Source organism: Podarcis tiliguerta (genome assembly GCF_965153285.1).
Source record: "Podarcis tiliguerta genome assembly, chromosome: 6".
Classification (NCBI taxonomy): Eukaryota; Metazoa; Chordata; class Lepidosauria; order Squamata; family Lacertidae; genus Podarcis; species Podarcis tiliguerta.
The window spans coordinates 36,286,875-36,571,081 of record NC_139539.1 but is presented as its reverse complement, the minus strand read 5'-3'; the positions used below and the strand labels follow the sequence as shown (position 1 = coordinate 36,571,081).

At 42.7% G+C, this 284,207-nt stretch overlaps 5 protein-coding genes and 1 long non-coding RNA gene across 15 annotated transcripts in view; 4 read left to right on the top strand and 2 right to left on the bottom strand.

Annotated features, from left to right (window-relative positions):
* The first annotated feature begins 1,791 nt into the window (after positions 1-1,791).
* ADORA3 (adenosine A3 receptor) lies at positions 1,792-3,351 on the top strand. The gene is made up of 2 exons (XM_083444560.1): positions 1,792-2,209; positions 2,425-3,351. Exons 1-2 carry the CDS (start codon positions 1,881-1,883, stop codon positions 3,047-3,049), a joined length of 954 nt encoding a protein of 317 aa, XP_083300686.1. The 5' UTR covers positions 1,792-1,880; the 3' UTR covers positions 3,050-3,351.
* A 41,991-nt stretch (positions 3,352-45,342) lies between these two features.
* Positions 45,343-61,531, top strand: LOC310679417. Its single transcript, XR_014512234.1, has 4 exons — positions 45,343-47,752; positions 48,905-48,983; positions 59,219-59,371; positions 60,448-61,531. It is a non-coding gene; the product is annotated as an uncharacterized lncRNA (long non-coding RNA).
* A 2,542-nt stretch (positions 61,532-64,073) lies between these two features.
* RAP1A (RAP1A, member of RAS oncogene family) lies at positions 64,074-152,176 on the top strand. Of its 4 annotated transcripts, none has more exons than XM_083444623.1 (9): positions 64,074-64,309; positions 116,173-116,243; positions 128,664-128,747; positions 136,850-136,918; positions 138,879-138,935; positions 139,979-140,119; positions 144,073-144,216; positions 149,300-149,415; positions 151,441-152,176. In XM_083444623.1, exons 3-8 carry the CDS (start codon positions 128,691-128,693, stop codon positions 149,384-149,386), a joined length of 555 nt encoding a protein of 184 aa, XP_083300749.1. In that variant the 5' UTR covers positions 64,074-64,309; positions 116,173-116,243; positions 128,664-128,690; the 3' UTR covers positions 149,387-149,415; positions 151,441-152,176. The 4 variants fall into 4 exon arrangements, with proteins under 4 accessions (XP_083300749.1, XP_083300751.1, XP_083300752.1 ...); XM_083444625.1 differs by having other exon boundaries at positions 64,137-64,318; XM_083444626.1 differs by having other exon boundaries at positions 64,137-64,515.
* A 54,297-nt stretch (positions 152,177-206,473) lies between these two features.
* INKA2 (inka box actin regulator 2) lies at positions 206,474-241,611 on the bottom strand. The gene is made up of 2 exons (XM_083446147.1): positions 240,681-241,611; positions 206,474-208,434 (listed from the first exon to the last, which is right to left on the bottom strand). The coding sequence occupies exons 1-2, from the start codon at positions 240,747-240,749 to the stop codon at positions 207,388-207,390; spliced, it is 1,116 nt and encodes a 371-aa protein (XP_083302273.1). The 5' UTR covers positions 240,750-241,611; the 3' UTR covers positions 206,474-207,387.
* Positions 241,612-264,711: 23,100 nt separating this feature from the next.
* DDX20 (DEAD-box helicase 20) lies at positions 264,712-272,876 on the top strand. Of its 2 annotated transcripts, none has more exons than XM_083444678.1 (11): positions 264,712-264,983; positions 266,541-266,635; positions 267,137-267,305; positions 267,538-267,652; positions 267,757-267,899; positions 268,296-268,434; positions 268,927-268,985; positions 269,272-269,354; positions 270,236-270,341; positions 270,429-270,530; positions 271,618-272,876. In XM_083444678.1, the coding sequence occupies exons 1-11, from the start codon at positions 264,794-264,796 to the stop codon at positions 272,712-272,714; spliced, it is 2,298 nt and encodes a 765-aa protein (XP_083300804.1). In that variant the 5' UTR covers positions 264,712-264,793; the 3' UTR covers positions 272,715-272,876. The 2 variants fall into 2 exon arrangements, with proteins under 2 accessions (XP_083300804.1, XP_083300803.1); XM_083444677.1 differs by having other exon boundaries at positions 268,927-268,989; positions 269,276-269,354.
* A 5,517-nt stretch (positions 272,877-278,393) lies between these two features.
* The window catches only part of KCND3 (potassium voltage-gated channel subfamily D member 3), a 266,574-nt gene continuing 260,760 nt past the window's right edge, over positions 278,394-284,207 (bottom strand). For all 6 annotated transcript variants that reach the window (XM_083444375.1, XM_083444372.1, XM_083444377.1 and 3 more), the window contains one exon: positions 278,394-284,207. This exon is cut by the window's right edge and continues 1,818 nt beyond it. The gene's annotated coding sequence lies outside the window, so the exon portion shown is untranslated.

Here is a 284,207-nt window from a genome sequence, read left to right as displayed (position 1 = left end):
TACATGGTTTGGATGAAAGGGGTTGTGCAAACACCACCAAGCAGCTGATTGACGCTGCCTGCAAAGCCCCTTGCCCAGTGCTTCCCAAGTGCTGCCTATTGGCTTAGAGCTGGTGTTTGAGAAGCATGTACATAGGACTTCCCTAATGCCAGCAATCAGCTGATAGTCAACACTAACAAAGTTCTGCGAAAATGGCCGCTGGTGCCATTATAATGTCAGGTGGTTGACAGGTGGATCAAACTTGGCCTATGTGGTTGAGTGGAAAAATGGATCTTACTTGCTAGCCAGCTCTCCGTGCATATCTGACCTAGATTCCACATGTGGAAATGGAGAACAGAATAGCAGAAGTTTAGTGCTTGCTGGCAGAGATATGGTTTAGGATTTCCTGTTGCTATACTGATATTGCATTGGTACCTTGGTTTAAGAATAGCTTAGTTTATGGACAACTGGATTAAGAACGCTGCAAACCCGGAAGTAGGTGCTTTGGTTTGTGAACTTTGCCTTGGAATAAGAACATGCTCCGCTTCCTGTTGAGTGTGTTCCATTTGTAAATTGAGTCCCCCGCTGCTATGGGAAAGCACACCTTGGTTTAAGAATGTTTCGGTTTAAGAATGGACTTCCAGAACGGATTAAATTTGTAAACCAAGGTACCACTGGTAGAACCTCTACTTAGAACCGCCTCAGGTTACAAACGCTTCGAGTTACAAACTCTGCTAACCTGGAAGAGTTACCTCGAGCTGAGAACTTTGCCCCAGGATGAGAAGGGAAATCATGTGCCGGCAGCGCAGCAGCAAGATGCCCCATTAGCAAAAGCACGCCTCCAGTTAAGAACAGTTTCAGGTTAAGAATGGACCTCCGGATTGACTTAAGTTCGTAACTAGAGGTACCACTGTAACTGGGTGGCAGGCATGTCAAGTTGGAGACAGAAGTATGGGGTCTTCTTTGGAATCTATTGTCCATTGTTGCCGCTTTTATTTTAATTTATTAAATTTATATACCACCCTTCATCAACAGACCACAAGAATGTTTATAACATAGATAACATAATAAAAAGGCAATAACCCATCGCTCCTCACTTTAAAAGGCTATAGACTGATTGGCAGGTGAAGGCCTGGTGCCTCAATGTAAAGGGCACATTAATGTCCTGGCACTTAAATGTTTTAACTTCCTCTTAAATATTTCTTTCACATAAAAACCAAGTTTGTAACTTCCTGTCAGGTTGGATGTTACTACATTGTTTCCTAAAGTTACCTCACCCCTTTATTGCTACATTTCATGGAAGTTGTTAAAATAAGATGTTTTTGAAAACTTCTTAGTAACCAACGTAACAGAGGGTGCCTAGGAACCTGTCATGAAAAGCGATCAAAATGCCATCCTTATCAAGCATGAGATGCTATCAGAAGCTTCAGGAAACCTATTGATAAAGTTAAATGATTTCTTTATCTTACAGATTTTCATTTCCTGTATTATCTTTATTTAAAGTACAGACCTTCAGACACACACACACATACACGGCTTGTGCCAGTATTCAGTTTCTTATCAATACTTCAAATATGGTTTTTTTTTGTTTTGTTTCATAGCAACTTGCCAAAGCAGGTTGGAATGTGTGAAGCATTAACAGGAACTATTTTTCTCTGTGGGTTCCCGCATGAGAGCTACTCTTTGAGAGACAGAGAACAGAGAACAGCTTGCTTACTTAACTTCTGCAATTCTACATGGTATCGGGAAGAGTTTTTTAAAAAAAGCCTTAGAAGCCTTAGATTCCAGCTCTCTTTTTTTAAAAGCCTTAGAAGCCTTAGATTCCAGCTCTTCTACATTGGGCTCTTGCTCTGTGAAGGCATCATATCTCAAAGCTGAAGAGGACCGAGAGAAGCTTGTCCATGAATACTTTGCACATTGTCTACATCATCGTTGAGGTGCTGATAGCAGTGACTGCCACCTTAGGAAATGCTCTAGTGATCTGCGTGGTGAGACGGATCCCAGCCTACCAGAACACCACTTTTTACTTTATCGTGTCCTTGGCACTGGCTGATATTGCCGTTGGGGTCCTTGTTGCCCCTCTGGCCGTTGTGCTGAGGCTGGAGGTTGTTCTCCACTTCTACGCTTGCCTTTTCATCTGCTGCATCTTGATGATCTTTTGTCACGCTTCCATCATGTCCCTGCTGGCCATTGCAACAGACCGATATCTGAGAGTGAAACTGGCCATACGGTGAGTACCACGAAGTCATGGCTGTGGATTTTCATTGGAAAAGTTACAATATACCCCATGCACCAAAATAATGTCATAGCACCTGTAATGCTCCTTGTGCTTTCTCCCAGCCTGCAGAAAATGAGAAAGACTGTGACAAATCATAGTATAGGGGTGGTGCTGCAAGCACAATCCCATCTGTAAAATATTTTAAACTAACCTGCTTTTTCAAATAGATACAAAGCAATGGTCACAAGGAGAAGAATCTGGGCGGCTCTGAGTTTCTGCTGGATTACTTCTCTGTTGGTGGGGCTTCTGCCCATGTTTGGATGGAACCTAAGGAAGCCTGAAAACCCCATCTACTTGAAGTGTTCTTACCCAAAGGTGATGAGCATGGATTACGTGGTGTACTTCAGCTTCTTCTCCTGGATCCTTGTCCCACTGCTGGTCATGTGTGCTCTCTACTCCGAGATCTTCAACATCCTCCAAACAAAGCTGAAACAAAATGCAACAGCCATGAAAGGAACACGGATTCTTTATGGGAGGGAGTTCAAGATGATCAAATCTTTGGCTCTGGTTCTCTTCTTGTTCATTGTGTGCTGGCTGCCTCTGCTCATTATCAACTCCGTCTCACATTTCTGCCAAACATGTCGTGTCCCCCTGCCGGTGTTAGATGTGGCCATCCTGCTCTCCCATGCCAATTCTTCCCTAAATCCCATTGTGTATGCCTTGAGGATCAAAAGGTTCCGAAAAATGTACATCCTGATTTTGAAAACCCATGTCTTCTGCCTGAAACAAGAACCAGACACATCTAAAATGGAGAACACGTCCTCAGATCAGGTGATAGAAGAAAGTATCTGAAAAAACACTGAAACAGTATTTCCTCACCAAAAGTCCTTGTTTTCTTCCTTCCACAGTGTGAGTATTTAATATGACTGAATAAGAGACTCCAAGATAGTTGGAACACTGTAAATTCCATGCCCTCCCACGTTTGTTAGATAACATTTGATTTCATTACTTTAATACTATGAAAAATGTAGGTCTGTTTGTTGCAGAATAAAGAAACCAATGAAAACAGGCCACTTTCATAGGTCTGGTGGCTAGTGTGGTCTATTAATTAATTTTTGAAACGTTAACTTCAAAGTTGGTATTGAAAATTACCAACACAGGTTGGGGCCTGGTTGTCATAGGGACTGCATTCTCTTTCCTATGTTCTCCATTCAACATCTGAGGTCCTTTTCCATCTCATTCTCCAACTGAAGCATGACAGGTGACCAGAAGCAGCAGAGCCTTTCCAGTTGTGGCACCAACCTTATGGAATGTCCTTCTCAGGGCAGCCCACGTAGCTCTCATCATTAAGCTTTTTTGTTTTTGTTTTTTTTTTTGCTTAATTTGCTGGTCCAGCAGACTGCTTTGGGAAGCTGACTGGTGGCTTTTCCCTGTTCTTCATGCCACTGTGATGGAGCAATGCCTTTTTTAAAATGGATTTTTGTTTCCAGCTTAGATACTTTAAAATATTAAGTGGTTTAGAAATGCAAAGAAAGATTGGCAAGGAGAAGCCACATCTTCTTGTCTATCCAAATGGGCTTTCATGTTCTCTGTTAGCAATTTTAGGAACCTGACCTCTCGGTTTCTCTCGTGCTCTGCCGTTCTCCTTCAGTTCCATTGGCATGTAACAAAGCTTATTGCGAACTAACCAGTTTCCCAGAACAAACCCTGGCTTAATTCACCATCCTTTTCATTACTGGTTGAATTTTGCTTGTACTGATGATGCTTAGTCTCTTTAGGGACGTAGTTTCAAATGCATGTCACTTCCTGATGTGCACATTGCCCTGTGGTGACTCATTTGTTTCATCAGAATAGGCGTCTCTAATAACCCTAATAACCCTTGTGACGTTTGCCCTCCTAGGCGGGTCATAAGGAAAGGGTTAAATGAGTGTGAAGTGACTGGCCAGTGGGAACCCAAGGGGAGGAGTTAGAGTTGGAGTTGTTGGGAAGTCAGTTGGGAGTTGGAGAAGGAAGAGGGAGGATAAGTCTGTGGGTTGGTCTAGTTTTGATGTGAGAGATTGAGAGAAACTGTTAGGAGGAGTCAGATAGACAGTTGGGATAATCAGTTAGAAGTTATTAGGAAGGTATAGGTCAGTAAAGAAACTAAGATTAAGAAACTGACAAGAAAAATTATCTGAAACCAAAACCTTGTTAATGCTTATAAAATAAACTTGCTTATTTGATTTAATGTTAACAACTGTCTGGACTCCGTGTGTACCCGAGTGAAACGGGTTGGTGGCAGCAGGGAAGCAATCACAGTGGTGGCACAGGGATCAACAGACAGTCAAACGTCCGGGGACCCCGTGTGATCGTCACAACCCTAAAGCTTCACTTACGACAGAGGCCTCATTCCCTTGTGAACAAGTTTCCAGGGTCCACATTCTAGCGGTGGGTGGGGCCAGTGGGAAAAGTGGGTGGAGCAATGGATATGACTCTTACCTATGTACAGTAGGTTACATTTCAGTCATGCAAAAACCTAGAGGGTTTTTACACACCCACACCCGCCTGCTTTATGACAGTTCAAGGACTCATTCCAGCCAGGCAAAAGCAGTCTAGGAGTTTATGGAGCACAGTCAGTGAGGGGGGTGGCCTGGGGAGAAGGATTGTGTGGCTCAGATAGAGAGACAGCCCAGGGTGAGTGCTGAAGACCAGATGGACAGACCTGAGATTCCTGACTCCCGACCATAGCAAAGCAGTGATAATAACAAGAATTACAGATTCATTTGAAAGCAAAGGTCTGTTAATATAGGAAAGAAAGAAGCATTTACAGCAAACCTTCCTCCAAGCCAATTGTACAGTTTTATGAGGTGCAGAATGATGACTCTACAGGATTCACCTGTAAGGCTACAATACCTTGGAGAAATCCTCACTGGCCTCAGTGGGACTTATTTCTGAGCTGCCGTGCATAGACAGGACGACAGTGTAATTAACTCACTAAGGCTGCAGTACTAATCTGGAGCTTTGCAGAGCCTCAGAGCCACCAATGTATCTGCATCCTGGCTGCTCACAGTGATCAAAGCAGTTGATGGGGTGAGAGGAGGACAGTCAGGTCTGATCAGACTTCATCAGGATGGTATAGCTTGATGCCTTAAGTGGCACAAACCACAAGAATATACTTTGTAAGGAGTTTTCATGGGGTGCAACAACAATATTATGAAAATGTTGAATCTTGCAAGAAAGGTGGCTTTTATATATGTATAAAAGGACATCAGATGGGAGGAATAACAGAAAGCGAGAGTGTCATTTTGCAACCTCTGAAAATTGACTGATGAACACCTAAAACATTTACAAAGGGTCAGACTGAAGTGGAAGGCAAAGTGAAGTCCACAGATACTCAGAGGTTTCATGAGTTCATGGCTAGTCTATATTCCTAAGGAAAACGAAAATGACTTCTTGCAACATTTTAACTAAAGGTGATTGCCCCTTTGCACATGAATCTGCTGACATGTTAAGATCTGCATCAGGGATCTTGAAGATGGTGGTGTCAAATACAAAGAAGTTCAGTGAGCATATTTATCAACATTAGGCTTTTCACCACAGCTAAGAGAGCTAAACTTTGTTACTATCTCTATATTCAATGTTATTTTCCCTTTAGAGTTTAGAAATGTGATTGTGTTAGAATACTGCTTTATGTTTGCCCAGCACTCTCTCTCTTTCTCTCCCTCTCCCTCCTCCCCAGCTCTCTTGATTGATAGATGATAGATATAGATAGATGATAGATAGATAGATAGATGATAGACAGATGATAGATAGATTGATAGATAGATAGATGATAGACAGATGATAGATAGATTGATAGATAGATAGATGATAGACAGATGATAGATAGATAGATGATAGACAGATGATAGATGATAGATAGACAGACAGATAGATGATAGATAGCATTCTATTGTTAAAACTAGCTTTATAATACATATCCTTTTTTCCTTTACTCTTTGTGAGGGTGCACATTTCTAGGCTGGGAGGGTTCAGATGCACATGTATGCACACACAGAGGACAGTGTTCAGTTTGACCCAACTAAGAATCCTCTTTGAGGGAGCATGTTTTTGGCGGGGAGCATAAGGGCCACACATGGTCTCCAAATGCATGTGTTCTCTCCACGTCTCCTTGTATGGGACCTAGCGTGATTTGTTTTTTCACTTCTTTTTGCTATGTTTCCAAGTGCTTTGTTGCACTTTCCTTTCTTCTTTGTAAGCCACGTGGGGCATTTAAAATAACAATGGAATAAAATTCCTCTCACAGGGCTACAGTCCCCAACACCCTTAACAAATGACAGAGAATCCTAGGATTCTCTGGGGGAGGCAATTTGCTTTACAAAGGTATGGTGCGTATACGGCGTTCCATGACAGTTATCCCTCTGAAAATGTCAGCACATTACGGTCAAAGAAGAACCTCCCTGGTGCATCTGCACCAGTGAAAGCAGATGCCTTCATCTGCCCCGGCTGCAACAAACATGTCTCCCCTGTACAGCCACAGCTGGTGTTGTAACTCTCCAACAGTTTGCCTTCACCCCCCCGATGGCAAACTCCAGAGACAAACGGATACCAACAACAGCCAAAAGGTGCTTGGAAATAAATGACCGCAAGATGGCAGCACTTTCCTGTGAGAAGCCCTGATCCTCCATGACTCCTCTGTTAAAAGTGTCTGTGCTGAACTCCACCAGTGGTGGTTGTTGGATGGTCAGCTTCCATGAGCAGTGGTGAGCGTGCTGTCAGACTAACATCTTCCCACACCCACTTCCTGGTGGAAAGAAAACCCACATCCTCATTTAATCTGCTGTTTGTGCATACAGTGGTACCTTGGGTTAAGAACTTAATTCGTTCTGGAGGTCCGTTCTTAACCTGAAACCGTTCTTAACTTGAGGCACCACTTTAGCTAATGGAGCCTCCTGCTGCTGCCATGCCACTGCTGCGTGATTTCTGTTTTCATCCTGAAGCAAAGTTCTTAACCCGAGGTACTATTTCTGGGTTAGCGGAGTCTGCAACCTGAAGCGTCTGTAACCTGAAGCGTCTGTAACCTGAGGTACCACTGTATTCTGGAATGTACACATTGGTTTGCTTCCTTTCTTATGTGTCATTAGTCCATAGGTCATCATCCCACAATATATGAAACCAGGAAAAGTACCATAGTGGATCCAAGATGTTCTTACCTCTATGTACATTTGACCTCCGTGTACATTCAGACCCCTGCTACCGCTTGGATTTCATGGAGTTTTGGCTCCAATCTTTGTACATACGAACACACACACACACCCCACACCAATCTAGCATCTTTCTTTGCCATACTGCTCAACAATAGCATTTCCAAGCACCTGCTGAAGTCAGCTCTAGTCCTCAAAAAGCTTATGTCACAATAAACGTCTTCGCATTGAAGGTACCACAAATCTCTTGTGTTGCTTTGACACCATCAAATTAACCTGGCAAGTCCTTTGGAGTGGATTCAAAGTTCTGGTTAGTCAGGTTCCACTGCAACCCAGTGTACCATCCACGAGTGAGTTGTTTTCAAATCCACACCAGAGCTCAACCAATAGCAGTTTCTCATCTGTTCCATTGAATTAATGGCCCTAGATTTTGAAGGGCATTCTGGTTATGGTTGCGGGAAGCAAGACATAAATTCAACAGACCTAGACCTATTTTGTGGCCTTAACAGCTGATTTCACTACTCTGCAAAGCATACATGTGCAACAGCAAAGCTCAGAGGACATATTTCTGTGCTCTAGTCCAAAAGTCATTAACCTATTTAGACCTACTTGGGGGCCCACTTCTTCATTTTGGAATGTATATTTGGATAGTGGGTTCACAAGTCCCACACCTTCCGGCTAGTATCAAAAGCATCTGGCCAGAATGTGGCCATGTTAGGCATATCAGTCCAAGTGAAAAAGACCCACTGACCGGCAAGCACATCACAAACTGCCTGTCTTTTGTACAGATGTCTCCCAGCATAAGTTTCCTGGCTGAAGCCGAACAACCCAGACATTAGGTTTGTGTTATTCTAAAATGGTGCAGCAAAGAGGATCTTTTCCCCAAACCCCCTGCAGACATACTCTTCATCTGGTTTGGGGTTTTTTTGTTTTTGTTTTGTTTTGTTTTTTGGCTTCTGGGAACTCCCCAAGACTGACAGCAAACCCGCTACCCAAGGCTGCTGAGGCAGACCTTCCCATTCTGCAAGCTGCACACTTCCCATTTCAATTGGCACCCATCCCTTCCGTTTCTAAACCGCCTTTAGAAAAATGGTGTGCTCTCAAAATGGATATTTATTTATTTATTTATTTATTTATTTATTTATTAAAACCCTCCTTGAGGTGAAGTGAGCACAGATTTAACTGCTTTTGCAGTTTCCCTTCTGCAACATAAGCTTTGCTCTCCTTGTTAATTTAATCAATTGAGCCCTTAAAAATCAGCCAGACAGCTAGGAATGGACTAGCTTTCAGTTAACAACCCTTTAAGGACCAATGTATCTCTAGGTATGGCTAGGAGAGGCTCCCTTTCTGAAATCGTACTGAGCTGCTGCCACTCAGCATAGACAGTACTGAGCGACATGGGACAAAGGTCTGAGTGAGTAGAAGGGAGCTTCATGTGTTTGATATGTAACAGCAAACTTCGTGAGAGCTGAAGTAACAGTTGTCCAGGAACGGCTTTGCCAAAGAAATAGGTTTCAAGGAAGAACTTAAGGCAAGAAAGGGAGGTAGCTAATTGGATGGAGAAGGAGAGGCTGTTCTAATTACCGTATTTATCGCTCTATAAGACGCACCAGACCACAAGACGCACCTAGTTTTTGGAGGAGGAAAACAAGAAAAAAAATATTCTGAATCTCAGAAGCCCGAACAGCAAGAGGGATCGCTGCGCAGTGAAAGCAGCCGTTCTGGCTTCTGGGATAGCTGTGCAGCCTGCATTCGCTCCATAAGACGCACACACATTTCCCCTTACTTTTTAGGAGGGAAAAAGTGAGTCTTATAGAGCAAAGAATACGGTATTTGGTGCAAAGCGGCACAATGCATAACTATGGGAGGGGAGAAATAAATAGAGACTTTTTACAGTCACATATCCAACATACAACATAAAAATAAGATTCCAGAGAATCTCCTGGACTTCCCTCCATCCCTTTGTGGGTCCTATTGTTAATCATTTCCTCCTGCATCTTTTACGATGATCCAATCTTTTACCTCTCCATTGTATCCAAAATTCACCATTAAACTACAAGTGTTATTCCAATCATACCAAGGATTTTAACTGTTTACAATGGTTTTTAAGATAAATTATAAATTTTCCCTGTTCCTTATTGAATTTTGGTCTTCCTGATTTCTGATTCTTCAGGTCATTTAGCCATTTCTGCATAGTCCATCAACTTGATCTGCCATTCTTCTCTGCGAGGGGCTTCTTTCCATCACTGGATGGAAAAAATAGAGACTTTTATTTTTAGCTTAGATGAGCTTACATCACTACAGGGGGATAACTAGCCAATGGCTTTAACTCACCATCAGTTCTGGGCTGATTACTTAGTTCAGCTAATGTTTATCAACTCCCTAAGGCTCTCCAATTCCAGAAACAAAGATTACAGCCCATACAAGGAAGGGTGTGTGTGTGACTTCAAAAATACAAAAAAGGTCACCAGCAGGGTGTTCTTTGTTCTTAAATAATTTAAAGAATTTTAAAGACAAAATCAAAACAACTGTCACTTTACAATTTTGTAAATGTTGCAGATTAAGTTTCTAATAATCCAGAGGTCCCTGTGTTGATTTGTATTTCTCTGCAAGATGATGAACCCAGAACATTGTAAACTATGTCAGCACGGGGTTTCTTGCTCTGAATATATATCTAAAGCTTGTTTCTGAGATTGCCTTGTGAGGCCAGGAGCAAAAATGGGCACAACAGTGAATGTAAAATTTAGTCTTGTTTCTTCACACACGCCTCTCTGTTGCCTATCTAGGCAAGCAAGGGCCTTTATGACTGTTCAAGGACCAAATCCAGCCAGGCAACTGTACTAATGAAGGTTGCAAGAGCCGGGCCAGTGCAGTTCTCTGCGGTCTGCAGAGAAGAGGTGTGGCTGAAAAGGTTGTGTCACCTGAGAAGAGTTCCAGGGGGGTGGCGGACAGAGATGCTTGGAGGGCTGAATTAGGCCCTCAAGCCTTTGCCTCTCCACTCTTGCTCAATATCATGCATGTTCATGCTGGATTTATGCAAAGTACACTGTAGGCTTGTTTTGACAGAATGCAACTTACTTCTTGCTTATCAATGTGATACAAACTCCAGTGCAGGATCTGAAGCATTTTACGTAACTACATCATGCAAAGTACCAGAAGATAAGATGAAGGGAGCCATCTATCTCCTGGACATCTGAGGATGTCAGTATATGCCTCCATCTTCTAGTTCTTCTTACTCTCTAATATGGGATTTCTAAACCTTAATATACTTCCCAGTGGAATATCCTAATAGATGTTGAGTCTCCTCATCACATTCAGAATTAGGAGGAGAAAACTGCAAGCATTTATAAGCTCCAAAAGTTGGTTGGACACATTTGCAGTAATTTCATGGTCTCTGAACAAGGGAGCCCTGGAATTCTGTAGTTATAACTTCTGGGATGGTTCAGGAATTCAGTCTTTGATCTACAAAATGGCCTGATCCACACTTCTCAGACTAATATGCAGATAGACACTTAGTTACCTGGTGGATTTACTCTTCGCCAATTATGATGTGTTTCACTTTAAATGTAGTAAAAATAATACCGGTACATTTCTACAGTATTTTGAAAGGAAGCACCCACTTAAATAATACCTAGAGATTTTTAATTTTTTTAATCCTAAATTAATGTTGGCAAAAAATGCAAAAGTGACATGGACCAGGTTCATCTATCCCTAAATTATTGCAGAAACAAACAGTTTATACCTATCAGGAGTTGTACAGTCAGTATTGTGGGCCAAATCCTGTGGAACTCCCTCCTGACCAAGATTAAACAAGCCTCCTCCCTGATGAATTTCAAGTGCTTTCCTGTTTAAGCAGGCATTTTAAGACAGTTAAAATATATTCCTGAGAATTAAGATCTTCAGGGGCGCTGTCAATTGTGCTCCACCTCTGAGAGCTCTACATTATGTGGAAGCACAGCAGAGTGCCTTTTCCTCCATGGTGCTCCAGTTATGCTTCAGCCTAGATAAAACCTTGCTTTTTATTCAGACATTTGGGCCATGTGGAGGGTATACATTCAGTATTTGACTGCTTATGCTGAATATTACTACAGTGGAACCTCAGTTGTCAAATGTACCATATTTTTCTGTGTATAAGACGAGGGTTTTTTAATATTATTATAAATCATTGTTAAAAATTGGGGGTCATCTTATACACGGCTAGTGCAGAGGGTGGTTGTGCGATTGGTGGCAGCCGCGAGCAGGAGATTGTAATCGGCGATTGGGCAGGTGATTGGTGGCTGTGGCAAAGGGCTGCTGGCGATTGGCTGCTGCTGCAGCAAGTGGGTGGGCGATTGGTGGCTGCTGGCAGCGAGTAGGCAGATGATTGGTGGCTTTGTTGAGGTATGTGATTGGCAGCGGCAGTCTGGCGTGTGAGCAATTGTCGGCAAACCCCCCCCCCCCCATAAGAGCTCAACAACTCTGGCAATCTTTCCCCATTTCCTAAATTTGGAGTTCCAAAAATTAGGTGTCAGGTTATACACGGGGGTGTGTTATACATGGGAAAATATAGCAATCCATAATTACATTCAGCAACTAAGGTGCAATTGTCGGTTGGCAATGGAGAAACGTTTCTTGGAAGCTGTTTGACCTCTGAGGCGCTTTCAGAAATGGAAGCATTCATTTCTGGGTTGTCAGCATTCGAAAGCTGAAACATTCACCTTCCAAAGCGTTCAACAGCCGAGGTTCCACTTTATTGTGGATTATTATAGGCTTGTTCACACATTACACTGAACACAGGCACAAGTTATCTGTATACATGGGTAAGTGTTTGTGTGAAACAATTTACACTTCTTGATTGGTGCAGCTAAACAATTGTATGCACAGGTAGACTGTACACTCATTGAACGTTCCATAGGAATAGCTGAACGAGTGTACAGATCAGCTGTTTGTGTAGAGACAGATTGTACACTCACTGAATGTAATGAGTGAACACTCAACCTGTTTTAAGGTTTCAGGTGTCACTTAACTGTTTTACTGTTGAGATTAACCAATATAGGGTAGGGTAGAAATATTTTAATAAATGGATAAATGAAAAAAAGAAAAGCTGAATCAGACAGAGACCGTAAGTCACCCGCCAGCCATTTATTCATCTGAATTAAATTAGTGGCTTTAATGTTGGCATGTGCGGCTGGAGGTCTGCAGCTAAACTGATGTGTAATTCTTTGTAATTTAGCTCTGCCTTCTATAAATGAAACAGTAACAGCAGCAAATTAATTAAGCCAACAGTAATCTCTGTAGAGCACAGTAATGAGAGAAGCTGGGAAATTTTTGCTGATGCCTCTGGATAAGAGAGGAAAACTTGATAGACTCTTTGCTTTTCCCACTACTGTGTCAGTTGGCACCTACAGGAAGGGAGATAAGATGCGCTGGCTGAGAGAATGCAATTTGTACCCAAAGCTCTGCTCAGCGACACACAGCTTTGTTTTTAGCAGAGACCCAGTGCTGCAGCTGGTGTCAGAGCGATCATAGCCTCATTGATTTCAATTACTGAGCTGCTCTCTTTTGACTTCCACTGGCTGGCAGCAGATTTACACCAGCCAAGCATCTGCCCCCTTTTTCTCTAAAGTGCCTGGCATGTGACGGTGTCTTAAAGAGGCACACAATGCATATGAATGGAGCATGAGGTGACATGAAGGCAGGTCTAAGAATATGGAATACTGGAAATAATGAAAGGGTCATAGCTTAGACCAGGTGTCAGCAACCTTTTCCAGCCGTGGGCCGGTCCACCGTCCCCCAGACCATGTGGTGGGCCGGACTATATTTTGAAAAAAATATATGAACGAATTCCTATACCCCACAAATAACCCAGAGATGCATTTTAAATAAAAGCACACATTCTACTCATGTAAAAACACCAGGCAGACCCCACAAATAACCCAGAGATGCATTTTAAATAAAAGGACACATTCTACTCATGTAAAAACAGACTGATTCCCGGACTGTCTGCGGGCCGGATTGAGAAGGCGATTGGGCCGCATCCGGCCCACGGGCCTTAGGTTGCCTACCCTTGTCTTAGAGCCTCAGAGCATCTGTTCTGCATGTCCCAGCTTTGATTCATCTCTAGGCAGGGCTGGGGCAAAACTGTCTCTGAAATCCTGGAAAGCCACAGTCCATCAGTGTAGACAAGATTGAGCTCGATGGACCAGGGGTCTGATTCGGTTTGAGGCATCTTCATATATGCCTAGCAGTGGGTTGCATCCAGATATAGTCCTGCTTAGAGTTGACCCCCACCCTGTGAAATCAATAGGACTTCAGTTGTCTCATTTATCTCAATGAGCCTATTTTCAGCAGGTCTATGACTGGATTCCTGCAACCCAACATTTATATTCATGAGCCATTTGACATGTTCTGTGTTAATATTGGGCATGAAAGACAAACCCATTTTTCAAAATTCAAGCTGTCATTATGATATGAGGGTGCATTGGATCTGTTAGGCTAGCTACAGTCTCTGCAAAGGATGCTTGTTATGTTACCACTTTCAGTATTTCTTTTTAAAATATATCCCACTGTGCCTTTGACTATGTATCCCCCCCCCACCCCCATACAGGAGAGTTTTCATTCAGTTGCTGGTCAAATGGTGAAATTGGCTCAATGCAGCTGCCATGCTAGGGATGGAGGAGACCTTGGTTCAGCTCCCATTTTTGAGCAAACTGACCTAATTCTCACCCCCTGATCTAATAGATTGAAATGTTATTATCTCTTGGATTTCACATTTCTTCATATCTTACAGTGTAGTTCCTGGCTGAAAAAAGGTACCATAATGTATTTTAAAATGGAATATTTTAGGTTAAAATATGCTTAGAAATGTGTAAATTAGGGGGGGGGGATGTATTGAAATACCATAATTTGTGATAAGGTATGGGTTATATCCAATGCTAGTCCTATTCAGAGGAGGCCCATTGAAAGTACAGTGGTACCTCTGGTTATGTGCTTAATTTGTTCCGGAAGTCTGCTCTTAACCTGAAACTGTTCATAACCTAAAGCACCACATTAGTTAATGGGGCCTCCCGCTGCTGCCTCACTGCTGCGGCGCGATTTCTGTTCTTATCCTGAAGCAAAATTCTTAACCTGAAGCACTATTTCTGGGTTAGTGGAGTCTGTAACCTGAAGCATATGTAACCTGAAGCGTATGTAACCCGAGGTATCACTGTAATACATATGACCTCCTCAGTGTCATTAATTTCAACGGGTCTTAAGTTGGATGCAACGCTGTGGGAGGATTTCAACATTGTGCTCCATCATCGCAAGCATTTTGGCTTGTCAGGTGGAATGATCCCTTTTCTCCTCACCCCACATGCTGCTCTGGGGGTTCTCAGGGAGTGGAAGGGCACACAGAGGGGTGAGAGTGGGAAAAGCCCTATTGTGCAAGTGGAAATTTTTGGGTGGGCTTCCTCTGATGGGATTTGTTAGCTAAGTCCCACCCCGTGTATAATAAATATCATTTTTTGTATATATATATTTAAAAACCAAACCACAGATTAATGTGGAAATGGCACAGAACTGACATATGAATGAACACATGCAAAACTGATATGGGCCAGAAATGGCCTGAGCCGTCCATCCCACAACCCCAGGCAGCTCAGTGATGAGTTCTAGTGAGCAATGATGAAAGTTGGTTTGATCATGATGCAAGATGTTGGCATCATTCTTCATCTGATTCTGAATAATACCTGAAAAACTGGACAATAAAGTGGCCCCAAAGTCTGAGCATCAGGAAAAGGGCATGTCTCCGAGTTAAAACCAGTTCCTGGGTTAGAGAGTTGTAAGAAACCTTTTGGTGTGGGCTGTGTGTGTGTGTGTGTGTGTGTGTGTGTGTGTGTAATAAAGGATTCTTCCTGGCAAGCCTCCAGTTGGAGCCACATGTCAAGATAAGGTTCTTTGACACGGTGAAACTTTAGAGCATACCCTTCCCCTTTTAGCAAATACAAGAGTTTGCAGACTTGGCAAATATTGTCCCTCCCCGGAAAGATTTGACATTGTAAACAATGGCAGAGCCTCCTGCATCGCTCTCTCTCGGGGGATTTTGCTGGCGGCGTGGCTTGGGAGAGAGATTAATAGCACGACAACTTGACAGGTTTCAAAAACACAGATCCAACCTCTTGCGTGTGGATGTACAGCAGGCCTGCGGGGTGGGCAGAAAGGGAATGGGGGTGAGCAGAAGTTTTACAAGTGTTTTTGGGCAGAGAGCCTCCGGGAGATGGACTGCCAGGTCTCCACTGCAAAGTTTGCTAAGCTCCTTGTAAGTACAGAGGACTTGCATGATATTTGTTGCTTCCATGTAGGGCGATGGTATTCTTTCGAGGGGAGAAGAACAATCACACTCCTAATGGCTGGCTGTTAGAATTCTTTCAGAGAGACTATGTGCAGATAGCTCCCTTCTCTCTTAGACAGATGAGAAACTCAGTCCTTGTGCGCTATCAGTGGCAGCTGGGAGTCAGTACTATTTAGTTGTGCTATAAACTAAAGTGGTGCAAAAGAAGAAAGGCATTCGAAACACCATTCTAGGGTCAGAAAGCCTTCATTTTATGGGAAGGTGATTGCAAAGTCACTTGTATGCAAACAACAACATAAAAATCACAGGTTATAAGTGTTTGTCTTAACTTCCATTCCGTGCAAGACATATATACATTCCACAGTCTCCTATTATATCATTAATATTATTCCTAGGGATGGGTGATCTCTCCCCCACACTCTACCCTGGTCTCAGATTTACTTGGAAGCAAGCCAGATTATTCCCTCTGTCCCATTGCAAAATAGCTTGTCTTCTTTCCAATTTAAGCTCTTGGGTGGTAAACTACAGTTCCCAAGATTATTTGCCGGAGGTGCTTTAAATGAGCTTCAAAAGTACGGTGTGCATGCAGCCTTCATCTGAATCCAAGACAAGCTATTTCCATAATTGGGCCGGGGGGCGGGGGATTCCTCAGTTTATCTTTGAGCCAATCTGAGACAAGGGCAGGGAAAAGCCTATCCATTCCTGGAAATCATTACGACTCCTTGAGTTACCCACTTCCTTGTTTGTCCACTTTCATCTGCACTAGGAAGGCTCTCATCCAGACAAGGAAAGGTGATGCCAAGCCGTGTTTTCTCACCCAGCCACTTGTACTTGCTTCCAAGAACTTCCAAATGGCTTTGTACGCCATTGACCTACATCTCTGCAGGTAGCTAACACCCTTTCTGACTCCTCAGGCTACATTTTTTCCTTTTCCATTAGTGCAGGCTGATGTTTCGCATTGCGACACATCGCACAAAGATGAATTGGCCCTTGTCTCATTGCATTAGGTCACACCAACGAAATCAAGTGGAAAGCACAATGCCTCCTTAAGTTTCTCTTGAATGCCTTTGCTCTGTGCCAGATGGAGAGCAGGTGTCGCTGGCGCCTGGAATGACTGAAATTCCACTGCAAAAACACACATATAGGCAAACACAAACACAAATCCTTGTTAGAAGAATGTACTGTTGTTTTATGTTTACATATATCTTCACACACATACCCTCCGCAAAGGGTCTTTTTCTCTGTTGCATTAATCTCGCTATTTCTTATGACAAGACACCTTTTCATGTTTTGTAAAGTTTTTATTTATACTTTTCAAGTTTATACATTTCATTAGTTTTACAATCAATTTAAGATTTCAAAGCTTGACCTCCTTCCCCCTCTTTCTGCAGTTCCTTAATTTTTTTTTTAATATCTTCTGCATATCCACATTCATTTTATTATCTACTTTAAATATATACTCTTATGAAACTGCAGGTTATTACAATAATCCTGCTCGTGTTTTTATCTGTTTGCAATTTATCTGAAAAGATTCAATAAACCATTTCCATTCTTTTATAAAAAGTTTGTTCTTTTGATTTCTTATTCTTCCAATAAGTTTTGCCATTTCTGCATACAGTATTCCGTACGTTTTTGTATCCATTCTTCCTTTGCTGGAACTTCTGCTTCTTTCCATCATGTTTTGTAGCATTACCCAATTTAAAATAAAATGTGAAAAGCTAAGATGTGCTACAAACAGTTTAGAAACATATGAGTTCCTTGAGCTCAGTAATGCCTGCAGCTCTCCAGGATTTCAGATACAGTTCTCCTCCAGCCATCCCTGGAGATGCTAGGAACTGAATCTACAAAAATCCATTAAAAAGCCTACAGCTTCCAGGACAACTGAGGCTGAATGTCACAAGAAGCCAGCAGGCTCCCTATGCAGCCCTGTAATGCGGCTGATTCTGGCTCAACTCCTCAGGATTATCCATTCATTGTTCTCCTCCTGACCACCGGTGGAGTGAGCTGTTGTCTGCAGAGTAGGAACCCTGACCATTTCCAACCCTTCCATGGCTTCCGCTTTTCTAAAACCATCCTTCTAATTTGTTGTTTCTTTGCTGTTTGGATGCTCGTGGTATTTTCAGCCTTCAGAATATATCCTTTAATGTGAACATTGGGCTTGTCAACGTGGGTCCTACACACCTGATGTTCAAAAAGCCAAATCTGCTTGAAAGCTGGGGACATCCTGTCTAAAGGAAAAGTACACTTCCATTTGTCAGAGATTTTTCTCTCTCTCTTGCAGATATGTGAACTGAACTATCTGCCACTAATGAGCTATATTCTGTTTTCTGGAGGATGTGATACCTAGACAGTGAGAATGTTGTCATTTGACTGTCATCTTTAATCAGCTGTGATTCTGTTTTAACTAGGGTTGCAAGCTTTAATCAATAGATTAATTATTTGAAGCTTTTGTTAGCAGAGCTGTGAGTTAAGGGCACACTTGTTTTGCGTCTTCGAAGATATCCTGTGTGCTACAGTAGGGAATTAAAGGAAATATTAAATATGATCTTTCCTCATAACAAATGTTTGATTTTGCTGTTTAAATGAAAATCTTGGGGTTTTAGCAATGCAGAATTTTAGCTGTGTTTTAGCTGTGTCATTTGTTGAAAAATATGACCCAGAGGCCCTTTTTGCTGCCGAAAGCCAACTTAGCTGACACAATATTAACATGCGGCTCCATTATCCAATAGCATGGATGCCATTGTTTTATCCAGATTTTCCAGTACTTTCCCCACCTTGAAATCACACGAGGAAGAGAATGTTTTGTAATGGCCGTTTTACCACAGAGAAGTAAAACCAATCTCTCTCTGAGATATTGGGATGTATTCAGGGATGTATTCAGTGTCCATCATATTGAGAGTAGACTTGCTGAATTCAATAGGCATGACTGAGGTCCATTGATTTCAACAGGTCTACTCTGTAAAAAAATTGTTAGATACCACCTTATGTTTTTGACAAGGAGCAGGAAGAGGCAGGAGATGCGAGGAGCAGCACAAGCTCCTGGAGCTTTGGATCCCTAAGTCCCCCTAACAATAACCCTAAGTTAAACTATGGAATTTGCTACCTCAGCATGTGGTGATAGGCACCAACTTGAACAGCTTTAAAAGGGGATTAGACAAATTCAAGGAGGAGGCTATCAACAGTGAGTAGCCATGACACCCGCATGTTACTTCCAGGATTAGAGGCTGCATTCATCCGAATACCAACTGATAAGGAATAACTGAGGGAGAGATACATTGTCCTCATGTCCTGCTTGTGAACTTCCCATCTGACTGGCCACTGTGAGTGTCACCCTCTAGTCTTGACGTGGTACCAGGCAAGAAGTCCTCAAAGTACAAACCAGACATCCCACAGGTTGAAGAGGAACAAGCAAGGCCTCCTGAACCCAATACTGATAATCCCTTTTAGGGGCCCTCCGGGTTGATACCCCTAGAACTGTCAGAGGAGGAGGAGGAGCTGCCCCCCATATCCTTGAGCACACTGAAGGCAAAAGCCTCAGGTCCACGCTGAAGACTTATGGCAAAGCATGCATCTACTCATGACTAGAGGGATATACTTGTGAGTAAGCAATCTTTGATACCCATTCACCACCAGCAGCTGTGGTTAGGAAGAAAGTAAGGAGGCCAGAGTATATAAGCCCTCCTTCTTTAGCCCTTCCAGTGTAGGTTATCTGGCTCCAGATTTCCATGTGGTGCCTTTTGCGATGTTGACCATGGACCGTTGCCTGGCTTTGTCCCTGGGTCATGTTTGGGCCTAGACTGATTATCCATGCTTGACTTCGGTTTGTTTGTACTGTGCTGTGCTGTATCTGCAACCTTGTCTTCACTGGTGAGTACTTTGGTGATGGCTTATATCTCCTGTGACATGGACCTTAGCCCCTGAAGCATGACATTGAGCTGACCTAGATGGGCCTTGGGTCTGATCCAGTAGGGCTCTTCTTGCATTCAGCCTCCTTTTTGGACTCTGAAGTCTCAATGCTAAATTCTGCTATGCGGCAGGGATGACAGACAGTGTTGGCTGGGGCTGATGGGAGCTGGAATCCAACAATGTCTGTGGAGGCTACAGGTTTCCTTCTCCAAGAGCAATCAAGAGACCCAGAAGGAGATTCCAGTTCTTTTTTTGCCTTTTGCCTACTGCTTTCACTTTGGTATATAAAATCCAATGAGCTTTGCTCCCCCCTCTGAATTGCATATCCACCCAAATCCATCTGGCCTGATGATAAAATAAACATTGTTTTGAAGAAGCAAACAGAAGTTAAGAAATAGTTTTTCTTTCTCCCCAGGCTCCTTTAAGAAAGCGCTTTGTTCCAGGGGGCTGATTCTCCTGCTTCCTCCTTAGACAGAGCCACAAAACGCATCGGAGTGATAATCGCTCTGTGAGCTTGTCTCCTACATAATGTTACAGGAAATTACTTCTCAATTTCTTTCCATTTACCTGCTATTATGCACCTGACAGGTGGCAGCAAACAAATGCTCCTTGGGGGCCCTGACAGGTGTCAATGAGAAGGGAAGACTCATTAAGCACACAGCTCCACAGATGAAGAAGTTTGGAGCCGAAGAAAAATGTCTAGGAAGCTGAAGATGTGTTCCTGTTTTGAATTAGCTCATTTAAGAGCTCCCCTCAAACTCCCTGGCCAAAGGGCTAGGCTCCCTCAATGTTGAGCAGGTGGAGGAGGCTCCCAGCGGTCAGATGTTGTGCCAAAGGTCCAGTGGCCCCTGGGGAACAACCATGCCCTCCTTCCAGGGCAGCCTGAACAGATGTGATCAAGCATTCCTTCGCAAGTGCTTCCTGGTAACATGAGTGTCCCAGGCAGCCCAGAATGTGCCTGGAAATGACAGGAGCAGGAAGCCATAACCTGCTATGGGACCCAGTTCATAGCTGTCGGCTGTGATGGGTAATTCCAGAGACAGGAAAGGGTTCCAGGGCAAGATGACCAGGCGTGCCATAGGTGCTCCCTGATTCAGCTTCACTGCTGGTGGAAGTTAAAAAAATCAGTGGGCTCTGGGAGCACCACTGTTGGAGTTGGGAAGAGGATCGGAGCAATACAGTTCAGACAAAACAGTATTTGCGGGGGAATATTTATTTTCAGAGGTTGCATTTTGTAGCATGCTTGCCCACTTCCCTTCTTTACTTCTGTGGGGTGCTCTATCTTGGCACCACTGTTTCTCAGAGTAGAGTTTGGTGTTTGAATCCTGAGGGATGTGTTAAGGGCCCCTTCCAGGCTGGTGTCTTTTGTGAGTGTATTCTGCAACATGGTACTGACACAATAACAGTGCTGTAGTGGTTGATTCATACTGCACCATCCACACACCATTCTGCTTTATTACCTGTTCTGCAATGTTTTTCCCTCCCTGCTTTATTGCTGCCTGGAGGGGCATTCTTGCACCGTAATGCAACAAAAGCAGGACAAAAACTGACAAAACCCCTGGGACGTTTGTGATATGGGAAGATCCAGGGCTTACAGGGAAGCTGCAGATTGGTAATGAAGAAGTATGACAGCAACAAAATATTTGCAGGCACAAGCAGTACTGAAAGTAGAATAGCATATATTGAATACCGTAATTAGCACTAAGAATAGTGAATGCAACTATAAGGGATGTCTTTCAACCGAGAAATGTGCTCAAGTTTCGAAGAGTGTCATGAAGTCAGGCTGTTTTGTGCAAACAAAGTGTAGTAGTAGTAGTAGTAGTAGTAGTAGTAGTAGTAGTAGTAAATAATTAATAATAATAATAATAATAATAATAATAAATTAATTAATTGTATGGCACCCATCTGATTGGGTTGCCTCAGCCAATCTGGGCATCTCCCAACAGAATATTCAAAACACGATAAAACATCAAACATTAAAAACTTCCCTAAACTTCCTTTCTCTACTGCTTCCCTTGCCACAGCCCCCCCCCTTGTGAGCTCTAAGCCCATACGTCATGTGACCAGAGAGATAAAACCCTATGCTACACTACCCTTGTCATCTGAGTTATGCTCTCTGTGTAGGCTTTATGTCCTGGCCGGAGTGTGCTGTGATTAGATACCGAGTTACACCATCTTCTGCTGTGCTGAGACAATAGTGGGGCTTCCAAGATTTTCTTAGCATGAGTCAAAGCTGTAGCAGTGAAGGATTGTGGGTAGTGAATTGCAGCATTGTAGCTGATTCAAATCGGGATGCTGTGGGAAGAAGCAGTGGAAACAACCAGTCACCATGATCATGAAGTGATCATGCGCTTCCTGTACTATAGGAGCCAAAGTAATCCCTCACCCCATGTTCTTTTCCTGCATAGGAAGTTCAGACAAGGGTGAAAGATTTGAAAATAGCCTCCTTCCTGCAACATTCTGCCAGTTTGCTCCACACATGGTAGAGCAAAACAAGACATTATCACTCAGGGGCCTTTTAATGATAAATAGGGTTTGAAAAGGGTGCTGGGAATTGTTTAAGGGAGCTGAGAATTCTAGCTCTGTGGTGAGTAAACTATAGTTCCCATGATTCTTCAGGAGGAAGCTATGTGCTTTAAATGAATGTAACAGTGTAAAAATATGTGGATTAACCAGTAATGGGTAATCGATCCGCTGCCACCAGCACAGGCAGGCACTAGAATCATAGAGTCGGAGCATCACAGAAGCATAGAGTGGAGAGGCCCTTGGAGGCCAACTGGCCTAATGCAGACAATCCAGAGCTAGAGCATCTCCAACATGCTCTGGATTTGTTCAGCTCCTACCTGACAACTTCCAGGGAGGAAGAGACACCTCCCACCTGGTAGCTGCTTCCATTGCCAACCATTAAGATGTTTTTCCTAATGTTCAATCGAAACTTAAGCCCATTAAGTCCTGTACAGCAGCAGAGAACAATATTTTGCCCTCTTCTAGGTGACAGCCCTTTGGTTATTTAAAGAAGCTCATCATGTTGTCTCTGTCTTCCTTCCTCCAAGCTAGCCACTTCCAGTTCTTTCTACTTTTCCTCATAGGACTGGGTCTTCCTGGTGAAGCTCCATGTCCAGAACCAACCTAGAGCTCCAGTCCAGTTGTAGTCTAGCTACACCTATAAAAGTTGCCTGTGGAGCACTCTCCAGTTCCAGGGCCCGACCTGGTCTGTCCCAGCCATTTTTTTCTGGCCCCCCAAGACCTCATCTATTTGGCAGTGAAAGGGAGGGGAAATTAAGTCAACAATACACTTTGGTAGGTGAGTCCAGTGCCCAGCAGGGGTTGCAGTTGGTCCCACCACTGACATGAGATCCATCATTTGATGAGCGAAGAGAAGACAATGATCTCCTCAGCGGAGATCATTGAAGAGCATGGCTGCATGCCTCTGTGTGGGTACATGGTGCAGCAAAGTGCAGCCACCCACCACTGGAATGCAGTCTCCCAGAAAGCTGGCCAAGGGTGAATGGAGCCTTTGGGCCAAAAAATAAGATTAACCAGCCCTTCTTTACACGATCCATCTCTTACATTTGCAGCACAGGCAACTGCAAGGTCTCTAGATGAGACTTCGCTCCCCAACAAAAGAGAAAAATATTGTGAGGGTCAGCCCTTAGGAATCCTCAGAGACAAGCTGTCCATTTCCTTTCAGGAAAGGTTTCAGGATGATGGTTCCTCTCTCACTAGAATATTTCAGCATAATAAGTTTGAAGAGAGCTTTGGAAAGGAAGCATATCTTATTTTAGATGCAACTTGTGTGTTTTGGAGTCTATCTTTTTCCACAACAGAAGTTGAAGGTTTTGAGAGTGCCTTTGATCTGTAAATAGTTCAGTGGCAACTGTTTTTCTTCTGAATAATCAGAAATACAAAATAGCCAAACCCCCCTTCTGGTTTTTAAAAAAGTGTAACAACAGCATACACCCATGGGAGAATGTTACTGTTTTGACCTTATTTAATACATGAAAGCTAAGCACATTCAATGCCTGTTTACTTGAAAGTAAGTCCCACCATGTTCAGCGGTGCTTGCTTCCTCCTCCTTTTTGGAACCTAATTCTTCCTTCTAGTGGCCCCAATGGCCTAGATTTTTCATAGGCATCACATACATTAACTTTTTGATGCTTAAAATAGCCCTGGCATTGTCATAATCAGCCCCATTTTGCAGATGTGGGGCTCGGACTGAAAGAACAACAGCTTGCTTTCGGTCACATAGGCTTAATCCAATGCACATTTACTTGAGAGTACGGATGGAAGGGTCAGTCAATTTCAGTTCTCTCAAGTTCTCCTTTTTCCAGTTTTGAATTCAGTTTTCCACATTTTGCAGCAATTTGTGTTTTTTTTTTTTCATTAATCTTCCTGAAATTTGCACGTTAGGACAAATTTCTCCTAATAAACATGTTTTTATATGCAGCTTTGATTAATGTATTCATTTTTCCTAATACAATGCATTCTGTATGCAATTTTCATAAAAATCTTCATTTTTATGCATTCACGTCTGTTTTTGTAAACAGTTCGAGAACTGTGTCACAAGATTCAGGCAAATTTCGAAGGATAGCTGTGTTTCAGACTGCATATTGTGTAAGAAAGTGGGAATGTGATATTCTGAATCAAATGAAATTGTGAAGCAAATTTCTCTTCCTACTTGAGAATTAAATTCTTCTGAACACAGTTGTTTACAAAGTATGGAATTGGCTGCTGTGAGGTTTGAACCAAGGATTTTTCAGTGCATATTCTTGGCACTACGCTATACTTGATCAGTTCCAGTGATGGTTCCTCCATCAGTCTCTTTTAAGCCATTTCACAGGCAAGTGCAAATTATAATGGGACTGACATGGACTGCTTGATCCACACAAGAGGAGTTCTGTTGTGGGCCTGCAAAAACATGGTACTGATTTGTTTTCCACACTTCTCCATTAGCACCCAGGTTCAAAATCAGCAATGGAGGGGCCCGAGCTAGGATAGGCACTTCAGTCTTCTCAGGATGGTGCGTAATAGGAACTTGTTAACTTAGGAAGCTATTATAGCAGGGAAACAAAGATACCCCTAGGTAATTCAGCTAATGGACCAAGATGACCAAAACTGTGCAACCTGCAAAAATTACGGCACATCAGGACAATACGTGTACAATTCATTCCTCTTTTGGTAGTCATGGCAAGGAACAAAAGAGCCAGGACACTGTAATCCTACCATTGCCCACTGGGATCATGCTCAGCTTCTCTTCTTCCATCCCAGGTTCTAATGGTTCACTAGGGATTGACCATGCCCTTCCTAGTCTATCTGCACAGATCTGAGGACTAGAATTATTATTTTTTAATAAAAAGGAAAAAAGAACGGGGACACCTTGAAGATGATGAATGGTGTGCTCTAGTTCTGTGTTTATGCAGATCCTATAGAACAGTCATGTGGAGGACACTAAACCTGCCTCATCCTGCTCAAAGTGTTTAGTGTGATTGCATATAGTTTTATGGCTTCTCAGAAAGCCTGAGTGTGGGTGTGATCTGTAATCCCAGCGAGATCAAGCTGTTTCGCCTTCCTCATCTCAGTTTTCCCATCTCTTGTAAGTCCTGGTCTTAAAAAGTTATCCAGTCCCCAAGCCTGCCCAGTTTGCCCTGGCTGCCCCCGCTGGGATTGCCAACATTTCCTGGTGATTTGGCTTACAGCTAGATTTATAGCATCACTGTTTCCAAGACGAATGTGCTGTCATTCTTTGTGTTGCTGCTGTGATCTCAGAAACATCAGGGGAGTCTGCAACAGGAGTTTCTTTGAGCCCCAGCTGGGTGAGTGCTCTGAGCTTCGTTGCAATCTGCTTTGCTCAGTGAGAGGCTGGCTCCGGACAGAACATTCATTCTAAAGCAAGGGAGAAATTAATAGAGTTTATTGTTTGCCAAGTTATAATGTCATGATTTTGAGTAATGTAGGCAAACCATTGAGTGGCTATTTCATGCAGCCTGATGGCTCTTTGGAGGCTAGTTAAAAAAAAGAAAAGAATGCAGCATGATGGAAGATCTTGCAGGAGATGATGATGGAACGGCTGGGAAGATTTTGCTCAAGATGAAATATTGAGAATGGGGATCAGAGCACAGTAAGATAAGGCACCCATTCCTTTACTTTTGTCTGTAGGATGGTGCTTAAAGACCCTAGATTGGATAAAATGGGGGGGGGGGTAGGAATACAACTTTGAGTGTTTACCAGAGGAACTGAAGGTGCAATAGGTTAATGCATCTGGCTGTTAACCAGGGGCGGCTGTGGGCAGAATACCTGTATTTTAGGGGTTGGCCTAAATGACCCTTGGAATCTCTTCCAACCATAGCTGTCAACGTTTTTCCTTTTTTAAGGGAAATTCCCTTATTCCGAATAGGATTCCTTGCAAGAAAAGGGAAAAGTTGACAGCGATACTTCCAACTATGATTCTATGGTTCGTTCAAAGGTATCAACAAAGCAGAACCTTGTTTGGGTGGTCCCTTAACTTATCTGAGTCTTATAAATGTATGTGTGTGTGTGTGTGAGAGAGAGAGAGAGAGAGAGAGTGAGTGTTCAACTGTCACTTAAGTGCAGCTGTAGTTCAGGTGATCTTAGTGCTGGATTGTAAGGTGTTGGCCATCTCCCAGCTGGTGTTTTACTGCATATGCATTCTGCAACATGTTATGTACACTGTGGTGGTGTATTATTGGTGGAGTTATTTTGCTTCAGTTTGTTTTGTGATGCTTCACCAGTGCTACCACATTTCTGCTGCCTGGAGAGGCTGTTGGGCAGTGAAAGTGGAAGATAAAGAAACCAGATCATTTGTGATCCAGAAAACCCTATGGGATTGCAGCAGGAAGTTGTAGGATATGAACTGGTTGGAAAGGAAGCAGTGTGACTGCCGCAATTTTTGGAGGTATAAACAGTATTGAAAGCAGAATTGCGTGTGACTGCCGCAATGGCATTGTGAGCACAAATCATCATTAAAGCACAATAAAAAGGACATCTGGAGGGGCCCCCAGGGAGAGATCTTCAGAAAAAATAGCAAACATAGCAAGAAGCTTCATGCAAGAACATTGCAGCCCACTCGGGCAAAGAAAGACAGAATGAATGAAAAGTGGGAAAGCAGTATGCAGGATAAACAGACTGAATGTAGGCCATCTCTTACACCAGATAGATCTTTGATGCAGCCTGATCGTGTGAACATGGTTCTTTTCTGTGTTACATTGCCACATTCACTCCAGAGTAGCAGCTAAGCGGCCTGGTAATTTTTGTGTTTTGTACTCTGCTTAAAATGCAACCTATGTGGAAGAAAATGTCTTAAATGTCATTTGCTGCAATGCATCTCTGTGCCTTTCTCTCTGCAGCTGTTTGCTAAACGCTGGCAAATATTTGGCTTTCTTATCTCGTGGAAGTCCAATTCATGGAGGAAATCCAGTTCCTCTGCCAGACTGGCATCAGGATGACCACATACGATATATGGCAATCATTACGGAAGCAAGTTAGATACGAGAGGCAGCACCGTAAGGGAATAATTCCCAGCACTTCAGGTTTCCAGGTGACCTAAAGCAAACTTTGTTTTAAATGGCTCCTAGAATAGCAGCATCACTTTATCAAATGGGTAATTTGTAGGCAGTGGAAACTGGTCTTCAACAGTGCCATCTGGTAATCGTAAGCAGCCATTTTAGGCACAACCCTCCAGGATATTCTCTCTCTTAAGCTCACATCAAAGCTCTTGCACAGCTCCTGTTCATTTCAATGGAGCCTAAAGCAACACAATACCTTGCTATTTCTCACTATAAAATAAATGCACAGAGAAATTTTTTTTGGGGGGGGGCTGGATAAGCAAAATCACCTGTTAGATGAATTTGTTTGCTTTTTTCTGTACACTTTTAATATTTGCATTTTTTTATTACCCTCAGGTGGAGAAAGGAAACCAAGCTTTCCCTTCTCCAGGGTAAGCCCAGACCTATAATGTCAACACTTGTTCCCACAGGAGGCAGTGATTGCTTTAAAAGAGGGCTGGAGAAATTCATGAAGGCTATCAATGGCTACTACCCATGAAGGCTGTGCTCCCCTCCATAGTTGGAAGCAATAATGCTGCTGAACACCAGTTCTGAAAACCACAGGAGGGGAGAATGCTCTTGTGCTTGGGTTCTTCTTGGGAGTTTCCCACAGGCCTTTGTGATAACAGGATACTGGACTAGATGGGTCATTGGCCTGATCCAGCGGACTCCTATGTAAAAGATGTGATATGCATTTGGAATCAAGGAGAGGCGTCTAATATAGCAGCAGAGAAGTGGCGTTTGTTCATTCTTTCCTGGAATTGTGTGCTTATGTTGACTTGTTAAGAACAGAAAGAAATGCAAACAAGAAATTTAATGTTGAGGACCATATCCCATTCCTAGAGGAAATGTTCTGCTCCTATAATCTGACTGTGGGCTTTTTGGCTCCCATTTCACCTTTCAGAATTGTCCTCCATCATCTTGTCCTTATGCCTAATTTTCCATTGCCTTTCTTCAAATATTGGTTTAGCCATAGTAAATTATTTTCTTTGTTGTGATGGCAGATATTCCCTGTTTAATTTACTGCTCACATGCTTTACAAAGAGAAAATGAACCACAGATTACCACAAGAGGGACCGCTTAAGCCCTTTGTTTTGCAGAGCTGGCCATGAGCATGCCTTGAATGCAAAATGTCTCCTGTTAGACATTTGTCAAGTGGAATAAATATAAATTCTTAAAGTGAACCAATCCCCCAAGACAATATCTAAGGGCTTATCCACACCTCCTTTTCACCCCTCTCTTTCCAGGCCCAGGTCCATGCTTTAAAGCTCTATGTCCAAGCGCTCCCCCCCCCCCTTTTTTTGTCCTCAAGCTTTCCCTGCGAAATCTCACTCTTTAAAGCTGAACAAATGACAATTCAGATTATTCACGGATTTAAAAAGTGGGTTTTTGCAGGGAAAGGTCTAGAGGGGGAAAAAGAGCACTTGGACAAAGAGCTTTAAAGTACAGACTGTGCCTGGAAAGCATGGAGGAAAGGTAAGTGTGGATAAGCCCAAATAGTTGAGCAAAGTGTAAATTATCTATAATTTTAAAACAACAAAGGCTTCAATATTATTCACACATGTGAGAGCAAGTCACACTGAATTTGGTATGACGTACTCCTAAGCAAGCATGCATGGGATTGGATGGTCCCTTTTTGAACCAAAGTACTGTAGTTTACTCTCCTTCAGTAGTAAAGTATATATATATATACTGCAGTCAGAGGCAGTGTCCATGCAGGAATCACTAAAATATCTGGGAAAATCTGGCTGTATAGCAACCCATGCTGGCAGTGTCATTTTGGGTGTTTTTCCTTTTAAAAAGGCTCAAAAACCTTTCAGTCCAGATTTTCACTGTTTGAAAACCAGTTTGAAAACCCTAGCCACTACTGATCAGTTACCTGCCCCTGTATAGGTAGGGCATATAATCAGGGCACCAACAGAGAACAACTGCCCACTGGGATTGTAATAAGGCTTTTTGTTGTTGCTGTTGTTTCACCCTGTATTTATTACATGCAGCACTGCTTCTTTTCTGCTGCAGTTTGTCTTCTGCAAAAATAATACATTAGCCCCAGTGGGCAGCAGGATGAATAAATTATGGAACTTACACAATTTACTTTAAGGTGTAAAGTACATAAATATGTAAATTGTGTTTTAAGTTATGTTGTCATTACAGTATTAATGCAGAGGGGAACACAATGTGCACGGCTAAGAAACATAATCAATTACAGTGGTACCTCGGGTTACATATTCTTCAGGTTACATACGCTTCAGGTTACAGACTCCGCTAACCCAGAAATAGTGCTTCAGGTTAAGAACTTTGCTTCAGGATGAGAACAGAAATCATGTTCCAGCGGTGCAGCGGCAACTGGAGGCCCCATTAGCTAAAGTGGTGCTTCAGGTTAAGAACAGTTTCAGGTTAAGTACGGAACTCCGGAATGAATTAAGTACTTAACCTAACACAGATCATATTCACTGGATTGACTTCAGTTCTGAACATGGAACAAATAAGCAAACATCAGTGATTTCTGTTTTTGTTGGAATTCTCTGACATCCCTCCTGCCACACCCTCCCCCCGAGTCCTGTGACCCTGCTTGCTAGTGGTACTTCAGAGCTGCAACAGGAGAAGCTGCCTTGGCTTCCTCTACAGGTCTTGGCCTCTCCCTCTGGTTAGCATAACAGATTGGGTTCAGAAGGACAGATTAAGCAAATGGGCAGGAGCCACAGGGGAGTAGAAGTTTAGGCTATTCAAGGAGGGTGGCTCCCTGCAAGAATCTTTTCCAAGTGTGCCCCCAAGACATGGAGCCACCTCTGTTTAGAATACATTAGTAACTGTAGGAAAATGATAGGTTGACATATGAACAGGACTTGCTGTTCATGTGCACAATGTCTATTAAATCATTGTACCAAAGAGACTTCTGTGGTACTCTGATTTGAATAAATGATGTGGTTTTCTTGAAAAAAGCCGTAACATTTTTTCATTGTTATTGCAGATTCCTGTGAAATTTATCAATTATCGGAAGGCAAAGTTGCCTTCCAACACTAATAAATATGTTGTGGTGAATCATGTAATATCTGCTTTTGGGATAATGTGATTTGAAAAATGCATTTTTTTAAAAAAAATGGTGACAGCTGCTATTATTTAGCAAGAAAGAGTCAGGATTTTATCACAAGTTGTGCCAGTTTCAAAATTACAAGATTAATGGTTTCCTAATGTGGTTTCCTAATGTGGTTCTTATACAACTTTTTTATACAACTTTTTTCCGCAGTATCTTGCAAAAATGCAATTCCCAAGAGCATTTGCTTAAGACACTGGATAGTGGCACCTTGTACTTCAGTATTTCTGATCTGTATCTTAAGCTGAACATCATAAAGTGGGTGAAAAGTGTTGGTGAAAAGAAAAGGTAGTTGACAGAAACTTGATCTGTGTCTTTTGAATTCCACAGACTCCAGTTTGCCAATCATCTTCCCGAAGGTGTGTTGAACATGTTTGGGGAGTTTGTATGACTCAGGTCATGCAATTCACAAGTTCAGTTCCACACATCTTCAGGGCTGAGGTTAATGGGATGTGGGAGGTCCAATGTCCTTTGTTTTGTTGATAAAGCAGTTTGGATTGGGGCTACGGCACTAGTGGTGGTAGGGAGGTTTAACTCTTTCTCCTCATCCCATTTTCCCTTGGAAAATTGCCCCCCCCCCAAAAAAAAATCTGTATTAGCTACAGAGGGGCAAAACTGAGCTGCAATTAGGGAGGGGGAGCAATAAATTCAATTCTAATTGAACGGCAAACCTACCTACTTTGTACTTTTTGAAACAATACACTGAAACACAGCAATCATTCAAAATCCACACTTCTCTGAACTTTGCAATGCAGTTCTCCAGCTAGATAATGTGTAAAAGAATACACATATATACTGGGATAATGTAGAAGTTCATACCTTAGTGAAAATAACATGCCAGGGTGCTTTATATTAGGCAAAAAATGTATAAATTAGGCAATATGTATTTGTATAAATATCCGCACTGAGAGAAATTTGCTGATAGATTTGCATGCGGACTTTCTGTAAAAATTCACAAACTGATGGATAAATATGAATAACTGAACTAAGACTGGAACAATGAGAAACTGAGAGAAACTGAAATCAACAGATTTTCCCTTTCTCTAGCTGAAATATGGGTACTTGCCTTTGTCCCCTTGGTGGCTAATATCATTGCCCTGCCATTGGTTGGGGCTGGAAAACAGGTACAGGGTAGGGAGGCCATATGTCTGCCTTTACAGAGGCTAGTCTTATATTTGAAGGGATGTTGGAAGAAAAGTTCTCTGTTAGAAGGGGTCCTCTACTGGAAGGGCCACCTGATTCAAGTCTAACTTAAAGGCAAATAATCATATGAGGGGAGAGCAGGGGCCCTGGAGCTGCCCATCAACACTTGCCACCTGAATAGCAGGCTAAGCATGCACCTGGGTCACTGCCGTTCCTGCAGTGGTTAGATGTATTCCTATTTATAATATAGTAATTATTTGTGTCTATACAAATACACCAGCGTGTGCAAGTTTCCTCCTCCTCCTCCTCCTCTTCTGGCTCCTCTGCTGTGCCTAGCATAGGGGCAAAAGCACCATGTTCAAAATCAGATTTCCCCCACTTGCTTTTAATAATAAATCATATACTTGTTTATCCTGTATTTTATTCTGTTAACCATCCTGAGATCTTACGATGAAGGGCAGTTAATAATAATAATTTAATTAAAGAATAAGACACTGAGAGATCTGATCTGTGATAACATGTCTAGTTGTTGTTAATTTTATTTGTACCTTGCCCAGCTGAATGGGTTGCCCCAGCCATTGATGCTAGTAGGTCCTGAAACAAAATGCGCCTTGTTGCAATTGTTGTTAGAACTGGTTTTTGCATGCTCATCTCAGCTATGGATATTTTTTGCATGGTCTAATGGCCGATCCATACATGATGGTATACCTCTTGTAATCACTTGATGACAGCCAGGTGAGCATGCAAATGATTAGAAAAAATGAAATTCTATATTTAAGGGTATGCTAGCTCTGTCAAACCTGTGACGTCTCTTCTATGCATGCAAGTTCTCACTTGTGTACTATAGTCATAGGGTAATGAATGAGCATTCAGAAATCTACCCTTGGGCAACTCACTATCACTAAGGCAGGGAAAGGAACTTGTGACTGCAACACAAGATCTCTGACCACTGACTTTGTTGGGGCTGCCTCGTGGGAGGTCATGCAACTCCCAGAGGACCACAGGTTTCCCACCTTTGCCCTCTAGGGAAGCCAGAGGCCAAAAAGAAAGGGGAAGGACAGGTTAGCCGGGGAAATTTCAGAAGATTCTTACCCCTGCTTGGCAAGTAGCACCTCCTTCTATCCAACAGTGAAGAATACAGAACGTATATACTCTAAAGAAAGCCCCATTGAATTCAGTATGCTTTGGGGTAAATGTGCTTAGGATTGCAGCCATTATTGCAATGACAGGTTGTTGTTTAGTGTGTATAGTGCGCTTTCTTTTTTAATGCAAAAACCCTTGCAGATCAAGTGAGGCAATTAAAATTTTACATTTTTTAATGTTATAATTCCACATTGGGGCAGTGCAGGAATGCAGGAATGCTTTAAAAGGGGGTTAGACAGGAGGGCTATCAATGGCTACTAGCCATGATGGTTATGTTCTGCCTCCACAGTCGGAGGCAGCAGTGCTTTTGAATAGAAGTGGCAGGCAACCAGGGGAAAGGTGTGTGTGTGTGTGTGTGTGTGCTCTTCTGCTCAAATCCTGCTTGGGGGTTTCCCACAGGCACCCTGTTGTCCACTGTGGACTAGATGGGCCATTGGCCTGATCCCCCATGTATCAATTATGTAAGCAGAAGTGACGTTGATGTAAGACCTCCAGCCACTCTTGCTTACTTATGGAGAGGCTGTGTCACAGATAGTTAAAGCCTTGGCAATATATTCAATGAGCCAGTAGTTTGACAGTGCCCTCGCTCATTTTTCTCCTCCTTATATTGGACTGATATAAGCATGTAACACTCTAGAGGTTTCGTTGGACTTGATCGATGCTATTTCACTAAAAGATCAATAAAATGCTCTTTTAAAAAAGACGCATAAAACATCAGCCATCTCTGCTTTCTTGATTTGGCTGTCATTTGGTGAGTGGAATTAAACTGGTGTGATGTTAATAACCATCACATGCTTACAATTTAATCGGAGGTCGTTCGTTTTTTTTTAAAGAAAGTACTGCATGCTCTTGTTGTCCTTCAATCAGTGAGTTGTTAGACTGATAAGATCTGCAATAAAAATCCAGGAGCTTGAGCCCCGTGTCATTGCCAGCCAAAGGAGAGACAGGAGAGCCCAGGGAACAGGCACACACACAAATCACCTCCATCCTTTCCCCCACTGTGTCTCTTCCTAACCAAGTGGCCTAGAAAGGTCACCACTACATTCCCACCCACTCATGTTCATCGCTATTCAGAAACTGAGGTCTCTGGATTGGAGAGCTCTCAGATCAAATCCTGTCTGCTTGTTGGGCTGATCTTTGAAAGTAGCTGCTTCATTGCTATGCAGAAGTAGGAAACAATGACTCTCTTCCAAGGGAGTGGCTGGCTGTGCTGTTGCCCAAGGCACTGGAGCCTCCTTGCTGGCAATCGTTCTCCTCCCACGACCCAAGAATAACATCCTTGCACCATGCAGCTCTCTTTATTCCAGCTGTGTTAATGTGCGGCTCCACCTTCTCTGTAGGCTCATCATCACCTCCCTCCCCCACAGGAAAGGAAATGGCTCCCAGTCTATTTCCTGCCTAGTACATTTCCTGAACGCACAAGCCAGGAACTCAGTTCATGAGTAAGGCTGGAGGAGCAGACTGAAACCATGCCGGAGTGAGTAGAGATGGGCTAACGAGGAACCTCCAGACAGTGTTTCTTCAGCTTCTGACTCAGGGAGGAAACTGGGATTGACTGTCGGGTTGAGAAAGCAATTTGAAGTCAGACCTCACACATGGAAATGCTCCATGAGTCAAGAGCAATCGTGGCTTTACATGGTTTATAAGCAGGCAGTCCACAGAATTTACATGACGATGGTGACTGGTTGGGGTCTGGTGCTAATCTGATGAATGGAGGCGTGCGTGAAATAGAAAGAAGTTGGGAATTATTACTCACACTTGTGCTCTTAGGTTCCAAAAAAGGAGGGGGCTGGATTCAAGCATGTCTGGAAATCACCTTTGGAACTCAGATAACCCCAAGGGTTTGCAAGCTGCCCCTGCCTCCCAGGTGGATTATTGCTGCTTTGAACAGTCATGTTATATGTAAAAACTGCTTAAAAAAAATCATGAAGATCTTGAAGCCCCACAGGGCTGGGCAATTTGCAATTTCAGATAGCCTTTTTATTTTTGCCATTACATCACCTATTTTAGGTCTGAGCACAGGTTCACGTTCCAATGCTGGAATTAGCCTTCATGCAAAACAATGTAACGGGCATAAAAATAATGAAATTTGAAAAACCACATTTGCCTTCTTTTTATTTGCATCCCGGTTCCACTTTCTCTGTTTCTAATGAATCTTCACCATCATGAGAGATTTCATTTTTAAAAGTTCTGCAAAGACTCTCAAGACAGAAAAGCCTACAGGCAGCCTTATACAGCACATGACACTGTATGTGGTTTGGAGGTCTAGTGGTTAGGAGGAGGAGAGCCTAGAATGAGGATCCTAGCTTGTGGGATGCACCAGGCCTGGGAAATTTAGCTTGACAGAAGATAGTTATTTTTGGCTCATTACATAAGGTGTCTGTGGACACATGCCACAGTGGATTAATGCGCTGAGAAGTCAGAATGAGAGGATTAGTACAACAATACATACCACAATAGCTCAGTGCAAGGGGATTGAGGCACATTTCTTAGTGGTGAGAGGGGACCTGCCAGTGGTTTTCAGGAGCCATGCAGATGGGTTCCTCAGGCTGAGAATGATGCGTGCCAGATAGCAGGAAGGACTGCCTGGTCAGGAGATGAATCAGCACAGATCACAAACAAACTGAACATCTCACTAACAAGATTACAAAGTTTTAGAAACGTTGTTCCGGTGATGAAATATGACAGCACATCAAGCTGCAACAGATCACAAGTTGCGCTTGAACATGTTGGTGGTTTGGATGGAGCTAACTTACTCCAACCCTTCATCTCAAACTATCAGTTGCTGGTACAGCCTCACATTGCACGTGACTGGCAATTTGGGTGAACAGCAGCAGGTATAACTCAGAATTTAGCTGTGCCACTTGTGCACTGAGAGCGCTTGTTCATGTGGCAAGGAAGGACTGATATTATTATTTAAATCGAAAGGGAACATTTTCACAAGCCTGAATGTTTTATGCAAATGGTCTGATTTTATAAAAAATGTTGTTCCTAGTGTTTTTTTCTCGTTTTCCTTCCTAGAGTGTTGCTCCCTTCTACTGCAAGTCTGCAGCAACCTGGTATCATTGCATAAATGCAGATCATTGCATAAATGCAGACAGAACAGCTCTCTCTCTCGTAGTAACACAGGAGGCAGCCTTATACCAGGCGTTATCTACTCTGACTGGCAGCAGTTCTCCAGTGTCCCAGGAAGAGACAGTTTTCCTATCGTATGCCACCATGTCTTTTTCAGTTGAAGATGCCAGTCAGGGATGGAACTTATGCTGCTGCAATAGAGAGCAGGCCAACCATTTTTGAAATTTGTGCTTACTGGGTACAAAATTAGGACTCCATGGAAGGAGGATGAGAGAACAATGTAATGCATTAGCAATACAGTGATGTGGGATTGAGTCTTCCATAACTGAGAGGTATAAAAAGGTAAAGGGACCCCTGACCATTAGGTCCACTCGTGGCCAACTCTGGGGTTGCGGCGCTCATCTCGCTTTATTGGCCGAGGGAGCCAGCGTACAGCTTCCGGGTCATGTGGCCAGCATGACTAAGCCGCTTCTGGTGAACCAGAGCAGCGCATGGAAACGCTGTATACCTTTCTGCTGGAGCGGTACCTATTTATCTATTTGCACTTTGACATGCTTTCAAACTGCTAGGTGAGCAGGAGCAACGGGAGCTCACCCCATCGCGGGGATTTCAACTGCTGACCTTCTGATCAAGACGTCCTAGGCTCTGTGGTTTAACCCACAGCGCCACCCGCATCCCTACTGAGAGGTTTACCAGGCAGAAAAGAGTCAGGAAGGCAGGTCACATTTCCCAGCCTCAAATGTCAGGTAGGCAGGAGGAGGAATCATTCAAATACTCAACCACTGCATTGATGCAGTCTTCCCAACCAGTTGTTCCGTGTCAGTTTCCACATGGAGAGTCACATGGTAGGAAACTTACCTTTCTCTGCAAACCACATTCCACATCAAAACTCATTCACCACATAGAGACTCTGAGACTAGGGCCCGGTTATTGCCGGACAAAGGAAACGGCTCAGCACCACCGTAGGAATTAATAATTTAAAAATTGCTCTGCCAAGGGGGTGGGGAAGAGGGTTGTCTCGGTGTCATTGAAAGAATCCAGAGGCAGAGAGGGTGAAATGTGCCGTGTGCTGCAGCTTGTCTCAGTTCAGATACACGGAGTAAATCAAAAGTCTTCTAGATCTCAGCACTGGGAAGTTTATGAGGCATTCTGTCAGCTGAACTCCATGTTTTATAGCCTGCAACCTAGACCAATGTTTATGATGAATACTTTGTTACTCCTGTGAAATGGAAAAAATGCACTCTGCTTTCCTTTTTCAACAACTGCAGCTCTGGTGGATGAAAACCCGAGCATTTCCCAAAGCAGGAATTGAGTATATCTGCTGCACGAGGTTTTGGCATACTGTCCTCTTCTCCTGCAAAGCCAGAGGGGAAATAAAGTATGCGTTCACAGTTGTAGAGACAGGATAAATCACTGGTAACTGAATTATGAAGGGGCCACTAGCACACAAGAAAAACAGGTAAGCCTGCATTAGTTGTTTTCTAGAGAATTGAGAGAAGTTGCCATTCCATCTTGGATGTGAGGGCTAGCTAGTCTTAGGTAGTATGATATTCCTGATCAAGACTTCACTTTCCTAGGAAAGTCATTAAACTCTTATTTTCTTATTGCCTTATATCCAGCCAGACTAGGGATAGACAAATCTGTTGATATGGAGTTTTCTCATTTTCCCAGTCTTAAATTGAGTTTACCACATTCCCAGTTTGCGATTTTTAAAAAATGCTCCTCATGAAAATTCACAAGCATTTCACATTTCTCCCAGTGGCTCATAATATAAGTTTTTTGTTTGAAGAACTGTGTCACACAATTCAGAGGAGTGTGCATTTTGAAGGATAGCTGTGTTTTGGTTTGTGTGTTGCTTCAGAAAGTGCCCATTTAGGCAGGCTCGCATTAAAATGTGAACTGAACCAACATTCTCCCCATCCCTTTTGGTCCATCTAGCTCCTCACGGTCTCTGCTGGCTGGCAGTAGCTCTCCAGGGTCTCTGATGGAAGCCTTCCCCATCACTTACTACCTGAGGTCCTTTTAGTTGGAGGTGCCAGAGTCTGAACCTGGAACCCTCTGGAGGCAAGGCATGTGCTGTATCACCAAGCCTGCTGCCTTCTTGCTCCTCTTTTGTGCCCCACTTGTGTCCTGGATCACCTCCTTTTAAGACAGACAAGCTTTCCGATGAATGGCAGTCCCACATAGTTGGTGCTTCATTCCTTACCCTTCACTATCAGAATTCTGGTTCCCTCCCCCCTCTCCTTAATGCTGAATTATGATGTTGTGCTCATTCAGTGAAACTGTTGATTTCTGCAGCTTTTTTGCTTTCCAAGCCGCAGCTAAAGCTGATTAGTTTAGAATCTTGGAAGCCAGTTGCCAAAGGACCCTGTCTCACCCACCACCTCTCCTTGTGAACATGCTTTTTGACACACTTTCTCTTCTGTACTAGAAGCTCATCCTAGAACAGTGAGACCCCTTGTTTACGGTTCGTTGCCCCTCATTTAGTATTTCTCCAAGCGTTGCAGTGGGAGGGGGAATCATTTTTTGCATTTGTTGGCGCTGTGGTCTAAATCACTGAGCCTCTTGGGCTTGCCGATCAGAAGGTCGGCGGTTCGAATCCCCGCAACAGGGTGAGCTCTTGTTGCTTGGTCCAAGCTCCTGCCAACCTAGCAGTTCGAAAGCATGCCAGTACAAGTCGATAAATAGGTACTGCTCCAGGGGGAAGGTAAACGGTGTTTCCGTGCGCTGCTCTGGTTTCACCAGAAGCGGCTTAGTCATGCTGGCCACATGACCCAGAAGCTGTACGTTGGCTCCCTCGGCCTGCAAAGTGAGATGAGCGCCGCAACCCAAGTCGTCTGCAACTGGACTTAACTGTCAGGTGTCCTTTACCTTTACCTTTTTTAGGTCTATATACAGCCAATGCAGGTTTAGTTACAAAGCAAAGATCATGACTTTATTGAAGTCAATATGAATATGTATAACTGGCATGATATTGGGCATGTGCAAAAGTCAGGAAGCCAAAGTGGCCATGATGTTTGTGTGTGGGGTTTGGTCACAGGCAGAAAAAGTCAAGCAGGAGCCATAGGCTCTGTGTGGCTATGCTATTGAGGCTCAAGTTTAGAAGGGATTTGTGTGTCAGTTTTATCTAGGTTTGAAAAATATTGCTCTTTCTCTTTTTTGAGACATCACAATTCTGAAGTATTCATTGTTTTGAGGTTTTCAACCTTGCAGTTTTAATTTCCTTGGGTTGGTCTGTTTGTCTGTCATCTAGCACAGCCTGCCGAAATAGACTAGCAGCACAATCCTATGCATGTTTACTTCGAAGTAAGTCCCATGCTGTTCAGAAGGCCTTCTTCCCAGAAAAGTGTGCAAAGGATTGCAGTCTATTAGAGTCTATCCAGTGCAGCATCCTGTTCCCAACAGTGACCCTGCGAGGCCTGTGTTTGGCTTGATCTCTTCTGATCTGTGGCTGTTTGCAAGTCTGCAATTTAAACGCCTTGAAACAGAAAACTGGGGGAAGCTAGCTACATAGAGGAAGGCCATCTGTTACACTTCTCGTATCATACTCTGCTGTTTTTATCATAACTTCCTTCTATTGCTAAACACCAGGCTATTTTAAAACCCACCCAGTCTCATTTAAACAAACAGATACCTCCACGCAAAGCCTGAGCAATGTGGTAAAAGCTATGATGGGCCTCAGCCACAGTGAAGCCAGAAGTTGTGGACTCTATAGCTGGCAGAATTGCAGTAAACACAGGGCTACCATTTGGGATTTAAATAGACTACAACTTCAAGAAAGTTGAGGCTGTGTCAACAGGTTTTGGTGAAGGCATTGGGAGTGTATCCTGGTTGATTATATTGGCAGGTTTAACCAAATCAGGGTGACCCTGCCCGAGATCACCTGGGTGGATCTATGGCTTGCTCACCTCCATCTGGGCATTTGGACAGAAGCATCTCCGCAATCTCCGCGTCTCAGGGACGCGGGTGGCGCTGTGGGTTAAAGCCTCAGTGCCTAGGGGTTGCTGATCGAAAGGTCGGCGGTTCGAATCCCCGCAGCAGGGTGCGCTCCCGCTGTTCGGTCCCAGCGCCTGCCAACCTAGCAGTTCGAAAGCACCCCTGGGTACAAGTAGATAAATGGGGACCGCTTACTAGCGGGAAGGTAAATGGCGTTTCCGTGTGCGGCTCTGGCTCGCCAGAGCAGCGATGTCACGCTGGCCACGTGACCCGGAAGTGTCTTCGGACAGCGCTGGCCCTTGGCCGCTTTGAGTGAGATGGGCGCACAACCCTAGAGTCTGTCAAGACTGGCCCGTACAGGCAGGGGTACCTTTACCTTTACCTATCTCCGCAATCCTTTAAGGGGGTACACTGTTTCCCTGGACCAGCTACTGGTGGTGGAGGTTCCGACCCGCTGTCCAACCAGACTAAGGATAAACCCCAGTGCCTTATCCACCATCAAGTTGTAATGATTGCTGTGAGGTAGGCAAAACCCCCATACAGGCCCAGTTTCTCTGAAGGCAAATTCTTCCCTGGCTCCAAATACAGTGACTGAATACTTTCATAGCAAGGTCTAAGACAGGCAGACCCACACATAGAGCTACAGGTGGCGAGTGGGGAGCCTGAGTTCCAACTGCGATAGGAACCCCAGCATGGCTTTTTTTTTTTTATGTCCAAGGAGCAGACTAGACAGAAGTCATCCATCTTCTCTGCGTCCCCAGGTCACACCTCCAGGCTTTGACCATGATTAGTCAAAATCACAGGCACACCCTAGAATCCTGAGCGGCTGGTAGAAGAGGAAATGATGCCATCCTTTGGCTGCCCAGATACCAGACGGGCGCCTGCAGCTGTGGTCTGCGGCAGGCTGCAACTGCTGCTTCCTGCAGCCTTAAGCGGCCAATATGCCAAGTAGATTGTTTTCCCTTTTAAAACGTGCACTTGTTTTTGCATAGGCAAGGTATCCACATACGAAGCATGGAAATGAAGGGCAGCCTTTTGGAGAGGTAGTTGTGTCCCTGGCGCATGCTGTGTATGTGGGGTGTGCATGCGCCCAGCAGAGGAATGTCTCAAAGACACTCAGATCATATGGCCCTCCTAAGTCTCCTGAAGTCTCCCTTCTATACAACTGTGCTGTGACCTGCTGTGGCTGTCCATTTGTCCCCATCCCATTTCCCAAGAAATACCTTGGGGGAAGAGGACAGGAGAAAGGGCAAGAAGTAATATGTCCACTGGCTGCTGAACATAAATATTCCTCCACGTCATAAGGGCTTAAAAGTATCAAATCATCCAGAAGCTAAAATGCATCAGTTGAAATCATTAAAATCATTGCATCACCTGCCTCCGTCCTTCATTGTTGGGATACTTTTGTTTATTGGGTCTTTCGCCTTAATTAGACCCCTGAGCCTTATGGAGAAAAATGATTATCTCCCAATTTGTCATTCTGTTGGACCAAACAAGACATCAGTTAAACAGCTAAGCACTGAAGCTCTTGTGTTATGCACTTGTGATTCACTCTGTTGGGGATGGTGACAGATGGTACTACTGTATCTTTTTGTTGTTGTTGTTGTTCACACCCTCACCATGAACCGATATGAGAAAAATATTTTTTGTTGTGATCTGATTTGGGTTTCACAGAAGATACCCCCCCCCATTTATTTATTTTTTGCATTTTGTAGACCAGGAGAAATAAAGGTTCGGCTTGGCTTCTGTTTAGGTTTTACTTCTAGCACTTTGTGCCCTCCTGTGAATACAGTTAGGTTTTTCCTTGCAGTTCTGTTTCTTGGTCTCTTGGAATGCCAGAGTTCGAGTGACTTTACAGAGAAAGATTTACGAGGAGCAGGATCCCGCTGGGATAAGCCTTAGCAACAAGAAGATAGAAGAACAGCTTACGTGGCTTTAAACAGATGAAGCCAGGGAAGCAGCCAGGTCAGTGGGGTGCAGGTCTTGAATCATCATGGGCCATCATCAGTGGCTTGCTTTATTCTAATCAGCATAAGCTCTGAATGTAAGGTAATGTAATAAAGACAACGCAAGCTGTGAGATTTGGCATGCTTTTTTGTTTGTGATATTTCCCCTTTCTGCACTCTAGCAAATAGCAGCAGAATGGCACCAATTAGTTACGTGGTGGTTGGTCTGAAAGGTAGAGGAGGGTGGAGCTGGAGCTGTAATGAATTGTGTTGGCCAAAAGCCATTATAATTTCTACCCTTTGAACAGCTTCTGTTTATTGCCCCAGTGTCAGATAGATTCCTTTCTCACAAGGGGTGGAGAGAAGGAAGCTTTAATTGTTGGTTTCCTTGGATTGCATCCAAAGGAGCGTTGAGTAATGTATCCCATCAGTGCAAGGATTTCCACTTAGTCTTGTGGGTGTTCTAACTTATACTGACTCCCACTGGTCCACTGAGTTCAAGTGCGTGCCCTGGGCAGTCCACACAGCTGACTTCACAATTTGTAAGAATTTTTGTTCCAGGGGGAAAAAAATACTATGCAAACATAGTGGCTGAGGAGAAGGAAGTGGAAGAGCCCTTACTATGTGCTTGCTGTCTGCAAGCCACTTGGAGAGTACATAGTGTTGTAAATATTCCTTGTGTGACTTAATTTTGTTATAAAGCTGAGAAGTAAACTCACCCAAGCAGGAGATCCTACTGTTTCTAACTGCACCTGCAATAGTGAAAGAGAGTAGACACCGCAGCTGCTTGCTGGGTGGCCATCAAGGTCATGGGCTGAATAATTTGGTTGGAAAGCACCACATCAATTGAGTGAGAGAGTTCTCTCCTCATGCATAGTCACTCCACCATCCTTTCTGACAAGCCCATTTAGCCAGGTAGTTGGCTGCTGCTCTTGTCCCAAGATGACCCCTGCTCCTTTCTTAACTTATCCAAGTTCTCTTGTTTCTTCAATGTTTAAAAGGAAGAAGTAATGCTCAGGCCCTTTTTCCTCTTGAAAGCTGGGCAGGATTTCAATCTGTGGCCTGGGACTATTGGGAAAGAAGGAATTGGCAACAGCAACCAGAACGGAATCTTACTTTTGACTATATGTGCAGTGCACAACCTTGATATTACCAACACACTCTTTCAACAAAATAAATTAAAAATATCATGGAGGCACTCTTAGTCGAACCACTGGCACCTCTTAGATTATGTAATTTTGCGAGCTGAATATTGCTGCAAAGCGCTCCTTACCCAGAGATATGACAAGTGCCAATGCTGGACAGATCACTGATTAATACATTCCATGATGGCTATCAAGATTATAACTCAACACAGGCTTCAAGGAAGGAAACCAAGGTGCAAAATGAACCCTCAAGCTCTTCAAGATCCTATTGAGCGGGATTGCTTCCAAATGACTCTTAAGGACCATCTGCTTTTGGAGTTCCCTGATAACATTGAGGAACACTAGACCAAGCTAAAAACATCCATTATTGTAGCCTGTGAACTATTGGATACCAGACCAAGAATCACCAGGACTAGTTTGATGAGAATGATAGTGAGATTGAATGCATTATTGACAAGAAAAGGAAGGCCTTTCAGACCTGGCAAAGAGATAGAAACTGCGCCACTAGGGGGGAAAACCTATGCCAACACTAAGGCTGAGGTTTAAAGAAGAACCAGAGAAGTAAAGAACACCTGGTGGATAAAAAAGCTCAAGAGATCCAGCACTTAGCCAACACTCATGATGCACAGAGTTTCTTTAAAGCCACAAAGACCATCTATGGGCCAATAAATCATGGCATATGATCCCTATGCTCAACAGATGGTACCACACTTCTAAAAGATAAAGAAGCTATTGCATTGCACTGGAAATAACATTACCAGCATTTCCTTAACTGCAACTCCCCCATAGCTGCTGAGGTCCTTTCATAAATACCACAAAGACAAATTAGAGACGAGCTTGCAGTATCTCCAAATCTGGGAGAGTTGTGTACAACTAGTAACCAAATGAAAAACAACAAAGTCAGTGGACCTGATGGGATACCTGCCGAAGTCTTCAAAGTGGGCAGAACTGAACTTACACAACAACTTCACAAGCTCATCGAAAAATTTTGGGAGAGAAAAAAGATCCCTGCTGACTATAGGAATGCCAAAATTATCAACCTTTTTTAAAGAAGGAGATGGAACGGATTACGGAAACTATCAAGGCATCTCTTTATTAGCTGCAGCTAGCAAAATTCTTGCAAGGATCTTAGCAAACTGTCTCCTAACTATATCCGAGGCTACCCTTCCTGAATCCCAAAACAGTTTTTGACCTTCTAGGGAAACAGTGGACATGATTTTCACTGCTCAACAGCTTCAAGAAAAATGCAGAGCTCAAAACCAACCTCTGTATATGGCATTTATTGACCTGACTAAGGCGTTCGACACTGTAAATTGCAATGCCCTGTGGACTGTCCTTCTGAAAATTGGCTGCCCAGATGAATTTGTGAGCATCGTTTGGCTCCTCCGTGATATGACAGCAACAATCGCAGATAACAATGGCTCTAAAGTAAACCATTCACAGTGGGATCAGGTGTTAAACAGGGTTATGTTATCACCCCAACTCTATTTATTATCTTCATTGCCATGATCCTACACATTGTTGAAGGGAAACTCCCCACTGACGTAGAAATCAGATGGAAAGCTCTTTAATTTGAGTAGGCGGAAAGCAAAGAGTAAGGTTACCATAACTTCCATCACAGAGCTTCAGTATGCTGATGACAACGTAGTGTGCGCGCACTCAGAGGATTACCTGTAAGCTATCCTAAATATATTTGCAGAAGCTTACAAAAAGCTTGGCCTATCGCTCAACATCACAAAAACCAAAAGTGCTGCACCAACACGCACAAAACAACCCCTCTGCAGCACCACAAATCCAACTCAATGGTGTTGGAAAATGTTGATCACTTCTCCTACCTGGGCAGTTCTCTTTCCACAAGGGCTGACACTGATGCTGAAATCCAGCATTGCCTGAGCTCTACGAGTGCAGCTTTATCTTGATTGAAGCGTAGAGTGTTTGAGGACCGGTACATTCACAGGGAAACCAAAATGCTTGTTTACAAAGCTATTGTACTACCAACCTTACTGTATGCTTGTGAAACATGGAACACTTATAAACACCATCTACAACACCTTGGTGTCTCCAAAAAAAATGTACATATCACTTGGAAATATAGGCAAACTAATGCCAGTGTACTGGAAGAAGCAAAAATCATCAGTATCAAAGCAATGATTTGTCAACATCAACTTTGTTGGACTGTTCATGTTGTTTGGATGCCTGATTATCCAAGCACTTCCAAAGCAACTACTCCATTCCAAATTTAAAAATGGAAAGCATAAAGCTGGTGGTCAACAAAAAGTTTAAAGACTCTCTCAAGGCAAATCTAAAAAAATGTAAATACCGACAACTGGGAAACACTGACCTGTGAGCGCTCCAATTGGAGAACAGCCTTTACCAAAGGTGTCATGGACTTTGAAGACGCTCAAACTTAGGACAAAAGGGAGAAACTTGCTAAGAGGAAAGCACGTTTTGCAAACCCTCACCATGATCAACTCCCGCCTTGAAACCTATGTCCCTACTGTGAAAGGGCGTGTGGATCCAGAATTGGCCTCCACAGTCACCTATGGACACACTGTTAAGGCCATGTTCATGGAAGACAATCTTACTCAGCTACAAGTGATTGCTGAAGAAGATTATTCTGAGAAATCAACGGATCCCCGTATCTATTTAGTCACACTTCTCCAAATTGTGCCACCATTGCTTAGAAACCCAAATTCACAGGAAGTAAATGGTCCGGACCTCACTCCTGTTGGTATTGAGGCTGCTTTCAGAACTTGACTGAGGGATCGTCATGTCACTGGCATTGTCCAATCAAGTGTCCATCACTTGTGATGAGACATACTCACCCAATATGTCTACGTAATTATTGCCATTTTAATTTGCTGTGTAAACAACCAGAAAACGACCCTTGGGAGAAGCAGATCTTGGCTGTAATTTCAAGGAGACAACACACTCATGTTGCTTTTTACTTTTGCAGTTTCATTGAAAAGCATTTGTGAGAAGTAGGGCAATTAGTCAGAACAGGGACCATTGCAGACTTGTGATCAACACATGCTACCTAATAGAGAGGTTGCCTTGGTGGAGGGGCAGTGAAACTTGTATTTGCCAAAACAATCCTGTGAGAAGCGTGGGCAAGACAAATTGGTGCTGTTATTTCTACTGCTGCGAAGCATGAAACTTAAGTTCATGGCTTAAGTTGTGGTAGTACTTCAAATAAAAGGATCTGTTAGTGTACTGGGGTTTTCCTTCATCCTACAGCCATACTCCTCTTACACCCTGGTTTTAGCAGCCCCTAGCAGTTATATATAAAAAGGAAATATCTGTGCTGTTTAGACAGGGAGAAAGAATTCATCAATTCACGTTGAGGAATTGGCTCAACACTAGTTTCTATTTCAAGGGAAGAAAAAAGAAAACAACTGCTGGGCCAGAGATCTCAAATTAGTGCTGATCTAATGAAAGTTAGGAGCTGGGGTAACATGTAACAGGAAGTGGGTAAAGGGAAGAAACTTATGTGTGAGGCTGCAGGTGGCTTCTAATCACTGAATCAGCAAGCACAGTTTGCTCATGCAACCAAAAGGAAACAACATTTGCTTGGTTAGACTCAGTTCTGAACAGATCCTGTGTTAAGTTTTGCACATGTAAAATAATTTATCCTAAGATATTTTGATGGGACTCAAACTCCCACCATCAGAAATACTTGGTTTCTTGCTTCGGGGCCGAGAGAGGATGGAAAATGTCCATTCCACATTGGCATTCCTCCACCCCCACCCCCCAGTGGAAAAATATGTCTGGAGGAGCGCACGTGAAAGACATTGGCCTCTAACCAAAAAAGGAGTTAATATGCTTAAGCCTGCTTAGCTGTGGGCTGGATTTTGGTCATTATCTACCCATGTAAATTCCTTGGGTATTTTGCAGGCAATATTTCTGAGCTCGAGGAGGAGGAATCTCATCTTCTGTCCACTGATTCTTCTCCATCCTCAGTGGTGGAACAAGAAATGTGGATTTGTGGGATTAAATAGGAAGGAATCTGTAGGAAATGTTTAGTGCTAAATAAGTCAGCGTGTGTTTTTTTATAAAGGGCATTTGCACTACATTTTTGCAAGTGTACCTATAAAGTGTATGAGCTGTTCACACCACTGTCATTACATAGCGAGAGAATGCATTTGCCTTTTTAAATTTTCGGTATGTTTTTGGAGTATTGACCCAATAGTATATTAATGAACAAAACATTTAAAAATAATGTTGACAGTTTAGGGGGTTTGGTACTGCTGTGGCTGGCACTCTAACATGCTGTTGATTTTTTACCCTTGATATGAGGATGGGCATTGCAGGAGTGTAATGCAGAATTTAACACCACATTAAGTGCTGTGTGGAACCACAGTGATAGACCTGCTTTTAGCTGATTGCAAAGCTGCTGTTAATAGTAAAAAAACTCCAAAAGGTCCTTATAATGTGATGGGGAGCCAGTGTAAGCATCATTTGCTGCATCTTGTGAGAATGTCCGAGTTTGTTATATGTAAGAGAGAGGGCACCGGGAAGAAAGTTGCAATCAATTAAAGGAAATTAGAGAAAGGTCTAAAGAGTGCAGCAAAAGAGCTCTTTGATTAAATTCAACATGATAAGGACATAGGAACATAAGAACAGCCTTCTGTATCAGGCCAATGGCCCATCTAGTTCAGGATTCTGTTCACACAGTGGCCAAACAGAGGCCAGCAGAAAACAATTGTGCTCTTCCAACTTCTCCATCTGCACAAGCATTCCAGCTTGCCAGAAGGAACAACCTCCCCTCTCCTCCCCCAGGTGCTGGAGGGATCTCCTGACTCCTCCCCAAGCCAATTTCAGAGGGCATACTGGAGGAGGAAAGCAGGGAAGCTCTGTCCCTTAAGTGAATCCTCACTCTTATTTTTAAATATTCGGAATGAAATAGATTTTAGGGCTCCTGGAGCCCCAGCATCATTCTAACCTAGTGTTGATTGTAATTTTGTCTTCTGCTTTAGTTCATATTCAACATTTCTATTTAGGAATGGTGACACGGTGGGGTGAAAGCACCCCAATAATGCAACTGTGCCTTTTATTGCCAAAAATGCAGGTGATGGTGATGCATACGATGTGACCTCTTCCACATGCTAGAGGTTTGTTTTTTCTTTTCTTTTCTTTTCTTTCTTTTCTTTTCTTTTTTTTGCTCAGCATGATGTCACCAGAGGGCCAGGAACACAATGCCACCCAATTATGGCTTCTCATTCACTCTGCATTTATATTGCTCAGGTAACTATGAATGCATAATACGCCAGCCAGTGAAGATTCGCTCCCTCTAGGGTAGCTCCCCTGCAAAGTGCAAAACTCCTTGCACTGTCCATAAATAAACACTCTGGAAGGAATTCTCTCTCTGAATAAATGAGTGCAGGAGGGGTGACCAGTTAAGGCTGCCAGGAAAAACGACTGCAAATATAGAAATGAAATAAGAACCAGGGTCATGATTAAACAGCAGAGAAGTGACACAAGAGTTAAGAGTCCTCCTTTGTTTATCTCAGTCCTGGTCCGGGGTCACCCTTCAGCCAGTAACACATTCTGGCAGTCAAAAATTAAAATAAAATAAATCCCCAACAACTTCAGAGCACTGTGGGCAGTGAAGCTTTTGCCCGGAGCAGGCAGATAATAAAACCAGTCCATTAAGCTCCTATTAGCCTAAAAGATGAGAACCCCCATCTGTGCTAATGAGCAGGCTCTTGCCAGGCCCAAGCAGCAGGAGGCCTCCTCTAGGCAGCTCTTGCCAACCAGCTTTGCTGGCTGGTGGGAAATTAGTTTAGAGGATGCAGTCACTGACTTAAAAAAAAAAGGGGGGGGGCTCAATGCATCAGCTGCCCATACAAAGACTCCAAGAAAGGATGCCAAGCAGAGACCTGAGGACCAACTTTTCACATTCGTCAAGAAGCTAAATTGCACTTGCCAAGGAAGAAGTGGGGAAGAAATGGAACAGGAAACTCAGGCTGCAGTTTGTCAAGGTGTAAACCCCATAAATACCACTGTGTTCATACCTCCTTTGGAAGGAATGGAAGGATAGAATTTTAATAACCAAAGATGCATACAGTATAAGGTTGTGATCACAATATGATTCTCTTGAATCGCTGCTCATGTTTTTAGGGGGTTAACCAGGCTGGGATAGCTCGGATAGCAAGCTTGTTGGTTTTTGAATGTCTGATGTAGATTTTTTCAATTTCGTTGTTCTGTGTGGGACAATGACAATAAAGATTATCGTATCGTATTGTTTTTGTTTCCTGCTCTAGGGAGACAGAGCCATTGGACAGAGACAGCAATGGATAAATTAACTGAACCTATTGGATACTTGAGTCATTCCTTCCTTTGGTGAGCATCCATTCACACAATGTCTCCACCCATTATTGTTTACTACATGTGGCTCCAAGATTTGTAACAAAGGACTGCTGGATGGATGGATAGCCCTCTGCCAGGTACACTTTAGGCATTGCAGGGGGCTCGACTAGATAACCCTTGTGGTATCTTCTGACGCTACAATTCTATGATTGTATGGCTGCTTCGGTTTTTCTTTTCAGTGAAACTACTTCTGCAAATGCTATATACATGTATATACACACAGTTGTGAACATGTGTAAATTGCTGTACTCTCCCAAGTCATGCTTACAGTGGTACCTCGGGTTAAGAACTTAATTTGTTCTGGAGGTCTGTTCTTAACCTGAAACTGTTTTTAACCTGAAGTACCACTTTAACTAATGGGGCCTCCCGCTGCCGCCATGCTGCCACCGCGCAATTTCTGTTCTCATTCTGAAGCAAAGTTCTTAACCCAAGGTACTATTTCTGGGTTAGCAGAGTCTGTAACCTGAAGCGTCTTTAACCTGAAGCATCTGTAACCCAAGGTACCACTGTATTATTATTTCAAGCAAGTGTACACTGCATATTCCTGCAGCAATTTACATTCTTGTGAGATCACCCTACAGGGTCATTTGAAAGGTTCTGATGGTTTTGTGACCATCATGTTTTCAAGCAATTAAGCGTTTTTAGCCTCCTGAAGCAGTGGAAATGCCTAGTCTGAATCCATCTATTGTTTCCCTGTTTTTACTGTAACTTTAGCTACCCACTGTTTGAAAGAATATATAGAGATTACTTTTCAACATACATTCCACACACAATATGCAATAAAATTCTCCTCACCACTTGGCAGGATGATAAAAGCAACTGGCTCACCCACATTCACTGTGGTTATATTCAAGCTGTGGTAAGTTACAACGTGGTCACCTGGAATTCAATATTATTCCAGATTCTGCTACTACAATACATGATGGAAGTAATATGCAAGCAGTGCATTCTGAGCACAGAATGGGTCTCTTGATGCAAAAAAACTTAATTCAGTTGGGAGCTGGGTATAGAAAGTAATACTCTTCCCTAAAGTTGTGTGTGTGTGTGTGTGTGTGTGTGTGTGTGTATACACCCATGATATAGAACTTACTTTTTGTTCTAATTTCTAAGAATGAGCATAATTCTCTCATCTTGATGTGCAGTCCATGTGTGCTTTCTCTCAGCTTTCATGCGGACATGATCTACCTCATAGGATAGATACGACATGAAGCAAAATGCAGTTTTACTTTGCTAAAAAACATAGTTGCTAGATTTGGTTGAGTAGAATGGCTATGGGATCTGAACTTTAAGTCAGAAAGTCTCTGGTCTGAATCTTGCTTCTACCTTGATTCACAAGGTGACCTTAAGCAAGCTACACATTCTGTGACTCAGTCTTGTCATCTGCAGTGCGGGGAATAATACTACTGATTAAACTTTTATAGCAGGGGTCGGAAACCTTAGGCCCAGGGACCAAATGTGGCCATCTGGGATTCTCTGTCTAGCCCTCAGGTCTCTTCCCAGGCCACACCTCTCAGTGTTCCTGCTCCATGCCCTCCTTGAGTGCTTTTGCCTAGTGGGAAGTGTCCTTAAACTGAGAAAATGCCTTTTGTTTGCTGGGATAGAGAGGTGGGGTTTTTTTTTGTTTTGTTTTTGCACAGCTGGAATGTAGCCTCTTCTGCAAAGGGAAAAGTCTCACCTGTTGCTCCACCTACTTTTGCCTCTGGCCCCATCCAGCACTTGCATGTGGTCCCTAGAATTGACCATAAGTCAATGCAGCTGAAAAACATGCCCGACCCTGCTTTACAGCAGTGTTGAAAGGCTTACAGCTAGATAATACATGTGAAGCATACTGAAACCTGAAAACACCACTCAACCAATGAGAAGATTTACAAGCTGATTCCAGCCAGGCTATTCCATTCTCTTCTACACTCCACAATTTACCATCCCCTTCTCTATCCAATCATAAACCAGCATTCCACAATCACTATGTTCAGTCCTCTTCAAGTTTTTTCTTTTTTTTGGGGGGGGGAGGGGTTCTTCCCTAATTCTCCCCAAAGTTTTTGTACTCCTACAATGTTGGGGTCCCCCCAAATCCTGATGATAGCTCCTTCTTCTGCAGGAATGGTGCTGTTTTGGTTATATATGAGTTCACTGAATAAATATGATTCTTATGGGTTACATTATTCACAAACCTTTGGCCAGGAAATTATCCTAGATCCAGACACTCAGGACCTTCTGCCTTTCCAAGTGTGGGGAATAACAATTTGCTTCTTTGAGTTGCTTAGACTGACAGCACAGTAGAGAACACCAGGCAGACTCCGCAGCTTGAGGGACATAAAGATGTTCAGAGTGAAGGAGCCCATCTGACCCCATCACTGTCATTGCCGTGGTGCATTTCAGCTGTCTACAAGTTTCATGAAGAAATACCTGTGCATGTAGGGAAAAAAAGTATACAGTCTTAACTCTGGATGTAGAGTGAGATGAGAGTTTTTTCCCCTGTTTTTATTATTTGGTGCATTGCATCAAATTGCTGCATAGCTCTGTGACGAGTCTTCAAGAAATGAGTGATTCTTGCATGCACATACCTTGCACAACAAGCTCCTCTAATGCAATCAAAGTGTTACAGCTATTGCTATGCCTTATTAATGCTAATTGAGTCTAGTGAAAGAACAGAGTAAGTATTTGGCAGAATGATCTTTATGTTTATATTTCAGAGGTTCCTGTGGCTACTTTATTACAGCAAGCCTTTTACCAGTGTTTCTTCCCTGGCTTTATTTTTGAAAACTATGAGATTTTTCAGGCAGGAGAAAGGAAGAAATCCTGCTCACCTGCAATTTAAAAAGTAGGCCACCTTTTGAACATGATTCAAATAATATCAGTGCCTTCTGTGCTTCATGATACCCATGGCCTATATGTAAGAGTCATGAATGCATTTTCATTTAAATGAGCGCTGATCTGTTGTTCCGAGCTTGGCTTTCCTCTTGTTCAAGGTTGTGATCCCATCATGAAGGCATCTGTGCTCATTATGAGCATGCAACTTGTTTCTGAATTTCATTAAGTTGACAAATGGGTATTAGCAAGGCATTTGCGTCAGCTTGAGCTGTGATAATTTATCCAATTGGGCAGTTGCAGTTTTGAATCTGAAAACGATCTCATGAGGATTATGAGTCATTTTCATCTCCCTATAGTAGGGAACCCCAGACGATGTACAGCAGCTCTGTTAGTTTAGGAAATCTAGAGTGTGTTGAATTTTGTTGTTCTTTTAAATGGAACGTAGGGATAGAACACTTCATGATTCTGAATGCATTCATCCTCTTAACACTGTGGAGGGGAGAGAGATTGTAGCATTGGCCTCATTTTAGACAAGCTGAGAGTTGTTTTAAACTGGGACTCTGGAGCGTGGGCCTAACTAAGACAGCCAGGTCTGTTGGCCCAACTTGTCAAACTTTAAGTAGAAGCCTAAGTATACTTGCCAATCGGAAGGTCAGCGGTTTGAATCCACTCAACAGTGGTGAGCTCCCATTGCTCTTTCCCAGCTTCTGCCAACCTAGCAGTTCGAAAACACACAAGTGCAAGCAGATAAATAGGTACCACTGCAGCGGGAAGGTAAACAGCATTTCTGTGCGCTCTGGCACTTATCATGGTGTCCTGTTGTGCCAGAAGCAGTTTAGTCATCCTGGCCACATGAGCCAGAAAGCTGTCTGTGGATGAATGGCAGCTCCCTTGGCCTGAAAGCTGAGCACCACACCCCTTGGTCACCTTTGACTGGACTTAACCGCCCAGGGGTCCTTTACCTTCCCCCCCCCCAGCACCTCATCTTTGATTAATATAAATACATGCATTCCTAAGGGAGGGGGTATTCAACACCCTGGATTACAACTACGGACAATTAACTATCTGACACACATTCACTACTTGCCTGCTCGAGGATTATGCTAGGCAAGGAATTGAATGCTGCACCTGAGATGTTCCATTTCACTGGTAAAACTTTCTTCTCCCCTACCCCACTTTTCAACATGCCCTTGACTTTATTATTCATCTGTTGTTGTTTTTATAAAAACGAGCAAACTCATTTCACAATTTGCAATTTCATATCACTGACATTCAAATTAAAGGGAATCTTCTCTCTAACAGCAAAAGTATATCTTACATTTGATCTGCTTACAGGTAGTCACAAACTTTGATTCAGCAATAAATTGGGCTGGCTTTTGCACCTTGCTGCAAAAACCTGGCGCTCAAGCAGAACAGAAGAGAATGGGGGTCACTGTGCTGGACCCCTATTTAGAAATGGACAATGTGATCTCCGCGACTGTTAGGTATCGAAGAGATAAGAGTGCCATGAGTCATTGGTCACAATAAAAGAGCAGAGTGCTGAGTGGGGAAAGATGCAGATGAATAGATAGTAGGGAAAAGCTTTATTTTAGTTTTAAATGCAGGCTCGCACTCATGTCTGCCCTGGGAGGGAGCATAAACTCTGTGCTACACTAGTATTAAGCCCTTTAGAGGGATTTGGAAGGCACACTGGCCTTGCAGATGACCCTTTCTAAAGTGGGTGAAATTATCTGTGATGCTTCAGTGGTAGAGTATCAAGTATACTTTTTAGAAACTGAAGCTTAAGCACCACTGCTATATTTATTCGGAAGTGAGGCTGCTTATTCGACACACACCACCAGTAGGGTTTATTTATATTTATTTTATTGCATTTACACTCTGCCTTTCTATAAATAATGACCAACAATAAAACCCAGAATAAAAATTGCTGAGGAAATGTGGGTGTCTGACCTCAGCTGCAAGTTGTTCTTTTATTGTTTGGTAAGTTGCTTTGGTTGTTATTGACAGAAATGTGGAGTATAAATACAGTAAACAAAGCAGAAGCCCGTGAGACCTACAGAACTTTGGGTGGGGTTGATCAGGATCAGCTACATGTCTGTTTAGCTCAGACTTCTGAGTGAGTAGTTCATACATCTGAGTGAGCAGCTTAGACCCCTCTTGTGCAAGCGGCTGGCAGACTCACAGGTCTGTGGAGGTGGTTGGATATATCTCGTTCCTTTACCTGCAGGGCTGATCCAGCATAAGCATATCTGATGACAAGAGGAGGAGGAATGTGTGTTACTAGGTCCATAAACCACCCTGCTATTTACACCAGTGGCTCTCTGGTGGCAGTGAGCATAAACAAATATAGTGGTGCACTCTGCTACTCTTAGCCTGTGCTGCTGAATGGTGGCCATCTTGAAAGTGTCCTATCCTCAGTGTTTCAGAGGGTATGATGACTCTTCTAAGAACTTGAGCAGGCAGAAGAAGAAAGGCCTACAAGTGTCTCAACAGATGGTGTTGCTGAAAGGCATTACTTGGCATTAGTGCTGTCTTCCAACAGAAGATAATCTTCAGTCAATTCATTGTATAGCTTCTAACCATTTAATACATCATCTGCATATATTTGCATATGAATGAAAAACAGAGTCTTGACAAAAAGTAGTGTTTTCTTGGTTTTTAGATGATGCACACTTTTTGCTACACCTGCCACCATCTTAGGGGGATTGTCCCATGTTGGAAGAGAAGGGAAGAGGCTTCTTCTGAAATAGCACCTGCCACATTCACTTTTTTCAGGTACTTCTTTATAAAAACCATTTATCTCTTTTTTAAAAGCGCTGCTGCTGTCTAATTAAGCAGGTGCTCCTTTTTAATAATCCAGTAGGGTTTTCAACTGTTAAATCCAACCGGTTGAGTGGCTAAATGTTGCAGCCCCGCTGGCCCCTAGCACAATGTGAGCTTCTAAGATGTGGCACTAGTTATGCTGGCTGGGACTGACAGGAGTTGGGAATCTAATAGCTTCCAGAATCCTACAGGTCTGTTCCCCATCCCACATATTGAAGCTTCAGAGATCCAGGATGATCAGCAGACCCATGCAAAAAAACCATTGGGAAAGCAGCTTTGAGAGCCTAGTGTGGAAAGATAGGGCTTACATTTATATAATAAGCAATAAGAATTAATAAATGACCTTAGCCTTGTACAAAACAAGAAAGTCTTTGGGGCTCCTTAACATGGAATAGGAGATTCAAAGTGTCTTTTAAATTTTAATCTGCCCAGCCAATCATAGCCCTTTGGACTATCTCAGAAACAAAAGGGAATATCTCAAAATGAGCTAATATACAATCCATAAAACAGGGAGTTGAAAGGCAATGAGTTGTAGCTTCTATTTCAATTGCACTGTGCCAGGGAGAGCACCATTTTTGTTGTTATTGTAATTACAATTACTTAATTGAGCACCATTTGCAAGTGATGTGCTGAGCTAGTTTTTGCTGAGCTCTGAAATCAAAGGAGCTATTTTAATCTACACCAGCCTAGGATCTGGTCCATATCTCTGACAGGCAGGCAGTGATGATATGTGACCTAGTCATTAATGCTACACAAACCAATATGATCTTCTAGAGAGGAAATTAGTCAAGAAATAGCTACACACATTACAGTACTGGACCAGAGAGCTGCTGTAAAAAGTCCCAAGGAGCTCCCTTACCACGGAGTCTACCTTCATTCTGTGTCCATTTATTCCTATCCTTCCCAAAGCAAGACAATCGTCTGCATGAGGTTCCTGATACTTTGGTTAAGAGCTGAGAGAGAGAGAGAGAGAGAGAGAGAGAGAGAGAGAGACCTTGACTCTAGCAGCCTGAACTGGGTCCTCCTGCATCTCAGTTGCAGGTAAAGCAATTCCCATCAGCCCCGAGCTAGCACGGCCAATGATGAGGGATGATGAAAATGGTAACCCAGCCAGCTACATCTGGAGGGCTAAAGGTTTCCGACTCCCAATGAAAGGTAACCAGTGTCTGCTTCAGGCCACAGTCCTAAGCATGCAAAACAAGTCCTCTTGAAATTAATGGCAGTTAATTTTAGTAAACATGGTTGGAATGTCACTGTATCCTAATTTCCCCATTGAAATCAGTTATGTTCACTAATATACTACAGTGTCATGAAGGACAGTGACTGGCAAAGTATTGCTCTTTTTCTATGTTCTGGCAAACTCTCATTGATTTCAATTCATCAGCATTTAGGATGTGCAAGGCACAAACCATGTGTGATTCAGTTTTGTCCTCTTGCAAGGTCTGATGCAGGAAAGCATAAATTCACCTCCTGGAGTATCCCAAGAGTCCTTTGTCTAGTCTAGTCTAACCTTGACTATCTCTAGAAATGGAGGCAGCTGAATAGTCCTTGTTATGTCCCCTTGGTAACTGATTATGTAGCTGTGCCTGCAGATAAATGTCCTCTCTCGCTTTTGGCTTTAAAGTAAAACTCATGTGAGGCATAAAACATTTCAGCTATTTACACTAGTTTGAGGCATTTTTAATGTCTCTCCTCCCCCTTAATGTGATTTTTCCCCCCTAGAGGGAAATTAAAGGACTTTGGCTGAAAGGTGCTTTTTTTTAAAAAAAAGTTGTAAGGAATAATGGGCAGTTATCATGCACCATATTTTAATAAGGCGAAAACCCACCAGGTACTTGTGTGCAATCCTTCCTTACCATAGACTGAGCTGCTGTGATGTCACAGAATGTCCATAGACATCTCTAGCGCGGCCAAAGGCCCAGTAACCAGTGTAAACAGTGCATATTCTTTGACCCCAGAGGCAGAAAAGAGTTTCATGAAGTTTTGGAAGCTGGGTATGAAGAGAAACCAGGAATTGGGAGACCAATGATGGCAGGATTAGCAGGCAGGGTGACTGAATGAAGTGGAATGAGCTGAGGAGAATTAGGAATGCTCAGGGGTGAGAGGCAAGGACCTCAATGGAAGCAGACAAGAAATTGAGGAAAGGAAACAAGAGAACCAAGGGAAACTCACATACCTTCCACATAGGCATGAGTTGTTCTCGGTGAAGAAGAGTAGACACGGAAATGTTCTGAGGAATCATGGGAAATGTAGGTGAGGAAAACAAAGTTGTAAGGTCCCAGTCTGCATCTGTTTTGGAATTTTAAAAAACTTAACTGTTTTTATATGCATAATTGTTTTAAAGTGTTCGTATTGTTTTCATATGTGGAGTTGTTTTACAGATGAAACTGTTTTTAAGTGCTTTTAGATTTTCCTTTTTATGGCTGTAACTGTTTTGGATTTGATATCTTGCCTTTCACTCCCTTTAAGGAGTCTCAAAGCGGCTCACATTCTCCTTTCCCTTCCTCCCCCACAACAAGCACTCTGTGAGGTGAGTGGGGGCTGAGAGACTTCAAAGAAGTGTGACTGGCCCAAGGTCACCCAGCAGCTGCATGTGGAGGAGCAGAAACGCGAACCCAGTTCCCCAGATTACGAGACTACCGTTCTTAACCACTCCACCACACTGGCTCTCACCAGTGTGGTTTTCTTTATTTTATAAATGGATTTTTTATATTTTTATTTTTAGTAATCAGCACTAGGCTCTTATGTCAAAGGGTGGGTAAATAATCTAAATAAATAAAAAGGATAACTTCATGCATCAAAGTGGTCATCATTCCATTAACATTTAAATGCATTTGATGTTTCAGCCCCGTAAACACGTTTGTGTGTGTGTAAATCTTGTTCTCAGAGAAAGATTCTTTCTGATTGCCATATGAAGCTTTCAGATGTAAAAAGGCAGAAGAGAAATTCTTTGGTTAATAGCTCCCAACGACTGATATGCAACAACCATGGGGTGGTTGTGGTAATAAAGCTGGTGTGTGTGTGTTTGTGAACACATATATGCTAACCTGGACTACTTGGGAAAATGGTAATGGAATAAATAAGTCATAAATTATGGACAGACTTGGGTCAGTGTTACAGTTCTAGTAATCCCATCGTTCTTAATGGATTCTTGGAAAATGCTGATTCGTCGCAGGACCTAAGTAAGGGCATAATCTTTGGAGTCTCTCACTGTGCCATTTGAGAATTAAAAGCATTTATTCACTATGCACACAGAAATGGTTTTATCTGGCAATAAAAACTTTTTATGGGCTTCTTAGTAAATTTGTACTGATTTCAAGCAGTAATATCTTCTATGGCGTTTGAGGAAAACCAATCACTGCACAAACCATCACATATAGGCAGATTTGGTGCCTGGCCTTCAAGTGGGGTGGTCTTCCTCGCAATGTCATATGTCAACAACTCAAAAATTGGTGAAATAGAGTGGCCTGCTTATATGAATACAACTTGCTCTTTGAACTTGCTCTGCACCCTTGTCAACGCATGATGAGCAATGGGTGACCAGTATGATTACTAAAATTCCTGCTGCAGACCATAGCTGGAAAGTATTCATGCCTCAATTGGTGCTGCTGATTTGACTAGAAGGGACATTCCATTAGGTGACATTCAGTGATCTTTTTGAGTATGCAACAAGCTATCTACTGCATTGCTCCATAAAATCTACAACTAGGGATGAAATTTTCTGATAATTTTGACATTGAACTCATTTGCATGTTTGTTTTTCCTTATTCTTGATCTCAATGAGAAGTGGTTTTTTTAAGGTCTCCATTTAAAATATATTACAAATTCTAGCATATTATATGCACTATTACACATATAGTATTATATGCTTATACACCCCAGCACAAAAACAGATAAACAAAAGTGCATATAACTGTGTAAAATACTTATAAATAAAGTTGTAGAAACATAGTACCACATGGGGCTTGTTTCTTTTGATGTGAGATATATATATATAGTTGGACTTAAAAACAAAACAACCAATAATGTATGAGCAACTTGCTGGAATAACGCAGGTAAAGCTTGATTGGGTCAGAACTGGCAGATTCCATGTATAAATTAATTTTAAATGGATTCCTCTTTCATCACCATTGAAAATGGGAAAATCTATATCTCCTGGAGACACACAATGAAGTGAAGAGTCATTTTGCTGAACTACTTCAACTCTGTCTCTACTTATATTATTTATTCCTCTTTCCAGGAAGCAAAATGTGGCATGTGTGAAAGAAGGGGAGGGGTGGGTGTCAGTACGCTTGAGCAGCTGCTGGGATATGTGTCCCTGGGACACCTGCCATTTAAATTACCCATAATGCTCCTGATATAATGCCATTCCAGGCCAATGTTGAATATTAAAATGGTAGCCCCACTGGAGCTATGTGAGAAGCATTGTGGGTAATTTGATTTTTTTTTAATTGACCTTTCAATTGTTGTAACCTGTCCTGGGAGCTGAAGGTGAAGGGCGGGTAATATATTGAATAAATAACAAGAGCAATAGTAATTGTGGGTTGCTCACAGCTGCCTTGCACTGATTATAGGGCTACTTGTTGCTTGCTGCCATCACCAGCTGATAAACTGCCTGAGGGGGCACTAATGTTGGAGAGAGCCTACCAGGAGGAACTTTGCATGATAGACCTTCAAATCCAAAGCCAACTCTGAAGGAGGGAAAACGGAAGGGAAAACCATCAAGGGTCAGAGCATATTTAATTCTCTTGATATTCACGCAGATTACTCTTACTCTATATTCTGTGAAACATTGAGCAAGATGCATCGTTTCTCATCTGTTTCCTCAGCTATTTTCTTTTAATTCAAGGGTTTCCAACAACTGCAGTGTCTTTTTCCATGATCAAGGAAGTTTTACAGTCCTGCAGCAGCATTTGAATAACTTTATGGCCATTTGTCATCTACCACAGGACATGTCTTTATGTTTTATGGGTTTTGCAATAAAAGCTTTTCATGACAACACAATGAATACTTACGGCAACGAGAGACGTTAAAGAGCATGTTCTAAAGTGAAGATGCAGTCCACCAAAAGGGATTTCATGGCCAACTGTAGATGTTCAAGGGCCAAAAAGACTGTGAAGAAACTAAAGCTGCATTTTATATGGGAGAAGACTGTTTAATCCGGAAATAATTCAAAATAAGCCAGCCTTGAACTAGAAACAAAGCAAGCAGCATCCATATAATTTGGTTTCCTTGTACATTGCACTCTCCATTGTGCTGTTAACAGTTAACCACACATTTTTCTATTCTGATAAGGAGAAAAAAGTTATCTACTTAATTGCTTGCTCTCTGCTTTGGCATGGTTTGTTCCTCTGTTATCCAAGCCATTGCAAATGATCCTTACTCCCAAAAAACTTTAATCCACAGTGCTGTTTACATTTGTATAATGTGGTCCTAAACAAAATTCTTGGTGTGAGGTCTGGAAGTGGCAAGGGCTAAGAGAAGCATATGTTGCTCTTTCTAAAGATCCATATTCACACAAGACAATTGGAGGAATTCTAAGGAAGTGTTTTAATACATGGTTTGGATGAATATCCTCTTTGGAATCCTACCTACTGCCGGCATAAATTCCACCAAGGGCTTAACAACAGGACTTACAAAGGTATTATAGGTTGCTGGCATCTAGGTGACCCATGTCTTATTGCTGATTTCATGTAAAGCGCTACATTTTGCTATGCCTGGTGTGAATTCTTTAGAGAAGATGTACATCTACTATGCATCATCCTAATACCTTTCATGTCCTTCTCTTTGTTTCAGTGTATAGATGGACACAATATTGGTGTCATCACTGAAGCAGGATTCATTTGCCAGCCCAGTCAGCTTCTATATGTGGAATGCAGTGGGATGAGAAGTATGCAAACCACAGCCAGCAAAACATCAACCCTGATTTCACCTCAAAGACACAGGACTCACTTTTTAATTTTATTTTAGAGTGATTTTTAGCCAGAAGAGTTTTGGAAGTTGTGTGCAAATGTGTGAAAAACAAATACAACAGCCTTCCTTTAGTTTATTGAGGGCTAAAACATTGTTAGCACTAAGGCTACCATTCTAAGCACACATGGAGTAACTTTCATTGAATGTCATAAAGAACTGAACAATAAGTGACCTGTGTCACATGCTTAAATGAGTATGCTTAACCTGGCTTTTGTTTTGGAGAGGAAGTGGCTATGGGCCCCCAGTCTAGAACATGCTTCTCTTCTGGTTCAGCACTCTATAGAACCAGTTTTCTGTTGAAATTCATCCCTATCTGGCTGCAATTACACATGTATGAAAACTGTTCTGCATAAGTAGCAGAGTTTTCTTTTTAAACATCTAATTTGATGACGATTAATCAGTTGTTTTATTTGTATGCGGCCTTTCCAAAGTTAAATCCATGCTATCAGCTGACAACATAAAAAATTGCATAACCACGAACATAAAGAATGTAGTTATAAAAAATAAACAAAACATAAAAATGTGCACAACCAAACTGAACGTTTCCCACATAAATCATAAGATACAAAATATACAAAAAATTACATCAACAACAGCCCCCCCCCAAGCAAAACCTCCTAAACAAGGATCCCAGCCCAAGATTCTGTTCAGCAGCCTCAGATTTTGTAGCTGGAGTCAGTCAGGGCCCCACCCTCCCAAGCCAGGTAGAAAAAGGTCTGCAAAGCATGAAGCAGGTCTTCCAGGACTCTCAGCCAAGATGGACTCCGGCTGTGTAATGATTAGATTATTTTATGTGAAACTTTATACTAAACGTATACTTCACACGACTTTTTAATGTGTGCATACTAAAAGTACTTCTTGTGTCAATTAAAATTATTTATTTATTAAAAAATAAATAAGTGTACATTGACAAATACTGTCTGCATCAAAAAAGTTGTCTGTATAATGCATGTGTCAGACATTTCCAATGAGAAACACAAGTCTCATGGCTAATAATCACAGGTTATATTTCTCCATGCAGACTGGCCTGATCACATTTATCTGTCCGTTGCAATTATTATGTAAGCCTGCAGTTCAAATTCAGGATGCAGTTTGGAAGGCTGCCTGTTATGTATTGTGGAACTGACTTTGACAGTTTTGGTAGCTGGAACCCTTAGCAATAGGAACACACTTAATAATATTACAAGTCGTGGAAGAAATGATGTTTAACTGACAAAAAATAATAATCAAACAGCCCTCAGTTTAAAACAAAGCTCAACATTTCACTGAAGCTTGCCTGTTCTAGAGGACCAAAGTAGACATAAATCTTTTTTAAACAAATTGCTGGCACACATGGGTGGGGTGAGCCAGACCGTGGGGGGGAAGGGGGGGGTCAATGATCACAATCAGAATAATCTCACACCTCCCAGCATAGAGTCTATTTGCAATTAGAGAAGAGATCCCATTGGCATCAATAGGATACTTTCTTCTAAGGCTGGGGAAAGGGTTAATGTTCCCACCCTACTCTGCCAGCCCCAATCTGGCTCTCCTCCCCCCTGCAGGCTATTTGTTAAAGAAAAACAAAACCTGCAAGGACAAACCATGTGACAAACATCACACCAAGGCTTGTGGACACACTGTACCTTTAAAGCACATTCTTTCCCTCAAAGAATTCTGGGCATTGTAGTTTGCTAAGGGGTGCTGGAAAATTTAACTCTGCAAGGGGTAAACTACAGTGCCCAGAATTCTTTGAGGGAAAGAATGCGCTTCAGATGTGCTTTAAAAGGTATAGCATGTACAGTCTTAGGATGACTCACAAATTTACAGTGGAGAAGAGGCCAGGAATCACTGACTCCGGCTTGGGGAAAGGTAGGCTCATTCAGTTTCACACAAGTGTTTCAGCTCTGGTTCCCAGTCAGCTGTGATGCTCACAAGCAGTTGATCTATGCTGAGTCCTGCACATAGATGCCTATTTTGGCTTTGCATCGGGGTGAACCCAAGCCTTGGTACTGTGCGTTGTGACTTCTGCTCCCCTGTAACATAGACAGCGAATGTTTGGCTTGTTACAGATTGGGCAAACCCTAAATGATTGTGTAAATAGTACAGAATACGGTACTTTCTCTCACTCTCTTAAAATCTCTTGCCAATTTCTTCTTCTTAATCTTTTTCCTCTCTCTATTTTTCCTGCTTTTCTTTTTCTCTTCCCCCCTATGTTTTTATTGTATTTTGATTTTTTTATAGTTTTGGACAAAAAAGACATTTTATCGGTAAGCTTTGCATTTCTCTTTATAAATCCTAATAAAATGTAGTCAGAAATAAATAAATAGTACAGAAGCATCATCTACATGGTGACCACATCACCCCTTTCTTGAATGCCGTCTTCTTTTTTAACTCTTTAAGCACACAGGAATATTTCCCCACCCCCCTAACCTAGCCTTCTTCCTGCTAATTTTACTTGCTGGTATGAAGCATTTAAAACTATCAGCCCCCTCCCCTCTTTCATAAGGGCATGTGCATGTATTAAAAGTAAAGGTAAAGGTACCCCTGACCATTAGGTCCAGTCGTGACCGACTCTGGGGTTGTGGCGCTCATCTCGCTCTATGGGCCGAGGGAGCCGGTGTTTGTCCGCAGACAGCTTCCGGGTCATGTGGCCAGCATGACTAAGCTGCTTCTGGCGAACCAGAGCAGTGCACGGAAACGCCGTTTACCTTCCCGCCGGAGCGGTACCTATTTATCTACTTGCACTTTGACATGCTTTCAAACTGCTAGGTTGGCAGGAGCAGGGACCGAGCAACGGGAGCTCACCCCATCGCAGGAATTTGAACCGCCGACCTTCTGATCAGCAAGTTCTAGGCTCTGTGGTTTAACCCTATATAAATACATCTAGATAAATGGATGTATTATATCTATATAAATGAGGCCCTAAGCTACTGAAGATAATGGGGCCCTTTATATGTCCAGCTGTCCTTTGTCAACAACAAATTGTGGCTTTTTTGTGTTGAATATATGCTATATGGTAATTTAAGGACCTAATAGGTATCTAAAGCCATTTGCACGGAACAAAATATGTATTTTAGCAAAGTAATTGTTGAACTGAAATACAATTAAAAATAAGTATATTAATAGTGAAATAATTATCAAGCTCCAACTTTAAAATGATTGGGGGCCCATTACTTACATCATAGGAGCCTACACAACACAAAACACTGTTGCTGTATGTAGGTTTTATTTGTTTTTTATCTTATATTTTGGAAAGGTACATCCAGGTTTCCCCCCGCCCCCCTTTAAATTTGCTATAGCTTGTTTAGCTTATACTGTACGTAAATCCGGTACTGAATCTCCTCTAGTCTTGGAGACTTTATCACTCGCGCCCCTCGCCTCCCCTCCAAAACGAAAGTGGCGCAACGTTCGCGCGGGCGCTTCGACCCCTCCTGCCCGGCCGAGCGCGCTGCTCCGCCCCTCCGCCGCTTTCGCTCCTCCTCCGCCGGCGCGGCGGCTCCTCCCCGAGCCCGAGGAGGGAAGCGAAGGGAGGGAAGGGGGGCGGAGCGGATGAGCTGCCGCCGCCGCCGCCGCCGCACACTGGAGCTGCCGCGCCTCAAGCCCAGCAAGGCAGGCAGGCAGCGAGCGCAGAGCCGGAGGAAGGAAGGAAAGAAGGACGGAAGCGAGCGGGCGGGCGGCCGGCTTGGCTTGCCCCGGCAGGCAGCGGCGACGGGGTGAGTAAGGTGCGCAGGAAGGGGTAGCCGGGGCGCCGCTGCTGCGGCAGCAGAGGCGGCGGCTCGCTCGGTCTCCCGGTCCCTCCCTCCCGGCCCAGTGCGGGGCCGGCTCGCCTCCCTCCCTCCCGCCGCCAGGCCGAGGGGCCCTGCTGCTTCCCCTTGGCTCAGGGCCCGGCAGGGAGGGGTCAGGGTGTGCTCCCTTCGGGGTAAGGAAAGCAGCCGAAGCGTCTCCCCGCTTCGCCCCCCCCCCCCAGGAAGGTTGGAGGGGACGGGGAAGCGGGTGGCGAGGTCTTGCACCCGGCCAGGAAAAGGAGAGGAGCCTTGACAGCCAGGCTGGAGCCCGGCCAGAGAAGTGCCTGGCCGGAGTGCAGGCAGGGGACGTGTGTGTGCTTGGCGGGGCGAGGCGGGGTGGGGGGGGGGAGATTACAGAGTGGGGGGTTCCTGACCCACCCAGGGTACCAAAGGGTGACAGGAGTCGGGACCCCAGATTATATGTTGGTGGGAGGGGGGGTGGTTTTGTGCGATTTTGACAGTACAGAGACACGTTTCTTCTTTGACACCCCCTCCCCTGCGCAGTTTTTTAAGACTTGCCTCTGGAGGAATCCCCCCCCCTTTGTATGATTGGGTTGCTCTGCCCGTCGGTTAATGAAGGATAGCTGCTATTTAGGCGGGGGATAGTGTCCCAACTGCATCCTGGAAGCAGGAGAAACCCAGGCTGCTCCATCGAGAAAGGGGTGTGTTGTGCTAGGAGCTCCTATTATGGTTGATGTGGATGCAAATATGTGATGGGGGGGGGGTTGCTTCCTCTACCAGGGCTAGTTGAATGGTGGGGTTTTTCTTTGTAGGGCGTACATAAACTGGAATCCTTCCTTCCTTCTAAGGCATCTCTGTTGGGAGTGGCTGCCAGGCAGGCAAATGTTCCTTACGCCTTCTGGTTACTATTTTGATGTCTTTGGCTGGACATGGTGGTCACTCCTTCTGTTCACAGAACCTCTTGTGGTGTATAACAACATTTTCTGGGGGAGGGGAGAGGCGATATAAGGGAGTTTAACCAATAGGATCTGAACTCTGGGACCTGCTCTTCACTTCCACCCCCAGTATAATAAGCGGAACATGCTTATTAACCTGTGTCTCCAAAACTAACATCTTGGTGACCCTCCCACAAGGTTGCTTTGGTGCACTCTGCATTGGGGAAAGGCAAATCATTGGCAGGCAACGCCTAGAATGGCACATTGTTAACTTGTGGCCACTGTTGCTCCCCCTCCCCACCACACTCCACTTGGACTTAAGTTTCTTGCTTGTGCCAGGAATAGGGAAGTAACATACAGGATTTCCCCATAGTTTCCCATGCAACAGGATATCAGGAAAAGAAACGGTGCCAGAGACACTGTACTTCTCTGTTTTGGGTTGTTGTGGTTAGTGGGAAGATCCCTGGCAGCTTGGCTTCTCTGTACTGCTTGCAGGGTTCATCCTGTTGCTGCCACTCTGCTGCCGAGCTCCTGAGGAGGTAGGTCTTGTCTTCTGCTGTGTAATTGTGTTTTTGCTGAGGGTCCCAGTTTGGGTCAAAATACATCCCTTGACTTTATGACAATGCTTTTGGCTGCTTCCAGATTAATGTTATTTTTTAAAAAAGTGTCACTCCTCTTTTTTGCTAGCAGTAGCCATTCTCTCTCTCTCTCTCTCTCTCTCTCTCTCCCCCCCCCCCCTCTGTCCCAGCGATTTTTGATTTTTAAAATGAAACTTGGTTTCAAGTTTGTGCTGGGAACACTGCAAGTTGCAAAGCATAGCCTCGGAAATTAAAAAGTGGCCAAGCACTGGCAGGAAAGTTTTTTTGATGGACGGGTAATTCAAAATGGCGCAGGGAGGGACTTGCGATGCCTTGTGTTGTTGCCACTGGCACCATCCAAAAGGTATCATCAGAGCATGCCTGGCCTCCTTCCGCATAGTGAGAGTAGTAAGTGGGGTCATTAGAAAACATTTGGAGCAGGAATTTCTGTTTTCCAGGAACTTGGGCTGCTGGTTTCTTTCCACAATGCTTCCTAAGGTGACTTTGTCTGCCCAGTTTAGTCATGGCACCACAGTCTTAGTATTGTAGATGCAGTGCCTGGAACGCCATCTCACCTTAGCATCCTGGTGTGGAGTAGAACCATTGTGAGGACAGCGTGTATTTTGTTGTTTTCAAAAGCTGACTAAATTAAGTGTGTGTTTTCTCTCTTTTTCTCCCTCCATAGCACTGACATTTGAAGGGTGAAAGATTAGTGGGGAACTTGTGGCAACTTTGCAGGCTGCTCTGACCCATGTATTAAAGTTTTGAGTTGCCGGTGGCTTCTGTAGTTGGCAGTGCTACTGAATTATCAAACTTGGCAGTGTTGCAACAGACTGGTCTTGTGCTGTTTTCTCCCCCTAGGGTGACATCAGTGAGCAAGGTTTCTTTTGGGGGGGCGGATGAGCCTCTCCTGTCATTAATGCAGTTGTCTGTCTGTAGTACTTCCTATTTTGAAAGAGTATATTGTGTTTCCTTTTGGGATATATTGTTACTATTTGCAAAATGTCACGGGTGGGGTGTGAGGAAGTGAGAGTGGTCATGTTGTCTCCTTTTGGTGCCAGTCTTCTATTTCAATGTAGTGTGGAGTGAGCAATTTTGTTCTATATACATCACTTCCTTCCTGAATGGTAGGCTCATGCCATCCAAGCCTGCGTGCATTTAAAGAGTCCTTGGTGGTGGTTGATATCTGACTTGTGTGAATTTTAAAAGGACTTTAAGTTATTATAGATAATTTTGGCATGTAGATTATTGGCGTATTGTGTTTCAATTTCTGAATATCTGACCATCCTACATACATTTTGCAATGTCTGTGTTATATTATGTGTGACTGCAGAACTTTCAAAACAGTTGACTTACTACATTAGTAATCCCTGAGGTATTATTCATGTACCATTAGATGTTAGCTTGCTTGCTCGAAAGAGTGTGGAAAATTTCCAGATGCAGTTGAGATGTCTATAATCAGAGCTGTGGTATCAATGAGAAACTGGCATGAAATAAGTGGAGTCTTCTGTATGTGTTTTCAAAAAACCTATATAAGCAGTAGCTCATCTTGATAGAATTACTGTGGCATTGTTTAAAACTGAAATGAAAACACTCCTGTACCTCAAATCTGAGATATTTTTAACACTGATGTTGCCAACTTGATGGGGAAATTGAAGCTGACATGAAATTTACTATCATATTCCATTTGCCATTTGGTATAACTATAGCAGCAATTAGCTATATCTGTATGTCGGGATTTGTAACTGAATACACAGTGTCTCTGGTTTAATTATTTTTAAAAGGGTTTAATACAACTGATATGACATTGATTTTGGCCCCATCATTCCTCCTGTGGCCCCCCTCTAAAGGACACTTCACAGAATGGGGGGGGGGGGGGGAACTGGCCTGACTAATACTTCTTATAGATATAGATTGTAACTCCTCTATGCAAGCATAGAAGGATTTTAAATATAATTCTCAGAAATGTGTTTGATCTCAACTGTTACAATCTATTTTTTAAGGACATGAAACATCTAAGTTATATGCCTCTGGGAGCCTCTCCAGTGCAGATGCCATTGAAATGAATGATGGTAGTATGAAAACACAGATTTCTTGTGTAGTTATACTTAATTTAATGGGATTTGTGCAAGAAAGGTGCTGAGTGGATTGTTTTTAATCTTTGTTAAATAAGTTTTTAATCTTTGCAGGAGTGGATTTTGGAGACTATCATATTATGATTTTTCTGACATTGTTATGATCCTGTTATAGTGATTTTGACAAGGCCATTCTTTGCATCCTATTACAGTGGAAAAGTTGAGTGTTCCCCCTTGCTATATATATTCACAACAGCAAATGAATAAAATGCAACTGTTTTTATTTGGCAATTGCAAAGAAGTGCATTCAACTGCAGTATAAATCGACAGGAGAAAAAAAGTATAGCTTTTAAGGTGGAGCTGAGCTAAAAACAGGAAGTCCTGTGTTCTTCTGTTTCTATAAATATATTTTCATGCACAGTATTTTCATCAAAACAACACTTCAGAGAAACTGCTATTGTTTCAAAAGGCCACAAGACTTAAATATTCAGGATAGATTATGAGTTCTTCTCTTTTAATATCTATATTGTATTTTATGAATGTTTGGCTCTCCTCACCTCTCCCCCGGTCTCTTTAACCTTGATTGATACCATCAAGGAAACAATATTAGGTCCTTGAAGGGCAATTAAATGCAGGGCTCAAATTAGGGGCAAAATAATTGTATGTTTTGGCTAGAGTTTCAGTAGGTTTGATTGGACCTTTAACTTGTCAAATCTATGCATGCCTAACATGGAACTAAGCCCTGTTGACATTAGGACTAAGGGCAGCTCTGCGCATTACGTGTGTTAATACAACTTCCTGGGTCTGCTGCTAGAAACACCATGCAGTGCTAGTGATTCTTGGAACTCCCTCTTATTCCCAAGTAAATATGCGCAAGATTACAGTAACATCATTCTCCTATGCATACTGACTCAGAAGTAAGTTCCACATGGTTCAGTTGAACTTATTCCATTGTAAGCGTCCTTTACAACCTCAGTTTCAGCAGTAACTGTTGGAGCTGAGTTTTAGTGCAGAGCATTTACAGTTTTGTGTGCTAATACTTTTCTTTGAAGCAGTTGCATAAAGACTATCAGAACAGTTCGCACTTGAAGCCACACACAGAGCAAGTGTGTGCTCTGATGTGCCAAATGCTATAGATTTCATGCCCCCTCCCACACTCAGGAGGGCATTGTTGGCATAAAGTAGAATTGAGCTTGGCAGCTATAGTGCACGAACAACAACAACAACCAAATCTTTGTTTAACTGAGCCTTTATAAATGTGTGCTGGTACAGAATTGCTTATTTCTAAACGACTTGATTGGTTTTGCACTGTAGAAGCTGTGGTTGAGTTGCAATTGGGCCTCAACTTGTGGCTTTCTTTACCAGCCTTATAAATGTTTACTTGCAGCAGAATAACCACAGTGAAGTGTGAGCTTCATGTGTATGAGAGTGATGATGTAAGGAAACACTGTGAAGACTTGCAGCAAAATGGTGGAGCACCTACCTTGTATAACATAACATTTCGTTTCATGTAAAACTTAAAAAGATCATGGTACACTAGTCCCTTTCATTTCAGCGGGAGAGATGCTTAAGCATGTAGCAGATTTCCAGATCAGAATGTAAAAAATGAGGAATATTTTAGAATTCTGGTGTAAATTATTTAGGCTGTCATAGAGCTGTGATGCTCTGAAATAGGGGGCTTGCTTATGAAACTGCAGTGTTTTGTCATGGCATACACTCTCTTAAAGTAAAGAACCATTAGCAACCCTTCTCAGAAGACCATGGATATATAATATCACAGTATTCTTTGATTTTTTGCTCTTGTGAATTTGCTACTCAGCAGTACTCTGGGTGGCTCCATGTGATTGCTGTGTGTACCCTGGTGTTTGACACAGTTATTTAAAAGTGAATATATATATATATATATATATAGTATGTATCTTTATACATGTATGCACGTGTTCCAGGGGAAGCTGATATCTGATTGGCCTTAGGGCTCCCCAACATGTGTCTGCTGCCATTTACATACACAGGGCTTGTACACTGCTTCAGGAAACAGCAGTGTAGCCTAACGCCAGTGAATCTGCAGCAATCATATCTGCCCTTCCTAAGGATTAGAACTGGTTATCTTTTTAGAGTGTGATTGTGATAGCCAACTTGATTCAGGCATGGAAGAAGAGAGAGAAGTTGCTCTTTAATCTTCTTTCAATACCAGGTTATCTCTTGTGACTATTGACTTTGCTCTGAATTCAGAGGTCTTAGGATTCCTCTGAAAGGCCAAATACCTAAATCCTCATAGAATAAGTAACCATTGGGAATTTGGCGAAATGTATAATGGTTTTCAATCTGTTCATTCACATACCCACGTAACAGTTGAGGGTTCGTAGGGTACCGGTTAAGGTTTTGATGCCCAGCATTTGTTGGGAGTGAATAAAGTAAAATGTTTCCTTTCCATTAAATAAGTGATAGGAAGGAAATAAAGCACAGTTCTGGTGAGCCTTGTAGTTTCCAGTAGTTGACTACTTCTAAAATTACCAGATGTACATATGCAGCCAAAGCTCCTGGATTTTAGAAATCCCCATGGATTGCAAAATAAACCAGGACTGAATCTGCCCAGCTTCCTTGTTTGGAAATGGAACATAATACGAAATTGCATACAGGAATACTCCTTTTTTTCTGGCTATACCTTAGCAACTGAGCACTATTTGTGTTTACTGCTGAAGTATCAGAACTGTGGCAATGCAGTCTTAATCCCAGCATTAATAAATGAGGTGAGTTCCTTTCCTGTGTGTTCCTTTCCTTCTTTCAGCAGGGGGAAAAAAGTCTTCTTGCATAACATTCTCATGAGAAAAACACAGTTTAATCAGCTTTTTACAGTAATTGGGTAGGATTGCAAATACAATCTATCTTATGTTCCATTTAGTGAAAAAGTGTGCAATGGAGCATAAAGTTCTAAAGTGCACATTGGTTACACAATCAGTTATGTTATGAATAAATTAGGGCCAAAATGTCCATGACTTCTGACTAGAATGGCTGATAGACAAACATGATATATATCATTTTAAGAATGCTTGACTTCCTCAAAGTAGCCCTTCTTTCTCCCCTCTCCCTCTGTGAGGACAGAAAACTTAGCAGCAAGTGATTATTCTTGGTTCCGTCTTAGGGTGTGTTCCCTTTACTGTCTTATTGTGCAGTGAAGTGGGGTTGTGTGTGTGTGTGTGTGTGTGTGTGTGTTTACAGGTCTCTTCCCTCCTCACACAGTGTTCACATTAGCATGGCTTCAGTTTGTTTCTCGGATTCCTTTACCACCATGCAGAGGTGTTCACACACACCTTGAGTGGAAACTAGTTAGGAGCAACTTAAGGATGCCAGTTTGTGTGAAGCTGGTTTGAGAAACAGCACACCAAACTAGTGTCTTATAACAAAGTGCAGGATACATATGCAGTAGAGATCACTTGGTGCGGACACAGATTAAAAATCCAGCACTGGAATCACAGTGCGCATGCAGTAAATGGGAGTGTTTGCACTCTGGATTTTGAGAATGGAACTACTGGGGCTTGCATCACATGCCTCCTCGTAAGCCCTGGCTTAGCATAGCTTTGGAGGCCAACCATGGGGTGGGATGAGGAGAGTGAAATCAATCAGGATCGAGACATAGCCAAGAAGCCAAATGAAGAATAGGCAAAGATTAAGGGAAATAAAAGGCTATAGGCAAAGAGGAAGAAGCAAGATAGCATGCTCAGTGATTGCACCAGAGAAACAAATGTATGTGACTCTCTCCGTTTCAGTCAATACATCCTTCCATGTTTGACACAACTTTGATCTCTTTCTCAAACCCTTAACTTAAAACCTGCCTGATGTTTTGTTTTTTGTTTTAGGTAGAACCTAAAGTGTGGGCGAGGTTGCGATCCGTTTTGTGGCCTAGTCAGGATGTCATCAAAGGACGTTGTGCCTCTGCTGGCATGTGTCTCTGTTTTCTTCATGTGCCTGGCACAGTGGCAGCACATTAAATAAACTCCGAAATCCAGCTGAGAGGGAAAGATTATTGCGTTCGTCAGACACAGGAAACTACCAAGTATCTTTATTTAGGGCTGAAGGAAACCTTATTATTCAGCTGTTAGATCTGCTGGCATAGTATATGCATTTGAGTTGAAGACTGTCAAGTTTGCACATTCGTACTGTGTTCACTTTCCATCCCAAAACATTCAGCGCAAATGCAAGTTGCTCTGAAGATGGCCTGTTGTTTGGCTTCAGCTTTAATGTTACATATTTTGGTAATTTAAAGGGGGGGGGAGACTCATGAAATGCTCTGTAAGCATGTACATTCCTATAGGTGACCACCTTTGCATTACATCAGGACCAGTTGTCATGCCCTATGATAGCCTCCTTTGTCAGTTGGAACCTTGGAGCAGTTTCCCCCAACTTGGTGACCTCAAGATGTTGTCGAATTACAGCTCCCATCATCCTTGCTTGTTGATCAGGCTGGCTGGGGCATATGGGAGCCCTGACATCATCTGGAGGGCACCAAGGTAGGGAAGACTTCCGTGGACAGTCTTCACATCATTAATGCTGGATAAAGGGCTCACCTGGAAACTTGTATTTTTTAGTTTTCTGTTCTTGTCTAGAGAACCCATATACACAAATCTTCTGCGTAAGCAACAAGACAAGAGTTTGTTCCCATTTATATTAAGTTCAATTAGCTGCAGAGAATGGAATTCATCTAAGCCTGATTTCTGTATTACTTATTGGAACCCTACGAATACAAATATTTTAAAATAGTTACTGGGAGCTATTCCCCTGATTACCAGCCGCATCTGTCACCCATAACTCACCCAAACTCCCAGACATTGCCAAACACTTCACATCCCCCCTAACTCAGACCAGGGGTGGGGGACCTCTGTGGCCATGACAGATGAGTGGGGCAAAGCATGCCCTGCCCTGATCCTTTCAGTCTTTTGTAGTCCTATGTCCCCTACTCTGTTTTGCCCCCAATGTCCCTCTTCCTCTATAAGTGTCCTTGCAAACTGCAACATGATTAATGTTTCAAAAATAAAGTATTATATAGGAAAACACTATTCTGTCCTCTCTCTCTCCGCCTCCCCCACTGCCCAGATGTCCTTTAAATTTTTTTAGTTATGGGCTTGGTTCTGGATGCTTATGCATTCTATGAAACATTGTGCACTCTTGTGAACATTGCAACCAGCTGCAAAATGTGCTGTTCTATGACTGCCATGTTGAAGCTGTCATTTTTACTAGTTCAGAAAGTATTATTTGTTCTTACAATATAAGGCTCCAAGGATAAAACCTGGTTATGGTATAAATCATGTTGTCTCGATTCCACTTCATAGAGAATTCTCTGCTATGAGATTAAAGGGTTTTAATCTAAGCTCTCAGACCCCAGTTGAATATGTTCTGAATTGATTTGATCTTGCTTTTCCTAATAAATGTCTAAGCAGCCCACAACAGAGAATCCTCAACAGTCAAATGAAATGTGTTGTTTTCAAGGAGCATAGCTAGTAACTTATTTTCTCCAAGCATTGACTTGAGCATAGATGGGAAACAACATTTCAAATCTAAGCATGGCTTGTTATAATCCCTTCTACCTGTGAAGCTTCATTTTGAACATTTCTCTTTTCATTTGTGTGATCCACTGTGCAGGGGCAGGATACAGATGCAATAATAATAATAATACAGTAAAAAAAAAAAAATTAAAGGAGGGGAAAACCATAGAATCACAGAATTGGTAGGGACCCAACGGACTATCTAGTCCATTGGTCGGAAGGTTTACATTGCCGGGGCCAGTTCACTCCAGCGGAGAGCCCTCTGTGATTTCCAGCGCTGGGGAAGTGAGTCGCCGCGCTGAGCCGGTTTAGCACAGCATGCGGGGATTCGCCGAGCAGGCAGCTCGGTTTGGGGGTGGCTCATGGGCTGGTTAAACAAACCCTGTGGGCCGCTTGTGGCCCATGGGTCTTAGGTTGCTGACCCCTGATCTAGTCCAGCCCCCCGGGCTGCAGGAATACTGATTAAAAATACAATCTGAATGGTTGAAGCCAATTTTGCAAATGTTTGGAAACTCTAGGTGTGCAAAATATCTCCCCCAAATAATTGCCTCTATTTCGAAGTTCAGAGATGAGAGTGGAACACTCCCCCCCACGGCATTGGGTTGGCGGATTGGGTGGCCACATAACTCTGAATTGACTATGTTTGATAGGGAATGAAAAATCATACCGGTGCGGGAATGGGATTGTACACTGAACAGGAGCACTTTGTGATGCCACAGAGCATTGTGAACCTTCCCTGGCTAAATGAAATGTTTGCATATCATGTAGAATCGTACCCACTGTACTTTTGCTTCTTGAGAACTTTATTTAAGAAATGAAAGTAACTTGTTATCCTTTTTATCCTTTTGATGACATAGCGAAATGTAATAAGGGAACAGGCAGTGTCTGTTGAATGCTCAGTGGGAACCTTATTAGATGGGGCTTGTGGTGCTAGTTATATACAGCAGGAATCTCATGCTTCCCTTTTCTGCCTGGGTTGAATGCTTCTCTGACTACTTGCAGTGGCAGAGCAGGATATAAATTAATCAATAAATGCTAAGCAGTTAAAATAAAGCTGACAAGCATGTATGTATTCTATGCTGCTTTCACCTCATTCAGTGTATGTGGTGTGTTGTTTTTTTCTAAGTCGGGCTTTAAGCATCCACTCCCCAAGATATCAGCAGCTGGTAAGAATAACTGGTAGGACTTACTTCCCTGTAAATGACAAGAGAGTTGGCTCCTTAGGCCACTGATGTGCTACCACAAATGACTAACAAGCCAACTCGTAAAATGTTTTGCGAGCCAGTAACTCTTGTAAGCATATATTTGCAAGACTTTTCAGTCTTAACAATTTGAAATGGATTGGGCCTGGTTTTCTTGCAGCTTCACTTGGCTCCTGATAGGTGCAGCTTCGTTGGTTGATGGTTTCAGAATCCATAATCTGTGTGCAATACGAGCTTGTTGTCCTAGCAGATTGTGCATTGTGCATGAGTTATAAGTTAGCAGATCACTTCAGCTGTATATTCATAACTGGCAGAATTGCACTCTTGTTTATAGAAAATTCTGGTTTGGTTATAAGAATGCCCATTAAAAAAAGATACCAGTGGTTTGAGATTTTTGCAGGTGAGAAGTCAGAATACTATGGGTTGTATCCAGTGTGCGTGAGACTCCTAGTAGACCTACTGAATAATGCCACTGGGGCTGCTCTGAATAAAATGTTGGTGAATTCAACCCTTTCATATTTAATAATAATCATTTTTCTTTCTGCCCCTCCACCATTGCCTTTTAACAAGTGGTTCTTTAGTAGTAATTCTGCTTTCAAGTCTTGTGGCTTCAGTGAAGTTACTCCCACTTACATGTTAGTTTCAATTCTAATCTGAAATCCGGTGATTTGGCTCCCGTTTCTTGTGTGCAATTTCTTGGTGTGAAAATTTGCATTATGTATTAACCTGATAACTAAAGAAAGTGGCCTTACGTTGGGTACAGTGCAGTTCAGGGTGCTTTAGCAGCATTTGTTTTGTTTGCTGCTTTATTAGCCAGGTACATTTAGTTTGTCACCTCCTATGTGTTAAATTAAACCTTCACTAAAATTATTTTAGTTAGCTAAATGTGGAAACTATTCAGCATAATAAAGCAGCCCTTCAGTGGCACCTTATTAACTGCCATGTAATTTTAATGCACTTTTCTCACAAGTGCCGTTCAAAGCAGCGTTTTGTAAATTGCTTTGAGGATCTTCGTTTTAAAGTGGCACCCAGGAGCACAGGTATACCACTACAATGCCTTGACGCTAGCTTATTTCTTCTCTGCGCTTAACGCTGCTTGCTGCTGCTTGAAGCAATAATAATTTATTTTGTTGATGCGGCTTCGATAATGTGTCACCGTTAAAGAACAGAGGTGTTGGAGACTGGCTTTTGCCTCGCTCAATTCTCGATTGACTTGAAGACTTGAGATAAGTTGAGGTCTAAATTCAATTACCCTGATAGTTTTGTGAAGATACTTAAACTGTGTTCATAGATATGGTTCCTGAATGTGCACCGTTCCTTTGGCATTGGTCTTTGCCTAACAAGCAGGATTTAAATTCACCTTCTTCAGACGTATTTGCTCTGTTCCAAGCATTTTATGTTATCGTAATCTAGTTATGTTGGATACCGGTAATTTGTTGGTTTTCAAGTACCTTTCTTGAGACATGTGGACAGGGTGAAATATTTACCTAAGTGTCTTGTTCAGGCTATGAGAATTATGATCTCACTCTGTCAATATTGCAGGCATCTTCCCGTTTAACTAAAGTGGTCTTGTTACCAGAGTGCCATACTAACAAAATGTCATGTTGGGTTTTTTGTGGGGGAAGGGTAGAATTTTGTGTAGAATGACTGAAGCAGGTATGTTTAGCTTATTTTTCTATGTGGGAATTGGAGGACTGATTCCTCAATGCAAACATTACAGGGGAATATAACTAATAGATCTGTGTTGAAGGTCTGTCCCTCTGTCATTGACAGAAAATGGGTTCTCTGAAGTGTTCACATGTTAAATTATGAGGTCTTCCTCTAGCACTAATGAAGCCTCTGAGATTCCCCTTTACTCCCACCATGGTCTTGAGGACTGGTGACCCCTTTCTCCTTTGGAAAGTACATAGTACAGAAAGATAAAGTTAAGAAAGGCACACTCTTTCCCACTTCCTTTGTCATCTTTCTAAGACTCAGATTAATTCTACCGTGCCTGACTTTTACTTGGAACTCTTGGAAAAGTGAAATATGCATGTACTTCCTCTATTTCTTGCATATGAGGGCAGTGCTCTAGGGGGTAGGAAGAGAGGGTGGTGCCCATAGGCCCTTGAATAACATATATGGTAATTTACTAATTTGTTGTTCAAGCCTTTTGTGTTTTTTCAACGGATTATGCTGTTATATCTACTCAGACTTTGAAACAAGTTCAACTAATCCGTACTAATTCATTAGTATGATATTTGTGTAGATTCTAGATTCAGGTAGGTAGCTGTGTTGGTATGACGCAGTTGAGAAAGAAAATAATTGTCCAGTAGCACCTTAGAGACCAACTAAGTTTGTTCTGGGTATAAGTTTTAGTGTGCATGCACACTTTTTCATTTGCATAGATAGTCAACTACAAAGACAGTAAGATATAAAATGGTACGATAAGGGCAAGAATCATTTTTACTTTGATATGATACTTTCTAAATGTTTTGTTAACTTTCTGTCAGACAGGTCTTTGGAAAAAGCACATCTTTCTTCCCATGCAACTCTGGCAAAGTGGAAAGATTTTCCACCATCTTTTTCACGGCTCATAATAGCAGCTGTTTGGTGGTACTTCCTTGTTTTGCATTGTTTTTGCTAACCCTTTAGCTCAGAAAAATTTACTTTTAAAAAAATGAAATTCAAGGGAGAAATATAGCTCAAAAGAGGAAGACAGCTGACTTGACACATGACAAAATTTCAAGAGAAGAATTATCAGAAGTATATGATGAAGAGCTTTTTTTAAACTCTGGTTCTTAAGACATCAGCAGTTTTAAAATGCGCAAGAGACTGGAAATGTGTGATATTGAGTCATTAGAGATCGCTACCATAGCATCCGTCATAAGCCACTGTTGCTCTGATCTTTGTCAGATGGACAGAATTATCTGGCTTGGGTAGTGTCACCACTTATAATTTATGTAAAACGCAATATGGAACAAAATTGGAATGTGATGAGGAAGAGGTAGCTAGCCTATAATTATTAAACTGGCTTGCAGAAGGAGTGGAACTGGGTGGCTCTTAATTTTCCTTCCTCCAACATTTTGATCTCTTGGATGTACAAATAAGAAATTTCATAAATTGTCAGGTTTGAAAAATGGGGATTCCCAAATGATGTGCTGTTAACTTGTAAGAGGGGAAAATTGGCTTTCTGTTGCCAGGGTATGCTTTATAGCAGTCACCATGGCATGAATAGTTATCTGTTTCCACTCAAGAATCAGTAACAGGAGGCCTTGTGTTGCGATGGATAGTAATAATTTTTCCTATTTCCTTTTCAAGTTTATCCAGTAATTTTAGCATGATGCATGTTCCAGTGGGAGTTGAAATATTCTGTTCACCTCTATTCCAGTGTATCTAAGATCTGATTCACACATGCATATAGTTCACTACAAGGCAATACTCTTAAGTCTTGTTGCTCTGACTCTCAAGAGAATGTGTGAAGCACCTTTATTGGGCAGTATTGTATTGCAGCTACCAGGTGGTGGGTGATGATAATAATATAAATACTTTTTATTATGTTTGATCTGTTTCAGATAATGGAAGTCATAAATGGATGCTGCCACCATCAAGTGGCGAATGTAGTGTTGAATTGCTAAACTTCCCATTCAGCAAGCAGTCTTTAAGGCTCATATTTTGGATTGCCATGGAGCTGAGTAAAGCATTCCTGTGTCTGCATCCTTTAGAAGAACTCTTTGTGTTTTACTATTCTGTGCTGTAAGAGGCCTTATTATAATGCACACTCTTCTCTTTTTCGTTTGAAGATGAGGTGCCAGATTAATTTCCCTAACAGGTTTAAGGGTGGGCTGCCAAAGTCACTCTTTCCATTTATCCCAGGCAGCTTCGACCCAGCTCTTTCAGCAAGTTTGGCAAAAGTTACATAAACTCATGGTGATGGGCCCCTGAGGTATGTTTTGGAAGCTTCTGTGCAGTGGACTGCCATTCTCAGAAGTCGAAGAAAATATTTCAGCTACTAGGTTAGTGGGACATAGGAGCAAAGAGCCTGTTCTTACCTTGCTGTACTTCCAACCCTCAGTTACAGATACTGCAGATGCAGATGAGCTTCACCACTTCAAACCACAGATGTGGGGAAACTGGCTGCAAATAAAACATCAGCACTGCAGACAGAGGGCTGGGAGAGAACCTTTTCTCTGCATGTGCTAGTTTCACAGACTTGTGCTTGTTTGAGTTTCGTTTGCCCTTTAACCCCCCTCCCCAATACAGTGGTACCTCAGGTTAAGAACTTACCGGTAATTCGTTCTGGAGGTCCATTCTTAATCTGAAACTGTTCGTAACCTGAGGTACCACTTTAGCTAGTGGGGCCTCCTGCTGCTGCCATGCCGCTGCCACATGATTTCTGTTCTCATCCTGAAGCAAAGTTCTTAACCCAAGGTACTATTTCTGGGTTAGCAGAGTCTGTAACCTGAAGTGTCTATAACCTGAAGCGTCTGTAACCTGAGGTACCACTGTATGTAGCTGGGAGGGGGTGTTTGGAAGAGCAGGGAACATTCAAAACTGGTATCTTTCATCTGAAGTACATACAGTCCATGCCATTTTATCACCTAATTGTGCTGGAGGTGTAGGCCCAGCCTCAGTCTGTGCAAACTTTAAATGACATCTGATTCCTCCTTTCAATCCTCCAAAAGCCATGTGTGGGTGAGGATTGCAGGAGCTTGCTGAGCAAAGACAGGGGACCAACCTGTCAAGCTGCAAAGAGAGCCACTTGTAATTTAAGCAAGTAATTTAAGATTTGCAATTTTAAGAGAGTGTGGGAAAGTGCCATGTTGCAATGTTCAGAAAACATTGCAGACTTTTGTTTTCAAATACTCCTTGGGTAGCATGTAAACCATTTTTGTGTTCGGTACAAGACATGAACTCCTGCCTCCTGGTTCCTAGTTTGCTACTGTGAAGGTCTTGCTGATAATAAAGAGCTACGGACTGATGCAAAAAAAGAATACTGAGTACCTTTGCTTCTGTCTCCCAGGGAGTGTGTGCTAGGGAATGAGGGAGGAAAGGAGCTTCTTCTTGCATGGCTTATAGTGTCATCTACCAGTGCAAAGCTTCATTAGAGTAAATATCTAAACAGTTTAAAGAAGATAAAAAACAGACTGAGCAGAACCATTAAGATACAAATATCCACAGTTAAAATGCACAATAAAACCCACCCATCAAAACAATCCAGCGATTTCAAGAGGCAGATCCAGAGCAAGAATTCATGGGTATTCCTGTGTAAATAGGCGCATCTTCAAAAGTCATTGGAATGCCAGTACAGATGGGGGGCCTCTTGCATTTCAGCTGGAAGGGCATTCCATAACATTGGTGCAACGACTGAAAAAGCTCACCTCTGAGTTACTATGAGCTGATAATCATCAGGCCATGGCAAGGCTAATTGCCAGCCTTCTTAATGCCATTACAAGGCTGCAGAGATGAAGTTGGTATTTCAGGTAACCTTGCCCAGAGTTGATTAGGGCTTTATATTCAGGTAACAAAGCTTAAAAACTGGCTCAGTCACTAATAGGCAGCCAGTTCAGATCTTGCATCACTGCCGTGATATTTGACTGGTGAGGAGCACCACTCAGTACCTGAACTGTAGCATTCTGCACCAGCTGCAGCCTCTGAGCCAGCCTTAAGGGAAGCTCCACAAAGAGCATATTATAGTTGTCTAAATGTAAAGTTACCAGCACATGAATCACTGTGGATACAAACTCTGGACACCTCCCCAGAGACTGTATTAACCGTGGCATCAAGATCCACATGAAGGCGAGTGAATTTCCCCTCTCGAAGTGCCTGGTAGACTTGTCACAGCACGCCATTTGTTCATACATTTTTTGCAGCACATATATGAAAGCTGCAGTAAACTATCTGCCTTTCCACCATCATTAAGCATGCAGCCCATCTGGTCTGTTTATGCAGAACACTGTATTTTAACTTAAGGACTCAAGTATGCCTTTTGCTTTGAAGCAGCAACTACTTCGCTGAAGGGTAACTCTCGGGCATGTTGGGGTGTGTGTATGTCTATGTGGTGGGGGGACAGGGGAAGAGGGTTTGTTGGTATAAACAATTTAGTACATCTATTGCCATTACATTTCATGTGTCTCCGATTCCAGTCTAGCTGAGGAGTGTAAAGTAAAAATTGCCTATCTGGAAGGTTGTTGGCTTGTACTGTGTTGTGTAAAGAGCAAGACTCTGATTGGAACTTCCCAAGTTCTTGTTGCTGTTTGAAGATGGATGCAAAGTTTAGATTGCAAGCAAAAATGAATTTGAGCCTTTTAGTTTCAAGTGTACTTGCGCAATTATTGCCAGACCTTTGGCAGCCTGTTCTAAGACAGAATCATTACTAGAGTTTGTCCATGAGAGACTAAATTAGAATATCACAATATATCTTTTCTGTTCGCAGACTAGGCCAGTAAAAAGTTTGAACATATACAATGAGTATTTTTATTTAGGTATGTGTTTATACCTAGGTATTGGGTTTATACCACCCAATAACCAAGGTTTTTCAGATAATTAACAGTAACCATCTAAAAAACCCCCAGCAGTTTAGAACCAAAATAATAACTAAAAGATTACAGTACGGTATTCAAAAAGCACAAGAAGATGTTAAGATTAGAAATGGTGGGAAAGGTATTCTCTGGGGAGGGAATTCATGAACTAGGGCGCCACTATTGAAAAGGTCCTCTTTTGTAGCCAACTGCCTCACCTAACTTGATGAGGCCGCATGACAAGGGCCTCTGAAGAGGATGTTAAAGTCTCGGAAGGTATACAGTGGTACCTCGGGTTAAGTACTTAATTCGTTCCGGAGGTCCGTACTTAACCTGAAACTGTACCTAACCTGAAGCACCACTTTAGCTAATGGGGCCTCCTGCTGCTGCCGTGCCGCCGGAGCACGATTTCTGTTCTCAGCCTGAAGCAAAGTTCTTAACCTGAAGCACTATTTCTGGATTAGCGGAGTCTGTAACCTGAAGCATATGTAACCCGAGGTACCACTGTATATGCGAGGAGGCTAGCCTTCAGGTAAGATAGTGCCAAGTCATTTAGGACTTCAAAGGTTAACACCAACATTTTGAATCAGGCCTAGAAAGGAACTGGAAGCCATTGCAGATGACATTCACTGGCATAATATGGACATTGACCACTTTCAAAGGCAGCCACACATATAATACATTGCAGTAATCCAAACAGCAGGCTAGCAAAGCACAGATACAGTAACTTGAGCAATTCTGTCTTCTTCAGATAGGGTTATTGTTGGTATAGTGTCTAAGCTGATAAAAGACAAAAACTTCAAATAGGAAAAAAGTCTTGGCCATATTTTAGTCTTTTACTTTATTACTCACTCTGAAATATTTTCTTTAAATATAGACTTAAAGAGCTTGGCACAAATGACCCAACCAATAAAAATAGAAATGTGACTTTTTCTCAAGGTTTTCTAATGGGAAAATGAAAGCTGCTTATTTTCAGTCCTGCTTATTTTCAATTGAGGTTATTCCCCACCCAACCCCAGTCTATTAGCAACGGCTTGATAATTCCCCTGACAGATATGTTTAGGTTGGATTCCTGTATTACCAAAGAGGTGTAGTTGCTACTTGCTGTGACTGGCTACTATCCTGCTACTGTAGTGTTTGGATGGCAGAAGTGCATGGTGTTGCCAGGATTACAGAGATACTATGTTTGGCAGTGTCAGCATGTGATCAGAATATTACTGGAGGAGCATGAGCACTTAGGCACAGTACTGCATAAATATGACTTTAGCCTCTTCAGTGTGTGTAGATCAGGGATGGGGAACATGTGGCTCTCCAGATGATGGTGGAATCCAAGTACCATCAGCTCTAGCCAGCATGGTTCATGGCCAGGAACGATGGGAGTTGTAGTCCTACGATATCTGGAGGGCTGTAGGGGGTTGGACTCGATGGCCCTTGTGGTCTCTTCCAACTCTATGATTCTATGATTCTATGATTCCCCATTTCTGATGTTGGTAGTCATGGGTGCGGAACCTCAGACCTGGTGGCCAGTCTCAGACCCAGCTTTCTCTGGCCCTTGGGGTGCTCTCCAGCCTTGTTACACATCCTCCTTGAATGTTTTGCTTCACTTGAATGTATCTTTGAACTCAGGTTTGTCGGGATGGAGGATAGAGGTATGGATGTAAACTTGTTCTATCCTTGTTTGCCTCTGGCCTCACCCACCACTGACATGTGGTCACTGAGAGTGACTTTGGGAGTTGATGTTAAGCCAAGAAGCTACTAAATTGGTAAGGAACTCAGTTGAGACAGAGTACAAGGGTGAGCTGTAATGACACTTGATTTGTAGTATCTGAGCTCCAATTCATAGGAAAATTTCTGCTCCTAGGCTGGACCATAAATCATAGAACAGCCCTCTGTCGCATTTTCACATCTCTGTCATTGCTGTGGCAGGTGTTTCACTGAACTATGTAAGTTGCAATATCACCAGGTTTATGAATTTATCATATCATACTATCTTACTTATAAGCTTCTGGTGTTGCATGATAACCTGACATTCTTAGCTTTTCTTACAAAATTCTGGGGTGTCTGTCTACTACTGTGGTTCAGAGCCATCTACTTGAAGTTGATAAAACTGAGCTTTCCTTCTCTCTTGTCTCTGCCATTCTTAAAACTTTAAATATTGATATTTAAGAGAGATTTGGTTGAAGCTTTTTTGATGTTACATTTTAGGATTACTGAATAAAATCTCTCTGGAAGCATGTATAATGACCTTTCTGAATGCAAAGGGCAGTTACTGAAATTTCGTACCTTCTGCTTTCTGTTTATCTCTCCCCAGACTGTTTCATCTTTCTTTTATTGGATAGTGTTGAACTTTAGAGAGAGATATTTAAATGAAAGAGCACGGAACAAGGAGGAATGGTTCAGCAGATCAGAAGAATCCTTATTTGCATCAGCCACAGCCATAGCAAATGGCTCAGCCTGTACAGATGGGTGGGAGGTTTTGAAAGCAGGTGTCAACACCACCTTGGTGGCTACCTAGACAAAGTATGACTTCTTAAAAATAATGTAAAACAAAAAGTAAGTCAGTGTGATATGTGTAAGTTGATGGGTGGATAAAGCTGCCAAGAAAGGTGAAATGAAAGCCAGGAGTTCGGTCCCTTGTTTCTTAGCATTTATTTCCTTTGTTTAAAGGATGTTCAAAATAGAATGCTTTACAGACTGTGCCAGCAAATAGTTCTTTTTGTGTGTGTTTTTGTAGGTTCTTTTTTTACTTCAGATAGCTGGGAGTTTAGTCATGTTCCTCCTTTTGAAGAAAGTTCCTTGGAAATCATCAGGCAGTGCAGCTCTGAATGTCAGTGCTGTAAAAAGCACAGGAATCCAAGGTTATATGTGAGGTACATATATATTAGAAGGGGTGATGGTGAACTCCATGCAATTGCCAGGTTTCTGTATCGGTAGGTGAATCTACAACCTGGTTGGGTGTGCCTAAGAGTGCTGTTAGACAAAACCGAGTAAAAATGGTGTCCCAGAATCTAGCATTAGCTACAACTTTTCCTGTGGCATTTCTAGGGTAGCAGAGCAAATGGCACCACGTTGGCTGCCAACTTAACAGATTTAAAAGGGGAATTATCCTCATCCTACATGAGTACGTCTGTCGGTGGCTAATAATCATGATGGCTATCTTACCTCCAGTGTCAGAGGCAGTATGGCTCTGAATGCCAGTAATAGGCATCAAAAGCAGAAGTGTGCTCATGTCCTCCTTATAGGTTTCCCCTAAGCATCCGGTTGCAGGACTGCCTCCACCGTTTTGAGGCAGCTGCCATAGACAGCAGATGTTGGGAGCAGGAAGTGGGAGCAATATTCTGGAGGACAGAGCTGTATACTCCATGTGGCCTGCCCAGCATTCTCTTAAGCATGCTTTCTGCTCCAAGTTGTTGTTGTGGAGAACACTCTCCCATCGCCAGTGTTGAAATATGATTCAACTACTAGTCAGGCCACCTTCTGTATGTGGAACGGGGAAGGGCATCTTGTTCTTGGACTCGGGCAGCCCAATGTCTTGAGCCAGCCTTGGCTGGTTAGCTACAGTGAGAACACAATACTTGACTAGATACACTTCTGGTTTGATTCAATAGGCCTCTTAATGTGTACTTAGGACAGGATAAGGATAACTGCCTTTTTCAAAGCTTTGTTGGGGGCCCCCTATTGATCCAAGTATAAAATTGACTCTGTAATGTGGAGGAATTTTTGGACCACATGGTCTTGGGCATTCAGTTGCTTTTCCATGACTTGTGTTTTCATGAAACAGGAACAGAGGATGCTGAATCAGGCTGGGTTTTCTCCCGGCCCTACCTGGAGATGTCAAGAATTGAACCTGGGACCTTCTGCATGCAAAGCAGATGCTTTGGCACTGAGCTACAGCCCTTCCCCAATCTCAAGGATGTGTAGAATAAGGTTGTGAAAGAGGTTCTTTATTCAAGAGGTTGCTCTGCTTTGTTATGTATCATGAATATTGGGGTCTGTGGAGCAGGATATGATTATAGGACTTTCCCCTCTGGGGAAAACAGACCTTCTTTTGCTGAGAGTAGTGGGCAGCTTTTTTTGTGGGGAGGAGCGGGAACCAGATTTGCCTTAACAAAAGGATATAGCTCAGGGATGGGGTGTGGTGCTCTAGATGTTGCTGGACTCAAACTCCAGTCAGTCCCAGCCTGCATAGCCAATGATCAGGAATGATGGAATTTAGAGTCCAATGGCCTCTGGAGGGCCATAGCTTCCAGGCTTAGTGCTATATTCAAGAGCTGAAATGAGCCTGAATAATATATTTACTTCAGCACAGTAAGTAAAATTGTTTGAAACCACACTGGAATAGTGCGAAACCATTCTGCCCCACCCCTGTATGTCCCAGAGTCTGCTATATGCCTTGCAACTGAGTAGCTGCAGAAATTCAGGTGGTAATTCATCAGCCTGGGTGTTCTTACCCTCCACGTAGTGGGGTCAGCCATCTGGAACATGCTTGAGAGCACAGTCCAGGATTATAATCTGGAGCTTTTGAAACTGCTGTGGGCTCATGATTTCCGGATTTCTTCTTGTAGCAGAGACACAGCTCCACTTCAGTTGCCTGCCTTCTCCTCAGGCTGTTTGCTCAGCTTCTTCTGACAATCTGATTGTCAACTTGCTGTGTCTTCCCTGAAGACCCACATTGCCCTTTTTACACATGCAAAAGTTCCGTCAATTGATTTTGTCCCTTTCTTTAAGCCCAAGATGAAGGGCTGGAGGCAAGCACTGTGGGATGACCAGAGCAACAGCATGCTTCTTAAATTGAAACCAGTGCTGCATTTTGTGGTTTAACAATAAGAACACAGTTAAGAACACAGAAGCCAATAAGTTTTCCTCACTTTCTTAAGGGTTTAACAGAGTCCCTACGCATCAATATATATTGATTGGGGGGAGGATGGGACCCCATGCATTCCCTGTTTAGGGAAGCTTTTAGTGTTTAACAGACTATTGTATTTTAATATTTTGTTGGAAGCCGCCCAGAGTGGCTGGGGAAACCCAGCCAGATGGGCGTGGTATGTATGTGTGTATGTATGTATGTATGTATGTATGTATAAATAAATAAATATTATTATAGTTGCATGTTAGACATGTCTTACCGAAGACTCCATGGTTGTCAAGTGCATGGCAGACCTTTCCTCTTGTCCTGTTTGCTGCTCAGCCTCAGTTTCCCCTGACAAGATTCACCTTTTAGCATAGTGATTCTTCTATCAGTAGCTCCAGGAGTTTAAATCAGCAACCAGGAAGGAGCTCTCCATTTCCTCTTAGTCATCCAGCAATGCTCTCCCCCTCCCATGCCAAGGACTGTGTGTCATTAAATATAGTTACTTAGGTACTTAAGGTCTGCTCTAGAAAGCTGGGCCACATTCGAGACATCTCAGCCCCAAAGTTTTCCAAAGCAAAGATTACAAAAAGCAAAGAAAGCTGTGTTGGCCCATAAGAAGAAAAAACCAGATCTGTATATAGGACAATACCTTTCCTATGCCACCCAAAATGGCACAAAATTGTGTGCAAGCTTTCAAGTTCTGGAGAACTCTTAATTGGAGATGAGGACAAAAGTTACCTGCTGATGTGAAGAAGAAATATATAAAACACACACAGGCAAATGCTCTAGGCAGATAGTTAATGATATGCAGTAGTTAAGAGCCTTGCTTTTGCCTCTATATGGGCATAGGCTTGGCTTCAGTGCTTGGGGATTTTGAGCTACTTGAGTAGCCTGTTTTCTGTATTTGGATAACTCTTACTTGATCAAGACAGATCTGTATTAGTTTAAAACATGCAATGCTTGTAGTGCAGTTTGTTGAAAGTAATAGGTCAGACAAAAGCAGATCACATGAAAGCTAAACTGTGAACCAGCCTTCAAGATGGTTTGGATTACAGCTGCTATCAGCTAGAGCCAGCACAGCTAATAATTGGGGATAATGGGAGTTGTAGCCAAAACATATGGAGGGCACCAGGTTGAGGAAGGCTGCTGCAAGCTCATTGGGTTCATGTGAGGCTCAAAGCAAGCAAACTTGACTCATCAGCTCTTGACAATTGTTTCTTAGGAGTGGAGTATTGCACACACTCAACGGAATCGTTTTTTGCAGCTGTCTGATGCTCAGCTTAACAAATCTATATACCTAATATTAGGCTCTCACTCTCTCTCTTTCCCAACCCACTCGCTTCAGTTAGAGGCAGCAGCCTGTCAATGACTCTTCAGATCTCTCCAGCCCTCCCCATTGTCAAATGCACCCTCGTCATCCTCTGAATAGCATTTCCACTTGATTTTAAAGTAGCTTTCTGTCAACTGTGGTGGACTAAGAATTTTAGTGACAACTCCATCAACTGGGCCACCAAGATCAGAAACATCCCTATCTCGGCAGTTGATACGTGTTCATATCTGTAAGTGGAGGCTGCTAGGTAATATCTCCCGTTGTAAGTGACTGTGGCGGGTGTGGGTGAGTGGTGCCGAAAATTTGAACCGAAGACGGAGGGGGCTGTAGCATGGCCTTTCTTTGCTGTCTTGATCTTACACGCAAGCTGAAGAAGGAGAAAGCCACCTTGAAATTGGGTGCCTGCTCACCTTTCAAAATGTATTGGATACTGAATGCACCAGCATAATGATGCTTCACTAATGTCTAGCATCATACTGTTCCAATCAGAGTTCCCAGTTGCTGGGATGTGAGTTTTTAAATACCAGAACATGTGGTCCACATTTTATGTGTTTACAGTGTGTTAGCATCATATCTCTACAGCAGTTGACTCCACTGCATTAAGGGTACTGGGAATTATTGTGAGAGGGTCTCATAACGACTCTTGGGTATAAGAATGCTTTAAACGTGAGGTGTAGATGTGACCTCAGCTCCATCCATGAATGGGAGGAAGGAGCCCTTATGTTTGCAGAAGCCTAGTTAAGATTCAAGCCATAATAAATAAAAACGATTCCAATAACATAAATCACAAATTGTAATCAGCAAAATGACAAACAGCCTGTGAGCAGTAACTAAGTAGTGGGAAATCTAAAGTCAGCCTGTGTCAACCTGATGTTTGTGCTCCAGATGTTTTGGACTATAACTCTCTTCATCCTCTGCCAACACAGTTTAGAGATAAAAATGCATTAATTTTTGTTTGTTCCCTTCTTGACTAAAGATAATCATTTTTGAAAGGTGACAAATTTAGTACTTCTCCATATGGTCTGTGGCAGGATATATGCAGACCTGGCATTACAGTGGATGGAAAAGGAGATTCATAGTGGAATATATTTAATATATTTATTGCGGAATGTGTACTTTGCTTTTCAAAGCAGCAGAAAGCCCCCACAAAGCAGCTTGCAATACTAAACTAGCCATCAACACAGTTTAAAAACAATTAAAATTCATTACTTCAAACAAAGGCTTGCATTCAGTGTAGCACTAAGTATCTGTCTTGCTGTCAGAACAAGGATTTCTGCGTGTGCAATGGGACTCTCCACCCTCTTCCCTCTATGTGCTCCCTAAATGTGTTTTGTCCTCCCCCCCAAATCCTCCAGAACAGATTTGGAGAGGGAGTCCCATTGGGAAGATGGGACAGAGCTACATTGGAGACAGATTGATACTATAATAAAACAAACAGATTTATTTATTTTTTTGTCCTTATTCCCTCCATTGTAGCATCCATGAAGCATGGTAACATGATATTTCACCAGAAGGCTCCATGCCTGCTGCCTGCCACTCTGTAATTAGGACTATGGAGTTCATATAGGATCTAGTGTTTATGCTCTTGCAGCTTGTGTTTGCACTGTAGGAAGGAAAAATGGAAGGTCTGGCCCTTCTTCATCCCAAAGGAATGGAAGAGGAAAAGGCTACTGGGAATTTTTCCACCTTGTAATGCATCCTGTGTTGAAAACTTCGCAGTTCTGTACTATGAGAAGCTGTGTGTTAAACTATATATTTTGGCAGCTGAGGGTGACATTTAGTCATGTGCGGCTGTTCTCTCTGAACAGTGTGATTTCTTGTGACCTCCTGTTTCCACAGTGTTCATAAGCAGTCCTTCCTTTATGTCAAGGTAGCTCTATTGTGTGTTTTTTCCCCTTAATCAGCACAGCAAAAGAATGTTGTCTCTCCTTCACCACTACCCTTCTCTACCACCAGTTTCCTTTCCAAGAAAAAGAAAGGAAGCATGACTTAGGTAGGCAGCTATCCTTCCTGTCCCACAGCCATGTTGAAGTCAGCGCCAATAACTTCAGTCCATTTAGAGGAGACACTGCCACCAATGAACTTGTGCTTTGTTCTACTGAGCAACGGGTATAACGTGCTGTTTCCTAGCCCTGCCTCTGGCTTCTCTTCTGTCTGTTTTGGCACATGTGCCTTAAATTTCCTGTAAATGTAGACTAGCAGGATAAAAACGAAACCCTATGTGGCTGAATGCTAGAAGTCCTCTACCTGGTAACTGCAGGCAGACAGAAGAGCTGGGGCTACTCCCTAAAATGTTTTGCAAGAGGAGCCCAATGCTATGTAGTCCTTGAAGTAATAAATAGGATTCAAAATATGGGCCTTCCCAGGCAAGTGACTTTGTGGTGGCGGCAGCAGCAGCAGCGGAGCAGTGGGGAGTAAATGCTCAGGTACTAACCACAGTATGTAGTTGCCAGCCTTCCAACAGCAGTGTTTTGTCACTGACCACATTGTGTGTTTCTTGCAATTTAGAGCATTAGATGGGCTATAATAATGTGAGGATCATGCATGCCCACTGAGGTGTTGTTATAGTGAATGTCAGCCATTCCTTCTCTCCGACTGAATGCCTGAAGTGGGAGGGATGGTCATGTAAAGCCCAACAACTTGGAGGTTTGGGTGCCAAAACAATCTTGGCCTGTTCTAATAGGTAACAGGTCAGGCTTACCGTAATCACATGGAAGACAAACTCGCCCTTCTGGTAAGCTGAATTGGCCCTGCAGGATGAGCTGAAAGTTGGGTTAATTGCCCCCATCCCCATGTCTGCGCTCATGAGACCCTGGAAAAAGTGTTGCTTGATGAAAATCACAAAACGATGGCAGTTGAAATCTGGGAAGGAGTGTGGAACCATTTGCATGCCAGTGCCCTAAAATGGATGGCATTGGCATTTTCAGCCCATTGCCTTAATGTATGTGTGTGTGTGTGTGTGTGTGTGTTTAAAAGATGCAAGCTCCTGACCAAGAGCAATGGGCATGGGGGGGGGGGACAATCGACTGCAACACCCAAAGCTCTGCCACTGGTGCCAGGCAAGCCAGAAGGTGAGGAAGCTTCCCTGTGCCTTTTCCCTCCACCAGCTCCACTGGATTCAAATCCTCTAGTGCCATGCCCTGAAATGTTCCATTTGGGGGCTCTCCCCAGTCTATGGTCAGAAACAGCTTCCTACCCGCCAGGGTGAAGCTTAAACCTCCACAGTGGTGGAAGACACACACTCGCCACAGCACTTCTGCACCTTACTGCTTGGGGAGACACCTGTGTGCCCCCGCCCCTCAGCCAACAACATGAGTGCCCTGAAAATTCATCTGGTTTTCTTTTTTCTTGCCTCCGCCTTTCTTTCAATCTAGGAGTCTTTCCTAAATGCGCACAAATACAATTTTTAAGCTGTATAATAATTTAATTAAGATGTGTCATTAAAAATAAAGCAAAGCTGTCTGTTATTGTAATTTACATTTTTCAATGTAAGGAAATAGCTTTTTTTAAAGTGGCTGTCATGCAGCAGGAGCTACCTTATTATCGTCCTTTTGCAAGGTGAGAGAGGGGAGAGGATATTCTGCTGCTGCTGCTGCTGAATGGGGTTGGCGCTAGTAATGTGATGTAGGCTTCTTTGGCACCCCATCCCTTTCTCCAATGCAGCATCCTCCAGAGAGCATCACATTGGCTACCTCACTCCTTCTCTTTCTTTCCCCCACAGGTGAATAGTTGGAGAGAAAAAAGGGGTGTCCCCTTATGCAGGTGTGTGTGTGTGTGTGTGTGTGTGTGTATACAGGAGGCAGGGTATGCACAAATTCTTGATTCTAGCATAGGATGTGGCACAAGAGTCTTGTTTGTGGATCTTCCAACCATATGTAGCATCATCCTGTGGCAGAGTGCTGCTTGGTTGGGGTCAAAAGCATGTTGGCAAAAACAACTCTGTTGGCAATGGTTCAGAGAGTAGGATTCTCCTGCTGAAGTGATTGTTTTGTGGGAATATTTGTGTTGGCATAGAAGCTCTATGACGTTTTGTCACCAGGCTTGAAACAGCATTGCTGCTTCTGAGAGCTGGTGGTTGATTACTGTAGTATTAAGGAGGCACTGGGCTGGATCCAAAGAGGAGCCATAACTCTGGCAGGGCACCTGTTTTGCATGCAGAATGTGCCAGGCTCAGTCCCTGGCACCTCCAAGAATGCTGGGAATTGGCATGTCTGAATCCCTAGAGAGCTCTTGCCAGTCAGCATAGAGAAGCAGTACTGAGCTAGATAGACCAACAATATGACACTCTATAAGTCAGTTTCCAGTGTTTCTGTCTGTTCCTGCCCAAAGGAGTGCTTTCGAAGGGCAAACCTTATTCGAAAGGAAATTTTGGGAATGAGCACAATTTCAAAAGGAACTTGTAATATGACACACAGAGTCTGCTGCTTAAAAGAAAAGGCAAACATTTTATGTTGGGAGTGCCTAAAGTCAGAATTTGGGCCCTAGCCACAACTGAGTATTCTGGAAACTTGCTGTCTGGTGTTATGCCTATTTTAGGATTTGTTTGTTATCACAGAAGGATTATGGTTGAGGATGAAATAATCCCATGTTGAGGAAACAATTTGGTTATATTTCAGTGTGGGATAACTTCAGGGATGAATTAAATGTTCAGAGGTCATGTATCTTGTATGCGGCAAGGTTCATACTTGGAACATTCCTGTGTGCCACTGAACATAGGAAGCATGAGATGTGTGTGAGTTTCTTCCCCCTTCCCTGCCTGTTGGCAGATGGAAGTAGCATAGAAACTGGCTGGCTAGCATGTTGTGCATGAGTTGCTTGATGCTTCCGGGTCCTTGGAATTTGACCTGCAGCTTAGCATGTGGCAGGGCATAATCACAATCCTTAAGCCTTCAAATTGGTCCTTAGATATTAGTAGTAGTTATAATTTAGTAGTTGCATTTTATCACTCATCCTAGGGTTGATGTTCTGTATCCTTCTGCCAGGTGATGATAAGGATTTCATCAGAGATTTGGATGTAGATGTCTGGCAGAATATATTCACCCATTGTGGTAATTAATATGAAAATCATTTTGACTGTCTGTTTGGCTGTTATGTTGGTTGTATGAATTGGGTAATAAACGGATCATGTACTGATTCAGTAGCTTAGAATGTTCATAATACACTCATACATTTATTTATACATGTATGTAATAAATTTGCTACGAAAGGTTTCTTAGAAAGAAGGAACAGCTCTCTTAAGAGTAAATGAATGGACTGTCTTGCTTTACAGCTTCATTATTGAATTATTTTAAGCACTGCAGCAATATCAGGTTTTATTCCATTACCATTGATTAGAACATTTCTATATGACTTTGTATAACAATCAAATGGTGCTCAATTCACAAATTCCTGGTTTGGTGTTTAAATGCCCAACTGGGAGCAGTTCCCATAAAGGTGTGCCCTTCTGTTTTCAAGGATATATTGCTCCCTTGCAGTGATCTTTCACAATAAAAACTTAGGAATGTCAAGGAGCTGTTTTGAATTCGTGGTTTTGAAAGCTTTTGTAAACTCTGACCTGAAGAATTTGAAGTATAGCACTTTAAAGTCTCTCTGCAACTAAATGGTTTAGTGGTTATAATATCTAGGCACAGTGTATCTACTATGTTTTTTGGAAAGTTGTTTTTCTATCTGCCTGTTCTCTATGGGTTTGGTCACCTCTCAAGATACTGTTGCCAAACTTTGCATGAGGGTTCTCGGTGCAGAGGTGGTAGTCTTTGTGAATACCGAAATGTCACTTTGATGTGACTTTGCCTATTTTTTGACGTAACAGGTCCAAGCTATGCCAATTTGGACACTTCTGAAGATACCACCGCTTTTGGTGACTCTTTGCCAAATTTGGTGTGACAGTTCCAGCCTGCACCAATTTGGATGCCTCTTGATGTACTGTAACAAACTTGGCACAAGGTTCCCTACATGGAGGCTTGGGTTGTTGCATGTGTCCTACAACTCAACAAATTAAAAAAACTCTATTTTCTTGTCCTTCAAATTCCCGGACAGGGCTGAACACTTCCTGCTAGCAGGTTTATAGAAGAAAGTCAACCCTGAAAGTAAAACGTTATGTGGTTGTAATGTGGCTATATGAATAGCACGTGGCTTTACGAGGCTGTTATGAAAAGAGCTGTTAACTCATAGCAGTTTTATAATTAGTCTTGCTGCTTACTGTGACAGTGTACAAATCAACTCCCCAATTTCCCTATGCCTGTTTGATCGTGTCTCAGTGTGTTGCAGTCTTGTGCTGTACCCACAAAAAAGTTCTTTCTCTTACACTGTGGCTACTGTTAGGGAAAGAAGTAACATCTAGGAGCCACCTAGCAGCTCTGTTTGCAACATCATAAAGCAGTTGGAGAGGCCAAACTCAACAGGATCATTGCAGAAGCACACCAGCAAAAGCAAATATTGCTGCTGGCAATATATATATTTTTAAGAGGGGTTCAGATTACTTACTTCTGCCTCACTCACCTCTGCAGCTTGTCCTGCAGCAGCTAACATGAGGCATAGGATGAGGTAGGCATCCATCTGTCTTCAGAGATAATAGTGTGTGCCTTTGGGGGTGAGGTCAAAGCAGTGGAGAATCACAGCACCTGCTGTGGCTGCAGACACTGGTAACTCGTACCTGCTGCCTCCTGAGTTGCTTTTGCACTGAAGTGACCTCTTTTGGGGTGCAAGCCTGGGCAACACCTTTGGGGTGTATGGAGGTCCTGGGCTTCCTAGACAACAAGACCCCCCTCTTGGCCTCACTGATGTGGTCCAAAGAAAGCAGAGCAATACATTTGGCACCAGCTTGGCTGCATAGGATGAGGTTGTTTATAACTACCTGTATTTAAAGGGTAGCCCTTAATAGGATTGCCAGTTTGTGGTGCGGACGGAGCTTCTAGACTTTTAGCAGCTGCTTTGACAGATGCAGCTGCTCATTTCCCCAGTATTCTGGGCTTAGAATCTATCCCTGCCATGCAACTTTCAGAGACACATGAGCACTTTGATCCCAATCAGTGCTGTTGCATTCTCCTTATTGGTGATTAAATGGACACTTGCAGTTCAAAAGGGTGGTGATGGGATATCATTAGACTGATTTGCTGCCTGCCATTTTATTGTGTCAAGGAGTTCTTCCACAAGACCCTGATTTATCAGTAAATAAATACTATGGAGTTGTGGGAGAAGCTTTTTGTAACAATGGCTCAAAGTGAATGTTTGCCTTGAAAATGACTGTCTGTTCGTAGTAAGTGGATTAGTATTGGTGTGTAATAGGAGAATTCGTATTTCAGGAAATGGGTCATGGTAACTTCTGGATCTGGACTGCAGGGCATTTACTCGCTGAGGATTAAAGATTTGTTTAACTTAGTTTGGTTATTCTTGTGATGAACTCCAAAGTTAAAAATATGCAGAATGAGGTGTGTTGTAATGCTTCAAGAATCTGCCTTTGTCTCTGAGGGAAAGTGAGAAAATGTCTATTTGTTGTGGGGTGTTTTTCGTAGCCCTGGCAATTTAATGGAAGTGTTGCTTAATGTGCAAACAGTCACTTTAAAATGTACATCTCTTGTCAAGTCCTAAAAGCCTAGCAATGTAATTCCTTAATACTTTGACATAAAGTAATGTGTGTGTGTTGCAAACAGCATGTGTGTGTGTGGGGGGGTATATATTATCCATTTTTGATGTTAGATCTGGTAAGCATATGCCCAGGGCTAGTTTCAAATTTCTGGGGGCTGTTGGGGACAGGGTATCAGTAGTCCTCTTGCCTTCCCCTTCCTTCTTAAAACAAGGCTGACTAGAGAAGAGACGTCCTGGTTTGCTAATTTTGTTTCCTATAATGTCCAAACTGGGTAACTGTGGTTCAAGCATGCCCCACAAGCCACAGTTTGACCTGCATTGCAGAAATCCTAGTTTGCAGGTAGCTCTTGAACGATGTTTTTCTGGTTTGGATTTCATGGGACAACTCCGTAGTGTTGATTTCTTCTGATTGATCATACGCTACAAATAAAATTGTTGGTGCCGCAGCATTGATAATTGAACCTGTCACTCGTCTGTCACATACATTCTTTGGAACAAAGTACTGAAATTAAGAGCTTTGAAATTCAGAATGCTGGGAGATGCATTCAGTATAATTCTTAGAGATGGATGGAATACTTCATGCAGATTCTTCCCTTCCCTAGGCAGTATGGAAGTTAGGTAAATCGTCAGAAACTTTTCCTAGGTACTACGATGATCATTCAAGTGTAATACACTTTTAATGTTACATTTATGCAAGAGCATGTCTTTGAAAGTAATGTCAGAAGCAAGCCTGGTGCTCTGAACAATGCAGGAATTCACTGCTTTGATACAAGAAGAACAGCAAGTGGTGGTTTGAAGTTTCCACAATAGTTACCTGGATTTCTGGGAAACTTGTTATGAAAACATGTAGGCCTAAGAAGGTGCAAAAAGAGGGTTTTTTTGTTTTGTTTTTAAAGTACAGTGGTGCCCCACAAGACGAATGCCTCGCAAGACGGAAAACCCGCTAGACGAAAGGGTTTTCCGTTTTGGAGGTGCTTCGCAGGACGAATTTGCTATGGGCTTGCTTTGCAAGACGAAAATGTCTTGTGATTCCTGGGTTTTTTTTTCCGCTCCCCACCCCCTTTTTCTAAGGCACTAAACTGCTAATAGCCTTTTAGCAGCTAATCCGCTAATCCCTTAAGCCTTTAATAGCCGCTAATAGCCGCTAATAGCGCTAATCCGCTAATCCGCTAGTGGGCTTGCTGCGCAAGACGAAAAAACTGCTAGACGAAGAGACTCACGGAACAGATTCTTTTTGTCTTGCGAGGCACCACTGTAGTAGTATATTTTATCCACCCACCCATTCCTGCTATTATGTATACATAATTTTATTTGTATGCCGCCTTTCTACAGTTCAAACCATGCTCAAGGTGGCTTACAACATGGAACAAATGCATAACTGCATAATAACAAAAGTAGCCATAAACAATAAATAAGACATTAAAAAATACACAACCACATTGAAAATTTCCACATTTATCACAAGATCTAAAATAAAGATGGTAAAAAACAAAAATGCAGCAACAGCCCCCTCCCCCCAAATCACACCCACCCACCCCAAGACTGTTCACCAGCCTCAGCCATTGCAGTCAGTCAGTGCCCCTCCCAGGCCTGGCACAAATAGGCCTGCAAGACAGGGAGCAGGTCTTCCGGGACTCAACAGCCAAGGTGACTGAATTCTTCTTTCCTTTGCAGTTTCTATCACCTATTTGTGTGCAATTAAGAGTGACAAACATACACTATGCAGCAATCAGCCAAGGGATTTCAGTCCTTCAATTATAAATACATAGATGGAGAGTCTGGCTTGCAAAGGAATCTTTTACTAAACTATAACTGCACTCTAGATAGTGGCATAATTTCAGCTCAAAGGCCTTTACAGCCATAAAGAGAATTTCTAAGGCACTTGTTTCTGTAAATATCGAAGAGAAAAGCAGTAGTGTATCATGAGGAGGGAAAAGGCTGACTGTGCAGATAGAATCAAGAATTAGAAATAGCTCATGCTGCCACACACTTGACTTCAAGTGAGCGTTTGGATATTTGGTACGCTTCCAAAGGCTTTGTATATTTTAACCCAGAATGTACAGAGAGCTTCACAAAAGCAGAGTGCAGTTTCCTTAGGGCAGGGTACTTGTCTCTCTGATATATAAAGATGCAGTAAATAGATGTGGATTACGCAGCCTTTAAGAACCAGCATAAGATGAGCCATGACAGCAGGCTATTAAGGAACATTTAGAGGAAGAGAAGGCTGGCTTTGGTTCTGAGGCACAGGAAGTAGATAACAGGAAGAGGTTTTGAGCATAAATGCATTTTGAAGTCCTGTGTGGGATATCTCCACCCCCTCTGACAGAAGGAAGGGAAGTTAAAGGAACAGGGCGGGCAGGAGCTAGGTCAGAGCTTGAGCTCTTTCCCCGAAATAATGTAACTGATTAAAGTTAACTACTTTATTTAATAGTATTGAATTGATTTATATCCTACCCTTGGAGGGGGAGGATTTTACAAGGCAACAGATAATGATATATTTATTACAAGCAAATTTAATAATAATAATAATTTATTATTTATACCCCGTCCATCTGGCTGGGTTTCCCCAACCACTCTGGGTGGCTTCCAACAGAATATTAAAATACAATAGTCTATTAAACATTAAAAGCTTCCCTAAACAATACTGTATATTTTTAAAAAATCTTAATTTAAAAGAAAACCAAAAAACCCAGGTGATAACAATCAAAGTAATAAATAGCTGTAGTGTAGCCAGATCAAGCACTGAAGCACCACTCAGTCCAGTAAAACCAGAAATTCCAAACATAAGTATTACAGAAGCCCAGTCTGAAGTCCCAAATAATGTATGCGTTCTGGTACTCTTTTAGCTTGAAATTCATTGCAAAACTCAGAAGTGTTCTGAGCCATATATTGGTTTAAGAGGTGTGGAATTACATCCGTTTGCTTAAAAAGAAATTCTGCTCCATCCCTGCATGTTACCCTCATCATTTTGGAATAGTTTTTCTATATATTTTCTATTCATAGCAGGAAGCTCACCTTATTAGAAGCTCAGTGGATTGAGTCCAGTATATATGAGACTATCACCTTTTATACATTTTATCATGGTGGTGTTCCAAATGTTCTGCATTCAGGGACCCCATTGAGTCCCTTGCTGAAGATCAGCAGGTTGCAGAAGGTTCTGAGACAGGTGCTAAGTTCATGTAGGGCACTTGCCTCATCACTACCCCACCCCCCATGAACTGAGAGTTCAACCTGCAACAGTGCCCTCCTGTAGTGGCACATTGCAAGGGAAGAGAAGTCTTGGAGGATGAGCTGTGATGCAGGGAAGCTATTATGCTACTGCTGATCTTCTTAAGCTGCTGTCCTGTTAGAGCATGGAGACGTGCACAAAGCAGTCTTTAAATTCAGATGCTGGTGTTTGTTGGTGCCCTGTTCAGTAAAGTTAGATCAGGAACTTTTCAGTTATCAATAACTGAGGTTTTGTTTGAAATCTATTGACAGCACCTTGGCAGCTGACTAATGTTAATAATTTTGCATGCTGATATACATGGACAAGATAATATCCTAGCCTAGGCAGATTATTGTTTTGTCGTATTGGAAACAGCAGTGTGGATAAAATCTGTTGCAGAAACGGAACCACAGTATGCCAAGTATTAATCACACATCTTAGTTTCTGTCTAGGAATTCTTGACAGTACAGTTGGCAGCAAGGAGCCAGCATGTGCTGGCAAATTCTTATCTCCTGTAAAGATTTAAACGGCACATTTTCAAAATCTCTGATGGACTTTGTTTGTTTGTTATATTCAACTCCCGTATTCAGGAAAGATGAACCACAAAGTAGGGAATCAGGGTAAAAATGGTGACCCGTGGAGTATATGTGTGTTCTGAATTTTAGTGCGGTTCCTCAAACTGATGCCTGTTCACATGTTTTAAACCTGAGGAAGGGCAATTCATTTGCTTTGTTTCTTTGACATACAGGATAATTTAACTTCAGATGCTCTGGAGGTCACATGAACTAGAAGATAATGACTTTCACAATTCTCTGTGAGACGTGAGGTCGTTCAGGTGGGTGTGGAACAAGCAGGACTGGGATTTGTGCCAGGCCTTATTTGGCCAGTGGGCAAGAGATTCACCACTGCTGCAATAGGGGAAAAACAGAGCAAGCTTTTGCATTTCATGAAGTTTCATTTTGCCAGGAGTTCCAACAGAACATTAACAATAAAAACCCCCACCACAGGACATTCCAAGAACAGTAACAGCAGTGTTCCTATTTCCACTGGATTATTTGCAAGATCCCAGACCGTCTGTGTTTATACTGGTTTCTGTCTTACGATACATATGTATCAGCATGTTGCTACAGCATGTTTTGGTGGTTAACATGTAAAGGTACAACAATTTTCAAGTGTCTTGACTATTATCCTTAAAAAAACCAAAAAACAATGGACAAAGCTTCACCATTCTCCACTGTTGCATTTTTGTGAACCGTGGAATTGCTCAGCAGTATTTTTCTGCATGCAATTAAATAGTTGAAAGTAATGCACAGCATGTTCTGCACTGTCCACTCTAAATAATTGTCCCCGAGTTACCAATATTAAAGCTGTTTCATTAATAAGCCACCTAATTATAGCTTTTCTTAGAAACCTACAAGCTGCAGCAACTGAAAACAAAAGTTAATGATATCTCGAGGCCAGTGTCTGACGTCCCTTGTGATCATAGTTTTTGAGGCCAGCAGGGATGGTGACTGTGGCCTTATTTGACCTCTTTGCACAGCAACATGAGCTGTGGAAATGGCCTCTGCAGTTACTGTCAAATTATTATTATTGATTGAATTTATATCCCACCCTTCCAAAGGAGCCCAGGGTGGCAAACAAATCCACAATTTAGAAACAAACACAAAGCATAAACAAACACAAAGCAAGCATAGCAAATCCATTTAAAAGAGTTGAAAGACTATTAGAACATTCTAAAAGCAGTTGAGGTTAAAACCACTCTTCCATCCAGTGATCCCAGGGTTGCCAGGAACAGTATTCTTCAGTCACCGAATGCCTGGATAAACAAGAATGTTCTCAGATTCCTCCTGAAAGTTAATAATGATGGAGGCGGGCACATCTCACTAGGGAGGGCATTCCCAAACTGGAAAATCTTCTGCAACAGTTAGTTGCAGTTTGTTAGCAGTTTAACAAAAATGAAGTCTGTCATGTTGCAACACCATCCCATCTCTAGGAGTAACTTGAGGATGAGCCTGAAGACTTTCTGCTGTCTTCAAGAGTCTTTATATGAACTAAAAGCCACCAGCATTGTGGAGTCCAGATCTGTTTTACCAGTGACTTCTGTATCATGCCACTGATGATTTCTCGGCAAACATTTGTTGCGTATTGAGGTGCATATGGTTTCCTCCTTTTTGCCAGGGTATCTACAGGAAGCTATCCAGTCAGTTCTTCCTTGGTGGATATGCTTCTCAATACTAATATTCTGCTTCATTTTCCTGTCTGGGCCATCACAAGCTCCACTTCCCTTCCTGCCTACTGTCTTGATCTCTTTGTGCACGAGCCAGCATTATGCACACTTTGAATTCTTGACATTTCCTGACTCTGGCTCCCGACTTCAGTCTCTTAACTCTGCTTTGGCTAGGTTATTAGTTTTTAAAACGTTAACAGGTTGAACTACAGTGTATATTTCATTTCATGGATGTCATGATTACTTCAACATGGTTTCTAAATGCAAGACATTTTCAAATGTTTTTTTCAAATGTTTTTGAGAGTAATGCTTGATCATATTCCTGTTTAAAAAGAGTCTAGAAAAAAGTAAATTGCTTTCCCTTCAATTTTTTAGTAACCCCAAACTCATATTTATGGTTTCTTTAGATAACACTTGAAGCTTAATTCACAATACATTTAAAAAATCCAAAGGCTGAACCTTATGGGAGGATCAAGAGCTTTGTGGTGTTTGTCATTTAAGCCTTGGAAAAGGGGAGCGAAAATTATATGTATGTCTGGTTCTGTTTGCACAAGGACCAATTTGTAACAAATATTTTCTGGGAGCCTGCGTATTTGCTTGAAAAATTCTTATCGACAGAAGCAGCTCAGTTTTCTAACTTGATTTATATGAGATTGCTGTCTGTCCGAGGAACCATTATTCAGTGCCCTGGCCAGCATTTCTGCTTGGGCTATCTTATCAAGTTAATACTAAAGCAAATTGAAAAGATTCATTCAGTAAGTAGGAGTTTTGGTATGAGGAGTTTCTTCTACCCCCACTCCACCCCCCACCCCCCACTTTTGGACTCTTTGCATATGACTCAGTATCGCTGACTAAAAACTTGCCGAAAAATGCATTAGCTAAGTGAAAAGCTGCAGAGCTTCCCACTAGTGGACTTTTTCAAAACGTTCTCTCTGAGGTTACTTTTAACTTATCTCTAGACCACTGTGTGTTTCAAACAGGCTTACAAATAAGACGAAGGGGAGGGGAAATATTAGTGGCTCATGGAAAGTATGTATTGAGTGTATATTATGGATATTTCCTCTCTCCTGTTCCACGCTTTCAGCTGGAATAGACACTCATCCTCTGCATTTGAAAACTCTGGTCACATCCACCCCATAAATTTAAAGCCGCCTTATACCACTTTAGCACTTATTGGTTTCCCCAAAGAATCTTGGGAAATTCTAGTTTAAGGGTGCTGAGAGTTACTAGGAGAGCCCTCATAGTGCTACAATTCCCAGCACACTTAACAAGCCACAGTTCCCAGGACTCCTTGGGGGGGCCGTGTTTGCTAAAGTGGTAAAAGAGTGCTTTAAATGTACTGTGTGGATGTGACATCTGATAGAACCCTAATTGGAGGTTGTTGCAGAACAGTTCCTCCCTTCCTCTTTCTTATTTTATTCTCAGAATAATTGTCTGGAAAATCCTTTGTAGGACATTGCCAGGTTGTGCAATATAGGAACAACTTGCTTCTGTTGGTGGCTTGCACATTACTGGGCTGCTGAAATCTCTCATACAATAACTCTTCTGAATCCCCACCTCCTGATATTTCTCTAATTATGCAAAGTTAGCACATCAGAGCAAAGACTCTAAGAATCATGGGAACTGTAGTTTCGCCCCAACAGAGCTATATTTCCCAGCACCCTTAATAGACTACAGTTCCCAGGATGCTTTGGGGGAAGCCAGATGATTTAAATGTATGGTGTGCATGTAACTTCAGAAAGAAGCCTCATCTCTCATGTGCTAGTTTGCATAGGCAGAGAGGTGTGAGGCAGGGGAAGAACGTTCAGACATGCAATCCTACCCACATGCATATCTCAGGTGGTGCAACCACTTATCCTGCTAAATATTTGAATTAGATACATTTTTTCAATCACAGCTTCCATCGCTGTGCTGTATCTCAGGTAGGTTTATATCACTGGGCTTCTCAAGCATTGTCCCCAAATGTTTCATAAGAGGAAAGCTATTTTGAGTTCCTGGATGACAGCAGCTCTTCACAATTATATAGCTGCTTATCTTCAGCATAATATCTTCCAGCTCCCTGTTTACTTTTGGCTGAGCTTACAACACCTCCCATGGCAAGTCTAGAGAAGGTGTTGGTCTGAGATGAGATAGAGACACTGCAAATACGAGGAGTTCTCACATGAGAGAAATAAGAGATTGTTTGTTTTTGTGGTCAATGACATCTTCTCTCTGCCTTTTCGCCCCCAAATGCATATACACGTATCAGTTGAAAGAATTCTGGGCCATCATCCCTTGAGATATTATTCTTGACCACATTAATCAAAGGATTTTGAGTGGGTTGCCCAGCTGCTGCTGTTTGCTGTATGAGAAAGGAAGTTCAAGAGTCAAACAGATAAGGCTTTTGCTTTTGCTTTTCTTTTGCTTTGGGATTGATTTGACAAAACTGCTTTTAAAAAACAACAACAAGTAAGACATTAACCATTTAGAGAATTGAGATGACATCACCTTTCTAGTTAGATTGACAGGTAACCTTGGTTTTTAAATTACGATACCGAGTTCAGTATTCACATGGACTTTGTACAAGCATGAGTCATTATCTATATCTTTGCAATAAAGTGAAGGTCTTCTATGACTTGGGCATTTTATTGTCAGTATGTTCCAATACATCACAAAAGGGACCGTCTTTCCATAAACGTACTTGACTGCCCATTGTCTTCTGTAGTATGTCAGTTGAATCATTGTTATGATGGTCCATATCTTATCAAACTAATCAGCTGTGGTTGGAGTCCTGTTTTGTAGGTCCTTGCATCTGTCAAGAAGTTGACCGTTTCCGAATCCATGCCTAAAGCTAGCAGTTTCACATATCCTGGTATTAATATTTTAGGATCAAGGGAACCTTGATTTTCGTAATGTGTAGAATAGGTTACTTAAGCCATGTAGGCGTGCTATGCACTTATGGTGTGCAACTATGGGCAATTCCGACATAATGTACCTGGCTCACGTTGCTCTCTGCATATAGCACAATGGCTTAATTGATATGGGATAATCTGATAAGGGTGTCTGAGAATGGAGAGTGCTGAATTGTTGAAACCAAGCTTGGTGACCTTCAAACACCTTTTCGCCCTCGGTTTTTATAGCTATGTGATCAGAAGCTTGCTTCGAGCAAGGCAGTATGCGAGCACACGGCGAGAGAGCTTTATTTCTGAAGACTGAGGCAAACAGTGCTCCTGATATATTCACTGTTGCTGTTTGCTGTAGGGGCACATCCAGGCTTCCTTTTGCTCCACGCTTTACAGATCCAGGTCCACTGAACTGGAGCAAACAGTAATTTGCCAGAAACTCAGTTGCTGCTTATGCCAATTCAGTAGTAAATGTGGATTTTCCCACCGGGACAAAAAAACGCAAAAAATTGCTCAAACACAAAAAGGCTGTCTGGTTTGAGCCCATAGTTAAAGGACTGCCATTCATTATCTATAATATTGTTAGATGAGATTTATATAGATGATGTGGCTGATTTCGTTGCCAAGATCAGGATGAGTTACCATCTTAACATAGAAGGTGTCCAGTACCTAATTGTAATCTGAACTAGAAGGTTTGTTGCTGATACCAGAAGTTTAGAACCCACTTTGCAGATTCTGTATAATTGTGCTGGCTACTTCATAAGTTTAACTATGTTGGAGAGTCCTTCTGTACCTTGACATATTGCATCACTAGCACTTACAAGCTTAAATACTGGCTCATTTTCTATTATCGCAGTGGGCATCCTGTAAAGTCTTTTCATCAAGAAAGATGAAAGATGCCAGGGCGGCTCTCTACCTGTTCTCTGGTCCTGATTTTTTTTTTTTTTTTGGGGGGGGGCAGTTCATCAAAACTCTCTTTAGGTTTACATTTAGTAGCCAGGGTTTAAGCCATAAATGATTTTAATTTACTTGTTTACTGGCTATTTTGTATCATTTCTAGCTTTAAAACTGTTCCTTTTCTAGCTTTTTGGATGGGGTAGCATACAATTTCAAAGTAAATAGCTGTTTTTACTGAAGGCAGATGTTTTATACAGGGAGTCTTTAAGTGCATTTGACTCGTTTGCAGTGGGGTGATAAAATATTACCATGGTTCTCTTTGGTGACTCATCCTAATAATTACTGTGTACTGGGTGTTGACTTTTGTGATAGTACTTGTTTTGCCTTATCATAGGTACATTTTAAAGCTAAATGTGGAAGTGACTTTCTATTCAACCTTGAGCTATTCCGGTTAATTTGTTAACCTATTATGCATAACCTTGAAGGGAGAATCAAACAATGTCTGTAGATTGATCAGTCCATAACAGCTTAAGCTACACACTTAGTTGGCAATACAGTATCCATTTATTGCTAATCTTCATCGTTCAGAGATCAGGTTGGCACTTAAGCCCTATGTGTAGTGGGTGCCCCCTCCCCAACTCTTGCTGCATGTCAGGCTTTCAGTGTAAACAGTCTATGAGAAATTAATCCACGCTGAAGTCTCTGTGTTAGGGCTGGGCGATATCTGGTTTTTAACATTCTGATATATCATCAGCTAAAATATCATGTCTGAAATAAGAACAGAGCTATGTAGAGGCATTGGCTAGCTTCATGTTTTTCCCCACATTGTGATTTTTGCATAGGAAAGCGAGATTCTTTAGCTTGCAAAATGTCCCATGTTTCCCCTTGAATCCCAGGAGCAGAGCATATACTTTGCAGGCCAAAAGTCCCAGGTTCCATCCTTGATATCTCCCTACAGGGCTGAAAAAGCCTCCAGAGAACCTCAAGGATGATGCAAGCAAATGCTCTTGCTCTGTGTTGTGTTTGACGGATTGTTTTATGATGTGATATGAGTTTTGTTGAATTATTTTGTTGATCACTTAAGTTGCCTTGGCTGAAATAGCGGGGGTTGGGGGGAGGAATCAATAAATGGAATAATAGCAGAATTGGGGAAGCAAGGGTGTTAGCTTGGAAAACCTGATGACATTTTTGAATGGTATTTGGTTTTCCAGTTAAAAGATCAGAATAGCTTGATAAAATAGACTGATCTCAGCTCAGCTTTGTTTTCTCTTGATTGAGTTAGGAAGGGGTGTTCTCATTCTTTGCCTTGAAGTGAGTTCAGCATGACCTCATGCACACACAAGTTAACTGACTCTGCTGCCACTACTTTCTTGATCTTGTGCAGTTAATCTGTATCTCTGAAATATAAAGTTTTCTGAGGACCCTCCAGGCAATTAATCTCTTCACTTTCCTTGGTCACCACTGAGTGACCAATATGTTTGTGAACTTTCCACACTTCTGTGGAATAGATCTGTGGGGTTGGTGCGGCCTCGTTTCTGATGATCTATGCCAGGGGTAGGCAACCTAAGGCCCATGGGCTGGATGAGGCCCAATCGCCTTCTAAATCCGGCCCATGGACAGTCTGGGAATCAGCGTGTTTTTACATGAGTAGAATGTGCCCTTTTATTTAAAATTTATCTCTGGGTTATTTGTGGGGCATAGGAATTCGTTCATTCCCCCCCCCCCCCCAAAAAAAAATATAGTCTGACCCACCACATGGTCTGAGGGATGATGGACCGTCCCACGGCTGAAAAAGGTTGCTGACCTCTGATCTATGCCCTAGATACCACAAAAGGTTTTTCCTGGGTTGCATTTCTTTCTGTTGTTCATCACCTTGCAAGTCAGCAACCTTCATTAGTTGTCCTTATTCGGTTATCTTGCAGAGAACTTCATAGAGAAACTGTGTAGTAACATCCAGAATTTCATGAAGCAAAGTAACAGGATAAAATGAGCATGGCAGCAGCTCACCTGTTGGTGAAATCTGCTACTTTGTAGCTAATATTGATACACAATGCAGGCAAACCAATAGTTACACTTGGACAGGGTGAACTTTGTTCTTCCTTGGCTCAGAAGGCCCGTCAATGAATCATCATGATAATTAAATGTATTACCACCCTTCACCAGCAGATCCCAAGGTGAGTTAAAACAGTTTAAAATTCAGAAATAAAAACAGATGAAACAGATTACAGTCTCAGGTGGACCCTGTCAAAGGCCAGCATTCTCAAAAAGTTGTGTAGTAAAGAAGCTGGAAACACTTCTGTGGGGAGGGAATTCCACAACTTAGGGGCTGCCACAGAGAATGCCCCTAAGAGAATGTATTTGTGTATTGTGACCACTGCTGCTAGAATATTATATGCCCAAAGATCGACAGAAGAAAATGTCCCAACAAAAGAAGACTGGTTCAAGAAATTAATGGACTATGCAGAAAAGGACAAAACTCACTGGAAGAATAAGAAATCAAGATGATCAAGTTTTTAAGAAAGAATGGAACTCATTTATAGTATATTTACAAAGTTATTGTAAAATTGTAAAACATTAGCAGGGTTAAAGCAAACAACGTGCAGTAAGAAAAAAACAACAACATATAAGTAACATAGAGGGTAAATAACAAATTGGTATAATTTGGATATGCAGTAAATTAAAATATAAACAAGGAGCCACAGAAAGAGGGTGAGGGAAGTCAAAATAAGAGAATGATTGTCTGTGATTTAAATTTATTTTTATTTTATACATTGTAAAATCTTATAAATAAAATTAAAAAAATAAAAATAAGAATGCCTTGTCCCATACCACCACCACCCAAACTTCTGAGGAAGGTGGAACTACCAAGAAAGCCCTCTACTCATCTTAACTCTGAGAGGGTCTAGGGCAGCCTTTCAGATATTTGGGGCTAAGCCATTTAGGGCTTCACACACTTGCTTGGAAACGAGCTGGCAGCCAGTGCAGCTGTTTTGTATATGGTTTATATGAGTTCCATAGGAAACTTCAGCCAGTAATGTGGCTGCTGCATTTTGTACCAGTTGAAGTTTCTGAGTTGTCTTCAAGGGCAGCCCCATGTAGAGCACATTGCAATAATCTAATCTGGAAGTTACCGGAGCATGGAGTACCATGGCTAAGTCATCTCTTTCCAAAAGGGGCTGTAGCTGGCAAACCAGCCCTGGTTGGAAATAGACATTTCTAACCACCAAGGCCACCTGGAATGTTGGAAGGCCAGATAATGCTGTGGTCTCTCTTAGCTTTGCCACGTTTGCATTGTTTTTGCTAAAAATCACAAGTCGCTTTGAAATGGGGGTGATTCATTGGTAATTTCAATATAGTTTCAACAGCCATGCAATTTGTTGTTTGTTGGGGAATGAGTAGCAGATGCCTTTGGAACGAAGAGTTTCAGTAGTTGCCTTTTCTCTTCTGTTAGCTCTCCCTATGAATGGAACATGGTGTAGTCTCTTGTCCATTAAGAGTTGATTCCTCACATTTTCTGCTGTGTGTGTGTGTGTGTGTGTATGTTTTATAAATAGCAAGTCCTGAGTTATATTCTTGCTGAAATCTAAGTGACACTGGACAAGTTTCACTCTAGGGATAGTTGCTACTGAGGTTCCATGTGATATGTGTGTGTATGTGTGTGTGTGTGTGTGATTTTCATATAGATGGTTTTTTACTTAATTTTTAGCATATAGTTTCCTTTGGTTCTAAAACACTAAAGCACATTTTTAGGGAAAGGATGTGGATGAGGCAGAAGAGAGTGGAGCTACTATTGCAGGATCAAAAGCCAAAAATAGCTTTCTCCATAAGTTTTTCTTTAATAAATTACATCATTTTTGGCATAGTTAATAGTTAAGAAAAAGATCACTTCAGTACAATCAACAATATTCAGTTCGGACATGATGCAAAGCCAGGGATCATGGTTTGTTGCTCATGTTCAAGCTGGGGAGGAGTGCATTAGGAGCCATCTGCACATTTATAGTAAACCATTAACTGTGGCTTACCATAACGTGTGAATGCAGCTATTCTGTCACGCTTTTTTTGCTATTTGAGTAGAAAGGAGCAGATTCATTATGCTTCATACTGTCCCCCAGGAAGCTGGAAACAACAGCCACCCAATAAAGCACTTGAATCTGCCATGCATGGCTTTTTGATCCCTGAACCTACTTGATCTAAACACTTGAAACACAAAATGAAATAAATGGTGCAAAATTGATTTCATTGCCAACAAAGAGTTTATGAAAATCTACCAACCTGTTCTTTTTAATTGTGCATGTTTCCCCAAACAGTAACTCTGCCAGCCACAGCTCAGCATGAGCTGCAAGAATTAATTAACAAATGAAAATCCTGGCATTTACCATTATCACTGGCAGAGCTGTTTGTCAGACGTTGCAGACCCATCTGATCAGAAACAGCCTTTCTGTACAGGTTCTAGCTGCCTTATTTATTTATCTATTTATTTGTTTTTAAAAATACACTTAATTCATTTTTGCCTGGGAATCACTTGCATTGAATTCAGTAGACTAGCTTTGAGTAGAATTAATGAGAACTGCATTGTTTCTCATCTGAGTAAGATACTGATTGTACATTTGCAAGACAAATTAGAAGGATGGAACTTTTATGCAGCCAAATGCGTACAGGTTTTAAACAGAGTTGGACAATTGGAAAGTCCTCCATAGTCTCTGTACAGTGACGCCAATGGGATCTGGGCTTTTGCACACTCAGAACTGTGTGCTGGTGACTACTTGAAGATCACTAGTTGCAGGTAAGAAATCTGTCATTGGTAAATACCTTTCTCTAGCAGCTATCACTGGGTGAAGTCAGAATAGCCTTTTAGCTAGGTCCTGTTCCTGGCAAATTCTGAGTGAAATAATAATAGTAATAACAGTAAACTTTACTAAGAAGTAGCTTTTGGCCTTTACTTGTATGGCTGTATTATTGTGGCATATTGCTAATCCCTCTGTTAAGTGTTAATTTTATGAACTGACAGTATCTTGCACAGCAAATGCATTTACTCAGTATGCACATCTAGGGTGAAATTAGAGATACACAAAATATACCATATTTTTCGCTCTATAAGACACACCAGACCACAAGACTCACCTAGTTTTTGGAGGAGGAAAACAGGAAAAAAAATATTCTGAATCCCAGAAGCCAGAAGAGCAAGAGGGATCGCTGCGCAGCGAAAGCAGCAATCCCTCTTGCTGTCCTGGCTTCTGGGATAGCTGCAGAGTGTGCATTCGCTCCATAAGACGCACACACATTTCCCCTTAATTTTTAGGAGGGAAAAAGTGAGTCTTATGGAGCAAAAAATACGGTACTTGCCCTCCATATGTGGCCCCTGTAATGTCTTTTGAGCAAAATGATGAACTGACACCTCTGCACTTTCCCCCCTGCCTCTATAAATGGCACCCCTTGAAATGGACCAAGGAAAGGGACATTCAGAGTGCAGTCATATATGGAGAGAGAGAGAGGCTGTGGGAATTTGTGGACAGAGTGCTAAACAAATTGCTTTGAACCCCTCTCAGCCACAAATGTTCAAATGCATAAATGTCTAAGTATTCCAAATCAAAATAATAATTCAAATACTTAACCAAAAGTTGCTTTTGGGGGGGAAGGGGAGAAATCGTTTGTGTAATTGGACCATTTCATCTGTTTGTCCATTTGGGCTATTTCCAACGCCCTAAATAACCTTTTTCAATGGTAGGAATTGTAGATCTACCCCCCTCCCCACCCCAAAATATAAATAAAGTACTATCATGACTGCTTTTGCATTCTTTCTTAGGCATATACATACTTAGCAACATTAGGACACCAGATCTCAAATCAATTGCTGTTTGTGAAATGTGAGCCCAGCAAGTTTGAACTTCAGAGCAACTCCAAAGCACACAACATAAAACTGTATCTTATCAATTTGCAACGTCAATAGAGGCTGGGGCTAGATGATTTTGCTCTGTTTCATAACAGTCTCGTGTCTTTTGTAATGTCTAATCCCACCCCTTGTCAAGAGATAAAATACAAAACAAATTCTATTGTATTCTATCTTCTTAAAGAAGCACTTTGCTCCTCAGAAGTAATAAGGTGAGAATTACCTTTTATCCCCATCTGTGCACCATTGCACACATTGCAGGCAGTGTTAATTGGGCTGTCATGTCTATCTCTTCACTCTCTCCTCTCCCTAAGGTGGGAGCAACTTTCTGCCGGAATGGACAGTAACTTGTCTCTGTTCATTCTTATTTTTTCCCATTGTTGCATGACACCTGTGGTTCATGATGGATATTCCTGTAGTGGTGTAGTAGGGTGGACTTCAGCACTTTGCTCTCCGCTGTGGTGGGCTTTAAATGTGTTTTTTGCTCTGCTGCTTGGGATTTTCTACCTTCACTAGGAAAAGAAGCAAATAGAGCTAAAATGTAAATGTAAAGCATAGCTACACTTGCCCAGTAAAGTGTATATGTATAGTCCTTTATGTAAACTAACCTTGTGATATCTCTCTATCTATCTCCATCATTGCAAACTTGGTCTTTGAATCGTGCTAAAGCAGAACCACAGCATATTAAAGGAGCAAGCACTTTGGAAACTAGGGGAGGCTTAAATAAGTGCAACATCTGATAGAAGGGAAAACATGATGATTCTACTCTAGAAGGGCAGATGATTGTAAAAAAAGAGAGCTGTCTGACTGCAGGGGTGAACGTACATATTAAAAGAGGCAGAGAACGGATGCATCCTCCTCTTTGGGCCCAGAATAACTGAATAGCAGAGGAGGAGCCGGCAATCCATTTAGGCTTTAATCTTGCAATGATGCGTGGGAAGAGAGAATAGTTGCCGTTTCCCTCTTTAAAATACATGTGGGGGCCTGATTCTTCTTCCCTTTGTCACTCGCATGTGTCTTAAAGGAGAAAGCTGATGCACTATACTTTTATTTTGGAATAGAATTCGCAGGGAGATGTTGCCCTGTAAGACAGTAATAACACTTACCCCATAATCTAAATTTATTTTTGTTATTCTGAACTTGGTAAAATTGCCAGAAAATGATAGTGAAAGGAAAATAACACCTGCAGATCTTTTAAGCAAATGGATTGAATAACTTCACACTGGCAGTGAAACGTTTAGAATCCCGCTTGAAGGGTTATCTGTGAATTGGTGCTTTGGAAGTCTTCACTAGCTCATGAGATGTGGTGGTAGAGTGAAATCCGGACATTTTTACCTTGATAGGAATGCCTGAAATATTTTACCAAATTAGCGTTGGTGTGAAAATATTAATTAATTAACTTAATGAAAAATACTGCTTAATGGCAAGATGGCGTCTGAGTGATGAATAAACATAAAAACCAATTATTATAATGCACAACAAAACAATTCCATCGAAACATTAAAATATAGACATCCATGATTAAAATATGCAGTAAAATGATCTCTTTAAACAGCTCAACAATTAAATAGTCTTGTTAATGGCTGGGGGGGACCCAGCCAGATGGGTTGGGTAGAAATAACAAATTATTATTATTATTATTATTATTATTATTATTATTAGTGCATTTTATGGCAAATGCCAAGCTACTTTGACACTTAAGGCAAAACTGGACATAATGGCAGCAGGCCAGTGTTTTCAAATGTGAACCGCATAGACAAATACGGAACTTCTGGTTTTACTCCCCAATCCTTCCTGCACGCCTGCTTACCTCCCCGCAATTCATCTTATCCCTCCCCAAATGTTTTCACCCAGCTAAGGTAGCTTCAGTACATGAGTTCAGCTAAGGAAACATTGCTTTTCGGTGTTTGGGGTGCTGGGGTGACATTGGTGAAGTTGGTTGCTAGCAAGGAGGATTCTACACTCATCAGCTAGTCTCACACCTTTTGCTGTTAAAATTGGACCGCCAGGCCCACTTTTTCTATATTGCTGGGATGGCTCCATGTTTTAGACACATTGAACTGGTGCCATAACTTCTAGTTTGGCCTTCAAAGCACTAGGCCTGCCATCTGATAAACCAGGTATGGAGAACTTGTGAATTTCCACGTGTTGTTGGACCACAGCTCTCATCATCCCTGACCATCCTGGCAGGAGGTAGCAGGAGTCCAGCAATAACTGGAGCCCCACAGCCCCCCCCCCATCCCTGCATTAGACAGTTTGGATTGTCCCTTGAGACTTCAGTGCACAGTAAGGCTGTGCTGTGTAAAAGAGTTTTAATTGTTAATTCGACAGGACTATGCTATGTTCTCTGAACTGCTGAGGAAAACACTGGTAGAAACTGAATTTTTTTTTCCTTTTTGTTATCTTTTTTGCAAGCTTATTTGCCCTATTGTTTTGCTGCCTAAAATCACTTTGCTAAACCCCCAAACACTTAATTTTAATATAAATGTACTTTTTATTGCATCCAGTACTGTAAGAGAGAGGGGACACTAGGCCTTGCAGCCTTCAAAAGTTTTGTAGAGCTGTTTATCCATCAGCTCCCACACTTTGTAAAGAGGTTCAAAATATTTCCTACCAAATTTTGAGAGCTACATAGAGCAGGTAAAATGTAAGCAAAATGTTTTCATATATTTTCATATATCGTCTCTTCTACCTGACTTACTATGGCTTCGAGGACCTGAATCACCCTTTTCAAATTTTGCAGGAATCTGAGCTGCCTTTCTCTCACACTTTATAAACAACCAAAATAGCAAACCCAAGGAAAGCCTTGAAATAAATATGTCAAGATTCCTGAAAGAAAAAGAGACTTTTCAATACCATTACAGTGGTACCTTGGTTTAAGAACAGCTTAGTTTATGAACAACTTGGATTAAGAACGCTGCAAACCGGGAAGTAGGTGTTTTGGTTTGTGAACTTTGCCTTGGAATAAGAACATTTTCCGCTTCCTGTTGAGTGTGTTCCATAGTCCCCTGCTGCTATGGGAAAGCACGCCTTGGTTTAAGAACGCTTTGGTTTAAGAATGGACTTTTGGAACGTATTAAGTTTGTAAACCAAGATACCACTGTAGTCTGTTTTTCTACTTCATTTTGTATATCACCTTTCCTCCAAAGAATTCATGGCATACAAATTCCCCCACTTTCTCCAGTATTTTCTCCTAACTACAGCCCTCTGAAATAGGTTGGGCTGAGGGATGGAGCCTGGCCCAAAGTCACCCATTCAGCTTTGTGGATAAATGAGGATTTGAATCTTGGTCTTCCAGGTCTTAGTCTGACACTTGAACCACACTGGCTGTCTAGTTGACATTATTAGACCTTCAAATGGGGGTTTCTCTACTAATGACCTTGGTGTGCATTATAGTTGTAATAGTACATAATAGTTTTAGCTTATGTTTAATGTAGTGGCAAACCTTGGTCTACCCAGGATTTTTACAGTCAAGGCACCGCTGTTCCCAAGCTGTTTCTTTCTGTGGAACGTGCATATTTTAGTCCACTGGCTTACAGCCTGAGTACATGGAATGATGCTTATGTGTAGCTCTTGGCCATGTCTTGTATACATGGAATTTAATTCTATTTCAAAAATAGAAAACATACCAAAGAAGGATCCTTTTTAAGTACACTGATTTGTTGGATGTGGTGAGATAGTGTGTCTTATTGCTAAGTACCGATTCCCCTTTCTTCTGCGTACATAGTAGTCTCTGCACAAGAGTAACTTGGTTTCTGATGGTGTGTGTGTGTGTGTGTGTGTGTGTGTGTGTGTGTAGGATGGACTCCCTTAGAGTCAAACAAGCTTGATGGAATTTGTTGCAAAATGCAGTACAAAGCATAGCTGCTGCTTCTCCTTCCCCCTTCCCCAAAGGAGCTCTTCTAGACTGTATCCTTAGGTAACCGAGGAGCCCATTGGCACTGTGAAATGCAATTATTCTGTGCCTTACATTTTTGCTAGTGACAAACATTTGCTGCTTATCTGAGCAGAATGAATGGCACCAGGCTGACCTGCACACTGGAATTGCTAGCAAGGTGAAGTCAGCAAATTTTGAGGCAAGGCTGTTATGCTTTACCAAAGGTGACAAAGCCCTTCCTTCTTCTCACAAGTAATCGCAGAGAGAGAGACATGGAAAACAGGACAGGGAGTGATAATCAAACCTGCCCCCATGCTTACTGTAATACTCCATATGACTGATTATCCAAACACCGTCTGTTTCATCTCTTGTCACCTTCTCTTGTTCTGTGGCCATGCCATATTTGTATGGCACCCCACACACTGTTAAGTGTTTCACAGCTAACACTGAGCAGATCCCTATAGAACAGGGACATGGTCTTTGTGCTTATATATTCAGGTAACCTTTAGGGCCTGGCCTGCTTTTGGAAGTGCCACATTCAACTACAGAAATTGCCCAGAGAAGGAATTGTTGTATTTTCAATAGAACACGTTCTGGTGAGTGGTCTGTAGTCCTTCCTGTTTTGCCCAAGACAAAGCCAGCTGGCCTGTGGCTGCCTGAGACAAAAGCCCACTTGGGATGATCTCTCTCTTCCCCAACCTTGTCCCTGAAAGACTCCCTTGGGCCTGAAGCCAGGCCCTTCACAGTTCCTCTAATGGGCTGTCATCTCTCAATGGAGACATTCTGTGCTGGCTTTCAGGCTGTGTGTAAAACCTACTAATTTTAGCTCATAAGCGCTTCAGTGATCTCGTGGACTAAGAAAGAATGCTAAAACACTAGTTACCTCTTTGTCTCTGCGCAGGAGAATACGATCCGTTGCTTTTAAAACGGGAGATTGTTTTAGAAGCAAGCAAATAATTAGCCAATTGTCTTGAGAGAAATCTTTCTCGCAAGACTTCACTTATAATGCACAGACTACAATAAAGATATATTTTGCAACTGAGATAACTGTTGAAGAAAGCTGGAAGCAAAGGCTAGACCAAGAAAAAAGAACGTCGCAATAAATGACACAGCTGTGTCCCTTTTGCTCCAAAAAGACTTTTAAACATTAGTGAAGCTATTTAAGTATTATTGAACCTGTGGGACGGTACTGCATGAACCACACTGCTGTAATTCCAAGCATCACAAGGGAATATGTATAAAAGGTACTGCTTGGTACCTTATGTCCCCTCAACAGAAATAACTACGTTTGTGTAAGCAGGGTATTCCATGTAAAGGCATGTGACTGCAAGCTTGTACTGTAGCTTTGCTTTAATGAGAAGTTGCATTGAGCTGTTGTAGAGCCTCAGGAAGTTTTGTTTTTTTATGAGTCCTCTATTGGCTTTTTCTTTAGGTTGTGTGTGTTAATAGCTAGTTTTTCTAGGGGAGGGGGGGAGCAAACTAGTGATTGAGTGTCATAATATTTTCTATAGCTCTTGTGGGTCTTGTAAAAGTACAAATGCTTCAAAAATGCTTAGGGAATTCATAGAAAATTCATCAAATTGCTCATGCAAAAGTTCTCTTTTCTAGTACTAGCCATTCAGTTTAGCACGGCAGTTTTTAGACAATGCTGGGTTGTTCAGCAGTTAGCATAATATAATGTAAGAATGTACAGTGGGAGGCTCCTATGGTTAGCCATTAAATTGTTTAAGCTAACTATGCCATTATTTTGCTTCATGAACTTAGGAAGTGTGGTGTGTTTGTGAGGAGAAAACTAGACTTGGGCGTTGGGTACCACAATTTTATAGGCTGGAGAATGTTGAGCCGGCAAATATTCTGATGATCGTAGTTCATGTTCAGGGCACACAGAGGCATTTTGTCACAAAATTATATAGTGGTATTGCCCTTTTGAATCTTGTCGATTCAGTTTGTATTACTTCAGACTTTTGTAAACTTTTGTTTGCTGGGTTTTATAAGGTCACACAAATGCGAGATTCCAAAATTTACATTCACTTGAAATGTTCCAGATAGCCTGACTTGTTAATAGATGAATTCATCTCTCTGAAATCATGTGCACTGGGAAGCATTACTTCATTGAATGGGGAGAAGAGAGAAGTGTCTTTAAAGTCTGTTGAGTAAGGCTTGGCAGACAAACCCTGTAAAATAAGAATTGGTCTTGCTTATTCTGTTTTTAAATTGGTTAAAAGTAATTAATTGCAGTTTTCTTTTCTTTTTTAGTCCCTTGGAGGGAGATTGGGAAGACCTCTAGCAGGTGCTGTCAATACTGATGAGAGATCTTATATGCCAAGGTATGGAGTGTTTTGTTTTGTTTTTAAATAATAATAATAATAATAATAATAATAATAATAATAATAATAATATCTACATCTGCTCTGACTGGAGGTGTCTTGAATTGAACCTGTGACTTCTGCATGCAGGGCATGGTCTCTGTCTTTGAACTGTGAAACCTCTCAAATTATGACATTGCATGCGTTGAGGAAGCAAGAGAGAGCCCCATGCATTTCAAAATTCCTATTCTCTCCCCCGCCTCAGTGTGTTTTTAAACAATGTGCTTTCTGCCATTATCAAAAGTTAACACAAACTATCCTTCCACAAAAGCATTACTACAACATCCTGTTCTTTGCTTTGGTTGTTGCTATGGCTCAAGATTTTCAATATTTTGACATCCTCCTGTTCAAATGTGGGTGGGCGGAATGGATATTTCCTGATGTTTGAACACATCAACTTGCATCCTCTGCATATTTGGATGCACTTTTGCATCTAACACAGCTTATTCCTAAGTTAACAGTGAGTGAAAGGTCAAGAATATGGGCGCAGGCAAATCAAATTGCCTTTACGCAGTTCGTACTACATTATGCATGTACCCAAGTATGAGGATGGCAGGGGAAATAATTTCAGGGTGTCCCTTGGGGTGTCCAGTGGCACGGAGGTGGGATTTTCTTTTGACAGTCTGCCAGGCCACTCCACTGGGTCCAGACTGGCATTCCCCAACCCTCTGGGCCAATCCCACGGATTCCTCCAGTTCCCTGCCCTTGTCCCATTCCCCTCTGACCAGTCCCACCAAGATGTATCCAAGATGTGTGTGTGTGTGTGTTTTATTAGAACCCCAAGATTTACTAGCCAGGTACAAAAGACACACGTTAAAAAAATAACGAGCAGGGAAATTCTGAGTGCTTTCTGAGCCTAGGAATTTCATTTTTTGTACCAGAACTGAACTGAGTTCACTATCCTTTCAAAAAAAATAGCCCACTTCTGGTTTGCTTCTAAAAATTAAATAAAATAAAATTTCAACCTCCTAATTTAAGTGGAAAAAGTTTACTTTGTGATAGTTATCGTTAAGCAGCTGGAAGTTCAAAACCCTGGCAGGATCTACTGCGGACCACCTAAAGCTCTACCAATGCATCCCTGTCTTACTCCTTTAGCCTTTCTTGGATGCACCATTTATTATATCACTTTAAAGACTTCTCTGCAAACACTGCAGAAAATCACTGCCCCATTTTGTGCCTGTTGAACTGAGAGTTGAAAGTGGACTGTAGAAGGCACTTCTACGTGGGTCAGGCAGAATTTGAACCCAGGTCTCCCAGATCAGTTAAACAATATTTTTTTCTGGACCATCGTGGCTCTTGCTAACTAGTCCATTACAGAAGTTTGAGTGCTAGCTCTTTCAGCACATCCACCCATCTTTTTCTGCATATATTTATTTAATATAAAACAAGTATCACTGACCTATATCCCAAGGCTGGCAATTGACTGAGTGCTCTGAGGATGTTTGGAGTTATTCAACTACTACATAATTATAATGTACAGGGTCCATAATACAATGCATTTTGGTTTGGCCAGGTTTTTCCAGCTTAAATATTTGTGGTGGGTCTTTGCATTTACAGAAAGTGTTCTGAATTCACCTATCAGGATTAAATTCATCTGTTCATCTGTCAGTAAGCAACATGTAGTTCCTCAATAGAGTGTGTCACATTTAATCTAAGCAATAAATAAACTTGCATCCTCACCTCTAACTCATGATAGTTTTATGAGCTGTGCAATCCATCTAAAATGAGGTTGTTTAAAACTGGCATAGAGTCTGGCCCAGGTATCTGCTGACTAACCAATAAGAGGCATGATGTAACCAGCAAGAGATAAAAGTCTTATATCAAATGAGAGACCTAGCTCCTGTATTTTCTACAATACGAATGAGCAAATGTTACTGCCTGACCTGTGACTACTCCTAGGTTGATATGGTTATCCCTGGCTCCTGGTTTGTTACGGAAATCATATAACATTTCAAATGATAGTCTGGGAAGAACACCATGGCTAGGTTTGGATGAACATATATTGGCTTCTTAAGCTGGTGTCTGTGTGCATGCACCCTTCCCTTCCCATTGTGCTGCAGGTAATTCCAGACATTTTCAGTTAACCATAGTTTCGCACCACAATCACAAAACTAGGGTTACAAGGTTTGGAACAAGCTAGGATCTTAATCAACTTCAAACTGTTTAATGTCCTATCTATTTCTGAACCTGTTAACCATAGTTCCCTGGTGCAGACATAATGGGAAGCTGTGGTTAATTAATTGCTATGCTTAACTGAAGACTTCCCAGCTTATTGCAGCCCACAAATAAGGGAAGGGGTGGCATAGGGTGAGAGGCTTACACACATCTTAGCTTATTAAGCTGACACATGAGAATCTGGATGCAGTCTGCAAGGATCCATTTAGATAACATGCCAGGCTCGCTGGTTCATTTTATACTATAGTTTGTCAGTTTTAAGCATCACACCATCAAACTGGCTACGTATTCTTAACCATTAAGCCTATGGGGGTAGTCTTGAGCCTATGGCAGTAGTCTTTAGGGCAGGGGTCAGCAAGCTACAGCCCGCGGGCCAGATCCAGCCCAATGCTTCCCTTCTGGTGTTACCGATTTCGGTACTTTCCAAAATTACAACTTCCCCTCTTCTCAGTACAAAACAGCAGTCTTGTAAAATGAAGGAAGTGAATTTTACTACTTAGGGAAGTTTTCAAGTAGAAGACAAGATGCAAATAATGATGACTGAAGTGCTTTGCCACCTTTAGTGTGCAAATACGGTTGCTTATTTGTGTACATCCAGGGCAGCTGTACAGGAAAAGATACTGACTACTAACTGTGAGAGTTTTCATTGCTGTAAAGTTATAGGCATCTCTTGCCTCTAAACCAGTGGTCACCAGGGATGTCGCAGCAAGAGACACCAGTGATTCTCCACTCTTCACCAGTCTGACTCATCTCTGCCTCTTGTCTCCCTCTTTCCTCGGTTCAACTTTTGCCTCTGATTTCTGTCTGCCACAAACTCTCCCAGCTAACTAAGCCCTGTTACCCCTTCAGCTTCTTCTTCTTCTTCTTGGTCTGTTCCCTCTTCTCCCTGCGACTATTAATAGTTGTCCCACCACCACTCCCTGGCCTCTGAGCCTTCTTCCGTTGGTGGTTCCCCAGGGGATTCCTACTACCATTCCTCTGCATCCAACCAGTCTATGACAATAGGATTGCAGTCTCAGTTTTACTGCCCGTCAGGTGATACCAGCATAAAACCTAGAAATTTTTACTATATAAAGTGGGAGGCATTTTTGAGATGCTCAGCATGTTGTCTAGAATTGTGTTCTGCCCCATAAGTGAGAGAGCCTAGTTGTTCTGCCTTAAGCTTTTATTGATCATTGCAGATTGGTCTATCATTTCCCATAACTTTTATCTTCCGCACTTAATGTCTTTACGCTGGACTCTGGTGTGTGTAGCAAATTGTAACACACTTCCCGCAGCCCCCCAGTCAAATCCTTGCTTGAGAAACTAGATAGGCACAAACTGTGTGCAGCTACACACAACTACTGGGCTACCACATCACACCTCCCTTTGTGGAAGTGGGTCAAGCAAACCAGAAAGCTGCAGTCAACCATAGCTTCCTGGAAACTTTGGTTAGCAGCTTCCAAACTGGCTAGGGTTTGAAAGACAGCTTTCAATCCTGGGTTAAAGTTGGCTTGCCAAATGTTCCATGCCAATGCTTGGAAGCCATTAGCAATAGTTTCCAGTTTGCACATGACAGGAAGCTATGCTAACTCTGGCTTTCTGATTTGTTTCACTGCTTGTGCATGCGGAAGAATGCAAGCAGCAGCAATGGGGCTGTATACAGGTGCATGCAGTCCATGAATATCCAAGTTTATTAAATCAGGATCTGACTGTGCAAACATGGCCAGGGTATTGAATGCATTGTCACCCTAAAGTACAAACAAGGAACCTGTGACCCTCTTGATATTGTTGGACTCCTACTCTTGCCAGCATGGACAATGATCAGTGATGATGGCGGCTGGAGTTCAACAACAAATGGAGGGTTACAGGTTCCCAACCCTTGCTGTAGAGTCTTGGTTCATTTACAACGGAAGAGGAATCTGTTAACATGTTGCAAACAAATTGATCAGTATTTTTGTTAGTCTTTAAGAGACCACAAGACTTCTCCTACAAACTATCTTGACTACCTCTCAGAACCTTTTCGTGCCATGGTTTGCCATAGTTTTCTACTCTGAAAACACTTGTAACTTTCGAGTTCTTTAGGACTTCACAACTGAAAAAGCACTTTGCTGTTTTGGTGTCCTTCCTTAGCAATTTTTTTCCTCCCTCTGAATTGCCAAGCCCTTTGACCCTTTGTCCACATAACTCTAATATTTCCTGTTTAGATAGTGTTATGTAGTCATACAGATTTATGGGAACTACTCTGAGCCCTCTGAGATATAATGAGGTGCAGATCCTGTATTACAGCTTTTACCAAAAGTGTACATTCAAGTATTCTGCTGCTATTGGGCAAGGAGGGACATTGGATAAAGAGAAAGCTATGCTTTGCTACCCTCCCTGAAAGGTCCCACAGGCAAGGGCCTGAAAGGTTTCTCTGACATACATGATGGAAATTGTTTGATGAATAGGCCTTAAATATTGGAGCTTTGTCCCATATACAAACCCTATGCTAATGTGGTCCAGCTAGACCTGGGAAGCATTTGCAATTGGGTGGCTGGAGACTCTCCTGAGAGTAAACAAGAGAAGCGGCAGGCAGCCTTGAGGGACTCAGAAAAACCTTCTAAAACCAGTGGGACGATGCTGTGGAGTGCCTTGGCCTGGCCTCTGGCAGTACTGCCTGAATACTATGGATATGCTTGAGCATTCTGCACCTGCTCTTGTAATGATGTTTGTCATTCCTGCCAAAAGCTTTATGGCAATTACCTAATTAAACTCCCCAACATCCCTGTGAGGAAATGAGGCCAGGTGCTGGCATTTTACACATGGGGAGAATTAAGCTGAGAGCTGTGAGTGCGCAAGAAGTGCTCAGCTCCCAAGTTGCTGGTTGGTTTAGTATGGTGTCCGTGTTGTCTGCGGGAAGCTGCTTACGTAATACTGTGTGAAGGTCATATCTTCATAGCATGTTTCTTTCCTATTTCTCCTGAAATGAAAAGCTTGTACAACCAACAGTGCCTGTTCAGTTTTTTTCAAAAAACTTTACTTGAGCTCCTATGCTGCATCATAATTGGCTTTTGAAATGCTCCCTGCTTTCAAGATCAGTTTTTTTGGGGTGGTGCAACATGTTAGAGTGCTGGAGGCGGGGGACTTCTAACTGAGAAACACTCAAGGCAAAAACCTCTGGGTACACAGAACTAGTTTCAGACTTGTTTGGGCCCTGTCCTCCGCCTTGCCCTCTAGTTAGCCTTTGGCAATCTAATGTTTGGGAGCTCTTCTCATTCCTATTTAGTAAATTGCTGTTGGCTCCTCTGATTTCTGCAGATGTGTTGTGTCACATAGATTTTTACAGCAAAGCTTGCATCAAAACCCTTTATTAGTGAGCAAATGTGGCAGTTTGCTGAAAAGGAAAGAAAAATGGCTAGGCTAGTATAGCAGTAAAAGTCACCCATAAATAGTAGCATAATTCTTTTCAATAAATATCTGCTTGGGTATTTGTCTCATTTAAAAAAACAAAAAACCAAGGATCAGACTGAATTAATAGATGCGTGACACAATTTCACCTTAGTATATTGCTGGTCTGGAGTGGGCCCTCCCCAATTTCCCGTCCCCCAATACTATATCTTGTACACCAGAGTGTCAAACTAGACAGACAGCTATTCAGAAGATTCCTTTGCAACCCATTCTTTCAAGAAAAACCAATGTGGTCATTGTTCAGAACTTCAGCACTCTTTCCATAGCTGCCAGCCAGCAGAGTAATTGGCAGAACAGTTGACTCAAATGCCTGCACAAGAAGAGAATTGTTATCCTCCTCCTGACCTACTAACTAAATGACACACATACTAGAACACCAGTGAAACACTTGAGTGATTTCATTTGTGGCCATTATTAGTCTGCACACATCTATAGGAACAACCACAGCAAACTGTTACCAGGAATAGATTGGATTTGACCTCCTAGAATTTGGTAGCTGGGTTGCCTAGCCCAGGCATCAAGCTTTTTGTCTGAAGAAACCCCACTCCTGCAACAGCAGCACATGGGTGTAGATTAAGAAAACCAGGAGGAGAAAGCCACCCATTGTCACAAATGTTTCTAGAGACCTTAGAGCAGCTGCTCTCATTTGAGGCCAGATTCACCTACATCATGCATGCTTATTATGGGCTGCTTTGAAGACCACCTGGTGCATGCGAGATACTATGCCTCCATAATACTTGGTCCTATCTATACCTATGCTGCTAGTTGGATTTTGGTTTTACATTCCTGTTAGATCTTAGTAAAAATGGTTTTATTGCTTAACTGCAATGTATATGTATTAATACAAGATGTTTTGATTGGCCTCATAATTGTATAACTATTTTGCTCAAAATTTGAAGACGTACCTTTTGATTAGTAAATTACCTTAAAACGTTGCTGTTTTTCTCATGCTTTGGGCATGATTTTCCATGGAAAAGCAGCGTTCAAAAAACCTAATGATTTGTCTTAACTTTCTCTAAAGTGGGATATCAAATCCAAATTCTTCTTCTTCTTCTTCTTCTTCTTCTTCTTCTTCTTCTTCTTCTTCTCTGCAAGACTCATTTTCCTGCACCCAAGAAAGGCACTAATTATAGTAAAGGGTGTGAAACATACATCTAACATGATAGTGAATGTTGTTTTGAAAGGTTGTGTGTTTTTGACAAAAGAATACCTGTCTATTCTACCACAATTAATGGTGCAGTCATAGAGGGCGAATTTGCACATTTGATAGCTAGAGCTGAGTGCCTCTGAGCTTGTGAGGAGCATATTCACTTTGCAAAGGGGATGTGACTTTGTTTCTCTGGTGACTTGAAGTTGGTGTCCTCTGTCTGCTCTTCATCCTGTTTCCTTGCCTATGGAGATTATGGTCCCACAAGATACCTTGGGAGAAAATGTAGGGTAAGATGGCAGGTAAATTGGTAGAGTGGATGTGGAACCATAATTAAGGAATTGCTGGTTTGTCTATATGACACCTGGATTAGAGGTAGACTTGCCAGATTTATTTAGCAAAAATGAATTCTGAACCCTCCCGTTCCGAAATTCTTACCAGCTGAGCGCTTTGCATTTCCCATTAGGCGTTGCTGGTGAGTCTCTGCTTCACATTGGGAGGCAGTAAGCACAGTTAAGCCTGCTACCCAAGACTTGTGCTGAGAGTAGGATCACTGTCCAAAACTGGGCAAATGTATTGCAGGCTTCGCTGCAGACAGTGGCAGGCTCCGGGTGGTAGCTGGAAACATAAAAGTATGCTGTTCAATGCCCAGTGAAGCATCCCTCACACCATTGTACTAACATATCCAGAAAGTGTACCTGTTGTATGGAGTATTCCAGACTTAGCTTAATGGTGGATCTCAGTAAAGATTAATGAAGAGATACTCCTTTCCTTGACTGCATAAAATTTCTAGACCTGGAGCACACTGGAGCCAATACACTAGTGGTATTTAGGCATTCACTCATATGAGCAGGCAAATTTTTGTTGCACAAAATGGTGTCCAGCCCTAGTACCCTCTACTAATGGTGGTAGTGGTGTTGGGAGCCCTGAAGCAGGTAGCATCTTCGAGTGTGAGGATTTAGAACCCTGCATAGTCAGGGAGCCTACATATGTAGAACAGTCTCCCCACTTAAGACCTTCCTCATTGAACATAGGCATGTGACTGAGGGACACCGAGTACATTCCAGCTCTTCCCTTCATTCAATTTCAACCAAAGGCATCTTGTGATAATAGCTGGTTCAGATGTGCAGCCTTATGTAGGGAAGCTGTAGTAGTGATTATTTTCTTGTTGGCTATAGAAACACACAGTGTCGTATTTGTCCCCTCCCCAAACAGAAATACCCATGCTTAGGTACCAGTGCTGGAAGGAAGGATGTCCTGTTGCTCCTGTAAGAAGCCTAAACAACTTGGCTTTTTGCTGCTGTGGTAATAACTGCTTGGTCTTGTACCATTGCTATTGGCTACTGATTCATATTCCTGCCAACCTAGCAGTTCGAAAGCACGTCAAAGTGCAAGTAGATAAATAGGTACCGCTCTGGCGGGAAGGTAAATGGCGTTTCTGTGCGCTGCTTTGCTTTGCCAGAAGCGGCTTAGTCATGCTGGCCACATGACCCGGAAGCTCTCTTGGCCAATAAAGCGAGATGAGCACCGCAACCCCAGAGTCGTCCACAACTGGACCTAACAGTTGGGGGTCCCTTTACCTTTACTGTTTCACATGAGCACACAGCTACCTCCAATGGAACTTAATCAGAGCAAATTAGCATCACAACAGTCAAAAATGGTCTTGTGCACATAACTATACACTTTTCTTACTTATATAGTCAACTAGATCATTTTCCTCCCGTGTTGTACTTCTGAGGATAACAGCAAGAGTAAGAGTTATGGTTGGGGAAACTCATAAATCTAATGGCAAAGTTGGATTGTGATTTCTTCAAAAGAATTAGGCTGCTCTGATCCCATAGCTTTTGCTTTTCTGAATCCTTACTTGGGAGCAGGGCTATCTTGGGGAGGACTGGAAAAAAAGAATGAGAAAGTGATGTCATGGCTTGGCTGGGCTCAGTTGTTGGGGCAGCGAAGGCTGGTTTATAATGTAAACACTGTTAAAATGTTTATCGTTGGTTTTGTCATTTTCCTTATTTGTCGAGTAATCTTGAAGAGAATGAAAGGTTTTCTGGTGCAGCTTAGTGACTGGAGAGATTTCCATAAAAAGGCACAGACATTGCTTTGAGGAGCAGAAAGGTTTCTCAGTTGGCAATGGCAAGTGAGGCCTGACCTTTTACAGGGAGAAAATATTGACCTAAATCATTCCCTATCGGGGATGGGAAAGCGATCTCAGTCTCCTGCAACTTGCCACTATAATTTTCTTGCTTAATTGTACATACTTCTGTGCAGCTGAGTGTGAAAAGATAAATTGCATAAGCAAGTATTAATGTGTTTAGTGGAATTTTAAGGAGGGTCTTGTTTGCCAGAGTTCATATATGCATCTAGCTGCCTTATTTGTCACTGTTACAAAGTTTAACCCACCAGAATTGAGTTTGATAATATCTGACATCATCTAAGAGGGAAAAGATATTTTTTTGCATTAGTTCTCTGTGTGGCTTAATGAAGCTCAGGAGTATCAGAGGACAGAGCAGGTTTCTTAGTTTAGTTCCTTTCACAGCCTCTGTGCTTTGTACTGCCCATTTCTCTCCCAAGCTCAGATTTATTTATTTACTTCTAGAATCATAGAATTGTAGAGTTGGAAGGGACACCAAGGGTTATCTAGTTGAACCCCCTGCAATGCAGGAATCTCAACGAAAGCATCTCAACAGATGCCCACCACCTCTCATGGGAGTCTGTTCCACTGTTGAACAGCTCTTACCAACAGAAAGTTATTTCCACTTTTATGTTGGAATCTCCTTTCTTGAACTTGAATCCATTGGTTCAAGTCCTATCCTCCAGAGCAGGAGAAAACAAGCTTGCTCTGTCTTCCATGTGACAGCCCTTTAGATATTTGAAGATGGCTAGCATATTTCCTTTCAGTCTCATTATATTTATATCGCACATCTTCTGTGAACCACACTGAGATCTTGTGACAAAGTGTGGTATATAAATCTAATAAATAAACGATAACAATCTTCTTCCAAAGGAACCAGGGAAAACATATGAACACTAAAACAATACAATTAAAACTTCTGGGGGAGGGGGAACAGTTAAAAGCTTCTAATCAATAGAAAAAAATCTTTAAATTCGGTCTCATTAAATTGGTTTTGGCCAAATCCTGATATAAACACCAGCAATTTGTAACTTGTTCATCCACCTGTACTAGCTTGGCCTTTCCTTTCCTTTTCCCTTCCCTTCCCTGACAGAGACGGCGGGTAGGTCTACCTCCAGCACTGACCCCCACACACCAGGAACCGGGGTGGGGACCTCCTTGCACATTGTGTTGCTTGGCAGAAAACTTTGCCACAGCAGCCAGATAAAATGAGGATGCTGGACTTGGAGGGAATTGTTCCATCACACTCACTGTGGCATTGCACACTTGGTAGGACCACAAATGAATGCATAATTGATCTCAGAAATAGATGAGATTTTTCGTATGAATGAAATATGAAAATTGCTTAATTTTGTCAAGTCCAGTTCTAAATTGAGCTGGAGAATGTGTGCTTCACCTATCACTAGTTGTTCAGTCTGTTTTCCTTTATTCAATGAAGTTTTGAAATAATTTTGCCACTAAGGCATAATTTATAAAATAGTAATAATAATATTTAAAAACTGGAAAACTTACTTTCTACTATATATATCAAACTGCTCCTTTCAGGGTGCCCCACATTACAGTCATACCTCGGATTACAGACGCTTCAGGTTGTGTGTTTTTGGGTTGTGCACCACGCCGAACCCAGAAGTACCGGAACAGGTTAATTCCGAGTTTCAGCGCATGCACAGAAGCTCCAAATTGCGACCCACACATGCGCAGACGCAGCGCTGCGAGTTGCGAACGTGCCTTCCGCACGGATCACGTTCGCCACCCGAGTGTCCACTGTAAATACAGTGGTGCCTCGCAAGACGAAAAGAATCCGTTCCGTGAGTCTCTTCGTCTTGCGGTTTTTTCGTCTTGCGAAGCAAGCCCATTGACGGAGTAGCGCTATTGACATTTTAAGGGCTAAAAACGGCTTTTTAAGGCTTGGGGGATTAGTGGTTTTGCTGCTAAAATGCTTTTAGCAGCTTAGCGATTCAGAAAAAGGGGTTTTGGAGCGGAAAACCCCCCCGAAAATTTTCGTCAATTTTCGTCTTGCGAAGCAAGCCCATAGGGAAATTCGTCTTGCGAAGCGCCTCTGCAGACGGAAAACCCTTTCGTCTTGCGGGTTTTCCGTCTTGCGAGGCATTCGTCTTGTGGGGCACCACTGTACATACATACATACATACTCACTCTCTCTCTCTCGCCCCCTCTCTCTCTCTCTCTCCTTCTCTCTCCTCCCCTTTCATTAAATGTGGCACAGTGGACCACAAGTGGGAGGCATTATATTTTTCTTAGATTTTTACTCCATTTTTTCCTCCTTCGTTTCTTTGATTTTGTCTCGTTTGATTGTTATAAACCAGCTGTATGTCCATAAAGCAGCTGTACGGGCGGAAACCTGGGTTATTTTATGTGTGTTGTATAAGCCTGTTACATGTTTTTACTTACACAAAAAGTAATAAAATACTTGGAACAAGGAATTAAGTATTCTGCTAAGCAAGTTGATGCAACTGCCAAAGGCTTGTGAACTTAGCTTTTCAAAGTGATTAGTCAAAGAATTGTAGAATATACAGGCGATCCTTTATCAGATTCTCTGCTTCTGAAGTCTCTTTTTACTATGTTTATTTAATATTTACTATCGTTGTAATATTTGCTCATAAAATAACATCTTTCAAAGAGAACATATCGACTAAAACAACAGTATGACATGAGAATGGTGGTGGTGGTTTTTTGTTTTGTATTGCCATACAATGTTTACTGTGCCTGGAAACTGCAACACATTTTTCAATCATCCTGCTGTGGTTTGATGATTTGTTTGCTTTTAAAATGAGTTTCGTTTTGTTAATGCCTCCGTCTGTTCTTGAGGGGCAAGATAAAGATCTATGATGTTCTTAGAAAAGCCAGGGTTTGACCCATTTGGCTCCCAACACCAACAGCTTGGAGTTTAAAACCTGTGAGTGTTCATACTGCTTGCTCGCTACACATCTATAGATTCACAGTTGTAGTCATAAGTTGCTTCTGGTGAAAGTTTGTGAGATAGAAGCCACTCCTCCTATTAGTTCTCATTGAATCAAGAAAGCTCAGAGGAGAGAAGGCTACCTCACTCTTTGTGCTTGGGTGGAGAGCCTTTCTTTAGGCCTCTCACATCTACAGAGCCTTGCAGAAGGTAAAAAGCTGCCCTTGCCAACTCCCCAACCCCAGCAATTCAGACACAGGTAGCCAGAGGCCTCCACCCACATTGAATCTTCTATGTCAGTTAGGAAACAGGTGCAATGGTTGCAGTGGGGCAACCATAAACAATAAAGGCTGGCTACCAGGTCCAGTCTAGACTTGTGGACCTCATTGAGTCTCTTAGGAGTTATCAAGTTTGGCAAAAGAAATCGCCACATCACACTTGTCTATCATTGGCCATTATATACCTCTGTTAACAGGCCTTGAATGTGAAGATTCAGAAGCAGTTTGGTTCATTACTATCCCTTGTGCATTATTTCACATGATGACCTTAACTCCATTACTTCTTTCCTTTCCTTTCCAGACTGTCAGTATTTGAATAGACCACATCATGCGTGAATACAAGCTAGTGGTCCTTGGCTCAGGTGGCGTTGGGAAGTCTGCTTTGGTGAGTTGAGTCTTGATTTTTTTAATCGTCATGACCATAATCATACAAATAATATTATTAAAAAAGCAGTCTTGAAATGCTTGACCCTGGGTGTTAATGCCATAATTAATAATTTGCATTCAACGTACAAAGCAAAGAAATCAATGACTTTTACTAGGTATAAGTATGGCCTGGAAAAAGCTGGCCTGAGCTTGATGTTGGGGAATTCTAGAGTTAAGGGTGGCAGTGACTGGGAGGGTTTCTTTGAATTCTGCAGCCAGAAAAGCCTGCAATCTGTGATTAGACTATTTAGGTGAGGGATTTCCAACTTCCATTTACTAGGGGGCTACTTTATTCTCTAAAGTGCTCTGGGGAACTAAAACGTGTGTTGTTCTGTACAAGCTGATACCCTCATGAGATTGCCTCCATAAATATTTTGTGTTGTCTAGCAGCAATGACATCTAAATTACGATGTACATATGTTCAGATATAGCATTACAAACGCATATAGATGTAGATAACGCATATAGCATCCAAGGGATATCTACAGTGCCTTGAAAGTTGAGATTTTACTACTTTTCCTCGCAAGTGAAATTTTATACAAACCTCTCAGCACGCCCCTCCTCAGGGAGGGGCATCAGGACCAAATAAAATTGGGCTGTGGCTTGCAACTGGCCCAGAGAAAACTACTTGGCTATCCCTAGTTTAGGTCAGTTTGTCTATGTCTGCATTTTTTTGTAAAATGTGCACGTTTTGCTCTACGTTACTCCACAAAACGTACAGTGTTGGGCTTTGTAAAACCTTGGGAATAGGGATGGGCCTTGATTATGTGGCACAAGAAAGGATTAGGACTTCTGCTGAGAGCTTGTTCAACAACTGGCCATGCTGTTCAGGCTCCTTTTTATTACACAACATAGTGGAAAAACAGATTCTGATTAAGTGCTGATCTCTAGGATTCTGGAGAGGTTATGAGTTTCGCTTGGAATACACTTTTTTTTAGCTTTGTAGTGTAGTCACAGCCCTGTAGCTTTCTAGACTTTGCAACTTGTGCTCTGGCTAACTGTGTCTGAATTGCTGGAGCTGAACTATTGTAGAAAGTTTAAAAATACCACATTTTTAGATGCTGGTAAACATTGCTGGCTATTTTAAATTAGACGCCTTCAAATTACTGTTCCTCCGTGTTTGCTCTTCTCCTGTTTTTAAGCAGACTTAAATAAAGTGAGACGTGTGGGGAGCTGGGCTTCAGAGAGGCAATGGATTCCATGTGGTGTAGCATTCTGTGGCTGATGGTTTGCCATTCTCCGTGTCATTGAAATAGACATGCAGACTAAAAACTGCCATGCCAGGATGGGGATACCATTTTTAGTGGATGCCCACAATATGCTTAAAAATAATAAAACCAGAATGAGAGAACAACTTACACCTAATGAGCACATACATCTTTCCCCAAAAGGGCTTATGCCATGGTGACAAAGCAAGTGAGCAAAGTCAATTTGGCCACTTACTAGCTGTGGACTTGCTGGGTGGCTCTGGAGCAAGATGTTCTCCTTTGCTATTTTTGTGGGGGCGGGTAATAGTGAGATGATGGACAGAAATACTTAAAATTGTACAACACTTTCCTCTGTACTCTTAACAGCAAAAATCAAACTGTAAAGCAATAGGAATAAAGGTCTTTGATAATCTTTGGACTGCTGTAGCACTCCTGGCTAACTGAGTTGGTGGGAGGATGACCTCGTTTGTGTTTTCACATTACTCTTGGTCAAGCATTTCATGCAGAATCCATAGGCAACAAATAGAAATTCAAGGTGCTCCTGGAAAGTTCTGACAGGAATGTGGAACTGTGGTTGCTGACTTAGAAAAGGAGTTTGATTTATTGCACTTCCTAGATGGGATATCAAATGTAGTGAACCAAAAGTCCATTCCCGAGTTGGCAACCACAGTTTGAAACCCACATTCCCGTCTGTGCACTTTCCCAAACATAAAATGAGTACGATTCAATTTGAAAGTGTCTTTTGAATAAATAATAAGCTCCTCTGAATTAAAACCCTCTTCATCTGATGTCTGAAGTGCTTCTCCTCAGTTGTCACATATGTGCCTGTCAAATATAATCTTACACAAAACACCTACTATGAAAAGGTCATCACAATAGAAGCATCAAGTTACAGAACCTGTGTGTGTCTATATAGGCATACACACTAAACGTATAGGGGGAGTCTAAACAAAACAGTGCAAAGAGTAGCATTAAGTCTATCACATTTCTGTGCACCAGCCTGCCTCTAAGATATTTTCTGAAAGATAGTCTCTTTGTGGTCAGCTTCAGTGTATCCTGACTTTCACTAACTGGTTTATGAGCATTAAAAATGGCAATGCCTGATTGTAATCATTTATTTACTAATTTGGAGAGATAGAAGGTTGTTCTAAACAGAAGAAGGGTATACAGTGGTATCTCGGGTTAAGTACTTAATTCGTTCCGGAGGTCCGTCCTTAACCTGAAACTGTTCTTAACCTGAAGCACCACTTTAGCTAGTGGGGCCTCCTGCTGCTGCCGCACCGCCAGAGCACGATTTCTGTTCTCATCCTGAATCAAAGTTCTTAACCTGAAGCACTATTTCTGAGTTAGCGGAGTCAGTAACCTAAAGCGTATGAAACCTGAAGCGTACGTAACCCGAGGTACCACTGTAGTTGGTAGTTGATGCTTTAAAGTGGATACATGAGAATGATGGGTAATGGAGCTCTTTGTGATGACAGAGCTGAAACCCAGGGTTTGCCCCTGGGTGGTCAGTTGATGCTGGTGAGTGGCTAGTTTAGATTGAGTAGGGGTTGTTGGTAAGGAAATACAGATGTACCGTCTAAGTCCTATAATATGATTCGATTTGCCCAAATGGGCTGCCATCCATTGATAGGTTGGAATGCCTTTATCTGGCAACTGGATAGCTCAGTTGGTGAGACTCTTAATCTCAGGGTTATGGGTTCAAGCCCTATGTTGGGTGAAATATTCCTGCACTGCAGGGGGTTGGACTAGATGATCTTCCTGGTCCCTTCCAACTCTACAGTTCTGTAAACTGAAGATGACAAGTGATGTTCTGTCTCTTTCTTTGCTCTGCCTGTCCTGCAATAGTTGGATTTTGCTGAAATCTGTTTTGGCAATGTTGGAATAAGACCTAATAATGCTAGCCTTAACATCAGGGGCTCATTCACAATTGCATATTCCAATATGATATAAGCCTTCGCCTGCCAACAATATCTTCTTCCTGTTGGGATGAGTAATTATTGGATATAGAAAATAAGAAATCATTATGACTGTCTCCAACTGAACTGAGGGCAGTGGAGGTTAAGGCAGTCAGGACTACGAACCAGTTAAATGAGGTGAAGGTTGCTATGACAACAGCTTACCTAGTAGGAAGGTATTGGGAAACCAATAATTGACAACAGCTTATGTTTGTGTAGCTGTCAATTTGTAGAAGATTTTGGTTTCTCTCAGTCTCTCATATCTCCAAATGTTCAGTTCCCCACATTTCCACATCAGTTTGCAATTAAAATGAAAGTCTTTATGAATATGGCCATTTTCTATGCAATTTTGCCTAATATATACATTTTTGCAAAGCGATTTCCCTTATATAATGCATTTTTGTAAATTTTCACTAATGTATGCATTTTAAAGCACACTTTGCCCCCATTGCATGCATTTTTGTACACATTACTTTGCTGAACAATTACACTACAACATTTGGAAAAGTGCATTTTAATAATTTTTTTTAAAGGCTGTGTTTTTGTCTGTGGTCCAAACTGAATTTCTTCCCTATCTGTACGTATCTGTACAGTGCAGATGTGTTGGCTAGGACAAGGCAGATGCTTATGGTGTTCAGTGTTCACTGTTTCCACTGCTGTGGCAAAGCGCTGTGTACTCAAGTTGAGTATTTTGCATAAAAAGTTACTTAATCACAGACGCTTGATTATTTACCTGCAAGTTTTTGTTGCTTCTGGTTGTGTCATTCACCGTGGCTGACAAGTGTCCTTGGTTTTTCTGCAGCCAAGGTTGGAATCCTGTGCTGTGATATCAAGCTTCTTAATGAGAAGCTGACTTGATAGTTGCTTTGATTAGTATGCTGAATAAGGACATCCTTTATTAGTGGTAGGTTTTGCTTAATCTTCAGGGGAATAGAATGTTTTGCCGGGCAAGCTTTACATACCTTGTCATTTATTTTAATTCAGGAAGACATTCTGTGCACATTCCAGTAGCCATGTTGGTCTGTTGCCGCCAACCCACAAAGAATCCTTTAGAAGCCTAACGTTTATTACAGCATAAGCTTCCATAAACCAGGGACTACTTCGTCAGTTGCTTAAAGTGCTATTCTCAGTTGGCAGGTACATATGCACATAGACATAGAGAGAAAATGTAAATGGTCAGGTGAGCGGGAAATGCAGAGCAATGCAAAACACAGTGCCATTAAATATTAAATAGTCTAACCATTCACAACACCAGTAGCTGATAATGACATCCCCAATGTCAGGATGCTTGTTTTATTAGCACCTGTCCATGCCAGAGATGACGAAAATGAACTTCTCGACATTTTGCAATTCAGCATTTTCATTCTGAAGTCGGCAGGTATACCCTCGTTCAATAATGTCTCTAAGTTCAGGTGAACAATAGTGAGACCTGAGAGGTTAAATTATTCTCTGCCCCTTTCCTGGGTATTGGCATTTCTGAGGTCGTGCTTATGCCCATATATTCTTGCTGATAATAGGCTTCTATCATCTGCCAGCAATGCCTTCCTGTTTTCTACATTAGGACAAACAAGTAAGTCTTGATATAAAAGAATAAACTTATAACAAAGAAGGCACTGGTTGAAAACTTAAGAGCAAGCAGTCCCATAATTTGGGCACTGCCACCTAGAAGACCCTGTCTTCAGTCTGCCCCTATGTAACCTATGAGGGCCAGGGGTGCTTGGAGAAGATCTTGACTGACAATTAGCTTCCTGTTATCCCTGGTTCCTATACATGCATTTGAAGTAGCTGCATGCAACTGAACTATGGGTAGCATTCATTCTAACGCTAATGAGATTGTTCTCTCTGGGCAAGGTTTTCTGCATGCCTGGAAGAACAATATTTCCTCTTCTCCCCCTGCACACAGTTCTGGGGGTTCTTCTGACCTTCTGGAGCAGATTTGGGGAGGGTGGGTGGGAGGAGACAGGATTAAGTCCCATTGCATTAACAGGATTCCTTGCGCTGGTTTTTATTGCCACAAATTAGTTGACTACAACCCTATGTATGTAAAACTGAAGTAATCATATATTGTGTCCTTGTTCACACCTTCCGTTCCCTTTTTTGTTTCCCTCTGCCAATTTTTTAAAATTGCAAGCTCCTTGAGGTGGGAGACCAGTGTTTCTTCCACTCTGTAAATCACCATTCATGCTGATGGTGCTGTATAAATAACAAATTCCTGCTTCCAGATGCTTATGCTACAATAAGCTAATGTTTAAAGTACTTCGGGGCTCTTTGTATTTTCTCATATGCATTTTTATTTTGCCTTAGTATCTGAAAGACCTGATGTGATTGATAAATTACTTGTTTGCTCCTAAAGGGCATGTGAAATACAGAATGTTCTGAGTAGTTAAATAACGTACTCTTGTTTAGCAGACTGAGGGAGGGCCGTCTTTGTACATATAGCCTAGCAGCTTCCTGTGTTTAAAACGTAAGTGAGATCTCTGTGGCTTTTTAACCATTTGCAAAGGAAATTAAAATCTGTAGGTCTCTTTTGAAACATTTTGTTAAAAAATGAGAAATGAATATAAGAAACAAGAATAATGAAATCTGTGTTGCATTGTCAATAAATGACTTTTGGTTTTTTTGCGGATTGACTTTTGCTCTGATTGAGCTTTAAAGAGCGGGTTTTTGCAGAGAAAGCTGCAGAGCAAAAAAGGGGGCGCTCATACATGGAGCTTTAACTAGTATACTTTGTCTAGAAAGAGCGGAATAAAGGTAAATTTGGATAAGCCCTTAGATTATAGGCTTTAGGCAAAGCTATCAGGTCTCCATACCATATTTTGGTCTAATCATCACCCTCCTAACCTCCTTTGCAGTTCGAAAGGTTTGGGATCAATAATATCATCCTGGGGTACCTTTATATATGGACTTTCCATTGCTTTGTGCATTAGTAGATGCCTTGATCTTTTTTCTAGGAGGCAGTGTGTAGGTTGTGCTAGGCTGAAAGAATGACTTTTGAATGGTGCCTCCCTTCCTCCATTGAACATGAAAGCTAGAAAATTGTTTTCTCCCTTGTTAAGAAATCATTGGAGCATTCAGCACTCCCCCACCCCACAAATACAATGATGCCTTTTGCAGATAACTGGCCTTTCAAAATCTGAAACCACTTATTAGGAGCTATAGTGCTTGTGTTTCTTGTCATCATGAGAAAAATCCCAGCTTTGACCCTGAACAAAACAGGCTGTTGTTTAAAGGCTGTTTGCAATTTCTTAGAGCCAGTAGCTGGAAAAGACATTTGCACGAGTCACTGCAGAAAAGGTGGCTGTTATGTTTTTTAAAGGGAACTACTTGATACCTGCAAGTGCACGTGTACACACTGCAAAAATTGATCAAATTCCACAGAAGGGCAGAATATTCTTGAGAATTAATAAAGCCCATTCAGTAGTCAAAAATGGTCTTGGGAAACCTTTGTTTAAGACCCTGTGTGTGCATGCTGGTCTTGGGCAAATCTGCAAAGCATATGGCTCACCTCCTAGTGGACTTCCGGGTGTGTGTGTGGGGGGGGAATAGGGATTGTTACAATAAAACACTTTCAGCAAAAGGCCGATGCAATTTACATCATTGGTCTTGCTAAATGCCTCGCAGGTGTTAGTTGGTTTAGAACCTCATCTCTCTCTCCCCCCCCCCCCCCCGACGGTGCTACAAATGTTTAAATATAATTAAACAGGTTGTGAATCTGAAGCACAGAAATTGTTACCCATGTTCGGTCATGTAGCTGGGTTTTAGTTTAGAACCAACTTCATATAGCCTGGTTCACATGTAACAATCAGGTCCTGGTTTGAAGCCTTTTGGGATGAGCTGCTGGTGGGCCACTGAACTGCAGGCAGCAACTTCTCAGCAAAGAACCTTCTGGCCAGGACAGGCAGGAATATAAGAGAACTAGATATTCCAGTTGAGCAACAAGGTCTTCCTAAATTCTGTCATGCCCCTGCAGTATCTCGTTGCCCTTCGGCCTTAACTTCTGGTTTGCTTTTCTCTTCTGGTTTGTCCGTCCGGATGTTACTGCCCTTTGGAGACTTCCCAAGACTTTCCTAGTGTCACTGGAGCGTCTGCATAACATTGGGGATCCTTACCTAAGTTAGGGACAGTTGTAAGCAATTAGGTTAGGCTACCTACCAAGGCCAGCCAAGGGGAGCCTTTTTCTTCGGTTGGTGGCTGGCTTCCTGGTGAAATTGACCTGTTACATGTACTCGCCTCTTTCGGTGCTCTTCCAGTAGGTTTGGGGAGCAAAATCTACACTTTCTGCTCCCTTTTGCTGCACTAGCCCTGTTTCATTTAAATATGTGCACATACTGATTTTAATGCAAAGCTTTTTAAAATAGCATCCCATGTGAGTTTCTGTGGTGTTTAATATTACTGCATATGCTCAGTGCGAGAGGAATAGTGGTGGACTGTAGCAGTTATCCATGAGTGAGACAAATGACAACCCCCAGGCAGCAGGTCAGGGTTGTGTGGTACTTCACAGTTTAGCACTACCATGTAAACTGTGGTAAATAATGCAGATTGCCCCAACCTATAGAAAGTTAGCTTAATGAAGCTTTTTCTTTAAACCATTCTCATAAGTAGCTGGAGAAGAGACATTTTCACCCTGAAATCTGCATAAATTTGTTGAAATGGGGTTTGAGTATCAGTTATGGATTAAGCACTTGAAGGAGACTTATACTGTACCTTTTAAACCTGTACTTTTACCTGCATTGATTTTCCTGTTTCACTAGCTAGGCATCAGCTTGAGAATAAGATTGGGAGAACCAAGCGAAATGTCTGTTCTTTGCAAACGCTTTACGCGATTAGCCCGTTGAATAACTTCAGTTGGAGGCAGCTGGCTGACCCTCTCTGTGTGTTCTTGTTTTTCTTTCCAGACTGTACAGTTTGTTCAGGGAATTTTTGTTGAAAAATATGACCCCACAATAGAAGACTCCTACAGAAAGGTAAAGTATGAAGCTGTGATTTTCTCCACCTACTCTCAGATCAGTAACTTTAAGACTCCCCTCGCCCAGTTTTTTTCCTCTTGGTGTAGAATTCATGGCCTCCTCCCACAACACGATCAGTCTATTATTAGGATCATATTCCTAATAGTGTGTTGCTAATTCTTCCCAAGAGAATAATTACATGATTGTCTATCCCAGGGACCTCCAGATGTTGTTGGACTCCAGTTTACATCAGGCCACGCCAGCATGGCCAACAACAGTTGTAGTCCAACAGCATATGGAGGACCACAGACTCTCTACTCCTGGTTTAACTTGGGCTTGTTTTGTCTTTGATATAGAGAGGGCCAAATCTGGATGTGGACTGTGGCATGGTAAATTGGGGACAGCCCTTTCCCTATGTCATTTTCCTACCAAGAATTACTCCAGAAATTGCTGGCTTCCCCCAAAATTGGTACCTTCAGGGTCAAATGGTTTCTATGGTGGTCGTGGGTTGGGAAAGCAGCATGGGAAAGATGAATCTTCCCCTTCTCCCTGAATGCTACATTCCCAATTCAGAGAGGGCCTCCCTGTGGTTGCATTTCCTTTTTATTTATTTATTTAAAAAAAGAAAAACCACCAAGCCCAGGACAGAGAAACGTGGTTAGCACCAGTTGAGTCTGGGCCTGATACACCATCCAACGCATTCTAGGTAATCGGGTCTAATGCCATGCAGCCTTCTTTCACAATGCCAAACCAAGTGTAAGTCAATTTTAAGCTATTTGCTGTTAATAAAAGCAACATACTAAGTTTAATAAATAATAACTAAGTATTTTAAATCAGTGTTTGCAATTCCTTGGCATTTGTGGATTTTATAAGTTTTGGAGAAAAGGCCCAAGTTTTTTTTGCTTAATTCCATTAAAAAAACAAGAACAACAGCGTTCAACTCAACTCTTCACTCCGATTTCATAACAGGATATAAATCAGAAGCCAAACGTTTTGGATAACCCTATGAAGTAGTGTTTTTATTATTACTTTATTGTTGTTGCCCTGCAGTTTCATTGTGGATACTTTTAACTTAACCATAATATTTGCATGCAAAAGACTCCAGGTTCAATCACCTCTTGTACAGATGGAAAAGACTCTTGTCTAAAGCTTTTTTGGAAGGCCCTGCCAGTCACAATAGATAAACTGAGCTAGGTGAAGCAAAGATCTGGTTCAGTATAAGGCAGCTTCCTGTGTTCCTAGATTACAAGCACACCTACACAAATATTTCCTTGATCATATTACATGTCAGTGTTGTTCTATTAAAAATTAAATACTTGCTTGACATCCATTTAGGTATTATAGTTCAGTGGCAGAGCACATATAGAAGGTCACAGTTTCACTCTCGGGCATCTCCAGATAGATAGGGTTAGGAAATATTTCTGCCTGAAATCTTGAAGAGCCTCTGACAGTCCTATGCAATACCGAGTTCAGTGGACCAGTGCTCTAAGTCAGTAGCTTCCTGCATTCCTAATGGCAGACAATGGATACTGGCAGGGAGGACTTGGAGACTGCTAGTGAAAGGACTGCTTGCTCTTTAGGTATTTTATCTCCTGCCTGCCACGTTCCATCCTTTTGAATGCAACCCCATGTGTACAGTGGAAAAGCTCACAGTAAGGCTTGTTCACATGTACACTGTACACAAGTACAAACTGTCTGCACACATGTACAAGTGTTTGTGTGTACACTCTTGTTGGTTTTTCTAAATCCTGCTGATTTGTACGGCTCAACAGTTGTGTACACAACACTTGCATAAATTCATGGACTGTAACTTGTGCATAACTCTGCAGCTTAACTGTTTGCGTACACAGGTGGTGCACTAGTTGTTTGTAATGCTTAAATGCCCCTATTGCCAGGAGGTTATGAGCCAGCATTAATTGAGTCTCTTCCTCCTGTCCCTTAAGGCTATAATGGTATCTGTCCTTTATTTGTCTTTCAGCAAGTGGAAGTAGACTGTCAACAATGTATGCTTGAAATCCTCGATACAGCAGGGACAGTAAGTGAGATCTATCCTGAAATCTGAAATGCTTAATATTTGAAGGGAACACTAAGAGTGACGCAAGACATGGCTTTTAATGGGGGGTGGGTGTCCATCTCTTTCTTGCTTATGTTATGTGGCTATAAATAAACCAGCATTTCTTGCCTTTTCTATTATTCCAAGTAGCTCCTTGCACAGTTTATTGGGAACAAACTGAAACATTGTCTTGAAAGTTTTTCATTAGAACTTCATAAAATTTAAAAACAATTTCAGATTTCCGTCACTTTGAAGTTTTAACAAAAAATCCCCTTGTTGAACTTCTCTATTGTTGAAAACAACAACAAATTAAAACTTTATGGCAGTTAAAGCTGAGAGATAAAGTGTGCACGCTGCTAAACAACTTGTAAAACACATGTACCGATACAATTGCTGCCTTTAAGAGAGACTGCCTATCTGCCAGGCTTTCTTGGGCGTCCGTCCTTTAAAGCTTATAGGGGTTCTTGATGTTCTGAAAAGATTTCCTGAAATCCTTCTGAATCTAAAGACTGCTTTACATCTTACGATAGAAGTGTGTTTTATTTATCACTGTGCATTTAGTATTATCCTCCGCAGCCTACAATATGCGATCTGGGCTGGCTATATACTTTTTTCATCCTGACTACACTGTGTTGGCCCAGGCTGCTGGTGCATGTTTCAAGTGAGCTCTGGGTGTATGAGAGAGAGAGATGGCGGGGAAGGTGAGAGGGGAGGGGTATGTGTTAAAATACATAGCTGCCTTTCGCAAAAGAAGCAGATATTTGGTTGTAAGGTGTGAAGCCGCCCTAAACACTTCGAAGCCCTTGTTTTAAATTTCTAACATTGAAAGAAGGATATCTGAGAAAGCCAGTTCCTTTTAAAATTTAATTTATTTTTTTCACTGGATTTCTGCAAGAGCAAAGACTGGAAATTTCCAGTTGCCTATGACCTTTTTATCCCTGTTTAAACCCAAACTTCTTAATGTGTGTATGTTAAACAGCTAATTAAACTAAACAGCTAATTCATTTTTTTTTAATTGATTACAGGAGCAATTTACAGCAATGAGGGATCTCTATATGAAGAACGGTCAGGGGTTTGCACTAGTATATTCTATTACAGCACAGTCCACGTTCAATGACCTGCAGGACCTGAGGGAGCAGATCTTACGGGTCAAGGACACGGAAGACGTAAGTAAACGGGTTATTGCTTTTTGAACCATTGGAATCTACCCCCCCCCCCAAAAAAAAAAACCTAAACAAGCCAGCATCTGTTTTTTGCACAGTTAATAAGATGACTGAAGAACACTGTTCTAGAATGTTTTGTATGATATCATAAATTTCTCTATTTAGATATTTTGGAGACTATTCATATGGACATTACTGGACGGTTAGTCAGAAATGCTCAGTATCCCAAACTGGGATTGAACTCTGGAAAAGTTCAAGTCCCATAAGAAGTGGCTTTTTAGTAGAATACGCCAGTGTACAAGCCCAATTCCTCCCGCTCAACCTTTTGTCACTGAAATGGCTACATATGGTGCCAGGTTTTTAGAAGGCTCAGTAACTCCCATTATGACTTGCTGTTTAAAATGGGTTTTGTGGCTCTTTGGTAGAGATTTTGTTTCTGGCTGCTATCAGGTGGAAAAACACAGTTTTCTAGTTGTGTGATAATCTGGCTAATCAAAATAGCTGTGCTCAAAAGTCCATACTGCTTTTTTTCGTAAAGAAAATATTACAAACTTAATCAGTAGACTAAAAATCTTAGTACTATAAAACTTCCTTTGCCGCACGATAGTTTAAATATGCTTAGATGCCTAGAAAGTGGAGGTAATGTAAATGTTTTAGTATTTTAACTTGTGCATATTTTAAAGTGACTAACCTGTGACCCTCCTGCTGTTGTTGGTCTGCATCTCCCATCAGCCCCAGCCATGGTGGTCAATAGTCAGGGGTGATGCAAGTTCGTTTGGGAACACAAGGGAACGGGGCACAGGTTAGCCACCTTGGCCTAGGTCCATCTTTTACTGTAATATGTGAAAGACTTCCAGTTGGCTGGACTGAGCGCCAACCCAGGCAGCTGGCTTCCTATATGGTGTATCACCTTTTAAGCAGGGATTCCATCAGTAATCATGCAGAAGATCTATACCTGGATGACTTTGCGGTCAATTACTATTGCACATCTGTTAAGTGGCTATGCAATTCAAGCTGACGGGCTTTGCATTATGCTGTCAGTTCCATGGCATCATGCTGTAGGTTGCGATGTTGCGCATGGATGTTTTCATTGTTTACAGATACCACCATCACCACCACATATGTTAAGAACAGCCCTGTTTAATCAGGATCCTACCAAATGTCCACCTATTCAGTTTTCTGTTTCTTAAGGCTGCAATTCCTAATAGACTTTCTAGGAAGTAAGTCTCAGCCCATATAGTGCAACGAGTGAATGTGCAGGGTGAAACTGCACAATGGGTTGGATTCAGCTAAGTAGTTCTGCTAGCAGGAGCCAGCGCAAGGCCCCCACTAGGTCAATGGGTCTTTTGCCCACACACCCCAGTTGGCTCTTGGAGGGTTAGGAGAACCCCCAGAACAGCGCATCAGGGAAGTAGAGGGGAGACTGTGTCATCAGGTAAGCAGAAATCTTGAATATTTTGTCTGAATCAGTAGCAGCAAATGTTGTCACAGACGTTCATAACCCATCCGCACTGTAAAACCTGTGACCTAGCAATTTATTGTGCTAACCAGGAAGTGTTACTTTAGCATCAGCTCTAGCTTCCTCTCTTGATTTGGGCTCTTTGTTAGTCCAAAAAATCAGTGGACAGAATTGGAATGTCTGTCCAACCCATTGTATTCAGGTAATTATTCATGAAAGATCTCTCCATAGATGAATAGGTAGCTACAATCCAATGCATGTGGATAGGAAGATCTTAACTGTGTTTAAAAGTAGTTTAGCCACATATTTTTATTCTTCAGTTTTCATGTCTTTGCTGATCATTATCTCTGGCTTTATTTTTCTCTTTTCCCGTAATGTTTTTGAAACCCTCTTTGATACACAAATCTTGGTTACGTTTTTTTTAAAAAAGGAAAACGAACGATCTTTTAGATGAGGGATTATGTTCATCTTAGAAGCTGATTCCTTTCTTAGCATTTAAGTCAAAACGCTGTGGTATGCAGCAACTTACATTGTTTGAGGTTACACATGTACCCTGTTTGAGGTCAAATAAATTATACCCCTCATTCTAACTACACTGTAGTTACTATTTTTAAAAAAACTTTTTGTGTTAAGTGATAGCTTCCAGATTTTAATATGCTAAATGTTTTTCTCTCCTTGTTTTGAATGAAGTATGGATTTAATTTCTTTTATCAGGATAGTAGCTTGTATAGTAGCGGATTTAACTAAACCTGTTGGGGGGGGGGGAATCACAAGAAATGTGTTTCTTTTTACCTGGAACTGATCATCCATGAATAAGAGAGTGTGCTCAGAAATTTAGCAAATATTAGAACTGTTGCTAATTATTTATAAACGAGAAGTATATGAGGTACTTTCCTTCTGGAAAGTGCAAACTTTGCTGTGCATGTGTGTGTTTAAAATACTTAAGGAAACAGAATGGTGTGCACACCCATTATCAGCAGTTTTCTGTGTGTAGTGCTTTTAGATAGCTCAGGCGAAACAGGATGTGTCTCTGTGCGTGTGTGTTCAGTGTTTGCAATTAAAGTTTTAATGTCCAGCACGCTGCCAAACAGTTCAAAATAAGAACATAAGGATTGCATAGCTGTCTTTGCATTTCATGACTCTGAGGCCCCATTTCTGGAGTTGAGAAGGCATTTATTGCCTAAGCAGGGCAAATCACTGGGGCCAATACATACAACGTATTTCTTGGGAAGTGATGTACATCCTGTTGTATAAATTATGTTGAGTTGAAAAGCAGCTACTGCCTATCTGAGGGTTTGAAATGTCAACTCTGTGTTGTTGTAGAAACTGACATTAAGGTAAGTGCTTGTGGAAATAGATTGTGTGTCAATGAACCTTCCAGACTGTGGTATCTCCATTTCTTTGATAGTTGCCATGAGACGGTTTAATTATCAGTGTGATGTAGCCATGGTAAAGACGGGTACAAAATGGTTTGTTTGCTTACTTTCTTGCAGGTACCTAATGCATAATTCAGTCATTTATCATCAAAATGTACTTTGGAGTTCTAATTTGCAAGGAATATAGGGGTTTTGTGTCCAAATAATACAGATTTATGGCACAGTTCTAATATATATATATTGTATTCAGTGATGGGGCACTAGCCTGATCCCCAATTTCCCCAACCTTCAAAGCCAACTTTGACAAGTGGGTAGGTTCAGCCACCTGTCAATCTCCTATTATCATAATGATGTCAGGAGATTGACTTCTGTTGAAGTTCAAAGGGGATCACTGTAACCACTGATCTATACCCTCCTTTAAAGGTACACTGATTGCAACTGGGAATGCGCCTTCAGAGGGGCTAGTTCTGCTTCCTCAAATCAAACCTTTTCCACCCTTTGCAGAGGAAGAAAGCTTCATTTTAGGAAGTCGTTTGAAAGCAGACTGCTTCAAACTGAGACAATGACCCACCTCAGTGTGTCACTTTGAGTGGAGCTTCCTCTTGGCACCAATCAGCCGTTCATGGCTGACAAGGAGCTCAACTTGCAAAAGGACAATTGAGACCTCACTTTAAGTTCCCAATTGTTTCTTTGTCGCAGCAATAGTACCTGTTCCACCCCTGATGACACATAGGATGTCAGGTGTGAGGTGGATGGACATGGCTTTTGGAGAACAGCTATGGAAGGTTCCCTATTGCTGGTGTTAGACAAGTTCAGATTCTGCCTTACTTTTCAATATGATGAAACTCCTTTTTTAACGTATTCATAAATTTCTCACATTTTTGTTTCTTGAAACATGTTATCAGTAGCAAGTGATAATGTGTAATCAATCTGTTAAGCAAGAGCATGAAAAACTAAGAGTAGAAAATTGCTCCAGATTTAACGGGGGAGGGGGGGGGGAGGGACTCCTTCATTCTAGAGACTGCTTACGTTGGTCAGTGAGTATTTTTGCAGGTCTGCTCAGACTAAGCACACAGCTTTGAATGCCATCTATTAATAACTCTCTTATTCTTTCTGCGCAGGTTCCCATGATTCTGGTTGGCAATAAATGTGACCTGGAAGATGAACGTGTAGTTGGCAAAGAACAGGGACAGAACTTAGCAAGACAGTGGTGTAACTGTGCCTTTCTAGAGTCATCTGCAAAGTCAAAAATCAATGTTAACGAGGTAACTATTGGTTAATCTTTCACAAGGCAGCACACAACCCCTTTTTATAGGCTTGGGTTTGTGTATATATGTATGTACACCATCCCCTCGTGTAAATATTCCTATAGTCCTCTTGGATTGAACATTTGCGCAAATCGAAAACCCACGTTTCGGTGGATCTTTTCTGAAGGCTCGCATAAAAGATGCTGTTTTCGCATCCCCGCCATTGTGCTGTTTTGGTGACTGAAGTGCATTTGTGCAGAGCAAGATGCCCAGTGCAAAACCTGAGCCAAAACCTGCAGGGTGTCGGTGTTCGCTTTTCTGATCTGTCAATATGTGATTCACTCTGCTATTGTGTTGCCTTAGAGAAAACTAATCCCTTAGCCGAGAGCTCTTCCTCAATCATTCCGAACGCTGCTTTACTGTGGAACTAAATGTGGTGCGTGAGTGGTCATGTTTGCTGAGCACCTGTGCAAATAGGTGTGCCACGCACTGCATTTTAATCTCACAAGACCCAGAGTTCAAACTAGAGCCGTGTCGCTTAGAAAAGTGCTTTATGCAAGCTCACCGTGTGACACCCTGGTGGTTTCTGTTAGGTAAGCACTGTAGGGCAGATGAATCTCTGCAAAAAGCAAGGCATAAAAGACGAGAAACTCAAGTAATAGAGCAAAAAACCCAGAGTGGTACTGATTGGAATGAGGAATGTTTGTAGGGCTAAAAATGGGGGGGGGGGCATTTAGCGCTAATATGTTTGGTAGCAGTGAAAATTGTTCCCCATTTCAAGTCTCTTTTAGAGCGGGTGATCTGAAAGTCTTGTTTCCTCGGAGCAAGGGCAATCAGTGAATCGATTGGCCCATGACCAATGAAGAAAGCATCATGTTCTGGATCGGTTCTGTTTGCCCGCATTAGCATTGCCCCACAGTCATGTCTTGATTAGCTGAGTCGTGTCGTGTCCCCATCGCATTCACTACATGGTCTCCGATTGTATGGGCTCATGTTGGGTGGAGAGACACTCTTCTCCTCCTGCCCCCCCCCTCCATGTTGCCCAAACAGGGTGACAGTGAGGAAACAGCAGTGAACAGGTATAAAAAGCTGGCCATTGTGTGTTTGGTATGGAGTGGGGATATTTTCTTTGCCCTGCTTTCCTGCTCTTGATATTTTTAGACCCAAAGTACAAGTGGGAGATCATTTAATGCAGCCCTAGAAGCATCCGCTGGAGTGATTCTCCTCCCCCCCAGTGATGAAACCTTCTGAACAAGCTGCGAATCACATGAGCTCTTGTGATACGTTCAAGTACCTATCATACATAAAACAATTTCCAGAGGAACTATTGAACAAGTCTTCAAGGTGCCACAAGAGACACTTTGTTTTATATAGTTTATATGAGAAGTCAGCAGCACTGAAGTTGATGGCTGACTGGGTGCTTCATTTGACAGTACGTAGCATCTGCTTCCAAATGACTGAGAACTGCCCTGGGCAGCAGAGCTGCTTCACGAAGGCCCTTTAGGAAGGGAACACAGCTTAGTTAGCTGTTACCTGATGAAATAGTAGGTGGGGGGGGGGGACCTAGCCCCTCTTCTGCCCCAGCTAGAGTGAATGCCATTAAAGAAGTGTCTGAAATAATAATAAAACATCATCACTATAGGCCAGGCTTCCTTAACCTGGTCCCTACAACTGCAGTAATCGCTGATGGATTATTGTTGGAGAGGATGGGAGTTGTAGTCCAAAACATCTGCAGAGCCCCAGGTTGGGGAAGGCTGCTATAGGTCAATGTTCTTCCACTTTGGATTCCTGGAAGTTGCAGAACTACAGTTCCCATCATTCCCTGCCTGCTTATCCCAAAACACACAGAGCCTGGTTTTCTCTAACCACCATTACCTCTTTCAGATAACTGAGCTAACTAGGCTGTGTTGATTTTGTGAAGGAAGTCCTGACCACTCAAGAAATTTAAAGTTAGCTTTTCCAAAACATCTGGTCTGTGTCAGTAAACTCTACCAGGAGAGAAAGATGGGGTACCTTCATTTGTTTATGGGCAGCTGTATCTGGTACAGCCACCCACAAATTACATCATCATGCTCAGCTGGTGACTTGTGTTTTCAGGGCTGGACACATCTTTGTTTCAAAAGTTTTGAAGAGGTTCTGTATGTCAGTTTTGTTAGTTTATTCTTTTGATTTTAGTTTTGGTTTGGGGAAATGAGTTTCTGGCGTATTCTCTGATATTCTTGTGACTTTGCCAAGTTCGTAATTCCTCAGTTATGAAGAGTTGCCTCGTTACTTTGTGTTTTGGAAGCAACAGATGACTTCCACTTGTAATTTCCATTTTTAAAAATCCAAAAACCGTTCTCATCCAAAAGAATTTGCTGTCACGCTTGTTTTGATTTTGTTGAACAAGAGCCAATACAGAAAGCAATGGTTTGCCAATCTTTGGAAACTGAGGGGAATCAAAGAGGAGGAATACACTACTTTTGCAGGCCTTTGTGCCTTACAGTAGCCTTTAATGAGACAGAAATCTGAAAGCTTAACATGCCTTATTCTGTCTGAGACGGTGGCAGTCCTATAACTGGGAGTAAACACCATTGAACCAGGTCTGTGCTATACTGATTTAACATTTTAGCCTCTCTATCTTGTTGCATTTAACGTGGCAGCTATTCCATTTGAATGAAACATATACACCCATTCCTTGTCACACTTTCAATATGGAGATTTAGTTAAATTAAGATTTGAGCCCACCTCTAATTATTGACTTGAGATGGTTAGAAGAAAATTTATTCACAATTGCTCTTACTTAGCATGGTTTTAATAAGGAGGCATTGATATTTGGGGGTGGGGGTATTTTTTTTTTCTTTTGTAGTGAAAGAAGACCTGGGGGGGGGGGGTCCAAAATGTTCTCTGAGGGAATGGTGCTGCCTCTTCCCCACAAATCCCCTTGGCCAAACACTTGCCAAGAGAAAATACCTCCATTTTAAAATGACAGCAGCTGCCACTTGGGCACTTTCAATGTGGACTGTAATCCTCCCTGTTTCCCTTACCAAGGGGAGAATCACATTGTGTACAAAAATATGGATGGTGCCCTTCAAAGAGACAGTTACTGCTTTAGAGGTGGTATAAGGTATGTGTTCTCATGACAAACATGCATGTGGGGACTGCACTGCCCATGCTGGTCATAGGAACATAGGAAGGTGCCTAGTACCAAGTCAGATCATTGGCCCATGCAACTCAGTCTACACCAGGGTTTCCCAAATTTGGGTCTCCAACTGTTTTTGGATTACAACTCCCATCATCCCTAAGTAGCATGACCAGCGGTCAGGGAAGATTGGAATTGTAGTCCAAAAACAGCTGGAGACCCAAGTTTGGGAAACCCAGATCCACACTGACTCGTAGTGCCTCTGCAAGGTGTGGGGCTCTCTCCCAGTCCTTCCTGGCTGTGCCAGAGATTGGGCAGCTGCCTGCAAAGTAGCTACTCTTAACACTATGCTACAATCCTTCCCCAGATACCCTTTCAGTGTTCTGGATCCCTGGGAAAGGGAGGGTGGAGGAGGAAAGCCAAATCACCCTGTTAATATACTTGATAGACTAACACAGTTTGTCTGTTTTCCTTAAGTAAGGGCAATGTAGACCATTCCTCTCATAGTTCCCTGCTTTATGTTGCTATGCTGGATTGACACAAAGGCACTTTGGAGATCTTTAAGTGGTTAGAAATGACTGGCAATAAGGTGTGAGGGTTTGAATAATCTTTCAACAGGAGATATGGTAGATTCCTCCTTCCTGTGCACTTCTCCTCCGGGACCCTCCCTAAACCTTTTCTCACTTCTTTCCAATGCAATCTTCGACTTCCAAGCTCTGTTGAGCATCGAGGAAGAAGCCAGGTTGACCTTACTAGAGTACAAACTGATGTGTTTTGCCTTAGGCTGACAGCATCAAACCATGTAACTGTAAACCCGGTGGGGAGGGAGTGTGAGAAACCTAAATGCTGTTATAGAGTGTTATTGTACAGAGTAAAAGAGATGCTGGCTTTATCATGCTTTCAGAAAGTGCTTGGCTGTGCTTGTGTGTGTGTGTGTGTGTGTTTAAAAAATAGATAATATCAAGGCAGTATCTAATTTCTAGGTTTTGCAGTTCACAAGCAAAGTACTGTAGACTTAAAGGTTGTTAGAAATTACACAGGGTTGTGGGGAGGAAGTGAGTTAAGTGAGCTTTTCCAGGAGACTGAATACTGTAGCTGCATTGCTACGCAGTTGACTTTACCAAAGACAAAGACGTATGCAGCTTTCATCTGCAGGTTTGATGCTACAGTACATAAGAGACAGAGTGGATGAGTCCATGGCATTTACATACACACACACACCAAGCCATATCTACACCACTGACTATAAGACAGCTGCTTTGTTTGTATGGCAGCCCTACATTTAAATAAGATGGAGATTAGGTGTTTGCATTTTGCAAAAGAAATTCTTATACCTTAATGGCTTGCATGCTTGATAGTCAGACCTCTTTCAGCTTTTCTTAGCAAGTATTCTATATATGTATTATACGAGTTCAGAAATGGTAACTCTACCACAAGACAAATGGGAAGATAAAGAAATACAAACAGCAAACTCCTTTATTTAATATGCTGGCACCTTGTTGCTACAGTATATGCACATTCGTATATGGAGAGTTGCTAATAATTGCTAAACTGGTAGCTGCTTCTTCAAATGATTGATTTTTTTCTGTTGGGTTATCATCGTCTTTGTACCTGTACTTCTGGTCTGTGTGAGGTTGTCCTGGTTGTGATGTGATTTTCAATTGGAACCGTGTAGAGGTTCCCCCCCCCCTTCTCTTCTTGCTTTGGAGGAAAGTGGAAGCGGCTAGACCACAATTAGGGGAGCCCCAAGAGGAAGCAAAAACCTTCAGGAGCTTAGATAAATTGCCCTGCTTCGCTCATGCTAAAATCAAGAAGTTCAGCTCTCTTTGCACTGCCTCCCACCCCATTTATTTCTCACCTTCTCACTTGATTTAGCCGAAAGCTTTTAAGGCCAGGATTGTAACATGAGGTTGCCATTCTGCGGCACCTGTATCTCTTGATTTCTCACCTTGTTTTGCTCTCTTCCTCTCTCTCTCACAGATCTTTTATGATCTCGTCAGACAGATAAATAGAAAAACACCAGTGGAAAAGAAGAAGCCTAAAAAGAAATCGTGTCTGCTGCTCTAGACCCACAGCATGCAGCAGCTCTGAGCCAGGTGAGCAAATGGTGAAATCTTAATGACCTTCCTGGGACATGTTCGTGGCACTGACTCTCTTTGCTGCAGCAGCTACTACATGATGCTGGAATGGTTGCAGGCTGGACTGATGGCCACCTGTATTCCTTTGGCAAAGGAATGATAAGCTGCCAAATACTAACATTTGGGGTATGTGCTATATAGCAGAGGTAGAGAACCAGTGGCCCTTCAGGTGTTCTTAGTTTCCAGCTCCCATCCACCTCGGCCAGTGCAGCCAGTGGTTGGGGGACCATGGGAGTTTCAGTTCAGCAAAGTCTGCAGGGTCACAGGCTCCCCATTCCTTTTATAAAGGATGCTTAAAATACTTTTAAGACTACCCTGTGCTTCCTTTTCAAAAATTACACCACTGGCCCTATCGGTTCAGATTTTATGGAAAATTTTAAAATATATGTTTCCTTTGGCTTTTAATGGGAGGTTGAATTATATGTGATTCTGGAGTTTTTATAGCATTTTAAAATGTATCCTGCGAAGAGGCACATTGTTTACCTGGGGAGGGGGGGGGAATCAGCATTTGAGGAGGCACTGACCTCCCTCCCCCCCCACACACCTTTCCTATAATATGGAAGTGGGCTTGGAGCAGAGCAGCGGCTATGTCATCACTATGCATACTGGGGCCTGCACACGCCATTTCTTTTTGGGTTGAAGTGCCACCTGCTGACTGATTTGCTTTTGACATCTAGTTTTAACTCTTGCTTCTGATCCTTTACTGCATGTGTGTGAGAGAGATAAAGAGAAAGAGAGAGAGCACAACCATAAACACTGGTTTGCTATGCAAGAGGTGCTGCAACAATCTCTTCCTTTTTCACATTCATACACATCTCAGCATAGCGAATTCCCATACTGTCCCAGCAATCCAGTTTTCATTCATCTCTTAGAGAGAGAGAAAGGAATTTAAAAATGAGTCAGAGGGTTGTAGTCAACTAAATTCTAAATCTCTGAGACCCTGGGGAGCTGCTTCCAATCAGTGTAGACCAGGGGTCAGCAAGCTAAGCCCCATGGGCCGGAAGTGGCCCGCGGGGGTCATTTGACCAGCCCCCAAGCCACCCCCTAACCGAGCTGCCCACTCACGCACTGCGCTAAACCAACGCAGCGCAGGGACTCACTTCTGCAGTGCTGGAAATCACATCTGCACATGCGCAGACATTGAAAATTGCACCTGCACGGATGTAGATGCCAAAAATTGCACGCATGCTCATGCACGTGAGAGATCCGGCCCACGGAGGGATCTCTGCGGGACCGATCCAGCCCAGGCAAGATAAACCTTGCTGACCCCTGGTGTAGACCAAGGATGGAGAACTTGTGGGCCTCCAGATATTGCTGGACTAACAACAACAACAACAATTATTTTATTATTTACATGCTGCCCATCTGATTGTGTTGCCCCAGCCACTCAGGGTGGCTTCCAGCAAAATATAAAAACACCACAAAACACCAAACATTAAAAGCTTCCTGAAACAGGGCTGCCTTCAGTTGTCTTCTGAAAGTCATATGGTGGTTTATCTCTTTGACATCTGACTGGAGGGCTTTCCACAGGGAGGGTGCCACTACCAAGGAGAACCTCTGCCTGTTTCTCTGTAACTTCACGTCACGCAGTGCAGGAACCTCCAGAGGGCTTTCCAGAAAGCCCTCAGAGCTGGACCTCCGTGTCCAGGCTACAGGTACCATCATCCCTGACCATTGGGATGAGGCTGGTGGGAGTCTACCAACATCTGGAGGGCCACAGGTTCCCCATCCCTGGTGTAAACAATACAGAGCGAGATAGACAAGTGCTCTGACCTTGGCATAAGGCAGCTTCCTTGGGTCTTAAACAAGTCCTCCTTTCTGAACATGTGCTGCGTATTTGTTTTTAAGAATTTTTAAAGAAGGTACCTTCAATCCTGTGTGTGTGTGTGTGTGTTTTTTTTTTTTTAAAGTACTCTCTTGTTTGCAGAGGCTGTTTCTAAGTTGGATGCTGACTCTTCATTGTCTGTCTCTTCTTGTGCTCAGGATTACAGGAATGAAGAACTGTTGCCTAATTTGGAAAGTGCCACCATTCCAGACTTCAAATAACTACACCACAAATTAACAACATATCCGAAGAGGCTTCTGTTTTTATATATTATGTGAAGAATTTAGATCTTATAATGGTTTGCACAAAGGTCCCTTGGGGGGGAGGAAATAAAATAAAATTGCTTTGTGTATATCTCTTGGGAATTAAAGACAATAGTACTTCTCCTTTGCAATAGCAGTTAACAGATGTGATAATAAATATAATTGACTCTAGTTGTATGATTATACAAAAGAGCATGGATGCATTTCAGATGTTAGATATTGCTACTATAATTTCATATTGACCTCTTACCATAATTCTTCTCCCATCCAGCACTAAAAATGGTCAGCCAGTAATACTTTATATCTATCATGATAGATACGATTATACAAATTTTACCCTTTGAACTCATGGCAGCAAATAACTTTCCAAGTCATTGACTTCATTTTATATTTAAAAAGTTACGGAATATCATTATTTTCATTCTGCCATTATATTCTAATTAAAATTGTGCATAATGCTTTGGAAAAAAATGGGTCTTTTATAGGAAAAAAAACTGGGATAACTGATTTCTATGGCTTTGAAAGCTAAAATATATAATATACTAAACCAACTCTAATATTGCTTCTTGTGTTTTACTGTCACAGATTAAATTACAGCTTTTATGAATGATTAAATTTTAGTACATTTTCATTTTGTTTGAGTGTTTCTGTTCTGGATTTCAGGTCTGAGGTTTTCGCTGAAAGGGTGATGAAACCTGTAGCAGTAAATGCTGTTGAAATGCTTTTCACAACTCCCACTTACTTGTTGATCATTGCATTTCTTTCCCACCTTTCCTTCAAGGAGGCATACACGGCTCTCCTCGTGATTTTATCCTTGCAAACAACCCTGTGAGGGAGGTTAGGCTGAGAGGCAGTTGACTGACCCAAAGTCACCCAGTGAGCTTCACGGTCAATTGCAGATTTGAACCCTGATCTACCAGGTCCTAGTCCGACACACTAACCACTACACCATACTGGCTGGCGGACATGCTTGAGTAGGGGAAGGCATGCATTGTGGCCAGAGTGGTCAGGTTATAACTTCATTGCATTGGTTTGGATTGGCTGGGCTGTGTGCACTTTGAGGCTTCATAGAGCTCATTCAGCAGAAATGATAACAAACCAAGATCTAAGTTGACGCTCGGGCAAGCCGGCTTAGCTAACTGAAGAGTGTCTGCTGCCTCATTAGGTGGCATTTCTGGAGAAAGAGAACAAAGACCTTTTTTCCTACTGATTTTCCTTTGTACCTCCCAGTGGCGTAGCGTGGGTTGTCAGCACCCGGGGCAAGGCAAGTAATTTGCGCCCCCTAACCCGTGGATTTGCGCCCCTTAACCCTAACCCCCAGATGTTGCGCCCGGTGCGGCCGGCCCCCCCTGCACCCCCCACGCTACGCCACTGGTACCTCCCCCAAGCCTGCTCTGGACGGTTGCAGGGGCACCTCTGGAAGTGTGGGATGTAGCAGCTAACCAGTGAAAATGGCCTCCCCTTCTTTCTTCCACCAAGATATTCCACTGGATCTCAGTTCCTTCTGCAAAAGGAAGTAGCCCTTCTGTGAACGGAAAAGCCAGACTGGATCCGGCTCAATTAATGAAGTAGCAAATAATGTATCTCTAATAGATACGACACAACAGTGGATTGTAATTACGAACTGATTCCGTCCCCCCAATTTGTTTTGGAATGCTTTAGTCCAACCGAGCCTTAAAAAAGAATCTCTGGCAGGATAAAGTCTTGGCAGGTGGCTATAAATGCAGTGAGTTGCGGTGGTGGTGGTGGAGAGAGTTATTTTCATGAACATTTTAGGTCTGGGTGTGATCATAGGGTTGTTGGAGCCATGCTTAAGATGGTTCCAGTAGCCAGTTTTCACATGCCATCTAGTGGATGGAAAATACAACAGCCTTCTCCTCAGTAAGAAATGCTCTGTGCTCTGTCAACACATTAAAAACACATTGGGGCTTTAAAAAACCATTTTGCTATCATTGCCTGTGTTGTGAGGTTGCCACTTTCCCTGACCTCAACAGATATTGCAGCTGTTATTTTTATGTGCTTAGGTTCCAATATGGCACTTTTAGTTGCAGCTCTTGCAACCTGGACAGTTGCCTGCTTGTTAAAAACTAGTATTATTCCACCGACAAAAAGCGGTGTGGTCATGTAATTGGGAGGCACTACTCCCAAACACCGGCTGTATGTTGTTTTAACATTTGTGTGCCATCATACCATACATTATTCTCAGGGTGGTGGGTTAGGCTGATATGCCGGCTAGCTCAGGTTCACCCCAGGGGGCTTCATGGCTGAGTGGGGATTTGAACTCTCATCTCCTGGGCCAAAGTCTGTCACTCTAACCACTATACCACACTGGTTCTCCTAACCTGAGCATGAGTAGTTGGCAACCTTAGTTTGATGCAGTTGTGTATTGCAAAGCAGAAAATGTATTAGTTAAACAGCAAAGCAGTTGCACAGAATTAGACACCTGTTTAAACTGGAAATTTGACAGTTGATCACAGACCAAGTAAGTTTGGGACTGTGGGTGGTAGCCAACCAACTTCTTGTGCAATAGAATTTCTCCTCTCCCTGCACAAACCCCAGAGTCTTCTCAAATCGGCTCCGAGGGTTGAACGAATCTGCAGAACAGGTTTAGGGGGTGCACAGGGTGGCTGAAGGAAAAGGGGGGCATTCCGTTGTGCAAGTGAAAATTATTGCACTGGTGGGACAAATTAGTTGCATACTGTGCCCAATTTTAGACATTTTTGGGCTGTGGGATAGCATTGCCTTGGGCAAACAATAGAACAGGCCGATTTCGTGTGCATAAAGTCCTAATATTATTTGCCTTGCAAAGTGTTTCACAGCAGGGAAGAAAGTGTGATGCGCTTTATGGCATAACTCTTTGTGTCCACCAGGTGGCATGTGAAGACTGCTTGGCTGGAGCAAACTACAATATTGTTCAGTATTCTTAAAATGCAGGGTTTTCTTTAAAGAAATATTGACTATACATGAATGCATTGCAGATTTTTCTGAACAAGCCAACAGATTTGTTTTTCTATATTTTCAGTTCTAATCAGCATGCGGGGCTACTATAGAAGTTACAAAATTAAATGTTACACATGTTCCCGCCAGAAGGAAAAACAATGTGGGTGTGATGGCAGCATTAGAACATAAATAGGCCCAGAAAAGAGATGAAGAGGCAATACTCTACACTGAATACAAGATATGTAGGGAGCTTCATAGGGAACTATTATTTGGTATACATCTGCAAGGGCAATGAAAGACAACTGTTGGATATGCTTCAGAACATGATGCTTTAATTTAGTGGTTCCCAAACCTTCTCAGGCCACTGCCTCCATGGTTCAGTAAGTTCATGCCCCTAACTTACCCCATATAAAGCATTATTCAGAATAGCAGTTTGCACGACCCACTAAGGAAGATAAAATAAAATTTAAAACAGGAACAATTAATAGCACATGGATTCAAAATCCAATGGCAACTACTTAGTTTAAGTAATTCAACAAAACTGATGAACTTGAAACAGTGATCATCATTTATCCCTCCAGCTCCTCCTTTTGCCCACCTGCCGCTTAGCGCAACCCCCCACCCTGCCCCTAATAACCCCACTGCTCAGTTTGGGAACCAGTGCTTCAGAATATCTGCAGTGGTACTTCGGGTTACATACGCTTCAGGTTACAGACTCTGCTAACCCAGAAATAGTACCTCGGGTTAAGAACTTTGCTTCAGGATGAGAACAGAAATCGCGCGGCATTAGCTAAAGGGGTACCTTAGGTTAAGAACGGTTTCAGGTTAAGAACGGACCTCCAGAACGAATTAAGTTCTTAACCCGAGGTACCACTGTATTTATACCCCAGGAGATAGGTCTGGGGGGTTATTTTAGGAGACAGGCATGTTCTTGCAAAAATGTGTTTATTTGTTACAGAGGCAAATTGGCAATCATTTATCATTTAAAAAAAACAATCCTGTTGACTCGGTTGGTAACAGACACCTGAAAATGAGACAGAAATATTGGTTTTTGTTTGCCACTAGGGATGGAGGAGAAATCTGGTGAGCTGATATTATGAAGCAGAGTCCGGCCATTGCCAGATTCAAACTCTTACAGACTTGCATACAGTGTGGACCAGGCAGTGTGGCCTGCCCCCTTTGAAAAGTAATTTCAGCTGCATGAGGGTGGTTGTCTAGCTCTTACAGAAATTGATGTAGCAAGTCCTCTGGGAGCGATGAGTCTTGACGTCATGCCATTGCTCGCAGTAGAAATTTTGTGTACGCTTTATTTTACATGCACTTGGGGATTGCATGCAAAATGCATAAGATTTCCCCTGAGAGCGATGCCACGTCAAGACTCGTCACTCCCAGCAAGACTTGCTGCAATGATTTCAAAGCGCACAACAGAATGAGTGCTCAGCAGCTGAAATTTAATATCCAGTATGCCAGTAGATGGCACTTTGATAATACTTCTGACAATGGAGAAGAACTATCAGATATGTCTTTCTTTTCTCTCTAGTTAGCAATGAGGTCCACTGACGTTATCTTGTGATTGCTGACCTTAAATGGGCTAAATGAATCATTATCATTGATATGCCGTATGAGAGGCGTATATACACAGAGTTGTATCAGGGGAAGTTTGCTGGAAGAGGACACCAAAGAGCTGGTGTCAACTGATAGGTGTCAATTTTAAAAAGCCCAACTTAGATTTGAACCTGAGTTATTGTAATTGTATTTGGATTGGGGAATTGGGCAATATTTTTTACAGTTTATAACTTGTTTTTAGGTACTGAATGCAAGGATCGCAAAGTCCTGCAAAATACAACCCATTGCTGTTGTGAATGGCATCTGAATGAGATGTCTAATAACGGGTGAGCAACGAAACCTTAAATGGTCTTATCACTGTGCTTTCCAGCATCTGTGACTCTTAGCTCATAATTGTTAATTCATGAAAGGCACCTTATAAAGGCTTCATTTTTAAATCACCATGGCTGAACTTTCCCCCACACCCTGAAGGAGAGCTGTGTTAGTCTCTTGCAGCCAAAGCAGCAACGAGTCCTGTGGCACCTTAAAGACTAATGGATTTATTACAGTGGAAACATTCGTGGACTGGAGCCCACTCTGTCAGATGCATGGCTGAACTTGAATCCCCATATGCATACCCCCTGCTAATGTCTGCTAGATCCATAATTTAAGCTTCCTAATACAGGGACAGGAAAGGGCGGGTATTTTCCACTGCTTCCCACCAATGGCCACCCGCTCAAGTTGAAGCATTATTATGCTAATTTCCAGTCACAGCTAAATGGTTTTAAGTGAGGACTTGGGCTGTGATTGAGTATTCTCTGGGGCTGAAATCCTGAAAAGCTAATTTGAATAAGGAGATGAGTCTACATACAGGAGTAGGAAACCAGCAAGCCTATCATTCTTAGGTAGTGTGGGTCTGACTTTCAAATGGGTCTCTGTGTCTGCTAGTAATTTGGCAAATACAGTGGTACCTCGGGTTACAAACTTAATTTGTTCTGGAAGTCAGTTCTTAACCTGAAACTGTTCTTAACCTGAGACACTCCTTCGCTAATGGAGCCTCCTGCTGCTGCCGCCGCACGATTTCCATTCTCATCCTGGGGCAAAGTTCTCAACCTGAGGTACTACTTCCAGGTTAGTGGAGTTTGTAACCTGAGGTACCACAGTTAAGACTTAGTAGGAAGCAGTCAAGTGCAGGATTTATCACATTAAATATCTCCATTGACAAAGTTAACTAAATTCCAACCTGGCCTGTATGCCTTTTGTTGTTGTTGCTGAGCCAGTTTAGGGCTGGTTTAAGCATTCATCAGAGCCAAGCAGTAAAGCTATTTGTGGAATATGCTCGGTATGGGTGGATGAGTTGGAATTTTGCATTATGAGAAGATCCTTTCACATGTAATAGTAGGAAAAGCCTAAACCAGGCTTCCTCAACCTTGGCCCTCCAGATGTTTTTGGCCTACAACTCCCATGATCCCTAGCTAACAGGACCAGTGGCCAGGGATGCTGGGAATTGTAGTCTCAAAACATCTGGAGGGCCAAGGTTGAGGAAGCCTGGCCTAAGCTGAAACATTTGTTTGTTTATAAATAAATATTCAAAAGTATTTCTATGCTGCCATATCATAAAATATCAGGGTGGTGTACAACACTAAAACATAAAAGACCTTTTAAAGCAATACAAATAATCATTAAAGTGACTTGCTAAATCATTTGAAGCAGATGCATAGGACTCTCAGCATAAAAAGGTATTCAAGAAACACCTGGAAATCAAAAGCGAGGAATCTTTGCTGGAAGAGTCTTCCACGGCATGAGACTGGTGACACCAAATGCCTGACTTCAAGCTGAGGCCAGTTGGACCTCAGTAACACAGGGGTAAAAGTAAAGGGACCCCTGACCATTAGGTCCAGTCGCGGACAACTCTGGGGTTGCGGCGCTCATCTCGCTTTATTGGCCAAGGGAGCCGGCGTACAGCTTCTGGGTCATGTGGCCAGCATGACTAAGCCGCTTCTGGCGAACCAGAGCAGCACACGGAAACGCTGTTTACTTTCCCACCGTTTACTTTCCCACCTATTTATCTACTTGCACTTTGACGTGCTTTCAAACTGTTAGGTTGGCAGGAACAGGGACCGAGCAACGGAAGCTCACCCCATCGCGGGGATTCGAACTGCCGACCTTCTGATCGGCAAGCCCTAGGCTCTGTGGTTTAACCCACAGCGCACACAGGGGACAACTATTCAAATGTGCAGTCCCACTACCTTCAACCAGCCTTTCCCCCAGTTTTCCTGGAACAGACCAGGAAAAGATATGGCTAAGATAATAGAGACCATCAGTACTGGACTGGATCAATATAACAACACAGCAGAAGAACCAGAAACAAGAAGGGGAGACTCTCGGGCAATGACAGGAGGGAAAGTTTGTAAGGGAGGAATGGCTAACTGTTATGAAGAAAATCCTAAAGGAAAGAGCAGGGGAATCTGAAGGGCAGCATACACAGAAAATATTTGAGGAAGCATTGGTAAAATCACCAATGTTAAGACAAGAGGAGCTGAAACTGGAAATGGCCTTAATTGGTAGCAGCTTCTTGAGGAGCTTCAAATATGAGTACAGACAGGAAATAGAGAAATTTGGGTGAAATCACAACAGTGGAGACAGAAATTTGGAAGGAAGGGGGGCTGAAATGGGGAATTATCCTAATGGGAATCCTCTTTCGGAGGAGATTTAAATATGCCAAAGTAAGAAAAAAGAATGGGTAACAGTCTGGAAAATGATTTTTATTTAGGGGCCAGCGATTGTAAATAAATCGGGACATCAGCAGACATGGATTCAATGCTTGCAAAAAGCAACAGTAATGATAATTTTAAAATGGGAAAGAGTATGAAAGCATAGATGTGTAAAGTGTAAAGTGGTCTGAATGTTTAAAATATCTGTGCTGTATACCACAAGTTTAATTGTTTAGTAGCTGGAAAATTAGGTAAAGGGATCTGGAATGTAAGATGATTTGGTTTATTTAAAGAACCAGAAGAGGGGGTGGAAAGAAGTCCGGGGATTTGGGTGTGCCTTAAGCTATAGGATGATAGGTGTCAGCAGAAAATTAATTTTTCAGAAACTGCAACTGGGCATAACTCTGCTCACCTGATTGACATCTTGCACCTGTTCCTGCATGTGCATTTCCAAGGAAGGCAGGGACTGTTTGCATGGACATAAAGCTGATATCGTAGGCCAGATCTCTGTCTCTACATGTAAGGCAATGTGAGGCTTCAGCTTGGAAGGATTCCAAGCCGTTCAAAAGAGCAGCAGCGCAGCAACTTCCGTCCGTTCGCCCGATCCCTCTGGCCTCCAGGATTTCAGACGGAGTCTGAAATAAGCCCCTGGCAACGGTAAAAGTGTCTGAGCCAGAACAATTCATTGCACCCAAAAGAAGGTAGCAAAATTGAAGCAGCTGCAGGAAGTTATCTTTTTAAGGTTCTGCTTGTATGCAAGGCATGCGTGGAGAAAAATAAAGGCTGCAAAGTGTGCTGTGTCATCAATGGCTTTTGGTGTGTTGTAGAAGTTTGACCTTGCAGCTGTGGTAGCTTTAAAAAAAGTATAGACATCCGCTTTGCAAACTTGAGAACCAAGCCTTAGAGAGCCCCAGCCTCAGGTTCATGCCAACATGATCTGAGAGTTGGTCTTCCCAAGGGTGGCTGAAAATGGGTCAGTTTACCGACAGAAGCAGCAATAATGGCTGGCCTCACCTCTTTTCATGGCTTCTACAGCTGGCGCAGCAGACTGAATTGGTAGTACTGAATAAGATAACTGTGTGCAGCAACACTTATCTCAGACAAGTAAGTTATACAGGCTGTTAGTATTCTGTCTCAGCGAGCAGCTGATGACAGAGAGGAGGCTGATCTACAAGAGGCAAGTCTGATGGGACTTCCTCCGATTTGTTCCAGCACTTATGGGTTACATCATCTGTACTTACTTCCAAACCTTGCCCCCCCCCAAACCCCCCCCACTGTGGACAGTCATGTATTATGAAGAGATTTGTGTCCTGCCTTTGCCTCCAGACAAAACCAAGGTAGCTATTATTTAAAAAAAAAGAAATCACAAATAAAACAATAAAACTGCTTTTTAGCAAATGAAATATTTTTTCTGAATAAAGAGAGTTTGCATAATGGTTTCCACTTTCTCTGAAAGGAATTGTTCTTATTTTATTTTTATTTTTAACATGATAAAATGAGATATAGCCCATCTGGCTTCTCAAGCACTAATGAGCACATCGTGCAACTTCCACCGATAAGAAACACCAAGACAGGAAGTGAGGGGGACCGGACAAATTTACTGCAGAGGGCTGTGGAAAAGCCCTCTCTGTGTGGATAAGATGTCCCCAGATTCCAGGGACATTAAAAGCCTTGCCCAGCTTCAGACCCCAGAACCTTGTGGCACACCTACGCGGATGCTTGGGTCATCTTTTTGGAGGCCCTCACCTGGAGGGTAGCAATAGGAGAGGAAGCCTTTTCAGCTGTGGCTCCAGGGTTTGGAATGCTCTTCCCAGGAAGACCTGCCTTGTGCCGTCCTTGCCATCTTTTCAGCACCACCTCAAGCCTTTCTTCCTCCTCCAGGCATTTGATAGCTATTTTTAATTCTTGTAGCTTTGAGACATGTTAAGTTGTGGGTGAACATATCAGACGACACAGCAATTCTTCAAAAAGCTCTTGTTTATTCACAGGCCAGAACAGAACTGAACTGAAGGGTTCAGCCAGCCTGCTTATATAGAGCTCCACTAGAACGCAACAGTAACCATTTTCTGTAACTATCCAATCACTGAACGTCACCTTCAATCCCTTATTTGCATATGTGGACCTAAGTGAAAACTATATACAGTATCCCCCTGCTGGCCCAGGGTGAGAAAGAAGCCAGGCCATTGGACCAACTAGCTCAGTATTATCTACAATGATTGGCAGTGACTCTCCAGGGGCTTCAGTTGGGGAACTCTCCCAGCCCAACCTGGAGATGCCAGAGATGGTACTTGGACCTTTTGCATGCAAATTATGTGCTTTACCCCTAAGCCATGGACGCTTTCTTGGCATATGGTGGTGAACAAAAGTGCAATAATGATAATTGTTAATTAAGGCCACAAGACTCCCATCCAGCATCAGCAAACCTCATTTGAGAATGGATAGACTTTGGTGGAGGGATGGATAAGAGAGAGACTTGATCCAAGGCAAGACAATGGAAAGATGGGGGCTGAGGAAAGGGTGGAATACATTGGAAATATAGTTGAGGAGGATAGACCTGAGGTTAACCTGAACATTATAGTGAGCAGCAGGAAGGCAGATCTGGCTATGTGGAATCCAAATCCTTTCCTATTGCATTGGACAGGCAAGCTGCATGAAGGTTCAGGGTGGCTCCAACATTTAGGGCTGCATCTGCCATGATGTTCTAAGTCAGGGGTCAGCAATCTTTTTCAGCTGTGGGCTGGTCTGCTGTCCCTCAGACCATGTGGTGGGCCGGACTATATTTTGGGGGGGAAATGAACGAATTCCGATGCCCCACAAATAACCCAGAGATGAATCATAGAATCATAGAATCATAGAATCATGGAAGAGACCACAAGGGCCATCGAGTCCAACCCCCTGCCAAGCAGGAAACACCATCAGAGCACTCCTGACATATGGTTGTCAAGCCTCTGCTTAAAGACCTCCAAAGAAGGAGACTCCACCACACTCCTTGGCAGCAAATTCCACTGTCGAACAGCTCTTACTGTCAGGAAGTTCTTCCTAATGTTTAGGTGGAATCTTCTTTCTTGTAGTTTGGATCCATTGCTCCATGTCCGCTTCTCTGGAGCAGCAGAAAACAACCTTTCTCCCTCCTCTATGTGACATCCTTTTATATATTTGAACATGGCTATCATATCCCCCCTTAACCTCCTCTTCTCCAGGCTAAACATGCCCAGCTCCCTTAGCCGTTCCTCATAAGGCATCGTTTCCAGGCCTTTGACCATTTTGGTTGCCCTCCTCTGGACACGTTCCAGTTTGTCAGTGTCCTTCTTGAACTGTGGTGCCCAGAACTGGACACAGTACTCCAGGTGAGGTCTGACCAGAGCAGAATACAGTGGCACTATTACTTCCCTTGATCTAGATGCTATACTCCTATTTTAAATAAAAGCATTTTAAATAAAAGCACACATTCTACTCATGTAAAAACACTAGGCAAGCCCCACAAATAACTCAGAGAAACATTTTAAATAAAAGGACACTTTCTACTCATGTAAAACCACGCTGATTCCCGGACCATCCACGGGCCAGATTGAGAAGGCGATCGGGCCACATCCGGCCCACGGACCTTAGGTTGCCTACTCCAGTTCTAGGTTCACTTACAGTTCCTTCTTGTATGTTTGGTGACTCTTTTCTGATGATCAGCTACTACCCAAAAGGAAGGTTGGAATGAGAAAGTCTCTGATTTTCATGTCCTAGACCAGACATAGGCCAACTTGGCCCTCCAGATGTTTTGGGACTACAACTCCCATCATCCCTGACCACTGGTCCTGTTAGCTAGGGATGATGGGAGTTGTAGTCCCAAAACATCTGGAGGGCCGAGTTTGCCTGTCCTAGACCCCCAAAACACATTGGTGTCAGGTCTGTTCTTTATACCTGTTAAAGTACCATCAACAAGGAATACTGGTCTTATTTATATGTGTTAGTTATTGTAAACATGCTCATGCGTCTTGGGAAAACAGCAGCTCTGTCTTTCAGGCTGGCAGCCTAATGCATTCTTTGGATTAAACCCAATGCATCTTTGGCTAAGCCTATGGTCTGGTCTCTGAGGCTTTTACATTGAGGCTGAGAGCTATTTCAGCTAGGCCCTTCATACTTCTAACCTATGGGAAGAGTTGATGGATGGACAACGTGTTCCATCCCACATCTTTGACTGAAGCCCATTGACAGCATCTCTGCCCACTGTTTATTTTATTTTCAAGACCGCTGGCTTCCTGAGTTGTGTGTGGACTGGAGAGTTTAATGAGATGAAAGAGTTTGGAGAATCTGGTGTGAGTAGGGGGGGGAATGAATATACTCTCCACAGCACTGTCCCCAAGTATTCTGCTTATGTAGTGGAAACCCCTTAAGGAGTCTGTGTTAAAGGTTATTAAGATCTGAAAATTCATCATTTTAAATTACCTCCCAGAATGCCTTCTCTTATGCTAGGACTAGAGGGGTCGGGGTTTTTTTTCTTGCTGGAATGGGAATTTGCTGTTTTAATGACTCTGCCTTTCTACTGTCTGTTTAGCCCCTGCTGTGCTTCCGAGGAGCAATGCTCAGATTTCATTATTCATAGGTGAAAGCCAGACTAGCTGGACACAACAGGAACCTTTAGCTTTCACATAGATGACATATATATATGGAGACTAATAGTAACCCTCACTAATGGCTTGGTTTAGCCTAGTAGGGCAGAATCACCCAATGGATTGCTAGAAGATACAGAACTGAAGGCTTGTTTGGTTTGGGAGCTAAATAATATTCCAGGTTTAAAACTGTCATGTGGAAGAGTGGTCCACAAGTATCTCACTGGAGGGCAGAATATCTGATTATAAGTCATGGGGGGGGGGGGAGAGCAAAGTTGCGGTCTCCAGCCCTGGATCTTGCTCAAATTGTGGTGTAAGCAGGGTGACTCACTGTATTCTGGAAAAATTTATGGTACCTGCGCAAGGATGTCACTAAAATTTTCGTTTTTGTCTATCCAGCTTCTTCTTCAAAAAAAATAAAATAAAAATAAAAATCAGTTTCTATCATTAAATGCACAGAACAATCAGAGTTGAGACCGGATGTCCCATGTTCACCCACTTGGGATTAGCTTGAATCGCAAATTGCTCCTCTATTCATGTAAGCGTCAGTTGCATTCATGGAAGGAAAGTTAGAACCAAGACACTGTAACATAAACAGACTGTGACCTTGAGGTGAAGCATGGGTGATAAATTATAGCAGCAGTAATAACAAATTATTAGATTTGACCCCAAATGTTGCTTTTATTTGAGGACACAAGTAAGGGAGGGAGGAGAGGAAATCTGGGTTTGAAAATAGGAAAATAGACACACCCCAGTTGGTACCTTTACTGGATTTCCAACTATTTTATACAGTGGTACCTCGGGTTACAGACGCTTCAGGTTATAGACGCTTCAGGTTACAGACTCCACTAACCCAGAAATAGTACCTCGGGTTAAGAACTTTGCTTCAGGATGAGAACAGAAATCATGCAGCAGTGGCGCGGTGGCAGCGGGAGGCCCCATGAGCTAAAGTGGTGCTTCAGGTTAAGAACAGTTTCAGGTTAAGAACGGACCTCCAGAACAAATTAAGTTCTTAACCCGAGGTACCACTGTATATGTGTGTGTCTGCTATTATTTGTTTTATATGCATATTTATTTTTAACTTTTATATATATATATGCAGTTGTTCCTTATATATGTTTTCATTGCATAGTAAATTGATTTGGGATGCCTCATTTGAAGTAAATCAACAATGAAATAAATAATAAACAATAATAAAATGGAGTAGGAGAGTAAAAAATAATAATCAATCATTTTGCTTTCCCTTCATCTTATCCCATAACAGCAAAATCCAGCATTTAATCTCCAGTTAAGTTTGCAGGGCACTGGGCGGAAGCAATGCAGCCTTTGGGATTTTTAGCTGTAGCAATATTTCATCTGCTGTGCGTGGAGGATCATTTAAGATAGGGGAGCTGCTAAGCAACACTGCTGGGGAGAACGCCTGTGAAATATTCATGCAGATGCTGAATGTCAGAGAATCTTTGTAGAAACCCTGGAGTTTGTGAATGATCTGTATTCACCTGTGTCATCCATAAGACAACTCCTTGCATTTCTCTTTTTTTGTAAATAATTTTTTATTAATTTTTCACAGTTACATTTTCACAAACAGAAACAGTAATTAACTCACATTTCTACCAAATCTAAATTTACACAAGTACCTTTACACAAACTTTCTCTTTGAGATTATTTAAATCTCTGGACCTCCCTCCATACCCTCTCCTGATTCCTTATATTAACCAAGTTCTTCTGCATTTCCATACTTATACTTTTCCAATTATTATTTCCCTTAATTTTATCTCGTTTTCTGCTTGTTGCAAGCGTTTACTTACAATCCTGCCAACGTATCAACTTGTTGACAGTATTTTTGCACATAAACAATAAACAATTCCCACTCTTTTTTAAACTTCTCGTTGTCATCGTCTCTTTGTCTCTTTCTCTACCAGATTGCATGCCTTCCAGATTTCCCAGCTGTCCCTCCTTCCCTGGAAAGGGCAGTTTCTTGGTTGCCTGAAAACAAGTAATTAAATTAAGCCTTCTTCATTTTGGAAGTGCAGCATGAAGCCAAGTCAGGGCTATGGAGATACTGGCAGTGTTGGAAGCTGGAACACTGGCTGTCCCTCTTTGATGTAGAGGAAAGGAGCTCCTGGGAGTTATAATACTGCACCCTAAGGGAGGAAATACTGTGTGTGCATTTGAACCAGAAGTTATCTTGCTCCTGCTTTAGTGCTTTATTTACGGTAGTAGATTAGGAGAAGTTCCCTGAGAGGATTCATATGTGCTGAGCTCAGCACTGCATAGCAGCCAAACAAAATGCAGGCCCTGTATTGGTTCTGCTGCTACCTGCTTTTGCATAGCAGATGGAGGTAGGGTCACGGTGACTCAGTTGAAAGAGCAGATGCATTCCTAGGCCTAAGATGTTGGGTACAAGGCTCAGGCACCCCCAAACTCGGCCCTGCCCTCCAGATGTTTTGGGACTACAACTCCCATCATCCCTAGCTAACAGGACCAGTGGTCAGGAATGATGGGAAGTGTAGTTCCAAAACATCTGGAGGGCCGAGTTTGGGGGTGCCTGGCTTAGACATCCCACTAAAGGTAAAGGTAAAGGTACCCCTGCCCGTATGGGCCAGTCGTGTCCGACTCTAGGGTTGTGCGCGCATCTGACTCTATAGGCCGGGGGCCAGCGCTGTCCGCAGATACTTCTGGGTCACGTGGCCAGCATGACAAGCTGCATCTGGCGAGCCAACGCAGCACACGGAAACGCCATTTACCTTCCCGCTGGTAAGCGGTCCCTATTTATCTACTTGCACCCGGGGGTGCTTTCGAACTGCTAGGTTGGCAGGCACTGGGACCGAGCAATGGGAGCGCACCCCGCCGTGGGGATTCGAACCGCCGACCTGACGATCGGCAAGTCCTAGGCGCTGAGGTTTTACCCACAGCGCCACCCGCGTCCCTAGACATCCCACTAGAGTATGACAGTGAAGATGCAATTTCATACTGATTAGTTGAGTCTTGGGTCCTTTTTACACGAAATCTTTCATAATATCAGTTCCCATATGTTTTTTCATGACTTTCAACATAGTAAAACCCACAGTGGACATTCTGTGGAATGGCTTCCCCCTCCCTCATTAGGCCCCATGTATTTACATTTCTCCCCCTTAGGGAATGCTTAAAATAGTGATTGTTTTTCTGCCTAGCTCTTTATTATGAGCTGCACTGAGGCAAGGATGCAATGGAGAACATTTCTGATTGAGGGCACAAAGCTCTAAGGATTCCTCCATCTGTCCTTGCTGAGGGGAAGAGCACACTCATTATCCTCACCCAAACAAAACAAAACAAAAAACAAAACTCAGAAATGGCAGATGGGCTTTACGAAACAGAGAAGTCTCCTCATATTCCAGCATTTTCACCATCAGGCAGTTCCTATAGAAGAAACTCATTAGTTTTGAGGGTCTTGCTTGGCAAACCATAGGCCATAGCTCCATGGTAGACTACACTATTGCACACCACCCCAATCTCTAAGCTGTGTGAGATTTCACAGGTCCAGCTGCTTACTCAGAGTTTGTGTTTCCTTTGGAAATGAGGCACAGCAGAGACTGTGGTGCCTTTATGAAATATGGTTTATTTACACATATATACAGCCTGAACCTACATAGCACTGACACCCCAGAAGGGGTCTTGCTTCTCCTATAGTCACAGCAGCCTTGGATTCGAAAAGACTCCAGCCATGGCTCAGCCTCTCTCCAGATTGCTGCAACTATTCCCACCCCCCACCCCCAGCCTACATCATCCCCAACTGCAATCCTAAACTTTCCACTTTGCTTCTGGCTCTACTAACTATCTCAGAGCTCAGGAATACACCCATTTTCTGGCTGGCACAGGTGTATTGGCATATAAAAGAATAATATATATAGCATATATTGCACTTTCTGCCTTCTTTTTTTCACTTTATTTTGTACAACTGAAAAAAAAATTAAAAAAAGTTTAAGCCACCTCGAGTCCTGGTTCTGGGGGAAAGGAATAATAATAATAATAATAATAATAATAATAATAATAATGAATAAGCCTCACTAAACTCAGTGGATCTTACATCTGAGAGGACTTGAATAGGGTTCTGCTGTTGGCAGCTAATTTGCTAGCACAAAATTGCCCTCCGTCCTTCCATGAAATGTGAGTCGTTGCTTCTCTTTGGTGCTTCTCTTTAGAGTTTAAATTCTCAACAGAAGGCCGGTGTTCTAATGGCAACTCTTTGCAGAACAGTTCCACGTGTGGAATCTTGATCGGAAGGTGGAGCCCCCAGTCACTGAACCCCATGCTTCTAACAACGCTGCTATGTTTAAAAGCAACCAGGAAGCAAAGTCGGGTGGCAGCCAGCCCTCAAACCATCTGAGCCTTGGCTGAGCTCCAGCCATTGTGTGCCCTATAAGCAATGCACTCAGTTATGCAGCACCAAACCGGTCCTTTCCACTGCAGCAGCTGAAGCTGCAACCACAAAGGATAACTTCATGGGCGGACAGTGGGGTGCTTGTAACCTGAGCACACAGCCTGTATTGTGGGTCCAGGAGCCAGATGGCACCTCCTACACTCTAGCATTTGCACCAAAAACCATTTCTTCTCCAAAGGAGGGATACTGTGCTGGGCATTTTCAAGCTTTTCTTGAAAATTTCATAAAACAAAAATGGACTTGACATCTTCAATTGAGATTTTGACAGTAACGGTGTGCAGATGGGCCTGTGTTGGGTGGATGACCACATGTTTCATAATTCTACTCTTTGGTTGTGTGAACTAGCCCTAAATTATAAAGGAGCCAGTTTTGTTGATCACAAGCATCGTGAAGGCTGGATGAATAGAAAACCACCTGCATTCTGTTGCCACTTTTTATTTTATATTTAAATTCCTCTACAGTACTTCAAAGTCTTAGCAATAAAATGTCTTCTTGTTGTCTTAAGAGTTTTAGGAAATGGAATATTTACCACACTGCTCAGTTGCTATTCTTCTTTTTTTAAAAAGAAGACTGTCTTTAGCTGCGCTTGCTGTTTTGTAATCATCAATCTGCCATCCTTTCACATACTTTCCTCCTTAGCAATATAAAATATCCCAGATGTACCATGGTCTGTCTAGCCCAGAGTTTTGTCTAAAGGCTCAGGTGTCAATCACCTGCCAAATTGGTGCACCAGGGTGGGGAAGATCTGGCCTGCTGGGCTAGAGAGATTTACTGGTACTTTGTCTGCCCTAGAAAGTAGTGTGGAATTTTATTCCATCCCTCTGTTACATAACTGATAAGTTCAACAGCAAATTCCCACCTGCTGTCTTCCTGAAGTCCCAAAGCTAGTTTTACCATAGCACCTGTTTCCTTCTGAGTTCCAACAATGATGTTCTGAACTAGTTAATACTGTTGAAGCTGGGAGTTTGACTGACTTTAAAAACCCTGAAGCAAACCTGTCAAGAATCGATAAAGACTGGACTGAAACAAATGGTCCCATCTCTAGTTGGACTAATGGTCTGACAGATTCCTGTGTTTCTAGGTCTCCCCAGCCACTTTTCTCTTAGGCTCAGATAGAGGGAGTGTGCTCAGCTGGGAGAAAATGGGTGAGGAATGCAGGCAGATAAGCTGCAGCAGGAGAAGAGGGTTCAGTGCTTCTCACCTGTGTGTTCCTTTTGCTCTTACAAGCAGGCCTCATTCAGTGCTTTCTGTGTGATAGGAGCTCACCGACATTTAAAAGAGGGGTCTGGAGTCATAAGGGCTAGTTTTGGCCTGTTGAGGGAGAAAAGCAAGGTACCTGTGGGCTCTGTGAAAATTGGTGCCAATTGGCAAGGTATGCCAAATAAGAGTTCTGTTATTTGTAGAAGAATCAAGCACAGGTGTGTATCAAGACAATAGGCCTAGGTGAGTTGCATTTCTTATCCCTAGGTGGGGTTTTTTTAACTCAGCAAGACTGTGTTCCATATATAACCCTTTAAAAAACCCAGACTTTTAATGTTCACTTGGTTTGAAAATTAAAGACATGGGCAGCAGCAAGAAAAATCTTGCAAACAATCTCTTTTCCATTTGGAAAATATTTTATAATTCTAAAACAATTCATTCATTTTGCCATTAAACCATTTTTAATGGTTTAAAATATTCAGTCCTTTACTGTCAAAATGCAGAAGCACTGTGAACTCCAGTAATAGTGGTTAATGCTTTAAATCTGCAAATGACATCTACTTGTTCAATGCATGATAACAGATGAATAGAAAGTCGGTTTTTTACACCATAAAATATTCAGCCTGACATTCAAGGCTGACTGGAAAGGAGCCTTTAGTGTATGATTGATAGGAAAATCAGGGAAATTTCTTTGCAGTCTGCTGACGTAGAAATCCATCTTTCATGGGAAGGAGAGCTCAAAACATCTGGCTGTAAATTCTGTTGCATTGTTTCAGTGCCAAAAATCATCACCTTCGTTAGGCAATGACTTTGCCATGTGTACTTTTTGGCATGATGGGAACAAAATCAACTAGAGCTTGGTAATTAGCTGCTCCAAACCGACAAGATGTCAAAACTAATCTTAGCCCATTGGAAAGAAGCACAGAATAAGAGAAAGGAATTAAGGCAGAAATTATGAGAAGCTGTCAAGTTAGTAAATGCTATTTGAGAATTCATTTGTGTGGACTATGTCATGCAGCCTTGCTAACAATGATCCTCGGGCTACTCTAGATAATATGTTGGATAGTAAAAACATATTAAATATTTAGGATAACTGTGGCATCAGGGTTCAGTGTGAGTCAGAGTTCAGCCCAAGAATCTACATTTGTTGCTCAAGCTCTCTCAGGCCTGAGACATGTGAATGACTGTTATATAAAATAGTATCTCTGAGCATGTAACTCACCACTGGGGAATGACAAGAGGCTCCCACACAACCAAGTTGAGAGGCAGGGCTTCTGCACCTTCCAGAAAGCTTTGGACTGAACTTAAGCACAGTATTCAATATTTATGAAATCAGTCTTTGGACTGGTTTGCATTTTGATATGACAGGACCAAGCCACCAGACTAGCTGTTGTTGTTGTTGTTTAGTCGTTCAGTCGTGTCCGACTCTTCGTGACCCCATGGACCAGAGCACGCCAGGCACTCCTGTCTTCCACTGCCACCCGCAGTTTGGTCAGGTTCATGTTAGCTACTTCATTCTAATTCAAATGTGTACCTCTTAAAGAGCTTGCAATGCAAGTAAAATGTACTGTAGATTCAAAGTACTTCAAGCCAGTGGAATGTCAGGCTGGAAAATGTGCATGGCTCAAAGGGTGGGCTTATAGCTGCATGTGGGCAAGTGCTGGTAGTTATTCACTTCCATATGCCCATATTCTTTCTCAAGCCTTTCATCCAGAAGTGGGATAATAGAGCAGGAATGCCTTGGAGAGCAACACTGAGACCATTTTTCAGAGCAGGACCAGTACTGTCATTTACTGGATGAGTTAATGGATGGGTCTTCCTTGCTCCTGCAAGTGAGTGAGGTGTTAATGAGGCTTTCGAGTTTGTTTGGATGGATTAGCACAGCGGAAGGCAAAGAATGAGGAAAATAATCCAATAAGTACTAGATATATCTTTCCTTTTCTTTGATGGGTTCCTACTTCATGCAAACTGTTTAAATGGTAGCAGTTCTTTGCAAGATGCTTTACCTTTTTCATTAAAAGCATTTCAGGTAGTGGATTGCATTTCAGGTGGCAGAAAATGCGCTAAAGCTCAATGCACAATCTCCTTTTGTGCAACTGTTCTGCGCCACTGACTTCTCCTTGAAGCAAACTCATAGGAGTCCATAAACCTTTGCCTACTCCACCAAAGGACAAATTTGGAGTTAGAAATATGAAGTTGGTGTGCCTATGCAAGCAAATATGTGTGTCCCTTTTGCTCACATATGTAGGAAGAGTATCCTCTGGAACCCGAAATGTGTTTCCCCAACAATTCTATTTGCTCCCAGGCTGCATGATGGAGGTGAAGAAAGGTGTGAAGCCCTAAGGTAGGGCCCTCCAGATGTGATTGGGCTCCAGCAGGCATGGCTTATGGTCAGGGATGATGGAGTCCAGACACAGGCAAACTCGGTCCTCCTGATGTTTTGGGACTTCAATTCCTATCATCCCTGACCACTCGTCCTGTTAGCTAGGGATCATGGGAGTTGTACTCCCAAAACATCTGGAGGGCCAAATTTGCCTATGCCTAATGGAGTCCAACAACTCCTGAACTGGTTTCCCAATCTAAATAATGCCTCCCCCCCCAGTTGTTATTTGACTTGCAGGTGAAAACTGTTCCTTGGCAAATAGAAGCTTGGGGAAAATTTAGATTGGGAAGATGGCGTAGAAGAAAAGGGTCAAACCTCCTTTCTCCCACTGCTACTATGGGTTGCCATATCTGCTTTAACCTAGAAATCAACCAAGCCTGGGAAATCCAACCACACACACCTAGCATCTGATCTAGCTTGGCCCTTAGTAGAAGAGCAGATCAGAACAACATTACTCACTGCACTTTGAATAGTCTAAGGACAGACATTCTAAATGGCCTGCAGCATTTTCTGTTGTGTGTGAAAGCACTTCTGTTGCTCTGGGACTAGGAGCATTGCTCATGAACTCAACAAGATTGCATTGTCAGAGGTACTGCTTCCTTGCTGCCCTGAATGTGCACCTTCTCCTTTCCTTTTGTACCTCCTGCTGTAAAATGAACAGACTTGGAGATGGAAAAGAGGGGGCACAATTTAAGCTTTTATTTCTTTTTAAAAATGCATTAAGGAGAATTGATTTCTGAAGGAGGAGGCTAGGTTTATTTTTTACCTGAAAAAAAAATAAGGCTATTGCATCCTAAAAATAGGTACCAAAGATCACATTCTTGAGAAGACTATATAGCTTGATTTGTTCTTTCTGTCACACAACTGACCTTGGCTTTCTAATCACTGATGGATGGTTGGATTTGGGGAGCTGTCATTTTAATTACCCAGTGCCCCCAGTTTAGTGACACTCCTGGGCATTGTGGGTAAATAAAATAGCAGCTCTGTGGGAAATTGAGATGGCAGACTGCCCCTCATCCCTTGACATGGGGGAGGAGAAGCCCACCAGAAGTAATTTTGCCAGGAGTCCCCTCAGATCTAGAGCCTGGCCTGCAAGGTATCAGCTGGTGATTATGTGAGAGCCATCCTGCATGCATGAGTGTGAGGACCACCCCAAGATCATAAGCAGACACCGTTGTTTCAAGGTGTGGTCTGAAGGAACACCAGGCTGAAACTAAGCAGTGACTGGATCCAAGCAGTGACTGGATGGGAACCAAACAGAGGCCACCTTGGGTTCAGTGATGGAAGAAACGTGAGGTATAATTGTAAGAAAAATGAATAAGCAAATGGTGCTTGTGGTGATATAAGACACTATGAAAATACTGTCGGAACTGTTGTTCAATTTCAAATCATCCCTCACTTTTACAGCCATCAAAGAATGAAACTGAATATGCATATGTGAACAGACTGGTGAAATCTGGTGAGACCTATGAACCAACATGCTTTCTAAAATTGGGCAAGCCTTTTCTCTCTCTCTCTCTCTTAAACCCCTGTAAGGTCTCTCAGATGGCTGCAGCTTACTTGGAGGCAGGAACCAAATTCATCCAGCGCACATCAGCAGCGTGACCCTGATCTCAGCTGAAACCCTTAAGCCCTCTTGTACAACAAATAATGATTAACAGAGAGGAAAGTGCTCGGGGGTCCTTTGGGAGTAAGAGAAACACAACATTCTGCTTTGATTTGCTTAGCCTTTCAAGCAAGAAACATCAAGCTGCTATGTCAGTGTGGCTAACTAAGCTCTGAGGCAAACTCGCTGGGTTTTTTATCCTGAATGGCCTATTGAAAATGACAGCACAGGGATCCCCTGCAGGATAATCTCTCCTCTGAATGAATATTTGATATGAGGGCTATCCCTTTATAACTGTCTGTGTCACTACCAACTATTAATCTGCAAAAGAAATTACAAGATTCGGCATATCTAGGGCAGAGGGCGAAGGCCAGGCTGTGCCAAAGCAGGGAGTCACCTAATCGCTGAGTATAACTGAAGCGTGAGATGTACTACAAGATTACAAACATACAAGGTGCAAGAACATCTCGCATTATGGCAAGCCATGGGATTTTTTAATGCCTGGGTGACCTAACAATGCTTGGTAGGGTGCTGTTTTCCCCATACTGCAAAACTGTGTGCTTGCAGACAAGCAAAGAGATAGGCTGGAGATATTGTGGGCCACCATAAGAGCTTGTATGCTTTATGTTGGTTGTGGCTACACTTGTTATTGCACAAAATTGGAATGTTTCAATAGAGTTGCCCATAGATTCTTGGTACAGTAAGCCTTGGAAGACAGCAGTAGCAGAGAAGCCGAGCAGGCCATCAGATACACACGATCAAAGGGCTACTGAAACCAGAAACATTTCTTGCTGCCTGGAATGGCTTTCTTCCTTACGCTATGAAAACTAATACAAGATGATCCCCTAAAAATATGTTTCAGTTTGGAAAAATGAATAGCAGGCAAGGCCAGAAGTAGGTATGACGAAGATTAGGAATGTATACTAAGTTAGACCATTGGTCCTCTAACTCAGTAGTGTCTACATCCGGCTTCCTCAAACTCGGCCCTCCAGATGTTTTTGGCCTACAACTCCCATGATCCCTAGCTAGCAGGACCAGTGGTCAGGGATGGTGGGAACCGTAGTCTCAAAACATCTGGAGGGCCAAGTTTGAGGAAGTGTGGCCTACATGGACAGGTAGTGGCTCTCCAGGCTTTCAAGACTAGGATCTCTCCCAACCCTACCTAGAGATGTCAGAGATTGAACTTTGGACCGTCTGCATTCTGATTTACCACTGAGCTGTAGTCCTTCCCCAAGATTGGGGTTGGTGTATAAATGGATACTTGTAATATCAGCATTATCATTTGCAGTTCTTGGAAAAGGATCTTCTCCTTTGGTCTTTCTAACAAAACACAGAAAGATGCAATGTCATTTTGCTGTTGAACTTTGTGGTTCTTTATAGTTTGTATGAACACACAAGTGAAAATTTTTAAAAGTACCATTGCTAACTTGATGCTGGGGAGTCTCATGTTTGCCTTATTCCAGGAGCTTCAGACCCCAGATGGTAGTGAAACAATCGTAATTGGAAAAACTTTCTGTCTGCTCATTCATGTAGTTCCTAGGCAAAGGAATAATGAACATCCTTCTTGCTCATGCTGGGGTTGTTTCAAGGAATCTTTACAAATAATTGAGAAGATTTTATGTAAACCTGATGGGAAAGAGTCAATATTAGTACAGTGGTACCTTGGTTGTCGAACAGCTTGGCTCCCAAACAAATCTGCTCCCGAATAAATCAGCTCCCAAATGCCGCAAACCTGGAAGCTAGTGTTCCGGTTTTGAACGTTTTTTGGATGCCAAACGTCCAACGTCCGATTGAGTGCAGGAAGCTCCTGCAGCCAATTGGAAGCTGTGTCTTGGTTTTCAAATGGTTCTGGGTGTCAAACAGACTCCCAGAAAGGATTAAGTTTGACAACCAAGATACTACTGTACTTGGGCCTAGTCATGGTCGCTTAGCATTTTGTCATTGCCATTGATGGGTTCCTCCCAGGTTGGTCGTGCTCTTCACACAAAAACATGAAAAAAACATAGTAAGGTCCTGCTGGATCAGATCAATGGCCCATCTAGTCCATTTTCCTGTTCTTATAGTGGCCAACCAAATGCTTATGGGAAGCCCATAAGAAGCTGAGCACAATGGCACACTCCCCCCCACAACCCCACCATATCTGTTTGCTCAACATTATCGGCTGGACGTGGCCTTCTAATACTTTTTGGGCCTCAAGAGACTTCTGCCATTTTTGTTTGTAGTGGTTTCTCTAGCAGCGGCAGGAATCTGAGAAGTAAAATGGGAGCCTCAAGTAAGTGAGAACTCCAGCACAGTTGAGGTATTGCTGTGGGTGCATAAGATTTGTTGAGCTTCCAAAGGGTCCTGCAGTTTTTCTTGGAGTCTCTGTGCCTCCAAGGTCCTAGCCCAACACTTTTAACTGCTCTGACACCATTGAGCTCAGAATTGCAGGTAAGTGCTACTGAACTGCAAAGCCAGCCCTAGTTTCTGAGTGTAGTTCTCTCCTTGTCTCCTGCCATAGCTGAGCAGCATTGTTCCAGGGTGTGGCTAGAACAAAGAAGTCCCTGGCTTCCTCTGTGATTAAGAGCAGGACATACTTATGCACACATCCATCCTGAACATGACAGGTTTTAATGGACCATGGTATAATGAATACTCTGGCTAGCCTCAGCACAAGTTCTCAACCTGCACCAATTGATTCTGCTCTGACACAAAATCCATTAGGGACCCTGATGTACAGCGAGAAGAAATAAGTGTGTCAGAGCGCAGCCATACACAGTGGCTACTTCAGCTCTGATTTATAGTGACTCTTTCTGCTGTTACTTTCCTCAGTAGTTGCAGATTCCTATGGAATAATCCCTGCTAAGCTTCTTGAGTCGCCATGTCTCAGGAGGAACAGCGGGGAGGCTGACATCTATCTTATGGACCTTATGGAGAGAGAAAAATGCATTTCCAAAAATAAAAAATAAATACAGTAAATGAAAAGACCCTGCATTTTTACATTGACCAACAAGGACTACTGTGTCTTTGCAGCTCAAGCGCACAGGTGTGATGATACTGGAAGGAAATGCATCAGTTGCAAACTGATTTGTTCAGGGCAATGAAGTGCTCCTCAGACTTACTATACATTGGACATTCAGTGCCCTAATGCCAGTTCTGTTAACAGGCAGTGACTCCTTCTCTAGAATGTCAATGTCTTTGTGGATCTAAGGACATAAAAAATACGATCCATATATTATTATTTTCCAATATAATTCTTATGGGAATGTTTACTAGCAGTGGTGACTATGCTCTGCCTCTATGGTGGGAAGCAGTAATGCTTCTGAATACTGCATAATGCTTCTGTTTTGTATAAAGACACAGGAATGAGACCTGCATCTGCATAAACATACGGACTCTTAAGCAGTTGTTGGCATGATCTGCTAAAGAAAATAGTTGCCGAGTTTTCTATTCATTCTGATTCTGAAAAATGCTTCTTGAGAGACTGGTTTCATTTTGAAAATGAAAGCTCATTGCAGATTGATTCTGCATGGCTAGTTTACAGTGTGTCCATTTGAAAATGGATTGAGGTGGTCCAGGCAATGTGGGCATGGGCATAGCCAGGATTTATTTTAGGGGGGGCAAGCTTTAAGGGGGGCAGAATCGAGTTATCTGCGATAGAATTGGTCAGTTAGTTAAGATGAAATTGTATAGTATAGCAAGATTGCAATCACCACTTCCTTCATCATTCACTTGCTGAGAGAAATCAAGGGATTCAAATGCACCTAAAGTAACTACACACATCTTTCTGGAAAGTAGGATCTGGAACTAATCTAAATTGAAAGCAACATGATAAGGATGAGACTGAATGATTCTGCATTGAGAAAAATGACATTTTTGTGCTACAAACAGCTTAGTATGCATGCAGTCATAGAGTAAAGACAAAAATCCACATTTAACAAGAGGAAGCTGGCCAGATGCATACAAGACTTTGTAGGCTGAAATCCACATGACATGATTACATCCCACCTCTATAAACTGTTTTATCTCACTTGAAATCATTCGTTTCTGTTCAGTTGCATTGTGCTGACTTATAATGGGATTCAGTAAGCAATGGTGATACCTTCAGTTCATTGCTTCCCCATTTTCCAGTTCCTTTGATTTTTTTGTTTTAAATATTCAGTGGAAAGGAAAATGTGGTGCTTATTTTTAGAACTAATTCCTTATTAATACTTTTTTTAAAAACAACAGCAATCCAAGCAAGTAAACATTTTGCCCAGGGCTGTAAGCCATTAGGAACTGCCAAACAGCAAATGGCACGAGAAAGCAGTCAGTGAACAGAAACAGGCTTCAGTTAATAGAGCACCCCTGCTGCCAGGGCAAACTTTCACTACTGTAAGTGGGGGAAATTATTTATTAAGCATTCACGGTGAATCTGGAAATGCTATAGCTGAGAAATGGGAGCTGTAACAAACTGTTGCAGGGTGGAATGCTCCTGTTCAGAATTCCATCCAACCAGCCATGGCCTTTTCTGGATATTCCATTTCATAACCCCCTTTTACTTTTCCATCTTATTCCCCCAAGAGAAACTGAGAGGCATCATTCTGTGCTCACTGAGCATGCTGAATCCTACTGAGTTGTTTTAGGGTGAACCTTAAATCGTTTATGTGCTTCTTTGAACCCCAAGCATGCTGAAACCACCACCTCCTTTGTCAGTTCTCTTTTGGATGCATAAAAATAAGCACCCGAAGAATGAATTTGCTATTAATATAGATAAGTGCTGTGAGTTCTAGTAGCAAAAAATCACATAGTAAACATCAGACGTAACCCAGGACCCCCGTATTCATGATCATCTAACAAGAGAGCAACACTATCCCAATTCAGACAGAGCTGCTACAAGCAGAAAAATAGTTTTCATAGATTTCTCTGTAAATAGAAAATGTATCTGTCATTTTTATGATCTTTGGGATATGGAAGTATAGAGGCAAAGCAAGGTTGCACTCCACAAACCATTTAAGCTGAACTGCTTGGGTTGAGCCAGTTGTTATGGAATTAAATTCCTTAAACTATGGAGTAACTCAAGAAGACATTAGAGCAGAAGTAGGAAAGTTTTGGTCCTCCAGGTGATGCTAAATTGCAACTCTCACCAGTTCCAGCAAACATGAGCAAAGAGTGATGGGAAGTGTAGTTCACCAACTTCTGTAGGGCTTCATGTTCCACACACCTGCATTAGCATCTGGAACAGGTTAGGGATCTAGTTGCAATGAGGTTCTTTAACCCTTTTCCCACTCCATGTTGCTGTTTGTTCTACTGTGACCCTGCTTTGCTTTCTGCTCTTGTTACATCTTTGCTAAACTAGCTGGAGTCTTAAGTTAATAATTGCCCACCCCCACAACATGCAAAGCATTCTGCTAGTGCAAGGCCACCATAACTATTGTTCATTTTATGTCTCTGGAAAAACCCAGCATACAGGAGTCATCCAGCTCATTTGATGTCTTGGTTTGAAAGCTGATTCCTTTGCAATAAGGAGATGCTGCTGACCTTTTAGAGAGCCTGGAATGTCAACAGTTATCTTTATCTAGAAAACAACTACAGCCCCTTGCTGTGATACCTCCCATGCTGACTGCTGAGTTGCCTTGATTTTGACCTTATGGAGAGCCATGAATATATGTGGCACAACCCAACAAACGGAGAGTCCTAGGCATGTGGTTTTATGGAGTCCATTGGCTTTCCACAAGGCATCTTGAAAAATAAGTTGAGGTGGAGCCACAGGCTGGTTTGGCCTTCTAGCCACCTAACCCTGATACCCCAAGGTCAAAGATGAGCTGGAAAATGTTTGCTGCTCTGATTAGAAGTGTAATGGCTGAAGATAATTTAAAATGAAATGGAGAGCAGGCTGGCTTAGAGTATCCAGTGTGAAGGAGGTCAATGAATTAGCCTAGAAGGACCTGCCACTTCTTGTCTGTCTTTGTTCATTAGTACGCTCAAAAATAACCCATGAAAGTCCAAAATCTGCTTTTCCAAAGAGGCAGCACTTCTATTGTTTGGAAGACAATTACAATAGCACATGCCCCTTCCCATTCTCACCTCCCATCTCCCTTACCCAATATTTTCTGCTGTATTAAAATTATTCTGGACAATTATTCGGTAGCAAAGTTAAAGCTGAAGGTTTCTAATAATGTGGACTCAGTATTTTGTGGTTTATGGACTCTGCATCATCATCATCATCATCATCACAATTTTTTATTTATACCCCACCCATCTGGTTGTGTTTCCCCAGCCACTCTGGGCAGCTACCAACAGAATATTAAAAATAAAATAAAACATCTAACATTAAAAACTTCCAAAAGAAGAGCTACCAAAAGAAAAATGGACATTATTTATGTATGCTACAACAGCAGCAAGAATCTTGATTGCACAATATTGGAAGACAGAAGAAATACCATCAAAGCAACAATGGCAAGAAAAGCTGATGAACTAAGGAGAATTGGCTAAGCCAACAGACAAACTACGAGAGGACAAAAAGGACTTAAAAAGAGTCTGGGAACCATTTACAGTTTATTTGCAGAAACAACAGAATGGACTGGATTCACTGGCAGGATTTGAATAAACGTTCACAACTTCATTTGAGTAACAGATATTTTAGAGAAATGATAAAGGGATTTTACTTTTGTGTAGGAAAAGCAGGATACGATAAATAAAACTAAATAACTCAGCAGAGGGGAAGTTGAGGGAAGTCCAGAGGAAGGGAGGGAGAATAATTGTAAATAACATGATGAATGAGATTTGTATCATTAATTGTTATAAAATTCAATAAATATTCCAAAAAAGAATATTAAAAATAAAACAAAACATCTAACATTAAAAACTCCCCTAAACAGAGCTGTCTTCAGATGTCTTCTAAAAGTCTGATAGTTATTTATTTCCTTGGCATCAGATGTGAGGGCGTTCCATAGGGTAGGTGCCACCACCGAGAAGACCCTCTGCCTGGTTCCCTTTAACCTCACTTCTCACAGTGAGGGAACCACCAGTAGGCCCTCAGAGCTGGCCCTTAGTGTCTGGGCAGAACGATGAGGGTGGAGACGCTCCTTCAGGTATACTGGGCTGAGGCCGTTTAGGGCTTTAAAGGTCAGCACCAACAGTTTGAATTGTGCTTGGAAACACACTGGAAGCCAATGTACCAGTAGGTCTTTCAGGACCGGTGTTATATGCACACAAAAGTGTGCAAAGGACAGGTCCCCCCTCATCTGCCTGCCTGACTGCCACTTGTAGGTGTAACTGTAAAACCTCTCAACTATCCAGCCTGCTCAAACATGAATAGCTACCTGAAGCTTCTGGCTGCTTGTTCCCCAATTCCTTTCTGTGCCTTAATTTCAAATGTAGCTCAGTTCAGTCTGTCTACCAAATGATCTGTTTGCGTCACCAGTTAAAGTTAAACCTTCAGTATTGATCCACAACTAATGGGCCCATCGGTATTACCCACTTAGCCATATGGAAGGCTCATATCTGAGCTCCAGCCTTTGCCATAGGAAGCTTAACGTTGACTGTCTGCAGTATAAGGCCTGTGCTACAGGCTTTTGGGGTCATACAATATAGACCATGGACCACTGCACTTCATTTTATGCCACAAGGCTCATCCTGCTAATATGAGCACCTTGAAGATCCAACTGCTTGTGCTTTTGTAGGATGTGTGCATAAATAGCACATAATAAAATCCTCCTTACTGCTTCCTGAGCGATTGTGAACATAGATGCATTGAATATTGTGATAAGCTGGACAGGGAACCAGTTTTCTTTAAAAAACAAAAACAAAAAACCCACATTCATTCTTTCTGCTCCTTCTGTGTTACTTTTAATCGACAAAGACCTGCAACTGTTCTTAAAGGATTAGTAATAAATGCAGACAGCAAGAGTTCCCAGATGCAATGGAAATTGTTCAGATTAGGCAAACCCTACAAATGGAATTAAACGATTAGGCATTATTCACACAGGGATGGCATGAAGGAACTTGGGGGTCCATTTCTGATGATGAAGCAATGGAGAATTTGCCACCTCAAAAACAAAACAAAAACAAAAAACCCTTCATTCTTCTAAAGTTTGCTTTGCATCACTCTTTTCCCAACTGGACTATAAAAGGTAAAGGACCCTTGACAGTTAAGTCCAGTCGTAGACGACTCTGGGGTTGCGGTGCTCATCTCGCTTTACAGGCCGAGACAGTTTTCCCGGGTCATGTGGCCAGCATGACTAAGCCGCTTCTGATGAAACCAGAGCAGTGCATGGAAATGCCGTTTACCTTCCCCCATTTATCTACTTGCACTTTTTTTTTGCATGCTTTTGAACTGCTAAATTGGCAGGAGCTGGGACTGAGCAACAGGAGCTCACCCCGTTGCGGGGGCTCGAACCGCCGACCTTCTGATTGGCAAGCCCAAGAGGCTCAGTGGTTTAGACCACAGCGCTACCCGCGTCCCTTCAACTAGACTATAGGTATCTTCACATTGCAAGGGAGCAGATGTGACTCTGAAGAGGGTCTCTTGAGGCTACTGCATTTTAGAGAATTTTCATTTCAAGTGATTTATTTGGGGCATAATGTATTATTTTGTAAATTCGTTTTAAAGCTGTTATCTGTTAATAAAGTGTCCTTTTTGTCTATTCTATGAGAAATCTCCCTTCTTTTTTCCAGTGTTCATCAGTTTTATTCCTTGCAAAATGTATAAAAGGGAAGGCAAGGCACAACAAGACAAAGAGTGCAATTGAAATAATTGAAATCAACCGCAAAACGTTTGTAAGTTTCAATAGAGATGTATCGCACCATAAACCTATTCACTACGCTCATGAGTGGAAGGAAGGTCGTAGTCCTTTCTCATGAATAAATCCAATTGAATATACATTTGTAACATTTTAGTTGGTCCTAATAATGGGTATTACAGGCCTATGAATGTCCCTTCCTTCACAGAGAGCTCAAGCACACAAGCTGCATCCTGCAAAAGTCATTCTCTCAGTTTATTACCGAAATTGTGCCTGTCAGCGTCAGGGCTGTTTGATTCAAATGGACTGGGTAGCAGTCCACTGGCTTGAAGGCTTGAAGGCTCTGAAACATTCCTAGAGTGAGCCTGTGGATTTATTTACCAGGGAGTCTGAGCCATATATGACAGGGAATTCTCAAAGCTTCCTATTTCTGCTTAATTTTGATAGCTGCTGCATGGTGAAGCCACCATTGTCTTTGCGAAATCTTTGAGAGGTATGTGAATTCCTCAGCTCATAGCAGGGCCCTCTTCTCCCACTCCCACAGAAGATGCACTATGAGCCTGTTTGCTCGTCCTGGATTAAACTCTTCCCAATGTGCTGTAGAGAACATGTCTGAGATTTCTCTAGCCATGTTCTTCTGTGTAAGTAAGTCTCTCCTCTCTAGGAATCCCATCCACACCATACATTTAAAGCACTCTTATTACACTGTAACAGTCATGGCTCCCTCTGCCCAAAGAATCCATGAGTCATGAATTGCCATTTTCCTCCCAGCTTTATGCAGGCCAGAAGCAACTGGGTACAGCTAAATCATCCACATCTGGAAGCAGACTTGGAATATATTTTGTTGCTCTTTATTAACACACTCGCAAGATAACATCAGTGGTAATAGGTTTTGTTTTGTTTTGTTTTTTTTAAGCATTTCAAAGTTGGCATTTCAACTATAGCCCATAGTAACTCACAGGGCTCACCCCTGGATGGATGGATGGATGGATGGATGGATGGATATAGATAGATGATGATAGATAGATAGATAGATAGATAGATAGATAGATGATAGATAGATAGATATAGATAGATATAGATAGATAGATAGATAGATAGATAGATGATAGATAGATAGATTAGATAGATAGATAGATGATAGATAGATAGATTAGATAGATAGATAGATAGATAGATAGATAGATGATAGATAGATAGATAGATAGATAGATAGATAGATAGATAGATAGATATAGATAGATAGATAGATAGATGGATAGATAATAGATATCAGGTTCTGAAATCATGAAGATTCCTCATTGTGACATTATGGACATTTGGAGAAAGAAAAGTAAACTGCAGGGCTGGCCTTGAGGATGGCACAAAGACTTAATTTGTAGTTTAGGCTTCTTGCTGTGGCTGTGCAGCCCATTCCCCAGAACCATGCTAGCATTAAACAGCTGTTGTCTCTCCAAGCTGCTCATCTCTGTGATTTTTCCAAACAGGCACTGACAACCCTGGGAGCTGAGCTGCCAGTTTACTGGCTGTTGTACTTACTGCTAGAGAACTAAAAGGGTGAGGGGGCTCCTACGCACTCTCTTTCTTCATCCTTGTTGGGCAGCATTTTCCACAGGGCTGATGCAAGCAACTATAGCTCCTCTGAAGGTCAGTTGGCATCACAGGTGTACAGCACTTCTGAAACACTGGGGCTTTCTTGGCTGGCAAGAATTGCTCCTGGCAAAGACGCCATGACAGCAACCCCAAGGATACTGAAAACCTTCAGTTATCTGTGCATTTTCCTCACTGCTCCTGCCCCAGATGAATGAAGAAGGAAGTGGGGATTGCAATCTTCATATATGCCCAACCACAATGCCACACACCTCTGTGAAACACCCCCATTGCCGGGACTGACTACATCTGTTTTCAGATGGACACATTGCATGGTAATGCAGGATCAATAGTAAAATAATAGAAGAGAATTGTAGAGTTGGACCCCAAGGGTCATCTTCTCCCACTCCCTGCTATGCAGAAATCCCAGTTAAAGCAGCCATACCAAATGACCACCCAATCTCTGCTTAAAAACCTCCGATCTATAAGAACTCTTATTTTTGGAATTGAACCAGCTTCTCAAGAACCTCTTTTCAGAGGGAAAAAATGCAATAGTTCTAGAAGGATGCATTCAGTCTCCATATGATAGCTCAGCTGGTAGAGTCCAAGACTCTTAATCTCAGGGTAATGGGTTCGAGCCCCATGATGGGCCAAAGGTTCCTGCATTGCAGGGGGCTAGACTAGATGACCAACTCTACAGTTCTGCTATTCTTTGATTCTAGAATGAAATGTTTCTCCAATTTCTCCAGTTACATCTGTTGATAATTCAAGGGATTCTGCAAACAAGGTGTGATAGTGCTGTGTTTGTCTTTATTACCTTATTGATGCTTCATCAACAGGATGTCTTTATTCTTATAAAACTGTATTTCAAAAAAACTGGATTTCTTCAAAAGGGGAATCTGACATGCTTATACTTCAGAGTCCTGCATTCAAATCCCAACGTTTTGCGGAACGCTCTGAAATGTTGTCTCTGCTCTTCCTACAGCTCGATATTGGAGTCAATGAGGTTTTGCTCTCTTTTGCTGATACAGTTCTGTGATCTATGCATCAAAGCAGCCTTCAAAGAGCTTCCATTTTTCACCGCTTCTTGCTTAAAGAGAAAGAGAAAGACAAGAAGGGGGGCAGGGAAGACTTTTCCTGGTGTGCCGGTGAATGAGATTACACTAGGGACTATTTGGGACACAGAAGTAAGACAGAGGAGTTAATAAGGAAGCGTTAGACAGCAGTGCCACATGTCAGATCAAGCAATAAAATTGCTTCTGGCTGTATGTGTCTGGGGGGGGGGTCACATGCTAGGGCCACTTTCTGCTTTACATCCAACAGAATTAAATGATAAAGCTTGTGTTGGATGACATCATTTCAGGCTGGAGATGTGAAGGCACATTTTAAATGTGCTATCCATTGTTGGGGCGGGGGAAGGGGAGGGGAAAATAAAGCAACATAATACACAGAAACCGTTTGTTAGAGAAAATAACATAATTCCTCCGTACTTGACACACTAGTTATCTGTGTAATTATTATGTCGGGGCACATTCAAACCTTCAACCCCACCCCCAACTCAGCTGAGACTGAAGGGCATCATTCAGAAAAGTAATTTCAGGACCGGTCCTACCATTAGGCAAAGCAAGACAACTGCCTCAGGCAGCCAATGCTGGGCTGTGGGAGGCAGAAATGGTGGTGATGTGTTGGTATGCAGCATGTGATGTACCCTGTACTGCCTAAGATCTACTGTTCTTGGTTGTGTTGTATGTTGCTGGTTCGTAAGAAACAGTTGCCAATCTAGTCAACTTCTGTATATGGATTGGGGAGTGCAAGGAATGCCATCTTGTACTTTACTTCAGGCAGCAAAATTTCTTAGGTCAGCCCTATTATGCCCTTTAGTACAGCAAATGTTCCTTTGGATTCTCTTGTTGGTGGTGGTGTTCTCTTGAAGGTTGTTCCCTACACAGCCAACTTCTCAGTTGACATCTTCTTGGTTATTTTTGGGCCTCGTGGCCTCAAATGCTTATAATGAAGAGGCACAAGTGACAGTGAACTTAAAACCTTTGCTTGAGCGGATGCAAAAAACCCCAAAGAAATTTAAGAGTAGGCCCAAGCAGACAATTAGGGGGTGGGGGGGGGGGATAAATTCCCACCAAGAAGGATTTTGCCCTGGTGTAACTTTTCTTGCCTCAACAAATGGCTGCCAGCTCCATTGTATAAATAATAGCATCCATCCCCCGTCCGCCCTGCTTTTGCAGCTTAATCATCCCATTTTCCCTTTTAATATTAATTAAACATTCCTTGGGGATTGTTTGCATCCTAATTAAATCGGGAGCTCACAAAAGCTTCAGAAGGAAACAATGCGAGTGGGGGGGGGGGAGGGAGACAGAGAATTCCACATTTGCAAAGTCAGCTTGTGATAGCTTGAGAAAAGAAATCAAAGTTGTCTGAGGGTGCGCATGTGCGCGCACACACTTCAACCTTCATCCACTGGAGATACTGCCTGGGCTTTGAGGAATGTGGTTTTGGGTGAAGGAGGGGGAACAAGAGAGAGAAGCAGGGAGTCTTAATTTGAGGGTCCAAATGGTTGCCTGCTCCCCCCCCCCACTTTCAGTTTGATATCTTTGGCAAAAACCCATGGATGGTATCAAAGGGCCAATTAGCTGGCAGCTGCTGTGGAAGGAGGGAGGGAGGAGGAGAAGACAAAGGGATGTGAAAAGAGACAGATGAATATATATATATTCATACTAGGAATGACAATCAGAACGATAGCAGCTGGGAGGTGAGCCCATCCCGTAATAGTAGGTTAGTGAGGAAGTCTCGTCTCGCCTTATGGTGCTACATTAGGGATGAGATATTCATGCCTCCTGTGTCAGGAGGTTAGGCAGGCGCTATAAACATCGTCTCCAGTTCCTCCAGTGTGGCTGCCTAACCTTAGTGTGTGTGCAGTCCAGAGGAATAGTATGCTAAATTTCAGTGTGGGAAATAGCTTCCAGTTCCCCACTGGATTTAAATCCCACAGTGTAGCTTAATTTGCCTCCAAGGCTTAATTTGAACAAAGGATCTGCAGGGCTCCACACCACAAGGTCTAAGCCGCTAAGAGAGTCTAGTGCCTCTGAGCATATGCCAAGTGCATTTTCTCTCTTCGAGTCAGCTGTGCAAACAAGTGATCCTCAGGCATGATGGTCCCATCTGATTCTATTCATGTGCGGGACTCAACAGAGCTACAGAGAATTGAGGGGAGAGTTTCCTATACAGAGGGTTGCAGTTTTCAGGCAGACCGGGTGAAATCTGGCTGCCTCTCACCACCTTAGGTGAGGTGGGGGGGGGGCGGTTGGGGAGACAGAATCCATCTGTGGAGATATCTCCCAAAAGAGGCATGCCTGGCACCAATAACATTAAAAAAAAAAAAAATGATTATTTGCACCAGACATTTGCAACCTTTCTGTTCTCCCAAGCCTTTAAAACCATTTTAACTAATTCAATATTGTTTTCAATTGGTATCGTAATGCTGTTTGAAAATCAGATTGCATGGTTTCATTGATATATTTGTACTCTTTGTAAGCTGCCCTGGAAACATTGCTGAAGGGTGAAAGGAAAACTAATAAACAAACAAACAAACAAACAAACAAACAAACCATTGTCTCCATTGGTTCTTCACCTATGGGCCGAACTATCTCCTACAGAGATTTTTCCCATGAAAGAAGAGTTATGCCCTGGTAGCTTTCCTTGCATAGTTTCTGCCCCAGAAGTCCATGAGGTTGAAGGATGGTGTTCTCCACCATGTTATATTAGAGTGGATGTCCAAAATCTGGTCAATGCTGATATTTATATGAGAATGCTGTGCATTTCAGAAAACCTTTGTGAATTCCTGCAAAGAGATATACATTTGCCTCCTTTTCAGACATATGCAAGTGAATGTCAATAATCTCAGTGTCATAGTTATCCCTGCATTTCTGAATTTCCTCACGTTTATGTAATTTATCCACGATGCTCAACATTCATCAAATTTAAGACTGTAAAAAACAACAACTCTGTAAACAACAAAGGAAAGAACAAAGGACATGTTCAGTGCACTAATGATATGCTTAAAATACAAGCAAATCATTTCAGGTTTGGTGAATAAAATGAAAAGCCATCTTTAGTTTTGAACCTGGATGAACAGAAGGAAATTCTCCCCAAAGCAGGAAATGGAAATTAGTCACAATAGTCTATTGGACAGTTTGAGTCACTCAGGGCCAATCAAAACACTCCTCACGTCTCTCAAGCCTCGTTGATCATTGGTATCAAAGGGATCCACTGAGAAGTGCATCTCAAATTATGCAAAGTACCTAAATCCAATGAGAGGGTGTCCTCCACCCTGCTTCTACAATATGGTTAACTGAGCAAGGAGAGAGAAATAATTGCAGTGCCTTTTTGTTGTTGCCATTGCCTGAAGGTCATTGCAACTCTTTGTGCACAAGTTTGTGTTGATGGGAATTTTCAACATACCAAAGATTGTGTTTATCCAAGCTCTATGAAAAGCTACAGAAAATTCAAGATGTGGGTTTGGCTTGATTCCCCCCCCCCCCCCTTGGAATCAGTCACACACCAAAAACCCATTAGTAGAATGGGTGGTTTATTTGGAAACAGTTCGTGGACGATCTGATTTGTAGCAAGTTATATTTTTACATAGAAAAAACATGTTTTCGTTTTATGTTTTGAGTTTTTTCTTTTTCCAACTGTCTTCCTGGCTCTCTGAGGTCATTCCCACCTGCTCCCTTAAGAGCCCCTAGAGCACTGACACTGCTTCCCCTTCCACATCCTCAATATATGCATCTCTCCCGCCTCCGCTGCCACTTATTTTCCCACACACAGCTGAACGTTATTCACGCAGTGAAGTCAAGCAAGAAAGCATACTTTGTCTCGACGGGAGCAGCCGCACGGCAGCACCCACGAGAATATTTTAGGATCCCACATGAGTCAGTGGGAGAAAGGTTCCTGTGAAGTGGAAGAATAAACAAATACCATGGCTATGAGCAAACATTTGACTTGCAGAAAGTCCTGAAGCTGGTATTTCAGGAGCATCTGTATGCCATCAACATTTTACAGATGAAAATCGGGACACAAAAATGTCACCCATAAAACCTTTCTCATCAGTCCAAAGAGCATAAACCACTGAGCCTCTTGGGCTTGCCGATCAGAAGGTCGACGGTTAGAATCCCCGTGACGGGGTGAGCTCTCGTTGTTTTGTCCCAGCTCCTGCTAACCTAGTAGTTTGAAAGCACACCAAAAAGTGCAAGTAGACAAATAGATACCGCTCCAGCGGGAAGGTAAATGGCGTTTCCGTGCACTGCTCTGGTTTCGTCAGAAGCGGCTTAGTCATGCTGGCCACATGATCCGGAAAAACTGTCTGCAGATAAACGCCAGCTCCCTCGGCCTGTAAAGCGAGATGAGCACCACAACCCCAGAGTCATCTGCGAATGGACTTAACTGTCAGGGGTCCTTTACCTTTTACCACCATACCACCTGCAACACTGACCTACAATGCTGAGCAATCTCTACTTACCTGATGCTGCAGTTAATTTGCAATAGCCTTGGTTACAAATTCTGATAGTTACTACTTTTAAAGCCCTAAACCATCAGTGACCCTCCAGATATTGTTGGGCTTCAAGCTCCCGTCAGTCCCTAATAGTTTTCTTCTGACTCACGTAGACATTTCTCTTTTGGCAGACATTTAAGCTGCCAAATTGTAGAAGTTCTTAATTTTCCTGGTTTTTTAATAGTTTTTATATACTGCCACTTGTTGCCATTATGACTGTTGTCTTGGGCTGCATACAAAGTACACATTTAAGGCACATAGCTTCCCAAAATGAATCCTGGGAGCTGTCGTTTACACCTCACAGAACTGCAGTTCTCGGCAACTTAACAAACACAGTTTCCTGGATACTTTGGGGAAAGCCATGCACTTTAAATGTGCTTCAAATGTATGGCAGCCCTGTTTAGGGAAGTTGTTAATCTTTGATGTTTTATCACATTATTATTATTATTATTATTATTATTATTATTATTATTATTTTATTATTATATTGGGAGCCACCCAGAGGCTGGGGAAACCCAGCCAGATGGGTGGGGTATACATTATTAGTAGTAGTAGTAGTAGTAGTAGTAGTAGTAGTAGTAGTACATAGTGTCTTATTTTGTGCCAGAAACCACCTTGGGCATTTTAATGGAAATGTCTTCCTCTTTGGCGATCACTCATAGCCAAGTAAGATTGTCTTCCATAAAGACCGGTTTTAAGAGTGAGTCTGTAAGTGACTCAAAAGTCTCGGGTGGGTTTTGCTCCCGCAATGAGTCTTGTCAGGGCAGTCTGCACATTTTCTGTATAGCTTTATTCCCGAGGCAATTATCTGGAGCTTCTGCTGTACCACCTGTTTTCCCTTTCCTGGTGCAATCAAAATGGTAATTATTAGCAATCTGCATGTGTGAGTGATAGAAGGGAACTCAACCTCCTGTGAGCAAGGGTGCCTCGAGGCTCACAGTTGTTAGATTCTTTCTGCTTGCGCCATAGGGGCTCACATAGCAGAGGGCACTGCATGCCTCTGGCAGACTGCCTCTGTCCTGTGTGAGGCAGGCTTGGGCCCAGTGACACTGAGGCCATGCTTCCTTGCCTTCATGAATGTATTGGCTCCACCCATACCTGGCTGAGGTGGGAATGTTATTGAGATGTAGTTCCATAAAAGGTGGTGACAGTGGTGTTGCAATGGGGTGGTTGCCTTGAGTGTGGTTTCTTGCCATTGTTTTTCAAAATTTTCCTTTTCTTTGGAACTTTTGTGCGATGAGTACATAGGATCCCATTGCTACAATGGGATGACAAAAGCTGGTTGCTGGCTTGCTTGGACCATAGGATTGCCTGGCCAGTTGTTTTTGCTGCTATATTCCATTGTTATATCACTTCTATAAATTTCGTAAGCCACCTCAGGTTTTTTTTTTTTAAAAAAATGAAAATATTTTAATTAAAATATATTATTATTTCTTATTTCCACTTTTTATTTCACCTCTCTTCCCGGTGGGAGCATCTCATTCTCCAGTGTGTTTATCTCTCCCCCCCCCCCTTCCTGGTCTTGAGTTCCACAAAACAGGATCAAATGTGGGTATTTTGATTCACTTGTCATTGTTTTGAAGATGCTGATTCATTGCCAAGCTGAGTCACATCCAATTAGCCTTGTGACATCAAGTCACAGTTTAAAATAAATCAGTAGTAGCAACAGCCTTTCTGGGAACATAACCCCTACCAAGGGTGATAGAGAATCTGTTGGAGTGCTCAGAATGGAAGACATAAGATAGGTTTGTACAAGAACTGGTGTGTGTGTGATGGGGAGTAAATGATATATTACTGGCCTTAGGCATTTTGGTGTCATTGGCAAAATGTTGAAATAGAACCATATCAAGTTCTCCCTTGTTTCCTCTTTCTTGCTCAAAGAAACTACCTCGTCCCTATGTCCCACTTTCAGGTCAACTTTCAGGCCATTTGTGTCTCAAGTTAATGCGTCAAGTGACTCTAGGTATAATACCTGTGGCTTCCCCATAACTATGGGACATTCTTCTCCCAGAAAGGCTCCAAAACCTGCATTGATTGAGATGTACAGCAATAACTTATGGAGATTCTGATTGCTTCCACTTAGGGCCCTGCACTGCTGTCCGGACACTGGTTTTCCACAACTGGCTGAGAGTGGTGGTTCTAAACAGCAGCTTTGTTATCCAACAAAAAAAACAAACACTCCCATTGTTAATATCCTTCTATTCTATTTACTCAGAAGTAATTCCAGATCAGTAAAGGTCTGCTGCAGTGTTATTTAGTAGTTTTTCTCTTGCAGGTTCTCTTGGTTTATTACTTCCTGTACAGAGCAACAACAGCATCACTGATGGATAGCCTCACAACCCCATCAGAAATTCCCTCCATGTGTTCCCAGACAGATGAAGTATGCTGCGGGGGGGTACACATGCTGAACCCCCATTCCCAGTGCTGGCAATCTCACTGATTCTGTCCTCTTGGCTTCCCCACATTTATTAGAAAGTTTGAAATAAGAACTATGCATGTTTGGCTGTGAGAAGCTTGGATTTTGTCTTAATTCCCATTACACGTGGAAGGAAGAAGCTCTGATTCTTCTTCTTTTTCTTTTCTTTTCATGCTATTTCACAATTTTAATGCTATTTCACAATTGAATGGGATGAAATCAGTAATTAAAGCACTTCCTTCTCCAGTGGAGGAGAGAACAAAAACTGAGTACAGTGGTACCTCGGGTTACATACGCTTCAGGTTACATATGCTTCAGGTTACAGACTCTGCTAACCCAGATATAGTGCTTCAGGTTAAGAACTTTGCTTCAGGATAAGAACAGAAATCGTGCTCCAGCGGCATGGCGGCAGCGGGAGGCCCCATTAGCTAAAGTGGTGCTTCAGGTTAAGAACAGTTTCAGGTTAAGAACGGACCTCCAGAACGAATTAAGTACTTAACCCGAGGTACCACTGTACCGTAATTAATGTACAAACAGAAGGCTATCCACCAGTACTACTGCAGTTGCACTGAACAGGAAGCATTAACAGTGCAAAAACTGACACTGGACAAGCTGGCATTATAAATTGGATTATAAACCATTGTTGAGAAAAGATGGTGGCACAGAGAAGATACTGATATGAAACAGGTTGGCAACAACTTCTGTAAAAAGTAAGGGAGCAAATCATGGCAATGCAAACGAAACAAGTAATGTGGAAGCAAACCTTGGCTTTTGTTCCTTAAGAAATTATTATGAGTGGCTGTAAAAATATTTTTTCATGAAAATCATGATACAGAAACTCCTTATTGTCTGCAAAGTATCTGACAGCCTCCTTGATTATATACAATACTGAACTCGGAAAAGTAGTTCAAGAAGGGTGTAAACAATGAGAAAGAACTGCAAAAACGACACCAGTCTTTCAGAATGCGCATACAGTATACCTGTATACCTGATGCAAATGCTATGAGAAGCTATGAGAAAGCAGCACAACTGAAGAGGGTCAATTTAAAAAAAACAGCTACTCTTGGAGATGTAAGGGAAGTAGCAAAATGCATTACATAAATCTCTAGTGGACAGTAGCTTTGCCTAATGGAGTGGACAGGCTGATAATAGGATTTGCATGCTCAGCTTCATTGCTCTCTCTGCTTCAGGGGATGGTTTTTCTGTGGCCAAAATGGTCAAAAGATAGTAGATCCAAGGTAATGGGTAGGTTAGGACAACAAATGGTGATCAGCACACAATCACCATTTGCGGATTCCTCCCTTGAAAGCTTATTCTGTGGAAGATCACAGTATGGTTCATAAGTCTGAAGACCAAGTATCCAGTCAATAGTGATTAATTCTTAGTGGAGGGACTGTATGGTAATGGAAAGAGCAGAAATACATATCATAAACATGTTTTTAATGAAAGGGCTAGTGCCAGGCTGTTTTTATTGTAATTATCACTATACTGTAATTTATTTTTTTATAAATGTTTATTTTTTTCTGTGTTTTTATCAGTTCTTATTTTTATCTGTAAGTTGCCCTGAGTCCCATCAGAGAAAAAAGGGGGCTTTGTATAAAGAAACAAACAACAAACAAACAAACAAACAAACAAAATGAAGAGCAACATTACAAAGTTCACCTCTAAAGCAGGTAAGACAATAGTGCTAAATCAGTTCATAGGTTAAAGGTTTGGACTTTGGGGGGTTGAAGTTACAAAAAGGACTAAAAAGAAATAGTGTGTTTTTTTAAAAAAACCACAGCATAATACCTGAGGGAAAACAATAATGCAATATTTCGTGTGGTGGTGGGGCACTTGTGTGTGTGTGTGTGTGTGTGTGTGTGTGTAAGAGAGAGAGAGAGAGAGAGAGAGAGAGAGAGAGAGAGAGAGAGAGAGAAATATGGTGTAGAGCCTCAGGAATAAAATAGTGAGCAAATGAAGAAGAAGAGTTTGGGTTTGATATCCCGCCTTTTACTCCCCTTCAAGAGTCTCAAAGCGGCTAACAATCTCCTTTCCCTTCCTCCCCCACAACAAACACTCTGTGAGGTGAGTGGGGCTGAGAGACTTCAGAGAAGCGTGACTGGCCCAAGGTCACCCAGCAGCTGCATGTGGAGGAGCGGAGACGCGAACCTGGTTCCCCAGATTACGTGACTACTGCTCTTAACCACTACACCACACTGGCTCTCTATTGGTGTCAATACTGGGGGAAAGTTGGTGTGAGGGCACACTGAGTCAATAAATGTTGAGAATGAAACAAGATTGGAGAACATATTTGGAGAACATATTTGTGGCGAAAATGGAAATTATTCCATATTCATTTTTTTATGCACTTGTCCTATTTTATGCCATTTGCTTTTATAAAAATAAATGACAAGGCTGCTCTTCTTCTTGCTTTTATAAAAATAAATGACAAGCCTGGCTATCGAGGATTTTAGATCGATCACCGACAAATGATACAACACGCTGCATTTCTGTTAGGAAATACTCTGGAGCAAACAAAACAAAAGCCTAATTAAGCAAGACAGATTGTCATGTTAGTTACCCTTTGGTTCCAGATGTTGTATTAGTGATGTTGATCTGATGTCACATGTGCATCAAAGCCTTATGGGAATGTCCAACAGGACCTGCTTGCTCATGTAGATAATGTGACTTGCATAGAGCACTCTCACCTTCGTTTCTGCAGCAGTGGGGTGATTGTAGGACCTAAATACACATGATGCTACATGCGTCACTGACAATCACATCCATGCTTATTGTTTATTTAGCAGCAAGAGAGGAGAGGATGGATTTTCATCAATACCATAATGTGCAGATAGGGGAGGTTTATCCCTTCCCTCACCAGTCACACTGCCATGGAAAATGGCAGTGAGCATTTGGGAAGGCTCCCACTGTTGTCAATTGCAGTACAGTGGTACCTCGGGTTAAGAACTTAATTCGTTCTGGAGGTCCGTTCTTAACCTGAAACTGTTCTTAACCTGAGGTACCACTTGAGCTAATGGGGCCTCCTGCTGTCAGCACGCCACCGCCATGCAATTTCTGTTCTCATCCTGAAGCAAAGTTCTTAACCCGGTACTATTTCTGGGTTAACAGAGTCTGTAACCTGAAGCGTATGTAACCTGAAGCGTCTGTAACTCGAGGTACCACTGTGTTTGGGGGCCAAGGGAAGTGCCCAACATGTTGCTCTCCAGGTTCCATCAGCCCAAGTCAGGACAGCTCTGGGTTAAACGTTCCTTCCCTGTGCACTGCAGTGTAACGAAACCCAAGGAAATGTGTCCTCCTTATTATTAAACAGACAAAACGTGATTGCCAGTGAAACACTCGGCATCACGTGTAGACCCTCAGAAGGCTACGTGAGGATAAGCTCCAATTCTCCTGCATTTGCTTGAAATCCTTCTTTCGTATTCAGCTTTGCCAAATGGTCATTTCAACGTTACCTGCGTATTTATACGTAAACTATTTTGAACTCCCTTTTCTGCCGAGGCTCGGTGGTTTTTCTGCTTTAGTGATCAAAGCACAGTGATGTGCAGCTTTACATGAAATGTTACGCTGGCAGAATGTACAGCCCATTACAATCTTGTTCCTTGGGAGCAAACATGTTAGCTGGCACAAGCTGTCGTCTGCAGCTCAAAGCGGCGTAAAGAATTATTGGGTTGGAAGCAAGGAGAAGCAGTCCTTGCCCTACATGCTACTAGAGGAAAACTCAGCCATACACAAACCTTGCATGATGAGTACCAGGCTGCCCGTCCTCCTGCCCAATGCGTTCAGGTTTTATAAGTCATAACACTGCCTTCGGGAACAACTACTTCTAGGAATGTAAAAGGAGCTTTGCTGGGCCACACCAAGGATACATTTAGACCAGCATTATATTTCCAACAGTGGACAGACAGATGCTTTGGGAAATATACAAGCAGAGCATCAAGGCAGCCTCCCTCCCCACAAAGGCAAAACTATGTTTTAACATTAAGCTGTCTAATTCCTCTTTTAAAGTCATGCAAGCTAGCATTTACAGCATCTAGTGGCAATGGATTTCTCTACTTTCACAATCTCCTTTACCTCAGCTGTTTCCACTCTGCTTTGCTCAAAGTGCAGACTTCGGAGATCCTAAGCATTAAGGCTCTAAGAAGTTTCTTCCTTAGTGTGAATCCTTTCTTTCCTCCTGTACCTCTTTTTTGCCCCTTCACCATAATAACAACTAGGCTATGGGGGCCTCTCTCAATGAGGCTCAGTTCAAGACATTAGTAGTAGCATATAAAGACCTAAAATGACTTTTGATCCAAGCACCTTAAGGTGCAAATCCCTCAATATCAACTATTTTGGGCTCCACGATCAGCAGGGGACCCTCTATCGGTGGTACCACCACTGGGTGCTGCCTGGTTGGTGGTGACCCATAACAGGGCCTACTTGGTGGTGGTTCCCTGATTATGGAATGCTCCCTGATGAGATGTGTCTTGTTTCATTATAAACATTTTGGGGGTGGGAATTAAGCATTCCTGTTCACCCAGGCATTTGGTGGCTGAATGACAATGTTCCTGGCAACCTTGAAATTGTTAGCCATGAGGTTATGTGTCTATTTTTTATGATGTGTTTAATATTTTAGGCTTTTAAGTAAAATAGAAATATAATTAAAATATCTAATTTTTACTTTCATTGTTTTTGGTTATTTGATGCCCTGGTCTCCTTCTGGGTTGAAATAATGCTAATGCTAATGCTAATGCTAATAATAATAATAATATGGCATGACCCAGAATGGATTTTTTTTTAAGTATTGCCACAAGCATTGATGCTGCATGAGACTGCTGGCATTCCCACCATGTAAGCAGAAGTCAGCTGGAATGCAAGGTGGAGAGCAGTGAAAAGAAGCAAGGAACTCGCTATGGCAAGAGTTAAACTCTGATGAAGTCCTACTTCTTTATATGCCAGAAAGCATGCAAAGCAAATTAATGGAATTGCTCAGTCTGGTGTAGTGCATGAATCCATTCTCCGCTAATGCATAAAGTAAAAAATAAAAAGTAGAGCATAGTACATGGCGTGCCAGAGGGGATGGGCTGTGCTTTACTGATCCTAAAAAGACATTTGAGAACTCATGAGCATGAGCTTGCTCCAGAGCAAGAACTAAAAGAAGAAGAATAAATAAATAAAAGAAACAAAACAAAACCTTTTAGTGTCCCTGTGTTTGTGCAGATGCCGATGGAGATAATGGAGCAACCACAGCCCAAAGAGGTAAAAAGCCACAGAAGCATTAAAAATCCCCATCTTGCAAATTGCTGGCTTCTTAAAAATGAATTTAATGTAGTGCAGGGCAATCCTGGATTTTGACTAAAGAACAGGAGTATGGCAGTAGTATTGGTTTGGTACCTAAGCATCCTGTCCTGTGGTCAATGTGCAGAATCACCTGGCTGCCTACTAGCTACCAATTGCGTTCAAGGTTCTGTTACCAAAATATATAGCCTAGAACAAATTAGGATCAGGATAGATGTTAGGCTGCTTTCTTTGTACAGAACCAGTCAATCTTTATGACCACTGGAGAAGGCCCAGGTGGTTGTACTGTGTCTGGCAGATTACTATCTAAAAACAACTCAGAAGTGGGCCTTTACACAGTGGCACCAATTCTCTTGAACAGTCCAAGAGGCATCCACTGTGACATGTTTTAGATGCTTTTAAAAAACCTGTTTCTTCATTCAAATATCTTAATGTTTTGATTGCACTGCATTGATTGGTTTCTGGGTTTTTACTGTGATATCGGCAGTGTGTATTTTGTTTATATGCTTTTTATACTTCACAAGCAGCTTCGTTTTTCAATTTTAAGTCATCTATCAGCTAATTAAATAAATAATAAAGTAATTTTGCCTGCTAATGCAGACACTGTTGTTTGTACACATATACTTGCACACCCCTCTTTATCTTCCACCCAGAGGTAAGCAAGAAGCATTTTGGGGGGGCAGTGCTCCCATGTGAGAGCACGGTGCCCAAAAATGTGCACTTTGGAGCACCGCACAAGATTGCAGCCCCCCCACACACACCAAGTGCTTTTTTGGTGTGGGATTGTGGCACCCAAAATAACCACCATGCTCTTGCATGAAGAAACAGGATGTCCTGGTTGAGGGGTATGGAAGTACTAGACAGAACTGTGGCAGCTGCATTCAGCCAGCCCTCAGCAACCCTATCATTTTGTTTTGCCAGAAAGGACATTTTACCATTAAACCTGCGTGTGCCTGTTGAATTGGGTGAGTTTTCGTCCTCCTTTGTTCGCTGTTGCAAATGACCAGTTCTGCCATTGCCTCTGTAACAGAATATAGCTCCTTCTGATCCAGGGGCTGATAATATGCCCCGAGACTAAATGGGAAGGTGTCAGAGTTAATAAGGCAAAAAGGCAAATCAGGATAGAACTGCTGAGCCTTTTAAGTTCACATTTTGCTAGCCTTTGACTCAAGGGGAAATCCCCAAGAGGGCACTGTCACCTGAGAAGATCTCTCAGTTTGCTTAAGTGCCTCCGACTAACCATTAAAGTCAATGCAGCATTGCGTAAAAGCAAAGTGCTGGCCTTGTGTGACCTGTGAAGGAAAAGCAGGAAGCCATGCCAGGCTGGTAATTACTGCATTTTATTGACTTGAAAAAAGGATAAAAAGGTCTGATTGAATGAGGCTTCCGTTGTCTCACAATGTCACCCATAAAAATTGAACAAAAAGCACAACTTTCCCTTTCCTTCAGCCAGAGTTTGCTTGAGGAGTTCCATTACAGTGCAGGAAAAGGAATTTTGTGTGAAATTGATTTGCAGATTACTATTCCTTTTTTTTTAATTTAATGTTATTATTCCAAGTCTTCAGGAGACCATCTGTCTTAACATCAGATTCTGGATGTTGGAGGAGTCTCTAGCTTCAATGGGATTGGTATGGAAAATAAAGAGACTTTTATGTGTCCAATTGATCCAACATGCCCTGTAAGAAACACATTCTCTCAGACCTTGTGTGTGGAACATGGGATATGCCAGCCGAACCCACCTGTCTCCTTCTTCCCCCCTATACTTGAGTGAGGCAGAAAGGCAGACCTGCCCTCTCTTTTTCTGATTAGCTCTATCATGCCCACATTGCAATCGCCAAGAGAAGCCATTTGCATTCACAAGTCTCCCAGGCACATTCAATTCAATGGCCAGCGCTGTGCAGTTAAGTAGCTAGGCTGGGAAGAAATGCAATGTGGTAATAAGTATATTTCATTTCTTCCCCAATCCTCAATTTGAAACACCTCCAGCTGTGTAAGAGCTAGTGATATGGACAGTTTCCAAGATTTGCCTTGTAGCTGGTATTTTTTGGGGGGTGGGGGAGGGAATCTGATCTGATTCTGAGACTCTCTGGGCTCTGCCCGCTTTAATCTGTGATTTGGGTTCTGAGCCACTCTGTATAAAATGAAGCCTTGTTCCCACCCCGCACCCTACATACACTCACTCTTATGGGGAATTAAAACAGTTATAGCTTTCCCCCTTTTGCTAGAAGTAGCTGAAATTTGCAGGCATGGGAGACCTTTCAGAGTGGATTAAGCCTACAAAATTGCAAGTTGATGAGCTTTTTGGGGTGAGCAGAGGGAGCAATGGGAATCACTTTCCTTCATAATCCATATTAGGGTAATACATTAGACAAATGAAAAATTATAAATCCTTATTAGTATCATGTATTTGAATGGAGAGAAGTAGATATTTCTTGTTTGCTCTTTCTTCCCTTAAAATCAGTCCTATACTGAAGAGGCATTTCTGTGAGTTCAATCTATATTATCAGCCCACATTACGCTCTGGCCCCCAGTAGGCAGCCCTGTTTAGGGAAGCTTTTAATGTTTAATAGAATATTGTATTTTAATATTCTCTTGGAAGCCATCCAGAGTGGCTGGGGAAACCCAGCCAGATGGGCAGGGTATTAATAATAATAATAATAATAATAATAATAATAATAATAATAATAAAAAATTATTATTACATGGGCTTAGCAGACTCATGCAACAGCAGCTATTGCATTCCATTAAAGTGTGTATAAAAGAGCATCACAGTTTTCACTGAAATGAAAGATATAAAGTTTTATATGACTGATTCCTCCATCACCCTCACATCACTTTGTCTATAATTCAGCATGTTGTCTATTCCTGGAGCAGAGCATTGTTCAACATATATTTGCTGGAGCTTTTGTTTCCATTTGAAACCAAATTGAATAGCATTGCAGCTGTAGTTGCACTGCATTACTCCTGTGTGCAAAATTCACTGCAAATGCAGCCACCACTCCTGTCTGGCACCTTAATGCTCACATGTGTTCTATGACAGCAGATGCATCATTTCGTCATGAACAGCAGAAATGGCTTTGATGGCATTTATTCTGATTTGCATCTTCTAATTCTGGCGAGAGGCTATGAGAGTAAAATGATGGGCTTGTAAAACTATGGCCAGCTGGCAATCCTACAAGGAGATATAAATTAAATTAATGAGAGGTGGCTCATGGGCCATACGTTGCCTCTATTTAGCAATATCTGCGAAGCACTATATTTATCATTGTCACACAGAGTCTCCATTTTGCACAAGTAAAATGGCTGCGCTCTTCTCTCTGCCCCCTGCAAAAAAAAAATTCCTAGGGCTTTATGTATCTGGGGAACCTGACTATTGACGTTCTAGTCACCAGCTGCAAAGCCTCCTTCTTGCTATCTTGAGACTGAGTCACAGCAGAGCTGCTGTTCCTTGAGCCGTAATCCATAGGGAAGGCCTACGGAAGCTGCCCATATAGTTACTATATTAGGACTACTTCCAAGGCAACTCCCAGCACTGATGTTTCTCCATGGCTGATACAGCTGAAGAAAGGAGAAGAAATATTTACTTCTGCCATGCACTTTAGCTTACAGTGTTAGGTTCAAATAAACCCAAGTACAAATCTCCACCGGTGCATCCAAGGTTGGGTAAATCACTGTCTCTAAGTCTAAGTTACCTTGCAGAGTTGTTGTGAGGAGAAATAAGATAAGAACTGGAAAGATATGTGACTGGTCCATCCTAAAAGTCAATTGACGAGTTAAAACCACAGCAGCTGACTCTGGATTTCTGATGGATGGAATACGATGACAAGAAATGACAGTCTAAAAGGAAAGGGGTGAATTTTGATGAAAAGAGATAGTACTGTATTTCATTAGAAGCTCCCAGAGACTGAATTCAAATCCAATGCTTCCCCCACTCTCCGCCGCCTGCCTCAGGATAAAATAGATGGTCACAGGCTGATTTATTAATATCGTGTTACTCCGACTGCAGAGTTGACAGGACAGAAAGCTGGTGATGTCACAGTCACTGTGCTAGGAAAATTCCAGGCCACGTGGACGGATTACTCCTGGCATTTATATAAATGTATACCCCACCTTTTATAAATATCTATCATACCTTGACCCAAGGAGGTTAAGGTGTCATGCATGGTTCTCCCCCTTTTCAGTTTATGCTCACAATAACCCTGTAAAGTGGGCTAGGATGAAAGGCAATAACTGGCCCAAGGCCACCAAGTGAGTGGGGATTTGAACTCTTGTCTTTATACTATGGCACTATAAAACATGAAATGACCCTGGTGTGATAGAAAAGGGGCAAGAAGTCCTCTGAATGAGTCCTTCCTGACCAGAGTATTCTGAACCCATTCACACAACCAGATCGCATGTGGAGAAAATGTTTAGCAATTCCTGGATCTATCTGCTTAAGCATCATTTGGTCTGCAGGCACCTCTGTGAAGCGTGCCTTGCTCACTCTTGCAGTCTGATTGTGGCACACTGTGCTTGGGATTATATGTGTTCATTTGAAGGCAGCTATTGTGTGGCAGGGGGTGCTAGTTTTGGGAGAGGTTCATAATGTTTCTCTGGGCCCCTGTAATCCTGCGATCCTAGAATTTTATTTGGGTGGGCATCATCAAGATTAAAGGGATGTTCAAGCTCTTTTTATCATTTGTTCCTGTGGCAGCAAAAATGGGGGGGGGGGATTCTAATACACCCGGAGGCCTGAGGTTCATTTATTATTCCTCACATAAACTGCGTGAAATAAGCCAGGGGTGGGGGAATGTGCTGTAATTAACGGGGTGGGGTGAGAGGTAATGGTGCTATTGTGTCGTGTGCTTTGCATTTACAAATCCTTACCAAGATGCAGGAATCTGATGGTGCCTCATTAAATACTTCTGTCAGGCTAATTAGGCACGTCCCTTCCCCAACAATGCAAAATCATTTTATGGAAATAACATCAGGCAAGGGAAAAGCCCTTTATTATTATTTCAGGGAAAGTCACGAAGGCAGTGAGACAGCAATTAATGATGCCTTCAAAATATTAAATAGGGGGCCCCCAGCCGAAATCGATCAAGACGGTCTGTGAGTTGAGATTAGATGGAATTTGCAGCCCAGCTTGTGCCTTCACATTCTCCCCCTTCCTCGTTTGTCTCTCAGTCTGCACAACATTGCCAGTACTGACTCCGCTCTTGCAAGGCTTCTGCCAACTGTCTGACCCAGACTCTGCCAAAAACTATAGCTGTGACTCACAAATAATTCCTCCAGTATAAGCTCTATTAATTTCAGCAGTGCTTAGCCCTCCTTTTAGCTTGAGTTATTAGATTCCATCTCAAATTGCGATTCCCATCAATTTCAGGCTTGATTTTTGTGACCCCAAAATTAGACTTGAGCATGTGGGACGCGGGTGGCGCTGTGGGTAAAACCTCAGTGCTAGGGCTTGCTGATCGCATGGTCGGCAGTTCGAATCCCCGCGGTGGGGTGAGCTCCTGTCTTTCGGTCCCAGCTCCTGCCCACCTAGCAGTTCGAAAGCACCCCCGGGTGCAAGTAGATAAATAGGGACCGCTTACCAGCGGGAAGGTAAACGGCGTTCCGTGTGCTGCGCTGGTGCTGGCTCGCCAGAGCAGCTTCGTCGCACTGGCCACGTGACCCGGAAGTGTCTCCGAACAGCGCTGGCCCCCGGTCTCTTAAGTGAGATGGGCGCACAACCCTAGAGTCGGACACGACTGGCCCATACGGGCAGGGGTACCTTTACCTTTACCTTACAGCAGCCCATCTCCGATTCCAGCCAGCTCAATTTTCTATGTGGGATGAGGTCAAAGGGGGAAATTCTTTAAATCCTTATAACAGACTTTTCTTGGTCCTGTAGTGAAGCAGACAGATGGCTGCTTCGGTTCACAACCATCTATGATGTGCTGTGAAGTTGCACCTTGCTTTGGGGTTCATGAGAATTGGCTGTAGGTTGGCCAATTAAGAGGAGTGCTGTGCTCAGGTAAAAGTGACTTCTGGAATTGGCTACTTACTACTGTCCTAAATTCTGTGCAATACCCTTCCACCTTCCCTTCATTGTGTCACTATCCAAGACCAGCCCAAGATACTTTGCTTCCTGAAGAGAAGCACAAGATCGTGCCTCTCCCCATTCCAAGTACAGAACACAACCTGGCTGGCAGCTGAATCTTACCTCAATCCTGGTGAATAGACAACATTCTCCACTGTACCTGAGGGCCACAGGGCATACATGGCAGGACACATGGTGTACTAAATTTTAGCGTCTGACAGAAAGAAGCAGCCAGGGAGCTCCAGAGGAATGGCCAGGGGGGCTGCTACCACTGCCCTCATTTCCCCCCCACACCTGCTGCCTGAGGCAGCTGCCTCATTTTACCTAATGTTAGGGCAGGCGCTGTCGCCAGCTGTCCCTTGAGAACTAGTAGGGGGGAAATGCTTCACTCAAGGATTGTGTTGTGTATGATGTTCATGGCGCAAGGTCTTGGGTAGAATACTAGAATGGGCACAAAACAGAGGCGAATGCACACCTCAGAAAATTATGACTTGACTCTAGTCTAGACCACAGTGAGCCTCGAGTCCCATCAGATTAAAGCAGACCACCAACAAACTTCAGACAGTCCTGGTTAACAGGAGTTACCCAGTCAACAGCTGCAGGAGCTGTATAGTATCAAGGGAACAGACATTCTGTGCAGTGTTGGAGCCGACCTGCGGGACGCTTGTGAACTTCTTCCCTCACAAGCTTTTAATATCTTCCCATAACCAGGGGAAATGTAATCAATATGGCTGTCTGAGGGTCTCTCAACTGCAACCTGGCGCAGGGTAGAGTTTCCATTGGCAATCTTTTCTCTCTCTTATATTCCCCCCTCCCGTGGCCCCACCAATATCACATAAAAGGGAGAGTGTTCTGATGCTTTTCGTGCAGCTGTCAGGAAAGGCAGGAGAGGCCAAAGGTCTCTTTCTCAGGAGGAGTTCCAGTTGGCTTCCTTGTCAGACAGGAGGGAAACAGTGCTTGCTGACAGCTGTTGTTATGGGGGCTTTTGCCATTTGCGAGGAACCACGTGGCACGGCAAAATCGGCTCACATTACCTTATTTATAAACCCTGGAGTCGCAGGGCCTGCGTGGAGTTCTGTTGGCTGTGTGTGAGCAAGCAGGCAGTGGAGTTTACAACCATGAGAGACAATGACAGAAAGCTGTTTTACATGCCATGGGAGTGGCTCCCCATTTTCTTCATGTTCCATGCAATGCTCTGGAGGTTTCATCCTCTTATATACAAGGACCCTTTGTCCATAAACGTTGCTTACAGCAGACTTCCCTAACATGGTGTCCTCTGGTCAGTTGATGGACTCCAGCACCCATCAGTTCCACCCACGACTGTCTATGATGGAAGCTGTATTTCAACATCATCTGAATGGCACCAGCCTGGGGAAGGTTGCTTCAGTATGTCTCTCAAAGTCCAACAGCCACCAACTGTTAAGTATCTTTCCTGCTCACTTTATATCAGGGATGGGGAACCAATAGCCCCCCCAGAGGTTGTTGGATTACAACTCCCATCACTGACTTTTAGTTATGCCGGCTGAGACTGCTTTGAGTTGGGAGTCCAGGAACATCTACAGAGCCATAGGTTCCCTGTCTCTGCTCTCTAAACTGCTTGCAGGGTCCGACTACTTGAATCTCCTGGAATTTCACAAACGCCACCTTTTTTTTATTATTATTTCACCATTATGCCTGCATATTGGTCTTTTACTGGGACAGGCTTGGCAGTGAGGATTTGCACCGTTGACATGTCTACTTTTGTCCTTCCTTCCTAGCCTTTAAAAAGCGGCTGAAGACATTTATATACTCCATGTTTCAATAGATCTATGTCTGGATCATTGTGTATCTCTTCTCTTCTGATTTTAAGATGGCATGGGACACAGAGTTCACCAATGCTCCATGGATTTATATTGTTGTTGCTGGCATCCATCTGTCTCAAGAGACAAACCACTGTGAAAGCACAGAAATAGCCTTCCCAGGGTGCAAGCCTGGGCAGTGTGTATGGAGGCCCTGGCTGCCCAGATGACAGGATCACCTCCCCTCCACCCGGCCTTGCAGATGTGGTCCAAGGGAAAGCAGAGCAATACATTTAGCACCAGCTTGACTGCAAGTTGCTGGAAGGTTGCATACAAGGAGGTATCCAGCTGTCTTAGGGACTCCTACTTTAGATTTGTGTAGGGTTTACTCCTGAGCCTTTTCTTCTCCTGAAGATATCCCGCAAGGTAGCTGAGGTTTAGGATCAGAGCTTTCCTTCTCCTACATGGGCCACCTTCCCAGGTTGATGAGCCCCATCTGCCCCTCACTTCCCTCTACAGCACATGCAAAAACCACCTTCTTGACCACTGGACCCACTATTGGTCTCATCCACTCAATCCTCCGGAGTCTGTCTTTGCATGCAGGGGAACTTCCTAACTCACCAAGGGTTTGAAATCCATTAGCTAGTCAAAGCTGTTTCTGGGGTGCGGCTGCTGTCGCATGGACAGTTTCTAGGAGCCACAGGTGAGAGCTGAGGGCAAGGTGGGGACCAAAGGTGGACAAACTACCCCAGAAAGAGCACAATGTGTCCCCCACCAGAGGTACTACCCCCTCCCCTAACTGCTCATACACTCCCAATTATATACACCCTGAACTTATATAATCTTTACTTAAAGCCATAACACTCAAATTAGGCACCATGCAGATTTCTGTGATTCTTTCTGCCATAGTTTAGGGTTCAAAAAACAAAAAGACTGGGCTGCTCCCTCCACCTCACAGGACTCCCTGTGTCTTCTCCCCATGGATGAAAACACAGGTTGATGAGTTTGAACGGGAAAATGACCAGAGGAGACAAAGTTCTGCAAACTTCTTGTCTTCCCTTCTCCTATTCAGACCTGCAGCCAGTTCAGCCTCCTTTGGGCTGAGGACAGTGAGTGGAAAAAAGAATAATGGGACTTCTGCGAGACATGCATGTTGTGCCTGAGCTAGCAGTCATCCACTTATATTGACCTTAATGCAGCTGGGCATTTTCTTATGAAGTACTTGTACGTAGTAAGACAGTAGGTACAGTAGTCATTTATTATCAGCATATGGTTTTTAACTATTTGGGGCATAGAATGCATAATATATAACGAAAGGGTTGCAGTTGTTGGAAAAATGGAAAGTGTATCATGCCTGTGTGCCCATAGTAGATCCTTCACCAGCTTTTGATTCCTTGTAAGGGCAAAAAATAGTGCTTGCCTTGTGCCTATGTTTAATTCATTTGTAAGTGGCGGGGGGGGGGGGAGAGACTCTCAGTTATAGTATCCTGGTGGCTCCTCCAACTTGACTGTTTGTCTTAGTGGAACTGAAACAGGAACATAATTTTATTAGACAGCACTGACATTTTTTTAAAGAAACAAGACACGTTTCTGGCCCTCTCATTGCTTAGCAAAGTTGAAAGGAGTACATTAACTGCATAGTACTGTTTGGTTAAAATCAAATCAAGATTAGAACAACTCAAAATGTAGGTGTAAGTTCTGGCACAAACTTCCAGGTTGTATGAGTCAAACTGACTCCTATCTTAGAAAGAAAAGAAACTTTGATGCACCCATTCAGCTTCCCAGGGTGTTATGCCTTCATTCTTTTTTCCTAAAGTGTACAAACCTGTGTTCTGGTTAAGTCATCTGCTCTTCATTTTACAGATGGGGAATGCAGGGCCCAAGAAAATCGGCCAGGTGTTAAGCAGTGGAGTTTGGGAATTCAGGGCCAGTCCCAACATCCAGTGAAACCATCACCACAGACGTACCACCCATTGTCACTTTTTCAGTTTTCTTTCTGAACCCTCAACTTCCTGCCATCAGAGACATGTGACATGAGGCTTCTTCGCCGCCTACATAACCGAGGCATAATGAGAATTGCTCCACAAGTTTGTCACAATGCACAAACGGTCCCACCAAGCCATACGTGGAGAGAGGAACGTCGCTTTATTAATAACAAACTCTTGGGAGAGCTGACCGCCGGAGAACTAATTTCTCACAAGACTAAACTCGTACAGAGTAAGAAATGCAAAATGAAACAATAAAGTCAAGGGAAGGTCTATTGCAACTTGGGACCTCAGTGTGGCATCAGAGTTTAAGGCTTTGAGGGCAAAATGAAGAGGTGAAGAGTGTTTGGTAACCCTAAAGTTGCAGCGATGGGTTGGCTACTCACTACATAGCACTCCTTAGACACATTCTAGTACAGTACAGATCATGAGGGGTGAGCCAGAAAAAAACGCTTTAGAAAAAGAACAGTCAAAACGCAATGTGGTTGTACAAACTTCACTCAAATCATTTCCCACAGCCTCTCTTCTTCTTCTTACAAATCCAACCCTCACTCTTAATTTAGTTATCAAGTGCTTATTCATTTACCCGGAGCGTGATCCAGGATTTAGTGCACACAGGAAAAAAGCAGAGTTAAATTGTAAACACACACACACCAGCTTGCACACACACACACACACACACATACTGAGACGTAACATTCTCTTGCTACCTGAATCAGAGATGAACTGAAAATGTTTGGCAACCTTGAAGCCTATGAAAGTGGGAGTCTAGAGGAACAGCTAATTAAGACGCTGCTGTGCCCCCTCATTCCCCAAACTGTGAAAGATTCTCTTAAGCATTAGTGTGGGGAGTTTCTGCATACAAACTGACTCCCTTTATCCAATAGATGTTAGTTGGGAAGTGATTTGTGTCAATGTATGGAGATCAACTCCTTCTCCCTTTCCTCACCCCAGTCCATGCATGCCAGATCTCTTTTTCTTCCACCTTTCTCACTGTTTTATCTCCTGACTGGGGCAGAACAGTGGAGGCAAAGGAGACAACAAGTTCTGGGAGTTCAGACCCATACAGCTGTGTTAAAATCAAACCCTGGCTGAGTGTGTTCTATTGTGTTGTGGATCTTCTTGGTGCAATGTTTGGCCTTGGCCTTGCCTGTTTCCTTCTTTTGGCACCTTTCTGCTTTGTCGTGTGAGTTTGCTAGGTTCCCATGGACCGGGAAGTAAAAGGTTCCCTTCTGTTTGCTTGCCTTTTTGGGCCTCTTTAAGATTTCGGCCTCTTTATCTTCTGTCGGCAGCCAGCAAGGCTTCTCCTTCAGCAACCTGTCTCGATCTGGCCGGACGCTCCTTAAGAACTTCTTAAAGATATTGGCTGTGAGAGAGAACTTTCTGCAAAACTCCTGGGACCTGCTGCTTGACAGGGTTGTCTCATTCTTCTCCACCTTTTTGTCTATCTCAGGCAAATCCAACCAGTTTCCAACCAAATCAGCAAAGATGTTGTCGCCCAAGATGAGAGGCTGTCGATTCCTGCTCTGAGACATTAGCGAAGAAGTCCAGTCGTTAGTCTCATCAGAGAACTGACATTCCCTGCATCCCGATCTACTCTCAGACCAGCTGTTTGTGTCTTGGGAAAACCAGCTTCTCGTCATGTGCTCACTGGACGACTCAAACGTCCTCGGAGAATGGTACTCTGCCGTGCTCACTGTTGATGAATGTCCGCTCGCATGATAGTAGTCCTCACTGCTTATACTGTTAAGGGAAGAAGCCATGTATCCATGGCTACTGTCTGGCAAAGTAATGCGGTGAAGCGGGCTGGCGGATTGTGACCCCTGAGTAGAGCACGAAAAGGCTGAGGAACTGCAGTCCTGCAAGTAGCTTCTTCCCAGCAGCTTCTCGCCCTGTCTGCTGGCTTCACACCTTGCCCTTGGTGCCTCCTGATTGTTTTGACAATATTGGTGCTGGCCAATTCCTGGAACCTGGCTTGGATTGCTTGAGATCTCCAGCTGTTCCAAAGCTGTCTGGACCTGGAGGAGTTTCAGCTCCTGCAGAGCACCCATCATGCAGTTCATCTGTTCATGCAGCCCGTCCCCAACCTCCTTCATGGAAAGCTGTTAGGAGAGGGGGGAGAAAAAGAGGATTTCAGATTAGTGCAGAAGAAGCCAAATGACAACAGCAGGTCTCACTGAGACAACAGAGAAAGAGAAGTGAACTCTGTTCTCTTCCACTCGTCTGGCCTTATATAGAGATCTATAAATATCATGCATTACTAGGCTGGATTCTTTCTATGTTTTCAGCAGGATACAGAAGTGCAAAGAATTTGAAAGCTGTATAATCTGATCTGGTCATTGGTACAGTTTTTATTCTATCTATCAAACATCTATCTATATATCTATATCTATATCTATATCTATATCTATATCTATATCTATATCTATATCTATATCTATATCTATATCTATCTATATCTATCTATCATCTATCTATCTATCTATCTATCTATCTATCTATCTATCTATCATCTCCTATGTTTCAGCCAACCAGCATTTGTTTGAATTTCATCAGTTTCATTCTTCTTCAGTGTGCACAACAAACTACGCTCCCTAGGCAATTGCCAGATAGTGAGTAAGTAACACATAGTCCTCCACAGAGGTACTGTATGCCCCTAATTTTTTTTGGCATAACTGTGATCTTTCATTTTCTATTTTTCTATGCTGCCCCAGGCTCCATTCAGAGGAAGTGCAGGATATAAATTCAGTTTATTTTTTTTAAAAAACCAACACATCATGCATGCAATCAAGCATCAAGATTCCTTATAAAAAATTAACCCTATTACCCTGAGAAAGTGGCCTAGTTCTTACAAACAGCAGATGAAGTGGCAAATCTGGCTATGGGTAGTACCATTTCAAACTGTGGGAAGGGGCTCCCATGATTATACACTTCATGCAAAAAAAATCTATGAACAAAGAAGCCTAGTATGTCAGGAGGAAGACATGATGTGCAAAGTTCTGCATCTGAAGCGAATGTTTTTGTATGGGAGAACATTCAGTGATCTGAGACTATACCATGAATGTGAATTGGTGCAGTCCAGATACAGACTTACCACCTTATCTGCTGTTTGCAGAAACGCAAGTCATAGCTTCATATACTTCTAAGAAATGACAAAAATATATTATCAATGACAGTGATTATTATGATAATCATCACCAGTAAAGGGGATTATTGCTTTAAATATGCACACAAGTTTATAAACTTAAACAAAAAAAGAGGGAGGGGTCGTCCCCCCGCCCTCTCCTGGGTTGCTTCCAGACTAGACCTATCATTAGCACGGATTTCTTGCTACCTTCCTGCCATGCTAAACATGCCGGCTATTTTCTGCAGCTTCTAAATTCTCCACTCTGCCCTTTCACTGCCCGCTTTCCCTTACAGAGGAACCAGATCTGATTCCCAACGCGGCATCATAAAACAAACGGGCCATACTTCCTAACAGCTGCCTGCCACTATACCCTCTTTTTCTCTCTTGCACAGAGCTGCAGGAGAGAAGCTGTAACTCTTTGATGTGCTTTTCAACCCGTTTCACGGCTGAGCCTGCAACTACATGTCTGTTATCACCATGCGTTGTTCAAAAACTCACTGCATTCTCTTTAAGTGAGGGTCTGGGGGGAGCGTCTCTTGCTCTGCAGCTGCCCCTTTAACACCCATGCGCAAGGCTGGCAGCTCCATTGCCAGGCATTATCTGCCATCATTTCACTACATTAGCTCTGCTGCCTGCCAGTTCGGCTGTTTCCTTGGGAGCAGAGAATGCAAGATCTCGTCAGGATCAGAGAGGCTCGTACCATGCTGAAACCGCTAAACGCACCCAGAAGCATGCAAGTGCCTCTCCAATAACTAAGGCTCAAAACTGGACCTAGAGAGGCAGCTGAAGAAGAAACGAGAAACCCAGCTGCCTGCCAGCATATCAGAGCATGGAGCTGCCAGGCTGAGAGGATGCTGCTCCTAACTTCTGATTAAATTTTAAAAGCCCTCTCCTTCTTGGCTAGCTCATAGCCAAAGCTGCAAAAAGCTCTGCCGACTTTCTACACAAGTGATAAGCGTGTTCCTAGAAAAGAAACAGCTCCTCTGTTACCCACATGCAGAACCTCCTGGGAGCCCATCTGTTCTCTAAGCCTCAGAGAAAACTATCACCTTACCTCTTTCCAGATTTGCTGTAATGCCTCTCGTCCTAACCTTTTCCTGCCTTATTAAGGGAAGCCCCCTTTTATCTGGGGCTTTGCAAAGCTGACTTTGGAAACAGCTTGGCCCCTCATTGGACACTTCCCATCAAATCGCCTCGCAGGCCAAGTGGTGTAATCAAGCAACGAGGAGTGACAATGGGTCCTGCAGTAATGACTGGGGCTGACAGGGGAAGCCGGCATATGCTGGATGGCTGTGCTGTTCACTTCATTGATTCAATTAACTCCCCCGTTTTTTGGAGGGGGGAGGAAGGAGGGGTATCGTCACAAAGCACGCCTCATGTGACAAGGACCTATTAGGAATTATTAACATTTCAGGCGCGCTCATTCCCAGCGTCTGTCTCAAGAGAAGGAGATGATAACAAAGGAGCATAAGGGTTTGAGTCCAATGGTCCAGTTTTGGCACTCTCCCTACTATGGCCTGAGCTTAATTCCTAGCCAGGAAACATTTCTCTCCTTTTATTTTTTTCCAAATTCCAGTGGCAGAATATATACCCAAATTTTACTTCTACCCCATTCAGCTAAAATATCTTAAATAACCAGGCTGGGAACAAGGCCTTTCATTGGAGGTCTTGGGCAACCATTGTCAATCACGTCAAATGGTTCTGAGCATGACTGACGACTGACTGGGCTCAGTAGAAAGAACGGGATATCAAATCCAAACTTGTCCAAGAACTATTTGATTTTCTTTTATGGGCACTGAGATGGATACACACACACAGTGTTTTTTTCCAGGGGGTTCTCAAGGGTATGTAGTACCGGCACCTGTTTTTCATTGTTAAAAAGTGTGGTACTTACTATAACAACTTCATGGTGAGTACCAGCACCTATTTTTCGAGGGGGGGGGCACAAAGTGTGTGTGTGTGTGTGTGTGTGTGTGTGTGTGCGTGCTAGACTGGATCTAGCAGTGCCAAAAGGGGGCACTCAGTTTTGCAAATATTTTCACACACACCCTTCCAAACGAAGTGCATATTTTTTGGTAACTGTGCTAAGGATGCTCACCTGCAGCAGGACAACTGGATGCCTACATCGGCTCCAGCTGCAACAAAACATGCCTCTCCTGTATCGGTCTCTACAGCCTCAGCAGGTGCTATAACCCTCCAACAGTTTGAGTTCACCCCCCAAAGGCGCAATCCTTTATTGTCTCCCGGGACAGACGGATGCCAGCTTTATAGTTCCACTCTGATGTTACGATTTTTTATTTTTAAAAAACTAACTTCAAACTTCACTTGCATTTTGGCATAAAACCTCAGAGAGCGAGCCTGATGCTGCTGGAGGTGCTTTTAGCAGAAGTTATGCAAGGCTTGTTACATAAGGCATCCCGCAGCAAAATGTCTTAAAGCACTAGAGATTCTGTGTGCCATTTTGAGGCAGGGTGTGCTGTGAAGTGAGCTAAAGCATCTCAGTTAAAGCTGCAAGGGAACTCAAAATAATGGCTAATTAACAACGGGTCCCTAAACATGTCTTATTCATTGTTATGCACTTTTAACTAGCTGACTCCAGGAGTAATTGCTTCCAGCTGTTAAGATGAGACATTTAGGACCAGGATTTGGAGGCTCATCTCTTCGCCACAATCATCCCTGCTTCTCACCATCTCATAAAGCCCAAGGAATGCGGAAGTTACTGCTCCTTTTCCTCGCTCTTCTCACTGCTTATTTGCAAATCTGTCTACTTCAGCTTCTTTCCGTTTCTCATTTTCCCCCATCTTAAGTTCAGTTCCCCACATTCCAACATCAGGGTGTGGATTTTTTGAAACAAAACCCCTAATAAGTTCAGAAGAGCCTGCTGGATCAGGCCAATGGCCCATCTAGTCCAACAATGCGGGTTCTCCATCATGGAGAGCACGTGTTGCGATGGGAGCAACCATGACATGCCCTGTTGCTGGGCGGGTTAGTTTGGATGGCCACAAATTTGATTGGGCACCCCCAATGTTGCTGGGGAAAATTGATGGTTGCAATTTTATTTGATTGATGGGGGTGCTATATAGGTCCCTGTGCGCAGCATTGAGCTTCTTCTTTTCACTGCGCACATCAGATCACCCGCCCACCCTCCCTTTATTTAGGGTTTGTTTGCGCTGACCTTGCTATGCCTGTCATGGGGTCGTTTGCTTTGGAGCAGGGGCCCGGTAGGAATTTTACCATTTGGCTGATTGGCTGGTGCCATTTGGGTTTTGCCAACTGTGTAGCAAATCGTCACAACTTGTAAGTTGCGGTTAAGCATTGGTTAATTTTTTGGTTGGTGGAGGGGATGAGGTTGGCTGTGCCTGCCCCTTCAATGCTGCTGCTGCAAGGGTATTCTGTTAAAGGACTCCAGAGGCTTGCCATGCTTTTGTCCGTATCCCTGACAAAGGGCTAGGGCCACGCAAGAGCCCCAGGGAGCATTTGGGGAGAGGTGTGAGCCTGGCACCCAGCTTTATTCTCTCCCCAGAATTGTTTACCCTTACTGACTTCTGCACGGATGTGGTTGTCAGTTCTGTTCCTACCTCCAAGTGGGAACAGATAGTCGCTAACCAATGCCTAAGCAGCCACTCACATCTGTAATTCAATAAAGTTGTGGCCAAAATTATGTCAAAACCCAAAACAAAAATGATGTGTGAACCGTGTTTTTATTCAGCGGTGTCTTGGGGGTCCTTGACACGCAACCTGTTATCACAGAGACCAACCAAATGCCTTTGGGAAGCCTGTGCACAGTGTGAATGCAGCTCTGAGAAGATTGAGTCTGTTGTGACGTGGGGTTTGTGATTTCAGCTCTCTTGACATAATCTGCTGGAGACAGTTCTCTAGTAACACTTCTTTATTACAGCAAACAAGACTGAGGACTGAGGAGGGGAAAGCTACATTTATAGGGACAGAGGACTAGCTAGAAAGGATACATTTTGGAGGGAACAATATCAGGCAATCACAGTCCTGCCTTTTGGAGGAAACCAATAAGACAGAGGATCCAAATACAGCAGTTTAAATGAACCAATAGTAGCTGTACCCCCTGAAACCAAAAGGCAGTTACTTTACCCTAATGCAAATATAGACAATAATAATACAGATATAAAATCCTTTGACTCAATACACAACACCCCTCCCCCCCTAGTGAGCACAGCAGACGTAATCTCTCAGGTACTGTGGGGTCCTACAACTTCTACTTGATCTCCTGACAACAGGCGTTGCCGGTTCTGGATTGGGTGTTACCTGTGGTAGAGGGGCTGCTATAGGGGTTTCCTCAGGAACAGATGGAGTCCCAGACATCTCAGGGTTCCCTACCTGTACCTCGTCATCATGAGGACTAGCAGACCCTGGTTCATTTGCTGAAGCCCCTGGTGACTGCACCTCTGGGCCATTTTCACTCTGGTCTTGCAGCTCTGCGTCGTTAGCCAGGGATGAATTATCTGACTCCTCCCTGCTGAGCGCCCGGCGCCTCAGCTGATCTATATGTCTCTTCCAAACTTGCCCATTTTCCAAGGTTACATAATAGGACACAGGTCCACTAGCCCGGGTGACCACACCAGCCACCCACCGCGAACCTCGTGAATAGTTCCTCACCCAGACCAGATCTTCAGGGGCGAGATACCTTGTTGTGTCAGTCTCAGCCTGGGGGTTTGCTCTTGAATTATGGTTTGGCATTTTATCCGGGTGGACATAATCCAGCACCGTTACCAGTCTTCTACCCAAGAGCAGCTCAGCTGGCGACTTGCCCGTCGCAGTACACGGCGTCGCATGCTGCAAAAATAACATTCGCGCGATGCGAGCTGACCAGTTACCCTCCATTAAGCGCGCAATGGATTCTTTGGCTGTTCTTACCATGCGCTCAGCCTGCCCATTGGAGGATGGGTGAAAGGGCGCGGATGTGACCCCTCTTATGAAGTTATCAGCCAAGAATGCCCTGAATTCTTGGGATACAAAAGCTGCCCCATTATCTGATACAATGGTCTCAGGTAACCCGTGGGTTGCAAACAGCTGCCTCAACACCTTGATTACGGCAGCTGATGCCATGCTAGGGACCATCGCCACTTCTAACCATTTGGAATATGCATCGACGACAACCAAAAAGACCTTCCCCTGGAATGGCCCAGCAAAATCTAAGTGCAGCCGGCTCCAGGGAGATCTGGACTGCTCCCACCAGTGAACTGGTGCTCTGGCCACTTCTGGCCGCACCTCTTGGCATGCCTTACATGTTCGTACCCATTGTTCTATGTTCTGGTCCATTCCAGGCCACCACACATAACATCGGGCTAGCGACTTCATCCTGACCATTCCCGGGTGTCCCATGTGAAGCGTCTCAAGCACCCTGTTTCTCAGTGGTGCTGGGATGATCACCCTATCTCCCCACAGGAGACAACCCTTATGCATGGACAACTCGTGCTGCCTTGTCGCATAAGGCCTGAATTTGTCTTCATGCGGACCACCTGGCCACCCCCTCCCCACCCAAGTGAGCACACGGGAGAGAACAGCATCTTTCCTCGTTTTCTCAGCTATATCAGTAGCCGTTACAGGAGCCCCCGGAAGTGTTTCCAGCATCATTATGTGCTCCGCTGGAGCGGGATCCTCATTGCTCCCGCCAGGAAGGGCCAATCGACTCAGCGCATCAGCGTGGCACAACCGTTTCCCCGGCACATGGGTCAAGGTGTACTGGAACCCGTTCAGGAATATAGACCAACGCAACATTCTGGGGGAGAGAATTTGTGGCGTTTGTTTGTTCGGGTTGAACAACCCTAACAGTGGTTTGTGGTCCGTTTCAATGGAGAAATGGCGACCGTACACATAATCATGGAACTTTTTGATTCCTGCCACAATTGCAAGCGCCTCTTTGTCAATTTGAGCATAGTTGCGCTCCGTGGGCGACAACGTACGGGAATAGAAAGAGATGGGCTTTTCCGACCCATCCAGTTCCCTATGACTCAGCACCGCCCCCAGGCCGTATTGAGAGGCATCACATGCCAGGACCAGCGGCTTTGACTCATCATAATGAGCAAGGACGCTCCCGCTACTCAGCATTCTTCGCAAGGAGTCAAAAGCCTTCTGCTGCCCCTGCCCCCATCGCCACACATTCTTTTTCTGCAACAGTCTATGTAATGGTTCAGCTACCGAAGCTTTATGGGGTAAGAACGAATGATAAAAGTTAATAAGTCCCAGGAATGACTGCAACTCCGTCTTGTTCTGTGGTCGTGGTGCCTCGATGATGGCCTTAATCTTAGCATCTGTGGGGTGGATGCCTGATGCATCAATTTTAAACCCCAAGAAATCCACAGCTGGCACCCCAAAACTGCATTTTTCCTTTTTCAGTTGCAACCCCACCTCCTTGAACTTGAGCAACACTGCACGGACACGCGCAACCAGTTCCTGTGGGTCTTTTCCAGCAATCAAAACGTCATCAAAAAATGGCAAGACCCCCGGCAGACCTCTTAACAGGCGTTCCATGAGCCCTTGAAAAATCCCTGGGGCCACACAAACTCCAAATTGTAATCTGTTAACTCTGAACGCCCCTTTATGTGTGACAATAGTCTGTGCTTCCGCTGATTGTGGGGTTACTGGCAGCTGTTGGTAGGCTTGTGCCAGGTCAATTTTGGCAAACACCTTGCCCCCAGCCAGTTTAGCCAACAGATGTGATACGACTGGAATGGGGTATGAGTTTCCCCTGAGTGCCTTATTGATAGTACATTTGTAATCTGCACAGATCCTGACTTCCCCATTTGCTTTAAGGGGCGTGACGATTGGAGTCTCCCACTTAGCAGAGTCCACGGGTGAGAGAACTCCCTGCTTGACCAATTTATCCAGCTCTGCTTCGATCTTGGGTTGCAGTGCAAATGGCACTCGCCTTGGTTTGAGTCGGATTGGGGCCACCCCAGGGTCCAACTCGAAGTCAACTGGGGGCCCTTTATAACAACCCAGTTTTCCATTAAAGAGACCAGCAAACTCTTTGCATAATGCCTCGCTCATCTCAGGGCAGGTTTGGATTGAATTAAGCCCTGATATACTCAGTCCCAGGGCGGGGAACCAGTCAGTGCCCAGGAGACTGGGGCGACTGCCCTTCGCAATCACCAGTTTGAGTACAGCCTGTTTGTCCCGGAACTGAACTCTCACGGCACACATTCCCATAACATGGATGCGGCCCGCTGAGTATGACTGCAAGGTTGCCGGGAAGGGCTCCAGAGGGGGCAACTTACCCCTGGGGAAGAATGTCCTCGCGGTCTGGTCCGACACGATAGTGAATCCAGATCCGGAGTCCACCTCCATGTCGCACTGCTGACCCTCAATCTTCACCTTGACGTGTGCCTTGCCTTGCGCTGGGAACTGCACGACCCTCCCGTTGATCTCCGTTACATAGTGGCAGTCCTTTAGAAAATGGGTTGCTGTGGGCGGTCTGCGATGCTCCAGTCTAGGTGTTCCTGTCGCTCCCAACGCCGCCGATCTACAGACCCTGGCGATGTGACCTGTCTTCCCGCACGTCCGGCACATAGCATCCCGGAAACGACAACTCTTCCGCTCATGGTTTCCGCCACAACCTGGACACCTGCCTCGGTGATCTTTGTGCACTGTGCAGGCCTGACGCACTGACTCGACCCCACGGACTGGGCTCTGGCTCGGAGTAGCCTCTAGCTCGTCCATGGCATGCGCAACTTCTATCTGTGGCTTAGGGGCCTTGCGACTGGCATCAAGCTCCTCTCTTTCATAATTCTCCGTGGCGGTGGCCTCCTTCAAGGCTGAAGCAAGGGTAACCTCTTCTTTAGCCACGATGCGTCTTCTGGCTTTCTTGCTGCTCAGACCACCGATAAACCGATCCAGGAGAGTCTCTTCCAGATTTTGGAAGTCGCAGTGCTGAGCGAGCTTCCGCAGTTCAGCTAGAAATGCAGATACAGACTCCCCAGCACGCTGCTGCCTCTCATGAAACTCCATCCGCCGGGCCATCTTGGTCTCAGTAGGCGCCAAATGGCTTGTTAGGCAGGCAAGAATATCTTTGAGAGATGTCTCACTTAGCTTCGCTGGAGCAAGCAATGCCTTGGCCAGCTTGAAGGTCTCAGGCCCACAGTAGCTCAGGAATGTGGCCCTTCTTTTGCTGGCATCGGTGATCCCTTGAGCCACTGCGAAGAACTCGAAGCGTTCGACGTAGTCTTCCCACGTGTGGGGCTCTGATGGCTGGAAGGGCTCCAATACCCTTGGACTCTCCATTGTCCTGTGGCAGGGTCGTCTTCTCAGCTGGCCAGTGAGTCTTGTTCTTAGCTGCAATCCGGACTCTGAGGCAGGGCTGCGTTTAACCGCTCCTCAGCATTCCGGATCCCACCTTCGTCGCCAGTTGTTGTGACGTGGGGTTTGTGATTTCAGCTCTCTTGACATAATCTGCTGGAGACAGTTCTCTAGTAACACTTCTTTATTACAGCAAACAAGACTGAGGACTGAGGAGGGGAAAGCTACATTTATAGGGACAGAGGACTAGCTAGAAAGGATACATTTTGGAGGGAACAATATCAGGCAATCACAGTCCTGCCTTTTGGAGGAAACCAATAAGACAGAGGATCCAAATACAGCAGTTTAAATGAACCAATAGTAGCTGTACCCCCTGAAACCAAAAGGCAGTTACTTTACCCTAATGCAAATATAGACAATAATAATACAGATATAAAATCCTTTGACTCAATACACAACAGAGTCCAAGTGTTGTTTATTGTTTGAGAGTTGGGATTTGGATGCTAGAAACTGTCCATGGCATTTTTGCTATCTTGTTTTGCCCTTTACCGCCCTGATCTGACCCTATTGCAGAGCCTGACAGTGAGATCCAAAGACATTGAGGTGCAGACATAAACTGAAAGCCCTGGGACCGTTTCTTCTACAACATCTTAGTGGTCATCTTAAGGCAGAGAAGGCAGAATCCATACTTGTGTTGTTCTCACTACCAACTTCTGCAGCCCAGGCCTGAATGCAAAGGTCATAATTAATTGAATAGCTGGCATTTTTTATTTAGGTGAGCTTTATATAATCAGACACAATAGTTACATAAAGTGCCCTGAAGATAAACTTCCCATCAAGCCAACTGACAGGTATATAGAGTGGCATCTCCTGAAAAATTTAACGGATTTACTTAACTAAAGGAATTTTCCTGTGCTACTTGCTCTGAAAATCTTACACATGGGAAATGTAAGAACCCTATATTCCATATGCTAGCTAAATATCTTTTGCAGGAACAAAACAAAGTTATGAAAGCAAAGACGCAGAATATTCAGTTCTATACTCCTAAGGTCTATGCTAGTTTTAGGCGAGTCCTGGCCCATTTTGTTCTCATTTTGTTCCTAGTTGTGTAATTTTCTGAGGATGAGACCTGAGGCTACACAAACTGCAGAATGGCAATGGACTTAGATATTTGTGTATATAGGAAGAAAGTAGTTTCTACTTAAAAGTTGTTTTTCAGTTGACAAAAAAACCCCAAAACATTTTTCTTGCCTGTTGTTAGCTCTATTGATTTTGGTTTACTTTCAGCTAAAAACCAGAGAAAAGGCATACAAATATGCTAAGATTTTTTTTTTTTTTAATAGCTTACCATAAGTATTTTTTTTTGTTTGCTTGGCAGCACTCAGTAGTCTTGTAAATGTTTACTGCTTCAACTTTTGAGTCACCTTACAACTGTATAAACAAGTTATAGGCTGAGATGAATTCAGGCTCTGGTTTTGAGGTTCTCACGATAAATGGCTGTATCGGAACTGCTTTGCAAATTAATTCCATGAATCTTATGCTATGTGTACTTACAAATCAAATAGGCTGTATCCAAAGCAATTGTGTTTTTGCACGACTGTAGCAATGAATTCTGCTTTGTGCAATCTAACTTCAGAAGAAATGGGAATGGCAGGAGATGCAAAGGAAATAAAAAGGGAAGAGCTCAAGAGGATGTCATAGTGGAATTAGATGGCAGAGGTAGCCAATACAGTGCCCTTCAAATGTTGTTGGACAGCTCCCATCGTCCATGAAGATCAGCCATACTTGCTGGGGCTGATGGGTGTTGAAGTCAAACAACATCTGGAGAACACCAGGTTGGTTACCCCAACAAAGCCTGCACTTGAATATGCAGATACTATCCCATGCCTCCAGAATCAGGTGGGCCTATATTAATCTCAATGTAATATTTATTTAAACAAAACAAAACATGTCCTTTCCGAAGACATAAACACAACTAAGGTTAACACCTTCGTCCATTTCAATTGTCTTTTCCCACCTTAACCAAACAATTCAAGTCTTTGGAAATGAGAACCTCATTTGAAACACTTGGTGTCTTATCTCCCTGCCGATCTATTTGTTTTTGTAAGAGAGCCAGCGTTTGCAATGCTTCCCTGGAATTCAGTGTCAGCCGATCCCCTTGAGACAAATTTGTTTTTGTTTCCAGCTTGTCACCACATCTGTGCTGCCCGGGACTGTGGTAATATTTTGGTACAGATGGAGGAAAAGAGGGATAACACGGCCCAGCTGAACTAGAAGCAGAAGAAGCTTCTCATAATTGGAAGGAAGACAGATGTCCAGCCCCTGGATGGAAGAGGTGTTGTGAGAGGAAGTTATTGTTAAGTGAAACCCTGGGAACAGGAAAAGGGGGATTGCCATGGCAGCTTTTAATAAAGAGGGGGAGGAAACAGAACCCTCGACGAACAATATTTGGATTATTCGAAAAGGATGCTATAATCAGCACAAAAGGATTTTACAGAAATGACATCAATTCCATGGGGGTGATGTTTCTTGGCAGTGGCGGGGTGGTGCTGCTGCATGGATAAAGTAATTGATGCAGGTGCTGCATTCAAGCAAATCTTCCAGTGAAGAAGTATGTATATTGGAATTTGCTAGTAGAAGACAAAAATTAAGAAAACAAAATGGACAATCCACTGCGTCAGCCCCTTTGAAACGAAAAAATGAAGAGAAACATGTCTGAGGACCACCTTGATAATGAGCCTACCAACTCTCTGAACTGGTTTGGTGTGTTGTGAGTGCAAATGCAATATCAACAAAAACATGGACATCAGACTTGAAGCTGGGTGTTCTCAACTCTGACCCACTCATCATCTATTAGCTTAGTCCACTACTCGGGTTCATTCTAGATGTCATGGACAAACTATGCTTTGACCGTCGTGACTATGCTATGGACCCACTCACATCCTCCTTCCCCCCATGTGTTTGGATTCCCTCTCACTTCCTGGATTGTTATAGCTATAGCTTGTAGTTGCATTTAAATCATGCAATCTTTGATTAATCTGATTAATTTGGCTCCAGACCAGAATTGGACCAGACAGCCCTACAAATTGAGGACTGCCTTTATACAATAGGAATGACCACCCTATTAAAGGTAAAGGGACCCCTGACCATTAGGTCCAGTTATGACCGACTCTGGGGTTGCGGCGCACATCTCACTTTATTGTTCGAGGGAGCCGGCGTACAGCTTCCGGGTCATGTGGCCAGCATGACTAAGCCGCTTCTGGCGAACCAGAGCAGCGCACGGAAACGCCGTTTACCTTCCCATCGGAGCGGTACCTATTTATTTACTTGCACTTTGACGTGCTTTCGAACTGCTAGGTTGGCAGGAGCAGGGACTGAACAACGGGAGCTCACCCCATTGTGGGGATTTGAACCGCCAACCTTCTGATCAGCAAGTCCTAGGCTCTGTGGTTTAACCCACAGCGCCACCCGCATCCCTGACCACCCTATTAGGGTTTTAGAATTACATGCATTGAAAATTGTACACATTTTTAAAATAAAAAAGTAGGATTCCTGATGCACATTTTTATCAGTTGAAAGCGATTTATTGAACTAACTAATGAAGTGCTGCAACTATATATTTTAGTTAATTTCTAAACCTTTTAAAAGGCAAACATGCACACTTACACTCTTGGGTGCAGATCTGCAGATATCCGGCGGTGTTAAAGTCAGTGATGCTCTCACCCTGCAGCAAGGGTACCTCCTCATTATGTGTGATTAAGCTGATGAGTTGCTTCTGGGTTGCACTAGTAATAGAAAGTCAGAACTTTCCCCCTTCTCACCTAAATTAATCCTACAATTAAGCTAAAAAATTGTGATGCAGCTCTATGCAGTCCCAGTTTTACATTTCCCCTGGCGTGGATTTACTGAGAAGTTATATCTTGCATGATTTGTGGAGTGTCAACAGAAAAGCTATTTCTTTAATGTGCGTCTCTCGAGTGACTCAGAGCTAACAACTAGTTTCAAACTGTTTGGGACTAAGTGTGCCTTGGGTAATTCTCTGTAGCTTTGTAACAGACCAAAGGGAATTTAGCCAAAGGGTGCAAATCCCATTTCCCTGCATGGTAATCCACCAGAGCTTTTACCTTTTAGTCATATGAGTCAAAGGTAGTTTAAGGTTGGCGCCACATGGATAAGCTACAAGCTGCATTTCCATGACCTAAGGAGGAATGGCGAAGGCAGGGAAGCTGACTCAGCTTTCTTCCTGGCCTTATCCAGACCTTATCTGACTAAGTATGCAAAGCTACTCCCTCTCAACCCTTCACAATGTCTGATACAATCGCCCCTCAGCATACACTAACAAGCAACAATTATCGACTTGTCTAGGTTTCCTGTTCATGGTTTCCAGTCTGATACTGCATTCTCCTCCCTGTCTCTCTTTCCAGGGTTGCCTCAGAAGAGGAGGAGTATCAGCACATGGCTATCTGAATTTTATGAGTAACAAGTAGTGTGGAGTACTCCTGTTAAGAGTTTCAGGTAGCCATGCCCTTTCCAGTATCCTTCATTTCATTTCCTCTCCCCATCAGTTTTTCTTTCCATCCAAAGTAGTCAGCATTCCATACAACTGAGCACACTTAGTTCGTAAGCTGCATTGACACCTTCTCCTAACCTCCCCGCTGGTGTTCCTGAAGGTATTTTGGGTATGGGGTGGTGGGTCTACTTCTACAAACCTGGGTCTGCTGATCAGTTTCTCTTGTGAGCCGATGGTGGCGTTTTGGCTACCTATTTGGCCGCATTTGGCGAATGAATTATCTGTTAGTATACAGGATGCCAATAAAGGAGAGTCAACTGTGAGGGAGAAAGAGGTACCTTTACAAGGTTGGTGGTCTAGAACAGAGAGCTGGGGGTGCTGGGAGCCCCTAAGGTAGAAGAACGCTGATCATACAGTTTAAAGAATCAGGTTGTGGGCAGTGGCTGAGAATTCTGCCTGAGAGCTTGGACTGAACCTTCCTTGGCCATGCAAATCCCAATAACATACACAACATTCATACAATACAATTGAAAACAGAAATAAAACAATGGCAAACCATATAAAAATGTAAAAGCTGAAATTAAACCAGACACTGTTCTGGGTGCTCTGAATAAGTCCCTCATGATCTGAGCAAATCTCTATATGGCAAAAACATTCCTAGGGGGGTCTCTAGAGACGGTCCAACAAACATTTCCGATGTGCCGCTTCATAATCTAACACCACCCAAGCATAAAAATAAGCAATGGCGCATTTATGAACAGTAGCAAACCATTTCTCGCTGAGAGACATAAATCCAAGTGTTTTCAAGAGCAAAGGTCTTTGTGCGTGTTATGTGAGGCTGCATCCACAAGGAAAGAAGCCATTGCCTCTCACTGATCCCATTCTGGGCTGTCAACTTGTGAACCCAATTGCTCTTCAGCTGTGAATTCTGCCAGCAGAGGCAGAGACGGTAATGGGAGGTCAATAGGATAATGCACATTACTATAGCTGCATTTACACACTATTGCCTTGGTGGCTAATTGAGTTAACATCTAAATCTTACTGGAACGCCACCCAGACAGCCTCTCCTCAGAAAGTGTATTTTTCGAGCATGTGAAGCGTACGTACAAATTGCTACATGGAAGCCAGTGAGCGTCACAGAAGCCAGGAGGAGGCAGCTGGCATACAAATAAAGGAGCTACCCTTTCTCCATCACAAGGAATGTTCTTCTGATGTATTGTGATGTACAGGGCAGGGGTGGGCAGAACACTGCCAAGCTCATATTCTTGGCAGTTCTTGGAGATAAGTTAACCTGTCCTCTCCCCCAAAATGTGAGGGATAATAGCCTGGTGCTTAGCAAAGCTTCCCCCTTCCCCTGTATACCACACCCCACTTCAGAAAGGAACTGAAATTCCCATCAGCACGAGTGGCACCAACCCGTTCCTGTCTCAGATGCTTTAATTGAGATTTCTGCATTGCAGGGAATTGGACTATATGACTCTTGGGGTGTTCCTTTCAACTCTACAATTCTATGATCCCTTTGAACCACATGAGCCAAATCACTAAAGATGCTTTGCAAAAGAATTAACACTCACTCAGATCAACTTTTTGGCAAAAGGGGGAAAAAAGGCACATGCTCTAAACTAAAGACGCCACCTGAACAGTGGCTTAGTATAAATACGTAAACGTGTGAGATCCCAAAAAGGAAGAGTTGGAAGGAACCCCAAGAGTCATCTAGTCCAATGCCCTACAATGCACGAATATGAGGAGATAATGACATTACAGCCCCTTTGTTCCTCCCTGGTCCTTTCACCTCAGTGCAGTGCAGCAGCTAGGTCAAGGTTTGGTTTAGGGTTATTGCCAGAACCTGGGGTTGTGCTTAAACTTCTTCCTCCTTAACCATGAGCTGTAGCCAATGGATGGAATTCAATTAGCATTCAATGGGGCATGAGGTCCCCTTACGCAACAAGACTTTCCTTCCGCAACTCCAGGTTATATTTTAGTAAGATCTAATTTATATATTTTAATTGCTGCTCTACCTGTACTGTCCCTGTTATACCGAAATGCAAGTTTAAATGTACCCCTTTTGTGTTTCATGACTTCCCTGATTTTGTATGTGAGCTGGAACTGGTCTGTGACCGAAATAATAAATTCATTCATTCAAGACTTTCCTTCCTCTGCTCCACCCTGCATGCCCCCTAAACTGTACGGGGTTTTCCCCAACCCTCCAGAGCAGACTTTGGGGGCACATGACGGGGAGGAGAGGTAGAAACTTAGTAGATTCTTGGCTGAGATTTGTTCTTGACTACAGTCCATGGTTAAAGAGGACAATTATACTGGGGTGATGAAGACGGAAACCCTACTCTGCACCCCTGGTTTGTACTGACTGGCAGGGGCAGCATCTCTCCAGCATCTCTTCAAACAGAGGATGATGAAGAATGAACCTGGGACTATAGGCGTACAAAGGATATGCTCTCCTACTCAGTGGCGTAGCGTGGGGGGTTCAGGGAGGGCCGGCCGCACCAGGCGCAACATCTGGGGGTTAGGGTTAGGGGGCGCAAATCCACGGGTTAGGGGGTGCAAATTACTTGCCTTGCCCTGGGTGCTGACAACCCACGCTACGCCACTGCTCCTACTGAGGCTCTTCCCATGCAGACAACACTTGAAAAACCTTGCTCTAGAAAGATCAGTAATTTCAATTTGAAAACTGCTTTAACGTTTTGTTTTTAATTGTCTAACCCTGCAACATCACTGCAAAGCAGGTTTCTTCTATTCTCATTTTAAGGATAGGAAACTGAAGCTCAGATCTAAAGACCCCTCCAGGGTCACACAATGAATCTTTGACACCCTGATAGGAACGCAGCTCAATCCAAACTTATTGTCATGTGCTTTATATCCAATACCTGTGGCAAAATAATGCTAATTAGTTGCTCGCTTTAAAAAAAATCTTGGATTTTCAGTCTCACACCTTCCATCACTGTTTATTTTGATGCAAAATCTGAGCTAAATACAACTCTGGGTGAGAAGGACAAATCCTCACTCTCCAATGTTTTGTAGAGGGGGTGATTTTAAACATGCATACAGCCTTCTGCAGCCTGCTGCATGTTTTCATTACCTCGCTCTAATTGTAGATTTGATCTGGCACAAGGGCTCTGATGTGGCACTGCTGGCACATTGAATGGCTTTACCTAAGGCAAGTGAACAGTCACTCCTGGGTACGACTAATTCTGGGCTATCTACAGCCCATTGTAGAGGCAACAGCTTACTTTGCTGTGCTTAGGTCTTGAGATATCCTAAAACAAGGGCGTGGAAAGGTTTTTTTCAGACTTGAGGGCCACAATCCTTTCTAAACAACCTTCTGGGGGCCACATGACATTGGTGGGTGCTGCCAGAGATAAAAGTGAACAAAGCAATGCATGTGAATTTCACTTTTGCATACTAAGGCTAGCTTCTACACAAACCCCTCTATCCTTCATTTAGGGAAGCAAGATGCATTATTGACGTTCAAGGACACATTTCAGCCAGGCCAAAACTTTCAAGGAGGGTTCAAAACAGGGATAGTGAAGGGTGTGACAGGGAAGGGTGTGAGGCCTGGGGAGAGATTTGAGGGCCAGATAGTGTGATTTGGAGGGTCACATTGAGTCCCTAGGCCTGAAGTTCCCTTCCCCTTCCCTTGCCTTACTTTCTCTATAGGCTGGATTGCCCTAACCAGCCCTGTGCTGTGCAAGGACTTCCAGTTGTACCATGGAGTTTCCTCTGCTCCCTCAAAATTCGCTTGGCATGGGGTGGGGGTGGAGAATCACCAGAACAAAATACAGGAGGGTATTGTTCCATTCCTGAAGCTGCAATACATGCACAGATATAATGTTTGGAAGAAGACTGATGTTGACTTCCATCCTGGGATTCTGCCTACCACTTCCACCACCCACACTTGCTCCCGTCTAATCTTCCACTAGACCACTCCTTCCCATTTATTAACACCACAACTAGAGACATTGGCATATCCGTCTCTGATTCTGCCTCTGTACTAAACAGACAATAGCTGCTGCCCATAGCATATTCATAATGTTGTTTTTGGCTACAATTTTCAGAAGGGACTCCTAGGCTGTTGATGTCCAGATTGCACCTTATTCCTGCTCTGCGGTGTTGTATCAACAACAGATGGTGGGCCAACAGGTTATAGGCTAACCGACTTCTACAAGTCATAAACCAAAAGTATATATAAAAATCATGCACAAGAAATGTATAGTTTAGGATAACGTATAAACATGAAAACTAGGTTTTTCAGTGCCTATTTGTGAAGGGGAAATACTTCTAATTTTGGTGTGGTATGAAGTGGGGTGGAATCAGATTGATGTGGAAATGGCTGCAGAACACTTTGAATGAATACCTGTGAAACTGACTTGGATTAGAAACAGAGTGATCTGTCTATCCCTACACCTGTGACCAAGAATAGCAATAAGCACAAGATAGAGGATACCCGTGTCTGAGTGCTTGACCTAGTTCAGAAAGATGATAATTGCATTTCCATGCCTTTCCTTTACCTGGAAGAGATATGCTTTCAGTAAAAGGAATACACATGAGATAGCACTATGTGTGTGGCATATTCCAAGCCTTTCCTTTGCATGAACAGCCTTTTGTCTCTGAAAGATCATTTTTTATGCAGGCTCCTTGCAAGTAAGTGATACCATCCTTTTTCAGAGCCCGTAGATTTATATCAACGCCCAGCTGTGTCTGAGGATGCTGGCAGGCTAACAGCACTCATGCCGCGTCAAAATCACGAAAGATTACTATTTGCAAAAGCTGCTCTGGGTTATGCATCCATGGGTGCCTGTGTCTCCCCAGGCCTATGCTGATGTAGGTCTTTGCCACTTCAGTTGAACTGATGAACAGGAAATTGGAAAGATACTGTCTCCAGCTCCCTCCTGGTCATTTGTTTTCTTTATCTGTAAGGCTGAAGAGCGATTTATTCCCTTCAGAGATTTTAAATCCATGGCAAAATTTATGAGCCGGAAATTAGATGAGCAGGATTTTATGTTTGACTATACACAGCTCTGCCATGGTGCTGCTGTCGGGTGAGTTTCAAATGGGATTCTTATATTACGTGAGTGCATGTTATTGTGGCGCTAGTGCAATGGGTTATGGCAGGGATGGAGGATCTGTGGCTCTTCAGATGTTTATTATGTCCATTTTTATTATTTTTATTTAGAAGAATGTATCCTCCAGTTAATCAAAGAATCCTTAAGTGGTGCGCATAAAGCAATTTAAATCAATATAAAAATATAACCAGCAGAATTGAAACCAGGTGATTGTAGATGTTGTTGGACTCCCAACTCCAATGACCAGCAATGATCAGGCATGGGGGGAAGTGGGGTCAAACATCTGGGGAGGGAGGTGTCCCACGTTGCCCCTTCCTGCCCTTTGCTTCAGAGCCCTCTTTCCCCAGCCTCCACCCCTTTATATGCTCAATTCTCGCAAAAAATAGGCAGAATGGGACCATATTGAAGAACAGCACAGTTATCTCCCCATAACAGATTGCCTGTCATTTTGTGAACCCATCAATAAAGTATATCACTGTGTGAAAAAATTACTTTTTTAGCTCTCCAATCTAGGCCCTTAACAAACAACATGTTTACCTGGAGCTAATCTATTCTGCGGTTTATTTATCTGCTTTTGATATACATGTTAGAGGTATGGCCCCTGACCCAGATCGCACCATTTCTGATCAAAATAACTCTTCTGCCCTACAACCTGCTAGTTGCTTCCAAAGGCTTTTGGGCAATAAGCATTCTGGATGTTTCCCTTGGGCCATCCTATACATGTCTACTCAGAACTAAGCCCCACAGAGTTCAAAGGGACTGACTCCCAAGTAAGCAAGTACAGTCTTACCTTGGAAACTGAACAGCCTAGTTCTCAAATGTTTTGGCTCCCGAATGATCAAAACCTGGAAGTGACTGTTCCGGTTTTCGAACATGCTTTTGGAAGCTGAACGTCTGACGGGGCTTCCGTGGTTTCTGATTGGCTGCAGGAGCTTCCTGCAGCCAATCAGAAGCCACGCTTTGGTTTTCAAACATTTTGGAAGTCGAACGGACTTCCGGAACAGATTCCATTTGACTTCCAAGGTACGACTGTATAGGCTTACAACCTTATAACTGGTTTTTAACCTGCTTAAAGCTATCTTAACGAAAGTAGCTTGGGTAGCTGTTTTTACTCCTCCCCCTTTTTTATTCTGCTTTTCAGTATTTTGGTTTTATTTGTTATTATTATTTTAAAATACTTATAGGAAGTGTTTATGATTAATGCTTACAGACTTACAGAAGAACAGATAAAGAGACGATTCCATGCAATAATAAAATGGGAGGCAAGGGCAAAACCTCCCATAAATCTCATAGTCATAAAGCCAGCACTAATAGACAGCAGCGTATGGCTAGGTGGGACAACGGAGCTCACCTGACCTCCCAACAACAGTCACTGCTGCTTACTGGCAAGGGGGAGGGGGCAAGATAGAGGGGAGGTCAGAGCAGTGCAAATGCACCAGTAGGAGTGCCAGACTGACTCTGCCAGTGTGTTTGCATCACCCCTCCCCTCCCAGTAAGCAGCAGCACCCCAGGTGTCAGGAGGTTAGGTGAGTGTTGCTACCCCACCACGTTGCCTGCTATCGGTAATAAATACACATTCAACATCACATGATAGGTCTTATTTTATTTTTTGCAAGACTCACAGCAGCGTGCAGAATTACTTGCAAATACGCCTGTGAAAATAATTTTTTAATTTTTTAAAAACTTACGTAATCAACACTCCCTCATTAGTCTATCTCCAAGCAAACATTGAGCCAGATTTTTTTGAATGCGGCAAACAGTAGCACAGCTATTAATCTGCAGCAGTGTTATTCTATCTGCGCCTCCTCCTGCCCCAGGAAGAATACAGGATCCAGTTGGGAGACTGCAGGATTGCCAATGGAAAGTCACTTTTGGGAACCTGGTGCAGTGGCTAAAATGGACTGGTTGACCATCCACTGGACTGTTGTCGATCTAGCTGTGCCCTCTCTAATGAATGAAGGTGCCAGCTGAGAGGATCACGAGTTTCAAGCGCTTGTATTTGGGCAATTCAAATTATCTGAATGAAAGCCATCTGGAAAGAAATCTGAGTGCACCAGCGGTTATCAGCTTCCATGGGAAAACCCCCTACCCGGACACGAAAAGGTATTCCATTCATTCAGTTCACATTTATTTTAGGGTAGCTGTGATCATGCAGACGTTTGGCCAGGCTTTGACTGTGAGTTGATGGGAAGCCCAGTTCCAGCATATTTATATTCAGAGTGTATTTATACAAGCAATATTTCACACAGCTCAGCAGCACATGTTGGCAAAACTGTGTATCAACAGATGCTGCCTCTCAGCCACTGATCTGCATAGACAATGACTGCTCATGGGACACTCAAAGACGCTGAACGCGTTGCAAGGACGTCAGACCGAAATGTACCAGGCTTTGTTCAGGTAATTATGTTGCTCGAGAACAGCAACAGCAAATGTGGAGTAAGCTTAGGGACACTCACACATGCAGTTTGCTACTCCAGAGCACTGCTCCCCAAAAGCCACAGGTATGCGATCACGTGGGCAAAACACAATGTGTAACCCAGGAGCATAGATGCTCAGGAACAATTCCTATGGTTATGGCAACACTTCTGGAGTTACCGCATTCGTGGAAAGTGCTTACGGCTAGATCATGAGCTATGTTTCTGCATGCTTTCTTATGCATGGGAATTCTTGCATGGGCAGCGAACAGGTACCAAGATGCATGTAACTTTCATAGCATGTTTATATAGTTGGTGGTAAGAACACAGCCCAGCATTTGAGGTACGGAAGGCCTGTTTTACTCTTAGCATGTCTCACTCAATAGGATAGCTGTTCCTAGCCCTCCGTGTGCATCAGCGGAGCACATATAAGTACGCTTCCCCTGTTCCACCCCATTCTTTTACTGATGTGTTTAGTGATGTGTTAAGTTGTGGGCGAACATAGTAGATGACACAGTGATTTCTCCAGAGCAGCTCTTTATTGTAGCTGGACAGAACTGAACAGCAAACAGCTCAGCCGGCCTGCTTTTATAGGAGCCGGCTGTCAACATTGTATCAACAACAACCCAGGGTTTCCCGCCTAAAATAACTGACGTGGACCTGAGTGAAAACTATCTACAGTATCCCCCTGTTGGCCCAGGGGGAGAACATCAGTACATAACATGATGTTTTCAGGTCACTTCTGGGTTCGGCACCAAGCACGATCACATATCATTCAGACGTGCGTTAATCAGTTGTTGCCTGTACATAACTCTGTGCTCTAAACCAGCAATTCCTCACAGGGGTGTGCGCTGTTGTTGTTATGATGGTGTTTATATTTATTTCATTTTGTTTATGAATCACTTCATATGAGGCACCCTCCGAAGTGATTTACAATATATCAACATATATAAAAGTAACATACGGTATATAAAAACAGGTAAAACAATTGCATATATAAAAACGTATAAAAGCTTGCACCTGGAGTAAGAAGTCTGTTCTACAAGGTGCTTAGAGATCAGAGGTTCTAAACCATCACCAGCATGCTATAGAGTAACGATTTGTGAGTCTCTTTGTGTCTGCTTATACATATGTGCAGGGTTTGGTTTGCACCTCAAAAAGTGTACTTTGGAGGAAAAAGAACCATGTGCCAGTTCTAGTTTGGATGCGGAAATTCTATTTCTTTTTTTTGTTTGTTTCTTCTTTTTTATGTTTAAATTTGTTCGTATATTTTTCAGCACCAGATTTAGTGCAGTGTGGGCAGTTCCCCTGCAAAGGCACTGAGTCAAGGGGGTGCAAAATTGAGAAGATCCAGAACTGAGAAGATCCATTTTGGGGCGCCAAATTTTGGCCTCACACAGGCCACCATATTACAACAGATTACTCAAGTCCACCCCTGTATTATTTCATCTATATCCCATCTTTCTTCCAAGGAGCTCAAGTTCATGAATCTCCTCCTCTGAAAAATTTCCTCTCAGCAACCATGCCAAGGTACATTAGTCTGTGAGACAGCGATGATCCCAAAACCATCCAGAGTGCTTCACATCACTTAGTGGTGATCTGAACTCCGATCTCCTAGATCCTAGCCCAAAACAGTTCCCCATACTATGGTGAACCCGACAAGAAAAAGGAAGGAAGAAAACCTTAAGCTGAGGCTGGCACTAAAGTGAGCTTTTTGACAGAATTAATTTCTCACATTAAGCCCTAACAATGTACGTTGTCACGATTACCAGCATCTATAAAGCAATAGGTTGAAACAGTCATCAAACAAAGCCAAGCTAAGTTCCTATCCTGCTGGCTGTCATTATCTTTCCCCTCCCTTACATTACCAACCATTAACAAGATTTGCTTCCTTAAGTGGGCCAGCCTTACAAGACCTCGCTGCAATCTGACATTTATTCTGCTCCTCCTGACACAGAAAACAAGTGCTTGCTGTGTCTGCATACTGCAGATCAGCATTTTACTCAATGCAAACTGGGAGCGTAAAAATCAACTCCTACTTAAACTGTGAAGAATACCATGTTTATTGTCCTTATCTGGGGATATTAAAAAAGGCTACTTTTGGTTCTGCTGCATTAATAACTCAAGTCATGACCTGGCTGGTAATGAACTAAGTGGTGGAAAAAGTCAGGGTCAACAGATTCATTTCCCAGCCCCAATGCGTCCAGATGGTTCTAGCTATCTGTTAAATTGCTTGCCTTTTGGAAAAATGAAATTTCATCTATTTTAATTCAAGAGAGTATTGATTTGAAATATTTCACATCAGGAGAATGTAGGATGGCTTCTGTTAGCGTACTTCTCTTGTCCCGGCAAATTTACTTCATTCCTCAGTTAGATGGTATATGAGATCATAAAGATGTGAGCCCAAATCAATGCAGCACTTAAATCAAAGACCAAATCTAAAACCATTTGCGCATGTGCTAAGGCTGGAGAATACACTCACAAGCCTTCATTAGGATGCTCAAATTGTAGCACATGGCTGGGTCAGACTTCCAGAGCTCTGGCTTCACTGGAGCAAGAATTTGTCAAGTTTATGCTTGACAAATTTAAATAGCACCCTCCCAGCTTACATGCGTTCTCCTTATGTGTGGCTGCCTATTCATGAGGCACTGGGAAATAAATAAATAAACAAACCAACAGAATCATACCAAGAAATAGAATACCGTATTTTTCGCTCCATAAGACGCACCTGACCATAAGACGCACATAGTTTTTAGAGGAGGAAAACAAGAAAAAATATTCTGAACAAAACAGTGGATGTATGATTTTTTGGGTGCAGGCTGTAGCCATGGACATGCTATGTGATTTGATGGTGAATTTGGGGTGACCCAATGTAAAAATCCTGAGGATCATGGGCTTTTACCTCCCCTCTCCCAGGCAGCCTCCGCTAGCGTCCCTTATCTCTCTCCCGATCCCACCAATCAGCTGCTTCCTTTCAACACCCAGTTCCCTCTTGTTTGCCTTAGTGTCTTTTCCTTAGCTGGAGCAGTTTTTTGCTCCTCCTTTTCTTCTAATTTCTCTCCTCATTGATTTAGTCTTCCTGTTTCCACCCTTTACAAGTTTGCTGTCTTTACCTCCCACCTCCCAGGCAGCCTCCTTTATTGCTAGCATCCCTTATCTCCCTCCCCGATCGCTTGCTGATTAGTGGCTTTGTTTCCATACCCACTTCCCTCTTAAAAAAAAGAAAGAAAAGCATGATCTGCTTTTTGCCCCTGGGCAATTCAGCTACAGGGACCACACATTCACTCAATAAGACGCACAGACATTTCCCCTCACTTTTTAGGAAGAAAAAAGTGTGTCTTATGGAGTGAAAAATATGGTAATTGAATTGTAGAGTTGGAAGAGATCACAAGTGTCAACTAGTCCAACTCCCTGCAATATAGGGATCTCAGCAAAAGCATCCATGACAGATGGCCATCCAACCTCTGCAGGAGAGAGATGAAGAGTCCTTGTGACTCGTGAGAAGACCCTCCCCAGAGCTCAAAGAAGACGTCAGCAAGGGCAGAGGAAGCCCTGAAGAGGCCAAAGGCACAGCAGGGCTTTGTTTAGGCTGCTCAGCCTCCCCGCCTAGCAGCTGACATGTGGGGTAGCTCAGCTGCTGCCACTTTTTCATGCATCCTCCATCTGGCCCCAGAGCTTCAACTGCAGATAATTTGGTCTAGATTGGGGAGAAAGCAGGAGAGAGAGCTGGAAAAATAGGCATTTAGAGGCTTTCTGGAGGGTGCTCCCCACTGTATATGATTTCACTTATGCACGCGGTACCCTGGAACATAACCCCCATATAAGTGGGGAGATGCCTTTATATAGAAGGGGGGGAAACTGTTTTGGAGCGGAGCCTGCAAAATCATATGCTGATTAACCCTGATGCTCAGGGATTGATCTTGCACTTTTGAAAATCAATCCAGTTCTCAAAAAAATTACTTCCAAGTCAATGTGCTTTTGATTCTGTGGTAAGAGCGTCATTCAGTTTCCATTAAAGCTATGGCAAAACTCCCACGGAATGTAATGATTCTGGCTTGCACTCTATGCAAGGCTGCCAATTTTTTTCCTTTTCTTTCCTGGCAGTACTGGGTACAATTTTAGCATTGCGTAACAGGTAAAAAGTCAGTTAGGGACTCTTTTTTTATCACTGCATCTCCTTGCTTCTTGTCTAGCCCTACCTGTCTAGCCTTATAATATTGGTAATCGCATTCTCCAGGCTACATCTGCCACACTTGAGTACTTCTCTGCGCCTGTGCTTAACGGATACATGAGGATATGACTCCAACCTGCGCCCTCTGAACCATGCCAGGCTCCCACGGCTCATGTTCTTGCACTTTGGGGCCAAGGCCTCAGGGTTGGGTGTGGTGCTGCCAGACAGTTATATTGCAGAAGATTTTATCTTTTCAAACGGGCACACATTTTTCTCCCGTCAATCACAGGGAAATTGAACATAAGCACAGACAGAACCTGAGCAAGTATCCACAAGCCACTTCAGAATCTTATTTAAATCCTGATAAAATCCATGGGAAAATGCCAGAATTAATTGTGGAGAGCAGGGTCTCTTTCATTTTCAAAAAAGAAAGAAAGAAAGATGCTATTTACTTTTCTTGAGTTGTTGGATAATCTAACTATTTATACTATGAAAACATGCTCTATATGTTTATTAATATACTGCGTGTGGCAGAGGGTTATTGTTTCATTCTAACTATTTATTTGTGCTTTTATCTTGTATTTTTATCTTGTGAACTACCCTGAGATCTTCGGACAAAGGGCAGTACAGTCGTACCTTGGAAGTCGAATGGAATCCATTCCGGTAGTCTGTTTGACTTCCAAAACTTTCAGAAACTAAATTGCGGCTTCTGATTGGCTGCAGGAAGTCCTGCAGCCAATCAGAAGCCCCGTCGGACATCCGGGTTCCGAAAGAACGTTCGCAAACTGGAACAATCACCTCTGGGGTTGTGGTGTTCAGGAACCAAAACATCCAAGTTCCATGGCGTTCGACAACCAAGGTACAACTGTATATAAATATTACTATCCCCAGCAATTCCAGGTAGAGATGGGCAAGATCTGCCTGAAACCCTGAAGAGCTGCTGACAGTCAGCGTTGACAATACTAGGCCAGATGGACCAATGATCCAACCTGATATCGATCATCTTCCCATGTTCCATATAAATGCGTTTAAGGGAAGTGTTGTGGCTGTGGGCTAAAGCACAGGCTTCACATGCCAAAGTTCTGGAGTTCAATTCCTGGAGGACTGGGACTGCCCCTTGCCTGAACCCCAGCTGAGCTGCTGAAACTCAGTGTTGACAATACAGAACTAGATGGACCAATGGTCTGACTCCGTAAATGGCAGCTTCCTTTGTTCTGGGCTGCATTGTGCTGTGTGCTTCTAGGAGGCCATTCTGGAAAAAACACTCAGGTTTCTCTTCAAATCATATAAACTAACAGATCATGAATAAAACTCTGAGAATATCAGCTTTCTGTTTTGAAAGGGGCTCTGACATCATGACCACAGAAGAAATTTTGGAAGAGAGGACAACAGAATAATGTCTAGCAAATCAAAAGACATGTTATATAGAAATGCATCTTCTTTCTAGAGATGTAATCTCAGCCTGGCCAATACAAAGCAACTGGGATTCTCATTTGGTACAGCTGAGCCCCTCCCACCTTTCTCTTCTCCCATGATGTGGAATACAGAGCCTTTGTCCATCCGACTCCCCTGAAGTCAGCAGTGGCTGTTGTCTACTTGCATGGCTTGGTCATATGAAGGAGTACACTGTACTCAACAGAGGAGCTATTCACAGGTTATCCAAGGTAGATTTACTAAAATCAACTGAACTGCTATAGAGTACAGATGAGGTGAATCCGTCACTTTAGTTTTTTCTCATCCCCTCAGTTTTCCATTCTCAAATTGAGTTCTTCACATTTCCCCAACAGTTTGCCAAAAATAAAATTAAATCAATGACTAATAAATAACCTCATGAAAATCCACCAGCACTTTAGTGTGAATTTCTCCCACGAGACACGTATTTGTATGCAATTTTGCCTAATATAAACATTTTTGCAAAGCAATTTTCCATAAAATAATGCGTTCTTGTATATCATTTTCACTTATATATGTATTCTTATGGATGATTTACACTAGTGTATGTGTTTTTGTACACATCCCTTGGCTGGAGAACTGCATTGCAAAATTCAGAGAAGTGTGAATTCTGAAGGAAGGCTGTGCTTCAGTTCTCATAATGTGGCAGAAAGTGCAAACTAGGTAGGTTCACCTTTAAATGCAAACTCAATCAAATTTCTCCCCCATTCATACTCTAGAGTGAGCAGCAAGCTGAAACTCATTGATGTACCAATTAATTCCCATGCCAATTGTTCTTTACAATAGTAACATCTATGTCATCCTTCCTGATCCTGATGTTTGGGACAACTCCCTCCAACTACAGCTGTGCCTGCAAGATACTTGCAAGAGTACTCAAGTTCAAGTGTATCTATATGATTCTCATGAGATTGCTCCCAGGGCACAGATCCGGGGAAAAGAGCACCCCTCCTTGCAATTCAAATTTCAGAAGCCCCTTCAACAAGTTGTAAGATTTTTTTTATTATTATTATTTAATAAAGTGTAAAGTTCATTTCACTGAAGCAGGCACTTAGTGATTAGGCATAAGGATGCACATCTTTCATGGTCCGCAAGGCATTAAATTTAGATGATTAAAGTGCTTTGACTGTTTGCGTGTGCTTGTTTTGCATTATTTATACTTTGGATGGTTGTTATGCACCATGTGCCAAATAACAGACAGAACTTTGAAAATCTAAGTGAATAAAATATAAGCAGTTCTGAAACTGCTTGGAATTAATACTTTTGGTGGTGGAGGAGGGAATCTATATTTCAGGTTCTGCTTACAATCCTAAAGTGAAGAGTTTCAAAACCCAGGAGGTCTGGGGCAGTGGTGCCTGAGGGCCTGTAGGGTTCAGCAGAAGCCCAGTATGCTGATGGAAGGCAAGATATAAGACAAAAACACGCTGGCAGAACACCATGGGTTCTCAGGATGAGGAGCCAGACCAAAAGGACTGTTTGGTCCATGCAGGGGCCGTACTATTGGTCCATGCTGCCCTCCTTCTGATTGGCTAGGGTGTGCCTACATGTAGGGTGCCATTTGCCACCTTTTCTAATGTGGGATTGTACCGTGGATTCAAACCTGGGTCCCCCTGCATATATAGAATGAATTGTTCTATCTGGCTAAGTTTCCTGCTGCAACCCATATAAACGGGTCTTAAGGCAGTGGGGCAGATTCCTGTCCAATGTTGTGGCTAAGTGGTCAGGAAACTGCTCTATAGAGCTTCAAGTCCTGGGAGCCCTTTCTCTTTTGACCCTGACATATTTCTTGCCAGGCATGCGAGAGGAGAGTCAGGCTGTATTTCTCCCCTTCCCCTTGGTGAGGCTTGGTCTCCAATCTCCTGCTTCTTAACCCCTTGCCCTTTGCAGGGAGACCACTGAGGCTCCTATCCTGTAGCCACTTTCGTTGCGTATTCCTGCCCATCTCCTGGGTCCCATGGGTGGCTCTGGAACCCATCCAAGAAGAGGACTGTGCAACCTGCTTGTATGTATCCTGCCCCAAGGAGATATGTGAGTGCTGTGTTGTGGGCCCTCTCCCCTTTAGGTGGATTGTGTGCAAGGTGATTCAAACCCATGCCTGAGGGACTGGCAGCAGGACCATTGCTGGCTGTGTCACTGGGGTAGATAGAACGGGGGGCAAGTTGTGCATGTGATGATTTCTGAGGCATGCCCACGAATTCATTGGCTGCCTCACAGACACCATCCGTGGCACATTCCCTGACTGGTGGGCTGCATTCTCAGGAACACCGTGGGCATGTCTGTCATTTTACACCATATTTGTATTTTCTGCCTGCAGTTTTCTCCTCCCTGAGCAAGTTGAGCACACACTGGATGCAGCAGCCTTCTGCTGGCAGTGCATCTTCAGTGCTTGTGCAAGTACAGTTGTACTTTGGAAGTTGAACAGCTTAGTTCCCAAACATTTTGGCTCCCAAACCTCGCAAACCCAGAAGTTGACTGTTCTGGTTTGTGAACTATTTTTGGAAGCTGAATGACTGATGGGGCATCTGCGGCTTCTAATTGGCTGCAGGAGCTTTCTGCAGCCAATCAGAAGCCGCACTTTGGTTTTTGAATGTTTTGGAAGTCGAACAGACTTCTGGAACAGATTCCTTTCAACTTTGTAATTGTAATCCTATATATTCTTGGGGCTTCCATTTGGGTAAATATGCCTAGGACTGGGCTGTAAATGGGACTCTGGCACATTTGCACACCTCTAGCATGACACTTGAGCAACATTCTGGCACTTAAAAAGGTCTGCTTTTATGGTTCCAGTTAGAATTAAATCCCTGGCAGATCATGGTCTCAAGACACTGGAGCGCATTATGAATTCCAGTTTGGGCTAGTCCCACTTGGATTTTATTCACTAGTGTTGGTGGTAGTCATCTTTTGGATGTAAAGAAAGCTTTTGTATCCTGAAGCTCTTCGTACCATTTTGACTCTTCCATGACCTTTCCCTCTCTCTCTCTCTCAGAACTGCAGTTGCTATTATTTATTCACATGTGACATGAACTTTCTTCTTCTTCTTTTCATAGCCCTGCTGAACAATTCCAGCGCTTTATTTAAAGACATCCCGATGCTTCATTACTAATCCATTAGAACAAAAAACTAGGGCATCAGATAGAAGCATCTGCTGGTGGGCAAGCCCAAACATGTCACGGCAAGAAACACTTGTGCCTGAGCCGTGGGGTGGAGGAAGGGCAGAATGTCAGTGCGAGGTGCTCAGTATCACACTCGTCAATCTCTGCCCAAAGGGCCGTTTACATCTAAGAGAGAGGTAACAACTCTGATCTCTTCTCTTTTTTGGAAGCAGTGCAGTCTAGTAATTAAGGTATTATACGTGGATCTGAGAGATAGGAACTTAAGCCACAACTCCGCCCCACTTTATCACTGGGTGACAACATTTGTTTAGTCTGTAGATGGTAATATGCTGGCGGGGATGCACACGCTACCTTACAGGGTAGCTGCGAAAGTAGCTAAGAAAAGTGGGTTGTAAAACAATACACAGATTAGAAGAGTTGCAGAAATAACATTCTTCTTGCATTTCTAAAGAAAATGTGCAGGATTTTGCAAAGCAGCTTGGCTACGTCCTTAAGGGGAAAAGTCTGGGTAGAAAAAAATTCTAGCTGACTGGCCTGCCTCCAGCACCATAAATTAGATTAAGTGTCTGTGGATGGAACAGGCAGTGACAAGACAGGGAAGGAACTGGAATTGATTGGGTGGGAGTCAGAATGTGCTGCAAGGTATAGTGGTGAATCTCCACTGCCAAGGAAGAAAGGAGGGAGACATGACAAAGCTCTTTGCATCTCATCACTTGAGCATCATCACCTTTACATTGAATTTTACCAGGGTTCCAGTTTTCTTTTATTTGAATGCACAGCTAGAGTGATTCAATACGGGTCAATGCAAATTTTTCAGAGTCAGCAGTGGAGGAATTCGGCTGTAAAATGGAAACACGGTCTAGCTGCGCAGTTGGGGAGACTCAGGTTCGAAATGTATGAACTTTGCTGTGGGTCCTCAGTTTTCCGTCTGTAAAATGGGAATAACAATAATGGCAACAGCTATCTGGTGTGATGGGTAATGGACCTTAGATATTTCCAGAATGCCAGGCTCACATTCTATAGATGGAAATTGGATGTGAGGCTCAGCATTTCCTTTTAGGACACTGAACAAGTGGCGTTCGGCATCTTCCAGAACTGGATGTCGCTACTTTGCATGAAAATTAAAACGCTCCAGCAGGGCTATTAGCAAAACTGTACAATACCAAACAAAAAAACGGAAGCTTAGGAGAGAAAGCCAATGGGAAATGATTGCCTTGTGGTATGCGTCTGCCTCTGAAGATTTGGAGGCACCCCTATAATTAAAAGAAGTGGCAGGCAACCAGAAAGCCTGGAGAGATGATACGACCACATCTGTGCTCTGGAAAAAAAAAATGTTTCAGAGCTGGGCTACCAGAGGAGAAAAACTGATGAGTTACATTGGGAAGGAGCCCAAGGGTAAACCTGCCTGACAGGTCCAGGTTAGGAAGGAGAAAATGAATGGAGGTACACAGTTAGGTCTTGGGAGAACGCAGTTTTGATGTGGGTGTGTGCAGCTTTCTATCCAGTTAGATGCTCACACTAACAGTGCAAGAACGTGGGGAAGGAAGACAGTAACAGGTTGTGATGCCATGCCAGTTTATAATCCCTTTCAGGGCTCATGATAAAGGGCTCGGTGTCTGAACTGATTACAAAGTTCACCGCTCCCTGTCACAGTTAAACAAACAGAAGGCGATGCCTTTGCAGGAAGAGCAAAGGAGTGCGGGGTGAGGGGGTGGCTGTCGGTGCCAGCGCTCCCAGCCAGAAAAGAGAAGAGGTTTCTTCTTTCGTGCTGAGCGTTAAGACACAAGCACACATAGAGAGAAGGGTTAAACACCTATTACTGTCAATGGGATTTAGCCACCGTGTCAGCGGCAAAAGCTAAACTGTGCAAACAGATTTGGAAACCACTTTCCGTGATGTGGGGGGGTGGGGGTGGGGAGAGGACTGTGGAGTCTTCCTCTTTATCCCATCTCATCCCAGGGGCTTGGAAGGAAACATAAAAATCCCCCGTGGGGAAATTGGAGGCCACACAGCTGCAAAGGAAGGACACGGCGAGATCTCTAAACAAAGCCCGGGAAATAAGCGCTGTGCAGGAAGGAGAGCGGGAGAGAGGGAACATTCATTGACTGACACCCCCTAGCTGGGAAGTTGCAAACGGAGCAGGAGACAGATCCGAAAGGCAGACTCTATTTCCTCCTACCCAGTCCCCCAGTCCCTTCTTTTCCCAGGCATTTCTTACCAACTCCTGCTTCAGACGGCGTAGGTAATGATCCATGTTTTTCTTTTCCATCCTCACATCCAAGTCCATCGGGTAGCTCTGGAGTAATTCAGCTGCTGAAGGGATTCCGGCTCTTCCACCATCCAAGTCCGGCCAGGCAATCTTGAGAAGTGTTTTCCTCGCCAGCGCCAACTTAATCCAGCGGCCCCTTTAAATGCCCATTTGTCACTTCAGCTCTGGATAAGAATATCGCTCTCTCCAAAAGAAGAAGGTTGAAAGTTTGCTTTCTCTTATTCACTTCACCAAGGAAAACCAGAAGCCCGGTCTCCCCTTAGGAAAGAGATAAAAAGTTGAAATGGCACATGCACGCCGCGCGCGCAGAATCTCAGGCTTGCAGCGCGCGGAAAGCCTGCAAACACGGGCTGCAAACAGGCGTGCGCCCCGCGCGCAGTTGCCGCTTGCAGAAGCTGGCAAGAGAATGTGCTCGGTGCTCGGTGCGCGAGCAGCGGAGCAGCAGCAGCAGCAAACTGGAGAGCCCGAGAGAGGCAGGAGAGATCTCGACGCGCGGAGCGCGCGGGTCGAGCGTTGCTGGTGATTGGCAGCTCGGAGCCGCTTCAGCAGCAGGCGGCAGAGGCGAGGCTTAAGGAGAGAGCCGGCTCCCAAGTTTGCGAGGGTGTCTTCTGTCTGCGCACCGGTAGGGAGGTCCCGCCCCAGGGGGTGGGCCTGGCTTCTCAAGTCAGCGCAACCACAGACCCTCTGGGCTGCCTGCTTGGCTCTAGTGCGTTCCCGCTCTGCGCGTCAGAACATAAGAAGAGCCTGCTGGATCAGGCCAAGCAATGGACCATCTAGTTCAGCATCCTGTTCTCCTGTTCTCTCACCTAGTAGATGTTAGCCTTGTCCTCCATGAATTTGGCTAAAGCTCTTTTGAAGCCACCCAAATTGGTTGGTGGGATGCGGGTGGCGCTGTGGGTTAAACCACAGAGCCTAGGACTTGCTGATCAGAAGGTCAGCCGTTCAAATCCCTACGACGGGGTGAGCTCCCGTTGCTCGGTCCCTGCTCCTGTCCACCTAGCAGTTTGAAAGCATGTCAAAAGTGCAAGTAGATAAATAGGTACCACTCCGGCGGGAAGGTAAACGGCGTTTCCGTGCACTGCTCTGGTTTGCCAGAAGCTGCTTAGTCATGCTGGCCACATGATCCGGAAGCTGTACGCCGGCTCCCTCGGCCAATAAAGTGAGATGAGTGCTGCAACCCCAGAGTCGGCCACGACTGGACCTAATGGTCAGGGGTCCCTTTACCTTTAAATTGGTTGGTGGCCATCCCTGCCTCCTGTTTCATTGTTCCTCTGTGCGCTGTCTGGCGAGAACCTTCCATCATCCCTCTTTCTTGGATAATCACAAGTTCTAGTTTTATGAGAAAGGGAGAAAAACTTTCCTTTATTCACTTTATCTAACGTTGAGCATCATTTTATAAACTTCTATCATGTCACCTCTTTGTCGCCTTTTCTCTAAACTAAAAAGCCTCGAACGCCGCAACCTTTCTTCATGGGGAAATTTATTGTTTATTTGATTATTTTCAGTATTTACGTGCTACTTTTCAGGCAGACCTCACAAAGCAGTTTACATAAGATTATTGCAACAGTAAGCACAACTTTTTTAAAAAAACAAAAAGTTACAATAAAACAGATAAGACAACTTGTTTGTTTAGAAAAAGCCACTAGTGCTGATTCTCCTCTCCCCTCAGGACAAAGCAGTTATTCAGACACCCCAGTGGTGGCAGTTGCAGAGAGGGAGAGGCCGCAATGGGAGGTGGATGGTGACAGTCCCTCAAGCTTCTTTCTTCTCTCCGTGATCATTTTGGTGGCCCTTTTAGGAACCTTTTCCAACTCCTATTTGAGGTGAGATGACCAGAACCGTACACAGTATTCCTAATATGGTTGCACCATAGATTTGTTTGTCTGTGGTGCTCTTCCTTTCTGTTAAAAAGCTATTTAACGTTAGGTAGTTAAACTTAAAATTATTTATTTAACAAACCAACAAAGTTGAATGGAATCCATTCTGGAAGTCCGTTAACTTCCAAAATTTTCGAAAACCAAGATGCAACTTCCGATTGGCTGCAGAAAGCTCCTGCAGCCAATTGGAAGCCACGTTGGTTGTTTGGGTTCCAAAGAACAATTGCAAACCGGAACACTCACTTCCGGGTTTGCGGCATTCGGGAGCCAAAACGTTTGACTCGCAAGGCATTCGGGATCCAATGTATAACTGTTTAAAGCTTTTTTTCTTCTTCACCCCAACAGGCCATTGCCACTGTGAGACATATGTATGGAGGGAGCTATCCCAGCCACATATGTCTGTTCACCCATTAACTAAATCCACACCATTGGCCCACAAAATCACCCCCATAGTCTGGCCATCTCAGTGCTCGAACTTGCTTGGTGGACTTCTTGGCTAGTGCATAATTCCAAGCATAGTTGCACCATTATTGCATCATGAATTCATCCTTCCAGTATTTTGTTATTAGCCCACTTGCTTCTCTATTCCACCAGCCACCACAGAATGAGGGTCCACCACATGGAACAAGGTTGGGTGCCTTACACAGGCAGGGGCAACACTTGGTGTGCACTGCAGCTTCAAGTGACGACTTGTGCACGTGTTAAGGAGAAGCAGGTTTCAGGACAGACCTACCCATGTTAGGGAATCTCCAGCACCTTAAAGCTGAACTGAAAATAGGAGCACTCTTGCGTGTTTGTGTTCCTTTGCTGGTGGAAAAAATTAAAAAGTATCAGAGGGCAGAACCAAGGGGATAGAACATATTTTGGTTTTGTTTGAGAGACTGAGTTAATTAGTGGCTATCTTCCATTTGTTATTAGCAGGGCTGTATGCACTTTGCACACAAACACACACACACTCCAAACTTTGAGCCAAACAATAAAAAATTTCTCCCTTCTGCTTCCAAGTGGTTTTCAAACACTTTGATTGTGGGACTGGGAGAGCAAAGGGCAATAGGAGCATGGGTCTTGGTAAAACAGCAGTGGGAGACAGGCAAATGCCAGCCCTGTGGCTGTGGGAGCCCTGCTTAGGTACCTGAGATGTCTTAACACATATCATCCTTGTGTTCTCAAGCTTTGTTGTTTCTGTTAGAAGAATTGATTTTTTAAAAAATATTTAAATAGGTTTGGACATGCATGGACACCATTTAATTCCTCATCACTCAGTTGATCAACCTTTCATGGATCTGATGAAGTGCACTTGAGCCCGTCAAAGCTTATGCCATAATAAATTTGTTAGTCTTTAAGATGCCACAATATTTTTGTTTTTTAAGCTGCAAAGGACAAACATGGTCACTCTTCTGGAAATTGCTCGACCCTTGCTCACCTGTAGCTTAACGCATGAACAGGCCACTGTTGATCCGGCAGAAGGAAGGAAAACAGGCCACCGTTTGAGGCAATGTGAAGTGATTAGGTGCAAGGTCTGTGTAATCTACAGTAGCTGATCACACAGCAGCCCAGATTACTATTTTACCAAGACATTTTTACTTCAAAACATAGAATTTTCTCTGGGAAGTTCCCATTCCCCTCAGTGCAACTCTTATCCAAGTTTGCACTCTACATACCCCAAGGGCTGGAGACATTTTTTGAGAAGTCTGCCTTTTTATGATCTGTAAAGGGAGGGAGAGAAACACACACACACACATCCCATGCCCGCCCGCCCGCCCAACCACCCTTCTAGCAAGTGCTTTCTTTACCAGCTGCTTCCAAACAGGAGCATGCTGAGTGAAAGCCTTCTCTCCCTGGGTCATGGAAAAACAGATTTTGATATCCAAGCTGTCTCTCTGGCCCTTTCCTCTTAAATCTTAACAGCAACGATAACTCATTGATTTACAGCATGATATACTCTGCAGAGACCGTTGCCACAGTTGAACAATATTCAATCATTGGTGCTTCAGTGGAAGGTAATATTTGTTTTCGGGTACTCTGTAAAGCTTTCCCTCCCCCTGATATATGGAGTTCATTGCAAGATGGATAGGGCAGAACAAGAGAACAGTTGCAATTTCATAAATCGCAAGGCGTGTGATCCGGTGGAAAACAACCTTTTTTCATTTTTTGTTGAAATAGTTTTAAAACATCACGAGCCAGATTCCATATGTGAAAATTAACACAAATGAATCATTGCAGCCATAATCTAATATTTAACTTTGCCCATAAATCTCTGGAGTGTCCCTTTTGATGGGAAGAAACCCAGTGATGATTAACATACAAAAGGAAAAACTCAGTACTAGTAGGCAAGCTAATAGGCACTGCTCTGGGAGTTAGCTCATTGCGCAGATAGGCAGAGACCCCCGACCCTGGGCGACACCCATTGGAATAATGACTCAAGACAATGTGTTATGGGATTAAAATTTGGTCACAACTTTATTAAAACTTCAGATGTAGGGAGACCTCGGCTTAGGCATTGGGCGTTTATCCCTCTCAGTCCCTAGCCGGGGACCTGGGGAACATAAGGGTTATCCAGAATAGGTGGGGATTGGGCTGGCGTTCTGGAGAACATCTGTTCAAGCAGTGGCCCTGCCCCCCATTTCGCCACCGTCGCAGGGGAGAGCAATGACAGCCTAACAGCATATGGCCAATGCCTCCCCTCTAAACAACCCCTTTAACTGTGAACCCTGGGATTGCCACCGCGGGGGGGGGGGCATGGGTCACCACTTCACCCCCCTCCCCCATTTAGGGAAGATAGACTAAAGGATTCCGCCCAAGGCCCGAAACCGCCAAAGTTGTAATGTTTTGCTACGGGAAAGGCAAACCTGCCAATGCAAGATAATTCCTTTCCGGCCCTTCAACAGTGACCTTGACATAGCAGCGCCCGCGTACCTATAAAGAAGAGTTTAACCTGCAAAAGAAGGCTTAACTGAGGGTGGGTAGGGCGGGAGAAGCTCTGGAGCCAACTGAGAACTCCCAGGTAAGTTCCGCCCACTATTGTGTGGGTGGGCGATCCCTCCCCTTACCTGGCCAACTCTCTCCTGGCAAGCCCCCCCCCCCCAAGCTGGGAATGGGTAACTGGCAGAGGTAGGCAGCTACCTCCAGGTGTCCAGCTGGGGGGGGGGGGGCGTATCCAGGCTGTACTGCCGGGAGTTGCATGGGATGGGGGCTGTGCACGATTGCGCAAAAAGCGCCCCCCATTTGATGTAGGGAGCAGTCATTCTAGAATGATGGACGCTTCTTTAAGTGTGCAACTCCAGCAAACCGCCCAGTATGGCTGTATGTTTGAGCTACCTGTTGTCTGAATGGGGGCAGCTGAGACATTTGTGACTCTTGAGAAGGTCTACCTTTGAGAAGAAGCACCTGGGAATTTTCATACGTAGTTTTATTTCTCAAGGGCATGCAGTTTCTTTCATTGCCTTTATCTGGCCAACATATGGATTATGTTCCTGCTAATATTACTGCGTTTCAAAGAAGCAGCTGCTCTTTGAAAAAGCTCTGTAGTTTATAGAGGGGATAAGAGCGAATGCTGACACAGACACCACCAAGAGATGGTAAAAAAGGGTAAATTTTCCACCTTTCGCAGTAGTGAGCTTTTTACGTGTGCAAGTTCCATAATAGCATGTTTACACAAGGGACGTGTGCTGAAAGATTCTGAAAATGTTTTAACCAGTAACATTTCCAAGCCTCCGGGTAATATATGTTTAAATTTGTGCTGGGTGAAGTCATATCTTGCATAAAGGGCAGTCTGCAGAACAGTGTGCTAGCCTCCATGCATGTGATTTTTTTTTTTTTAAGTTACTATGAATGCTTTTCATAAGTGAGTCTGTACCTTTTTATCTCTTAACTTGAACATGTGAATATGATACTGTGTAAGCTTGCGAGCTCTGCAAGTAAGGAAGCAACACATATATAAATATTAAAAGGGTTGACTTAATGCATTCGTATATTTGTAGCTGGTGTGTTACGTTAGCTTACAGATTGGTGGAATGGGGAACATTTAAACTGGCAAAAAACATAGCTCAGTGGCAGAGTGCATGCAGAATGTCCCGGATTCAATTGTCCAGGAAGGGCTGGGAAAGAATCTTGTCAGTAACCCTTGGAAGCCCCTCTCTCTGGCTGTTACATTTTGCTTGGAGCAAAGAGTTACATATTCCACATTGAAGACACCTTCCAGATTTCTTCTCATTTATTAATTCCAAAAATATACCTTCTGTGCTAGTGATGCATAAAAATCTGGAGAGAGTTTGAAGGAAATCTCAATGTTGTGCTATTCATGGACTGCCCAAGAAGCAACATATAAGCACCAGTTTTTAAATTCAAGCAGTAAGCCTTTATTATAGGAAAGTGGCTATTTAATTAAGAAGTTGTGCTCCAGTGTTATCTAGTCTCTGTGAACAGATGCAGCCTGAAACATGGAAGTTGTCCCAATGAACTCAGTGACACCTACTTGCAATTACATGTACTTGGCCTGATACCTTTATTGTGACACTATTTAAAATGAAGACCAAACGCCAAAGCCTTATAGCGAGACTTCCCCTTGGCTCCTGCTTAATTCATCACCAATCTTTTCATATCATCCCTTTATCATATTTTTTTAGCCCTTTCGCTGTTTTTTATTTTATTTTAGAATTTCCATTATCTAATCAATTAAAAAGAAGGCAAGAAACCAAATCACTTGATTGCACAATACTTTGTATAACTCTGAGCTGTAAGCTTCATATATCACTGAAAGGATCTTTTTTTAAAAAACCCAAAAACAAAGGAAGTCCCCTAGGGTTCCTTCCACCTTGAAAGTGGGAGATTTGCCAGTCTCAACTGTTGTCTAAAAATCTAAGCCAAGAAGACACGGCCTCACTGCACACTTTTATCGTGAAATCTGTCTGCTCTTCTTGGCCAGCTGGACTCTCCCTATAGACTGTACAGATTAGGATATATATTTTCCTGGCTTTGCAAGGCTATCAAATGTCACATGGCAGCTTTGAAAAGCCACTTGCTTTCAGAAGACGTACACACATCACAACATTATATTAAGTAGATGAATGGAAAAATCTGTTTTCTGGTACAGGTTTCCAAGGCTGAAACCAATAGTGTTAAAAAGACTGAAGCCACCATCCTGCCAATATTTTGTGTTGGAGGATGACTTTGTATGCATGCATGGCTATGTGTTCTATTTTACAGACCTCAGTTTGAAGGCATCCCTATATCTGAAGGGCTGTTTGGTCAAAGTCCAGTTTAAAGATAAAGAACTAGAGAACTATCTAGCAGGGGCCACATGGTTACCCATAAACCTGGACAGCAAAGGAGCTAAAATCACTCTGTCACTATGCTGAAATGCATTGTGTTTCTATTTAAATAATGGCAATTCTTTCTAAATTTGCATAGCCTATGCACATTTCATGTATATCTACATCCTCTTTGGTCCTATTTTTTTTTGTGATACTGTTAAGTGCCTCCACCTTAATAGTTTGTGTTCCAGGCTTTACAGAGCAGCCAACATGGAAGGTTGAAGGCAACTGAATGTTAGCCTCCAAGCCAAAGGATTACCCTTTCAAGAGCCTTCACTGTTCAGAAAGGGGGTGGAGCCTAGGAGGGGTGAGTCTTTCCAAAGAGGGATAAATAGCTTCATTTGAGGGCTCATACACACTTCCACTTGACTCATCCCTAGAAAGCACAGGTCTGGGTGGTTTTCTGTTTGTCCTGAACTTTTTGCCTTTGCTCTGCTGCTTTCCCTCAGAAAACCCACTCTTTAGTGCTAAATTGGAACAAACAGCAATCCACAGAAAATTCGACTGCCATTTGCTCTGATTCAGTGCTAAACCGTGGTCTTCTCGGGGGCGGGGTAGGGGTAGGAAGCAATGGGGCAAATGGGGGTGTGGATAAGCCCTGTGTTCCAGACTGGAATGGAAAAAGCTATCTGCCTGGAGCTCTCCAAGGTCTAGCAACTTCAACCCAACACAACCCACCTGATGAAACCACCCTCACATGTCCATGGATAGGAAAAGACACTGAGAGATCATTAACTTCTGTGTATCCTAAGGGTCCATCAGGCATGACCACAAGTAGCAAGTGCGAGAGTATGATTTCCAAAATGACTCACAGCTCAGAAAAAGTACCCTAGCAGTGAGCAAGAGGGACACCATCTTGTCTTCTATGTTGCCCCAATGAATGTGTTTATAAAGCACACCAGCCTTCTTTTTAAAAATAAAAATCATATGCTTCAAAAAGTATATGTGTCCTTTCAAGTGTTAAAATCTGCGTTGAGCAAATATTAAGCTGTCCAGCATGTTCACAAATGCCCACAGGAAATGGCTTCACCTGGCAACTGCAAGAGCATCCTTCTGAGGCCCTCATGCATAATTTGCAGAACTGGTGAGCTGTGTGATCCATGAGCAGGAAAAACATTTTCCTCCTTTGCTTTTGTTTGTTTTGGTTTGGGACGCAGATGCTGGGGTTAGTGTTGATTCAACCCAGATCACGCCTGCTAGAACTGCGGAGGGGAAAGAGCAATCTTTGTGTCAATTCATAACAGCTGCTGTCCCCCAGCCCCAAATTATCGTAGTACTTTTTAGCACCACTTCCTTTCATCTGGTATCCTTTAGCACATCTCCAGTGTCCTCGGCTGCAGCAGCCCCTGAGTCATCAGATGAACACTGATTATACAATGCTCTTCAGAAACCTATCCATCTCAGTTTTAAAACTTGTGAGAATGACTATTCCTGGGAGACAATGCCACATTTTTCAAAGTGTTCTTTTCACCTAGCATGACTCAGCTATTTCTATCAGAATAAAGTGCATCTCTCAGCTGCTAGAAGTGTTGTTTTGCATTTTTGTGCCTTCTGATTCATTGCACAGCCTTCCCAGGGCTCTCATTTGTTAAGTTGCCAGCAGTTAAGTTGCCAGCACTCTGGGTGTGTGTCCAGGATAGATCGTGTGTACACAAATTAAAACTTTCAATGTGCTTTTGCTTATATAATTGCTTCCACGCTAGTCCACTTTTCTTGGAACTGCCATCCTTCATTCAATCTTTAGGGAGCATCCACTTGAGGTTGTTGCCAGCCTGTTGCATTTAAGTGTTTCTTACATTTTCCCTGGGCATTTGTGGTGATGGTCGTGAGGAGGGCTTAATAGGATGCAGACTGCAGCATCAGCATGTCTAGTGTAGACAAGCAATGTGATGCAGGATTTTGTGGCTCTGGTGACTTTATTTAAGTCTTTTTAGAATGTCCCAGTGATTGCTGATGAGCATGAGTTTGTTGTACATCTCTTGGAGACTATTGCAAGGAAGCAGTACATAAATTGCCTTAATTAATTAATTAAATGTCTGGTAGGAGATTAGCAAGGAATAGCCTTGCTAATAGGGTCCAAAGAACACATTGGACCTCTCGGCCAGAGGTTTCCCAGTTTTAGTGAAATAGTACTAGAAATGTAAAGAAAAATATGACCCCTTATACTCAAGTCCTCTGAGTATGATCCCACAGCTTCTTGTAGGAGTGAGGTAGTCCTTAAGGTACCCAGGTCCGAAGCTATATAGATTCTAAACCGTTAAGGCTGTGCAGCTGAGAAAAGCTACCAAGAGGTGACAAAATACTAACCATAATTTCTATAGTTCAGTGTTATGTCTCCTGATCTATTTTGGCTGCCACAATCTGACTAGTGATTTAATTAACTGAGTACCGTATTTTTCGCTCTATAACACGCACCAGACCATAACACGCACGTAGTTTTTAGAGGAGGGAAATCCGTAGGCATGCCACCCATAGGCATTCCCTCTATAACACGCACAGACATTTCCCCTTACTTTCTAGGAGGAAAAAAGTGAGTGTTATGGTGCAAAAAATACGGTAATTATGAATCCATTTCCCCATGGTCCTATGGAATAACAACAACAACAACAACAACCCTGAAGTTCAGATTTGCTGACCATGTTAATGTAAACAAGTTGACCTTCTTTAATGTTTTGTAAAAAAATTACCAAGTTTTTTTTTTTAAAGAGCATCATCAGAAGTTTACTGCTTTGGAAGAATTGTGTTCGTTGATGTTTGCGTTGAAAATAAAGATGTTCTTTTCACTACGGAATTCATTCTGCTTTAATTGTTTTGAGAAATGTTCAGGATGTAACCTGGTGGGAACCACATGGCCTTAATCCAACTCTGTTGCATGCATGTAACCATTAAAGGTAAAGGGACCCCTGACCATTAGGTCCAGTCGTGACCTACTCTGGGGTTGTGGCGCTCATCTCGCTTTATTGGCCGAGGGAGCCGGCGTACAGCTTCCGGGTCATGTGGTCAGCATGACTAAGCTGCTTCTGGCGAACCAGAGCAGCGCACGGAAACGTCGTTTACCTTCCTGTCGGAGCAGTACCTATTTACTTGCACTTTGACGTGCTTTCGAACTGCTAGGTTGGCAGGAGCTGGGATTGAACAACAGGAGCTCACGCTGTCGTGGGGATTCGAACCGCCGACCTTCTGATCAGCAAGTCCTAGGCTCTGTGGTTTAACCCACAGCGCCACCCGCGTCCCAGGTAACCATTAGTAGGCCCTGAATTAGTAGGCACATCCACCTCTACACCAGAAATTCTATGGGACCACCAAGACTAATATTGCAAGACCACACCTTGTGGACAGAAACCTGATTCTGCTCATGGATCTCCATTGCTGGACTGACCAAGAATACATTATTGACTTTTCTGTGAGCAGCGTTTCTCCCTGGAAAGGTGGCTACTAAAGTATAGGAAAGTAAAAACCAGAAGTTCAGATGTCAGAGACCCTGATAGATCAAGTCAAAGTCAAAACATTCTTATGTGCCAGGCATCTGGGGTCAAGCAGTGAGGCCACTGTCTGTTTTCAGTACTTTTTGGCTGCTTTTTATGTATTTTTGTAACAACTGATAGTTTAATTCTGGAAACCGCTCCACTATAGGTGACAAAAGGGGTCAAGAAATTTAGATAGTGAATAAAAATAATTTATAAAATGTAGCATTTACTGTTGTGAACGTCATCACTTCCCGTTTGGTTGTGTTACATTGACAATATTTTTATTCTATAGTGATGTAGATTCATGGGCAGGGCAATCTGAGGCAGGCAGGAGAGGAGGAATCTGAGGTGCAAGAATCACCAAATATAAATTTCTGCTGGGCTTGTGATGGCAGAAGAGGGGAGGTCAAAGGCATTTCTCCTTTTCTTAACCTCTTATTCCCATTCGATTTTGTTCGGGGTGGGGGACACCTTTACTCCCATACAAATATACCAGCTTATGCGAATACCAGATAAAGACATTTATAAACTATGTGCAACATTTTCGGCATTATTTATCATATCAATTTATCTACATTTATCTGTGTGTTCTTGTGTGTGTAAAACTTAAGGATTATGAAGCCTTTTCCGCCCCCTAGCTATTTATATAAACAAAATTATCACAAGATATTTTCTGTACTTTCCCTTTATTATTGATATTTTAATGATAATTGAAGTTTCCTAGAGATTGTATAATGGCTATTAATGACAATTGACACTATAAATAATGTTCATTGTTCTTATTGGTAGTGCCCCTGAAGAATTTTAATTTGAAACGTGTTGGGCCAATAAATTCTTTATTCTTGGGCACTCTTGAGATTTCATCCCCTCCCTTTCCCCTGCTGTCAATGGAAGAGGCACATTGCAAATGGAGGCACTACACCCTTTTTATACCATCATCTGTAACAGCTTCTTATATTAGTCCTGCTGGGGAAAATGAAACACTTTGCCAATTGTCAGAGCAACTGGGATGTTAAGTGCAGCTCTAAAACCTTGTCAACTGATGGGCAAATTACAGTGCCTTTCTCATAAAGAAAATGGATGCCAGAGATGCTCTGAGACATTTGTTTTGATGATGAATATGGAGGACATGTTCATGTCAGACTCAATGGCCTCTTTTCATTCTAGTGCTTTGATTCTGGAGAAGTGAAAATAGTCACCATGGAGATATTAAAACACACATACTGCTGCCCTGTAAATGAATCCTAGATGACACCAAAGAGGACTCAATAGTTTCAAGCTAAGATTCAGGGGACTAGGAGATGATTATCTCATTTCAAAAAAAGGAATGCCTTTCAATAACCTAAACCAAAGACATATGAAAGGGATGCTATTGGATGAGGAATGGCAAAGATCCAGGGCCCTTGCCCTCAGCAGCTCTGCAGTTCCAAAAGCAACGTATTTCAAAAGCGAATACAATTGTGGGCACCACTAATAATAATAATAATAATAATAATAATAATAATAATATATTTATACCCCGCCCATCTGGCTGGGTTTCCCCAGCCACTCTGGGTGGCTTTCAACAAAACATTAAAATACAATAATTCATCAGATGTTAAAAGCTTCCCTAAACAGGGCTGCCTTCAGATGTCTTCTATTTATTTAAAGCACTCCCCAGCAACATGGGAGCTGTAGATTAAGGGTGCTGGGAATTGTAGTTCTGTGAAGGGCGAACTATAGTTCCCAGGATTTTTTCTTAGGGTGTGCGTGCTGGAGATTGCTTCCCCAGCACGTTCACTTCAGGTAACACACTAGCAGAGCAGCTCCATGCCTCTAGCAAGATTTCGACTCACCATCTAGTGAAGGGAGGGTTCAATTCAGCTCAGTATGTGTGTGTTCTTCTGGTGGGAACAAGCACATCAAAAGTGCAGTGCAGGGCTGTTCAAAAGCCCTTTCGCAAACAGCCCTAGGCTGCTCTTCACAGAGGTTGTCTATCTCTCCTTCCCACCCAGTGCCCCCCGCCTTACAGCCCTGGAGAGCTGCAGGTGACTCATATGGGGTGACAATATCTTCAGAGGCATCAAAATAAGTGTATTCTGGAATGCTTTGGTCTGCCATCTAGATTCAAAATGGCGCCCGCCCCATCCAAACATGGATAAAAATGGGCTCCTCCAAAAACAAGAACCATCATGTTAAACTCGGTGATGATATGCATAGAATGCATAGAAAATAGGCAGACTGATAGACAAACCACTTTCAAAAATATATGGCAGGCAGTGTGTGCGCGAGTATCCTGCAAGGGTTAAAAGCCTGGGGAACTAGCAATTAAAGGAATCTAATCACCTTTCTAGAACATCAAACCATAGGTCAACACTGGAAAACTGCAAATTATTTCATTTTGGAACATTGGATGCAAAAGATCTGGTATACAGCCTTAATGGGGGGAAATCACTCAGTGTTTAAAAAGACTCAAAGAAACAAACAGTTTCAGACAACTTTGTCCACACTTGGTATTGTTTTATTCAATATATAAAGGTGCTGATGGCCTGGGAGACCCACCTTCTACATATAACTTATGAAAAGAAAGGCAAAATAAACATTGTGACCTGATATCGTTTAAGTAGTATAAAGGATAAAACATGGTGTAGGTTATTTGATACTTGGGGGCTGGGTTTTTTAGAGGGGTTATTGATTTAATTTTCATTGGAGACCATTGTAAGAGTGATACATGTAAAGTTTGTTCTGTGACTATTATAGCATGTATTTGTAATGGAAGAATCTCTCTCTCTCTCTCTCTCTCTATATATATATATAAAGGGAAAAAAGAATGCATTATTTTTATCATTATCATTGCATTCCACACACACGTCTCAGGTAAGGTGATGCACAAAATGCAATAAAAGAGCTAAAATGGTTTTGAAACAACACAGAAAAAAACAACGGGTAAATTTTAAAACAATACAAAATAGACCCCTATGATGGAGACCTAGCCAAACACCTGGGAAAGCTTGTTGAAAGAAAAATGTCTTCAGTTGTTTCTGAAAAGTACAGCTACTGGCTGCCTGCCTACCTTGACAGGAATACTGTAACTCTGGAATACTCTGAATTACTGTGGATCTTCCTCTTGTTGCTGAATTCTGAATTAAATGCAATTTAAAACTCTTCAAAGGTAGCTCCACATGTTACACATCAAACTGGAAGTTTAAACGTGAATAACAGAAGACGCACTATCTCTCTCCAGGTAAGTAGCTCTGCCCTGGTAAGGATTCAGAAGATGTAAGGGATTGAACCTGATATCTTCTGCCTTCAAAGTGGATGCTCTGTCCCTGGGCTACGACCCTTCCCCATACTTTAAAGGTAGTGGCCTCAGCAGCTTGATCAAGGTCACAAGAGAGACAGCAGCAGGAAAGCTAACCTTCATCCCAGCGTGTGCACAAGTCCAGTTGAGTAACCTGATCTGAGCTCCTGCATGCTTTCTGCAGCCTTCCTGTGTCAATATGTTGCCTAATTGACTTTAATGGAGCTCTCTGCTCATGTAGATTTGTGTAAGCATAGATCAGACAGATGGGCTTGGGGAATCAGCAAGGAAGCAGCAACAACTCCATTGCTGTCCCTTTTCACTGTGGAACAGAGAGAAGAATCTCTGCTTTGTTTACATGTATGATAATTTTATTTTAAAAGCATGCAAAACAGTCTCATGGTTGGCACATTTCCACTAAATAGGAGTATTTTGGCAGCATTCATAAATACTTGGTGTTTTTGGTAGAAATATGAACCTTGTATTCCATTGTGGAATAAAGTTTATGCCATTCATTCTTCTTAAGCTTTCTATTATTATTACGGTTATCCCAGATTGCCACCAGAGTATTATTGGTGGGAGGAACCAGCTGGGGAACCACTAAAGGGAAAAGGCTCGGAGCCCGGGGGACTGGTGGTGGGACAGCGATGAGTGGTCAGATGGAGAAGACTGGGAAGAGAAGGTGTCAGAAGTGGAAGAGATAACAGGGTTCAGTGAGCTGGGAGAGTCAGTGGCAGAGACAAGTCCAGAATCAGATGCAGAGGCTGAAGCAGGTGACTGGGGGGAAGGAGGTCGAGGCAGAGATGAGTCAGGCTGGTGAAGAGTCATGTGCTGTGACAAGCTCATCTCCCATCCTGTGCCCCAGAACCAAGAGAGGCATGAAAAGGACAGAGGACAAATTGGCTGCACACAGGCACAGTCTCCTATTGTTTGGGGAAAGCCCTGGAGAGGAGGGGACTTAGATGACTCTGGGGAGGAGTGGACTGACTTTCAGTCTCCGCAACTGATTTCATGGAGAAAGACCCACCAGGAATGAGCTTTGTACTGCCTTGTAGTCCAGCATTTTTCTGGTTATTCTGGTGCTGTGGTTGTGATGCTGCTAAGAAACATTTGGCAATACAAAAGGGAGTGTGTGAAGACTGTGCCTGGGTCCCTCATTTATAGGGAAGGGGAGATCGAAGAGGGTCCAGGAGTACACAGTGAGCACACACTGTCTTGAACACGATGGGGAATAGAGTGAAGGGTGGGGGCAATGGGGTTTGAAACCGTAAATAGCAACCTTCGCAACCATTTACAGAGGTTGTACAGATTTTTTTTATTTAAAAAACCCAACAACAACCCAGTAAGTACATTGGTGAGACAATGTTTTGTGAACAGAAATATAATTGGGATAATTCCGAGATGCAGCATACAAGAAAAGGCACATAGTCAAAAAATGGGAGCAGAAATTTAATTGCATTATAAATTGCTACTAAAGGCTAAAATGTCTCAGGGTAACATTTTCAAAAGGTGAAGACTCTAAAGCAGATACAAAAACAGGCTCATCAACCCTCAGGATTGATTCTTAGGTTACACAGAATAAAAGAAATCAGCAATAAAAAGAGCCATAGGGAGGTAGCGAGGAGAGAGAATAATGGTCTGGCATGATGGCTATGCACTTATGAATTTCTTCTCCACTGCAAATGGTCTGTTTGGACATGAGAGCCCTACAGTCCTGGATTTCATGCAATCTGAAAGATTGATCTTAGTTGGCTTGAGATGTTTTATTCTGTACGAGAGAATGAAATCTCTCAAGAGTACCCTAATCATAAATGGCGTAATTATGACTGGCAGGGTCTACAAAACTAGGAGTACATTTTTCAATCCTTTGAAGCAACAAATATGAGACTGTGGTATCTTATTAATCTACTATTTCTATTCCGCCTTTTTACCTGACAGGAACTCTAGGGTGCTTACAGAGAAGAACAAGAACTACTGAAAACATAGAAAGAACAATTGTTTAAAAACAAATAAACACTGATAGTATTAAAACTATCTATCTATTTCTCTGTCTATCTATCTATTATCTATCTAGTATTAAAAACATACAATCACAACAAACACAGCATGGTACCAGCCCTTTCATCAAATGATAGAGTTGGAACAAGAATGTCTTCACTTGCCAGCAGAATGACAGTAAGGAGGGAGGCAGTTTAGCCTCTCTAGGGAGGGAGTTTCAAAGTTGTCTGGGAGAAGCCACCACCAAAAAGCCCCTCTCTTGCATCTCTACCAAGCGTGCCTGTGAAGGTGGTGGGAGCGAGAGAAGAGAATCCCCTGAATATTTCAAAACATGGACAGATTTGTATGAGGAAATACAGTCTTTTAGGTAGCTTGGATGTAAGACATGTAGGGCTTTATAGGTCATAACCCGCATTTGAACTGTGCATGGAAACTGATAGTCAGTGGAGCATTTGTAGCAAGAGTCATCTACTCCCTATAACCAGCCCTGGTTAACAATCTGGCTGGAGCTCTTTGAGCCAGTTGAACTTTCTGAGCATTTTTCAAAGGCAGCCCCATGTAGAGCTCATCCAAATGGGGTGTAACAAAGGCATCTGTCATTGTGGCCAATAAGGATGCCATCTTGACACCCATATTTAGTGTTAATTTAATAAACAGTTGTGTTACTACACATGCCTCCTCCCGTTCAGTGGGATGTGTATCACTACTTCTGTTCTGGGGTGCCAACAGGATTTTCTAGGCCTACTATATGTGGATTGGGTCCTTCAGTCACTCACAAATGAGGACACAAGATTTGCATAGGCTTTGTACCATATGCAATTTGTATCTTCTTTTGCAGATGGACTGGACGGTTCAAAAACAAATAAGCGTCCACACACATAATAAAATATCTGACAGAAAAAAATGTGAAAAGCTGGAACTTTCCCCATAATTGCATTTCCAGTCTTAAATTGTAGAATTTCTGCATGCTACACAGTTGTTAAAGGCTCCAGTATGCTCCCTGCATACTGCATCATAGGTAACTGTCAGGACGCCCTGTAAACATGTAACTATAGTTCCACTGGGATGCTCTGCTTTGCTTCAAAGAGGCCAACAGCACTTCCAGACTGCCACATGAAGGCTTGGCCACAATACTGTATGCCTGGTAGACTAGGGATTTGTTCTACATTGGGTGTGGTGAACCTTTGTCTCCTCAAATGTTGCTGAACTACAACTCCCACTGGCCCCAGCAAGCATGACTCATGGCCAGGCATGATGGGAGTTGTAGTTCAGCAACATCCAGTAGGCCTAAAGTTCCCCACACCTGTTCTACATGAACAGAATTTTAAAGACACTTCAACCTTGTGTTTTTTAAAAATAATAACAAAAAACCTTAAAGAGGATTTAAAGATACACAGCCTTACGGAATTAGTCTTGATTTCTTGGATATTTAAATGACAGTTATGAAACTAGACTGGTGAGTCCTCAAACATGAAACGCCGTGGCTAAGGATTTCAAAGCCATCTACTAGAGGATTTGAATGCATAAGTTGAGGGACCTGTGCTTTTAAATCCCCGGACCTGGTTTGCAAATATCAACCTGTATGAGTGCTACATGGATACTAGCAATGGAGGCAAAATCTACTGGAGCATATTCATCCTCCTATTAAATCATGGATGCATGCTACGATTCAGGAATGTATTGGATTTGTTGGTGCTGAAGGCATATATACGTGTGTGTGTGTGTGTGTGTGTGTGTGTGTGTTATCTATCCATTATTTGTTATCTATCCACTATCCATTATAAAATGGAACAATTGTATTGGAACAATGCCAATACAATACAAATAAAATTGTATTGGAACAATGCCAATACAATACAAATAAAACACAATAAAACCATACAGTTGTCCATCAGTAAACAATAAAACAGGGACAGAGCAACCCTCCCAGACTGGATCTGAAGGTTGCATTAGGCAGAGGTGACCACCCAGCTCTCCCAAATCAGCTGGCCTCTTGCCAGCTGCCAAATGTGTGAGTGGGCAAGAATCCACTCAAAGCATCCTCTGCCAGTGGGAACAGTGAAAACAGCAAAAATGGGAAACTGCAAGCGCAGGTGCAGGGCTGAGTTGGCCCAGGACCTCCTGGATCCCAGGCTAGCCTGCCAGTCATTGTACAATAGCATCAAGCCTGAATCTGATTGTCTTGCTTCCCTTTTGTTGTAACTGCCAAGAGAAGCAATTCGCCTGAGTAGGTAACAGAGGATACTGTGTTACACCTCTCAGTTCATGTGTGATATTAGTAATGCCAGGTAGACAAGAGGTAGCATCTGGAAAGACTGCTTCTGGTGTTGCTGGAGCAGTTTCTGAGGTCAGAAATATGCATATGTGCTCTAGCTGAATATACCCTGTTTTATTTCTGATGGGCAACTGTGAGCATAAACAGGCATTAAACAACAAAACAGGTTAAAGCATATTTCACTTCTACTTTTCTCACAGCTTGTAGTATTTGGTGGAAGTGGAACGAATCAGTCCGAATAAGTTATGCAAATCAGACAGATTAATTTTGTACATAATGCATGATTAGGGCACTTGGAGTGCATATTATGCAAATGGTGTCAACTGTGTTTGAGGGGTTAGGGTTTGGCAAACCCTGTTTAAGGAGGAAGCAATTACTTGAACAACCCCCTCTAGGAAGCTTGCAGGGTTGCCAAGTTGACATCCGTGACACCTCCAACAGAATATCAGTTACTAAATTAGCTGTAATATCACATGTCTGTGAGAGGAATGATTATCTTTCCCAATGCTTGCTCTGGTTGCCACTTTTCTATTGGTGTGTCACTATTTCCAATGCAGACACAAATCCATAGGCGGAAATATCTGGGTTTGATTTTTTTAAACTATTTCCTCAAACAAGTCTCGCCCAAAAGTCAAAGCCAAAATTTGCTTTCTATGCGGTTTTGAAGTGCCAGATTATTATGACAACTTGGAACCAATTATCTTTATTGCTGCTTAACAGAACACACAATATATATATATATCCCAAGCTAATGTAATCCATACTTAATTTTGCAGTTAGAAACCCTGAATGGCTAATTCTATAAAATGCCACAATGAAATGAAAGAATGGCCTGAAGATATGAAACAGTTACTTTCAACAGTCTAATGGGTAAAGATGGCTTAGCTTGCCTCCAATCCCACTGGAGATGCCAGGGACAGAAAATAGGACTTCTTGCATGCATTGATTACTTCTAAGTAAGTATATGCTGCATAGCAGCCAAAGTCTACCAAATTTTTAATCAAAATATTTTAAAAACACAAACAGTATAACTGGTATACATTTGGCCTCATATAACTCCCTGAATGGTAGCTGACTAAGTTTTACTAGGGATGTGGGTGGTACTGTGGGTTAAACCACAGATCCTAGGACTTGTCAATCAGAAGGTTGGCGGTTCGAATCCCCGTAATGGGGTGAGCTCCCGTTGCCCAATCCCTGCTCCTGCCAACCTAGCAGTTCGAAATCATGTCAAAGTGCAAGTAGATAAATAGGTACCGCTCCGGCGGGAAGGTAAACGGCATTTCCGTGCACTGCTCTGGTTCGGCAGAAGCAGCTTAGTCATGCTGGCCACATGACCTGGAAGCTGTACGCCGCCTTCCTCAGCCAATAAAGCGAGATGAGCGCTGCAACCCCAGAGACAGCCACGACTGGACCTAATGGTCAGGGGTCCCTTTACCTTTTACTAAGTTTACTTAGTAGACCTTAAGAGTAGACCTACTGAAATCAATGGACATAACATTGTCATGTTCATTCATTTCAGCGGGTCTATTCAGAATAAAACTCCATATATAGCCAAAATAGCACCACTCATGCGCAAGATGAAGGTATTAGCAAGCTTGGATGAACTCCAAGATTTGTAGACACACAACAAAACAGAGAGGATAACCCCTATGAGGGACCCCAAAACATCCTAATGAAGACAGAATATGCTCTTGTGGTCACACAATGCTGAGTGCCTATTGTGGAGCAGGAAGGTGGGAGGATAAATGCAATGGAGTGCCCTGGAAATGGGCTGGCTAGCACCCTGAAGAGGTGCACTCCACACTGCAGCATTTTATTGCAGGTTTCTCTTGTCTGCTAACCAAGAGCAAAGGGTTCCCCCCTCCCTGCAATCACTGATATGAATGGCAGTTGCATTTCAGAATCACTATGTCAATTAAAACCCACCTCCTTGCTTTTGAAGCCATAGCACAATTTCCCTAGCTAACAGATAACACTGTTTGCATCAGTGTTAAATTATGTATCGGGCTGTATGTAACACTGTATGCCAAATAGGCAAGGTTATTTATCGCATTGCCTTGGAGCAGAATGAACAGAGGTTGTTTTCATAAAGAACACTATAAACCGGGTCCGCTACCCTGAGGGATCACGCCCTTTTGCTAAAAGGTATAACTAATCATTTCAGCTGCTCAGAGAGGGTTTCTCCCTCCCCGCTCCATTTGTGGAATTTCAATTACAGGGGAGTGCTTTTATGTCCCAGTCATACATGACTGCAGTTACTCCTGACCAGGAAAATTTGCAAATCAAATGTTCCTTGTAGTTTACTGAAGGGATATATGTGTTCGCCCTTTTTTGGCAGATGCAGCAGAATATAAGGGTATGTTTTCTGAACACTTTCACCTCATGTTCCACATAAAAAATGGATCTTATGCCAAACTGAGAACTTGACAGGAATGAATGAATGAACGAACAACGGATGTTCTGGTAGCAGCAAATGTTTTTTGTTTGTTGGTTGGTTATTCCTGGAAATGAAACCAACTATTAATTTCAAAAGCACTTTGACAGACTTGTGACGCTAAGCTACAGCAGAGCCCAAGAGATTTGTAGTTCGTGCACGCCACATACAAAGGCAATTCTGCAAGCAGCACGGACTAACATAAGAATGTAAGAGAAGTCCAGGTTGTTGTTGTTTAGTCGTTTAGTCATGTACGACTCTTCGTGACCCCATGGACCAGAGCACGCCAGGCACTCCTGTCTTCCACTGCCTCCCGCAGTTTGGTCAAACTCATGCTGGTAGCTTCGAGAACACTGTCCAACCATCTCGTCCTCTGTCGTCCCCTTCTCCTTGTGCCCTCCATCTTTCCCAACATCAGGGTCTTTTCCAGGGAGTCTTCTCTTCTCATGAGGTGGCCAAAGTATTGGAGCCTCAGCTTCAGGATCTGGTAGCTCAGGCCAAAGGACTACCCAGTCTAGAGTCCTGCTTTCTGCAGCAACAAGCCAAATTCTTATGGGAAGCACACAAGCAGGACATGACCGGAACAGCCCCCTTCTGCTGTTGATCCCTAAAAACTGGTATTATTTCAGAGGTATGTGGCCTTTGATCCTAGAGTTAGCACATAGCCATTATGACTAGTAGCCATTGATTGCACAATCTCCATGGGCTGTGCAGCTCCATCCATGGAGGTGAAAACATGAAGGCATATGTACACTTACCTGGAATTAAGCCCCGCTGTACTGAAGGGGACTTACTACTGAACAGACAGGTATAGATTGCATTGTTAAGAACTTAGGTCTGTTAAGTTTTTCCCCCCACAGCCAACACCAGGACCACCACCAACAAAAGATATAGGGACACAAGAATTGTACCTGGCAAAACTTTTCTTTCTTCACTTCTCAGCTCACCCATAACTTTAAATATGAGCTGACATCACAGAGCGGCTGCTCATTACATTAAGTGAAACAGGAGAAAGAAACTGCGCAAACCCCAAAACAGCTGTTTCAAACTTTTCTGTTAACAAGATTGGATAGTTTATGGGGAAAGGAGGCTATATAGATTTTTCCTAGGAGTGCACTTGTGTTTCACTCTCTGGAAAAACAGGTTGCACATATTTATTAAAAAAACCAAGCAAAATTGTTTTTTTAATCTACTGTACATCCATATTCAATGTGCACAACAAAATTGTAAGTTAAATTTTAAATAAGTTTAAAAAATGTATACCTTACAAAAAGAACCCTTTCTCTTCCCTGTTTATGACATGCTTGCCCAATGCATACAGTCTATGCTATGTAAATTTCACTTGTATAAATATATCCAAATCAAAAGGAATGCGAAAAAGAAATAAAATGTGGAAGAAGTGTCCACTGCTAACAACCACCTCCATATACAAGGGGCAAACTACACAGTACATACCATCGTGTGACACAACTAGAGTTCGTTTAAAAGACTAACTGCACCATCCTATAATGTGCACACAAAAGTAAGTCTAATTAAAGCTAATGGGACGTGCTCCTACGTATGTGGGTATAGGATTGAAGCCTAACTTAAAACTATGGTTTGACAATTCAGGATCATCAATCTTTTTGTTGTTGTTGTTGTTGTTTAAATTAACTATAGTTTCCAGGGTTTGGCTTCATACCAGGAAGGCTTTTCAAGCAGTGGGGAGGCTTTGAAATCCTGTACAGTGGTACCTCAGGTTAAGTACTTAATTCGTTCGGGAGGTCTGTACATAACCTGAAACTGTTCTTAACCTGAAGCACCACTTTAGCTAATGGGGCCTCCTGCTGCTGCCGCACCACCAGAGCCAGATTTCTGTTCTCATCCTGAAGCAAAGTTTTTAACCTGAAGCTCTATTTCTGGGTTAGCGGAGTCTGTAACCTGAAGCGTCTGTAACCCGAGGTACCACTGTAGAGCTTCAAAGTGGGGAGGCTCAAAAAGCCTGCTCAGCACCAGTCCCTTTCAACACCGAGATCAGCCCAAGGTAGGTTTTCCAAGACTCCCCACACCCACCCCTTTCAAGCCCTGATTGTGGAGCCTAAAAGGAGGGTTATGGGAGACTTGGAAGTCTGCCCCACGTTCATCCTTGCAAACTTTTGCCCCACCCCACCTGGCAAAGTTGAGAGTCTGTGCACACACAGGAGTGGGCACGGCAAGCTGATAATTTTGCTGCCCCACTGCCCAACCTGCTGCTTGGGACACATGCCAGCTCTCTCTCCCCTGCTTGGTCCAGGCCTGCACCCATGATGAGAAGTCTTCTATGATTTTTGAAGTAAGAATGCAGTTCCTTTGCTCATAAACTGATACAGAACGGGAAGTTTTGTTGTGAACAGCTTTAGAAAAGACGCGTTTCTGAGCAGGGTGCACCCTCTTCTGGTAAGAAACAGCATGTGCAATTGTTATTGAACAAACAAAATTATGACGTGGATTTTGTCAACAAAGAGTTCTGTTGAGTCTTATTGACTACTAGCAAATGGTGATCAATCATCACCATGTATATCACTCCTTGCAAAAGTTAATCATATCCTATACAACTTTACACATGAGTCCCATTTGCTTGTAGGTTTTACTCCCAAGTAATTTTAGGATCGGTACCCAATCCGATTCATCTTTACAAAGAATTCCCAACTTCTCAATGGATCTTCTACCCAGCATTCCCAAACTATGTGTGCTTTAAATGTAGAAGCCTGTAGCTGATATATATATATATATATCACTGCATTTTATTTATGATTGTTATTAATCGAGGGCCAAATGTTCGTTTTATTAACACACTGATCCCGCTCTTTATTATTAAATTCCAATTCAGCTTACAAAAAAATCGGAAACGAAACAAGAGAAAACATCAATACAAGAACCACAGCAGATATATATATATATATATGAAAGAAAGAGAGCAGGTCTCTGCCCGTAGGTGCTTCCAATCGAGAAAATGACACACTGGAAAGAAGCCTGAAAAGGAAGTGAAACGGAGGCAGCAACGGGGGCTTCTGCCATGAAAACACGAGCTTCAGGCAGTATATAGATGGAAGTAGCCCGCGATCGCCGCCTCCTCCTCCTTTCCACCCATCTTGAGTCTTGACGCTGCCTTAGATAAGCCCTTTATTTCTCCCGCTTAGGTGCAGCCCCCCCCCAAAGAATGGCTGCTTGGTTCCGCCCGCAGCCTAAAGGACCTACGCTCACTCCACCCCCAGCCCTGTCTCAATGGTTCGGTCCTCTTTCAGTCATCCAATTATCTCTCCCTTTCCCCCCCGCCCACCGCGCCGTATCTTTTTTTGTGTGTGTGTTCGGCGCGCGCACCTCTGTCGTCACATCCGCAAGGTCTCGTCGCCCCTCGTTTCTCCCGACGCTTTCCCAGGGTTCCCGCTCTCTTTTCCAAGATGGCGGCTCCCGAGGTGGCTCCTGCTGAGAGCTGGCTCCGTACCCGGGACGTGCTTCTGCACGAAGGGCCCGAAGACTTCGGGTCGCTGCTGCTGTCGGCCCCGGTCCTGGAGGGGCTGAAAGCTGCCGGGTTCCTGAGGCCTTCCCCAGTGCAGCTCAAAGCCATCCCGCTGGGGCGCTGCGGCCTAGGTGAGGCGGGATGAGGGATTGGGAGGGCAGGTGAGGCCGTCGCCTTCTGCGGCAGGATCCCCAGGGTCAGCAGATCCCGATATGGATCTTTCTCTCTCCTCGCCCTTGTTCCTTGTGTAGATCTCCACTCCTTCCCTGGCAGGGAATGGACTACCATTGGGGTTTTGGCTTCGGGTGCAAAAATGTCTTGGGCCGGCCCTGGGTGTGGAGTCTTTGTGCCAAAGGATAGGAGAGTGTCAGAAGTCAGGCCAAGAACTTGCGCTGGGAAGAAAAATGCTGCTGAGACAGTGGAGCAATGTGGGCTGTAGAAGGTACAGTGGTACCTTGGTCCTCAAACTGTTCCAAGGCTCGCTTTCCCATAGAAAGTCATGCAGAATGGATTCATCCACTCCAGGCTTTTAAAAACAACCCCTATAAGCAATAAACAATGTACTGTACCTCAGTCACACAATCAATCAGTCAGTCAGTAGCTGAACTGGGTTCCACACAGTCAAAAAAACAAAAAATAGAGCCACAAAAACGCAAAATAAATAGCAAAAACAGGCAGACATCAGCGTAACACTCAAAATGGAACTGTGGCACTCAAATTGGAAGCGCAACACTCAAAACGGAGCATGTTCGGCTTCCAAAAAAAGTTCTCACACTTCTGGGTTTGCAGTGTTTGGGTTCCAAGTTGGTTGAGTACCAAGGTGTTTGAGAACCAAGGTATCACTGTAGCAGGCATTTTACCTTTCAGAGGGTTATTCCAGAGCTTTGTGCTTGCGTGTTTAAGGAGGCCTTTCTGAGGCAATGAGCCTTTTGCATATTGCAGTAGGCTCCTTAGCTAAGTGGCTAATATGCAAAACTGGGCTGTAGGTTGCAGGCCAAACTAAAGTGGCATGTGCCACGGATGCAACCATTGCCTTCTTTTGTCTTTGTGGATTTTTTTTTAAAGGCGTATGGTGAGAGGGCATGGAGGGAGATGGTCTATGAAAAACAGACAATAAAACATTTAAGTTGGGTCTGTGCAGGACTTTTGGATTAAAATTGATGTTTTGAGAATCTTATTATTGATTGAAGTGGTGTATACTCTGTACATGTCCTGGTATGCGGTGAGATGAGAAATCAAGCAAACACATAGCATTTTACTTCCACCTGCATATTGTAGAGCAAGATCAGAAGTGAAGGGCAAGTTGCCTTCAAGAAAATTGCTACTGCAAGAAGACCCACTCCTGGTCCCCATTTGTGCTTGTACCAGCATAGGAGCTTTGTGTTATGTGTTTGTTTGTTTGTTTAGATGTCACTTGGAAGACACAAAGTTGCAAGATGAAGCTAATAATACTGATGCAACATCTAATCTCTATTTTAATATATTTTAATGTGATTGGTGTACTGTAAATATTTATTCGCTGTTAGATGGATGACTGTTGGATGGTTTTAGCTTTGGAGCGGTGTTCCATTGAAAGTGAATTGGTTGCTGATGACATGACTGGCCTAATTTACTTGTCATTTGTCCTGGATTTTTGGTGGTGATCTTTTGGCTGTTTCTTGACATTTTTCTATTTGTTTACTTTTCAGATCTCATTGTACAAGCAAAATCTGGCACTGGTAAAACCTGTGTCTTCTCTACTATTGCACTTGATTCCCTTATTTTGGAAAGCTTGGTTACGCAGGTGAGCATTATAGTTTTGTGTAAAGTTTTGAGAGAAGTGATGTCAGTAATCAATAACAAGATTGTTTACAAGGGCAGTGCTATTCAGTGAGAGTTTCATTCTAGCTCCCTCATAGGTAAGCTTTATTATAACTAGATATAGGTAGGTAGCCGTGTTGGTCTGCCGTAGTCGAAACAAAATAAAAACATTCCTTCCACTAGCACCTTAGAGACCAACTAAGTTTGTTATTGGTATGAGCTTTCGTGTGCATGCACACAAAAGCTCAGTTTATTATAACTGTTACATATGGATTTATGCTGATATTTAAGGATGCTTTGTAAGTGTGATTGGCACTTATTGAGGGGATATCTGGCTTCTAGCTGACTAAAAATGCCATCAAAGAAGTGTCACTTATTGGTCCCTCAGCTGTTACGGGAGCAGAGGGGTTAATAATCTAGGAAATATGATGTATTCATTTTTTGTTTGTTCTTCTAGTCTATTCACAGCTTGACCTTTTTTCAGATTTTGATCTTGGCCCCTACCAGAGAGATTGCTGTTCAGATTCATGCAGTTATTACAACTATTGGGATCAAGATGGAAGGCTTGGAATGTCATGTCTTCATTGGAGGAACCCCTTTAAACCAAGATAAAATGAGGCTGAAAAAGTGTCACATAGCAGTTGGCTCTCCTGGTGAGACAAATAAAACGATATGTGTTTATCAAATCTTGTATTGTGCTACAAAAACTAGTGGATGCTGTCTGTGCAAACATATTTACAGAGCAGAATTTGAAAACTGCACATAGAGAGTTAATCAGTCATATTTAGCAAGGTGCTATGTTTACTATTCTTTTGCAAAAGTATATTTATTTCAGTTAGATGTGTTGTATGCTTAAGATCCTAATGCAATTTTTGTGGTTGGCAGGGCGCATAAAGCAACTCATAGAACTGAACTATCTGAATACAGCCAGCATTCGTCTCTTCATTCTTGATGAGGCAGATAAGCTTCTGGAAGAAGGTAGTTTCCAGGATCAAGTCAAGTAAGAGTAGCCTACCAGTCATCATTATAATCTTTTTGTTTCTGAAACATATTTAGTTTGAAGTGTTTGTTCTAAATGGTTCTTCCCCCTCCCCCTCTCTTTAGTTGGATTTATTCTTCTCTACCAGCCAATAAGCAAATGTTGGCTGTGTCAGCCACCTATCCTGAATCCTTGGCTAACTCTTTGACTAGGTACATGAGAGATCCCACCTTTGTAAGATTGAATCCCACGGACCCAAGTCTCATTGGTATGTATGATGTGCTCTTTGCATTTCTGCACAACCCTCCAAATATCTTAAGAGTTGTATGCTTGATTCTAAAGTAGTAGTGGGGAACCTATGACCTTCCAGTTGTTGCTGGCCTTTAATTCCCATCATCCTTGATGATTGGCCATGCTGTCTGGGGCTGATGGAAGTTGAGAGTCCAACAGTTTCTGGAAGGCCATACAATCACCACCCCAGTTATAGACTTTGTCACCTTGATAAATATGTGGTTTGAATTTGTTGTCTGCCATGTTAATCCTCTATATAACAACTTAACCAGAATTATTGGGACAACCATTTATTATTGTTACATTTGTATCCTTTCCTTAAAGGAGTTTTTGTTTGTACAAATGATATATAAGCCCATCCTGTTTTGGTTAGGGTTGAAGCAGTACTTCAAAGTTGTGAATTCTCACCCGTTACCTCATAAGACTTTTGAGGAGAAGGCTGAGCATTTACAGGAGCTGTTCAGCAAGATTCCTTTCAACCAGGCCCTGGTCTTCTCGAATCTACATAGCCGGTATTTTATGTTTTTTAAAAAGTCTAGATTAGCTAAAATAACAATGAATTATTTGGGGTTTTATAGCAGTGCTCCTGTTTCTGTAAGTGAAAGCCAATGCACATTAAAGTTGGTAAAGCTAGTGAGTTTCTAGGACTGTAAGATTGGTCATCTATTGTTTAGTGTGTCATGCAGTATTGAATTGAATTAAAACAGTAGGATTTATTTCTAAAAGTCTCATGCCTTTAAAACACACACCATATTTTTATGACTTAAAGACTAAGAGTTCATCATACATACAGCGGATGAAGTAATCAAGGGGAAATGATTCCAGATTAAATCAATTATGCTTGCATCTTACTATGCCAGGAACAATATGCTGCTAAGTTTAGCTGTTTGTTAAATATTTGCTATACACTCCTGTCAGACAGTTTTGAGGAGCTGGCGAGTGGGGTAGTCATGAAGTGTTATACTATAAATACATTTACTGTATTTTCTTTTTCACTGTTTCAGAGCTCAACACCTAGCAGATTTACTGACTTCCAAAGGTTTTCCTGCTGAGTGCATTTCAGGCAAGTTTGCAGGCCTATTGATAATTTTTTCTTATATTAATTTCAGCAATGTTGTATGTGGAATTTGTTGTTTTCATGCACATGTGTAAGTAAGTATGTTATTTTAAGTTGCAATTGTATAAATATTAATTTAGGAGTAAGGCCCATTTGAGCTTGGTAGGAATTACTATGTATGTACAATAGATAGATTAAAGAAAAGTGTCTGTGGAGGAGACACTACCCTAATGATTCTGCTAGTACTTTTGTTGTCTGGTCTTCATTTCTCCATTTGTTCGTCTTTCTCTAGGCAGTATGAATCAGAACCAACGACTTGATGCTATGGCCAAACTCAAGCAGTTTCATTGCAGAGTCTTGATTTCAACTGATTTGGTGAGGTTCCCCCACTCCACCCTGATGTCGAATTTTTAAAAAGTGTAAAGGTTCATAGATGTACTTCATATAGATCTGACTTTAAGGAAGTAGAAACTCCAACCAAGCTAGTGTGCTCATGTCTCTGGGAAATGTGCTAGTACATACAAATGCAATAGTATTTGAAACTGTACATTCTTTGCACTAAAATATGCAATCAATCTTGAGAAGAGGAAAATACTAACCACTATTTGATGAAGATATTTTCCCCATGCTCTTGTCTTTCCAAAGTTTAGTCTACTTCCAGCATATTTCTATTAAGGTTTGTATAGACAGTTGTGAGCAAAAATGAACGCATAGTATTTTCAGAGTAGTCTCATTGAGGAAGACCCAGAGAAGTGTCATTTAGATGGCTTTGAAATTAGAATGGTTTAAATTGCAAAATTACATTAATGCATCCTAGGGAGCCTTGAACGCTCCTGATCTTCTGTGGATTGTGCCCACTTACTGTAATGAAACTATGCTGAAGCAATTGTTTTTGAGCAACACACCCAGCAGCATTTAGAAGATAACTGAAGGCAGCCCTGTTTAGGGAAGCTTTTAATGTTTGATGGGTTACTGTATTTTAATATTTTGTTAGAAGCTGCCCAGAGTGGCTAGGGAAGTCCAGCTAGATGGGCGGGGTATAAATAATAAATGAATGAATGAATGAATGAATGAATGAATGTAGTCCTTCGGAACTAGAGCAAATGGCTTGTTTTGTGTCTTAATGTGTGTAAATTGATTGGGAGGCTGCGGTATTTTATTCATGGTACCATGGAACAACTGAAGAAGTCTAAATGTTGTGTTTGGCTTGTTTCCTCCTTGCTACCACCTTTAACTTCACCCATCCTTCCTCTCAGACTTCCCGTGGAATTGATGCTGAGAAGGTGAATCTAGTCATCAACTTGGATGTGCCTTTGGATTGGGAAACATACATGCATCGGATTGGCAGAGCTGGGCGCTTTGGTAAATACTGCTTTGAGTTTGCTATGCAGTGGCAGGTGCTGGATCTACAACTCTTTCCAACTGATTTATCTCTCTGCTTTGTCACAGGAACTTTAGGGCTAGCAGTGACATATTGCTGCCGTGGGGAAGAAGAAAACATGATGATGAAAATTGCACAGAAATGTAACCTTCGGTTGCTTCCTTTACCAGGTACAAGTGTTTCTGGTGTATGTGGGACCATGGTGCATTAATTTGAGCATGTCTTTATGCGGGGAAGGTGGGGACAGGAAAACTGGCCCTCCAGAAGTACAGTTCCCATCACACCTGGTCATTCATGGCTTGCTGTTGAACAGCAGTGGGTGAGCCACAAGTTCTCTGTCCCTGTCCTTCTGAAGTAAATGTTTCAGCTGTAGTAAATGTTTCAGAGTTGATGCAGGTGGTTAAGCTGCAGTCTTGTACTTGCTTACCTGGGAGTAACTCCTATTAAATTAAGTGGGGTTTCTTTTTATACTATGTATAGGTTTGTACCATTCTGAATCTTAAATATTTAGTTAATTGTTTCCTGAGTGGAAATACTGAATTATTTCAGAAAAGTAATGTACCAGAGTTTTTAGTTGTTAAATCATTTAAAGTCACAGAATCATGGAATTGTAGAGTTGGAAGGGACCACAAGGGTCATCTTTTTGCCCAACATGGAGCTCAAACCCATGACCCTGAGGTTAAGAGTCTCGTGCTTTACCACCTGAGCTATCCAGTAAAGCTAGATTCATTGGCAATATAATTAATAGCCCAGTAATTAAGACACTAAATAAATAATGCATTTGGTCAAATAAGGGAGCTGCTTAGTATGACAACCTTGTGACCTTCAACAGTATAAAAACTGAGAAGCTCTAAAGAGGACAGGAAACATTATTTCCAAACAAGATGAACAGAGGTTTAGGAAGATGTTCCTTTCTGGCAGAGCAGTTCAGCAAGAGAGGTTGTGAAATTTGACTGTTTTAGATGGACTTACCCAGTCATTGGCTTATGGGATCATTATTCTTTAGCTCTGACTATTTTACAGCATTATGTAACATCTTTTGGCTTATAGAAATACTTTTGTATGTATTGATCTTTCTTTTATTTTTAAACTACAAACTGTCTAGTAAAAACACCTATCACATGCTTTTAATCAAATGCTTGCATTCAAAACATGTTTTATGATGGTGTCACTTAGATATATTTGTGATTAGGAGAATTTCTTTGAAAAGAGATACTGTATGTTGCTCTTGACTAATAACATTTTTCTCTTGTGAAGAACCTATACCACCTGGGCTCATGGAACAGTTTGAAGGCTGGGATGTCGAAGTCACTGCTGTCCCATATCCCAATGCTTCACTGAATGCATCTCTGTTGCCAGCTAAGAGACCGGAGGCGACCATGCAGCACACGACAGTAAGCACCAGTGCTCCTGTTGTTTGTGAAAATTCTGTTGCAGCCAAGCCAAAACAAGCCCTCAAACAGAAGCAATTACTTAAAACCAGAATGGAGGATACAAAACCAAAAATAACCAGGAAGCAACAGTCTTCCCATAGTATCACTCAGCAGAAGCGCCAAATAGAGCCTTGTCTTCAGACTTCTGGAAAGCATAACAAGGAGATGGACAGGGAAACATTAAAAAGCATGCTTCCCAAGATCCCTTGCTTATCATCATTTAAGGACCAGCAGTCCACCAGCACATGGAGCATGGCGGAGTTCATTGAGGATTATGAATACTTCATTAAAGAAGGCTCCGAGAGAGAAGTGGAAATAGTAAGAAGCTATACAGGCCCAGGAGAGCAGCATCAACAGCCAGAAAGTGATACTAATAGAATTTATACAGAAACAGAATCCAGCTTGCATGCTGCAAAAGCTCATGTATTGACAGGAGACTCTGATAGCGATAGTAGCTCTTACAGTTCTGGGTCATCCACCTCTAGCTGGGAGGACCAGTCATATAGTAAAGCATCTTCAGATACACAACAAAGAGACAATGGTGCGCTGACATCAGATCAGAAACGTGTTTCGCAGTTCAGTGGTGTCCCTGAACCACCACAGTTCCAAAAGAGTCCTCAGCTACAGAAGATAAAGGAACAGAATGTAAAACAGAGCAATCAAAGCCGCTTCTGTTGTACCACCAAGCCTTCCAAGAGCAAGAATTTAAAAAGTGTATCTGAAGTCAAACCTACTCCTTTCCCTGAGTGTGAAGATCGGAGTTATGAGGAATACTGGCGAGCATATTACCGGGCTTGGCGGGACCATTATGCAGAAGCTTCTCGTTCATACTACCAAATGTATCAGCGACCATCAAACTTACTAACTGCTTATCATGCCAATGCAATCTATTTTGAAGAGTTGTTGCGCAGTAACAGATAATGGGAATTCCTGCCACCCAAAACCTACTAGTGGAATCTTAAATCACCTTTCTGTTTCTGTTTACACTCACATATTTTCTTTATTCCATGTATATACTGTTTTGTATACTTTCCAGAAGGTGAAATGCTGCAATAGTATTGCTAATAAATAGTATGAAAATAGTGTTTTATGTTGATACTGATTTACTCTTGGCATAAGATGCATGAGAAATCTGTTGTAGATTACTGTTCTCATTTATTTTGGGTTATGAACTTGGAAAAGATTACTGCCTTTACTTTTCCCCCTCATGTATGGCGAGCATTTTAATTTGTACAGAGGTTAACATGCTCATTTCTGGGTGTCAGATGTACCAAAATATATGGCCGCTTCTTCTTATTTCTCTGTAATCTCAGTTGAGTTGTGGGACTAATCTATCTTAAAATGCCTGTATTCATAGAATCATAGAATTGGAAAAGACCACAAGGGCCATCGAGTCCAACCCCCTGCCAAGCAGGAAACACCATCAGAGCACTCCTGACATATGGTTGTCAAGCCTCTGCTTAAAGACCTCCAAAGAAGGAGACTCCACCACACTCCTTGGCAGCAAATTCCACTGTCGAACAGCTCTTACTGTCAGGATGTTCTTCCTAATGTTTAGGTGGAATCTTCTTTCTTGTAGTTTGGATCCATTGCTCCGTGTCCGCTTCTCTGGAGCAGCAGAAAACAACCTTTCTCCCTCCTCTATGTGACATCCTTTTATATATTTGAACATGGCTATCATATCACCCCTTAACCTCCTCTTCTCCAGGCTAAACATGCCCAGCTCCCTTAGCCGTTCCTCATAAGGCATCGTTTCCAGGCCTTTGACCATTTTGGTTGCCCTCCTCTGGACACGTTCCAGTTTGTCAGTGTCCTTCTTGAACTGTGGTGCCCAGAACTGGACACAGTACTCCAGGTGAGGTCTGACCAGAGCAGAATACAATGGCACTATTACTTCCCTTGATCTAGATGCTATGCTCCTTTTGATGCAGCCCAGAATTGCATTGGCTTTTTTATCTGCCGCGTCACACTGTTGGCTCATGTCAAGTTTGTGGTCAACCAAGACTCCTAGATCCTTTTCACATGTACTGCTCTCAAGCCTGGTGTCACCCATCTTGTATTTGTGCCTCTCATTTTTTTTGCCCAAGTGCAATACTTTACATTTCTCCCTGTTAAAATTCATCTTGTTTGTTTTTGCCCAGTTCTCTAATCTGTCAAGGTCATTTTGAAGTGTGATCCTGTCCTCTGGGGTGTTAGCCACCCCTCCCAGCTTGGTGTCATCTGCAAATTTGATCAGGATGCCATTGAGTCCATCATCCAAGTCGTTGATAAAGATGTTGAATAAGACCGGGCCCAAGACAGAACCCTGTGGCACCCCACTAGTCACTCTTCTCCAGGATGAAGAGGAACCATTGATGAGCACCCTTTGGGTCCGGTCAGTCAGCCAGTTACAAATCCATTGAGTGGTAGCATAGTCAAGACCGCATTTTACCAGCTTCTTTACAAGAATATCATGGGGCACCTTGTCAAATGCCTTGCTGAAATCAAGGTAGGCTACATCCACTGCGTTCCCTTCATCTACCAGGCTTGTAATTCTGTCAAAAAACGAGATCAGGTTAATCTGACATGACTTATTTTTCAGAAATCCACGCTGACTACTGGTGATCACAGCATTCCTTTCTAGGTGCTCACAGACTGTTTGCTTAATGATCTGCTCCAGAATCTTCCCTGGTATTGATGTCAGACTGACTGGGCGGTAATTATTTGGGTCCTCTCTTTTCCCCTTTTTCCCATCCAGCAAATAGCACTCATTCTTTGAGAGGTAAAATGGAGCCTAATTGTCCAGAATGCTAGTTTCTTTTTCTGGATTCCCCATCTTGCTACTCTGAAAGCCTTTGTGGGTAACAGGGGCAAATAACTTCTCATTCATAGGATGGAGAAGGTAAAATGCTTAAAGATCTCAAGAGATTCTGTTTGGACCTTACAGTTTCCCTTAAGCTTGGCGAGAACTTTAAACTATTGTTTGAGAAATGGGTCAGAAAGAAACTTTAGAAAGCAATCTCTTTAAAGTAGGAAAATACTTATTTTTAAAAAATCTCAGGTATGATTTCTATTCTTGATGAAGTTCATTCTTAGAGCCTTCTTTATTGTATTAATAATAATAATAATAATAATAATAATAATACCCCACCCATCTGGCTAGATTTCCCCAGCCACTCTGGGTGGCTCACAGCATATATCAGAACATACTAAAACATCAGACATTATAAATAATACAGGGCTGCCTACAGATGTCTTCTAAAAGTCAGTTGTTTATTTCCTTGACATCTGATGGGAGGACGTTCCACAGGGCGGGTGCGACTACTGTGAAGGCCCCAAAGATTGTTCAGCATATCTATAACAAGTACATACTTGAAATCTTGGCTTTTCCTTTTTTTAAGGACAGCAAAATGTCTTTATTTCATTTGTTTTGAAGGTCCTCACAGAAATGCAGTAACTTAGGCTAACAGAGAATGATTGGCCCAAAGTTTGTGGGGTAGGAGGCAAGTTGTGATACCATGATCAATAACATTATGAAAAAGGCGTGACCAACTTGGTCATTTCCAGAAAAGCTGGGGAATTTCCAGAAAAGACTTATCCACTGAGTAAGCTACTACCTCTTTCTAATTGACAACTCCCCACTTCCTTTTAATCAATAATCATTTCAAACGACAAGACTCCTAGCGTACCACAGCTGTAGTGCTTCCTTCTGTTTAGAAGTGGCATAAATAAAAAAGCATATCTCAATTAACACATGTTGCTGATTTAAATAAATCTTAATTAAAACTGTATAAATAACACTTTTTGAGCTAGATTGGTTTAGCGATGTGATAGGATTTTTAGCATATATAATAATATAAAAAACTATCATAATTGGATGGTACTCCAGGGGATACCAATATCAGGCCTGCCATGCATAAGGGAAAGCTTTAATTAGAAATGAAATTGCATATTAACTGCAGCTAATTGCCCTGCTTTGTTTCAGCTGCTCTATATCCTATGCAAAACCATGATGTGATGGGAGACTGACTGGGTAAACGCATGAGTAATGGTGTACAGGGAGACATACCCCTCTGTCTTGTTATTTCAGTTCCTGCACAGGTTGATAATGTTCACACCCTGCAGTTTTTCTTTTTACCACATTAAGTTCATCATAATTTTTTGTCATTCCTCCCCCCAAATAAGAGCCTAAAATTACAATTAACATGTGGCATTCTTAAAAAGATGTTGATGGTGAAAAGAGTTCCTTGTACTCATAAAGGTTGGGAATGCTTGTACTTGGGTTGCACAGCAAAAGGCACTCATCTGTGTATCCTATTTGTGAGCTTCCACAAGCTTCCACAAACAGGTTGTTGCTGTTGGGATCAAATACTATACTAGTATCCTTTTTCTGTTCCAGCAAGGCATTACCTAAGACCTTTAACGGAGGTGCTGAGATACTTAACTGTTGAAGTAGCATTTTGACACACAACAACTGTAGTTTTTAATATAAAACCATGCTTTTTATCCTACCGGATCTGTGTTTCACAATGGAAACAGAAAAATAGGTGCCACCTAGTGGAATATATGACTTACAACATGCAGAAGGAGTACTATACTAATGCTGTTGCTGAATTATGAAAATTCCTTGGAAGCTGTTGACTCTTTTCATTCAGCAGCAATACTGGGATTATCCACTTTTCAGCTGCGTCCATATTGGACCTCTTCTACTTCTCCAAAGTATCACAATTGGGTCATAGCCTCCATTCAGGTTTTCCTCCTGTTACTTAAATGTATGTTCTTTGCTGATCAGTTATTAACGGTTCAAACTTCTGTAAGCTTTTTGATACTTTGCTTCTTGTTCCTTGTATTCCACGTGGGATTTTTTGAGTTGTGAGAATATTAAATGAGTCAGAGCCAGGTGTACTTCAGTATATTGTAATGGAGTCAAATAGCTTTCAATAGATGTTTTCAGCTTTCAGTTCTGTGACAGTTTTGATGATGCATTTTATATTTAGTTGTAAACTATAACGTTTGTAGCACATGACAGGTACTTTAAATGCAGTCTATGAAATATAGGGGAGAATTACGTATTTTTAAACAGCCTAGGTGTTAAAAGTTTTCTAGGTGTTGTATAAAGATTAAGAAAACAGCACAGTTCCTGCCTACAGGCTTGCACTGATCCCCAAATCCATGGTTGGGTGTTGCACAGGAAAAACCTTGGAGTAGTTTTTGGATAACTTTGCAGTCGTCTGAAGGTATTCACACAACTAGCAACACATTTTACTGTATTTTATAGCATATATGAATGAAGTACTCCAGCCCAAGAGTGGGGAACCTCTGGTCCATGGGTCTAATTAGGCCAAGTCATGCCCACCTGCCCTATACCTGATAAGATGCCAGCTGTGTAGCAGGTAAAACCTGGCTCAGTGAAAAACCTGCAAAGCCTTATTCAAAGAACGGTACAAACTAATGCCTTTAAAGGGTTTATGAGGAACCTGCCTGCAGAAGAGGTCAGCTGATGCCCTTGTGGTATTGTGATTGATAGGTGCTTGGCTCTGCCCACCTGTCAGACTTTGCCCACAAAGGGTTGGGGGTAGATAACAGTCTAGCCCACTGGACTAAAAATGTTCCCCACCCTTGCTGTAGCCTGGGGATATGTATCAGTTCTATGACTGAAGTGATTGCAGCCCTAGTACAGGCTGATCAAGCTCCCTAGTGCATATTTTAAATAGCAGAAGTACTAGAGGAAGAAAAAAAGGCTATATCAGCAGTGAGTCTTTCAACCACCTGGACTATGGTGGTCCTGCGAATGGAAGTATAGATGCTATTGGTACATGCTCCCCAAAAAGAGTGCATGGGCCTGTTCCCTAGCAAGGGTGGGGAGCAGGAGGAAGTTGTTCTCTGGACACCTAAGAAGTTGATTGTCCTGAATCTACTGCCTAAGAAAAGTGTATAGTTTGATGGAATTCATTGTCCCAAGATGTCTTTAGGAGGAGATTAGAAAAAAGGTGGAGGATAAGCTTATCATTTGCAATTAGCTATGGTGACTAATTAGAGAACATTAAGAACTATACTTGGGACGCGGGTGGCGCTGTGGGTAAAAGCCTCAGCGCCTAGGGCTTGCCGATCGAAAGGTCAGCGGTTCGAATCCCCGCGGCGGGGTGCGCTCCCGTTGCTCGGTCCCAGCGCCTGCCAACCTAGCAGTTTGAAAGCACCCCCGGGGGCAAGTAGATAAATAGGGACCGCTTACTAGCGGGAAGGTAAACGGCGTTCTGTGTGTGGCTCTGGCTCGCCAGAGCAGCGATGTCACGCTGGCCATGTGACCCGGAAGTGTCTCCGGACAGCGCTGGCCCCCGGGCTCTTGAGTGAGATGGGCGCACAACCCTAGAGTCTGTCAAGACTGGCCCGTACGGGCAGGGGTACCTTTAAGAACTATACTGCTGAATACCAGTTGTTGGGAAGGAGGGAAGGGCAACAGTTGGAGAGGGTATTGTTTTCTGGCCCTGCTTGTGGACTTCTGGGGCTATTCTGCCTGGGCATTGCAAGAAATGGCGCTAGACTTAGTGGATTTACTGTTAAAGCCATCAGCTGCTTTAAATCTCATTAGTGATCCCAGTTAAAAGAAATCTACAGCAAGAGTTCAGTGCTTTGTGGCACATATTCCATTTAATCCAGATTGGATACATCAGGTACAGCAGTGGCACAAGACGCAGTACTGTAAATGATATACAAGTTTCAACATATGCACTACAGTTTCAAAAGAAGACAACAGGAAACTTAGGATTCTTTAGAAAGTTTTTCTGAAACGAATCTACCTGCAGTTTTGTACAGTACAATTTTGTCTCAGTTGGTTGTGATGATTTGTAAGCAAAGCCCATTTAGAGTATGAAAATAGAAAATAATGCAATTGAGAGAGAATTCTGGTAACAACATAAAACCTCTAGCGCAAACACCATTGCATTGGAATGTCTCACTGATTTATCAAAAATATACCATCACACATGTTCTGTAATATATTTCATTGGTCCATGGAGCCAGCTGCAACTCCAGTCATGGTAACAACAGAGAACTGAGAAAAGGATATACTATGGATCTTAATCTCTCAGCTGCATGGCTGTTTGACCTGCCGTGGCAAGCATTAGTCTGCAAAGGAAAAGAAAGCAATACACACATATGCGCACATACGCACAAAATTATGAAACTTTTGACTGAAAGCAAGACTAGAGGATTATTTGTCATTTGGTCCCATGACTGATGACTACAATAATTAGACAAGAAAAACAAAATAACTGTCGTGCTGTGTTAGGTCAACAGTAAATCTAGCCCTGTGGTTCCTGAAATTCCACTCGACAATGGACTTCTCCATCTTTGTGTCCATTTCACTCAATCTGGACTTGGAGATGAAGACACCTTGACCTGCATGTCCCCTTTTTTCTCATAGCATCTCTGACATCATGAGGAACCATCCACAAAAGATATCTTTCTTCTTTTGATGATTCCCCTTATAGCCTAAAGGAAGTGCAGATCTTACTCTGGTTATTTGATATTTGTCATAGCTGAAGGCTTCAGAGTGTAACATCACAGAGTAATGACAGTCCCTCTGTTCCTCATTGTTTGATTTAAACAGCGTGCCCACCTTAAGAGTTAAAAAATGCTGATCATCTTGATTAACGGCCATTGGTATATTTCCAACAATTTGTATCCCTTAAAAACCAACTTCTCCAATCAGTAATTGCTCTAAATAATGAGACATCTTATTTGGCATCCCCCCTCCAGAAAACATTTTGTATACTTATTAAAGAGTTTTAATTGAGTTAACCAAATGATCATAAATTTAGCACTGAACTAGAGAGGAAGTTATTTTTAAAACTACCTGAATCTTATTGGTAGATATACTGAGACGTTAAAAAGTCAGAGTGGCTTGTTCCAGGAGACACAGTGAGTCATGAACAGAAGTTCTGATCAACAGTTTTACGGCACAATCCTAAGCATGTTTAATCAGAAGTCCTACTCAGTTCAATGGGACTTACTCCTACATAAAGTGTATAGAGGATAGTAGCCCTAATCACTGAACCAATCTAGAGAGAGTACCTCACTGGAGGTGACATTTGTCTATGGCCATTGCTTTTGAAAACCTGAGTTACAAGGAGACAGTTCACTTTCCTATGACTGACTAGTTTTTGAGAGGGAAGAGAACAATAAGTTGATTATCTACTGATTTAAAAAGAACTCATTTTCCTGGGTAATACAAACCAACCGAAGATCTGTATACAATTACATCAATTGCAAAAAAAGGACACCTTTCTGTAGAAAAGTTTTGTACATCTAAGAAATACTCTTCAAAATTTTAAAATAAAAAAATCCTCTTATTGCTTTTCTCTTTTTGGTGATTCCATGTCCCTCTTCTTTGTTTAATGGTTTTAAACTCAGAAATGGAAAAAATTGGTGGAAATATTAAAACACAAGACAGAATTTTTATTTTGTGTTGATGGAAAAGATGAGTTCAATTGGATTTGCTCTACTGTTTTCGATCTGCTGTAGAGTTTGTTAGAATTTAGAGAGAGAGAAAAACTATTATATATGGGTCAGAGACATGAGTCAGATTAACATTTTGTCTATTTAGTTATTTCTCAATACATAGCAAAACAGTTGCAAATATTGTAAAAAGACCCATAATCCCCTACTTGAAAATGTAAGACTAAAGTCACATTCCCTAGGTTCTAAGATATTAAGCAGGGCAATGATATTTCAGGGGGAGAATGTTCAGGTAGTCACATTTAAAATCCAAAGTTAAGTACTTTTGCTTTCAATAGGTACGGTAAGCATACTGTATTTTTAAATTTATCTATTGAAGTCAATGGGACTTAAAAGTACTTGGATTGTGCCCATTGTTTCTGATACATCAGCCCCAATATACCCATTAATGTCCGCATATTCAGGAACATCCCTTTTCTAAAATCAGGGGAATGCCATACACTTTCAAAATTCTCATGCACACTGGTCTCTTGGCAGAAGTGAAGAGAAGTTGTGGATCATACTGACTGACAGCAGTGAGATTATGTGTTTCAGGAATAGTGAATGGTCAGCATTTAGTTTGCCGTGATACGCTGGTACGATAGGATGCCATATATGCAGGGAAATATTTTTGTCCAATTCTGCTTATGAAAAGTAATAGTCCTATGAAATGTGATGCCAACTGCCAAGTGGCAGGAAGAAATGAATGTTTCAGAGCCAGTTTGGGATGGAAAATGCACTAGATCACTGGTTTTCTAAGACGAAAGAGAAAACACATAGCTGGATATGTCTAGTAAAGGCAAAATGATGGGTAGCACAGAAACCACATCTTACTTCACAACCAACAGGTTTGGAACTATTGCTGCTTTTTCTCATCCAATTGTGGGACTCCAGGAGCTGGAGTTATTAGACAGTATCCACTGTTCTTCCCTTGCATATATGGAAGGGGCATTGCACTCATGCACCTTTCCGAACCTTTCCATAGGAGTAATTCTCCTGTGCCCTTCACAGAGCAAAGACATTATTCACCTCCCACTATTATTAAAATAACAGGCTGCACATCCTACAGCTACACTGCTAAAATCGAATAGAAGTCAATGTGATTTCAGCAGACTAATGGTATGCAAGATGGTAACTTAAAGTCTTGAGGAGGGGGTTGATGATGCAGACTGTTAGTACTTCTGTATGCCTTTGGCAGGAGGTATATTGCCTGGGACTTTCAGGTGCTCCCTCGAGTGCACCACACACATGCCAAGGTCATGCTATAGATGGGCAAAAAGAAGTAACATTCCATCATTCCAAGAGACTAGACCAATTTTCCAAGCGACCATTGAACCCACATTTACATTTGTGGGTTTGATGCAGACAAATTCATTTTGGAGGCTTGTAAGAAAAACCAAATTATGAAAACATCAGAATATTGAAATAAAGATCCTGATCTGCCAAACACCAATTTTCCAGTTTGCCAATTTGAATATTCTGGTGTTCTGATTTGCTGGAGCCATACAACGAAACCAAGAAACATTGAATTCTTGAAGTAAAGGCACACTCTTCTAGAATGGTCAGTTATAAAGAACTGCATGAAAAGCTCCACTTGCCAAAACGCCTTCTACAGAATATGAAAGGTACAGGGTCCCCATCTCATCTGGCGACTACTAGTTATGATTCAGTATTGGCCTACTTGCTGTGATTTCTCATACTGGTCATGGATTGCAATGGTTAATGGCATCATAGTGCCTGTTGCTATGTTCCTATATGCTTTGCTCAGCCCTCGCAACCTTACTGCAGACCCACATTTGCCTGCTGCCTCCCTGCAATGCTGCTGAACAAAGATAATTTTGCCATGGTGCAGGGAGGCAGAAGAGCCAGAGGCAGTCCTTTTCTATATCATCCTGTGGGCCATGCATGATAAGAACCACAACTCTGCATTGGAGATGGGAGTAGAAGTTTTTATAGAAGGACTGGTTAGTATTGGACTGCGGCTTAATGAAGCCAGGCTCTTCTCCCCATATAAACTCTCATTTTATACCAATTACATAATCTGCGATCTTGCGACGAAAAGGGTTTGTTTCTGTGACATATCCTGCATGTGCAAGGACACCCTGCATTTTAGCCTCCCTTTGCACAGATGTAAAAAGTCAATGCAATATGGTGAGGGTAGTGAAGGATCAAGCTTCAAATTGACTAGGCAAGAGGTATAATGAGATGTGATGAAGTTAAACGAAGCAAAGGAAAGTTTAAATTGGGCATCACAGAGACTCTTATGGGTCAGTTCTCGTAGACTGTGCACCAGTTTCACAAGGGAAATGGCAAAAGTTTGCTTTCACCGGAGTGAATTAAACAGGATCACCCATGAGATAATGGAATGATTGGACTCAAGGACAATGTAGTACTTAATTTCTGAAATCAGAGGTACCAGAGCTGAAGTTTATTTGTTCGCCACTGGCCCACAAACCTTTCCCCTAATCCTAGATGTGTGGGACTGGGGATAAGGGAGAGATACTACTCTGCAGACACTCAAAAGGCACATCCTTTACTTGTTCCAAGGCTAAACTGTGGTATTGAAAAGGGTTCTTGGACAAACATTAGGGGGTAAATTAAGGCCTGTCTCATATTACTAGAAGAGTGGCTTTTAAAAACTGTGTCCTTGGAACCTTCAGTTCCTCAGAAGCTTACTGGGAATTTCTTGATGAGAAGACTGTTCATGATGATAATAAATAACAAGATGAAAAAAAATTTTTTAATGATTCCAGTGGCACATCAACTAAATATAAGCTTTCAAGGTATGAGCTTTTGTGTGTAATACACACTTCGTCATATACTCTGAAGCAGAGGTCGCTTCAACCTTATAACTGTTGATGACTGTTATAACAGTTGGTCCCACAGGGAAGTTGATCTTTAAGATGCCACTGGAATTATTAAAAAAATATTTTTTCATCTTTCATCTTGTTATTTATTATGACTATGACAGATCAACACGGCTATCCACCTGAATCCGTTTCATGATGGACAGGTTCACATGTCCACCATTGCCATTTTTTCCTTACAACACAGTGACACAGTTGAATATTTTAAGGTGGACGTTCAGTATGTGCAGGACAATGTAGACCTAACTGGCTTGGTTGCCACCTGGCATCACCTGTTGTCTTCTAGGATTGAGCTTGCAAGGGATTCTGTGGCCAATGCACCAAAATTCCTTGTTTGAAAGCTGAAGATGGAAGGGGTTTTGGAATAAACAAAAACATAGCACTATATGGTATCTGAGGAAAAAAGAAATAAACTAAGAAACAAATTTGTTGTTAGTAGGTGATCATACGTTACATTAAGTTTTAGTTTTATTTGGCTGAAAGGTACATTTCATTAGACCTAGCTGTTTTTATTCCTTTTTGTGGCTTCCAAGCACTATTTGCTCAATGCTTTTAATTTAGATGCCGAAAAGCAAATCAGAATAGAAGTCTGAAAGCAAAGACGACCCCCCCCATTGGAGCTGCTTATTAGATGTTTTCTGAACATGATGTTGGGTTTGCAAAACCTCCATGTTTTCACAGCAACACAATTTCAGGATCAAAAACATTCTGGGCCACATTTTGTGATGGTTTGCCAAAAATGAAAGCTGCAAAGGTGCAAAAGACATTATGGGATACACAACCTAAAATACATTTGGAAAAAATTGAAAGGTTAAATGAGTCTGAAAAGGTTAATAAATCGTGTAAAATTTGTGACGAAAGAACACAATCCACAGAGCTCTGCATTATTGTAAGCCTTGTTGACATGGATAGAAGTCCCACAGGTTTGCACCCAGGGGAGGTACATTATGAGAACATCGGTATAAAACCTTATAGCTGGTTATGACTCACAGTCCTACGCTTTCTAAACAGTATAACAATATTTTAACAATTGGTGAACTATTTTTGAAACATATTTAACCATCTATTAACA

Coding starts and splice junctions, on each gene's coding strand:
- ADORA3 (XM_083444560.1), top strand. CDS start 1,881: ATGAATACTTTGCACATTGTCTACATCATCGTTGAGGTGCTGATAGCA. Junction 2,210..2,424: donor AGAGTGAAACTGGCCATACG/GTGAGTACCACG, acceptor TTTTTCAAATAG/ATACAAAGCAATGGTCACAA.
- RAP1A (XM_083444623.1), top strand. CDS start 128,691: ATGCGTGAATACAAGCTAGTGGTCCTTGGCTCAGGTGGCGTTGGGAAG. Junction 136,919..138,878: donor TAGAAGACTCCTACAGAAAG/GTAAAGTATGAA, acceptor TTTGTCTTTCAG/CAAGTGGAAGTAGACTGTCA. Junction 138,936..139,978: donor TCCTCGATACAGCAGGGACA/GTAAGTGAGATC, acceptor AATTGATTACAG/GAGCAATTTACAGCAATGAG.
- INKA2 (XM_083446147.1), bottom strand. CDS start 240,749: ATGGACTTGGATGTGAGGATGGAAAAGAAAAACATGGATCATTACCTA. Junction 208,435..240,680: donor GCCGTCTGAAGCAGGAGTTG/GTAAGAAATGCC, acceptor CTCTCCTAACAG/CTTTCCATGAAGGAGGTTGG.
- DDX20 (XM_083444678.1), top strand. CDS start 264,794: ATGGCGGCTCCCGAGGTGGCTCCTGCTGAGAGCTGGCTCCGTACCCGG. Junction 267,900..268,295: donor CACGGACCCAAGTCTCATTG/GTATGTATGATG, acceptor TGTTTTGGTTAG/GGTTGAAGCAGTACTTCAAA. Junction 268,986..269,271: donor TCCTGCTGAGTGCATTTCAG/GCAAGTTTGCAG, acceptor GTCTTTCTCTAG/GCAGTATGAATCAGAACCAA.